The sequence below is a fragment of the Rhinolophus hipposideros genome (genome assembly GCF_964194185.1).
Source record: "Rhinolophus hipposideros genome assembly, chromosome: 6".
Taxonomy (NCBI): Eukaryota; Metazoa; Chordata; class Mammalia; order Chiroptera; family Rhinolophidae; genus Rhinolophus; species Rhinolophus hipposideros.
In genome coordinates, this window is record NC_138052.1 from 8,603,440 (window position 1) to 8,891,797 (window position 288,358).

The 288,358-nt window shown below is 51.7% G+C and overlaps 1 protein-coding gene across 1 annotated transcript; it reads right to left on the minus strand.

Moving 5' to 3' along the window:
- Window positions 1-523: 523 nt before the first annotated feature.
- On the minus strand, window positions 524-241,462 carry GLI2 (GLI family zinc finger 2). Its single transcript, XM_081051718.1, has 14 exons — window positions 241,330-241,462; window positions 175,196-175,376; window positions 58,273-58,378; window positions 36,903-37,105; window positions 33,753-33,938; window positions 23,976-24,177; window positions 22,353-22,569; window positions 20,814-20,936; window positions 17,495-17,629; window positions 13,509-13,658; window positions 9,430-9,594; window positions 7,992-8,273; window positions 6,181-6,517; window positions 524-4,700 (listed from the first exon to the last, which is right to left on the minus strand). The coding sequence occupies exons 2-14, from the start codon at window positions 175,344-175,346 to the stop codon at window positions 2,299-2,301; spliced, it is 4,659 nt and encodes a 1,552-aa protein (XP_080907844.1). The 5' UTR covers window positions 175,347-175,376; window positions 241,330-241,462; the 3' UTR covers window positions 524-2,298.
- Window positions 241,463-288,358: the final 46,896 nt, after the last annotated feature.

Genomic DNA, 288,358 nt, shown 5'->3' on the forward strand with positions numbered 1-288,358 from the left:
GCTGAGCCCCTGCTCGTGGCTGTTCCCCACAGGCCCCTTCGCCCAAGGCTGGCTGCTGGGTATCCTGGGGCTCCAGCTGCCTGCCGTGACTCTCCCTTTGCCTGCACCAGAGCACAGAGGGTCTGCCTGTCTTCTCCCCCAGTTCCCACCCAACTCAAATGTGCTCATCAGATTGCACCCCAAAGAGGGGATTCTGACATGAGGAGAGCTTGGGACTACACCTGGATCTGGTATGCATGGCTCTCAGCAAATCAACTTAGGTGTTCAGACCAGATTGCAGAAAGAACAGGCAGATAATGACTGTAAGACAGCAAACCCTGCCCACGCCTCCACCCCCAGAGAGACAACAAACAAACAGCCAGTAAATGCCTCACCATTAAACATGTCTTGGTGAAGGTGGGATAGTCAATTTTGACACTGTTGAGAAAAAATACTGCCTAATTTCTGTTCAAATGCTCCTAATTTACAGTCCAGGTTCTCATTAACTACTGTCAAGGAAGAAGCAGATAGACAAAATAAATTATGAAAAAATTACTTTTTTAATGTACAAAAAAGACGTATTTACAAGTTGAGCATGTCATCTCAATTCATAGCATGTAGAAAAAGCTAAAAATGCTTTGGAGATATAAATTCGGCTGGATGATTCATGTCGAGTTATGTTCAGGGATGTCTTCTGTACAGACTATATACAGGCTGGGAATGGCTAGTGAAGTCCGAGCTCAGGGAGGGAACGGCCACCAGAGCCCAGACCCCTGGTCCTGTCCCAGGGCTGTTATGTGGACTTGGTCTTGACTTTGGACCCTGACAAAGCATTTGGTGTTCTGAATGCACAGGGCCCAGGTAAGGTGCTGGCCTTCCTCCGCCTGAAACCAGGATCATGGTCAGCAGCAGGCTCATGGCGGTGCAGTTGGCTTTGGCAAGGTTGCCATAAATTCCACATGGGAATAGCGTGGGCTTTGTATGTGTGTGTGGTGGGGCAGATGCACCAATTCACCCTGCAGTGTGTTCGGAAACAATGTCTTCTGACACCAGTTTCAAATTCCATTTGGAGTTGGTGCTTGGTCACACTGAACAGGAAAGTTCAGTGACGGTCCCTCAGAGTCCCTGGAATCAACTGCTTTACCCTCCCGCCCCCACCAAAAACACCATGCATGTCATCATTCTCTGAAATGAACAAGAGGACAGAGGGAAGGGAATCCAGAAGTTACCGGGACTGCATGTTGTGGCTTGGCGTAGACCACTGGGCTGCTGGTGAGTGGACAGCACGGCCTGGAGGAACCTAAGCAGAGGCTGCTATTAGGCCCTGGGGTTTCCCATGGTAAAGTGGGTGGACAGTGCACTGGAGAAACAGAATTGGGTAAACATGTGACTTCCTCTTCTTACCGGAAACCACCAGGGCGGCCTGAGGCTGGGCCCCATGTGCACACTCACTTTCTCAAGGTCCCATCCTATGCTTGGCTGCCCTCCGTCCATCCCTAACCCACAGCAGCTCCAGCAGCCCCGAGGTATTTGGAAACAAGTGTTCTTTTCAGGCAGGGCTACATTCTACATGCATGAACACTGTAAACACGGTCTGGAGAGGCCAGGGTCGTTTTGGGGCATGCCCCGAGCACTACAGTTTGTTCTTTCCTTTTTTCTGGCAAGATTTCCATACTTTATTCATTCATATACACTTGGACAGTCTGCCAGTTGCAAACTTGGCTTTGCAGGGTAGAGATGCCAGCTCTACCAAACCTGGAATCAGGGTGTGCTTCTGAATCACCTAGGTAAAATCTTGTTTTCCTCTGCGGCAGGGGACGTTAGAGGCCTCAGGAATTAAGCTGCACAGAATTCCAGTGGTCCAGCAATTCCTTTTCCTTGCAGGTACCAGAATGAGAAGCTTATCTTCCTGGATTAGTATATTCAGTATGACTTTCAGATTCGAACCCAAATGTGGTTCCTTTATCTTCTTTCCTTGTATACTTGGAAAGCCTTGGCCAATGCAATCCCTCATTAGCCAAATGACAGAAGCAAAGAAGCCAGAGCAGAGTGGTCCTATAAACACCAAAGGCGGGAAGTACTGTGTAAACGAGTTTTTCCTGTTGAGATATTTTTTTCATGTTCTGAAAAATAATCCAAAAGAAGACCAGACAGGAAGCACATAAACTTGCCCGTAGAGCATCTGTGGTCTGAACCCAGCCATTGGCAAACTCCCTCAGACCTATTAATACTATTTTGGAAGAAGACGCAATGGATGACAGCCCCATGCTCTGGGAATGGACGGTTCCTCCAGATCCGCTCAATGCCAGGGGCGGGGTCTTAGGTCATCATGTTCAGGAACTTGCTCTCCTCGGCCAGACTGGTGAGCATAGAGCTCATGTCCCCAACGGCCATGTTGCTGATGCCCGTGGGGATGGAGGGCAGAGTCAGGGAGCTCCGTGGAGTGGTGAGGCGGGAGGAGCTCTGGGAAAGGCTGTGCAGGAGGCTTGGGCTCAGTGTGCCCGAGAGCAAGCTCGAGTGATCGCCATCATCCATGATGGCGTCGAAATCAATCTGGGGGGGCTCCAGCAGCTGGGAGTCCACAGTGCTGGATACCTGGTTGACTCCTGGTGAGGGCAAGGGCTGGGGCTGGATGCTCTCCGGGCAGGCCTGTGGCTGCGGTGGCTGAGACCTCATGATCTGGCAGCCTACTTGGTTCTCCAGGCCTCCGTTCTGTTCATACATATGGATCTGGCCATAGTAGTAGAGCATACTGTGGTCCTGGGCCCCACCTGTGTCCTGTGGGGGCAGCTGAGGAGGCAGGGACACCATGGTGCCCATTGCTCCCTTGGGCACAGACTCTGCCATCGCCTGGTTGGCTGACACAGCAGCCATGGCATGACCAGTGGCCCTGGCATAGGCCAGCTGCTGCCCAGCACGTACCCCACGGTGGCGTCCAGCAGGGCTGGGCTCTGGGGGTGGCCGAGGTTGCACTAGGCCAAAGCTTGATCCAGCCAGCCCCACTGTGCCCTGCTGTTGCTCCATGAAGCCAGGCTGGTGGGAAGGCGGAAGGCTGGTGCCCTGGCGGTAGCCTTCCTGGCTCACGGAGGTTGCCAGGTGATGGCCCTGGTGTGGGTAGCTCTGGGCTGGGTGAGGTGGCACCATCCCAACCAGGGTAGAATTGGGGACCCCAAGTTCCCTGCGGCTGCTACCCATCATGGTGGGGTTGGGAGCAACTTCCATTTGCTGGGGGAGCCCCAGGTGACCTGGCTTGGCTGCCAGGTTGCTGCAGGATGGGGGGAACTGGTTCAGGGTCCCACCCATGGTACTGGAGCTCAGCTGGGGGTGGCCTTGGCCATAGCTGCTGTGGGGGCTCACAGTGGTGGTCATGCTGGGACACTGGCCACCTGGTCCTGGCTGCCGCAGCTGCTGCATATAATTTACCCTGGGTGCTGAGGGGGCTCCGCTGCAAGGCTGAAGGTGTGGCTGCGTGCTGTCCAGCCCCCCGGGGTTGGGCTGTAGGCCTTGCGGACTGTAGCCTGGGTACTGACCAAAGGCCGGCTTCTGCTGCACCACTGCCAGATTGCCCTGAGGAAAAGGTGAAGCCTTCGCCTGGCTGGCCAGGGCGTCCATGGTGCCCGAGCTCACCTCGTTCCACTGCACAGGCATGCTGTTTTTGTTCAGGCTGGAGGGGGCCCCGTAGCCCAGCTGGCAGCCTCCCAGCACAGGGGAGTCCGCAGCCACCATCCTGCGCTGGCTGGGCACTTTGGGGTGCTCAGAGAAGCAGGTGCTTTCCGGAGGACGGGCCTGCGGGGCGCTGTCGTGCCCGGCGCCGCCGGCGTGGGCCTTGATGTACTGCAGCACGTCATCGGGCAGCACAAGGTCGTCCTCGGGCAACACGAGACCGCCCTCAGGCGCCATGCCGTCTGTCCCCGCCGCCGCGGCCTCCATCGCCGCGTTCTCGCAGATGCTGGGCGGCCGGGGAGAGTAGGCCCCGCGGGCCAGGCTGCCGTCGGCGCCGGCGGGGCCCTGCAGGCGGAGGCCGCGCCTGTCGGCGGCGCAGGGAGGCAGCGGAGCCGGGGTCACGTCGTGGGCGCTGTGGAAGCGCTGCACGCGTGGGGGCGCCAGGGCGTCCGGCCTTCTCACCGGGTCACTGGCGCGCCGCGCCCCACCCCCGGGCGCTTCGTGGGGGAAGGCGGGCGCAGGCCCCGCGCAGCCATAGGCGGGCCCGCCGCTGCCCCGCCGGGGCCCCAGGGCGCGCTCGGGGGCCTCCAGCAGCGCCAGCCGGGCGCGCAGGCCCCCGCGCTCCAGCCCCGGCAGCGGGGTGGGGGGCGGCCCGCCCGTGGCCGCCGCGTACCGGGCCCGCAGGCTGTACTGCTGCGCCGGCGTCAGGCTGAGCGGCCCCGCGCCGCCGCCGCTGCACTGGCTGGCCTCGCTGGAGCGCCGCGACGCGTCCGTGGAGATGGGGTCGTAGGAGTCGGCCGAGCTGGCGTGGTGCTGGCGGCCGGCGCCCATGGGCGAGGCTTCGCTGGAGCGGCGGCTGGACAAGTACGGGGAGATGCCCGAGGAGCGGCGGCTCACGGTGTAGGCGGAGCTGACCGTGCTGGTGGAGCTGTCGCGGCGCTCCTGCAGGTGGCTCAGCACGGTCACGTCGCTGGGAGACAGCTCGGACAGCCTCGGGGTGGGCAGCAGTCCGACCGGCCTGCCACTTCCGCCGCCGCTGAAGTTTTCCAGAATGGAGCCTGTGGGAAAGGAGGGGGTCAGCCTGGGCTGGGGGCGTCGTGCTCTGCCTGCGAGGAGGCTGGCGGGCTGTGTGCTTGGAGCCTTACAACAGAGCCTGGCGCGCAGGTGGCAGGCACACCACCAGTGATTTCTGAATGGAAGGAGCAAGGAAGAACGGTAAGTGAGCAAATGGTGGCCCTTATCGCTGCTGAGGGTGGGGAGGCAGAAGGCAGGAGGCCGCATCCCACTCTTGGCTCTCCCCCTGCCTGGCTGGCCCTGAATTCTCATTATGTCTGGTCCTCCGTTTTTCCAGTTGTGGATACGATGTCCTCCCCATACGACTGAGTTCCTGAAAAATGCCTGGGAGAGCCCTGACCTCAGCCTCCCTGTCCCATCATCATCCATGGATGGGTACTGCCAGGTGGGCTCCTGGGGACTGGGTTTACTGGGCAGGCTGCTTCTGGGGACGGTCCAGAGACCCATGCCCATGGAAGGGAGGAAAGGCAGCAGAGTGGGCAGGGAAAAATGAGCAGTGACACAAGCCCAGTGACAGCCTCGCTGAACTCATGGGGAGCTCTGGGCCTTAAACAGCCTTTACACCTCTGCAGAGACCAGCCATTAGATGGGGGCCACCTGGGAAGGGGTGACCTTGGGTGAGGCAGCTGTCAGCAACCCAAGTGATGTCTGCAGAGAGGTGAAGGCCACCTACCAGCAGTTCCTTCAACAGCTGAGTCAACAAGTCCTCCCTTCAGGGGAGAGCTGGGTGGTGCACCGCAGTGTCCCTCTCTTAATAAGCCCGTCCTATGGTCCATGCTGGGCCATCAGTCCCCGGAGGGCAGCCCAGAGGCTAAGTGCCCCAGTGTGTCCGGTGCCCAACACACTGCTGGGCACAGGGCCAGCACGCAAGAAATGCTTGGTGAAGCCGCCTTCTATCTCCAAGCTTGACCAACACCTCCTGAGGTTGAACACAGGGCTGCCTCTGCCATGATGTCCTCCCTGCCCTTCCCTAGCTGACGTGCTTTCTGCCTCCTCCTCCCCACTCTACCCTGACCTCTGTCCTTGGTGCTATTTGGCTCATTCTTAGGGCGACTGCGCATCGGTTCATGGTCTTCTAACTGTATGCCCCTTCTAACCACAGGGACCAGGATTCGATCACTCCTGCCTGGGGCCTTTGTCATAGTGCCCTCAGCAGGTGCTTGATAAGTGACTGAACGACTCATTACAAAGAGGATGGTGTGAGCAGGGTCTGCCTGTTCTTAGGGGGATACAGATACAGCATGGTGCAGTTGAAAGAGCAAGGCTTTGCAGTCACTGAGGCCTGGGCTGAGTCTCCGCTCTGCCACTGATCTGAGTGACGCACTTTCACCTGCTGAGCCTCAGTTTCCTAACCATGAAATGGGCTGGTAGGATCCCATCTACTGTGGGCATTCAGTGAGAAGACACGTGGTGCTTCCCGAGGCTCTCTCCCTCCCCAGCCAACACACCAGGGTGTCCACTCACCACTTCCCGGGAGGGGAGGCAGCTTGGTGTTCCGGGTATGTGGAGCCGGTCCGGCCCATGAGCAGGAATCCTTGAGTGACTTGAGCTTCTCCTTCTTGAGCTGCTCTAACCGGTGCATGGCGGTCAGGTGTTGGCGCAGCTGCAGGCCACCCGCGGAGGGGGTGGCCAGGGCTGAGGCGTCCGCCCCTGGGGGCGTGTCATCCAGAGCTGTCAGGTCTCCCAGGCTCCCAGGCCCTGTCCCTGGCATGTCCACGCCACTGTCATTGTTGGGGGCACTGCCCAAGGGAGAGGGCTCGCTGCTGCAGGATGACTGGGCCCCGGGGCTGGACTGACACAGCTGCAGGGGATGTGGTGAGAAGGTGACGACTCAGGTGTGAGAACCCCCCTGGCCCCACACCCACAGCTGCACCCAATCCGCACCAGAGCACACTCAGAAGCCAGAAGGAGGCTGTCGTGTGGTGGAGCTTTCAACATGGCGCTTCTCTAAACCTCGGCTTCCCAAATATAAGACGGACCTGAACTGTCTGCGGGACAGTGTTAGCGGATGGATGGAAAACATCCGGCATGTTGAAGGCACCCAGTAACTGTCAGCCCCCTTTACCCCAGCCCTTCCCCCTGGCTCTCCTAGCTGGCGTCTCGGCCGGAGCCCTGCTTGTTAAACTTTCAACCTGTGGACACTTTGAAGCGGTGCCCCACAGAGGCCACCACAGCTGCGTGAAGTTGACACAAAAGACGGTACTTCAGCATTCCTCACACCGCAATGTGCTGACGATGAAGCGAGGAACAGTGAAAGCCTGTGACTCGGTGCCTTCTCAACAGGATAGAGGCAAGTTGTTGGAAAAGGAAGACGAGCAGGGCGGTAGAACTGCTGGACGCAGACCATACCTCAGTGGCCACCAAAGCAGCCCTCCCTCTGGGTCGGGGTGGAGTGGGGCTGAGAGTTCCTGGCACATGTGTGCAGTACAGAACTGCACAGAACCTGGGACCTGAGACCAAGTGAGGCTTACTGCGGATGTGGCATGTCTGGGTTCATTTCTAGGCTGAATGTCCCCAAATTCCAGACCTTCCCTTGGCAAGCTGCAATGCTCCATCCTGCCCGTGGCACCATCACCGTATTCCTCACCTTGGCACTCAAGGTCAGTCCTGCATCCTCTGCAGCCCTAACTCACACCGCCACTCTGCCCTGTCCCTCAGGCAGGCTTGGGCCCCACCACTGGCTCCTGCATCTGCCAGCTTGACCCTTTCTGCCAGCCTTTGCCTGTCCTGACGGTCCCGCCTGCAAGCGCCTGCTGTCTACCCATCCACATTCACTTTCCCGCATCCTGACAGGCACCCAGCCCGCCCTCACTCACGCCAGACCACCCCCACCCCCACCGGCTGCTCGGCTCACCTCAGTACCGTCTATCCTTAGGGGAGGTACAGTCAGGAAAAAGAGGTGGAGACAAAGAACAGGTGGTTAGAACAAAAGGAGTGGAGGCCAGAGGGGCGAGGACGCAGTGACAGCACAGAGGTGAGGGGACCAGCTGCTGGGAAAGGCAGACACACCTGGAACCACCCCCGCCCCGTTGCACACTGACCCCTTGGGGGCAGGAACCCCCATCGCTTAAAGCCTGCTCAGCAGAATGGGACCTGGCACAAGACAGGTTCTACACGAGGCCTGGTGAAGGGAGGAAAGTGGAACCGGAGACAGGAGGCACATCACGCCTTAGAGCGGGAAACTCCGGGCGGAGCGCACAGCGGCGGCTGGGATGGGAATGGCCCCGTCTGTGGGCCTGGCTTCCCGCAGGGCGGGGCCTGGGGCCTGCGCTTACCCCGGAGCTCTCGGTCTTGATGGCCTTGATGTGCAGGCGGTCCTCCCCGGCCCGGCTGCTGCCGCCGGCCTCCGTGCTGTCCTCGGGGCCGCGGCCGCCGGGCTCGGCGCCGGCCTCACTGTCCCCGTTCTCCTTGAGCAGCGGGGCCCGCAGGTGCACGTCGTTGCGCTGCTTCTTGGTGACGTGAGCATCTGGGCCATGCACGGTTTTCACGTGTTTCCGGAGAGAGCTGGGGTCCGTGTACCGCTTGGTGCAGCCTGGGATCTTACAGATGTAGGGTTTCTGGGAAGAGAAGCAGGCGCTGTTAGGAACGGGACGCAAAGGCAAACTGAGAACGGGCGCTCCCCGTTCTCCTGAGGCCACGCCACTTCCTTTGGCAGAGCCTAGCGGGCACAGTCGGAAGGTGCTCTCTAGATAGAGCCACACCAGCCCCAGGCCTGCGAAGGCCTGCCTGCCCCACCAGCCTCGTCTGCCGCCTTTTCCCGCAGGTAAGCAGGTGGTTCAGGGCGCCCCCGCCACAAGCTGGGGACATAGATCAGAGACTGCAGAGGGAGGGGGGACACAGAGCCTGGCGTGATGACAGTGCTGCCTCCACGGTGCTGGGGTGTTTGATATCAGCGTGAGTGTGTTACCTGCCATACCTGTGAGACAGCGCTAGAATCCTGAGCTCTGATGAGGAAAGACTCGGTCAGAGAGGCAGAGAAACTGGCTCAGACTCCTGGCACAGGATGAAAAGCCAGGGTGTCTGACCCGCAGTCCTGAGCTCATATACAAATACACCCCACACCCATACACACACACGCACACACACGTGTGTGCACTTTCACTCGTGTACACACCTAATACATCCAAGCACCCCCCACAATACACACATGTACACCCACACCCACATACATACACATACTAACACACACACACACACACACCCCTTTCCAAGGCCGGCTCTTGTCTATAGAGACTCTGAGAGGTTCAGATACCTTTGGGGATTCTTCTAACTTCTTACAAGCATTGGAGCAAGTCCCTTTGGGGTTGAAAATGGATCTAAGCTTTTAGAAACACTCTTTCCTGAGTCTACCTGATCGGCTGGGCTGGGAACGGGAGGCAGGTACAGCAAACACCTTGGGCTCCCGGCGACTTCCCTCCTTGGCCTCTCTCAGCCCTGCCAAGGGCTCTGGCTACCTGGGGAGACAAAGGCTACTCTGTGTCCCATCAGCACACCTGACAGGACCTGGCAGCACTAGTGGATAGAACATGTCTTTGCCAGCTGCCCAGGCCATGGGGGCAGGGACCTGCCACTAGGTGCTGAGCTCAGCAGTGGGGCGGTGGTGGGGAGGGGCACCTGGCACCTGGCCTACAGATGTGTAGAAGCCATGGGGTGACGCGTGTATGCCTGTGTCAGTAGGACATGCGCACGGCCTGTGCACACCCTGCAGGGTACCTCATTGGAGTGGGTGCGGTTCTGGTGCTTGGCGCGGTCCGAGGCGTTGGAGAAGGCCTTGTTGCAGCCCTCGTGCTCACAGACATATGGCTTCTCCCCAGTGTGGGACCGCAGGTGTGTCTTCAGGTTCTCCAGGCGAGAGTAGGCCTTCGAGCAGCCCTCAAACTGGGAAGAGGCGGGTTTGGTCAGAGAGCACCCCAGACCCAACGCAGGAGCCTGACCTCAGGTGGAACCCTGCCCCCTGCCCAGCCTCTCATCTGCTCCACCCCTCATAAAGTACATACAGGAGTATGTACTTTAACAATGACATTTACCTTCCATTCTGATTATAAAATTGACATATGGTCAGTCTAGAAAACTTGGAGAAGACTGCAAAGTACAGAGGAAAATGAAAACCATTGCCTGCCCAGGGACAGCCACAACGGACACACTGTTAAGTCTCATTCTGGTGGCTTTGCAACTCATCCCCACACATCTTTTTATAGACCAGAATTGGGGACATATCCATTATTTAGTTATGTATTCCTTTTTGCTAACATCAACAGCACATTGTGAGACTCTTCCCATGTCATTAAACCCTCTTTGAAAATATTACTTTTAACTGTTTTCCAATACTCCTCCCTGATGAGAACTTTTCTGTGCATCAAAACGTGCTGAGAATGAAATCCAGAGGCCTCCACGGCCTTGAGCGAGCCGGCTCCGCTCACCCTCACTCTGGTCATGCTGATCTCTTTTGAGTTCCTTGACCCCACTCAATTCTTCCAGGCGTGTGGGGCCTTTGCACACCTGGTCCCCTTTGGCTAGAACCTTTCCCCCACCCCCACCCACCCTGGCCCTGGACTGGCTCCCTCTGTATCAATCTTTTAGGTCATCTCCTCTAAGAGCATTTCACTGATATTCTTAATCATAATAATTACCCATTTCCCTTTATGCTCCCTAACACAATTTATAATGATCTTAATCATTTTGTTATCTGGCCTTCCCACGAAGACACAAGCTTCATAACAGCAAGACCTTTTAGGTCTTATTCATTTCTGTGTTGCTAGTATTTAGTGCCTGATGAAAAGAAGCATCTTTTGACACTTAGGAACATTTTTAGGAAGGAAGGAAGGAAGGAAAGAAGGGAGGTAGGGAGGAAGGAATGAAAGAGAGTGAGCAGCAGGGAGTGGGGGAAGAATGTCACTGCAGGAGGTTCTGTACCTATTCCACAGGAACTGCAGCTGCATCCAATGGACCTGTGAAAATTGCCCTCAGAACGACAGTAAACCCCAGCAGGAAGTGTCTCATTCTCCACATCCTCTCCTTTCTTCCTGACCAGTCTGATTGAGCACACTTGGCTCCAAATGCCTTTTATCTGTTCCTGCAATTCACAGTTCATATCACTGGGCTGTGGTTTGCTACCACTCAAGATTAAGAAAATAACTTCCTGCAGAGGATCCAGAAGAGCCAAAACAGTCTTGCGAAAGGAGGATACATTTGGGGGATTGACACTTCCCACTTTCAAAAGTTACTATAAAACTATGGTAATCAAGATTGTGTGGTACTGGTATAAGGACAAACACAGAGATCAATGGAACAGAAGTGTGAATTCAGAAATAAACTCATATATTTATGCCAATTGACTTTCGGCAAGGGTGTCAAGGCCATTCTTTGGGGGAAAGAATAGTCTCTTCAACAAATGGGTTTGGGATAACTGTATAACCACATGCAAAAGAATGAAGTTGGACCCTTACCTCACACCATGCACAAAAATTAACTCAATGTGGATTAAAGACCTAAGTGGAAGAGCTATCCTATAAAATTATGTATGAATGTATATGTAAAATATTTATATAAAACTATATATTTACAAACTATAAAACTCACAGAAGAAAACATGGGTAAATCTTTGTGACTTTGGATTAGACAATGGTTTCTTATATATGACACCCAAAACACAATCAATTATAATATTGGACTTTATCAAAATGAAAAAATTCTGTGCTCCAAAGGAAAACTATCAAGAAAATGAAAAGAAAATCCACAGAATGGAAGAAAATATTTGCCAATCATATATCTGATAAGGGTCTAGCAGAACTACTACAATTCAACAATAAAGACAAATAACTCTATTTAAAAATGGAAAAAAAAATATTTGAGTAGACATTTCTCCAAAGAAGATCCATTAAAAGGTCAATAAGCCCATGAAAAGATGCTCCATATCCTCAGTCATTAGGGAAATGCTAATTAACACCATAACGAGAGGCTGCTTGACATCCACTACATGACTGTGATCAGAGGACAGGTAAGACGTGCCGACAACGTGGAGAAATCAGAACCCTCACGCATTGCTGGTGGGAATGTAAAATGATGCAGCCTGTTTGGAAATCAGTCTGGCTGGTCCTCAGAAAGTTAAACATAGAGTTGCCATATGACCCAGCAATTCTACTCTAGGTACATACACAAGAGAATGGAAAATAGGTCCACACAAAAACTTGTATACAAATGTTCACAGCAGCATATTCATAATAGCCAAAAAGTGAAGACAATGAAAATACTCACCAACTGAAAAATGGATTAGAAAACTAGAATCTATCCATACGATGGAATTTCATTTAGCCATGTAAAGGAATGAAGTACTGATACATGCTACAACATGGATGAACCTTGAAAACATGCTAAGTGAACAGAGACACAAAGGCTCCAAGTTGTATGATTCCATTTTTATGGACTGTCCAGAATAGGCAAATTCAGAGACAGGAAGAAGATTAGTGGTTGTCAGGAGGTGGAGGAAAGAGAGAACAGGAAGTGACTGCTAACAGGTATGGGGTTTCTGTTTGGGATGATGAAAATGTTCTAGAATTAGCTAGGAATTCACAATTATGTGAATATACTAAAAATCTGTATGCTTTTTTAAAAATGGTAAACTTTATAGTATGTAAATTTTATCTCATTTAAAAATAATTTGCTAACGGGGTGGCCGGATGGCTGAGTTAGTGAGAGCGCGAGCTCTGAACAACCTGGCTGCCGGTTCAATTCCCACATGGGCCAGTGAGCTGCGCCCTCCGCAACTAGACTGAAGACAATGAGTTGCCGCTGAGCTTCCAGAGGGGTGGCCAGAGGGCTCAGTTGGTTAGAGCATCAGCTCTCAACAACAAGGTTGCTAGTTCAATCCCCGCACGGGATGGTGGGCTGCGCCCCCTGCAACTAAATATTGAAAACAGCAACCTGACTTGGAACTGAGCTGCGCCCTCCACAACTAGATTGAAGGACAGGGACTTGGAGCTGATGGGCCCTGGAGAAACACACTGTTCCCCACTATTCCCTAATAAAACATTAAAAAATGAATAAATAAAAATAACTTGCTAACAAAGGTAGCATATTTTATTGAAGCCTGGACAGCACCGATTTCAAGACAGCCTGATTTCAGAGGTATTAAAATGAGAACACAATGTATGTCTTGGACTCTATGAAATATGGCAGTTCACAAAGAGTTCCAAGAGGTTTCAGCTGCGGACACATCAGTTCCCCATTGGACCAACTCCCCCTTTAAAGAGGGAGAACTTTGGATGTTAAAAAGAATGTCTCACTAATTACAGTCACAGATCCTATTAACTCCATAAGGGAGGCTGTCTAACAGGTCTTATCTTTGTGTTCACTAAAAAAATCAATACCAAAAACCCAGAGGGATTTTTAATCCATCATGGCTCAAGTGCATCACCAATGAAGCTTTTCTCCGTGCAGAGCAGACTGCAGGGTGATACCGAGCCAGCCCCTCAGCCTGGGGTTACCCAACCACGTGAACTGTGGGGGTACAGCCGTGCTTTGGGATTCACAGTCACACAGCCCGAGCCACAGAGACACTGGCACGCCCTGCCGCAGTTACGCACCCTGAGAAAGAGTAACTCAAAGTTCTGGGACAGCAGACAGAGGAGGGGCCTCGAGGACCAAGACAGGCAGAGTCTCAGGGCAGGAGGAGACAGGATGACCCACTGGCAAGGTTTCCTGGGGTCAGCCATGTCCAGCACAACCCACACCACCGGCCCACACGGCCGGCCCTACAGATGCTGTGGGGAAGGGCAGTGCCCCGGGCCACTCACCGTGCACTTGTGGGGCTTCTCGCCCGTGTGCCGGCGCATGTGCACCACCAGCATGTACTGCGCCTTAAAGGGCTTCTGCTCCCGCGTGCAGGCCTGCCAGCGGCACACGAACTCCTTCTTCTCCCCGTGGATGTGCTCGTTGTTGATGTGCTGTCAGGAAGAAGCCCACGGACGGGTGAGCCCGGACCCCCACCCCTCCAGACTGCACCTAGTATGTGCAGACCACCTCCCCAGAGACCATCACCCACCCAACAAGACCACATGGGTGTGCCGAGCCACACCTCCTCATGAGTCATCCTTAGTGGCTGTTACGTGAAGACCTGTGTGTTACTGTCTCGCATGCATTTTCCAAGCAGTCCTCAAAGTGACCATCTATGATGGTCAAAGGCACCCTGCTCACCCCAGGCTGGGCTCCGGGCTCCGGTCTATGGAGAATGGGTGGCCATGATGATGCCCCTGGGCTGCGAACAGTAGGCACTAATTCAATGCAGCGAGGCAGACATGTACATCGTAGGAACATGACAAGCATCTTCCGCACTTGCCTGATTATCCCAGGGATTTTTTAAAATTCAATTTTGCATTATAGATGGAAACGTAAATGTATCCTCATTTCTATTTTTGAAAAGAACCCATAACATGACGGTTTTATCCCCTTTTTCACAAAGGCCCACTTTGTTAAGCGGCCTGCCCAGGGTCGGGGCAGTTAGTGTGGGAGGAGTGAGATTCTGACCCTGTCAGTGGGCTCCGGGCACAGTGCAACGCTGCCCATGGGACAAAGTGGCCGAGGGGAGGGAGTGAGTCGGACAGCCGAGGACGGTGTGACGGGCCCGGCAGCACAGCTGTGCTAGCCCTGGGGGTCAGGCAAGCGGGTCCATCTTGGGGAGCCGGGGAACTGCATAGCAAGCAGCCTTCCCTGGAGAGGGGTCCTTACACCCAGCCAGCCAGCACTGCCCTGGCCAGGAACGTGGGGCTAACTTTTCTATTTTTCCCACTCCCTGCACCCACATTTTCTGGCCTCTGTCCTGGTCCGTCACCTGTGTGACCCCCAGAGTAGCTGTTCCTGTGATGTGGAACCACAGGCACTGAGGCCAGGTAACAGAGCAAGCAGTCCCAGGTAGACCCTTAGGATTTGTAGTCACTTGCTTTGATTATTTAACTGAAGGCTGCAGTCCTCACTGGAGCAGCGGTATTGCTACCTCTGTGCCTGGGATGTGTTGATATGTGTGTGGGGCCTCTAAGACTTTTATGTCCCTAATCTTTTGGGTCATTTATTTACCTGGGGAATGGAAACAGGTGGTTATTAGTGACTCACACAGTAGAGTGAAAGAGTACTCCTGCTTCCTCTCCCACTGGGGCTTCTCTCTAGAGGCCACCAGGGAGCCTCCTCAGGTCCCACCCAAGTCCCACGCTTCCCCTTCCATCACCCTTTTGGTTCAAGGTCATGTCCTGCCGGTATTTGAGTCAGGTTAGGCTTGCTTCCCCACAGGGATGGGGAGAGTGGAATGCTCAAGTCTTGGACGCCAATTCTCTCCAGTCCCATCCCCTTTCTTCTCTCTGTTCTCAGTTCCCTTTGCTCTTTTATTTGCTCTCACTCCCGTCCTACATTCTCTAGACCGACCCTGTCCAAAGCAGTGGCCACTCGCCCCTTGTGCTTTGAGCCCATGAAATGGGGCTGGTCCCAACTAGGATGGGCTATAAGTGTAAACACACCTGTTTCAAAGACTGAGAATGGAAAAGAAAAGGATGTAAAACAGTTCAATAATGTTGTTTCATATTGATTACGTGTCAAAATGGTAACATTTTAGATCTATTGGGTTAAACAAAATGTATTATTAAAAGGAATTTCACCTGCTTTCCTTTTGTTCTTTTTCACGTGTGCTCCTACACAATGTCGAATTACACACGTGGCTGGCAATCGTGGCTGGAGTGTCTTTCTGCTGGACAGTGCTGTTGTAATCTTGCAACCTACAGGCTGTCTGAGAGCTGAGCAGCCAGCACTGGCAGCCCTCACTCTGAAAGGCAGGGGCCCGCCAGGCCCTCACGCTCTGAGATCACGCACACAAATGCCAGCACGGCAGCAAGTGAATTCTATTACAGTGCTTTGAACTTCCAGGGAAATCTTACCATATTAGCCTCACTTTCCAGTTTTAAAGCCTTTCAAATGATAGAAATGCATCCTGACAATGCCTTTCATTTTTTTCTTATTGGTTTACTTAGCAACAAATTGTTAATAATTGGCTGGAGGCTCCAGGTTGCCTGTGTACCTGCCGCCATCCATCTTCCCGGGGAGCAGAGGGACAGGCCGGGCAGAGGGGCCTGGCTCCACTCTCACCAGAGTCTGCTCTCACAGGGTCAGGTGGAGTCGATCACCTACGGCCACAGGGACAGTCTTGGGCACAGACAGAAGGCTGCAGCTGAAGCCCTCCTACCCATGTCTGAACCCCTCTACCTTTATTTAAGGAATTGCCTCCCTGCTCTTTGGGGCTGACCCACTCATCACTGAGCACATCTTTTACGTCCTGGTCTCCAACCTGCCTGGACCCTCTCCTGGGCCCACATGCTGTCCCCTCTCCCCTCTCCTAATGCAAGCTGATCTGTCACACAATTCATAGCTGCAATGCCCCTTCTTCATCTCAGCCTTGTTGACCCAAAGAGATGGTACAGGTTGAAAAATTATAGTTGATTCCTGAGGGATTAGATTAGACCCTGCTCCACAGGTTCTATGTCAGCTGCAATGGTTTGCTGGAAAATTTCAATCTCCTGGCTGAGAATTTGGGGAGCAAAACTCAAACACAAGAGAAATCAAGAGTATTTGGCAGCAAGTCGCACAAATGGAGGATTCAGAGGGAGTGGGTGGTATTCCAAATGCTGGGTTCACAGCGCTGGGGAGACCGAAACTCGTTTGGGATAGTTTCAGGATGGGAACTCTGTGTGTGTGTGTGTGTGTGTGTACTCTACCCAGCATTCGAGCTGCTGGTTTAGTGTGGGGGTTATCTTTACAGACACTTCTTCACCAAGGAGTGTGTATTGCGATGGGTAGAGGGGGAGGGCCGTGGTTATTTTTGAATTTAAGTTCTTTTCTGGACTGAGAAGAGAGAAACATCAGGCCTGGCATGGGAAACAGGGAGGAGGCAGGAGGGCGCTACCATGTATGAATACCACTCTCTGCTAAGCACTCATGTTGGTATCACATGCCGTCTCCACCGCCTGTGGGGTAGGAGTCACCCCAGCCCCCCATACAGGAGAAGAAGCTGAGGCTCACAGCAGTTAAGTCTCTTGTTCAGAAGTCAGTTAGGTGTGGTAGAGCCCAGTTTGAAGCCAGGTGTTCTGTATGCTGCGCCCCTGCTCCCGCTTTCCCACTGCAGCCGTAATGGACACTGCTGTACAACAGTTTATAGTGGGGACAGCGGAGCACACCCTGAAGGGTACCCCAGTCCCCACGGTCCTCTCCGCTCTCCTGATCGGTCAGTACCCAGGATATTTAAGCAGCCCCACTCAGATACGGGTATAAACACCCATCTGCCCCTGTGTATACTGGGTCTCTGGGAACAGTCTCCAAGAGGAAATTCCCAACTCCTTCCGCCGTAGGAGACACTTTCTGAAGGTTTCAGGGTCGGGTTTATTATTATCTTGTGGATGCTGGCTGGTTGCAACTTTTGCTAGGAAGCTCAAAAAATAGCTATGTGAATTATAGCTCAGAGGCCTGGGTTTTTCACGCTAACTTGACTCCTTCCTTCACTTTATTGTTCTATGCCCCCTAATTTTCTCATTTGCTGCTTTTCTTTTAATCTCTTACATGTACTACATCCATGTTTTAGACGCAGGCAGGGCATACAGCATCCTGCCTCCCACTGGCAGAGGATACGCCCAGGCGTCCTGCAGCCCCCTCCCCAGCCCTTCTTTCCGGCAGGAGGCTTGGAAGGCTGCAGGCTCCATGCGGTCTGGACCCCGCGCGGGCTTGGCCGGCCCCGGGCTGGGAGGCTTACGTGCACGAGCTGCTCCTGGGTGTCATACTCCTTGGTGCAATCTTCCCAGTGGCAGTTGGTCTCGTAGATGACCACCTCCGCCTCCTGCTTACACTCCTCCCTGTCCAAGTCGTCCTTGAGGTCGGCCAGCTGCTCCTGGGGGAGGAGCAGAGCACACATACCCACGTGAGCCTTGTCCAGCCCCCTGGCCCTGAGGGAAGGGTGCTGTTAGCCCTGAGCAGTAGGTGCCAAGGGCCTGGGTTGGTACAGGTGTGGAAATACACGCTTGCACACGTACATGCACACATGCATGCACACACGCGCTCAGCAGCTTCCTGAGCCCCTTTCCTCAGCTGGCTCCACCCATCACTCTCCCATCACATAGCTGTCCTGGGGCCCTTCTCCCCTCTGTAATGCCAGCTTGTCAACACCAAGGTGTCCCGTCACATCCCGGGTCAACTGACATGGCAAGGAAAATAGAAGAAAGCAGGGCACTGACTGTTGCTTATTTGGTTTGGTTTCCTGTGGGCTCCACAGGCTTGGGGATGGGGCATTTTTATTCACTGTGTATGGGGCTGCTCCTCCCTGGAGACAAGAGAAGTCCAACATGCACCTGGCCTGGCCCTTCAGCTCTCTCACTCTCGTACTGCCCCCTCCTCCCAGGGCACACAGCACCTGGTTTCACGCCCGGGACAACGCCCTGCACGTATGCTGTGCAGGGCGCATGAGCTCGGTGTGTTCTCCCAGCAGCAGTCTTCCCTGTAATGGACCTACAGCACGGCTGCTTGTATTCTTGTGCTACAGCTAGAAAAATAGGTTCAGGGAGGGGCTGACTCGCCCTCCCCAGGACACCAGTGCGTTTGTGGAGACCTGGATCTGGACTCAAGTCTCCTGAGCACGATAGGGGCCATGTGTGCCCCGTTCGAGGCCGCAAAGGAAAGGCCCCCAAGACAGGCCTTCACCTGACCACAGGTGCTTGGAATTCCTTTCAAGAGGACAAAACCTTTTCCTCCAAAACCAGCAACAGACTGAGAACAAACCCCCCAGGGCCACCTCCCCCCAGCTAACGCTGACAGAGCTGGCCAGGAGCAGTCTCCGAGCGTGGGACATGGGACAGGCTGGGAAGTACCAGGACCTGGGGGAAGGGAGAGACACAGACGCCCCAGGCTGGGAGCAAGGCCCAGAAGGACCTCCCGAGGAGGTCAAGGACCCCTCAATACTCCACTGGCCTGCTAGGCAGACTCGGAGCGAAGCTAGGCAAAGAGGCAGATGTTAGAGGGACATGCTTTACATTTCAGACTATCAACAAAATGGCAGGAATGCCCTGTCTTTCAAAAGAGCCTCTGGGGCAAACATTTATCACTCTCTCCCCATAGTCAAGGGCCCCACAAGCTCCAGACACTCAGTGAAGCAGAGGCCATACTCCCTCATCAGCCTCACTCCTTTCGCTGAGTCCATTTCTAGGGGTAGGAATCAACCGCACGACTCCCCACTGCTGGCTGGACTCCTGACCGACTTTCCCCGAGCACTGCAAGGGCTCCTGCAGGAGGGGCCTCGGAGAGCACCTTTCAATGAACGCACATGTTCTGAGAAGGAAAACAACGACGTGTTGTCCAAGAAGTCTCAGGCAGCACTGGGTCACATGAAACGGAAAAGTCCAGAAGCACCTCTGCCCGAATCTTCAGCAAAGAGGGGGTCGGGAGCTGGGGCCTCCTGACGCCCGCCTGCACTTTCAGGAACACTGGACAGGGGCTTATTATTCCCATAAGCTGCATACCCTGCTGATGTCAAAGGAGACCTGCCGAGGACCGTGCAGGGGCAGTGGGTGTGCTCGGGCCTCCAGATTCACAGCCGGGGGTCACCCTCGCTCACATTTGAGGGCTGAGGCAGAGAGGGTATTCATTGTGCTGCATTTTCTGCCAAGGGAAAGTTTGTTCATCCACTTTGCAAATGAGTCCAGCCACTGAATCAGGACACTGAGTGACACGGTGACAACCTGCTCATGATAAACAGCTTTCCTTCCACTGACACAAGTGCAGAACCAAGCTGGGTGGGAAGCAGGGCTTTGTGGGGCTCACCTGGGCTAGAGGGGGCGGGGCAGAGGGGCCCCTCGTGCTCAGCACTGCCTCTGCCCCATGCTCATTGCTCCTGCGTGTTTATCTCCCCAGGATAGGTGCCATCCTCATCAATTTCAACGGCCCCCGATGATGGCCGGCCTCGTGGAAACCATGCATCATGCTGAGATGCTGTGGCGTCAGTGAGGGGAGAAAAATCTGTCACAAACCCCTCTGTTTGCCTGACAATAACAGGACCCAATATTTCATAAAAATTAAGTGCTCAGAGCATGCCCGACGGCTTACAGGTTTGATAAAGGATGGTGTGGCAGACGCAGGGGGAAGGGGAGGGGAGGCCCCAGCACCCTTGGTGTCAAAGCTGGCGGCGGCAGTAACTGATGGGGACCAGGCCACCGTGAGGGACAGGCCTGGGGGCAGGAGGCTTGCCCTTGAGGTCGGCACTCACACTGAGCCCTTCCCGCGACAAGCTTCTGCTCTGGCGGGACCGTCTGGCTGCTGTCTTGGCGTGTTGGTACAAGTGGCAGGCTCCCCAGAGGGACCTGCACAAGGATCTCAGCCCGCAACACGGCTGTCCGGGGTTGGGGGCTACTCCATTCCTCACTTTCCCGCTAAGAATCATCTTCCCTTCCCTCCCCCCTCACCGCACCACTCATTCCCTCAAAAGTGCATTGAGTCCTTAAAAAATATGATTTCACAGCTACTGTGTGCCAGGCTCTGTGCAAACCCTGGTGACGTGGAACAAAACCAAGCACTTCTCCAAAGTGCTACCTCTGCAAAGCTCACCGTGCAGTACAGCAGGCAGACGAAGTGACCCAGGGGCTAGAGGGGTGTCTGCGTAGCTGCAAGTCCTACTATCCTGGAGGGTCAGGAAGGGCTGAAGTAGCAGTGAAGACAATGACATGGGAGATGGAATTCCAGGAAGAGGGAGCAATTGGACAGGAGCCTGAGCCATTCAGGGGATGTGAGCAACTCAGTTCAACTGGGGCTTGTGCTGCATGAGGGTGAGGTGTGGGCGGAGAGACTGCTGCAGCCCCATTCATTCATTCATTCATTCATTCATTCGGCATGTGTTTGATGAGCATGTAATGTGCAGGCTGCTGGGGACATGTCCGCCCTGTCCTCTCTGCTTCACACATTTACTCATTCATTCACGTAGGCAGCCAGCCGTCCATTCATTCCCCAACAGGGTCTCCGTCCCACATCAGCTGACCCAGAGGAGACGCGGCCTGGCCCGTCTGAGGATGTGAGGATGGCCAGCAGGTTACCTGTGTCAGGGTCAATGGGGAGGCTGGCCGCAGGCCCTCGGCCTCAGTCTTGACCTTGCTGCGCTTATGAATGACGATGGGGTTGACGGTGCTGCTTACAGCCGACTCACTGTTCTGCTTGTTCTGAGGGAGGGTGCACAGGAGAGCTCGTTACACGGGGCAGGGTGGGAACCCCAAATTCTATTTGGGCTTTACCTCTGGGGCCCTCCCTGCACAGACCATCTGGCCAACCCTTGTGTTTGAAGTTTGAGAAACTGAGTCCTCCCAGCTTGGTCCTCCAGCCAGGGGCACGGCCAGGAGAGCCCACAGCCTGGCCTGTCAGTACCTTCTTCCCCACTATCCATGGAAACGGAGCGGAGACCCTCTCTTTGGGAAATGCTGGGCAGCCGCACTGCTGACCTAACGGCTCCATGTCTCAGTCCTCCAGAGCAACGGCGGCTCTGGGCCTGAGGAGAACAGGGCCTGGCCAACGCAGGGAGCAGGCGAGAAGGGCTGGCTCCTCAGGACATGGGAGCTAGAGAGCTGTGGTATCAGGTGGTATGACAAAAAAAGACAGCTCCTGTCTAAGGGGAGACTCTAGGCTGCCGCTTGGAGCCCTGGGGTGGAGGAGGGCGTCCTGGAAGAGGGGCCACTCTAGAATGTTGTGGTGTTTTGCCTCTCAAGCATGTGGTCTTATCTAGGCTCTGCCCTGCTCAGTGGGTGGCCTTGGCAGTCATTCCACCTCAAGAATTCCCATCATGAGTGCTGAGTAGGATCTAGGTCTCCATGGGGCTCTGGGCACACATGAACTCATGTGTGTACACAGTGACCCAAGGTAGGTGGCAGATGCCACGTTGCAGACACATTAGCTCAGGCTGAAAAGTCAGCATCCAAAACACAGTCAAACCAATTCCAAAGCCTGTGCCCTTTCCACTATCTGCTACCGTCTCTATAACACAATTTCCTCATTTGCAAAACAAGACTTCATTCATTCACCAAATACTAATAGCACCTACTGTGTGCCAGGCACTGTGCGAACACGCCCAGGCATGACAAAGACTCACTGGAAAGGTCAAACAAGACGGTCTTTGGTAAACTCATGCTCTAAAACTAAACTGCAACATACTAATTCTTATCTATTAATGCATCCATTTCATACTCTGTGCATTGAGTGCTTACAATATGCTGGACTGTGAATTTTAGGGTTTTTCCATGTACTCATTGTTTATTAGACAGGCAGCTGTAGAACTGCGGCTGGGTGCTTGCGCATGGTGGGTGGGGCCCACCCGGCCATCGTCCATCCATCCACCCACCAACAGGCTCTCAGCCGCATGTCAGGTGACCCAGAGGAGATGAGGCCTGGCCGCAGCCTGAGGATGTGAGGATGGCATCCAGCTCAGGCCCTTTTCATCATGTGGTCTCTCTGCCCAGAAGGCATCCTACCAGACAGAAACGCACCGAGTCCTTTCACAAATTCCCCGTATGAGATGGCAATGATCAGCTCTCGTGAGGTTCAGAGGAGTGTCTGGTGGCCGCCCTCTGCTCCCTGTATCCACCTACCTGGGTGGCGTCACTCAGACAGTTGTTGCTGCTGCTGCTCAGCTGGGTGGGCGCGGCATTGATGGAGGTGAGGGCTATGGGCTGCTGGGCCAGGAAGGTGGGCGAGGGCTGGACCAGGGGTGGCGTGTGTCCGAAGGCCGAGCCCAGGCCCCTCTGCTGGCTCAGGATCTGCTGGTAGGCCACGGGGTTGATGGGGTGGGGGAAGGTGAAGGCTGGGCTACAAAGAAGAGCAGAGAAGGTGATGGAACAATGGCAGGGGTGGCAGAAGGGGACCTTGCTCAAGGATCAGGACGGGCACGTGCTAACCTCACTACTGCTTAACCTCACTCAAGAACCACCAATGGCTCCCCACTGCCTGCCATCTCAGACCCCACCTGCTGTGCTGAGCCCTCAGGCACTGCCCCAGGACGTAGCCTTCACACTGGCTGGTTGGCCTTCAGTAGACGCCAGGCTCCATCTCACCCCCACACCCTGGCCCTTCCCCACTCTGACACGTGAGATGCCTCTCTGCATTACTGCTCTCTATTGGAACCCTATTTGGCTTCTGATGCCGTTCCAATGCCCCCTCATCCAGGAAATGTGCCCTGAGCCCTCCAGCTCACATCGTCCTCGCTCTTTAACTGCTACAGCAGTTCTAGGCTCTCTCCTGCCGCCTGCCTATGAACCACTCTTTCCAGAACAGGGTACTGAGGAAATAACAGTGTGGCTTCCTCCTTGCTCTCTCTCAGATCGCTCGCTCCGAAGGCGGGAGGAGGGCGACCAGCCGCCATGTTGTGAGGATGCTCAGCAGCCTTGTGGAGAGGCTCCCGTAGGAGGAACTGAAGCTCCTGCCACAGCCGTGCGAGGGGCCATCTTAGAGACAGAGCCCCAGGCCCCGGCGTCCTCAGGTGACGACAGCTCTGGCTGACATCTGCACTGCGGCCTCAGGAGAGACCCTCAGAGCTGGTGTGAGATGATAAACGCTCCTTGTTTTAAACTGCTAGGTTTAGGAGTAATTTGTTAGGCAGCAAAAGATCACTAATGTGTTTATCACATCTATTTCTGGGTCCTTCTGACATTCGTAACACCTTCTGGCCTCTCTCAGGATGGTCAGGGGAAAACTAAGGGTTTCGGTCCGGCTGGCTGGGGTCTGAGTCCTTGGAACAGTCGAGGGCTGCACAGAGGGGCAGGGGCCAATAATGCTGACGCAGCTTGGGTGTGACCTGGTGTGGCCACAGTGCGAGGACTGCGCCAGCCAGATTCGCATGGCCCACGCCAGTGTCATGCCTTGTGTGGCCCCCAATGCTGGCCAATGGCCTGGCTGCTCCCTGACACCCGCCGAAATACTAGGAAAGTCACCTTTGATTTTATGATCAACTCATTCATGACAGGCCCAGGAAGTCTTACTTTTCACATCAGAAGTTGTGTTTGGGGCATGAAAACCGAGCACATGAAGACGTCCTCAAATGTCGGCACATTTCAATTTCCTCATTGTTGGTTCTGATTCATGAAAAAGTGGCAAGTACGCTGATTCACAAATGCAACAAGAACTGTCTTTCTTCTCGGGTTGAAAGCACAGACCCTCCCCACTGGGCCTCCAGCCCGGCTCCCGGCTCCCAGCCCGCTGCTTCAGGCGGGGCTCACCTGAGGGTGCCCGCGGACAGATGCCCATAGGAGCCGCTGGCTGCAGAGCTGCTGCGTGAGTTGTTGATATAGGCCACCAGCGAGTTGGGTGAGGTCCGGATCATCCTCTGCAGGTCGAGGCTGGCGTCCGAGAGTGGGGAGATGGACAGCGCCCGCTTGCGGCTCAGGCGCGGTGTCACCCGTGGGCTGGAGAAACGCGACACTGCAGCACAGCCAACCCAAGGTACATCAGTATTACAGTGTTTATAGGAGAGTTGGAGTAGGGGAAGGGGGACTGGCAGGTGGGAGACAGGAAGAGCCTGTGAGGATGGTCTAATGGGAACCGCAGCTCTGCCATTGTTCATTTCTGGGCTCTTGGGCAAGGGGCGTAGCCTTTGTCAGCCTCAGTTTGCTCATCTATAAAATGGGACAGATCTACACAGGTATGGTGAGGGTTTGAGAAGCACAGGTCAGATGCTTGAGAGAGTGACTCTGAGCATTGAATATATGTTTGCGCCTTTCCTATCCGGTATGCAGAGACCAGGGCTGGGTCCAGCCATGCTGAAGGCATGACAACAAAGTGCACAAACCATAAGTGAACCCACCCAGGAAGCCAGCAGCACGTCAAGAGACAGGGCGTGGTCAGTGGCCAGAAGCCTCCTCTGCCCTTTCAGGCCCACCGTAAGGGGAGCCACTACCCGAACTTCTAACACAATACTTAGTCTTCCTATTTTTGAATATTTGCCTATTCTGTAAATGGAATTATAAATACTTTCTTATTTGGCTTCTTCATCCAACATTAGAGTTGGTAAGATTTCTCCATGCTGCTGTGTGTGGCAGGAACGGGCTCTTCATAATTCCAGAGAATTCTACTGGGTGACTCTGCAGTCTCCCTGGAGGAGGGGACCTATGTATGGGGTCTGAGCAGGCCTGAGCAGGCAGAAGGGAGGAAGGAGGGCATTTTGAGCCCAGGAACAGCTGAGCACTGGCACTGAGGTAGGCTGGGACAGGCTGCGTGTAGCAGAGGGTGTGTTCAAGCAGCCCCTAGAGTTGTTTACAGGTAACCCCTCCCGCCTGAAGGGAACCTGGAGGGAGGGCAGGTGGGCAGGGGTCTGGGGGGCACAGGAAGAGGCTGTTCCATGCAGGTATTCAAAATGCAGAGCACGGCCTGTGGAGCATTTACCTGCCCCTTCTGTGTGTGTGCCAGGTGCTTCTCATACATCCCCGTATTTCCTCCTCAACACAGCCCCGGAGGTGGGCACTACTAGGCCCCGTTACAAAGAGGAAACGGGTCAAGGAGGGTCTGGACAGGGCAGAAACCTTGGTGGATGGAGAGTGGTCCAATGAAGTTGTCAGCCTCATTTCTAGGCCACTGTTGTGTCCAGAGGAAAGACCCAGAGACCTGATGGGTGGGGGCTGTAGGAGGAGCAGTCTAGAACCACTGCTGGAGAGCCCTCCGGGGCTGGGGCAGGCCTACCCCCTTCCTGCAGTTATGTGTAGATAGCAGTCTCCCCTTACTCTCAGGAGATACATTCCAGACCTCCCAGTGGACGCCTGACCCCGCCGATGGTACCAAACCCTATATGTATATACTGCATTTCCCCCCATACATATGTACCTTTTTATGTCAGTTTTCACTGAATGGCTTGCAGGTGCTAGGTACTAGTCTAAGCACATTAAAGTATTAAGCAGTTTAATCTTCACGACTGCCCTATAAGGAAGGGACAGTGATTACCCTCATTTCATACATGACAGAACAAGTAGCTTGCCCAAGGCTACACAGCCTTGGTGGAGAAATGGATCAGAAGGCAGGCAGATGGCCACCAAAAGCACCTCCCGCATTGTTTCTGCTCAGCGTCGGGGAGGAGAGGAATCTCAGGGAAGGCTGTCCTGGGAGGGAAGGAGGTACGCACACACACACACTCACACACACACACACCCCCCATGTGGGGGCACAATGCCTGCGCCAGCCACACAGATCTGATGCTTCGTGGCTACCTTGGAGCATGTCTTAGCCTCCCTGAGCCTGTCTTTGCCCGTCTGTACAATTAGGTCAGCGTGGCTTCGCTTGCAGGGTTCGTGAGGACACCTAGGACGGTGGTGCCTAAAACCCAGCAGAGCTTCCACCACGAAACTGTAAACTGATACAGTTTCTTTAGGGGCTGGGAGGACGGATGGGCGTGTTGAGCCTAGAGTTGATATCAGAGTAAAGGACAAGAAGTCTAGAAAAGATGATTGGGCCACACCGCAGTACACCTGTCACCCGACACTCACTCCTCTGTCCATTTGCACATCCTCTACGCTTCTCAGTTCTTATGTACCGAGTTTATGCCTTGTCAATCCTCACATTAAAGGGAACTCAGAGTGAGACGCAAAAATGACTCTCCCAGAGACTCCTGTCACTGATGAACTGTGAGGCGAGTGGCAGAGACGCGGGGCAGGGGGACACATGGAACGTCAGAGTCTGTACTACACACACCTTTCTGATCCAATTTCACAAAAGGTTTTGCTGCTAATCTTTGGGTTCCCACCCTCTCTTGCACCCCAAACAAGAGGAAACAGGCCAAATCTGACAGTGATATGCATCTCTGTTATTCCCACCCCTCAAGGGAAATATGTTTATTAATGCACCTCCTCCATTGATAAATTACTAAATAGAAAGAAAAGCCTGGCACTCGTTTCCCGTGGCTTCTCCTGTGATTTATGACCAGGACTGGTGGAGCCGTCGCATCCATTCATCTGAGCACGCACCTGCTCTGATATCCGACGGCCGCGGGGTGGCCAGCCCCGGGCCTGCCCCCGCCTGGGCAGACGTACAACACTACCTGCTCCTGCTGCCACTTGCATCGGGACCCTGCTTCATCCCCTAGTTCTCTCTTTTGCTCATCATGTGTCTGTTCTTTCATCCATCAGACCCATGTGCAGCGCTGACAGTATGCCCGGCACCAGGATAGTTACCACGGGACGTCAAGCAGGGAGGTCCCTTGGCCTCCTGGAGCGCACCGTCCGGGTGAGACATGAAAATGGTGGCTGTTGCACCAGCAGGATTTGCCAGGCGCTGCCTATGCTGGGTTACCCTAGGTCATCCCAGAGCGCTCAAGGGCGTGGTTGCTTTCCCTGGGGTCGCCGGGAAGGGCAGGAGATGTGAGAACAGGTCCTCAACCCAGCTCTGAACGGGGTGGCTTTGGGCTAGTCGCTGACCCTCTCTGAGCTGGTTCCTCACCTGGAAGATGGGCCAACGGCATCCACCTCCGGGTGGCTATGGGTTACGGACCAGCATATCATCCCCAGCTTTGGATGGACCTCCTGGGGACCCAGGAATCTGGGTTGAGGGTAGCCAATGGATACAGGGAGCCTGGCTCCACAGAACCTGGGCAGGGCAGGCGCTGGCACTGGCAGCCGAGGGAGACACTTCCTGGCATGACATCCCAGGAGAGTTTCTGTGTGTCAGATGCTGCTGTCCTCAACACAGGGCTGGGACACACCCTCACCTGGGACATCACAACACAGCCTTATGACAGGGCTCAGTGGTTAGGGAGCTTTCCTGCATGGCCCAACCCCTCACCCAGACATTTTCTGGACTCACTGAGGAGATGCTGTAAGGAATCCAGCCTGGGGACCTTAACCTGCCCCACACTTATTAACAGCTGCCCACAGCCCCCCACCCCCTCTTATGGGGGAGTAGAGAGCGCCCAGGCTCTGTAGCCCAGAGGCGTGGGGTTGAGGCTGCCCAGCGCCATTCCCTACTTCTGTGATGAAGATAAAGAAGCTTGGCGCTCTGGCCTCAGAGTCCCCACCTGTAAAGCGACTTCATGACACTGTCTCATGAGACTGCGTGCGGGTTTGCCAGGTGACCGTGTGCACCTCAGCCTGCCGTCCAGGGCCTGTGGCCAGGTCTCCTCTGCCCCAGGCTCTCCTCCTGTCTGCAGCTGGGCACACACGCCCTGCCCGGCCCGCTGCCCCTCTCTCAGCGCCTGCCTCTCTGTGGTGTGATCAATGTAATTGGTTTCTGAAAACCCCTCTGGACCCACCGGCAGCATAAAGAACTGGGCGTCAGAACGAAGGTGACATCCGAGTCAAATTAGTGTCAATATGACAATAAAATATACAGCTCGGAGGAAATATGGGCTGTAAACAGACAACATTTCAATCGGAAACATTTCAATCTTCTCAATGTGGTAGGAGTGGGAGGGGGTGCGGCTACGGCTGCTGCCGCTCTGCAGTTAAATCACCAATATTCAACAGTGTAACACAAGAAAATTCCATTTTAGGGCTCCGGTGACAACCCGTGAATTCCCCGCTCTCCAGAGAACCACTAGGCAGAATGATAACCTTGGATTCCCTGACTGGTTATCTATTACCTTCCAAAGCAGCACCACTCCTCACTCTTCCTGCTAGAAATCAGCCTCCTTAAGAACAGGAGGCAGTGGGCCGTCATCGACCACCAGTAGGCCAGGAAGCTCCCGGCAGAGGGAGGGCGGGCTTTCACGGGAAGTACCCTTTGTCCTGCCAGCAGCCTGGCCTCCTGTCTTGGGAGGACTGCAGGATGTGGTTTTTCAGTTAAACACGAGCCCCGTCAGAGGCCTCTCTGCCTTCCAGCCTTTCCTCCACCCCTGTGGTGTTTTCCCCGATGTAGGATGGATACACGGCCCAAATGAGATTAGTTTAGGCTCGATGGAGACAGAGGCAGGGGCCTCTTCCTCAGATATTATCAGGTTTCCCACTTCAGAAAAAATACAAAGTTCCATTCTAAGGTGCATTTATTTAACCCCCCAAAGTGAGTCTATTAAAAATATAATATTAAATGAAGAATCGTGTAGATGGCACTAGGCTAAGGTAAAAATTAGTCTAGTGGTTTGCCAGTGAGTGGATTGGGCACACTGGTCTGCTGGCTGTGGACCTTGGTGGCCTTCCTACGCCCTCTCCCCAGGCTACCTCAGCCTGGCAGACCTGGTCTCTACGCCCCGGCTTGACATTCAATGCCTCTAGAAGGTTCTCTCTGCCCCACAGTTCTGCCTCCATCTGGAAAGCGAAAGGAAGGTGCTGAGAAAGGAGGCTGGGGTAGGTGGGGTGGCCTCAGGATGGTATCCTTTGTCCTGCCAAGGAGCTATATAGAGTAGCCAGCCCCACGGAAGCGGAAGCACCATGAGGGCAGGATTCGGCAGGTCATGCATTGCTGTGTCCCTAGCACCTAGAATCATCATGCCTGGTATATAGTAGGTGCACAATAAATACCCTCAGAATGAACGAGAGTGAGAAAGAGAGAGAGAGAGAGAGAGAGAGAGAGAAACAGAGCGAGAGAGAGAGAGAGAGAGAGAGAGAGAGAGAGAGAGAGAGAGAAACAGAGCGAGAGAAGGCCAGGTCTCCCTGACTTTCCACAAGCTCTCGAGGCCCCCTGTACCTACACAGAGCTTACATGTCATGTCATGTATATGGGCAGCTCCTCACATGAACATACATGTCCTCAGAGAGGCTCAAGCCCTTCCACAGGCAGTCTCCTGAGCAGTACTGCCTGGCCCCAGGCCTGCACAATTTTCTCTGTGAGAGTCTGGGGAAAAAGAAACTTGATGGGAAGACCCACTCACACCTTCAGTGCGTGGACCGAAGCTTCCTGAGAGATCTCAGGAAGACTGTGCAGCTGGGCCCGGGGAGGACACCCGAGTGGGAGGGCTTTCCCAGGCTCTCTTGCATCAGGGGAGCGGCAGGGCTGGGGACACCCCAGAAGCCGGTCCGGATCACCGAGGCACAGGCCTGGGCTAGGAGCACAGAGGGTCTCAGGGCTGTGGGCATCAGAGACAAACAGAAATGCCTGAATCATTTTAAAAAGCAGAAACAAAGGTTCTGGGTCTCATTTCAACTAGATTGAAAAAAACTGTACTAAGTAATCACAAATACAGGAGATCATGCTGGACTCCTCTGATTTCCGTGGGTCATAACTGATGGGGGGCAAAGGAAAAGAAATCATTGTAATTGAAATCCATCAGGGCTCAGAAAAGCCTCCCACCATCACCCCACCCCGTGCCTCAGCCCGAGACGCTGATGTACTTGCTCGGGCCAGAGCTGGACGTAGCGACGTCTCCCTTTGCACCCTGAAGCCGATGGCCTCCCCGAGAGGTGCAGAAAGGATTGGTGGGTGTGATGGGTTACCTGGCAGCCGCTGACGTGAGCTGGGCACTCTCACTCCCACTGGTGGACTCTCCTCCTCACTTCCCCCAGTTCCCAGTTCTCAGACGCTCAGCCCCAGACGCAGCCAAGGCTGAGGGCCCAGAGCACAGAGCTGCCTATTCCCAGCCCCCTTTCAGGCTCCCTGCAAGCCCCCAGCTGCTCCCCCCAGCACTTCTTCCCTAATGAGTTTGCGTCTTTCTATCCCAGATTCTGTTGTGACTGCCACTCACTCACGCACTCACCCTACAAACACAGAAGACTGATCCTTGGCAGCCATGCCCCCAGACCTAGAATAGAGATATCTAGAGAGAGAAGTGCCAGCCAGTGACAGTTTGAGTGCCTCGGGTCCCACAGATGGGCGCTGAGGGAGACGCGGGAGCCTCAGGGGAGCTGGGCAGCTGGGTTGGGGCAGGATTGGGGGACGGTCTCGGGACATGCCGACCGACCTGAGTCCGAGGACACACACAGGATGGAGCCAGGCCAGCCTGTAGGGAAGGGCACTGCAGGCAGGAGCACGGCGAGTGGTCCGGGAGCCTGCAGATGCAGAGGGGTGGCGGGAGTGCCATGTGCAATTGGGGGAGACGCAGCTGACCGGGAAAGCCACTTGAGCCATGTTATAGTTTGCATTTCATCCTGAGGGTGATGGGATCCCCAGGGGCTGACTGCAGAACGGCCAAGCAATCACTGAAAGGCAGACAGTGAGCCTGAGCTGAGAGGCAGTGCTGGGAGGGTGACAAATAACTGCCTGGGGGGGAGGGCTAACAAGGCAGACTTGGCCACTCGGACAGACTGGATGGGGCGGTGTGAGGAAACGGTGTCCAGAAGGACAGGGGCAGAAACATGGGGTCGACAGCGGTGCCAACAATCAAGAGACCAAATCCTGCAGGAAGTGGTAGATTTGAAAGAAGGAAAAGGATACTAGAGGAAAGAGATCGGAACTAGCAGGCCTGAGCCGCCACTGCACGCCAGGCACTGAGACAAGTTCACACATGCGATCTTACTAAATGTATTTCGTTCCCAAGCTGCGCGCAGGCCTGGGTACCACCTGCCGCCCAGACCCTGTTCAGTCCCACCAGCACCTCTGGCCCAGCGTTCTGCCCTCAGCTCACTGCCCCCCCTACAAGCACCCCAGCTCCGGCCCAGCTGCTCTGGGCTGTGCTGGAACAAGTCTGGTCCAGTGGGTCCTCCCTGAGGCCATGCCCAGGGGCCTGGTTAGATGTGCTGTGCCACCTGGAGGCGGTGTGTCCAGGGAAGAGCTGATGAACAGAGTGGGGCTTGGAACCCCGACCAGAACCCTGGGCAAGCCACTTAATGCTGGGAACCCCAGTGTGCGCATCTTAAAGTAGGCATAGTAATTCTCGCCTCAGGATGTGGACGGGGGGAGTCACGTGGGAGAATGCTCATTTGGCACAGAACAGAGGCAGTTCTTATTCTCACGCAGCAGCTGTTCATGTTGGCTGCTTCGGCCTCTCCTGCCTTCTGGGGACACCTGCCTGACGAGACCCCTCAGCCATGGTTTCTATGTATCTGTTCACTGTCCAGCTGGCTTGGTGCCACCCACCCTGCGGCCCTGGAAGGTGGGACCTGTTTGGGGGCATCTCACATTCGGATGCGGCTATTGGAACACAACGTTGGGGGCCCTTATGCTCCGTGTCGTGGTAGTTGTCTGGTTCCCAGCTTTGACAACTGTGTACATGACCTCACCTGAGCCCTACCCTCACCACCTCTGGACACCCCTCCAACGCCCTATGGGAGCACCCATGGGTCTGTCAGGACGAGAGGGGGGAGAACATGGATATGTGTGTGCTCAGGGGCCAACAGGCCTAATTCACACCCTACAATGTGTGCCTACACTGCACTAAGTACCATCCTGGGGAAGGGCATTGGGGGAGGGGGTAGAGGCAGACCCACAGAGCAAATGCCGTGTTCTGGGATCCCCTCAGGCATCTCAAGAGTGACATGGGACAATACCCAGGAGAACAGGGTTGGGGGGACTGCAGTGCTCCCCCTCAGGAATTCTCGTGGGGGAACAGGAACGCTCAGGGCACTCAGGAACCAGACGAGGTGGCTCCTGTAAACGTGCACTGAACAAGACAGAGAGAGAGAGCAGCAGGAACCGGCGGAGGGCATCTGGGGAGACTTCCTGGAGGAGGCAAGATCTCATTCAGGCCTTGGGAATTGAGGGGCTCGGCGTTGCTCCAGTCAATCAGATGGAGTTGCAGTGGCCAGTGTGGCCAGGAAGCACAGGACAGAGTAGTGGGGGGACAGGAGGGGCCGGCAGGGTGCAGGGACCCACCGTGAGCTTTGCCTGGCCCCACAGGACCGCCCACAGACCAGCAGGTACCGAGACTTCCCTGTGGGGCTGGTCTCCCTGCAGGCCTCTGTTTCCTGCCATCAGGGAGTGAGGAAGCCATCCCAGGCAGGGCTTGAGGAGAACAAATCTTCAGGAGCTGCCTACTTGCCCCTTGCTGTGGTTTCTAGCTCCACAGCTTGGCTCTGGGGTATCTCTGGGCTGGGCTCCAGGGCCAGCAGGTGGAGTGGCACTGACTGGAGGAGGAGCACTTAGCCTCCCTGCCTCCCCAACAGGGGCTCCATGTTGACCCCAAGGGCTCATGGTCAGGGGGCTTCAGGCGCCCTTGTGAAAGCATCGTGAAGATGGCATTTGGTGGGAGGGGAGGACTTGGTATCTGATGGGCACCAAGAACTTCAGCTACGTGGAACACCCGCTCTCCCACTCCCAACTGCCCTGCCCGCAGCCCCCGCGCAGTTACACCCGTCCTCCAGTGGCTCAGGCCCAAGACCCTGGGGTTGTCCTTCATGCCTTTCTTCCTCCCTCACTCCACATCCGATTTGGCAACAAATCTGTGGCTCTACCTGCTGAATCTATGTGAAACATGATCATGTCTCCCACCTTTACTAACCGGGACGACTGCTTCCACCTTGCTACTAAATCTATTCTCGGATCAGCAGCCAGAGCGGGACTCCTTCAAACAAGAAGTCAGACCTTGTTTCTCCTCCGCCCACCCCCCTCCAAGGGCCCATTCTCACTCCCCATGAAAGCCAAAGTCTTACCAAGCGCTGACTGGCCTGAGGGACCAGCCCTGGATCTCTGGGCCCCACTCCTGCCCTGACTCACTGGGTACCAGGCCAACTGGCCTGCTGGACGCTTCCTGAGCTCAGCAGACACGTGGAAACCTCAGGTCCTTTGCACTTGCTATTGCCCCTGCCTGGATAACTCCTTCCAAATATTTCTGCACAGCTCGGCTCTTTCAGTGCTTTGTCAGAATACCATCTTCCCCGTGTGGGTTTCTCCACTTCCTCGTTTAAGATTGCACCCCAGTCCAGCCTGCGGCTCCCTATCCACTTCCCAGCTTCGTTTGTCTCTCCTCACTATGTGATACGTTCCGTGAAGGCAAAGGTGACTGTTCTTGGCTCCCTGGAGTGTCTGCAATTCTTAAAACGCTTCCTGGCCTGGGGGGGCTCACCAAGTGCTTGTGCGTGTGGTTCAGACTTGGCCCTCTGTGGAGTGCAGTCACGGCAGGGACTAAGGGGAACCCCAGGCCCCTCCTCAGCCCTGGGGGTACCCTCAGCCCACCCGTCCAGCTCCCTGCCCCCACTCGGCCCAGCACTCACCGTCCACTGGATTGAGGTAGTCATGGAGGTGGGGTGCGCCAGTGGCACCCCCGGTCTGCATCAGCAGGTCCCCGTATGGCGTGGGGTGGCCCGCCATGAGGGTCATCTGGTGGTAATAGTCTGAGGGGTTGGTGCCTGCAGGGGGGAGGCCAAACAGTCCCCTCTCCTTAACGTGCTCATGGGCCACTGTGAGCGGGAAGGAGGGAGAAAGGAAAAAAGCCATCAGAATCTGGCAGAAAAGGAAGGGAAACAGCCTGAGTCCCCCTCAGTTCCCTCTATACCCCGTCCTCTACCCCCTGAGCCCCCGTGTCTCTCTCCCCTCGCCCCATGTCCTCACTGAGCAGACTGAGTGAGGGCGTGGGGTGGGGACCCTGGCCTCCCCACTGCATTCCTCCATCTCGTCAAAGCGGTAAACACCACTCTCTCCTTTCTCTGCAGGCCCCACAGAAGCCCACAGCTCCAGGCAGACAGGGCCCGGGGTCCAACAAAGGCTTCAAAGGAAAAAGAAGATGCAAACAGAGGTTCCATGGTGGCCAGAGTGTTGGGTCCTGTTAGTTTCACCCGAACCTTCAAGGCGAGGTCACAGCTGGGAGCTCACCGCCAAGCGTGGCCAGATAAAGCCGCTCGCCTGCCACACACAGCCCAGCCACTGCCTGTCCTGCAGCTGCAGAAGCCGGGCTGTCTGCCTCTAACCCTCACTCAGCCCCGCCTGGGCCTTAGCAGAGGCAGGGAGGACGAGCTTCAGCTCTCAAGGGGCCTGGCCCTCAGGGAGGTGGTGTCAGGGAAAGGAAAGAGCTTGGAAACCACACATATCCATTGTGAGTCCTGGCTTTTACCAAGTGTGCAAAATTGGGAAGGTGCCACCTCTCTGAGCTGGCTCAGTCTTCTTGTCTGTAAAATGCAGTACTAATACCCACCACTCAAATTACTATTAAAAATAACAGTATAATAGAAGCCACCATCGTGCGGACGCTTGCTGGGTCTGTGCAGGCACCGTGCTGAGGGAATCGCAGTCATTCTCTAATTTCACTGTCAGAGCACTACCAGCTGAGGGGCACCATTTCCCTTCCCTTAGCAGAGGAAGACTCTGCACTTAGAGAGCCTGTCCAAGGTCACACAGCAGGTAGCTTGAATCGAGAGCTCAAGTTGCTAATCACTGTGCCCCTTGACCTCTCTGCTACCAGTCCAGCAAATACCAAAAGAGATCACATGTGTGCTGGGCAGAGAGCAGAAGCCAGTCAATGGAAGAGGCTGTCCTCTTCTTCCTCCTTCTCCTTCTCCCTATCTCCTGCTGTGTCCTCTAGAGAGAGCCCTGGCCCCGTGCACACCTGAGATGCCCTCTCTCCCTTCCTTGCCTGATGCCTCCTCCCTGAAGCCTTCCCTGGAGGGCCCATTTGTCCTCAGCGTACATACACGGCCACCTCGGATGACCTTTGCAGGCCTCATGCGGGCAGGCACTGGGGCTGGCACAGCTGACAGATGCTGCTGTATGAGCCGCACACATTATGTCCGGTCATTTGGGAACTTGAGCCAAAGCCAGCAAGGCCTCAGGGTATCTGGTCTACCCCTTGCTGGGAGGGGTCAGGGGCATGCAAATCAGGCAAGTCCTCTCTGGTGCTGAACCCATGCCTATTGTCTCATGGAGTTGGTGTGTAGGAGCCACATGGATATTTACATCGAAATCAGACACAAAATCAGTGTTCTGTCAACGGAAAGTCTCTCTTTGAAGGGCAGCGCTGCCTTGCCACTTAGATCTCCACGGGCTGCACCACAGTCAGCTGAGACTAGTGTCCTTGATTCGTAAGGTCTCCAGGAGAGCGCTCTGTTCCTCACCCCTCCTGCAGACACCTCGCAGGGCCCACTCTGGCCCAGGCCCAGGGAGCTGCTGGGTTCTGCCTCCTCCCTAGTAACCCTGTCACCATGTTTCCCAAGGCTGCTGTAACAAGTTAGTACAGCCTTAGTGCTCATTGCTGTTCATACAATGGAATTTTATTTCCTTACAGTTCTGGAGGCCAGACGTCCAAAATCAAGGTATCAGCAGGGCCACACGCCGTCCAGAGGCTTTAGGGGAAAATCTGTTCCTTGCTGTTTCCACTTTCTGAGGGTTGCCCGCTTCCCTGGCTTGTGGCCACCTCACTCCCATCTTTGTGTTGTCTTCTCATCTGAGTGTCTTATAAGGACACTTGTCATTGGATTTAAGGCCTGAGATCCAGAATGATCTCATCTCAAAATTCTGAACATAATCACATCTACAAAGGCCCTTTTCCCAAACGAGGCAGCACTCTCAGATTTGGGGACTTATCTTCTTGGGGCACCATTCAGCCCCCTCTACACGTGTGGACTCCAGGCTGGGGCAGCATTTGGAACCCCACCTGCATCCTCACGCTCTAGACCAGCCGCTGCAGGCTGGGTCGTCAGGAGAGGTGTGGCGAGGCCTGGGCCCACTGTGCAGGCGACAGTGGCTCGATGTGGAGGCAGCGCCACCCTTCAGGGCACCCCAGCTCAGTCGAAGCCACTCAGGGCTCCCACGCAGAGTTCAGGGCTGGCCAGATTCCATCCCTGAGGGGCCATTTCAGAATGGTGCCACATTCTTGCAGGCCGTTTTCAGATCTCCTGGCTACAACCGTTTTGCCTTGTCTGGCTTCTCTTTGGTGAAGACCAGGCAAGTGCAGACCTCATGGTCGGGGAGATGAACCCGGTGCTTCAGGGAGCCCTTCTGAATATTTGGGGGCTGGATTCCCTTTCATTACGAAACTCCAGCCTAAGCCTCTTCAGATCCAGACCTTGGCTTCAGCTCTTGGTTACATCCAGGAGCTGGGAGAGGCCAGTCCTTTCGGTGAAAATGCAGGTGGTGCTGGGGGCTCCATAGGGCCATATTTCCAGGAGCCTTTACCCACAGACTCATGAATGCACACCGCAAACGTCCTCTAGCCTGCTGCTGCTGACTGTAGGCTGAGAGGGAAGGTTTCAGGAGGCAGAATTTGAGATTTACCTGGTTGCTTTTTAAAAACCTGTTTTCAATTACAGGTGACATACAATATGATATCACTTCCAGGTGTGTCACATAGTGATGAGACATTTCTATAACTTACGAGAGATCACCCCGGTAGGTCTGGTACCCACCTGACACCATCTACAGTGATTACTCACCATCAGCAGGGCTGAGACCCCTGGCTGCAGAGATCGTGGGGAGCGTGGGGCTGCTGTGCACGGCACGAAGGTAGTGCTCCATGTGGGGACTCACGTATGGGTGGGGTGCGTTGAAGGGGGACTCCCCAGGGCCGGCGGGGTGTGGGGACAGCCGGATCAATGAGATGTCGGAGATGACAGGGCTGCCGCTCAGGGCAGGCGGCCTGCAGAGACAAAGGGGAGCGTTCTGAGAAGGCGTGGCTGCTGCCACGGACACGCAGGGAACCCCGCCAAGCAGCAGAATCAAACAGGCAACCTGCCCTTTTATTTCATATGCCCACATCCCTTGGTCATCCTTCATACAGAGTCTGAACTCGATACGCCAGCCAGTGAATGCACGCCGGAAGCCCCTGCGTGCTGGTGTGACCCCCCACCCACCAGCCTTGCGTTGGGGATGGAATTCTCTGCACACGTGACTGGATTTGCTGGACCACGGGCTCAGCAGGCCACACACCTGTGTGAGCTGTCACCATTGCTTTTCCAGCCTGCTCGGGGCTGCATCCGTAGCAATAACAAATCCATCTGTGCTAAACGAACAAATGCATGTGTTCTGCAAACGTATGAAAAACAGAAGATGAAAATACGAATCCCAGGGTCAGCATGCAAAGAGCTCATGTGCCTCACAGAAATTAGGAAAAGAGGAAGCAGGCGATACCCTGAAAGTGGAGAATTTTGGTTTCAGTTGGATAGTCGCGGGTGTTAAGTGCTCAGCCACAGGACCAGCTGTGAAGGAAGAGGTCGGGATTCCAGAAGAGTTTTGAAATGGCAAGCTGTAACCAAGTTTGGAGTATTCCTTCAGCTCTCCTTACACGAACTCCTTCTAATGCTAACAGAGCCTCCTTTCTAGGATGCCCACCGACAGTCAGGCATATGCCTGCCTTGGTCCCTCTGGTCTGGGTTGGCGTGGCCACGACCCATCTCTATGACCCCTGGTCGGTGCTCGCTCAAGGAGGTGCCGGCTCCGCTCAACACTGGAACAGGAGGCCCCCTCACCTGGGGTCTCTGAGCAGCTGCTAAAGTATTAGCTGCAGGGGTCTTTCGAGGTCATCTACTCCAAAATGTGTCCATTAAAGAAAAATCACAACTAAGTCACTGGGAACCAAATTGACCAAGATTTAATTTTCAAATGTTTTCAGAAAATAGGGTCTCTCTGTGATTTGGCAAAGTGCAAAGAAAAGAATATGTGTTAGAATCAGACCTGGATTAGAACCTCAGTCTTTACCAGCTCAGACACACTGAGTTTAATCTCTCCACGCCTCAGTTTCCTTGTCTGTAAAATGGGGATAATAATAGTGTCTCTACCATAGGGTTGCTGTGGAAATAAAAGTCCCCAAAATGGTGCCTTAGACACAGCCATCAGCCGGTAATTGAAAGCTGCTGTTATAGCATTAGTGCCACACTTTGAGGGAAAAACGTAGGAGACTCTCAAAGTCTTCACATGGGGTTGACGTTGGAAGGGCACTGTTAGAACTGGTAACTTCAGAGACAGAATGGGATATCTGTTGGCTGGAGCAAACCAGAAATTACTGAGTACGTTCAGTAGCGCATGAAAACTGTGCTTGCAACACAATGCAAACCAGGACCAAAACAGGTGACATCCAGATGTCTTAACATCTGGATTAACAAACTCCCCACTTGGAGGCCGCTCCCCTGGCCTGGATGTAAGCACTCTGCTACATTGCTTTCTAGCTTTTGCAGGTGTCATTGCAATGGATGTGCAGATCCAGCAAAGCTGTCAGGCCACTTCCACACCAATACAAGGCTGCAAATGCCTTTCTGCACCCTATACCTTGTCGAGCTATTACTTTGTCCTCCCTGTAAGGCCAGGCCGGGGGGCGCCCTCAGTGACGCCCAGGGTAGCTCCTCCTGTCTCAGGCCCTGGGCTCAGTGGGGAGGCCCACGGGCTCCGTGCAGGGGGGCCTGGCTGACCTTTGAATAGCAGTCCATGAAGTAAGCACAGCTGTGTGACCATTGTGAGGTCACGTGAAAACTCCAGCACCAACCAAGAGGACGCAGGGTCCAGAGAGGAAGGCACCCCTCCATGCCCCGTGGCCAGAGAGGTGCAAATCAGGATTCAACCCAAGTCGGCCTGACTCCCAGGGTGGTGCTGGCCTCCTCCCAGGGGCTGCCCTGCCTCACCAGAGAACGCTGCCAAGGACGCCCTGTTCCCTTGGTGTGACGGCGCAGGACATTCAGAGAGGTCACCGCTGAACCCCAAGACAGAATCTACAGGGCATGCGGTGAGACAGGTCAGCTCACACTGCTAATAAAAGGTACACAGGACAACAACCCCTGGGCTCTTCCCCAAGCCAGGGAGGCTGTTGGTGCTGGGCGTAGGAGGGGCAGCATCTGGGCCAGCAGAGCCTCCCTCGGAGGCAGAACTAAACGCTGCTCCCTGCATGTGCAGAGCAGGATTGGATTCTGAGGGGTGCTGCACAGGACCCGGGGCCTGGAATCGGCAGGGCAGGAACCTGCCCGGGGCACTGCCTGCCTCTTCCAGAGCAGTGATTCCCTTGCTGACGCTGGTCTTTCCCACTTAGCTGGGTTGCCTTGGCCAGGACTTCACTAGAGTGGCACAAAAAACCCATTGCACTTGACAGGAGGTTAATAGGCACTGACCACCTCCCCTTCCCTTCTCAGCATCAAGTCAACTTGGGTGAGGAGAATCTACTGATCTGGGCACCAACACAACAGGCCCATCAGCCTGCCCAGACACCTCCTCTAGGAAGCCTCCCGAGATGTCCCCTCGGCACAGTGCCAATTAGCTGTGCCCTTACCTGGCATGTCTTCAGAGCAGGCTGACTGCGTGCCAGCCGTAACAGGCCACAGGCACGTATTTCCTTTTTTAATCCAAATAAAAAATTCACAAACTAGGTGCTTTAGGCCCATTTTACACACGGGAACGCAGCCACAAATGCTAGGTCCCTTGCCCAAGGTCACTCAGACAGCAGGTAGAGGAAGCACAGCTAACCCAGGTGGGTCTGGGCCTGTGCCTGTGCCTGCACTTGCCCCCTCGACAGCGAAGTGAGTGCTCTGGATGAATGTGATTCTTTGTAAGCGGGCCCAGGGAGGCGTAGAATCGGGAAGGGGAAGAACCTGAGACTGGAACAGCGTTCTCCCCACCCCGTTTCAGCTCACTCTCTGTCCTCACCCCCACGTCCCCCCATCACCATGCATGACCCAATCCAGTTCTCAGGAGAGTTGGCATCTCTCCCTCACTCTGTGTTGTGAATGACTGATAAGGACCCAGGGGCACAGAAGCTCCAGGAGATGTCGTTCTGATATACCAAACAACGCCAAGGGACTGACTCTCAAATGACAGGATTCCAAGCATCCCTGGCACTTGAGGGGCCAGAGGGCTTCCCAGCAGTCCTGAAGTCAGACCAAAAATGCCAGCGTACGAAGCGGGTCCTTCAGGGACCAGAGCTTCCTTCTCTTGGACACTTGGCCCCATCGCAGGGCCTCACTAAGAGTCCCCAGGCAGGCTGGGTGCTGCCAGTCCCGGGGAACTGACCACCATAGCAGGGGACCTCACCAGGAAAGGTATCTGCTAGGGAAATCTGAGCCACTGCTTTAGGCCAACGCCCAACCTCCCTTTCTTCCATTTCCACGCCATTCACTGTGGGGACCTGACACTGGTCTCAGCCTGGCCTGTCCAGGCCTTGAATTCTGGCAACTGGGCAGAAACTCAAGGAGGTCGCCTTGAGGACGGAAGATGGGGCCAGCTGTGGGAACTTACTTTAAAGACGTTCAGTGGTCACAGTCTCCTACGTTGTAAATATGCATGTACGCACACTCACACGCTTGGAGGCCGCATTCACCCAGACTGGCACAGTCAGCATTTTTGCAAGCTGGGCAGCTTGGACACTACTCTTACGCATTGCCTTCTCCCCTTCAGTCCAGCCCTAAGCTCATCTGAGCCTCATTCTACCTGTCGTTTCTTCATATATTTGGTCATATGCCCGAAAAAATTGTCCCAAGCAGTTGCTCTGTGCCCAGGGTCCTGCAAAGAGCTCAGAGCCCACGTGGAAGAGGCAAACCTGCAAATCAAGTAAGCAAATAAAGGCTCCAGCAGAGGAACAAATTCCCTCATTGCCTGTGTGAGGGAAGGCTTCTCCGAGAAGGTGAACTTTGGGCTGGGTTCTGAAGGACGAATAGGAGTTCATGAGGGAGTGCATTACAAATGAAGCAACATGTACAAAGAAAGTCTGGAGGATAAGAATGTGTGTACGAAGGGTATGAGTGGCGGTTTGAGCACAGCCCACAGAACGCTTTGGGCTGGATGTGTGTTGGATCCATGTCCCTTCTCCTGTTATGGGGGGTGCGGGGTTGGGGTGGCATGTGACCTGAGCCCAGGTGATCAGAGCACCCCCTATCCCCAGGCTCCGTGAGTTGAGAATATACCCAAGACAGCAGCTTTGGCTGAACTCTTTGGGAAAGAAGTGCTCTCTGTCCACAGGAGTTGTTAAGCAGGTAGGAGGCAAGTGTAGAGCTGCTGGGAGCCCTGAGGGGAAGATAATACCCACATCATCAGAGCCGAGAGATGTAAAACAAGTTTCTTGAACTGAGCCCCTGGATATGGTTCCAACTTTAGTGGAAGCTAGTATCGTTGGCTTTTTCAGTATCTGAGCCAAGATGTTTGTTTGTTTGTTTGTTTAAATCAGTTTGAGATGAGTTTTTCTGTCTTAGGCAACAGCCAAGGCCTATCAAAGCAAGCTTGACTAATGTGGCCTCCTATTCCCAGAGTAATCCTGGATCCAGCATCCTACAAGGCAGCCTTGAGCCATAGTTCCTCGAGTCTGTCCACCCTCCTGCCCTCAGGACTGAAGGGGAGGGCCCCAGATGTCCTGCTCACAGCTGCTGTGCTGACAAGGACAGCTGTGCTGGCCCTCCCATGTGTGAACATGAGGGACAAGCAAGGGCTCTGGGTAAAAGTAACAGCCGACTGCCTCCTTGTGTACGTGTGTGTGCATGTGCGTGAAGGCATGCATGTGTGAGTGCATGATGCATGTGTGTGTGCGTGCATGCAGGTGTGTGCTTGTGTGTGTGCGTGCATGTGTATGTGTGTGCACGCATGTGTGCACGCATGTGTGTGCGTGTGTGCACGTATGTGTATGAGTATGTGCACGTATGTGTATGAGTATGTGCACACATGTGTATGTGTGCGCACGCATGTGTGTGCGCACACATGTGTATGAGTATGTGCACACATGTGTGTGTGCACGCATGTGTATGAGTATGTGCACACATGTGTATGTGCGTGTGCGTGTGTGCATGTGTATGAGTATGGGCACGCATGTGTATGTGTGTGTGCGTGCGTGCATGTGTATGAGTATGGGCACACATGTGTATGTGTGTGTGCGTGTGTGCACGCATGTGTATGAGTATGTGCACGCATGTGTATGTGTGTGCACACATGTGTATGAGTGTGTGCACACGTGTGTGTGCACGCATGTGTATGAGTATGTGCACACGTGTATGTGCGTGTGTGTGTGCACATGTTGGTGCTGAGCAGCACCGGACTCGGCAGGGCCCCGCCTCGCTGGGCTGATTCTGTTGCAGTCAAGGACTCCTGGCTTCTTTCCCCTGTGGGCTCTGGCCAGTTGGCTGGGCCGGGCCCTCCTCTCTGAAGGCTGGAGGCCGTTTCCTCTTCCTTCTTTTCTTTTTTCACTATTGAGACGGGTCCTGCAAAACCCCTGGACACGATTTTAGGACCAGGCCCAAAGACCAGGGTGATAGCCAGGGGAAGAGAGAGAAAGGAGAAGGGGGGACGTGGACAAAGCAAGCACATACCTAGCCGGATGGCTGCTGTTCTAGCCAAAGTGGACGCTGCCGTGGGGAAGCCGCTGCTGCTGCCACCTAGGTTGCCAACATTCACTGGACACTGACTACAGGCCACACATCCAACGACTCTGCAACGCAGCTTTTATTATGTCCATTTTAAAGAGAAGGAAACTGAGGCTCAGGACAGTAATGAGACTTGCCCGCGGCTGCAGAGCTGGCAGGAACGTGGCCTTTCTGACTCTGTGAAGGCAGACGCGGCACAGGCGCATCTCTGGTGGTCCCCGAAGGCCAGCTTCCGCCTCGGCTGCCTCCCCTCGAGAAGTTCAGCTGGGTGTCCCTTTGTGGACACCACCTCCGCTGGTCCTCATGCCGCCCCCAGGGGCAGGGGAGCAGGTTGAGGGGAGCCTTCACACATGAGGGTAAAGCCTGGACTTTCTCAGTCTGAATGATGGCTCTGCCACTTCCTGTGGGGCTCGGGGGTACTGTCTACCCCGGAGCCTCAGTGTCCTTGCCTGCAGGACGCGGCAATGGAACCTGCCGCAGGGGCCCTGGGTGCTTGGCAGGTAGGGACTCAGCCAGTCTCCCCATCTCTTTTCTTGGATTTAACTGATGAGCAAATGGGAGAAGCTCAGAGGAGGGACAAGTGGACCCAGCCCACATCTTGTCACATCAAGTCCTAGGCCCCTTTCCCATGTGCTGGCTCAAGATTGTTGGAAGGAGAAGAAAGGAAAGGCCTAGGTGACGGGAACACTACACAGCCTCGTGTAACTCACCCCAACCCTGGCTGCGCCTGAGTGAGCATGCCTAGACCCTTGGAGACCACTACCATCCTTGGGAGCTGGAACGATGGGGACAGATTCCTAGAGGGCGTGTGGCTTCCATAGAGCTGGAGAGAAGAGTAAGACTTTGCTTCATTAAAGGAAAAGGGAGGGCGTTTGACCCATAACACAACCAGAGCCAAGGTACAGGGGCAGGAACCAACGTGCTCCTTAATGCAATGTGAGGAGGGGACAGAAGTGCAGGGATTGGGGCTCATGTACCCCACCCATGGGGCCTGTTTGGAAAGACAGACAATGCAGAGCTGACTCACCCAGAGTCTGCATGAGCTGTTGGGGCAGGCTCTGCCCCTCGGGGGTCGGGAGCAGGAGGAAGGACCCTGGCAACCCGGAGACGCCCCTTCTTGTGGCTTTGTGTAAAGACCTTCTGTGCAAGTTAGCAGGGCCAGAAACAGGCAGAGCGGCCTTTGGGTTCCATTTCAGTCCAGCGATACTGATTTTAGACTCCTAATCTACAAAACTGTGAGAGTAATTTTCTGGTGTTTTTTTTTTAAACTTTTATTTATTTTAAGTGTGTTTTTCCAGGACCCACCCACTCCAAGTCAAGTAGTTGTTTCAATCTAGTTGTGGGGGGCGCAGCTCACGGTGGCCCACGTGGGGATCGTACCAGCAACCTTGTTGTTAAGAGCACCGCGCTCTAACCAACTGAGTTAACCGGCCGCCCCAATTTTCTGTTGTTTTAAGCCACCAAGTTTACGGTCACTTATTAGAATGGTAACAGAATGTTAAGCGTATGGTGCTGGTGTGGAGTAGGCCCTTGGGAGGCGCGGACCGCACCATCCTTCTTACTGTCACCCTTCTTACGACATTGTCAGCTCTTACACAGCAGGGCCTGTGTGTTATTTCTTGGGATAGCCCTGGCCCCCTAAGTGCTCCATCAGTGGCAGGCTGGCAAGGAAGAAAAATGCTCCTCCATGCTGGGAGGGCATCTGAGCACTTTGCTCCAATCGCCCCCCCTGCACCCCTCCACACACACAAAGGGCTCTGGAGCGTGCCTTCCTGCCTGCCGCCCAGATTATACGGTCACTGACTCCCCATAGCTGAACGTGTCCCGCACACAGCCCCGACATGCCAACCCTCCTACCCCAAGAACGGCTTGCTTGCACGCACTGGTTGTGCCTTCAGGCTGAGACGCTACCCCCCACGAGGATCACAGGGCCATGGGTGGGGTCAGCGGGCTCAGAGTGGGCAGGACATGACCCCTGTGCTATTGCCGAGCTGCTTGGGGCCAGAGCACCGACTTTCTCAGAAACACTAAACAGGTGGCCTCAGGCCCACGGATCTGCTAGAAGGAAAACAGTTTCCCCAAAGCTGGCCTTGCCACTCTGAGCTACTTTCCTATCAAAACCGGGGCTCCTTGGTGCCAGGGCTGGGTGGGCTAGGCGGGCACGTGTCTGCTTCCAGCAGGGCATTCCTGCAGAGCAGGCCAATGCCCGCTGCCCTAGGACTACCAATAGGCAGAGACGGAGCTCTGTCGGGCTCCTCTGGGGGACATTCAGGCTCCTTTCCGAAGGTTTTCTTGTTTCTTGGATTTGTTGTTTCTTGGGTTTCTGTTGTGTTTTTTTTGGGGGGGTGGGGGTTATTTGGTATGTGAAACTGTACTTTGGCAAGCGTGCTTCCACGTTTTTCATACATTAATTTTAAAAGTTCCAGAAATCAAGTCCTTTTCAAAATATACTCAGGGAGTTTGCAACTGTCAAGGGGTATACAGTGAATTCTTTTGTAAATCACTGGAGGACGGTCCCTGCCGTTCCATTTTTTGTGTCATCTTTTGTGTTCCTGTGTGTCTGGGCTGCACCTGTCCACGTGGAAGAGGCTCAGAAAACCAGCAAACACAATACCGTGAACAGGAGCTGGGACCACTCCGCCCGGCTGTCCATTGTTTTGTTCATGTGTTCCTGCGTCATTCCCTCTGTCAGCCAGCGTTCACTGAGCATGGACCTCTGACGGCACTGGTGGCAAGCTGGAGATCCGAGGAAGACTCAGCCAGGACTTCACACTCCGGAAGTGGGGCAGGAGGTCACAAACTTGACTGACAAGTGCTACAGCAGGTGCTACACCAGGTGTGGAGAACCGCAACATTCCCAGGGGCCACCCTGAAGCTACACATGCACAGATGTCAGCAGAGCACATGGGGCAATGACAAGCTGCCAGGGTAATGCTGCTGGGCAGGGTGCCCCAGATGCAGCCATGAGCTCAGGACATTGCAGCCCCCCAAGCTTATAGTTCACACGGGTACCTGAGACCTGTGGAGTCATGGAGGGAGTATGGACACTGATTGTAGCCTACAAGTAGAACCCAAGGAGCTGGAGCAGAAAGAAGGGTGGGAGGGAAAGAATTCATCCACTCTGCTGGGGCGATCCGAGAAGGCTTCCTGAAGGAGGTGGTATCTGAGCTGGGCCTACCCTCTTATAGGGGAATGGAAAGAAGGCAGTGAGTGGTGCATGCCTGGAGTTCTGAGACAGAAGAATAGCAGAACAAAGGGCAGGTCATACCGGGTAATAGTCAACAGAGTCCAGAGGCTGAAGCTCTGACCAGACAGCAGGGTGGGAGAAGAATGTGTGGGGGAAAACCATAAGGGAAATGTCAAAAACCTGAGGTATGTTATACCATGTTTCCCTGAAAATAAGACCAGGTCTTATATTAATTTTTGCTCTAAAAGTCGCATGAGGGCTTATGTTCAGGGGATGTCCTCCTGAAAAATCATGCTAGGGCTTATTTTCCGGTTAGGTCTTATTTTCGGGGAAATATGGTAATAAAAACTCTTCATCCAGGGAATGAAGATGCCAGGCACAGACTGGGAGAGGCTATTTGTAACACATATAACTAACCATGGAATGAGTCGCCTTACTGTATAAAATGCATATTCAAATCTACAGGAAAATGACAACGCCATAGAAAAATGGGCAAAATCGCTGAATAGGTATTTCAGAAGAATGAAACATTATTGGTTAATAAACATATGAAAGGATGCTCAGCTTTATTAGCAATAAGGGAAACAGAAAATTAGAATCATAGGGAGATGCCATTTTGGCAAAAATGTAAATGATAACATCACCCTAGTAACAAGGAGGTGGAACAAGCTGCGCCCTCACACCCAGCTGGTGGCAGTAAGGTCAGCAAAACCTCCCAGCAAGAGTCTGGCAACATCTAGGAGGGTTAAAATGTGAACACCCTATGACTCAGCAGTCTCATTCCCAGACACACATTTGTTCTAAAGCATGGGCTGCACACAGGCCCAGAGGATGGTAGGGACACCTTCTCTGCAATAATGTTCAAAACAGCAAAGACACAGGGGTATGCAGAGGCCTGTCACCAAGGAGCATCGAAGATGAAGGGATTATTGGGTGAATCTCCGGAATACAACACCCCGGGTAAAAAGCAGATTCCCAAAGAATACTCATACATTTGCAATGATTCCACTTATGTAAAACACACAAAGCAACACTGCACATATTCTGTTAGGAGAGTCACCTACCAGGTAGATGGCACAGATGACGGGGTGACAAAACTCCAAACCCCGGAGCATGTGGAGTGGGGAGGCTAGGGGGGCCAGCAGAGGGGCACACGGGACCTCAACGGTGCTGCCACATCCCCAGTCCTTGGTCTGGACAGGGTAGGAGTGTGTATGTCTTTATATCTCAGCCATGTTTTTGCTATTCTTTTGTATGTCTTCCATATTTGATAAGACCATGTTTTTTAAAAAAGCATGGCTTAGTGGAGCTGGCCTCTGGTTAGCAGTTGACTGAATGGATGGGGTTCTCGGGTGGGAAGTGGAGTGGCCACAGGGCTGGCTGGTAGTGGAGGTCTTGTGTGGGCTGCTGGAAAGCGTGTGAGGGTTCAGTGGTTGTCTCCCTGGTCACCCTGTGGACGCATGTTGGCCACTCCATCTGTCTGCTGCCACGGCTCCCTCCTGGCCAATCCCAGCCCGACTGACAGGCCTGCTCTGCAACCGACACACATCTGTATACACATGCAATCCATCCGACCCTCGGCTCACCCCATTCCCGGTCCAGACCCACACACCCCGCCAGACCTCACTGAGCGCCAGCTTTCAGCTGTCACTCCCTGCGCAGAGCCGTAATAAAGAAATCACTGTTTTCAGCTGACAAAGAGCAGATTTCTTACTAAGTAAACGCTGATGTTTTGGTAGGGAAATTAGGTTATAAAATTGCGCCTACAAAGGAGGCCATACAGATGGACTCAGTTAAGATGTAGCCACACAGGCAATGGGGGTTAATTCAACCACCCACCCTTTATCACATTTTTTTCTCCCTCGGAGCAAGAAGATAGGAAGGTTATCAGCTTTTCAAACATAAAACCCAAAAAGCATTAAAAAAAAAAAAAAGGAAGTATCAAGGAGACGTTTTTCTTAGCAAAGTGATGACTGGTGCAGAGCTGGGGTGGGTGGGAGGCCTTGGATTTGATCCATGTGTCTGGGCTGGGGGATGGGACAGGCAGGAACACAGCTGGCCCTCGGGGCGGGCTCTGGGGGAGCCAGTCCGGATTAGCCCTCTCTAGGTGCCCTGTGGCACAGGTTAACCTCTGGGTAGGAGGGGCCTTTGTCTGTCAGAGGCACTGCCCTTGGCTGAGCACGGCTGCGTGGAATCTTCCAGAAAGTCACGGCTTTATGGGCGCTGCCATATCACAGAGCAAATGTGGGGCCTAGAAGGAGAGCCCTGGGCAGGAATAAGACATGGGGCATTGGAGGTCAGGGGGAGTCTTTAATAAAAGGGTTTCATTAGATTTGAGGAGGGGTCTGGGTTTAAACAATGGGCAAAGGCTGTGGGGAGGGGGCCTACGTACAGGGAAACTCCTCTGCTCCCCTCAGTGAGAATTCCTCATCTCAGGCCTGGCCTGCCAAAGCGGTGTGTGGAATTTCCTTTCCTGGATGCCTGTCAAAACTAGATGGATAATCCCAAATAGTTTAGATAAACGTCTTCTCAGTGGTGGGTGCACTGCCGATTTTTACCAAACTATTGAGTCTATTAATGTGTGCTTTGCAAAGAGCCTCTCTTTCAGACTGGCATCAGCGGCTGCCTGGGAGTGGAGGCCCCTCGTTGGAACAAGGACAACCCGATGGGTGGTGGAGCCCACTGGTGGGCTGCTGGTGGGCTGGGGAGAGACAGGCCTCCCCAGGCTTTCTGCTGATAAATGCTTTCCATTCCTGGTTTCCTGGTGATCTGTGCTCCCCTGGAAACCCCTACCAGCACAACACCCTGTAACTGTCCAGTTTCAACCCCTTCCCTTCCCAGACCACGAGATCTATGTGGACAGGAAGACTGTGCCCCCTCGGGCCTGTATCCCCAACACCTGGCAGGAGGCTGACACACATAGACACTGGGTAAGTATCTCAAGTGAACTTACCCCCATGAGTTAAGCAACAACCAATCTCTTTCTACTTTGCTTGGGCGATATAGGTCAAGTCCACATTTTAGAAACGCAGCTCCTGGAAGGAGAGGATAAAGGAGTGGCTCCCACTGCGCCCAACATATTTCTTTTCCAGGGCACCAGGGACATGTTGTCAATGCAGCAATGCTGGTTGCAGTGATGGAGGCTTGGAGAGCCGCAGCAACAGGATTTGCGCAGGGCACATTTCCTCAACAAATGTTGACTCAGGTTGGCAGGCGTGACCCCGAGTGATAGCACTAGGGACACATATAAATCCAGCAGCAGTGACTTAGGCTGAGTAAATGAATGTGTTCTAGGTACTGGCATCAGTTCCACCTAGAATGGACAACGTGGGCATGTGCAATGGAAGAGGACCACTCACCTCAGTGGGCAACTACCTCACCACCATCTGAAATGTTACTATTAGGGATGAATTCCTTTGGGTTAATGACTGTTCTGTTTCCATGCTTACCAGCAGGGATAAGACATTGTAACCCTAAGACCTGCACTGGGTTACCCTTTCCTCTCCGAGGTTAATCATGGCATAGAAGAGTTCAAGCATGGAGCTCCAACCTCATTTACTAGTTGAGAGGTTGTGGAATGCTCTTAATTTCAGGAACCTCCAGTTTTCTCCTCTATGACTTGGGGAGAATATCATCCACCTTACAGGGTGTTGGGAGGATTGGCTATGATATCATCCACCCTGAACCCAGCAAAGTGCCTGGAACAAAATGTGGGTTTCCTTTTGATGCCCATACTAGAGTGAGAAAAGCATATGAATGTCCAGCGCTCACTATATACCAGAAGCTCTTCAATGTGCTTCACTCATTCATCTAATCTGCACAACCACCCATGTGGGCTACTGTTGTACCCCCATTTTAGAGACAGAGAAACTGAGGCTCACAGAGGTTACAGAGCCAACCCGTGAATGAAGAGGGCATGGGTGGCATTGGCAGGATGTGACCTCTTCCCCGCCTGATCTGCCTACATCCAAGGAACATGTGAAAAAAAATGCCTGAGATGATGAGGGCCAAGCAGGATAGGAGAGGACCCAGCGGATCACCTCCAACCCTGCAGGACCTCTCCACCGGGCAGCCCCGCCCACACCTGCCCTGCACACTCTCCCCCGTGGCAGACCCCCCTCATTTCTGCACATCAAGATGTGCTTCACCCTGGGCCCCTCTTGCCCTCAGCTGACCACATGGGCTCTCTCCAAAGCTCAGAACCAGGCAGCTCCTCTTCTGCGAGGGCAAAGCGTTCAGCCAAGATCAAAGAGCAGGCCGCCTTATCAGACACGATCCTCATTAAACTTTTACAGGCCAGACTCCATTATAAATGAGCTGTCTGTGCCACGCCACAGAGAACCTTCCTGGAGCTGAGAACTTGAGGCTCTCGGAGCCAGGAGGGCTTTTAGCAGAGCAGTCAGGGTGGAGAGTGGACCTCTAGGGTCAAGCTGCCCAGGTTCAAATTGCAGCTGTGATACTTACGAGGAGAATGTCACTGGAGAAAGCAGCCAACCTCACTGTGCCTCGGTTCCCCCACTTAACAAGTGGGAGTGACAATGCCACCTTCCTTATAGGGTGTTGATGAGGGTTAGATGATATAATTCAGATGGCTGAACCCGGGCTGCTGTGACTGCCCAGAGAGGGGAAGGGACCTGTCTGGAGGGGTCTCTAAGCGCCACTCACAGCACCACGAGCCAAAGCTCCACATCTACTTGTCACTCAGTCCTCAGACAGCTGTGGGAGGTTGGTGGCTGCCCTACAGACTCCCTGGTCCCAGGGTTTTGTGGCCTCATGTCTACCTGCCGTCCAGTTGCTCTGAAGAAGTGGTCAGCCAAGGGACATTTTAAGGAGCGCTCTCTGGAGACAGAAGGGGAGCGAGGACCCAAGTGGGGAGGAAGGACAAGGCCCCTGGTGGGAGCCCTGGGCTCACCCAGCCTCTTGGCCCAGGAGCCAGGCAGACTTGCCCTTCGGAAGTCTTATGTTTCCACAAGTCTCTGAAAAGAAGCACGCACGTGTGCCGAGGGAGGAGAACATTCTTTTCAAAACACAAAGCCAGTCCTCTGTGTACTGTGAACCTTGTGTGTTGTGCCAAGAACCAAGAAGAAAATCTCCGCGTGTCCTTCTGCCCCGCCTGGGTGAGTGGCTGAGGTCAGAGCTGTGGGCTCAGGACACTGCGGTGAGTGCAGGCTTAGCAGGAGTGTGTTTATTAATCTCATGATGAGCTGGTGCCGTTTTTATGGAACACTGACCTTGGGAAAAGCCATCTTCAAGTCCCCCTGGACTAGGAAGTTCATGAGCTCAGCCAGCAACAGCGAAGAAACTACGTTCTTAAGTGAAGCACACCAGCGAAGGGGCTAAACATCCCCATTAATATGCAGTTGCTGGAACAAGGGGGGTGCAGACATCCTGAACAGCTCTCTCAGGGGGCTCAGGGTAATTTGCACGTGTGACAAAGTGTGCAGATGATGGTGGGAGGCGGAGGCCCTCACACCCACCAGCTGGCATTCCCTCTCTTTCCTTAAAGTACATGGGCCCACGTGTTGACTTTACATGAATTGATAACTAGCCCCAGAGCCATCTGTCCCTAACAAGAGCCTCCCTCCTCTCCCGGTCTCTGCGCAGGTGGCCTTGGACCATGACCGCTGGAGCAGTGCTCCCCAATGATAGCTCAGGATCCTTCAGGGGCGTGATTGACAGTGGTCAGGTACAGAGCCAGGCAAGAGGAGAGTGGAGGGGATTGTCCTTCCCACGGCTGAGAAGCTGTAGCTGTCCACTCCGGTCCCCCAGCCCCCATCCCACTATGCACACCTCCTTCTGCGAGCTGAGAATACGAATAGATCTGGGCCAATTTATGGGCACTGGATCTGTGAACGGACCATGAAAAGGAACCAGGGGATTTTTAACTCCCCATGTTTTGCAGTCATAATCCTTTAGAGAAAAGGCCCTATAGCCTGTTGGGTCTATAACTCTGAAATCCAACACACATCTCTGGGCCTGCTTTCTTGGATATAAAATAAGCAAGGTGGCCTGTCGTGGTCCCCAGACTCTGGCCTATGGGTGCCTGTAAACCAGCAGATTACTAGGCTTCACCCTAGTCCGAAAGAAACAGAACGTCTGGGGTTCGGGCCTAGAAATGTACATCTTTACGATACACCCCAGTTCTGATTTGCAGCCAGGTTTGAGACGTGCTGCATGAGATGGTCTCTGTCACCCTGCTGGAATGGAAGCAGCTGGCATTGGTCCTCTCTAAAGCCCCAGGGCTGTGCTGGGACGGGAAGGACCCCACAAGCAACACGGTGAGTGGAAGGTGGACCCCAGCCTCCTGAACCACAAACATGAGTTTCTAGGACACGCGTTAATCCTGGCCCAGGCAGCCCACACTCCTGCTGTGTGACTGAGACACTGAGGAACCCGGCAGCTCCAGCTGGGGGCCCTGCCATGCCTCAGCCTCGGTCCTCACAACACCCAGTGAGCTGGTGTCCAAGGGGCAGGAGCCAGGATGGAGTCCAACGTGCTCCTCTTTTTCACTAGCAGTCACCAGGCAATGGAGAGATTGCAGGGCCTTCTCTTCTCGCCCTTGAGAAAGGGCTCTGGGAGCATCAGGAGCGTGTCCTGGGGGCAGGGGTCACAAGAGAACTCTGCCTGACCAGCAAGAACTACCCCCTGACGCATTTGTCTCCCCATCACCTGTGCTTACACAGATGAGAGAGGCAGCTCCAGGAATCCACGGGCCATGTCCCCTTCTGGAGCCATCTGAGCATTAGTGAGCACTGCAAGTCCTGGTGTGGGTTTGCAGCTCCAGGTGATGGGGAACAGTGGCTCTGCAGAGGAGGGGAAGCCATCCTGCTGGGCTGCGGTGGTCGGTCATCCACACACTGAGCCCCGCCCCTGCCCCTCCCATGTGCCGTTGTCTGTTTGGAGCGGTGTGAGGTCAGCCCTGGCCCTGCTCCCCTCCTGCTCGGGGACCACGATGACAGCTCTGGTACCCCACTTCTGCCATCCTCTAACTGCTCTTCAGTTACCTAGAGTCAATCTCACCATTCCCTCTGCTCCTGGTTGCCAAAAGGATAAAACCCAAATTCCTCAACTGGGGAGAAAAAGACCTGTCCTCTCTCCATCCCCAGTGGTCTTTCTTCAGCCCAATTTCCCACCTTCCTATGTCACAGTCACCCACTAGTCGCCTCTTCCAAGGACATGCATGCCAAGGGACCACATGGCAGGTCCCTTGGCCTGCCATGAATCTCTTCTCCGATAGGCAAATGGAATAATAATAGTAATAACAGTCACTGTTATCATCTGCTGAATGCTTTCAAACTCTTCTAAGTGCTTTACTTACATTACCCCATTCAATTCTCAAAGTAACTCAGTAGATGGGACAGGTACCCTTATTATGCCCTTTCACAGGTGAGAAAACAGGTTTATTCTTTCAGGTTGGACAGCTCTCCGAGTCTATGGACTTCAACACTGGGGTTCAAGCCCTATTAGTCTGGCGGGGCCAGAGCCAGCAGCGGTCCTTGGGGCTGGGGCAGGGACCAGGAGGCCCACGGTGGAGCTGTGCCCGGAACCCTGAGCACTGGCGCCCAGTCACTGGACATGAGAGTCAGTGGGCCAGGGCTGGGTGCCTGAGCAGAGGCCGTGTGCACAGAGCAGCGGCAGAGGCTTCAACTCGGGCTGACAAGAGACGACACCGCACCTCATTTGCTGTGCAACGTTTGTGTAATTAGACACATTTGGTGCAGCGAGGAGGAGCGGTCTACAGCAGAGGCTTGATGGATCGGGTGTTCCACCAGGCTCCGACCACATTAATCACAGAAGCCAGAGCCATGGGAGCCATTTTCCCCCTCGGCTTTGTCCTGTTTCCCACCTGGGACCCTGAGGGCAGGGGAGATGGAGTAGGCTTTCCAGCACGTGCCTTGGCCCCTTGGAGCCTGGGTGGGGACCAACTGTCCTGAGGATAAGGTAGAGCCATCAGAAGCCCAGCCCAGCCCAGCAGGATGTGGGGCTCTGGGAACACTGCTGCTGCCCATCGCTAGGGGGTTAACCAGACTCGCCCCTCCTTGGCTGGGAAGGGGAGCCTGCTCCACAACCCTCCAGCGGAATCAAGCATACCCGCCGTGCAGGGATGACTTGGGAAAGCCAGAGCAGCTCTCTGAGCCTCTGTGTCTGCACCTGTAAACTGTAGATTATAACCCCATCTCACAGGGCAAGCAGGAAGTGAACGAATACAGCACACCAGGCTCCCGGGCCCAGCCTGGCCCACTGCAGGCCCCGCACTTATTATTGACAGCCTTTATTATATTCTACTTTGCGATGCCAGACGTAGCCCTGGGGCGTGGTGATCCCAAATGAGCTGACTAACGACTCCCAGAGAGGTCCAGGTCCTAATTCCTGGGACCTGTGAATGTACCTTCTGTGGGGTACTTCTGCAGATGTGGCTGAGTTAAGGATCTTGAGACAGGAAGGTTATTCTGGATTATCCAGTGGGCTCTTAAAGCAATCACAGGTGACCTTATGAGAGGCAGAGGGAGAAAACTACCACAGAAGAGGAGGACAGCTGTGTGAGGGCAGAAGCAGGGGAAGAAAAGGCAATGTGATAAGAGGTAGGGGTCGTGAGCCAAGGAAATGGATTCTCTCCTGGCGCCCCCAGAAGGAACCAGCTCTGCCAACACCTTGGCTGTAGGCCCGTAAGACTTACTTCAGACTTCTGACCTCCAGAATGACATAAATTTGTACTGTTTTAACCCGCCAAGTTTGAGGTAATTTAGTACAGCGGCAATGGGAAATAAATACACTGCCCTCCAGTTATCAAGTCTAGTGAAAGAGCCATCCGGGCCAGTGAGTGACAAGACCGTTTGCACAGGCTCGCTGGCCTGGTCAGACCTCCTCCGCTACCTGCCATCATCACTTTCTACTTCTCCAGGTGCTCTGCCCACACGCTGCCCCTCAGTGGCCAGGAAGAAAGCAAGCCCAGAGAGGGGGACAGGACCTGTGTCCAACCCAGAGCTAGTGAGGGGCAAAGCCTGAAGAAGACTCAGAGGTAGCCTCCTGGCCACAGTTCCCTATTAGCGTGGGGGCGGGGGGCAGCACTAAGAGTCCCCTCATTCAGCGACAGGCCCAGATGCAGCCAGAGCATGTCAAACCTGAGCCTGCAGCAGGATCACCTGGGGCCACGTTAAATATAGATCGTGGACCCCACCCTGGAGTCTCTGACTCAGCAGGTTGGGCCAGAGCCTGAGAACCTGCATTCCTAGCAGCCTCTCAGGGGACGTTGACGCTACTGGTTCAGGAGTTTGGGGAACCACTAACGTGGGGGCAGTGCCCTAACAAAGGGCGGTATAGGCTTTCAAAAAGGAATCGGTTGGACCCATCTAGGAGTCCTGGAGTCATGCACATGCCCAAGAGAGGGGCCAGCATGTGGTTGAGGGGCTGGGCTTAGCGGGTTGTAATTAGGTTCCTAACTCTCCCGGTCTCTAAGTGATGACGCTGACATTCAGTTATTGTCTCCCTCTGCCCTACCTCAGCTCCTTCATCTGTAAAGGCACATCCTTTAGGGTTGTTGAGAGGATTAAGTGAGATGAAACACACGAAGCGTTTACAACAGTCACAAGGTCACAGTTCATTCAAAACACAGCATTTGCCGTGGTGGGGTTTTCTTTCACCTCTGTCATTGCCCCTCGGTATGTGGGGAGTGTGAGCATGGGTGTTCACCTGCAGAGCGACACAGCCCTGCATGAACACTCCCTCCAGGGAGCTCTCAGCATCGCCCACGTCTCCCACCGGCACTGCGACCCTTGCAGACAGCACTTCGCCGCAGGCCTGCTGTGTCCAGGACCCATGTCGCTGCCCCAGACAGACACTTCTCAAGAGTAGGAAATCGGCCGTTCCAACCCCTCCTTGACAGGGACGCAGCTCCCTGAACATGCTTAGGGTTCTCAGATGCCACCACTGCTCCGCTAGCTCCAAACGTATGCGCCTTGCAGCAGCTGCTGGAGCTGGGGTCTCAGCCACCTGCAGCTGGAGGGCCCCGGGGGTGGGCAGAGGACTGATTGGGCCCAAAGCTGCCAGCAGCAAGTCCTAGTCAAGTGAGAACCAGCTACAGGTACTGAAATAAAATGAAAAGTCCCCAACATGTCGAAAGACATGGGAACCAGTGTCCAAATCTGGGACAATTTGAGCAACATAATAAACAGGGGTAACCAGAGACTGTAATTCACAGAATAACACAATACCCTGCATGTAGTTGAAATAAAGAAATGGTGAGAAAGGGCAGCTCTGCCTTACGGTAGAATTCCAATGATTAAATATGGAAGGAATGATAGAAATGGAAAAGCACCATTTGGCCAACACTAGTAATTCCTGCTTCTGACAAGAGCCATCAATGGATGTTACAGCTAGTGGGTGAGATACAAGGAGAAGCAGGATATTTACATATCACCCCACAATTATTAATTACAAAGGGACCCACTTTAAAGTGGAGAAGCTCACCTGAACCAGGTGATCGAAATGAACCTCGTGATGAGAATCGCTGCCGTGACGTGCCCCCTGTCGTGACACACTAGGCACGGCATAACACCGCTTCTAGTGTTGTGCCCCAAAGTGTATGTTTTGAATTCAGTCATGAGGCAACATCAGGCAAACCCAAATCGAGGGCGTTTTATACTGTAACTGGCCTGTCCTCTTCCAACAAATTGTCGAGGGCATGAGAGACAAGAGAGCAATTGTCCTGGATGAAAGACAACTAAGGAGATAAGACAACTAAATGCAAAGTCTGGTCCTGAACCAGAGAATAAAACACAGTAGTGGGCAACTGGCCAGATTTGGGTTAGGTTTGTAAGTTAGTTCCTAACAATGTATCAGTGTTTGGTTATCTGTGATGTTAACATTTGAGGAATTGGGGGAGGGTATAACGGAAATCTTCGTACTATTTTTGCAACGTCTGAAATTATTTCAAAGTAAAAGATATTTTAAAAATAAATAATAGTACCAGATTTGCTGTCTTGGGGAGACGATGGGTACCCAGAAGTAGGCGTCACCTGAGGGCGGAGACCCCTTCTCAGTCTCCGGCCTCCCGACTAACCACAGTGTTTGCCTTGAACACAGTGAGTGCTCAGCAAGTATTTACTGACTTCATCTGAATGGGAGCAGGGAGAGACAGGAGGGTTTGTCTTCCATGAGGAACGTGTGGAGAGGGTTGTGCACTCAGCAAACAATAGCAAGCAATGATCGTGCACGGATTACGCGTCAGCCATTGTCCACGTGGAAACGAGAGGGCAGCACAGAGCCTGCTGGGAGGCAGGTGTGAAACACTGTTTCAGTGCAGTCCTGCACTGGGGATCCAGGGAAAAGCCCCACTCAGTTTTGGAGATCCCAGTGCCTCCAGGAGAAGGCAGCTCCTGAGCTGAAGCTTAGAGGGTCTGTCGCAGTGGCCAGGAGGAAGGGGCATTCTAGGCAGGCTGGGCGGCAGGAGTGAGGCACAGGGACATGTGACAGCGTCGTGTGTGCTGGAAACAGCAAGTTGGACAGGTGACGTGGCTGGGTCAAGAGAGGAATAGGCCCAACTGATCTTTCGCAGTAGGTCCCCTCCAAGGCAGATGTGGGGAGGAGCAGCGAGGTTGGGGGTGAGGGGAAGGTTCTGGCCTCTTTTCTGGAAGCAGGTAGATGGGGTAGCAAGAGCACAGGTCTTCAAGACATAAAGACCAAGAAAAGTGACATCAGCTACAGGCTTCAAGGCCCCAGGTGGGAACGAAGAGGGGCAGGGTAGGTATAGTGAGAGCACTGGTGACAACCCTCTACCTGGGGCTCTCAAGGCACGGGGTAGGGCGAGGCCCCAAAGCATAACTGTGAGCTTGTCCTTATCACTAAGGTGACTCTATAATTTAGGGTCTAAATTGGGACACTTGAGAGAACGAAAGGGGCACTATGAATTATAACGCTGGAACAACATATAACGAAGGTCACCATACTTATATGGGACCTGTGGCCTGGAGGGGATTCCCACCGCATGGGTGAGTAGAGAGCCCCAAGGTGTGTGTGGATACACCAGGAGCGTCTGCAGCCTTGGACATGGTGATGTGCGAGCCAGCAGTGCTTCCTTCTCAGGTACCCAGAGGGGAGCTGGGCGTTCACATCCCCGCCCCACGTTCACACAGGGCCCCGGACCAGTGCACTTGTGGGAGGCCACGGTGACTGCTCACGGCGGTGAAGCACATCAGGAGCTCCAAAAAGAATGACAAGAGGCAGGAGAGGGGCCGAGGCTGGCAGCCCAGCCTCCCCGGTGGCGGGGGACCCGCATGGCGGGTGGAGGGCAGAACTTACCCGTGCACGCTGTGGACAGAGTGAGGCTCGTAATGGTACCTTCCCTCTTGGTGTCTCATGTCAATCGGTAAGGGAGCATGGAACGGAGGCAAAAGGTGCTGCGGCACTGTGCAGGGGGAGAGAGAAACAGGACTTCAAAACCTTTTCCCCTCCCTCAAAAAGCAATTTTCAAAAGGCTTTAAAGCTCAATGAATTTCAGAGCAAGAGCAGTCAGGACAAGGGGGCTGCGAGGTGCACTGGCTATCACACACCCACGAAGGGGGATGAATAAATAATCAAAGTCAGCCCGAGAATCCTACATCTTTCACATAAAAGATCCCCAACCGCGCTCTTGACAAAGACAAGCAGCTAAGCGCTCTTTGAACTCAGGGAGATTACAGGCTGGGCTGCAAATCAGGGCTGACAGAGCCGACAGGCTTCTGCCCATCCCGGCCTCGGTTGCGTGTGGCTCCAACAGCGCCGGGTTACGGCATCCACACCGGCTGGCAATATTTACCTAGAACCATCTGTGAAGCCAAGGCCCACTCCAGTTGCAGCCAGAGGACACCTTTGTGGGTCTGTTAATTCTCCAGCTCTTAATATTAATTACTGACCCCAAGAGCGCTGGCAGCGCCTGCAAGTTGCAAATACCAACTCGTGAGCATGGGTTTCCAGAGGTGAGTCAGCCCCTGTCTGCACTTGGCCTGCCCTCAACAAATCATCATGATAATTGTAGGATGCTCTTTGCTTATTAAAAAAAAAAAAATTCCTGGGTACCCTGGAGGCAAACATAATTATAGGCTCTAGGAAAACAAGGCTCTTTAAAAAGTAGTTAGACGGAGAAAAGGGCTAAGAAGTGATTTCTCAGTCAACTCTCACTCAGGCGGAGGGCCGCGGGCCAGTAGGAATCAGTGGTGAGTGAATTGCTGACTAGTTTAAAGAAATAGTTTGCTTTATATGTGCACAGGTCAGCTGCCTGTCATTTCTACAGTAATAAATGCACACAAACACCGCTGCTAACTGTTACTGTGCAAACAGATTCTGGTACCATATTGTAAACACTAGGAATTCTTATTTTTATTGTGGTAAAATATATGTAACAGAAATTTTACCTTTTTAACCATTTTTAAGTGTACAGTAAAGTACAGTCCCATTGTTGTGCAATCATCACCACTAGCCACCCACAAGACTTTTTCATCTTCCCAAACTGAAACTCTGTTCCCATTAAACACCAACTCCCCATTTCCCCGCCACCTTCCCCCATGCCCCTGGCAACCACCATTGTACTTTCTGTCACTATGAATTTGACTCCTCTAGGGACCTCATATAAGTGGAGTCACACAGTATTTGTCCCCTTGTGACTGGCTTATTTCACTTAGCATCATGTCCCCAAGGCTCATCTATCAAACCAGGCGTCTGATTTTCCTTTAAGGCTGAATAAGCCTTAGGGATATACCGCATTTTGGTTATCCATTCATGCCTTGATGGACACTTGGTTTGAATGCTCCAAATTCGTAAAAAGAAGACACTTTCCCCCTGACATTTTAACCTCAATTTTTACATATTCAATTTTATCTTCATAATTCCACAATATTGGCATTTTCCATGGGGACTGGGAACACAGAAAGCAAATCTTCAAACCCTGATTAAATCAATTTGCCAAACCAGATTCCACAAATCTTGGGCTCAAAGGGGAGTTGGCCTCCGAAAACAGAGGGCCAGCACTGGCCTGTTCCACACAGGAGACACACGGGCTGTCTGGAAGCCCTGGGGATGTCAGCAGGGAGATGGTCCTCATCTCCTCAGAGATGCAGGAAAGGGCCTTTACGGGTTTTCAATGTGGCCAGGTAGACTGGATTACAGTATTGTTTACAAATAAACATGGTTTGCTGTTGTGTATTTCTGAATGTTTCCCTGCATAGCCAAAAGCCCCCTGAGGCAGCCAGCGTGGGTATTACTGCACCCATTTCACAGATGAAGAAATAGAGGCCAAGGGTGACTTCAGCTCAAAGTCACTGGGCTGAAAAAAAATGACAGAGTCAGAAGGAGAATCCAAGGCCCTGGACAGCTGGCCCGAGCTATTCCCTGTGCCCAGCATGAATGAACACTCAGAGGCAGCCCTTGGGTGTAAGGGGGACGCCTGGGTCCCCTTGCCCTCAACTCACTCATGTATTGTATCTAACAGATGTATACATAGTACCAGGCCCTGCTGTAAGCGCTTTGCATGTCAACCCCTAGGTCTTCACAACCACCCCAGGCTGCATTCACCACAGAATTTCTGGCCTTCCTACTGGCCACCCTCCAGCACCCCATGTGCTCTTTTCCTCCCCAGTGTTGCACCTGCAGGGTTGCAGGGGGTTCCCTAATGCACTCAGAGCGCAGACCCCACCCCAGCCCACTGGGCCCCTGCCCGGCCAGCAGTGAGCAGAGTTGTTGCCCTGTACAGGCGTAAGGACACTTCGTCAAGGTCTAAAGACCTGTAACATCCACAAGAATGACGTGCTCATGCTGTTTTACCAGGCAAACATGAAATGGGGTGAACCAAGGCTGGTCTGGCTGTCTCACAAGACCAGGCACGTGCGTGCGTGCATGCGTGAGTGTGTGTTGGGGGAGGATGAGCCTGGGGCTTCCGGAAGAAGTATAAGGGACAGTGACCCCCAGAGCCCCACTGCAGCTGGGGCTGCTCCCGCCTTTCTGCCTGGTCTCTGGAGGTTACAAAGGAAAGCGGCTTTCTGTTTCTCAAGCCAGGGCTGCAGGTCAGGACCTCCACAGCTCCTGCTGCCCTCCCAGCAGCTGACACTCTTGGGCTGAGCAGGCGCAGGAACTCTGGCCACACCCCTGTACTCCCCCACCCCTTAGAGTCCTCAGGAGGGGCCTGGGAACACGTTAGAGGTTCGTCCTCCGGGCATTGATGTGTTAGCTTGAATGCGGCCAAGTCCCCTCCCAGGTCAGGGAGGGTAAGTGCTATGGGTCCTCTGTCACGTGGGGCTTTGCTTATGGCGCCTCATTTAGTGTTGCCATCAGCACCATTCTTATCCCTGTGTTTCAGGAAAGAACACTGAGGCTCTGAGCGGTGTGTCTACTGCTAGGAGAGCAATGATCAGGCAGTTTGTGATCAATCAGGCAGTTTGTGGTTTTATTCTCTCTCCCCCATGAAGCCCCACGTGGGTTCCCAAAGCCCAGCCCAGCATCCAGCACACAGCAGGCCCTCAGCAACACGGCCTGTCAGCACTCAGGTCCAACAACGCAGCAGACCAGCTAGCAGGTGGGCTCCAGACTCCCCTGCCCACCCACAGAGAGATGCCCAGTCCACTCACATCAGTGGGGCTGTCTGGGTAGTAGTTACCGTACAAATAGTCATTCATGTGTTATTCACTCTTTCATTCATTCATTCATTCATTCATTCATTCATTCATTCATCTGCCTTGTATCAAGGGCATGCTATGTAGCAGGCACTGTTCTAGGTCCTGGGAACAGCGGAGTGACCATAGCCCACACTGCCGCCTTCACAGAACTGTAGAGCTTCCTCGAGGGAGAGGAGGCAAGTGGTGAACAAATCAGCACCTACACTTACAACATAATGTCAGATGGTGACGGGGCTAAGAAGGAAACCGGGCAAGGGAACAGAGAGGAGGCTTGGGTGTAGGGTGGGCTCTCTGCAGGAGAGGGTGAACCAGGCAGGGGGACAGCACGTGGGGAAGAACTCAGCGATTTCAGCACCTGGCTCACCTGACTGGAGCAGAGGATGGAGGTAGGAAGGACACTAGAGTCGGTCTTGTAAGACTGGTCAGGTTATGGGAAGGACTTTGGGATTATTTTCTGGGCGATTAGGGAAGCCAGTGGACGCAGGGTCCTGAGCAGGGAGTCACGTACTCTGATGAAACTTTTCTAAAGGCCATACGAGTAGGGCCAGGAGGCCATACGAGTAGGGGCAGGGGCATGCACTGACCGGGAATCCCAGATTGTCTCTGCCACCAGGCAGTCACGGGACATTGGGGAGATTATATCCCCTCTCTGGGTCTCACATCACCCATCTGTACAATGGGGATTAGATGAGCTCTAATTGCCTTTCTGCCAGAACTATCCTGCTGTTTGTAAATGGTTACCTGCTCACTCGGGAAAGAGCCATGCTTGTCCCAACCAGTGGGAAGGATCCCTGAGCGGCCACAGAAGGCGCTCTGGGCACAGGCGCTGTTTTGTCTTTATGGTCCTATCTGTACAACTCACTGACCCAGTGGCCCTTCTCCATCCAGTCAGCCTACCAGTCGCAGACCCCTTCTTCTGAGCCCACTGGTAGGACATTCCCCAAACTGTCTCTGGGACCAACTGTGCAACCCAGGTAAACAGAGGATGAAGGCTGATCTTGGGACATCTGAGGCCTCAGGACCTTTCAGACCACACACCCCTGAAGGAAGTATTCCGAGGTGGGTGCTTTGCTGGGGCCTCTCGGCCAGGCCCCGGGAGGAGGAAACTCCACTGTGGGCTCCTGTGAGGACTCCCTCTGCCCAGAGGCCGTCGGCTGCCTCCAAGGAACACGAGGAAGAACATGAAGAACAAGAGCTGCCCTCAGTGACACATTGCAGGAGACTCTTCCACACATTGTTTTCATTGTGGGCTCCTTTTTTCAAGTTAAATAAGAAATCCACACTAAATCATGTCCTTCCGGCAGTGGAGAAAACACACACGCACCACATGTCATTTCAAAGAAATGGCTCTCGTTTTAAGTTTCTGAGGAAAAAATTCTCAGATGGGAGTCTTCTATGGATCAGCCGACCCCTCTGCAAAAACGCACATTTGTTTTTGATCGCGCACAGAGAAACCAATCGTCCGAGAAGCTGAGGATGTTGGTGGCACAACGGCTTTTTTCTGAACCCCCAAGTTTTTCTGTGCGAAGGTTTAAACGCCCAGTGCTCCTTGACTGGTGGTGGTTCCAGGGGTAAGGTGACATTTGTGTGGGCAACGTCCCTGGTATAAAGATCTCCCTGTGAGACTAGGACACTGGCAAAGAGCAAGGAGGGTGTCTCCTGGAAGCCCGGCTCCAGTTAATGCCCCATTAATGACAACTCTGGTGAATTTCTGTAGGAGAGGACGGGGCGGGGTCAGCAGAGGGCTCACACAAAGAATCAGGAAAAGTGGGTCATTGAAACATGACCAGGCAGCTGCGTCAGCAGCCGGAGGGAATTCTCCTCGGATGAAGTCATGTGTTGCTACAACATGGAGACGCTGCCCTGAGCACTGAGCTCAGACAGGCACACGAGAAGCTGGCCCACAGCTGGAGGGACCCGCTAGGGGAAAACAACCATCGCCTAGGAGAGACGGGACACGTTGGGAACACACCAGCCCTCTGGGCCGTCCAGTCCCTAGAGGTTAGCATGGTCTCCAGGTACTGTGGTCTTTTCCAATCATACTACAGCAGCGACTTGGCTCGGAGCTCCTGGCATGGGACCCGGGAAGAAATGGGCTTCTGAGAGAAGAGCTGCCTTGCCCTGTCACTGACCAATGCACAGTGCAGGCAGGTATCTCTGGAAGGAGGCCTGTGTTTCCGGGCGTGATACAGGTTTGACTTACAATGGATGAGGCACAAACCCGACTCGGTGCAGCCTGTGGGGCCCTGGGAGGGAGGCCAGGCAGAGCGGGGCACAGATCTCCGTCTTTCTTGGTCAGCTGCCCATGCCCCTAGGGTCACTGTGCAGGAGGCCAGTGTTGTGGCTGTATCATGGACACGCTGATGGGCTCCAGGTGGCCTCTGACAAGCTGAAAAGGACACATTCTAATTTGGCATGGCTGGGGGACCAGGAAAGGACTTACTGGCCCCCAATTTCTCTCACATTATGTGGGACTCTGCTTGGGATTCCCCATTAATGACTATTTCATCATGTTCCTTACTCTTATAATTTCTTGCATCTTAAGTAATATCCAGTGCAGTTTCATTATTTTTCTTAAAAGCAAACAGACCTTGGGAAAGTCACAGAAACACTGACGTGTAGATGACTTACCAGGTGGCTTTCCCCCTAATGGAAGGACCCAGGCAGCAAGAGACACCCACATCCTTGAAGAAGGAAGGTGCTAGTGTGGGGCAGAGTACAAAGGGCAGAGGGCGAGCTTGAAGTCAGGCACAGGGAACTTGAGAGCTAGATGGAAACTGGCTTGCTCCTGAGTTGCACATCAGCCAAATGACAGTCCTAAGGGCGACGCCTGTCCCCATGCTCTGAGGAACTTAGGAGTCGGAAGCACATGAGCCACAAACCAGACAGACCTGGGTGTGAATCCTGGTTTTGTCATTTCCTAGCAAGTGACACGTGCTCAGAGCTTCAGTGTCTTCATCTATAAAGTAGGAAAGACACCCGCCCGATCACAAAGTAGGACCTCAGTAAGGGCAGTCCCCTCTCCATCCCTGTGATCCTCCGAGGAGGTGTAAAGCAGGCCCCAGTGCTCTGGTCATAACAGGACCTCCTCCCTGATCCCTGGGGTAAGGGACACTGCGACGCATCAGGCGGGAACTCACCTGTGGCATGGCGGCTAGATGTCCACTCCACACAAACTCAGGGCCCCTGACTCGTGGCCGCACAGAGTGGGACAGGCAGAAAGGAGAGGTCACTGCTTTGGGCATCACAGGAAAGGTCGCCTACCAATGAATTCCAGCTGACTGTCCCCCCCATTGCCACAGGGCCCATCCCACAGGAGGCTCAGACAGGCTACCCCGAACGCCAGCATTTCCCATTGTTGTTCCCCTAGTGTCTGTGCCCGCGCCGGCCAGGACGAAGCAAACAGGTGAGGGACTCACAGGTGGCCTGGCAGTTCCAGGGAACGTTGTGAATTTTGTTGAAAAGGATGGTTTAAGTATATGCATGAAGTCTGACAATTAAGCTTGCGAACTTAATTATCTAACCTCAATATAGATATGATAGATAGGTAGACATATATATCTATATCTATTGCTGCCTATCTATCTATCATCTATCTATCTATCTATCTGTCTGTCTGTCTGTCTGTCTGTCTGTCTATCTATCTATCTCCCTCCCTCCCCTCCTCATCTGCCTTCACCCACACCACCCTGTGTCACAGCAGTGACTCGGCTCTCAGGAAATTCAATAGCAAAGAAGCTCAAGGCAGAAGAGGGTGTGTCCGGGTCTCAGGAAAATACTTCCCATGTGCTGGATCCAATTTCCTTAAACCAAACCCAGCTCTCTCCTCCAGAAAGCTAGGGGCATCGATGGCCTGGACCAGTATACCTCTGGGAGGTACTCTCCCACCCCAGCAGCGAGATTGCTACCTCCATTCCACGCTACATGCCTATTAGTCAATGAAACCATTTAAGTCCACAGGGAACAGGAATGTGAAGATGCTTTGCAAAATAAAAAATGTGAATAGCGTGAGGAAGGGATGGTGATTGGCACCTTTATTTTGTGCCCTGATGACCCGGAAGACCAACCAGCTCTTCAGCTGGGCACTAGCAGATTGCCTGTTCAGCTAAGGTCTCTGTTTCAGCTATTGGGGCTGGCTCCTCATGAATGCCGTAGGGCAGGACTCCTGGCTCTCTCCCATTCCTGTGGGATCCCAGGCCCATTCCTCAGGGAAGCTGGAGGTAAGGCTTCCCAGAAATAACAACACTAGCTACAAAGAAGAGACCGATACTCCCTCCCTCAGCAGCATGGGTCTGACCTAGGGTCATGATGTCATTCAGACACGTGGTCTCTCTAACATGGCCTTGACTGGCTCAGGCTCCAGGCCCCACCAGATCCACTCCTCAGCCTTCTCCGGAATCCACAGTGGAGCTGCCCACCATCCAGGGTGCAGCTTTTAATCCTCAGCCTGCTACAGCCCAGAGGATGGAAGTCACACACACCACCCCAGCCCCCGGTCCACCTCAGGCTTCCCCACTGAGTCAATGCCTCCCCTGCTCGAGGGCCCTGGAGGCCCCAGAGAACAAGAGGGACAATGCCTGCACCAGGGGCAGCTCTGTGGAGGCCTCTGCAGAGCTGCAGAGTATGACCCTCTGTAGCCCACAGGGTCCACACAGTAACGGCCGCCAGAATGGCCTTGGAGTCAGGGAAAGGGGATTTGCGGGGAGCCCAGAGCAGCCAGTTGGGCTCTCAGGAAGAGGTGGTTTTGGAGCTGAGCCCTAAAGGGGCCAGTACTGGGAGAGTTGGAGGAAAGGGGAAGGGAGAGAGGTTCTTTAGGCTCAGAGGCAGTGTAGAAGAATCCAGAAGACTTGGTCATGTCTTGGCACAGAGCTGTGTGGGATGTGAATCCTGTCCCAAACCATGCGGCCACTCCTGCACATATGGGACTAGGAACAGGTCTTCCTGGGGTCCTCCAGGGGATTAAATGGTGTGTACACATAACAAAAAGCATACACTCGCCTAAGGCAGTAACATCAGCACCTCTCAGACCCTAGAATCACCCGCAGGTGTTGGTTGTTAAAATGCCATTGCTGGGCCCCATCCCCAGACTTCCCACTTGAGTGGGCCTGAGAATCTGCATTTATGTGTCCAGGTGATGCTAGCAAGGCTTCTCAGGGAGCACGTGGAGAGCCATTGGCCTCTCTTACCATTTCTACATTGCCAGCACCCACCGTAGCACCCACTTGCACCAGTAAATAAGAGGAGATTATTTCTCATATTTGTACCTACGATGCACTATCCTAGCTGGAGAATATTTGCTGTTGGAGAAACTCAACATGGGTGATGAGACAGATAGCCCTGGGTGTGACCGTTGAATTTCCGTGACTCGCACGCCATCCCATGGACCAGGGCTTCTACGTAGCAGACACCGGGGCCTGAGCATCACGAGGACAGCAGGCTTTGAAGGCACCCCAAGGTCTGCTTTTCCCTGCTACAAGAACGAAGGTGCGTGCCAGGGCTGGACAAGCCACAGAGAAGGCACACATGCATGCCCCTCTGGCTTGGGGAGCCTCAGTCCGCTTTGAAACTTGGACGATTTCAAAGGCCAATCCTTCAGACATGTGGACTCAGATGGCCAAGGCCTCTCTCAGCGGGAACGAAATCACCAGCCCAAGCATCAGAGCTCAAGGCATGAAAGCACAGAGAGGTCCAAGAAAACCTCATTCCCAGTGGCCAGGCAAGTCTGCTTCCAGGCCTTCTGCAAATGGCACATTATTCCCAATAATAAGCCCTGGACAGGCTGCTGCCAGAGGCCCCTCCTGATGCCCAAGCACCGCCCCACAGGAAGCACTTAATAAGAATAATAATATCCTGAATGGCACTCCACAGCATGCAATTAAAAGGCGTTTCTGTCTCACTTGGGGGGAGGGGGGAAATGAAAATCAGACAGGAAATTCCAACACCACAAGCTGGCTGGTGTCCGGTGGGCCGAGGCCAGGCTGCTTGCTCGCAGTCAGGCCTGCCCCCACACAGAGCTTGGCAGGACCAGGGCCTCGCTGGGCCCGCCAGTGCACACCGCCCACCCCAGAGCTGCGGGCTGGCCTTTCCAAGAAGGTGTTGTTTGACAAAATATGACAAAATAGCTGCTGGAGAGAGAGAGAGAGAAAGAGAGAGAGAGAGCGAGCAGAGGCGGGGCCAGCGCAAGCTACTCCACACAGGGGCAGAGCCCTGAGGCTGAGCAGGGTGGGCAGGGGTGAGGCTGGGCAGGGTGGGCAGGGGTGAGGCTGGGCAGGGTGGGCAGGGGTGCAGAGAGAAGTGTACACTCCAAGGGCCAGCAATGCACCTGACCCAATGCCACAGGGAGAGGCCAGACTCGAGTACCACATGGCCCGCACCGCGTAGGAGCCTGGGCAGTCCTGGGATCTGTCCTCTCTGCTGCAGTCTGAATGTTTAGGTCCACCCCAGCCCTAGTTCTTATGCTGCAATCCCCATGCCTGATGTGGTGGTGTTTGGAGATGGGGTGTTCCGGAGGTGATGAGGTCGAGGGTGGAGTCCTCATGAACGAGATTAGTGCCCTTAGAAAAGGGACCAGCGAGTTCCCTGGCCCCTCCCCCACACGAGAAGACAGCAATCCATGAGACACCGAATGTGCTGACGCCTTGGTCTCAGCCTCCCTGCCTCTGGAACTGTGAGAAATGTCTGTCGTGTAACCCCGCAGTCTAGGATATTTCTGTTATCCCTCTTGGGCTGCCTGAGATATCCCTCAGAGGGTGGGGCTGAGATAAGGGGAACAGGCACAGGTAGCCAAAGGGGCCTGGGCAGGAGGCCACAGGGGTGTGGTGGACACCACTGAGCCTGGCCCCTTGCTGACGCGTTGACCTTCCTGCGCCTTGGTTTCCTCATCTGTATAATGAGGATAGTGGCAGGACCCACCTGAGAGGAAGCCTGTAGTGCAGAGTCGAGCTAACAAGTGCCAAGGGCTTGTGCAGGGCAGACACACACGAGGGCTCCAGGAGTGCCAGTGTGGTATCTCCACAGACCTTCCTGCCCCTTCAGCTAGCGTGGGAGATTTGGGGGACAGGTCCAGAGGGAGCCTGGAGAGATGCCTGCCATTGTAGGGATTCACAGGGCGCCCAATGGTTAGGGTAGACGAGTGAAATCACAATAGAAAATCTTACAACCAAAAGAAACCTTAGAGAAGGCCAAACTTGATTCAGTATGAACAGTGTCTTGGCCACAGAATTTGTTCCAAAGACAGTCGTGTGCAGGACCCCAAATCTACAATAGATTTTAGGCCCAGGGGACTGACTCTAAAGGTCTCCCCAGCAGGCCTCCAAGGGACCTTGCAGAAAATACAGATCTAGGTGAGGAGCCTGGGGAAGAGTGACCGTCGAGCTGGTGCCCACGTCCATACCCACACTCCTTTCACCTGTTACAGAGGCAGGCAGGCCAGGTGGCCAGGGACAGATGCAGGCATTCCAGTATGGACCCCACACTGCACCGTCCACCTGCATGGACACGCCCCTGAGGTTCATCGCCCGTGACAGACTCACCTGCCAGCTTGCAACAGCAGCCCCGGCAGCTGGCAGCGTCAAGGCTGTCCTGTCACTGTCCAAAAAGCCTACTTGTTATGGGGGATGGGGGACATTCAGCCGTTTCAAGAGGTTGTCTGAGCCACTCCTCTGCCTGGTCCCCACAGGTCCCCAAGGTATCACCTGTCACTCTGCTTCCTTCAGCAGTATCCAGCTCCTTTCTTGCAGAGTTCTAGCAAGAGGTTTCCCCAGTCTGGAGTTTCCGTCCTGCCTTTCAGCCTCCAGAGAGCGCCAGGAGAGCCTGTAGCCACTCTGCCTCAGTTTTTTGTTTTTCATTTCAAATAAAGTTCTTTACTAGTCTCCATTTAATTGGTTTATTTGTTGGTATCTGCCGCAGTTCTTGAGGGGGCCATGGCATTCAGTCTCCACCACACACTGGTGCCGCTTTCCAGGGCTGGCTAAGGCAGCCCTGACTGCAGGGTGTGTTCTCAGGCAGAGCGCGCCAAAGACAGTCAATGAGATTCAAAAGCAGGCCTGGAATGTGCTATGAGAACAGCCTTCCAGCACCTCTGAGCAGGGCGGTTCCCCTTATTTACTTTCTTGCAGTTGACAGCTAATTGCAAAATGCTTTTCATTCCTTGGCTGAAGCAGGCCTCTCCAGGACCAATTCTCAGGAGTCCCTTGTCAGTACGGTCCCAGTGAGTATATGTTACTCAAAGGGATCTTTGCTTTAAAACATTCTCTACCCAAAACTAGTCTCTTCGTGCCCACCATGCGGGCACATATGTTATCTTAAATTTTCTAGTAACCACATTTTAGAAAACAACTGAAAAGAAACAGGTAATAAAATAATTTTAATAACACAATTTAATTGACCCAGCATATCAAAAATGTTATCATCTCAACATCTAACCATTACAAACCAATACAAAAGTTACTAACCAGATGTTTTATATTTTTAATTTGTACTGCCTTCAAAATCGCTTGTGTAGTTTCCGTCCACAGCACATTTCAGTTCGAAGCAGCTAAGCTCGAACTGCTTAACAGCCACATGTAATGAGCGGCAGCCTTTCTGAACAACACAGGCCCGACCGGTTCTCGTTACTGAACTTGACCATCAGGGCAGAGCGGAGCGTGTCAGCACTGCCACTCTGTTTCTCCTTGGACGCTGCCCACTGCCTTCTCCACAGGCGTGGGCAGGTGCGCCCAAACAAAGCAGTGGGTGGGGGGACTCCTGAGACCTTCTGACAAATAAGAGGGTCCCCAGAAAGCAGTGTACATGCAGTGGTCACATGGGGCAGGGCCAACTCATGGGACACTTCTGGAAGCTTTGCTCCCTGGACAGCAATGACTCCATGTCATTCTGGACCCGACTGACTGAACAATGGTTCCCCGCATATGCCATCCCCACCACCTATGCCCGCACACCAGGCCACAACCTTCCACTGACGCTAGTGGGAAGAATGGTTTCCCTTACGGCGACACGGGAGGTCTACCCTGGCAGGATTGAAGACCAGCCCACAGAACCCCCAGGAAAAGCCTAATCCCCCTATTTTGCTGGTGAAGAAAATGAAACACAGAAAATGGCCTCATGACCCAACCTGCTGGCACTGAGCAGGGCCCAGAATCTTGTTTCCTGGGACAAGATTGTATAAGAGAGGCAAGAGAAGGGGAAGAAAGTCCAAAGTCTTCCTGGACATCAAAAAAACCTCTTGTAAAACAATATTTTGATGAGCTAAGTGTGTGAATTAAAAGCAGACAGAATCTACTTCCTTTAAAATAAACAGGGTTTAAAATCTAGGGGCAAACTCCCACGCACAATGTGTTTCGGAGCCAGAGAAACCAGCACTGTCCTACAAACCCAAGAGCAAGCAGCCTGGCCCATTTGCCCATTCAAGGTGTTGGGGGCAAGGGGCCTGCTCACTGCGCCCCAGCAAAGGGAACCCAGAGGAGGGATCCAGGTCCTTGACGGGCAGCCCCCAGGTCCTGTGTGGTGGCCCGCAGAATGGAGTACAACGCCCAGTCTAGCCCTAGCACTCTTCCCCAGAAAGCCCTAGCTCGTTCACACCGCCCAGCTTAGAAAGCCCCTCCCCACAATGCCCATTTCCTTCTCATCACACCAACTCAAAACAAGTCCAGTTCACACGTGCCTCTTCTAGGAGGTACTTCCTGGCTCTTTCTTCTGCCTCCTCTCCATAGCAGGAAAAAGATATGCCCTCTGCACCGTTTCCTTAAAGCCAGAGTCCGGTGCCTGGCATGGAGGGACTGAGGAATCCGTGCCCAGTTAGGGAATGAATGAGTGAATTGTCTCACTACTAGAAAAGAGACCTTGAGGGTAACAAGGGAGGCCAATAGCGGCTGACACTCTGTCTAAATTAACTGAAGGCCTAGGGAAGGAAGTCCCACTGCACAGAGGACACAGCAGTACACAGAGTAGTAGCAGCAGGCAGAATAAGTCATGTACCGCGTAACGACATTTCAGTCAACGACAGTCGGCACAAACCACGGTGGTCCCACAGGTTGTAGTGGAGCTAAAAAATTCCTCGCGCCTAGTGAACTTGTGGCTGTCGTAACGCAGTAGCACAACGCACTGCTCTTGTGTTTGGGGCGGTGCGGGTGCACACAAACCTGGGCTGTCAGTCAGGTCAAAGTACGCACAGCACATAATACTTGATAATGTTAGCAAACGACTATGTGACTGGTTTGCGGATTTACCACATTATACTTTTAACGTTATTTTAGAGCGTACCGTTTCAACTTATAAAAGTTAACTGTAAAACAGCATGCTGAGGTGTACGCTGAGCATACAACAGACGGATGAGGCAGTGGCCTCACACATCTCGTGTTCACTCCATCCCTTGACGGCATCATTTTCTCTTGGGCTTGATTTAATGTCATGTTGTTTCAGCCGTTGGGTAGCCTAAGTGTGCGGTGTTTATGAGGTTTACAGCAGTGTACAGGAATGTCCTAGACCTTCACACTTACTCACCACTCACTCCCTGACTCACCCAGAGCAGCTTCCAGCCCTGCAGGCTCCATGCATGATAAGTGCCCTACACAGTGTACCTTTTGAAAAATCTTTCATACCATGTTTTTACTGTACCTTTTCTATGTTTGGATATGTTTAGATACACAAACACTTACGCACTTTAGAGCCTAGGTGTGTAGGAGGTTATACCATCTAGTGTGAGTAAGTCCACTCTATGACATTCCCACAATGACAAAATTACCTAATGACACATTTCTCAGAATGCACCCCCATCGTTAAGCAGAGCATGACTGCAGGGTTAGGCAGAGCAGTAGTAGTGAACAGAGTAGCACAGAGTACTTGGCTTATCAGCTGGGACCCTCAGAGACTGACAGCAGAAGTGGTTTTAACAACTAATGCACCAGGCTTCCTACATGCTGAGCTTTCCTGAACATGTGACATTTGTTAACTGATTTAATCCTCACAGCACTTGATGGGGAATGTATTGTTATCATCCCCATTTTACAGATGAGGAAACTGAGGCACAGAGAAGTTCAGTAACCTGGCTGGGGTCAGTCACAAGGCTAATCAGTGTCATTACCAGGCCTCACAGCCGTCCCGGGAAATTCCAGACAGGTTCTTACGGGTGGGACAGGGCAGTGAGAACTCTTCTAGGACCATGAGGAGAAAAAGCGTGAGGCCGAGGAGGAGGCCTAGGGCCCCTTGCTGGGTGCCCAGCTCCCTGGCAAGACAGCCTGGGACAGGCTGCAGTGTGATCAGAGCCACAGGTATGGTGGAAGGGTATTTCACAGAGCAGCTTCTAAGTGCTGCGCAGAGATCCAGCGAGTGGGCGGCAAGTCCGGGAGGCACCCTCGGGAGGGGGTTATCTGTTTTCCCCAGCTGTGTTCCTGGTGCTTGCTAATAACCCCCATGGATCATTCTGCCTGGCTCAGAAAACGTGCTGACTGGCGTTAAAAATGGGCCCTTTTCTTGTCCATGGCTCGGTGCCCCTGCAGCACATGTGGGGCGCTCCTTGTTAGCATGCTGCTTGTGTAAGTAGGGTGGTGGGGATAGAAAAGGGCCCACCCCAGGTCCCCAAGAGCGACTGCAGCTCAAAAAAAGCACCCACCTGGTTTTGTGCTGATTAATGATGGGCCCCACTAATAGCCCTGCTTAACACAGGAGTTTGTCAAGATTAAGTAATTGCCTTAAACAAAAAGTGTATTTATCTTTAAGGCCCGGCTGATGAATGATTGGTGCTGGGAAATGGGGTGATGGATGTCTGTGACTTCCTGCCACTCCCTCCCACATTTGCATCAATTAAAATGCAGCCTTTGATTAGGATGAGAAGCCCCGAAAACCCTGCTGAGGGATGGGGTCAGGGATGAGGGTCAGGGTGGCCAAGGGCTGTGCAGTCACCTTGCCTCAGGCTTGCCGGCCACGGCGCGTTAGCATTACAAACTTCTTGGCTGGGCAAAGGCCCCACTGGCAGGGGTGGACCAGATGCCCCATGGGGATCGAGGCTGGGACAGGATAGCTGGAGGAAGGAAACCAAAGCTTTGGAAACTGCAGATGCCATCAGGGGACCTGGGACGACGCGGAGGGAAATGGGACGCACAGCCCCACACGCAGCTCGCCTGGTGGGCACACAGCATGCCCTACATGGAGAGGCTGTGGCTGTCCCCAAGGTCAGGAGCTATTTCACAAGACTCTGCTATCCACTCGGTTGGGGGAACCAGCTGGTGGCCTGGGATAAGCCGGGATCCCCATGTAGAAAACGGGTTTAAATGCGGGGGAGTGTACAATCTAACAGCCGTCCCGCCATAACTGTGTATTTGTGTTGTTATGCGTCCAGCATAGGGTTCCCGGGTTTGGGGTCATGAAATCCATGTCTCTACTCCAGTCCCCTTGAGCATTTCCCACTCTTTCCCTCCTGATGGCACTTGGGAAGAGACAACTCACGGAAATGGACGGACACATGCAGTGGGCCTGGGACAGACGGTGCAGGGCTGGCCAGACATAGTGATTTCCAGAAGGACGGCTGGGGAGGGGGAGCTGAGCTTAAAGCACGGGGACAGCAGGACCACATTTGGGAAGAGGCCAACGGGAGCCAGCCAGGCTGGGAGGAGCAGGTGGGCTCCCTAAGCCTGGGAGGTACCTCCCAGACCAGGTGACCGCCCTATGGGGCCGTCATCACCAAGCCAGCCAAAAGCAGAGGCTGTGTTTATTCCCAAGAAGGAACGACAGCTATCATGCTGTATTCCTGTGGTTCCTGCTGAGTTGGGTCCAGAGCCGGGGGACCCTCACAGCCATTCTGGGGTTATATCTTCAGCACAAGCTGCGATGACAGTGCACCCCCACTGGGTTGGAGATACACTTTCAGGGCAGAGGAGGAGGGTAGCGTGGCACTAACCTAAACCCCGTCAGCCTGCATCTCACTTCTACAGACCATCTGCCCACCAGCCACAAGCACCGCAGTGCTCTACCCAGTGGTTGATTCCACCTTCCCTTCCCGGCAAGGGAAGATTCCCAAACCAAACCACCCACCCGGAATCTGCCTCTGGGCTAGAGAGACACCAGCCAGAGCCAGGAGCTGTTCCCATAACATTGGTTTCCCCTGAACCACAGCTTCAGGGCCGATGCCATGTGTGGCCCATCAGAGGGGAGCGGCTGGGGCCAGGGGGCTGCAGCAGTGGCCAGATTTGGGTCGGGGGGGCCTTTCCTTCCCTGGAAGCAGAGATGGGTGCCTTCTTTTAAATCCCACCTCACAGTTCTGCAGCGTGTGGAGTCTTAACCCAGGGGCCCTGGCTTCTCCCATTTTCCAGGTGCTGAGCGCTTCACAGGGAACAATCTACAGAGCAGGTTGGTCTGCGAGGTGGAGCAGACCAAACGCTCCAAAGACCAAGTCCCTGCCACGCAAGGGCTCTGGAAAGGTGTCCCCGTGGAGCTGCCAACAGGAGGGAAGGTGGAACATCACTTCCTTGTTCTGCCCAAGTGCACACGGATGTCACCCTGAAACCCAGGCCCATGCTTCACACTTGGGCGGTCCTGGGCACCCCTGCTCCCACGGCCAGCCCACTCAGGCTGAAGCCAAGTGGAGGCTGAGTGGACAGACCACCAGACCAGGGCTTGAAGGGCCTCCCTCATCACCAGTGGACAGACGGTCTCTGCTCACCCCGCAGGGCCATGGGGCAGGTTTAATGACCTACTGTTTGGGGTCTCATGTGAACACAAGACTGTGATGTGCTGCCCACACCAGCCTTCTAGCCATCCCGGCACCCCAAGAACATGAAAGAGGATCAGCAAACGCCCTCCGGGAAGGCAGCAACCTTCACGTCTGTATTGTTCACTGCAGGAAGAAGACTGTTTTTCCACGCGGAAAAGTCCAGAGTGTCTATTGAATGAAATACAATGACAAGACTTGTTCTGAGTGCTTTATGCCAGGTGAAATTCTGTGCACTTGATATTCATGCTTATTTGTTCTTCACATTAATCCTATGTGTGTGCGGGGGTGGGGGGTACTTTCACTACCCCCATTCTACAGATGAGAAAACCAAGGCTTGAAGAGTATGTAACTTGTCAAAGATCACACAGCAAGCAACTGGCAAGGAAGGATTTGCAGCCTTACCTTTGATTCTAGAGCCTGAGACCTAACCAGCTTCCCACCCTGCCCATCCTGATGACTGCTTCCTTATTACAGTGTGGCTGCCCGGGGAAATGGAGAAATGCAAGTCCCTGGCTGCAGCAAATGCACTCCCATAGTTATTTACACCATCACCATGGTGTCTTCCCAAGAAAGGCCACTTCTATTCAGAGCCCTCGGGGGTCACCCAGCTTCCAGTTCAGTCTTTTCCACTGTATAGCCCAGTCTTCCAGTCCCATGTCCAGGCTCTGCTCTGGAGATGCTGGAAGGAAAATACTGTGGCCCTGGTCTCACTGCCAGGCCGCAGGAGACACACAGGTGAACAGGTGATAGGTAAGCAGAGGAGAGGGCCAGGAAGGCACAGAGATGAGAAACAACAGAGTGCTGTGCGCTGTCCCGGCGCCACTGGCAGGGCAGCGGTGAGGGCTGGGGCTGGGGCAGTGGGTGAGGCTGGGGCGTTGCACGTCTTACACGAGGTTAAGGGCATCGGACATTAGCCTGCTGGTGACAGAGGGGCATCGGGAGGTTTATGCAAGGGAGTGACAGGGTCCGATTGCATTTTACATCCAAGGGAGTGGAGAGGGAAGCGGGGGGTTCCGACTGACAACGGGAAGAGGTGAATTACCGTGCGGCTGTGACCGTGTAGCGATGGGGCTGAGAGCTGGACGTTCCCGCCAGAGCAGTGGGGCAGGAGGGAAGCATCTAACCATGCCGGCTGCACGGCCAGGGGAGTGGGAGTGAGGGAAGTCAGGCCGGTCCGGTCAAGCATCCTGGGTGCTAACTGGGCACTTAGGTGGGTGGTGGCGTCCCCAAGTAAGGGCAGGGACACAGGAGAGAAAGCTGTTCTGAGGGGCCTGAAATGGGTGGTTTCTGAGCTGCTGACTTTGAGACGCCCCTGGCGCATCAGCGGCCATGTCTGGGGGCCGGCTGCAGAAATGCGGACAGAGCTGGGGAAGAGCCTTTAGGGGAGGCTGCGGCCTGGGACACACGGGTGGTGGCCACAACCCCAACTGAGAACACTTGTATGAGGTGAGTAGGGAAGGGGGATGGGGCAGAGCCTGGGAGACAGGACTCCTGTCAGAACGGCCCTGTGCTCACGTGGATTCGTGGGCCTTCTGACCCTGACGTGCAACCTGGGAGCTGCCAGCCTGGCCAGTGAACCCGGGTGCTGGGTGCTGTGCTCCGGATCCAGCCCGCCTGGCATCGAGGGCAGGGGGCGGGGTGACCCCGCAGTCTGTACCAAGCACAGCACCTCGGGGCTCAGTTCTACCTGTGCATGGAGTCTCATTGCCACACACGGGTGCGGGCAAGGAGAGGGGAAACAGCTATGGATACGTGACGCCCCAGCCCAGGTCAGAGTTCAGGAGCCCCAGGCATGCCCAAGGCCCTGACTTCCCACTGGACACGTCAGTCAGGATTCTCCTGTTCCTACCATGCTGCAGGACCCAGCACCCTGACCTTGCCCCCAAGTGGGCTCTACTGCGGGCGGCTGAGCAGGCGGTGGCTGTGCCCGTGGTTAACACAGCATGTCTTCTCAGAGAGAAGCGCCAGCCCTCCTCTGGCCAGAACATATCCGTCCAGGCGGACAGTGGGCTCAGTAGGTAACCAGAGCCTAGCTAGGGGCAGAGACAGGATGAGCTGGGTGGACTGACTACCTGAATAAAAACTAGGACCAGGACAAGGGTGGTGCAGCCCCCCCCCATCAGTCCCTGGGCACTCTGGGGAGATAGCTGATACCCGATTCACAAGCACCTACTGTGTGTTCAGCGTATGTTGGGTCTCTAGTGGAACAGAACAAGCAACAGAAGCCTGAGTCCACCTTGAAAACCTATGCTCCTGCCAAAGAGCCCTCCAAATGCAGGCAGATAACCTTTCCTGGGCCTGAGCTGCACCCCAAGCCCAGCCCTGGAGCAGCCACTGTGGCAGGCGGAGAGAGACCTGCTTAGGTCAGCCTGGGCTCCGGCAGCACCCCAGCTCCCAAACGCAGTGAGAAGTCATCCCAGGCTCTGACTGTCCTGAAGAAAAGTGGGCTTGTTCCTAATCCTGGCTCTGCCACTTACCCACTGTGTGACCTTGGCCAACTCAACCTCTCTGAGCCTCAGTTTGCTCCTATGTAACTTCCTTTTTCCAAGATCCCAGAAATGTAAACTCATGCCCTAGCTGGCTGTTGGCACAACTGTCCCTCAAAGGTGGCAACTTGGAGTATGCACAATGGGCAGGCACCCACCTTAAACCTTGGGTGCCTCACACGGAGGACCCTGCCTTTTCCCCACCAGCAGCAGATGGGTTTGAACTTCCCCTACCCTTCTTCTTTTCCTTCCCACCTCCCTCCTCCTTTGCGGAACTAAGAGCCCGCTTTTACAGCCCCTCATGCAGGCCCCAGGGAGCCGAGGCAGGCAGAAATGACTGCTAATACTTCCAGGCACATTTACTGAAACCTTTTGACACGGAGGATATTTTTATGAGATAAGTGCCCTGTGTCGGTATCAACTGGCAAGTTTCATTGCTCACATTTCAGTCCTGCAAAAAGCCTTTTTCAATCACTGTCCGTGGCAACGATAAACTTTAATGGCTGAAGGAAAGCCTGCAGCTCAGGCGCTCTCCATCCTTCCACATCTCTGTCCCATGCTGCCATCAGACCTCCCTCCTCTCCCTGCAGGGCAAGAGGCCCAGGCAGATGGACAGGTGAAGGGGCTGCCATCGTTCACCCCCAACACCGTTTCTCAACCTTGGGGATCACAGGCCCGGGAAGCTTATTAGAAACACCAAAGAATTAAAAATGCCAATACCCAGCCCAGCTGTGACCAACCGAGACAGAATCTCTAGGGTAGAATCTGGGACATATGCATTTTTAAAAGCTTCCTAGGGGACTGCAGTGGGTATTGGGTGTTGAGAACAGCTGCACTTCCTCCCGAAAGGCGAGTCCTGGGTCACAGCCCCATCTTCCCCTGGCAGGCCACTCCTCTACTCATGCATACGACCTGCACCCAGCAGGGCCAGGCAGACATGCGGTTCTCTATCTGATGGTGAGAGAACAAGAACCCGGAGGTCACGAGGTCACACAGATAGCCAGGACCGACATGTCGTCAGAGCCCAGGTCCTGACCATTTCCATCCATGTGAGTTATGTTTGAAATGAGAATCTGGGTGGAAGTATAGTCCAGGGCTGCCACTCGGCAGGCAAAGCTTAGTGTTCATGAGAGGAAGAAGAAAGAATGAATTTGAATGAATGAAGGAAGGAAGGAATGGCTTCTACCTACAGGAAACTCACTCAATCATCTCGGTGTCCTTCAGGTAAGGATGGTGCTTGTTGTTCCCGAAATGCTTACTCTCCAGAAGATCCTACACATTCCAGAACTCAAGGCAGGCAGGGCGTCCATCTCCTTGGTACCACTTACAGAGCCGTGCCCATTGTCCATGGCTCTCCTCACAGGTTGAACATGTCCTGGGACTTGAGGTGAGCTGCAGCCCTGCATCACACTCCACGTTTGGCACCATGCCCCCGCAATGCTCTCCCACCTCCCACCTACCTCTCCGCAACCTCACCTCCCACCAAAGCCTGCACACCCACCGGCCTCAGCGAGTCCCTGCCTTCCTTGGCCCCACGTGAATTCTCCTGAGTCAGACTCTGTCTCCTTTGGGACGTCTCCTACCAACCCTCTCTCATAGCTTCTCCTGTCATGATCCCTCTGGATACTTTGGGAGAAGCAAATGTGAGGTCAATCGAAGCGGGGGCAGGCGGTGTCCCGGGGTTCTGGAGGGGTCCATACAGCACCCACTGCAGACATGAAGACACGAAACAAAGCACCAATAAGGCTGAGTCTGACTCTCAGAGGCTGGCTGATTTTTCTCGGGCACCCTCAGCCAAGCTGTCTTCTCCAGTTGTGCCAAAGTCAAAGGTGCTAAGGCAGAAGCATCTAGAAAGAGTCAGTCAGAACTGAGCGTTGGGTCTCAGCTGTCTCACTGAGGACGCGCGCCACCAGTTCCCACCACCAAGAGGCTGCTGAGCAGTTGAAAGACACTGTCTGGATTGCCTTTTCAACTACAGCAAAGCAAACCAAAACCTGACTAGTTTCCCCGTGGCTATACAGCCCCTCATTCTGCCATGGAGAACAGGCCTCAGGAAATCCCTCTTTTGCCATCCATTTATTGAGTCTCACTTCCCTCCCCAGCCTTAGCTCAGACCAGTTATTACACAGAGAGTCTCGAAATGAACAACTTCTACAACTTCCAAATATACTCATAAGCTCCACCTGTCCTCCCCCATCCATCAAGGCAAAAAACCTCATTTCTCTTTGGGAGATGGGAAGAAAAAAAAAGCCCAGCATTGGGGACCAATTAAGCATTTCCTTTGAAATGCATGTGTGCTGTACATTGCTGAGGGTGAACTCCAACCTCTGAAGAAATAGGAACCAGATGCCAGCACTTAAAGGTGTACAGCGGCCTGCCACCACAGCCCATCACCAAGACGGACGTGGGGAGGGCAGCGCAGAGCCTGGAGGGGCTCTGGCTAATGTCACAGCCCAGGTTCACGGCACCAGCTACCACTGTAATTTTAGCCATCACCTCTGCCAAGAAATGAGGCCCCTCCTGACAGCTTCGTGAACTCCCGTTCCTCCCTGCCTACACTCCCCCTTTCTCCTTATTTTGCACCCTCGAAGAGATCTGGCTTACGCTCTCATTCTTCCTCAAAGTCTTTCTGGAATACTCAAGCCTGAAGGGAAGGCTGACTTTCCCACTTAGGGATGAGGAGTGCTGCGAAGATGCAGTCTTTGATCGTCAGTCACTGTTCACAGAGCGTCAGCAACTATTAACCAGCACTACTTCTCTGTGTAGACGGCTCTTGTGTTTTCTCAGCAACCCTCTGTAACCAGTGTCAGGCTGCAGTGGCGTGCTGATAGACGTAAACAACTGACTCTGGGGGGAGGCGGGAGCCCTCATTTGTGGCATTTGCCAATTTCCATGGCGTAAATGCTGTCACCATGGCCTATTTCAAGTGAGCAATGAGTAATCACAGAACTTGGAGTTGGGAGAGGTGTAGAACTGGCTCTCATGAGCTAGCATGAGCTGGCTCCAGCAAGGCCCTGCCGACTTGGGTCTCCACAACCCCCAGTGAACGCTTCCGTCAGCAAGGACTGTCTTCTCTTTTAAAGACAAAAATATTGTGATTTCCTGAAAATTAAATAATACGATTTTCTACCTAAAAAATTAACAGGGTATTTTTCTTAATGAGAATACCCAGTACTGGAAACGGTGCGGTGTTGGAAATAATTTGGTACTGCATCTCAATGATCAGACCCTTCGATTCAGTAATCTCACCAATCTTATACCAAGGTCAAAATCGAAGTGGAGAAATGTGCGGGCCCAGAGATTTTGGCCCCAGCAGAACTTATAATATCAAACAACTGTGGGCAAGCTAACAGTTCCACAAGCGGGAGGTGGTTACACTAAGTCTAAAGTCAACCTTCAGGCTGATACTACAAGGATTTTATCATGAATAGCAAGAAAGGGGGCATGCTTGGCTTTCTGAAGTTGGGTTCCTTGTGCACTTCCTTTCTCCCACGTAGATTCCCTTCCTCTCCTGCGCTCACCAGAGGTCTCGCTGGGTGCTGGGGACGTGAGGACTCTCCCCCGTGGATGCGGCCTCTCCACCAGAGGCCTGAAGTAATGGGTTGGCCAAACAGATGGGGTAAATCAGTGCCAAGGACACTGTCACCCTGGGCAATCCTGCGCCACTCAATTTTCATGGGAATTTAGCAGCTCTGCATGGTTTTTAAGAACCCAATTGTATCCTGACACTTTTTAAATGATGCCTCTTTACATCCAGCCATAATTTATCTTTTGCTTAGCAGCAGCTCTACTTCCATAACCATTTGGAGGGGGGAAAACCCACAGTGACTTCACTTAATTTACAATAGTTCACACTCAGTAAAACATGGATAACAGAGGTTTGCCAAATGTGAATTTCATGTCAGCAGGTCATTTTGGTAAAGTTTAAGTGGCTTTATTTTGAAAGAAAATACACAGTTAAAAAATGTTTACCAATTTGAGTGAGGGCGAGGGTAAGTGTGTGGGTGTGTGAGAAAGAACTTGTGCTGGTACAAACCCCCGGGGCTAAGATTTATACCCATCACAGAAAAGGCTCTGTTTTTCCATTTTACCTAAAAAAGAAAAGTAAAAATAACTTCAAATTGAAAAGTCCAAAGTGAGTGGTCACACAGATGCTCTGATGGGTCTTTACTCGTCGTTCTCAAGGCACAATGCTGAACCTGAACTTAGGGATCAGCAGACGTGGGGTCACCCTGGGCCTCCTCACCATCCTGAGCAAACCACTCAACAGTGCTGACTTACCCTTTTTGGATACAACTATGGCCACACACATCCCTTGGCTCTTTTATGAAGGGTCTGTGAAAATAAGATACCGTTGGAGGAAGGACAGCAAATAACATTTATCCAGAGCCTCAAGGGAAGTGGGCATGGTCCCCTCATCTTGTTTAATCCACACACCCCTCATGGGGCCACGTTTGTCATCCCTATTGTACGGGGGAAACTGAGGCAGCAAGTGCTCAAATCCCATGAGCAATGACCAAGCTAGTTGGTGAGTTTCTTTAGAGTTCATGGAGAAAACGACAATTGTGTTCCTCAAATAGAAGTGGCTTTAATATTTAGAAATCGCTTGTCAGAGGCCTTGCTACTCAGTGTGGTCCAAGCACCAACAGCTGTGGCGTCAGCAGTTGTGTGTCTAAAATGAAGAATCCTAGGCCCCACCCTACAGATTCAGAAGATGAATTATAGTAAGATCCTGAGGTGATTGTTTTGTACATGGAAATTTGAGAAACATTGGTTTAAGTGATATATTCTGTTAAAGAAGAAATGAGAAAAGGCAGGGAAGGAAAAGATGGGAGTAGCAGCAGCCACGACACACATGGATTCTCATGGCAACAGGGCAACAAACAAGCCTGGGGCTCCTTCTGCATCTGGTTCCTTGAAGAACCTCCCCAATTCTGAACTCAAAGCAAACTCCCAGTGTAATTCTCAGTGTGGCCCCAGCAAGCAAGTTAGAAATGCAGGTGCTGCCACCACCCCAGACCTAGGGAGTCAGGAGCTGGGCAAGGAGCTCAGTAGTCTGTGTTCAACAAGCTGAGGTGCTGGAGAGTCACAGTGTGCACTCCCACAAAGGGCCACTGTCCTGTCGCAGAACCATTTACATTTTACTACAGGCGCACACCTGGCTTGGACACCAGTAAGAAAAACAGCCTGCACTTCTACTCGTTGTACCAACCTCATTTCTAAAGCATATTTTCACCCAGTACCTCATTTAACCCTCATAGCAGCCACAAGAGAGAGGCAAGCTGGGCACTGGCTTTCCTGTTCAGCAGAGGGAAAACCAAGGCCTGTCGGTTAGAAGTCCAGGTTGGGCCGGAGCAGACAGCGGGGCCATTGGATGCAATTGCCCAGCTTCCCGAGTCTCTGCTGTGGCTCACGTAATCGCCCTCAGTTCACAGCAAGTTGCACCCACATAGCCAATAAGGCGTTCCAACCCCCAGGAAAGGGGGTGCTCCCACCCTGGCCCAGCCAGGAGCATGCTCAAGCTGTCTACCCACCCATCCTCCAGCACTCGCCTGCTACAACGGCATCCTGAGGAGTAGTGAGCCTGTGTGGTGGTGGTGGGGTGTGTGTGTGTGTGTGTGTGTGTGTGTGTGTGTGAGAGAGAGAGAGAGAGAGAGAGAGAGAGAGAGAGAGAGAGAGAGAACATTTCCAGACAGAGAGAACATTTCCAAAAAAGGAAGCCCTCAGAAGCAAAAGCCTAAGGTGAGAAATATGTTCACCCCCCTACCCTGGGGTGTTTGCTTCTGTATTATAGGGATCTGCAAAAGCCATCTCCCACCAAGATGCCTGCTTGTAAAACTCAAATGCACACGTGAGGCCCAGCTGCAGTTTCACTCACAAAGAGCCCAAGGAAAAAGCTATCCTGGGGAGTGCAGGAGGCTTGCGTCTGCAAGAGGTGCCAGGAACAGCCCCAGTGTTCTACAGAAAGGTGTAAATGTGTGAGCAGGCAGGCATCCTACCAGAGGGAGTGGAGGAAAAAAAATGCTTGCCCTTCTCACCACAGACCCTTCCAGTCTGCCCCGTGTCTGGAGATCCCATGAGCCGAGCCAACAACTGCTTGGGCTCTGGGTTTAGAAAAGTATGCATGGACATGCGTGCCTGCATTGCTCCAGGAGCCTGCATTTTCATCTGGGCTCAGAAAGATCCAGCTACACCAACTGGGGCCTGAGTTACCTGGGACAGGTTACTTTACCTCTCTGAGCCTCAGCTAGAGCTAAAAACTGGTAGTAACGATTTTCCCCACCCAGGGTTGGGTGGTGATAAAATGAGGCTCTCTGTGTCGAGTGTCAGCCCACGGTGGATGCCCCATAAATGTTCATTTCCCCTCCCTAAAGCCAGGCTCTGTGCTCCTGGGGGAGAGAAAGACAAACACACCACAGTTAAGAGCAAATATGGAAACGCACAGCCCGAGTGAGACAAGCCGTCGCTTACGTCCATTTGCGATGACTTCTGCGAGTGCTGCAATTTTAAAAAGCTTGATATTTATTTAGATATTTATTTTTCACTGTAAATACAACCTATGTTTACAGAGATATTTATTTTTCTCTGTAAACACAACCAATGTCTGGGGAAAATAGAATCCCAAACTCACAGGATTGGAATGATTTTCTTTATGACAATCATTTTGTTTCTGTTTTTAAAAATCTACTAGAGCAATGCATTATGCCATTGCATTTTACTCTCATTTGGAAGCAGAGGGGTGCGGATGGGAACTGAAACACCCAGGAACAATAGGAAAAGACAACAGATTAAGAGATCCTCATCGGAAAATAACTTTGCATTTATTCCTCTAAATGGCGGAAGGTGGAATTCCCAAGGATTGGCATCAAGGCCTGTCTAATTGAACATGACATTGACACTGAATGCATGATAAAATGTCGCTCCACTGGGTGGAATTAGCAGACAATTTCATGAAACTGGGTGAGAAAGTCTCATAAAATTTTAGGGACTTAAAGAGATGGTCAAGTTATATACGTATAGGATCAAAGATGTTATCTGTTCAGCCTAAGGGATTATCAATCACACCCACCACTGGACTGACAGGGAAACTGAGGTGCTGGCACATCACCTGCCTGCCTGAGATCACAGGTGTTAATGACAAAGCCTAAGACAGGAACTTTCCTTTGTTGGGATTCCTCCCCACCCCAGAACAGACAATTGTGGGATGTGTGAACGTCTCAGCACGTAATATAGTGTCCTTAGTTATGATAAAGGTAAGGGGTTTGGGGTTGGTGGAGATTGTTCCCTGCAGACGACAGAAGCCAGTAGTTCTGTCCAGAAAGGCTCACAAAATACTGAGTGGGTGTCATCCAGAAGGAAAGCCAGCAGAAACCTGTCCCCAGAGGTCCTGTGCCCACAGTCTTGATGCCCTTCTAACAAAAATAACATTTTGATTGGCTGTTTTTCAACCTTTTTTACTTCTTATTAGGAAAGTGGAGGCATTCAGGTTCCTCAGCATGGAGAGGCAAAGCTGAGAGAAGACATGATTCGCCCTGGTGAGGAATCTGGACAGAGTGAGAAAACCGAGCCCACACAACTTCCAGACAGAGAGAGATTTAGGACCCAGAAGACGGAGCCCTATTTCCCCCTGTAGGAAATACACTCAGGGAGTTTCCTCCCTCTGAGGCTTTCGCAGATACAGTCATGCAGTCTGGTGACAAGGAGCCAAGGAGTGTCAAAACGGGGGAGTGTTGGGGAGGGAGGGAGAGCCCAGAGCCCGGCATTTGGGATAACGTCAAGGGGGCGGGCTCTCCTCTCCCACAGAGCGCTTCTGGGGCCACTACCCACAGGACAGTAGGTAAAAGTGTGCTCTCCCTTCCCTTTGTGCTCCCTCTCACCCACCAGGCCACTGGAACAGAAGGGTGGGGAGGCCTTCCTCCCCAGCCTCCCCAAGCACTGGCCCCACTTTGACTTCTTAATTTTTATTTTCTGATCACCCTCTTTTCTTTACTCTCATCAACCCTTCTTTTTAGTTGCCCCTATTAACTACATGCATTTTTGGAGTCTGCCTCTAGAACCACATGGGATAAAAGTGAATAAACAAACCTCAACAAGAGTTAACTCTTGGTGACTCTCCAGTGATTAATACCCAAGCTGGGGATTCCTTAAGACAGAGAGAAAAAGGGACAAGGTTTCAAAAGAGCTTTGTACGTACGCATTTCAAAGGAGACAGAGATCTGTTAACATTCCCACCTTTGCAACAAAAAAAGCCAATTGTTGATGGTGCGATTTTGCCCTGGAAACTTTGACTGCTGTAACCATGGCACCGGCATCTTCTGCCCTTCGAGTTTCTCCTTCTTCTGTAGGAAGGGCACGTCCCAGTCTCTGTAAACCCAGGCCCCACCCAACGTGGTGGGCTTGGTTAACACAGCTCAAGATTCCATCCATTCCTCTTCTGCCTGGGCCCTGCCTGACCAAGTCCCATCTCAGGCAGAGAAGACATGGCCCTTCTGGGTTCCCTCTGCAGCCCAAACGGCCTTCTGACATCCTGGCCCTGTGACCTCATTGACTACCAGCGAACCTCAGCTCAGCGAGATCTGGGACTAGGCCTGGGGTGCAGGTGCAGGCTGCCTCCAAGCAGTCCTCTGTCAGGGACAGACAGGGAGGGTGGGAGGCAAGAAGGGAGAAATCTGAGCCACACTAAGACCGAGAGATACACCGAGGCACGTGAGAACCAACCTGTCTAGACTTACACAGGGAAGGAGAGATGGAGATAGGACAAATTAGACGTTGGAACACTTAGCTCGATAGGAATGACAACCCTAGAACCTGCACACAGTTCAAGCACCTGGTCTTCACCTGTGTGCATTCTCCAGACCTCTGTTTCCTCTGCCGTGTAGTGGGAGGGATGAGCCCCCTCTGTCCCATCAGGAAGTGATGAAAGAGAAGTGATGACCACGTCAGAGCTCTTTGCAAACAAACATCAAGGTGTCAGAGTTGGAAAACCTTAGCAGCTGCAAGAGGACCAAATCCTTCATTTTAAAAAGACAGGAAGGGGGATATGACTGGAAAAGACGAGCAATTAAGATCAGGTCTCCCATCTCCCAGACCCACCAGCTTCCTCTCTTGCTGAGACCCATCCTCTCTTGCAAAACCCTGTGAGAAACACGTATCTCTCATTGATCAAATTTTCACCCCGATTCTAAAAAGAAAATGCTTAACTTACCCCTTCCTTCCTCCCCTCCAAATATTTGACCATTCCTTCCATAATTCATTCAGTGCCAAATCCAAGCAAAACTTTTCTGCTCCATCCATATTTACAGCCAATTTGCATTTTGTTTTCTTGCTTTTTTAAATCATTGTTGTTTTTCCTTCCAGTTTCCCAGGAGGGGAAAAGTGCTGGTATGCAGCAGAGAGCAGCTCAGGCTGGCCTGGTGGGGTGGGGGTGGGGGTGGGGGTGGAAGCGGTGGGGGGTGGGGGTGGGGGTGTGAGGTCTCCACAGAGTTGCAGCTACAGCCCAGGGCTGGGGTGCCCCTTCCCTCACTGTCAGCCACGTCCCTAGGAAGGTACCCATTAGGCACTAGAAAGCAGGAAAACTGTGCTTATTCTGGGGCAAAGAGGCAAAATGGAAGAGTGAGGATTTGTACGTGGGCTCAAAACAAGATGATGCCCGCATTCCACCTTCTCTCATTTGCAGCTCTCTTGAAAAAGCTGAGATTCCTTCCTCTCCAGTCCTTACCAGGTGTGAATTTAGAACCATGGATGTCAGTGGAGCCCTAGACCCACGCCCGAGCTGTAAGGGTTGACTCAACAGTGGTGCTCTAGAAAGAATGGGAAGGGACAACAGAATGCATGAAGAAGCAGCAGGCGCTTCTGAGAGCTAGAGGTTCAAGGCCTCCAGGGCACAGTTAAAACCTAGTCCCTCTGTCAATTCAGCAGTGGGCTGTGGGCCCTGGGAAGCTCTCCTTTCTAAGGGCATAGGCATCTGCCACCAAAATTGCACTAAAAAATAAGCAAATGAGTATCACATTCAAAAAGTGCACAGATTTAGAAGACAGGCCAATGCTTGGGAAGAACCAGGAAGGCAAGTTAAGCTCAAGAATAAGACCCACCCCTGGTGAGTTGGATTTTCTAATGGGCGGTAAAGAGAAAGAAATCACTAGTGAGCTCCCCAAACTCAGCTCCAGCTGCCACAAAGCCCCAGGAGGACCCCTGCCACCCCTTTCAAGATTTCTGTCCCCACAATGGGCCTCCCTCGGGCCTCAGCCTTTCCCCAGTGATTAACATTCAGCGGCTACAGAGGAACAAGAATTTATTCTGCAGGGGAGGCTGAGAGGCACAGGGGGTCAGGTGGCTCATCGTTAAATCACGCTGCTGTCAGCCCCACACAATTCCTCTCCCCTCAGGCTCGGTCATTACTTGGGCTTATGCAAAATAAACAGCTTTGCAAAATATTCCCCCAGACAGGCCCACAAAGGCCTGGGCTGAGGGGACACGAATGCACCCAGAGACCCAGAAAACTGGCTGCCTCCTTGTTCAGCTGCTTGGGCTGGGGAGTTTGGATGTGTCCTGTCCATCTTGTCTTAGTCTGTTTCAAGTTTTCCTTTTTTCTTTTTGGTTGGTTTTGTGTTTAGCTTTTCTTCTTTCATTTTTGGTAATTCCTCCCAAGACACTGCCATGAATACTGTTAACCTATTCTTGTCGGCTGCTGACTCACTCCCTTCACTTTCTTTCTCTAGCTACGTACAACTTACAATTCCCACTTTTCTATGGGGGAACTGAGCCATGAGAAATCTCTTATAAAGGCTCCCAGAAAGGAACCAGTTCTCAGAAGATCCTTCAAGACAGGCTCTGCAGCGGGGGCTGTGCGCGCCTAGTCAGAATTCTAATTGTCCCAGAGCCACACACATGACCCAAGTGGGAAAGGGAGCAGAGGGCAGGGCCACTGGATTTTGAAAACAACTCTCCTTTTTGTGGGGAGCTGGGTTTGGTTATTCACCTTGAGCCCACACTTCTCCCCCTAATTCTGTCCATCACCAAGAACAAACTAAACAAGAAATAGGCAATAGAAACCCCCACTAGCCGTGCGAGTTCAGCCTCCTTTCCAAACTCCTTTGGGGACAGGCGGGGACAACAGGGCAGAAGCAAGGGAAAGCCCTTAGGCACAGACAAGGGGGTGCCAGGATCCAGTAAAGTGGTCAGGAGGCAGCAGTAAGTACAGGGTACAATGTCCTCTGCTGCAAACACGACTGGTGCGAAGCTGGTAGGACACATTGGAACTCTTCCCTTGCTGGGGCCCCTTGCTCATTGCGAGGCACACAGCAGGTTTTATGCACCCACTTTCCTGACATGCAAACAGAGCCATGGGCCCTGCCCAGCAAAATCAATGCTGAATGGACCATGTGGTTCTCCGGCCCAGACCTCAGCCCTCCCGGACCTGGGGGTTTCTAGCCCATGAACTTGCAGGAACCTCCTGAAACCTCCCCTGTGACCCAGGTTAAAAACAAGGAGAGTACACCCTGTGACTCAAGCAGCAAGGAACAAATCTTCCCTTCTGTCCCCGCCCCTTTCTTCTCCTCAACCCTCACTGGGTGGTTGGGGGTGGGGGACAACAAGACACTAGTTTTAATGAACACCTGTTCAGTGTTGGGCTAAGTAGTCCAAGGAAGTGACAACAATCTGCACAGCCAAGCAGGTCACAAGGCAAAGAGTCCTGCAGTGTCGGGAGCGGAGGGGTTTCACTTACCATGCCTCCATGGGGTCTGTGCTGGTGCCACATGAGGGTGGGGCGTGAAAAGAAGGGGCCCTATTCCAGGAGTCTAGGAATTCCCGTTTCTCCCAATTCCCTAAGGTCTCTGTCCCCAGCAAATGAAGACATCCTTGTGGCAAAGGCCCTTTCTGCAACTTTCCAAATGGAGTCACAGAGGAAAGAGAAAAGAACTGTGCTCTCCAAACAAAGCCAGTGGGGGCCCCTCTGCCCCTCCACTCTTACCTGCTCAGGAATGTGAGCCGGCTCCCCAGTGGGAAGACACGGGACCCCTGCCCGCTGTTGCAAAGCCTACTAGGATCTGCTCTTCCTCCTTCTCCAGCCCTAATTCCTTCCCTCTCTCTGGCCCAGGCTTCAATCACATTCTGCAAGTTCCTTCATTTACTTGTTTTATTTTATTTATCAAACACTTACTTAGCACTCACTATAGACCAAGTATTTGCGAAGGCAATTCATTTCATCCTCAGAACCATTCCTACAAGGTAGGTCCTTGTTTCACAGAAAAGGAGACTGAGGAAGAGAGAGGTTAGGCAGAGCCAAAATTCAAATCCACGTGGTCAACTCTTACCCACGAGGCAGCATGGCCTCTCAAGCTTCACGTCGCTCAGAAAGCCTTTCTTATTTCCTCCTTGTCTATTCGAACTCACCCCTGCACCCAGCCCCCCGCTGGGTCTGCCCACTGATCACATCAAGGCACATTACTGGGCAGTGTTTGTGCGGTCTGGCCTGCTCCCCTACCCCACTAGCAGCTCCCTGCAGCCAGGCAGCCTGTCTGTTCATTTCTGGGGGCCCCATGCCTGGTGCCCAGTGGGTCCTCCAGAAATCTCTGCTGACAAATGGATTAATCAGTAAATAAACAAATGGACAGGATCCTGGGAAGATAGTAGGAGAATGTCATCCCCAAGAAGCAAACACTAGGAGGTGAAAATGGCTAGAGGAGAAGCACAGAACCCCCATCCTTGCTCCTCCCTGCTACCTGGCTGCCGGCTGCAGGAAGCCAAGGCTTTGGGGACCCTGACCCCGGTCTATGACTCACCAGACTCCTGTGCGTGCAGATGTCCCTAGGGAGGCCTGACCTCTCATGAAACATACAGCTTGCTTGAGGAGGAGCTCGTGAAGACATGACTTAATCCACATTGCATTTTTAAACTTTTTTTAAAAAAACGTTGAGATCATTTTAGATTCAAAAGAAGTTGTAAGAAATAATAGAGAGATCCTGCGTACCCTTTACCTGGTTTCCCTAATGACATCTTCCCAAACTCTAATGCAACATCAGAACCAAGATACTGAGATTGATCCAATCCCATCTTGTTCTGAGTTCCCCAGTTTTACTTTTAGAGGCATACCTCGTTGTGTTGCAGTTTGCTTTATTGCACTGCATAAGTGGTATGTTTTTTACAAATTGAAAGCAAGGCCCTCTACCAGCAAAAAGATTAGGACTTGCTTTAGTGCAAGACTCGCTTTATTGGTGATTGGGAACCAAACCTGCAATATCACTGAAGTGTGCCTGCACTCATGCGTGTGTGTGTGTGTGTGTGTGTGTGTGTGTGTGCGTGTGCGCGCACACGTGAGCGCGCACACACAGGCTCTGAATCAGCACCTCAGGAAAGATACTGAACAGCTTCATTGGCACAAGGATCCTTCACGTGCTTTTATAACCACATCCACCTCCCTCCTGCCCAACTCCCCTGCCAACCTACCACTGACTTTGACCCCTAGTAATCTGTTCCCCATTTCTAAAATTTTGTCATTTCAAAAATTTTATCCAAAGTTACAGTTTGTAACCTCTGGGATTGCCTTTTTCATTCAGCATAATTTCCTAGAGAGTCATCAAAGTTGGTATGTGTATGGAGAGTTTGTTCCTTTTTATCACTGACTAGTATTCCACAGTACAGATAAACCACAGTGTGTGTAACCATTCATCCCCTGAAGGACATCTCGTTTGTTCCCACTTGATGGTTATTACAAATAAAGATGCTATAAACATTCATGTACAGGTTTTTGTGTGAACTTTCATTTTCACTTGTCTGGGATCAATGCCCAAGAGTGTGACTGCTGGATCATATGGTATTTGCATGTTTAATTCGATAAGAAACTGCCAGGCAGCTGTTTTCTAGAGGGGTGGCACCCTACCAGCAATGGCGAGTGATCCAGGTACTGCCCAGCCTCTCCAGTGTTTGGTGCTGTCACTGATTTTTTATTTTATTAATAACTCTTCTGACCGGTGTGCAGTGGTATCTCACTGTGGTTTTAGCTTGCATTCCCTAATGGCTAATGAAGTTAAATGTGTTTCCATGTGCTTATTCGCCATCTATGCACACCCTCTTTTGTCGAATGTCTCTTTCATGTCTGTTGCCTGTTTTCTAACTGGGTTGTTTCTTTGCTCACTGTTGAGTTTTGAGAGCGCTTCGTATGCTCTAGAGACAAGTCCTTTGTCAGATATGTGGCTTGCATATATTTCCTCTCAGTCTGTAGCCTGTCTTTTCATCCTCTTAACAGGGTCTTTTGAAGAGCAAAATTTTAAAAATTTGGGTGAGGTACAAATTATCAGTTTTTCTTTTTGTGGACCATGCTCCTAGTGTCAAACTCCTGTGGCTGGCACTGGATCCTGACAACTATTTTCCTGAGTTTTGTCATTTTGTTTTACACCCACGTCATGTTTTAATTTCGCATGCCTTCATAGGGCGAAGGGACGTGCGCTCTCTAAGGTGGGAGCTATTCTTCCTCCACCTTGACCTGCCGATTTGCGTACCTCCCAAGCACGTCCTGGGGACTGGCTCAAGCGGCCTTATGAGTAGGTAGGAACTACAGATGAAAAGAAACAGCCGTTGAAGCTTCCTTAGAACATCTTAACAGGCTACACTAGCCCCACATACCTCCCAACCTTTTCAACAGACTGTTTTGACAGGCAGGACTAGAAAAGGGCCAAAAGAGAAGATGTTTTTTCTCTATCCCCCACCCCCCAATTTCTTCCTCCCTGGGGACCAGATATAAAATGTGTTTTGTTCTCCTTGGGTCCCATGACACCTGACCTACTGACCTCACCCAGGGAGCATCTCTTTTCTGGACCAAGTGCTCACAACCATCTAGCCTGAGGGGCCCTCTTCGCTGCACCCTCCCCACCCTGGGAAGAAGGGGACTTAGCCTAATGCTGGGCTGGCAGATCAACTACCTCCATTTTAACTGTAATTTAAAAACCAAGATGATGAGGAACATTAATTCACTGCTAACTGACCAGGGTGTGAATTGTTAGGTTCCCTTGGGAAGAAGGATTCATTGTCGAGGTCTCGGCCAACGCCGGCTTGTCTGGGTCACCTAGAGGACCTCTCGGTGGAACCCTGGCCCTGGCGCTGATTCCTGGCCCTGAACTGGACCCTGCAAGTGGCGACTCCGAACAGAAGCCCATTCGGGAAAAACTGGTATCACACATGACAGTCAATTCGCATCACCCAGTTCTGACTGTGACAAAAGAAAATCCCTGACGGCCTTGCATATAGATTGTTTTGCATATAGATTATAATCTGAACAATCTCACCACCGACCACACCCAAACCCCACCGCAGGCACACGTCTATACTGAACAGCAGGCTTCTCAGGGCAGCGTGGCCCCATGGTCGGTGCGTCTCTAACTGCCGCCCACCTCCCCTGAACCACACAGCACAGATCTTTTGTGTCTGAAGAAGAAAAGCAATGAGAAAGAAGAAGGTAAAAGTGACGTCGGTGCTGCTCGGAAGAAGAGATTCGGACCTTCCTAATGCTCAGCAATGGTGTCGCATTATTGCACGGAGGGAGAAAACGCAGTCCCCAGGCATCAGTGACGTCCCAGAAAACACCCAAAAGACGACCCAAATATCTGCCACTTTGCCCCCAAAGACAGCAACACTGGATTGCAGGGTATTGTGGCAGCTGAAAGTGTTTACCTTGGTGAAGCAGGGCCTTCCCCCCACCCGGTGGGCAAACACCCCCTCCCTGCCACCCCCACTTCACTCTTTTCCCCCCTCTGTAACTGTCTTTTCAGCATCCAGCCAGACAGAATGAAGGCAGGTGACAGGGCAGGGACTTAAGGGGGCCCACGCAGGGCTGGAATTGGAGGAAGGCCACTCCAAATCACTTTGGTAAACTTGAACTGAGCCGCAGGCCACGGGCGCTGGCAGAAAAGCAGGAGCCCGCAGGTCAGGTCCTGCTAGCTGCGTCTAAGCCGTTGTTGCCTGGCCTCTCCCCTCCTCGGAGTGGACGTGTTGGGTCCCCATCTGAGTGAGCAATAAAAGGGGCCTGTGAATGCACTGCCAAAGCTGCGTAGCCGCCTGTCATATTGATCTAACACCACGCTAGGATCCAGCCCTCTCAAGGACCTGGGCAAACGCTGGTATTAATGCTCCCTTCCTCTTAAGGGTTTGCTCCAGCCACTCCAATGTTTCCCAAGGAGGAGACCCCCCCGACCCCGACAATCCATCAAGTGAATGCAAATTGTGGCCCAGACAAAACCAGGCAAACAGCACCCCGCTCCAGATAATGGCCTCTGTGGGAGAAGGGCCCTTGCGACAATGATTGCTGTGTACACACCCCACTAAATACCCACACTTCTGATTAGCCTCATAATGATTTGTGTGTGCACCCGCCTCCTTTGAAATGCTCCCAAGTACATGGCACAAGTTGACTCAAGGCTAACCTCAAACAGCGGCCTCCCTGGGCTGCCCAACGCCAGGGAGGTGGCTCTGCAGAGCTCACTCTGCTGCTGATTACAAGCCTTTGGAAATCCAACACCCAGCACGGCAAGGAAACGAGCACTTCGGGAGGGTGATAATCACAGGCTAGTTGCTCTGGCTGGCATGGATCTAATTTGAGCATCAATTCAGGTTCACTGGGGGGATACTCCCAGGTTGGCCCTGAGCTGCACGTTTATAGAATGGGATGCACTTCACACTGGCAGGTGGGGCACAGGGAGGCCTCTGAGGCATGTGCTTGCTGCCCACCACTTGCAATGGGTGCCTTTTCAGACAGCATCTAGCCGCCTGCCTCCACGGGCCACAAGAATCCATCCATCAGGGCCAGTGTCTGAGGTTCATGGGAGGAGCCCGGCCGCTTCCTAGAGCGTCACTGGCGCCTACGGGGAAAACACATGGGTGTATTGGGTGCATACAAGGTATGATCAACAATTATGGTGAATGTTTAAATTTAAAAAAAATTACTACAGTGACCGACACATTGCCATTCATCCCCCTCGTTTCGAGCACACTTATCCCATCGTTCTTGCCACTTTCTGAAGTCCTCTTTCGTGAGTGTCTTTAGTTGCGCTGTCGTGGCTGCCTCGATGTCCTGAATCGATTCAAAACATTTTCCTTTCATGGTCATTTTGACTTTGGGGAAGGGGCAGAAGTCGCATGGTACCAGATCCGGTGAATAAGGTGGATGAGGACACACCGTAATGTTTTTATTTGACAGAAATTGCTGAACCAGAAGTGATGTGTGACACAGAGCATTGTCATGATGGAGGATGAAGTAAAGACACTCCTGTAAGAGCACTTCCAGAGCTGCTTCAGAAAGTGGCAAGAATATGGGAAGCGAGGGGGAGTATTTTGAGGGGAATTAATGGCAGTGTGTCTTTTACTGTAATACATTTTTTTAACTTAAACATTCACCGTATTTTGTGATCACACCTTATATGTTTCACCACATGTTTCTGGAGCTGCGTCTTGGGCCCAGATCTCTCTTCTGAGCAGCAGATCGCTCAGTCCGTCCCTTGGACAAGCCCCTGGCATCTCAGATATGACACATCCAACGAGAAGCCGTGGGTGGACACCCCCCCACAGGCCCTCTCTCAGGCGGCACTGCCACCCACTCAGCCCACATCACCCTGGCTTCCTCCTTCTCGAGTCCACGTGCAGACGTGGCTCAGGGCCAGCACATCTGCCACCACGGCCCTAATCTAGGCCTCTGCCTCCTTACCTAAGTCGAGCTGCCTCCTAAGCAGCCCCCTTGCCTCACCACGTCTGCCGCCTCCCTTCTGTGCCCCCTGAAAGGCCAGCACGAGCTTTCCAAAATGCAGGTCTGACCCTGCCACTCTCCTTCACAAACTCTTTGGCAAAAGGGAATAGGAATTCCTTCCCTCATGAGGTCGGTGTGAGGAGCATATACATGCTAGTTGGTATAAAGAGATCCGACGGCTAATGGGTGCTCAATAGACAGGAGTCTTTTCCCTGTTTCCTTTGCTCAGAGCCCCAGAGTGAGAAGAGTACAGCTTCATTATATCAGCTCCTGGCCCTGTGTGCGAGCAAGGACAACTTGAATGCTAACGACATCGGCCCATGTCTGAAGCGCCCTCCTTCACAGGAGGGAGCGGAGGTGGGTGCTACCCAATTCTTCTTCTTCCAGCTCAAGCACAGAGGCCCTTGGCATCCAGGGAGCACACATGATTTTATTTGTAATTGTCCATGGAGGCCTCAAGCCTGAGTCCCTGCCCACCTGCTAGATGCCCTCCAGTGCCAGCAGCCACCTCACGTGCTGTTTGTCCAAGTGGGTGCTGGAGGCTGCCTGTTCCTATGGGCTCCAGCACAGCCCTCTGAGGCAGCCAGTGAGACAAACGCGGGCCAGGAAGGGATGGGCCAGGAGAACACATGCTCCCCCCGAATGGAGAAGAGCAGGCGGACCTGCCTGCCCAGCCAAGAGCAGGAGGGAATCGGGCCGGTTGGAAAGGCCTGACCGGCCTGAGGCTCCAGCAGACAGGCGCAGGGGTGCAACCCGCGGGCGGGTTATTCCAGAACCCAGACACATTGAGGCCGGTACCCTGGCTGTGAGGGGCTGTCTGCCCCGTCTGTGGTGGCACCCTTCACAAAGCGCAGTGGGGCTGGCAATGTGACCACGTCGTCACCCTCTGGGGCAGGGGTCTGACAATACAGCCCTATGGCGATGACAATGACAGAGTCCACAATAATAGGTGCCTTCTGTCATGAAGCTCAGCAGCCACTATACATGCAGAGACAGGCTTGCCCTCAAGGCCCACAGTCCACTTGGGGCTGCAGATTCTCACAGGCGGAAGCTCCATGGGGGCAGCGCCTGTTGCTTTGACTTCTGGTGCCCTCACAGTTCCCAGAGAGGACATCATTGGTGCCCTCACAGTTCCCAGAGAGGACATCATTCCTGCTGGGGGCAGGGGAACCAGGGATGGCTTCCTGGATGTGGTGACATTTCAGGGGGACCTTGAAGGGCAGTCAGATTTGGATGGTCAGAGAGGTGGGAGGGGGCATTCAGGGAAGAGGCTTTCCTCCAAGGAGGAGGTCCCGAAATGAACAGAGGGAGCTGAGTGAGGAGCAGCACGGGGCTAGAGTCCAGGTGCCTGGGCTGAGGACAACAATGGGGGGGGGCGTGATGGGAGAATATGCAGTGACCCCTCCTTCTGGCCTGGTGGGGTGAGCAGACATCTGGCCTCATTCCAGCGGTGGGGGAGGGGGACAAAGTTTGGGCTTGGGCATGTGGCTGGCAGGATAAGCACTTGCTGCCTGAGCTGCCCACTCCAGATGGACCCTGATGGCTGTTCTAATGTCACTTGGCTTAGGGGCGGGTGAACTGCGGGGACCAGCCTGATTAAATCCACCATCTCAACCCAGACCCACAGCTGTATATCTCCAAAGTGGGGGAAGTGACACCTCACAGCCTGCACACAGCTTCATTTCTGAAAAGAATGTGTGAGAGGGGGAAGGTCAGGAGACAGGCACAGCCATAAATTTGATGGAAGGTTTAGCTGGAAACCCCATTAAATCCACACACGGCTCGATGCTGGGCAATGTCCTTCTCCAAGTCTGCTGAATGGGGCCAGGGAGGTGAGGGACTCACTAAGTAATGTCCTCATTTTTTGGTGTCTCCTATTACCCAGGGGATGAAAAACCCATTACCCATAAGGTTTAGTGGCACTTGGGCCCAGGACTGCGATACTGTCCTTTCTCGGAGCCCTCCCCTTGGCCAGCCCGCACGACGGTCAGCCTCTGTTTGTCCGTCTGTCTGTTCCACCATCTGTGTGGATGGCCTCGCCGAACCTGCAGCTCTGGCCCCTGCCTCCCCCAGGTGGCCGATGGGCCCCGGCAGTGGGGCACAGGTGAGTGTGGTCTCGGTCAGAAACACCTATGCTGTGTGGCTGTGGGCCCAGCACTGGGCTGCCTGTGTGAGCTGCCCTTGGTCCCTGGACCATGGTGGTGGCCCTACAAACGTACCACACAGAACGCAGGGGTGGCCTGCAGAAAGGTGCAAATCCCTGCTCCTAAAAATCATGCCTCAACATACACATCACCTAGGGAAGGTCCAAAGCACAGACTATTTTGTCTGGAAACGATATCCCCGGAGAGACAGGGGCTGAAGACATGGGGAGGGGCCTTTCTCTACCCCTACCCACCTACCAGGTGCCAGAGCCATACCTGCCACTAGGAGTAACATCTGCCTAAGACTCAGCTCAAGAACTGCACAAAATGGTGAAGATGATAGAATTGGGCTTAAGTCACCGTGCAGCCTTAGCAAATTACTGAACCTCTTTGAGCCTCTGTTTCCTGGATCTGTTAAATGGGATCACAATGATACTTCTCCTCCTGTGAGCATTGTGGGGATTTAAGGAGTAAATGTAGTTCAGCAAATGTGCTTAGCAAATATCTGCAAACATCACAACTTCCTTTACAGCAAGGCTGGGGTTCAAGGTCATCTTCCTCTAGGCCTGACAGGACTGTGGACAGTTTCATTAGAGCAGGTGCACAGGGAAGGCTGGCGCCCTTGCAGGGGGACTGGAGGTACCCTGCTCTTTCTCCCACAGAAGCCACAGCTACGCATACGTTCTGAGGCCATTTATGTGGTATTCCGGAAAAGGCACAGTTCCAGGCACAGAAAACATAACCGAGGTTGCCGGGAGCTGCGGGTGAGAGACTGCAAAGGGCAGGGCAAGCATTTGGGGGAGAGGAAACTATTCTCTATCTTGATCATGATGGTGGTTACATGACTATACGCATTTGTTAAAAGTTATGAAAGTGTATACCTCAAAAGGGTGAATTTTACTGCATGTGAATTATACCTTCATAAACCTGACTTAGAAAAAGGAAAATAAAGAAACAAAGACCCAGCTAAGAGCAGACATGAGACTAGATGTGAAGCCAGACCAGGCATCTCCATCCTGGCAGCGAGAAAAAAGGTCTAGAGTAAAGCAAAAAATGTCAATAGGGCCCACAAAGGAAGGTCACGGAGGTCCCCTTCTGTCCAGGACGGAGGACCAAGGGACGTGACAGATACAGCAGGGAGGGAGGCCCAGACCCTTCACCCTCAAAGACAGGCAGGCCCGGCCTTGCCTCAGGGCCCGATGGCTCTGCACTGGGGCTAAAGCCACTGCTGTCTCTCTGGCTTGCTCTTCTTCCCTCCAGCTGTACTTCCCAAGTTCACAGAGCTCCAAGGACACTTGCATTCCACAGATGAGATTGGAATGGGGCCGGGCGCCCCTTGCCTCTGGCTTAGTGCCCTCCACCCTGAAAACCATTCTCCTTCCCTCTTCTTTGCAGCCTTCACCCTTTCCCTGTGGGTGAGGCATCCTGGAATCAGATCGACTGGCAGCTCCCGGCCTTTGATGCCCGACCCTTCCTGATCCTCATCCTACCCTCTGAAGCTGTGGCTCCTGGAATGAAGTCCAGGGCTGTCCCACCTCCCTCCTTCCAGAGGCCAGTGCTCCCCAGGGTCAAACTAACCCTGGGCAGCCACATTCATCCAGAGACTGGCTGTAAACTCAGTCGGGTAAAACCCCTGAAATAAGCTGACTTGTTTGATTTCCAAGCTGTATCTCCCCTTCTTTGTACTTGAATAGTAGTGTGCTCTGTAATCAACCTGTAGGGCTTTACTGGTCTCTTGTTACATTCTGTCCCCAATAACCTGGCCCTCTTTGGATGCTGGGTCACTGGGAGCCCCGGCTCTCTCTTGCCATTGCACATGGTTGTGCAGGCATTCCCTTTTGCCCTCCGCCCAACATCTAGGGGGCCCTGGGAAAGGGGTGGGATATCCTAGTCTGGACACTGTCCCATCCTCAGCACTTCTAGGTGCGACATGGGTAACTTTGACAGGACATTGGGAAGTAGGGCCCAGAAGCTCTGAATTTGAGTTGCCTTTCCTGAAAGCATCACATTCAAGGTCTTCAGAGAGAAAGTGACAGCACTAGTGGGACCTCTGTGCACCTAACACATGGACCTGCTCAGATAACCCTACTAAAGATCTGATACGGTTAGTGCCTTGCCCCCATTTTACAGATTCAGAAACTGAGGCTCTGAGAGGTCATTATCATGATAACACAAGTAGCTTTTTCCACCATGAGTTGCTGCCTTTAAGGATGGATAAAAAGTAAGACTAATTTTTTTTAAAAAGCCTTTTATTTATTTAAGTGTGTTTTTTCAGGACCCATCAGCTCCAAGTCAAGTACTTGTTTCAATCTAGTTGTGGAGGGCGCAGCTCACAGTGGCCCATGTGGGGATTGAACCGGCACCCTTGTTGTTAAGAGCTCACGTTCTAACCAATGGAGCCAGCTGGCCACCCCCAGTAAGACTAATTTCATGTTTTGCTCCCTAAGGTAGAAATATCTCTATTTCTATTTGTGGAGCCAGGTAGCTGCTGGACTGGTCCTGTGTACAAGGATGGATAAAAACAGTGATTCAACCCTCAAATTAAGCTCAATTTCACCTCACATACCCCAAATGTTCAAAACTAGTACAAATCAAATTCTGCTTGAGAAAGACATAATTTAGCCTTTTATAATCTTTCATATGCAAATATCTCAATTGTCAGAACTCAGTCCCTACCTGCTTTTTCTGGCGTATTCCTGCTGTCTGGGCTGTTCCAGGGCTTGGACAGAATAACCACAAGCTTTGCTTCTCAGTGGGGCAAAACAAGGTTTGTGTGTGTTTGGGAATAACCACATATGCGACCTGGTTTCCCCTCCTGACGGCAGAGCTGGGGGCCCAGCGTGGAGGGGGAAAGAGGGCTGAAGTTTGTGAGGGTGGGAAGGAAGAGCAGAAGGTATGGTGAGGAGAAGAGATTTCCGACAATGGGGATAAAACCGCAGAACCTAGACCTAGATAAGCTGGCCCAGCCCGGGCTGGCAAAGATAGGGAAAAAAACTATATCCATCCCTTTCCTTTAAATCTGAGTGGAAATTAATTAAGTTTGCCCAATTCTCTAATTAAAAGTCCCAGTTGGCAAAACCCCCATGGCTGGGCTGTACGTAGAACTTCTTGTGAAAGGCAGTGAGAATCCACATGAATGGACAGGAGACTCACTCACAGCTGGGAGGCCTCAGCACTGCCTGTTCGCTTTCCCGTCCCTCACTCGGGGTCCTTACAGAACCTCCTCTCCCCTGAGAACCCCCAGCGAGACGAAGGTTAAAAGCCAGACAGGCCTTGCCTGTGCCACGCTGTGTAGGCCTGGGGCGCAGGGCTCCATGTATTCCTCCCCTCGTCTCCAGCACGACATGCGGGCATAGAGGAAAATGCCCACCCATTTCTCCATGTGCGCATTTTAACCGGCATTGAAAATCCCAAACACTGAAATACAGCCAACTGCCGAAGCTTGGCTACATGCAGAAGAAAATCACCGGTTTGCGCCACTGGCTACAGGGTCCTCCTCACGTGGCAAGTGGGTTAAAAGCTCCCCATTAGAGTGGTGCATGCGAACAGAGTTTAACACACTGAATTGGAATCTACTGGTCTTTGTCTACAAACTCCTAAGTAGTAATTATGGGTTGCTGTGGGGTGACAGCCCGGCTGTCAAGGCACTGAAGTCTGATAATCTCCCAGGCGTCCAGCCTGAGGCAGGGCTGCAGCCAGAGGCAGGCCGGTGGACATGCACCTTCTAAGAGAGCAACTGGGCTGGCGTGTCGTCTACAAAGCCCTCCTCCGCTCAGCCCACTGCCTCTCCCCACATACCACTGTATCGCCCTTGTCTGCCGCCTTGACAGAGCCTGCGACGGCCTCCTACCAGGCCTCTCCCTCCCTGTCCACCAGAGCGAGAACACTAACAGCAAACCTGACCCCATCCAGCTACCGGACATCACGTCCCCTCCAGATCCGGTTGCAGCTGACCCTCCAGCCGTTCCCCGTCATTTGGTCTTTTCCACTAAGAGTCTCCTTAATAACTGATCCTTTTCCGTTTCCCCCATTGCTCAGGCTGGGCAGTGCCCAGCTAAAGGCCTCTAGCCCAAGCCCAAGCCGTCTGGGGGAGGCCCAGGGCTGGGTATTAGAGGCACCCAGAAGCCGTGGAAAGTGACGTCTCTGCTGGGTGAGGAACCGGCTCCACCAGAGACGTGAGAGATAACAGTGCCGGACATACACACTCCGCCCCCTCCGTGGCTGCACTAGATTTGGATGGGTGCTGACAGGGCAGCCCCAAGCCAGAAGTGGGGAGCTAGGAGGGCTTCCAGCAGAAGAAAGATTTTTAACACCAGAAAAATTAAACCATGTTTGTTTGTTTTTTCCTTTGGCTATAGGATATGAGTTTTAAAAATAAGTTTCATACAATGTACATAATTCTTTATTCTGCTTTCAGTTTTTAAATTATACTAACTCATTACAATTCTTCATAAATATCATTTTAGTGGATTCATACTGTCTTGTTCCATAGATGGGCATTAATTTATGTAAACGTTCCCCTTTATTCAGCCAAGTCTTTAAACACTATAAAGAGACTTTCCTACACCCAGGATTCTGCTTATGCAGCTTTTCTTGCAACTAAGTATTTGTATAAAGAGATGGTCTTCCTCAGTTAGAGCCATTATTGGCCACAAGAAGTAACTAATACATTTGACTAGGATATCATAAGGGAAAGCATTCTGTCTTCCTTTCTTTCTCACTCGGCCCCTGGAGGGAAGAGGCCGCAGTGAATATTTGTGGCTGAAGGAAGAATAAATAGCTGAGTCAGTGTGTAAGGGGCTATTCCCCCCAAGTATATTTTTCTGAAGTTCACAATTCTTCAAGGGACCCAGGCTTAGCCCACATTTTAATGTATTCATCTCAATCTGATCAGTTTTTCCTAGATGCTAACAGAGAATTTTAAAAAATAAATAAACAACCTTTCAAATGGCAAATTCCAATATCAAAACAGAGGCGACCAGTGTAACGACTTTGCAAACCAGGCAGCATTTATCAGAGCTGACCACACACATACCTAAGATCCCTCAGCCTCACTCCTGGGTATGTTCTCAGCAGAAATGCACACAGAGCTTCACCAAGACTGTACAAGAATGTTCCCAAACAGCACAGAATAGTCCCAAACTGGACACAGCCCAGATGTCCATCATCACTAGGACAGATCAGTATAATATGCTGTATTCATAGAAAAAGGAATAAATACTATTCGACAATGAGAAGGAACAAACCACAACTACATGTAACAACACGAATGAATGCCCCAAACATAAGACAGAAGCCAGACACAAAGGCGCACACACGGCACAATTCCATTTATATAAAGAACAAAAGCTGAGCGACGTTCTCAGAGGCTGGGGGTGGGGTGGGGGGGGGAACCGGAAGCAGACACAGAGGCTCCGGGATGGTGGCCACGATCTGTTTCTTGATCTGGGTGTTGGTGACGTGTGTGTGTTCCCATGATGAAACTTTAGCAAGCCGTACACTTAAGACGCATGCAATTTACTGTACGTGTGTTATATTTCAAGTTTTGAAGGATGCATGGTCATTTTGAAACCTCATCCAAATAGTGTACTTAAAAACTTTCTCGAGTGTCTGTGTGAAAGAGGGCCTGGAGACGCCAGTACATGACACGTGATTTTTGCACCGGTTCTCCAGTCTAGTCTCAGGACCTTCAGACTGACGTGGTAGGATGGGCAAGTGGTCAGCAAGGCCCCCATGCAGAGCTGGCCGTGGTCAGGGGCAAGCCCCCTCTCTGGGCCTACTGGGGCAAGCAGCCCCCAAGGTCACTCTGGAGGGGACCTGGGTCCAGCCTCGGGGAGATTCATCTCCTGCAGACACAGGGCGAAGGCCCAGGCCCTCCCAAGCTACACGTCTACGCCACGACAGGCCTTCTAAGACCTCTTGCCCTGCAATACGCTGCTGCCCACTGTGTGAATGACAGGTCCAGGTTCCGTGGGGCCTGAAGCTTATACAACTTTAGGGGGGCCTCTTTAAGAGAAAGAATACCAAATAATGAATCTACAATGAAGCATAAGGCCATGGAAGGGAGCATGCAAACAGGGCCCTAAAGCATAAGCCTCGCTGAGTGAGTCTCTTCCCGGGCAGGAAGACAGGTGACTGCCCCTGACACTGGCCTGCCCCAGCTTTCGTCAGGTGCCTTCCACAGCCTCCCTGCTGGCTGCCCAGGCCTGGCACACAGAGGCCCTGTGGAGAAAGGCCATTCCTGAGAAGGTGCTACCTCTGCCACCTAGCCCGCCCGCATCCCTCCACCCCACTCCTCTCCAGCCAGCTACCAACCCTCAGAAGACAAACCTCCTCCTGCCTGCCCTCCACCACTCATCTTATTTCTCTGGTGAATATTTAAACCATATGAAGGCTGCTTAAACTAAGCGTTCCTTCTCACGTGTTCCTTAAATCAAGTGTTCCTTGATCCTTGAGACCAAGATATATTTGATCTCATATACGTTTGCAGATGAGAATTTTTTAAAATTTACTTTTCAATTACAGTTGACATACAATATTATACTAATTTTAGGTATACAACACAGTGACTAGACATTTACATAAGTTATGAAGTGATGAGGTGATCCCCCCCGTAAGCCTCGTACCCACCTGGCACCATACATAGTTGTTACCATATTACTGACTGTATTCCCGGTGCTGTACCCTACATCCCCATGCCTACTGTGTAACTACCAACTTGTACTTCTTAATCTCTTCCCCTTTTTCACCCATCCCCCCAAATCCCTTCCCATCTGGTGACCATCAATTTGTTCTCTGTATCTATGAATTTCTCTCTGGCTTTTATTCCCGTTAATTTATTTTGTTTTAGATTCCACATATAAGTGAAATCATGTGGTATTTGTCTTTCTCTGTCTGACTTATTTCACTTAGCATAATATCTTCTAGGTCCATTCATGTTCTTGCGAATGATAAGATTTCATTCTTTTTATAGCTGAATAATATTCCACTGTGTATATGTACCACTTCTGCTTTATCCTTTTGTCTATCTATGGACACTTGTACCGTGCTCATGGATGAGAAGAATTAATATAGTTAAAATGCCCATGCTACCCAAAGTAATCTACAGATATATTGCAATCTCTATCAAAATACCAATGGGACTTTTCACAGAACTAGAACAAATAATCCTAAATTGTACATGAAACCACAAAACACTCCGAATAGCCAAAGCAATCTTAAGAAAGGAGAACGAAGCTAGAGGTCTCACGCTCTATCATATCAAACTATGTTACAAGGCTATAATAATCAAAACAGCATGGTACTGGCATTAAAACAGACACATAGATCAGTGGAACAGAAGACAGCCCAGAAATAAACCAAAATGAATCAAATGGTGCTGCAAAAACTGGACAGATACATGCAAAGAAAAGTGAAAATAAATTTTAAAAACAAAACAAAACACTTTCTTACACCATATACAAGTATAAACTCAAAATGGATTAAAGACTTAAATGTAAGTCTGAAAGCATGAAACTCCTAGAAGAAAACATATGTACCATAGGCAGTGAATTCTTTGACATCACTCTTAGCAATATTTTTTGGATGTCTCCTTGGGCAGGGGAAACAAACAAAAAAATAAGCAAATGGGATTGCAGGTGAGATCTGGTCTCATGGGTCTTTGCAGTGGGAGTGCACTGGTGAGCTTATGAGGGGGTGGGGGTGGGGGCACGGCTGTGTGATCAATGGTCTGCCCCAGTTCAGTATTCTGTGCGACCTTTAGGTCAGAGCCCTGCAGGACACCGGGAAGAAGGGCCTTCCATCACACTGTCCTGAGGAGTTTGCCCAGGTCACCTCCAGCTGGCCCCAAAGGAGGAGGAGCAGCCGGGGGAACACTAACCCCTTTGCCAAGTACACTGCTCCTGACATTTCCCCTGCCTTCTCCTCCAAGCTTGCCCCTAAATGGTTTGTCTGATCTGCAACTGTATATTCTTTTTGATATTATAGTATTTGAATGAATTGCAATGTCTAAAAACTGGGGGTGGGGAGAGAATTGAGCAATTCATATATGTAGGTACCATTTCCTCGTGTCTGGACAGAGCGAACGTGTCCCAGAAAGAGTAACAGCTTTGGAAACAGGCAGGTTCAGATGTGATCCTAGCAAGTTTCATTTCACTTTCCTCCTCGGTAAAATGGGAGTCATAGTACTACAAAGACTTAGTTTGAGGACTGAGAATAATGGATGGAAAGAGCCCAGAACAGCAAGGACCCCATAAATGTTGGCTATTATTTTTTATGGTCCTGTACTCTTCACTGCACAAGTAACAGATGTATTCTGTTCATGTTTCATTTAACATTGTTTCTTAGCGATCCCTCCGTGTCAGAACGAATAGACCTAACTCACTTTTGGCAGCTGCATATTATTCCTCAAAATGGAAATGCCATTGTTTATTTAACCATTTCTGAATTGTTTAGGCTGTTTCTAATTTTTTGTTACTAAAGCAATGCTACCAGGGACCTTTCTATCCATGCTTCATTGGGACCATGTGCTACTGTTCCTCCAGGTAGAGCCTGAGAAGGGAAATTGCTGGGTCCAGGGCTTCAAAAATTTTATGACATGCTGCCACATGCCCTGCAGAGCTGGTCAATGCTCAGCTACCCTCCATCAGCAGCCTAGGGCAGTGCCCGGTCCCACTACTCCTATCCTTCATTGAACATTAGCTGACTGTTAAGTCTGACAATTTGGTGTACACTCCTTGAGTAATGAGAAGACTGAGAGTTTTTTCTTATGTTTGAATTACATTTATAATTCTTCTCTATTAGTTAACTATTCTTACATTTTATCTAATTCTTAAAAACTGGACATTGTTTTTCTTTGTTTTGGTCAAGGTTTCTTTCCTTCAGTTGTGTTCCACATGTGGGGCATGCTTTCTCTCAGTCTGTCACTTGTCTTAACTTGGCTGATGGATGCTTGTTCATACAAAAGTTTATAATTTTACTGATGGCTGCAATCTACTTTGAGATGCATCAAAAACCAGATGGAGCAGAGGATGGAGAGAGGCACAGAGGGAGGGACAAAAAGAAAGTAAAGAATTAATGGCAGGATCAGGGGCCAGGGTTATCATGTAAAATTCTTTCAACTCTGTTTAACATTTTACATAATAAAAAGGTCAGAAAAAAGTATGCAGTTCTGATATGGTCAAGTGTGTGCGTCTTTTTCTTGATGTCTTTCAAATTTCGTGTCTTAAGGCTTCCCAAGGCAGCCAAAGTGCCGGGGTGAATGGAGTAGTCCCCTTTCATAAGTTGGATTTTTCTAAAAATTTAGTTATTGAATCCATTTTCAATTTATTTTTGTAAAGAGTATGAAGTACAGATTTAATTTTTTTTTTGTTTTGTCTCTGTAACCCATTGTCAATACTACCTACCAAACAGTCCATCCTTCTCTACTGATTTGACCGGCCATCCTTGTTGGAAACAAACCAAATTCCCCGTTGTTCTTCTATCTCTTTCTGGACTGTCCAGTCTGAAGCAAGCCTCTGCTTTCATCATACAGCTGTGCAGTATGGCTTAGTAGCTGGCCGGGCAGACCTCTCACCCCAGCACTGTCTTCTCTCGCAAAATAGTCTTGGCTCCTTGGGGTTCTTTTCTCTTCCCTGTGAATTTTATACTCAGCTTAGAGACTTCCATTAGAGTCCTCGTAGGACTTGGATCGTGACTGCACAGAATTTATAGGCAATGGCACATCGATCTCAGGATTGTGCTGAGGAGACGAAGAGAGGTGGTGTATGCAGAAAGCCTGGGCCAGAGCTAGTGGCCAGTAAACAGGAGCAGCTGTTATTATTACAGTTGGTGTTGCTCGGAGCGGGACACGCTCCATCTATGCCATCGCTTCTTGGCCAAGAAAACACTCTCTTGAAAACTGTTTTCAAGTTCCTGCCAAGCCCAGCCCCTTCCCCACCTGGGCCATTTCCCCACAAAAAGAACTTTGCTCCTTTAGCTCCTTCACCATATGCTCTCCTTCCAACTGAGCAGCACCAGGGCTGGGCTCATTCCTCAGCCTTCCCCTCTACGGTTGGTCCTTTCTCCATCCAGGCTCCCGGGATCTGTTAGGGCCCATGGGCAGGTGACAAGTGAATCAGCCTCCACTGTGCTCACACACTGTGTGCTGACAGGTGCGGCTCCTGCCTATACCTGGGTCCCAGCTGAGGAGGGGAGCCACTGCACAAACTTAGCCACCCTCCAGGCACAGGCACCACCAGCCAACCTGCGGCCACTTACCCAGCACAGACCCCAAGCCACCGCCCCGTCTCATAACACCTGCAACAATGGGCATCACCTCCCACTTTATGGAGGAGGACGCAGGCTCCAGAGCAGACCTTAGGCCCAAAGTGAGGACGCTAGGACTCAAATCCAGACCTACCTGACACCCCTGAATCACATTTCTTCTACTGCTGCCTGGCTCCAGAGCCCACAGTCCAAGGAACAAATATCCCTAGAGAGGCACCTCCAGGCCAGATCTTTGACCGAGCAGAGGTTCCCTGGCACTAAAACCCCCAGCCCCCTAGCTGCGGCTGCTCCCAGTACCTCCACTCCTTTTTCTTCTTTGCTAGGACAGCTGCTGCCACAGTGTACGGCTGCTGACAAACTAGTCAGCATGCTGCCAGGGCGTCTTTTGGAGCCGCCCGCATCTCCTGAGCAGAGAGATACCTCATTAGCGTGCTATATTTCAGCCCCGAGAAAACAATGCATGCCAAGAGACCATAAACAACAGTACAAATGCTACAGGTCACAGATGATGGATGCCGCACGCAGACGTTCAACGTGGGCCCCGCTCACACAGGCAGGAGCGAGGCCGGCTTCCGGGCACATCCGTCTTCCCCAAACGCTGACGCAGGGAGAAGTCAGCACAGCCCGTGCTCCACACACATCTGGGGGCCACGGATCCTTGGCCCCCCCACCATTAGCCTTTCTTCTTATGGGGGAGCTGCACTGTTTCTGATGACTTTCAATATTTCCAAACTCTCACTATTCTACTTCGGCTATTGGCTCTTTCGATTATGATCGTAAATTTTATTTTCCTTGCTACCGGTCCAGGAATTTTTCTCTTTGAAAAAGTAAAGTTTCAAAACACCCCGGCCAGTTTTTGAAAAGGGCTGGCCAGCCAGTTGAGAAATCAGGCCAAAGCCGAGGCAAACAGGGGCTCTCGCACAGATCCACTGAGCCCTCACAAACGGGGCTCTGTTGGCCGGAGGGGCGGTTCTGAAAAGGAGGCACCACGTGGCTGAGCACCATCACTCTGGCCCTTGGGGTGCCAGCTGGGACGGTGGCCTGTGGGCAGGAGCCCTCTGGGGTGAGGATAGGCAAGGGCTGGGTGCTTCCCCTGTGGTCAAGGGCTGCAGGCAGTGGACTACGGGATGAGCTAGGCCAACAGAGGACTCCGGACATTGGGGACACAGCGCCTTCCCGGAGCAGTCTCTGGTCACACAGGTCTGCAAGACCTGGACAAGCTGCTGGACCAGCTGAGGACACCGGGCAGTCTCTACCCCACAGGTGACTGTGGGAGGCATGAAAGTGTTCTCAGTGTTCACATACTCTGCACACAAGCGACATTTTGCGTGGGTCCCATGTCACAGTGATGGGGAAGGGTTTGTGTTGGCACAGATGTGGTCAGATGAGGGTCCCAAGGAGCCTCCGACTCTGGAGGGACACCTATGGCCCAACCTCAGGCGGGAAGGTCAAAGACACTCTGTAGGCATTAAAAAGGGGACCAAAGTGTAGTCTAAGGATCCCCGAGGATCCCATGACCCTTTCAGGGGTCCACAAAGTCAAAACTATCTTCACACTAAGAAGTTATTTGCCTTTTTCATTCTTGATCTCGCACGAGTGGACAGGGAGGATTTCGGGAGGGTCTCTTAGAGGAGATCACATGGAGAGAAGACATGAGAATGCTCCCTTCCAGGAGGCCAGAAGGGAAAGAGGTATGAAAACCGAAAGCAATCCCAGTCTTTTAAGCTTTTTTGTTGTTTTGTTTTGGAAAGTATTTTTCAGAAAAATGGCTTATTTTCACTGATATGAAGTGGGTTTGTGATTATTTTAAATGAGTTTAAAATATCTTTTAAATTTCTCAGTTATCATTTCTAAGATGGCAAACATATCAATAGATAGACTCCTTCCCAAAGAAAAGCCCTTTGGAGTTCTCAATTTTTAAGAGTGGTAAAGGAATCCTGAGACCAAAAAATTTGAGAATCCCAGCAATAGAAGAACTTAAATGACAAGGGGTCACTGAGTCGGCAGGAGGAAAGGTTACAAAGCAGCAAATACGATACAATTCCATTTTGTGAAAAAGAAGGGGTGTGTGTGTGTGTGTGTGTGTGTGTGTGTGTGTACCGAAGAAGTCTACGAAGAAGTCTACAAGCACGTATTCCAAACTTTTATCACTGGCTCTTACTGGGTGGTACTTCTCGTCTGTCAGCCACATGTGTTACTACTACAATCAAAGTAAATAATTAATGCCTAAGGTTTAGCCCATCCTGTTCTGAAAAGCCCACTGAGTAATAACGGAACAAGTAGCATTTCTGGGCCCTTCCAATGGGCCAGATACTGTGCAGATTTATTTAATCCCAACGATACCTATGGATTATCAACCTAGCCACACTTTACAGAAGAGAAACAGAAGATCAGAGCAGGACGGAGCAGGACTGGTCACCCAAACAGGAGGTGGCAGAGAACCAGGATTCCAATCTGGGCTGGTTGGTCTCCAGAAGCCTATGTCCCTGACCACTAGGCTAGGTGGCCTTCCTATGGGCTCTCGTCTCAGGGGGTGGCTGTGTGCCAAGGCTTCCACCCGCCTCTCCTTGGCACTGAGACCACATGGCCCACTCACTCTGTCGTGTGGATTTCATCCCTGGGGGACAACAACCCAAGTCTCTTAGATGCATCCTGCAGCCCCTGTGTGTGCCCCGGGACTGGGCAGGTACCTAACGGACCGGACCAGACAGCAGAAGCACCTCAGCAAGAAACCAGACACCATTCTCTCTACTGGGGACTCACCCCGATCCAGAATCCAGACCCCGCCTCTGCGGCTGGGATTGCCAGCACGTTGGAAGCAAGCTCATGGCTGAGGGGTTACTCTGGGCACAGATCTCCAACCACAGCTCATGGACCATCGCGTGGCCTTGGAGCAGGTCATGGGAGCAGGTGTCACAACCTAGGGTCACACTGCTGCGGCCACCTCCAGCCTGCTGACCCCAGCCATCAGCCCTCTCACCGCTGACCTCTGGGCACAGTGACAAACTTCGTGCTCCCCTTCTACCTGCAAAGGCGACTCCCCATCTCTTTGCCTGTGGCACAGTGTGATGCCGTAGCCATACCCTGCAAAGTGTCCCCTGTGCTCAGCCTGGGAAGGGCCAGAACTCTCAGCTGATTCCTGAACTTGTGTGCTTGCTGTGGGAGTCGAGAAACATAATAAATGGGCCCAGCTCCGTATGTAGCACCTAATTTGCAATAATATTGAAGTCTCCAACAATAACTCATTTACTCTTATAATAAATATATAAAAAAAGACAAATTGCTACATTGAACATGCATTTTCTTCACTGCAAGTAGCTGCTACCCCAGGGAGAAAGCCCTGTGCTGCTAACTAATAGTAAATCCTTTGGAAAATCATGTGTCATAATGATGGACAACCAGGGAAGGGGTATTAAATAGATTTAGAGGTTAGCTACTCTAACAAGAACAAAAGACGTCCTTTGCAAACCTGCACCTGTAAGAGCAGAATTGGCTGTGATTAGCACTCACCTTCCGACAACCCAGGTGCACAGAGGAGAGAGAAGTTTCTGTGCTGGGCGGGTGTCAGGAGAGCGAGGCAACAGGACGAGGGACCACAGGGGAGGCCTGGCTGTGTGCAGGCTCCAGCCCCAGGCTCTGCTCTGCAGCCCTGCAGAGATCCCGGAGTGCAAGTACTGCCTGCTTTCCTAGGAGCCAGCCCACTTCTGTGCAGCCAGGAGCAAACACTCACAGCGCACCCACCACGCCCAACTCAGTGCCGGCACGGGGTGTGCAGGGCCCTCTCTCATTGAGAAGAAAGTCATGACCTTGGGCTACGGAAGGGTCTGCAGGTCTCCACGTCAAGGGCTCTGGAGGCAAAGGCCCGCTTTGGCTGTGGAGCTGGGGACTACTGCCTGACACAGTGTGAAAAGCCCCCTGGCCCTGGCTTGGAAGAGGACATGGCTCAGGAAAGGCCCGCCTGTTCTCCTCCTAGATCGTGACTGGTGCAGCCATGACTCATTCTTTCCAAGCCGTTTTGCCAAATCCCACATTTGCCTTCCTCGATTTGGGCATCCTGGCCTCATGGACAGGAGTAACAGCTGTGTCCAAAAATCTGGAGTGGCCCTTGCCTTTCCAACCATCTCTTGTTGAACTTTGAGTTTGAGCCTGGTCCCAAGCTGGTGCCTGCCAGCGGCTCACTTAACTTAGAAGTGGGCAGGGGGTTTGCACTGGTGCATGCCTACTATCTGCCGGACTCCGTGTGGCAGAGCAGGGAGATTAGGTCTAGGGGGTTGTATGACTTGCGGAAAATCACACGCCCACGATAGCAGAGACAGCAATCCTACCCTAGGGTCTCGATCGCCAGGCACTGGACTCCTCCTGGAAGCTGAGCTGGCCGTCCGGCAGGAGCGGGACCTACAGCTGGGTCTGGAGCTTGTGTGTGGCACAGCCACTTGTTAAAATCAAGGGTCAGTAGACCGTCTCAGCAGCTGAGCAGCTGGAGGGTCAGAAGCACCCACATAATCTTGCCATAGGCGTCCAAGGCTGCTCACCCTACACCTGCTCTCCAGTGACGAGCTGGCACTGAGCCGACACAGCTGGGAGTCAATACATCCTGTGAACTTCAGGTTTGGGTAGAGGTCATGGCAAATCGATTTCACCAATTCCCGAAAATACCCAAGCCAAGTCACCTCCCCCTCACAGCACTGTTTCCTCACCTATAAAACGAGAGACTTGCCTAGATACTACACACGATCTGGACGGTTTTTTCACCATTCAGTCATTCCAGTCAGTCAATAAAGGAAAGTTTTTCCTCTTGAACTGATGATACAGGTTACCTATAGCCATGAAATAATTCACTGAGACGGAAGCAATTCCATGAAAACAATGCTACAAACCTACTTTTTTCCCTTAAGAACATTAGTCTCTCCAGCACCAAGTAACACTCCGGGGCTTTGCACACCCATCCTAGCTAAAACACACAGACGCCACTCACACTTTGGATAGACTTCACTTTAAAACTCGATACCACACATTAGATATTAACCCAATATACTTCCACAATTTAGGGTTTGGAAATTTTTCCAAAAACTGTCTACAAAGAGAAACCAAATACTATACAAACAGAGAGAGCCACGGGCCCCCTGCGGTATGGAGAGACCAGGAGGGCCTGTCCCTTGGCCTCTGGGAATGGGCTGGCCTGCCATCCTTCCTTCCCTGGCCACTCCATTCCTCTGGCTTCAAAATACGAATACACAGATTTGATTTCACTAGTGCTTTATGCCTCTGGGATTGTCAAATAGTTCCTTTGCTGGCTTCCAGCATCTCACTTCTAGAAACCTTTCTGTAGTTTATGCAATACTGCCTGGTGATTGATGACCATTTTGCAAGTGCTATCAGTTTACTGTTTTAACCAATATATCATAAATCAGAAAGAGGAATGCTGGGTCCAACTGGAGAGTGTAGCTTTCGCTCATTACTTGGAGGATTATAGCCATTTCATAAAATCCATTATCTAGGGAAAGGATCCTATTGGCAGGGGCCAGTAAAATTCATTTCATGCTTCAAAAGTTTGTGATGGGGCTGGCTAAGGAAAAAAAAACACTAAATTGTTTGGAAGGTGGGAATCATGATTTGTTTAAAAACCACAAATGGCCAAGATTGAGCTGTGTCCATTACACCAAATGGCACTTTGTACTCAAATGCACTGAGGCCATCGTCCAGGGCCAGCCCCCTGACCACAGCCCTCCCCAGTCTCCAAGCAACTGGATGGAGGAAGTGCTGCTCCCCTCCCTGCCCCCACTCCAGGCCAGGCCACTGTCATCTCTTTCATCTTTGTCACAGTCCTTTCCGTGGCCTTCTGCTCTTGTCCTTCCAGTCCTGTCTCAGCACAGCAGCGCGAGGGATATTCCCACAATGCCACCTGCTCACGTCTCTCCAGTGCTCTGAGGATCTGGCCCCAACTCTCACAACTTGCGACATCAGGCAGCCTGTCTCCTCTCCCATCTCAGCTCTTCGGTCTCCCTGCACACCTTGTTCCTGGGATGGTGACTGTCCCTCTCTTCCTTGAGCACGTGCACTCCTTCCCCCTCAAAGGGTGGCGCCACACTATTGCTCCCTCTATTGGGAATGGCTGCCCTCTGTAACACCGAGGAGTCTTTGCAGCTGACAGCCGCTGCTTCCCAGCTATTCACTGGCCTTTTCTCCTTTAGCACGGTCATACTCTGATTCAATACACAGTTGCTGTCACCATTTCCCCTAAAGGCAGCCACCAGGAAGGACTCACACCTTCTTACCTAACTTTGTTTCCAACTGGTAATGAGGACAAAATGTCAATGTCCACAGACCAGCCCAAACAAGGACAGGGATGGAGGGGCCCTCTGTTCCTGCCTGTCCCTCCCCTGTGGGTACGATTTCCTCTACACCAGGGAGCAGCTCTCAAGGCCTTAGGAGCAGCACCCCTTCCCCCCCCAAACAAGTCCTCCCACCTTTGGGACTCCTGGGGTGCTGAAGGCTGGCCAGGTAAGGGCTTTTAGGATGACAAAAGAAAGGAGAATCAAAAGGATGTTAAAAAAGAAAAGGAACGACGAAAGAAAGTGTCTTCTAGATTTTGCCAAGCCTCTAGAACCTTCTTTTTGAATAAGATTTTGTTTCTTTCTCTCCTAAACTCAACTTTCCCCAAATTCATTCCTCATGCGAAAACAGCATCTTCCCCAGGGAAGCTCAGTTTTAACACACACATGTTTTTCTAAGTAACTCAGAGCTGCTCAGCTCAGCAGACAATAAAGATTCTTGTCTGCGAGTCCTCCTTGCTGCTAAGACCACCGGGAATTAAGTGGCGAAGACGGAGCTCTCAGAAGCTCGGCTTTGCCAGATCTCAGAAGACACACTCAGTTCAAAGTTCTTCTTGGCACCCCTGAGAGTTTGAGAGACTCAGAGTTTGTGTGTCCGGAGGAGGCAGCAGGATGAAACCCTACCACTGACAATGTGAATTTTCCTACCACCCCCTCCTTTGCAGCCTCACCCATCCCCATCAAGAAGCAGGAATCACTGAACTTCTTTCACAAGGTTTTCTCTTCAGGGCCTCGGGGGCTCCCTCCAAGCCCCTCTCTGCTCCCCTCCCCTCCTGCTCTCGTCCACCCAGCTCTTCTCCTGCCTTCGCCTGCCTCCTTCCCTCCTCCCCTCCCCCAGCAGGGTCCCCTGCCTGGAGCTACTTATTCTCCTGGCTTCAAACTTGGAGGGAGGCAGACACTGGGGAAGGGAAGGGGAGAAGAAAGCAGCAGGCCAGGCCTGTGTAGACAAGAGCGGCCGCCTCCTCATTTCCACTTGAAGCGTGGCAGGAAAAGCTGCCTTTCTCCTTAACTTACCCCACTGGCCCGGAGGGAGGAGGGACGCCGCCCGGAGGGGCGGTGGCGCTGGGAGGGCTCTGCCTGGCCCGGAGGCCGCCAGCCACGGAGCCCGGGATGGAGCAGCGGGCAGGAACATCAAGTGGCGCGGGAGGGAGGCGGGGCCACAGGAATCATTTATGGCCGGGCCGCGGAGGGTTTAGGTGCGCTGGCTCCCACAGGCTGGCTGGGCTTGCGGGCTCTGGCTGCTCCCGGGGTGCACTCCGGGCGCGGGTGCCTGTCCCAGACTGGGTGCCACATGAAGCCTGCCTGCTGTGAGAAGCCACACCTGAGCCCGTCCTCCAGGGGCAGGGACTGTCCATGGCAAGTGTCCGGCGCTTGGGTGGCATGGTGCCTCAAGCTCATGGCTCTGCAACCTCAAGAGAGGGAGAGCGAGCTATGTGGGACCTTGGGGACCAACAGGACCAGAGGGCTTGCTGGGTGAGAGGGGAAACTGAGGCCCAGGAAGGGAGGGTGACTTGCCCGAGCTGCATAGTGAGGTTGTGAAGAAGACGTGACTGGTCCCCCGGGCCACTGTCCCTTTCCTTCTCTGGGAGGTTCTCTGGCTCCCAGCAGCCCCCGTGGAAACTTAGAGCCACAGAGCCAGGAAGCAGGGGGACCCCTCACGCGCAGGTGTCACAGGAGGGTCTGACCCCAGCCCCAACCGCTGAAATCTCACTAAGAGTTTCTGTGTTTTGAGTGTGGAATCCTTTCCAAACTGTGGAAAAATCACTCCCCAACCGTCTTTGTTCTTTCCCTTCCACAGGGAGGGGGGCATGGAAAGCACCTTGGGGACAAGGAGCTCCCGTCAAACAGAAGGATGGACCCTTCACGCAGAACCTTGCGGAGCTGCCAGGTGAGGTCTGCCAGGACCTCGGATCCCGGGCAGCTTCCACGCAGCCCGTGTGCCGTGTGCACAGCCAGGGGAGGGGCTGTCTTTTCTGCTAACAGAGTGGGGAGAGGCACACTGGGGTGAGGACGGCGAATATCATTGGCATCTTCACCCCTTTTCACCCCCAATGACATTCTGTACCCTTTTCCCCATTTTATCTCAAGGCATCAAAAGTATGAAAAGCAGCCGTTCTGTCCCCGAAAGGGAGATTCTGCCTAAAGTAATGGAATGAACATAAAAGTACAAGACGTTTGTGATTCACCCCAGGACAGGAAGGGAGAGAGGGCCTGACCTGGAGGAGGAAAGCTCCAGAACCACCACCCTTCCCACACCCTGGCCCGTCCTGGTCCCACTCCAGGTGCCTGATCCCACACCCCCACCTGAGAACCTCTGACTGGGACCAGAGTCCAGCCTTGCCTGTCCCCCAACGCCCTCTCACAGACACCTCAGGTGCACAACTTGAGGCCCCGAAAGCAAGGCATGTTTCCTACAAAGGGGCGGAGCTTGTTGGCCCTCCTAACCCACGAAAGCAGGCTGGGCCTGGAGGCCTCCTTCGGATCACAAAGGAATGGCATGCAGCCCCCTCAGCATCAGGAATCAGGAGTCAGGCTCCCACATACCCAGCGCACCCTCTCCTCACAGTGCAGGCAGTGCTGCTCTCAGGCACGGGACACAGGGCAGCTTTCGGTCATGGGGCACGGGGCTGCTCTCGGGCATGGGGCACAGGGCACACGGCTGCTCTCGGGCACGGGGCACACAGCTGCTCTCGGGCATTGGGCACGGGGCACACAGCTGCTCTCGGGCACAGGGCACAGGGCTGGTCTCGGGAACAGGGCACAGGGCTGGTCTCGGGAACAGGGCACAGGGCTGGTCTCAGGCACAGGGCACAGGGCTGGTCTTGGGCACAGGGCAGAAGGCTGGTCTCAGGCACAGGGCACAAGGCTGGTCTCGGGCACAGGGTATGGGGCTGGTCTCGGGCACGGGGCATGGGGCTGGTCTCGGACATGGGGCACGGGACTGCTCTTGGGCTCAGGGCTGGTCTTGGGCACAGGGTATGGGGCTGGTCTCGGGCACGGAGCACAAGGCTGGTGTCGGGCATGGGGCTGGTCTCGGGCACAGGGCACAGGGCTGCTCTGGGCACAGGGCATGGGGCTGCTTCGGCCCACTTGTCCATCAACTCTACCTCTCCTCTGAAGAGAGAGGATCTGCTCTGCCCGGGCACACTGTGAGCAGCTGGCACCAGGAGCAGAGCACATGGGAGGCCCCACACCCAGAAAGGGCTCCATTAGCGAGCTTGGGTGGCAACCAGCTCTCCAGATTCCGGCCAGCACTGCTCAAGCCCTGCACACTTCCTCCACGCTCCAAGCAGCAGTCCTTGAGCTGAGTCAAGGCTGCTTCCTGGGGTGGGAGGGGTGGGGAGGAGACGCTGCGTGTGGAGTTGCAAAGGGTCAGAGGTTTGTCTCAGTCGATTATGCAAAAAAGCTCATCCCCAAACCTCCAGGGTCAGCAAAAAGAAGAAGCAGACCCCTTCTTGGGTGGTAGTGCCTCAGATGGCACCGCAAAGCCCACAAAAAGAAAACAAGGGAAGTGACCCATACTTTGCCTCAGCCTCGCGGGAACGCAAGGCCCAGGGAGGCTGGAGGTTGGTGGAACAGAGCCTTCGTGCCTTCCTTGATGGAACCCTGGCCCAGAATCTTCATCCAGCTCCTTCAGTTTAGAATCCAGATCCTTCCGACAGGAGTGTGTGGGTGGAGCCAGAGGCCACGCAATACAGTTAAGAACTGACCTAGCAGTGAGCTCATCCAGTGAGCTTCTTCTCAACTTAGGGCACGTGGCCATTCTGGAGCCTCCAAAAAGTACTACAATCACACTTTTAAGCATTCTAGAAACTCAAGCTGCCTTTATCCAGCCTTCCCCACCTCCCAACCCCACCACCCATACTACTCACAGATAGCAGGGAGGGTGCCTATTTGCAGTTAAGACCTCTATTTTAAAAATACAATACTAGTAACTAAGCAAACTGAAAGCCATTAAGCATTTGATTAAAACAGAATAAAGACGTGTGTGCTATTTATGTTGAGTCCTAGTGCTTGAAGCAAAGCAGACGCTCTTCATAAAAGCAGTGATGGCTTAGATTCCACCGCCGGGTTGTGTAATTGCAGGGTTGGGGGTAAGGGGCAGGCACTGCTGGGTCAGACAGTCCTGGGACAGTAAGAGCGCCGGCGGGAGCCATGGCGGGGTGGGGGTGCAGAGGGGCAGCAGGCAGCTGCAGGAGAAGTATCTGTGCCAGCTCTCTCAGGGGAACGCAAGGCAGGACTTGTTCTTCCGAGGTCTCCCAATGGCACCCCTCAACCCATCAATGGGCACGCAGTTTCCTTACTAGTCTGTTGACCTGGGGCAGGAAGAGTTCCTCATCTTTCATAAGGCCAAGCTGTGAGTGTTCCAAGCCAGGTCCTCCAGGGGCCCAGCCACAGCAAAGGCTGCTTACAGGGCTCCCGTCATCTTATGACCCGAGGAAGCAGATACTGTTAACATTGATGAAAACCAACACTTACTGACAAAAACAGCTAGAAAGGGGCAGAGCCGACAGCCAGACACACAGCTACCTCATGAAGCTCTCTAACACTTCACACCCACAGGCAACCGTGGGGGGTCAGGGCTGGCTTCTCTTTCTTCTGTGTGGGGAGAAGAGACGAAACATAGGCTGCAACTTCATGTTTCCGGAGAGCACAAACAACCCGCAATGTGCCCCATCAGCTCTAAGCCGGGCCTCAGTCCTTTGCTCTCTGAGCCAGGGCCAGCCTCACACTTCATCTGGACGGTTAAAAACCCTCTCATTCACCCGAATTGTGGAGAGCCTGCTCAGCAAGGGCAACGGTGAAGCGAATGATGAGAAAGATAGTGTGCCTCTCCTTAAAGATCTGAGAACACGAGCTGGGCCCTCCCTTCTGGGCAAGGCACCCTTGGAGCCATCCCAACTGAACGCTGAGTGCCCATGCTAGACCCATTGCAGCTGCAAAAGGCCTTCTGGCTCTCACAGCTCTTGCCAATCCACCCCCCAGGACAGGCTGATGGGCAGACACCGCTCAGCATACAGGTAAGGAAACAGGAGTGCCTGAGATCTCATGGCCAGCTGGATGGCAGGACAGGTGCAGGACTCCTGGGAACTTCTTGCACAAGGCCTGGCACACAGTGAAGCGCTGGCAGAGGGGCAGGTAAATTACATCCTTCTGTTAGGGGGCTCCCCTATGCAGGCATTTGTTCATTCCACAGACATTTAGTAAATGCCTTTGGGGCCAGAACTCGCCCAAAGTTCCTTCCAGGTCACCTCTGAGGCCTTCTGCTCCACATCTGCTCTCCCCGTGACTTGCCTTCATTTAGAGTCCTGGACTCGGGAGTGGGGAGGCTTCCCTGTGCTCACTCCCCCGAGGTACGCATGATCACGCAGGAGACTCCGAACAGGAGAGAACAGGGAGGAGCAGTCACAGCAAACTCCCCAAGTGCTGCAGTCCTGGGCTAAGGGACCGTCCAGCCACCGGGACACAGTCCCTTTGCCATCACGCAGTACGTCACTAGAGCCTTGCCTGCCCTCTTCTTACTTGTTTACTTGGGGGAGAAAAGGGAAGAAAAGACTTGCACACGGGGCCACGTCACCCCTTCTGTGGCAGCTGCGTGTCTCCGAGTTCTCCTCCCCATCTGGGGTGGCTCACCCCTCAGATGTATAATGAATCAGGCACTCGCTCATTAATAAAAAATGACAAGCGATCATCTCATTGAAATCCGCTGAGCTGCTGGAGCCCGCAGACACAATCCTCGCCCGGCTCTGCAATTCCTCTGTGGGTCCGCGGTAATGAGCCTGGGGGTGGACGGGCCAGCTAGCGAGCACCTTGGCGCTTGCCGTGCAGGCAGACGAGGCACCTTTCCAGGGTGGGCAGTGCAGGGGCTGCTGGCTATGCCTTTTTCATCTCTTTTCCCAAAGGTGATCAGCTCAGTAGGCCCAGTGTCCCCCAAGGTCAGCGAGGCAGGAGAGGGTCGCTGGGGCGTGAGAGCTAATCCTGCTACGGCATCTGCAATCCACTGTGTCCACGTCCCCAAGGGGCCAGAGACCGAGCCAGAGACTCAGCCAGACTTGGAGACTGAAAACCGTGACTGCTTTTTTGTCTTAAAAAGCAAGTAAGTGAGTGAAAAGACATAACAGGAACCCAGATGGCTATGGGGTGGCTAGTCCCCAGCCCTAGGCCCAGTTCCTCGCACCTACAGATGGATCACAGGCAGGCCAGGCCTTGAGCAAAAGAAATGCCCCAGAGGGCACCTCGGGGAAGCTTTCCAGGCTTCTCCTGCAGCCTGCTGGTACATTTTGTATTTCATACTCACTTTGGCATTCACTACATACGGGGTCCTACCTGCACTGAGGTATTTTACACACAGTATCGGAGCCTGGAAAGACAAGAGCTGAGGGACACAGGCAGCCCTGGGATGGCATTCAGCATGTCACTCACAGGCTATGTGGCCTCGGGACATGAGGAACCTCAGGCTCCTCATTTGTACAATGAGAAGATGGATTTAGAGTTGAACTCATCATCCCTCATGCTGTCGTTGCACAACGATAACAGTTGTTGTTATAGGGAGTACGAGTCTTGGGGATCTAAGATTGTAAGGGCCCAGTGGTCCAGCGCTCACTGATTGCCTCAGGGACCATCAGGAATCAGCTGGAATTTTCATGACAGACCTGGAGGGCAGGGACATTAACCCCTCCAGGACTGGAAACGGAGTAATTCGTCCGGGGCCTCAGGGAGCCGAGTGGCAGAGCCTGACTCCTTCCTCAGCCCATGTGCCTGACACCCGTGCTGGCCCGCCACTGCTCCAGAGCCCTCGCTGACTCCCTGTTAACCATGGACCCGGCTAGACTCCATCGTGAGCCCTGCCTGCACACGCTCTTCCATAGGAACGTCCCCCGAGGCAAGCCAGCTGTCCAGGCTCTCAGACATCTCGGACCTACCAGGACAGCTGCCCAAAATGCTCACCCCAGGTCCCGCCACATTCAAACTGGCCACGCTTCTGGAGTGTCCCATGACCACTGCAGGTGGTAGAGACTGTGGCTGAGTCCTACTCCCAGAATCCTGGCACGGGAAGCTTTTGAGCTTCTCTAAAGGACACTGACAGCAGTGTTGGCACAGGAGCCCCAGGCCTGGGCAGGGGGCTCAAGTGAATCTCAGGACCTGCACTGAAGGTGCAGCAAAGGCAATGAGCCCCCCTGCGCAATGAAAGAACCCAGGTAAGGCAAGGTAAGACATGGAGTGCCAGCGTTCACACAGCTCTTGGTGGCACCGGGACCAAAGCCGTGGCTGGGGCATCTCGTGGTGAGGAAGAAGACAGAAAAAAATTCCTGGCTACAGGTTGACCGCTCAGCCTTCCTCTCAGCTGTAGATCAGGAGACGAGCCTGATACCGCCTGCCTGGAGGACCTTAGTAATACCCCCCAAACCTCATTTGTCGCCCCCGGTCCATCCTGCACACTGCAGTTGGGCGCAGGGCATGGGCCTGCCTGGCTATCAAAATGACCTCTTGGAGCAGACAGGGTATGTGCTTTTTCTGTGTGTGCTTCAGTACTGTTTGCACGTGTTCTAGAAAGTATGTATAATTTTTTAATAACAAAAAAGGGGAATAATCTATGGGGTTGCCGGGAGACTCAGCTGCCTCATTCGTCATTCATGCATTCATTCATTCATCCAACACATCTTCCTGGCTTGTTTCAGGAAACAGCCTCTTCCTAGGAGAGGGGAAGGGTCACAATTAGGTGCCAGCGACACTCCAAGACAAAGGAAGGATGAAGTAGAGAGAGCAGAGAGTTCTGGATTCTCAGGCAGGAGGCCTGGGCTTCTGCTTTTCTAACCAACTCAACATATGACCTCAGGGTGACCCTTGCCCCGTTGGGGCCTGAGTGGCCTCAACTGTAAAAAAGGACAAAGGCTCCTCCCATCTCTGACATTGCCAAATGTTTGGGGGATGCAGGGGCAGGGTTCCAGAAAATACCAAGTAACTTGGGAGGCCCAGCCTCGGGCAACCCTCTTTAGAAGACTAGATTAGCCAGGACATCCTGAGGTGCAGAGAGGTGACGCCCCATTCTGCTGTGCCCCAGCAAAGCCTGGCTCCAGCCCGAGCCTGGAGCAGAGGCACAGCCAGGGAAAGCATGCTCCAGTCCTGCCTGAGCCTGGAATACGCAGGAGACAATCCATTGCAAAACCTGTGCCTCGGGGTGGAGTCTGCCCTACATTAAGAAACACTTTCCAAATGAGATAATTATTTAATAGGCAATAAATGGAGTCAGGGAGGGGGCAGAGGGAATTCAGCTGATTAAGTGCCTATGGCCCCCAGCACTGCATGCCTTCCCCAGAGCTGAGCCTTTTGCCCTCACCTCCTAACGTCTTCTCACTCCCAGCTCACCTCCACCACTTCCCAGGTGTGGGGAAGCAACCCCCTGGCCACTGGGCTGCACAGAGGGCCCGAACCAGAGGGCCCACAGCAAGGCACCGGGCTGAATCCGAACCATCCTGCCCGCCAGAAATTCAGCAGCTCCTTGATGCCCCCATCTTGCCCGGGGGACTACAGGGCCCAAGAGGGAAGGTAGCAGGCTGGGAGAAGACAGGGTAGAGCCAGGAGAGGGCAGTGGGCAAAAAAGTCAGAGGCTGCCCAATGCTGTTCATGGCTTGGCACTGGCCCAGGAGTCCTGCGTCCTCAGAAAGCTCCATCTGGTTCTGCCCATTCCAACTCCACAAGCTGGAGACAGGGGTATCAGAGGAGCTTGAGCAGTCTCTGAATCTAAGGATGTGGTGTGGTGGGGTGGGGCGGGGGGAGGCACTACCCACCAACCACGTGCCAGGGGCCGTGAGCAGCGCCTGCACACACACTGAATTGCACAGATTTGTTTATGTCTTATTTCTTGACAAGTAAAAACACTGAACTTCAGGGAGGTTAAATCACTTATCCAAGGTCATCAGCCCTAGGGTCAATCCCACCCTTGCCTGGACCCAAAATGTGGGTTCTTTCTACAGTGCCATGCTCTGTACCATCCCCCTGCCCCGGGCACTTGGCAGATGCTCACCAATGTGAATTCCCTTCCCACCTCAACCATTCTAGATAGGCGTCAGGAATCCTGATCTCAAGTAATTTAAGTGTCTAGAGTAACCTTCCCATCAACCCACAAAAGATGCTTTGAGCAACTCCTCCAAGGAGAGCTCTAAGAGGTGCAAAAGAGTCAGAAACAACATGACTGAGTGAAGGGCCTAACAATCTCTGAGTTGGTTACAATGAGAAACAAGTAAAGCACAAGAAAATGGTAAGGAGGGTTTTCAAGGGCCAAGGACCCTGATCAGGCTGTGAGTGCAAAAAGAAATCTGAAAATGGTGACGGGGTGGTTGGTCCACGGGGAGGGGGTCAAGGGGGAGTTACACTGGTGTGACCTGGAGGGAAATGGCCGAAACATAATAGCTGATCTATAAAAAAATGTGTTGGGTGGATGGGGTGGATATGTTGAATTGACGGGTAGGTGAATGAATGGGAGACTAGGTGGGTGGGTGGGTGGGTGATTGAATGGGTGGATGGATGGATGGATGGATGGATGGATGGATGGATGGATGGATGGATATGTGGATGTGTAGATGGACAGAATCCCTATAGTCGGGGCATTTCCTCCTCTCTCTGTCCCTATCTCTCATCCCTACCTCAGTCTTGTCTTTCCTCTCCTCCGTAGCCATTCAGCTCAGACTTTCTGGATCTTTTGCAGGTGCCCACAAAAGACTGTCTTCTGCTTCAAGGACTAAGGTTCACAGCTAAGCACATCTTGAAGTTCATCAGAAAGTCATCCCCTGGTCTTCAGACTAGCACAGCCAAAAGGCATGGAGGGATGAGCTTTTCCTCTCAGCCTTCCCCCATCCCATCTTTAGCAAGCCCCCAGCTCACACCTTTATTACCTCTGCTTGCCCAGACAGCTCCCACTTCACTATAAATCAAAGGCCCCCTGGTCTCCGTTCAACTCAAAGACAGTTTATTCCTTCAGGGCCTGAAAATGAGCCAGGTCCGCCAACGGTCCGAGTTACCCATCAGGGCCGTATCTGTCTGGATTTGTATCCACACACAAGGCTTCTTCAGATGTCCCTGAGAAATGCAGAGGCAGCCAAGAGAAGCAGCCCAGGAAAATACTGGTCTGCAGAATCATGGGAGAATAGGGGATAGGCAGATATAATGATACAGAGCTCAGGACTGCGAGCTCAGAGGGTGTTGGGGATTCTTGGAAGTGTCAGAGTGTCCCATGGGCAGCTGAGCCGGCTCTCTCATACAGTGGCTGGTCCCAGGCCAAAGCCAGGCCCAGGCACCTGCACAACTTAAGGGCAGGAGAGATCCAGGGAAGGGGGTAGGTTTGGCCTGGGACCAGCCATTTTTAGAATGAGGCCCCTGACTACCCAAATCTCTCCCCAGCCGACCTTACTCCCCAAGGACTGTCCTGCCTTCCTGGCCCAGGAATAGCCTCCCGAAACTTGCCACATGGGGGTGGCCCATACCCCGACCTGGAACCCAGCAGCAAGGAGCTGGAAAAGTATGACAGTGGGTGACGAGCTGGGTGGCAACCATGGCCCTGACTGCAGGAAGCAGCCACCAGAGCCGGCATGATAATCTGTTTGAGATGCTTGAAGTAGGTAGGCATCCCTGTGCCTTCGAACACTCCTGAGTGGCATCACGAGAGGAGCCCCGAGGAAGCAAAGGGGCAGAAAGAGGAGGGCATTCAGCAAGCTTCTCAGCCTGAAGGGGCAGAAAACAAGTCAGATGGGTGGCAGGGAGAGCTCCGGCGCTGGAGTCAGCAGCCCAGGGTTGAGTTCAAGTCGGAGCCCTGTTTACATGACCCGTCTCCCCAAGCCTCAGTTTCCTCCTTCGTAAAATGTCAACCTTGCTACTATCAAGAGGACCTGATATAATTAATGCAGGTCAAGGGAGGCATTGCACAAATGGTATTGTTTTCAATAATGGATGTGCCTTTCCTGAATGCGCTTAATAGAATGCATGCCTGCCTTAATGAGGAGAGATGGTCTAGCAAAGGGGTTCAGGGCAGAGGTCTGGGGTCAGATGGACAGGGTTGGAAGCCTGGCACTGTCATGTACTACTGTGGAACTGCCAGGCCAGTCACACAATCCCCCTCTGGCCTCCATTTCTTCAACTGTCCAATGAGGGTCATGAGACTATTTCCTAGGGCGGTGGTGAAGAGTAAATAAGTGAATACATGCAAGACAGAGCAAGGCCTGGAACAGTGAGAAACGTTAGTTCACAATACTGTTATCATGACAATCTGCACGGGAGACCTCATCCCTTCTCAGGACGCTGCCTTTGGGAACAATCCTTTGGGAACCCCACACTTTGGGAACTGGTTCCAGACCCTAAGAATATCCTTCATGGTGGGAGAAGAGTGGCACTTTGAGGGTCCCTTTTGCTGACCCTTCCCCATTCTGTAAATCTGCGAGCGCTGGAGATACGGCGCTCACCTGGGATGTGCTGACAATAACCCAGCTCGGTAGACCATTTGGGTGAAAAGCAAGTATGGCGCGACCAATTTCTTTGAGTGGCTTGCTCACTGGCTTTGAAGATAACTGTAAGGATGAGAACAACCACAGTGGAGCAGGCTGAGAGCCGCCGCCAGTGGCAGACTGGGACTTAGAACCCCTCCAAGAGCTTCCAGGGACCCACCTTCTCACAAAAGTGGTGTCCTCCACACTTATTCCTCCTAACTAGCTGTGAACTGTTTGTCTACATGAGTTTGCATGTTTGCTGGGTTCTATGGTTTCCTCTCCTGACGTGCTATGTTTTTAAAAATTCCGGCATCAACAAACCTTCTCTCATGCGAGGAAGTCAGGGTCGTTGTCTGATGGCCTCACAGAGAACCTGCCCCAGGATGGACCGTGAGAATTGCTCCTCCCAAACCACGATGGGGACTTACCTGTCACAGGCCCCGGAGACCCCAAGTATCCAGCATCGGGCTAAGCCAGTGGGTATCCAAGGGTGGAGCCCGGCCCACTGTCGTCAGCATCATCTGGGACTGCTCAGACTTGTAAGCCCCGTTCCAGGCCTACGCTCCCACCTCCATCCCTGGCTAAGCAAAGAATGGGCACTCAAAAAGTCAATTCTGGTGGACGTGCCTTCCTTCTGGTTTCTTATCCTCAGATATGTCCCAACATTAAAAACGGAAAACCTCAGAACATTCACAGTGGAGACCAAGCTAACGGGGTGACGTGAAAAACAACCCTCTATGCAGTGGTAGCCCCTCAGGGACCTCGGTTTCTTCTGACCGCTGTAGCCTGTGGAGGAGGAGACAACCACTCACTCAGCGATGGCACTGACTGAGCACAATACCCCTTGGAGCCCCCTCTGAAGCGGGACTGTGTGGCAAACGTGACACATCCTTCAACCCCCAGAGAAGGCCCAGAAGAAGCTGGCAGGCAGGCCTCCCTGGAGGTGGGACCCAGAGGAGACCAGACTTACAAGGATAACTCATGCACACCTGCAGGGGTGCTGGCCCGTGCCTGGGCCTTCATACCTGCTATTCTCTTTGCCTGGAATACTTTCAGGCTTTGGCAAACTCCTTTGCAACCCAAGACTTAGCTGCGTCACCACCTCCTCAAGGCACTGGCCCCCTGGGTTGCCTTTTGGCTGTCTTTGCTCTTACCTTCCTACACTGTAACTGGCTACACACCTGGCTCGTTCGTTTATACCAGACTATGCGCAATCTGAGGGGAGACATCTGTCATATTCCCCATTATAGCCCCCAGTGCACAATAGGTACTCAATAAATGAAGGGCTAGTCAGAAATGGGCTCAGGAAAAGCAGTGGGCCACCATGGACAGGAAGTGCCCATGTGTCTTTGCTGTCATGACCCAGCTGTCCCCACAACCATCACCACTGTGCAATCGCCGCCCCCAGACCTCAGCCCATGCCAGCCACGCCTGTGACCATGCCACTCAGCATCCATCACAGGTGCTGGAAGGACCACAGGATCACAGCAAGTCGCCCAGGAGGGGGCTCCCAACCCCTGGGGAAGTGTGGAGAGGGGTTCAGCACACATGTGCAGAAAACATGCCCCTCTCCCTCCTGGTTTCAACCACTTGGAGAAGCAAAAGGGAAACCTCTATTGGAAAATGTAGAAAAATGTAACAATGCCATCCTATGGTTTTCCTTTCCTTGATAGGCAAAGGCCTAGTCTAGTGACTCGCTCAATACGCTTTGACAAACAGAAAGCACAGCACTGCGGTTCCAGGCCAGCCCTTGGACATGGCTCCCTGTGCTCCCTCCCACTAACCAGGCCCAGGCCCTCCTGGGACTCACCTGCCCGGGACTTGAGCCAGGCGAAGCGGGAATTTCCTACCCAGAAGCGAGTCACAAAGTTTCTCCTTCATCTCCTTCCAGGACTCCTCACCACTCTCACACCTTCCCTCCTCCCCTTGCCAGGCCTCAGTGCCGGCCAACCGGATGGCGGATCATTTTCTGAACTCAAATCTCCTGCTTCTGTCCTGACTCAAATACCCCTGATCTTGGCAGCCCCAGGTCTCCACACCTGTGCCTTCTTTGTCCCCCTGAAAGTCACCTGGCCATCCTTTCAGCCTTGGCTCAACCCGTACCTCCCCTCTGGAAAGCTAGTCATTTCATTACATGTTAATGAGGACCGTCCGAGGCCCAGCTCAGTGCTGGCTCCTCAACCACCTTGCAAAAGAAGGTGCCATCTAGCCCCTCTGAATAATCACAAGTGGGGCACAGAGAGGTTAAGGAACCTGCAAGTATCCCAAGGGCACACAGAGAGGAGGAGGCCGGGCTCCAAGGCCCTCAGCCTGTGCACTTTCCACTCCAAGCTGTCTTCTTGTTCCTGCCACTCCCGCCACTTTTCTCTCCCAGCATTCATTATACCTCAGAGTCTGAACCAGCTCTGCACATCCAGGGCAAGCGTGGGACGCAGTGGAAAATATCCTGATGCCCTCCCGAGGCTCAGTACCATCAGCTCCAGGGTTGCCTCCTCAGTGGAACATTTGTATTCCAAGCCAAAGGAATGAACTTGTAATGGTGGAATTCCAGGCTTCAGCCCCAAGTGGGCTGAGAAGGTAGGAGAGGTGTCTGCAGGCAGAGAAGCCCTCCTCAACCAGCCTTGGGAAAGCAGCCTCCGCTGTGCATGTTTACGGGCAGCCCTGCCTGTGTAACGCTGGCACCAGCTCCCAGTGCCATTCCTCAGAAATGCACTCAGCCCTCAGTCCTGCACTGACTTAACTGGTGCCCCACACAGCATGTTTTCTGAGGCTGGGGTGCCAGCAGGAGACCTGGCTCATTGGGCAGCAAGCGCCTGCCTGGGGTGGCGGGCAGGGTGGGGTTGTAGCCCCTCCACTGACCTGAAGTGGCCCCAGCCTGGCGCAGTGCAGAGCTAACCCCACAAATGGGGCCCAGGAGGATGCTTCCTGCACAAGAAACGGCTCTCCTGTCTGTCTGCTTTCCATTGGCTGGGACAGAGCAGAGACGCCGCCAGGCACCCTGGTCTGTCCTTCTCCTCTGTCAGATTCTCTGTAGGAGTCCAAGCTGGGGATTTGCCATCAAGTGCCCTGCATGCAGGAGAATGTCCTCCAGGCTCCTGAAAGATTGGGCTCAAATCCCAGAGCTGCCAACACTCCTTACGGGGTCTTACCCACCCACGTGCGTCCTCTCAGCATGGAGTTTTAGGCTCCTCAGGCCCCCCACGGACAGCTTTCCCAGTCTTGAACTGACCGGTGTATTTATTGCTCTGTGCTGTGATGCATGGTGCCCTCCCAGCCTGACTGGCCTGCCTTCCCATTGGACATGAGGGGACGGGGAGCCTCTGCTCTGCTCAGCCTATTCCCAGGGGGATTCTCAGTAAACCCTCTTCCTCCGGCTCCCTCCATTACAGCCCTTGTTCTCAAACACCGCCTCCTCACAGAGGCCTTCCCTGACACCCAGTGCGGAGAGGCTCCCTGGCATTCTCACGCCCTACTGTGTTTCAGCAGCACTCACCGAAATTGTCTCATGTGCATTTACTTATAGATTGTCTATTTCTGCCCACAGGTGGGCATATGAGCTCTATGGCAACAGGGCCGCTGCCCGCTGCCCTCGCCCGGTCTGCACTCGCTGCCATCCTCGGCACTCGGGGACTGTATGAAGACATCCCCGTGGGGGGGCTCATTCCGCCTGCCCTCACTCTTAATTCAGCACAAGACAGGCCCCAGAGGCAGGGACGAGGCCTAACCCATCTGTGGGTCCTCCCAGGGCTGTCTAAAGAGCCCCACCTAACAAAGGCTTCCTGGGCAGGGCTGCATTTCAGAGGAGCCAGGCTCGTAGAAGGCAGGTGACAGTGCTCACCAGGCCTCTCCAAACGCCAGAGCCACCACCGTTCCGAACACTGGCTCTGAACTTACCTGGGACCGTGGGCTGTATTTTTGCATATCTGTTTTCCAGAAAAGTAAACCCAAACAGAGCAAGCTCACAGGACTGGAAATTCCTTACTGGGGAGGTCGCCCAGCAGGAGCCCAGCCAGGTCTCACTAACAGTCGCAAGCCAGTGGTTCCGCAGCTGTCCTGGGCTTCCTGCGTCTATCCCAGAAAGTTCCCATGGCAAACTGTGGCCCATTTCCATTGTTTCATTGTAATTTTCTTGACTCTTTTTTTGGATTTTTTTTGGGGGAAAAAAATCTAAGCAATTCTGCATATGATTTAAAAACAAATCGCACAGATGGACTTATAATGAAAAGCAACCGTCCGCTCCCTGTGCTCTGGAGGCACTTACTTTTAAGTTTTTAAAGCATTTTCTACTTTTAGTTCCTCTGACGGCTATCTGATCTAAGGAATATATTAAAACATCATGTTTTGATTCTTTAATCCTATGAGTTTAATGTTTCCGATTTGCCAGTTATTTATATGGAGGACAACTCAACATTTGAGCCTCCTGACACAGCAACAGGATTGTGTGTGAGGCCACCCATCCTCCTAGTGTAGTGAGGACGTGACCTTCAGTTCTTCGTGGTAGAATCTCTGCTGATGCCTTCCCCCAGCTCCCCAGGTCCCTCATCCCTGGTGTACCACTCCTGACTCAAGAGGTTGGCTGCACAGCTTGGGCCTTGCCATCACTCCCCTTCATGGGGGCTCCCTGCTGGGGTCCCAGGTGTTCCCTTCCTTCATCTATGCCCTTACTTTACATCAGAGGATCTTTAAGGAACTGCCTGTGTGGGAGGTAAAAGCTTTGAGTCCTTCTTGCATGACTGGAAACATCGCTGAGTGACAGTGAGGCTGACAGTTTGGTCATTTCCCTCACACCTGCCAGGGCAGCCACTGTGTTCACGCACAGGTTGCTGCTGCTGAAGAGGCTGGTATGGTTTAATCCTCCTACCTTGGTAGACCATCTGGGGTTTTTGTTTATTTTCCCATTCTCTAGATATTTTTAGAAATGTTTCTTTATTTTTGGTTATTTGAAATTTCACAAACATGTCTAAATGGGATTTTTTTTGACGTGCTAGGCACACTGAGAATTATTTTAATGTGAGGATTTTCGTCCTTCTGATGTGGGCAGTTTTCTTGTATTTATTCTTTCATAATTTTTTCTCTCATCTGTTTTCTGTTTCAGTTTCTGGAACTTCCGTCATCTGCCTTAATATTCTAGCTTTCTTAACTTTCCTATTTCTTTGCCTTCCTATTCTTTTTCCCATGGTTTCCATGAGTCACCTTCCATCCCTTTAATGAACTTTTTTATTTCTACCACCATATTTTTAATCTAAAGCTCTCTTTTATTCTCTGAATATTCTCATTTCATAGCATCCCATTCTTGTTTTATGGATGATACAGTGCTTTCTTGATCTTTCTGGGGATACCAACGAGAGGGCTATTTTTCCCCTTACATTCTCACGTCTCTGTGAATTCTGTTTCTTCTGGGACTATACTTTGCCCATTGTTTATGTTGACATTGCTCTTCAGCTTCTGAAAGAAGCTGGCTTTCTTCAGGTGTCAGTTAAAACTTGGACATCCATTCATATTTAAAAATGTGAGATGAGAGACCTGTCTGGAAGTTCTCCATAAGGAGTGGGGCTTGTCCAGTGGAAGCTTTAGCTATTTACCCCCCCTGGGGGGTCCCTAAATGCCAGAGTGGAGGAGGCTTGGCTGGGGGACCCAATACCCACATGGTCTGACCTGGATATTCAAGAGAGTCAGTTTAGTTTCTCTGCAGAAGAGTCTAATTATCATCAATACTACTGGCATCAAAGATCAACACCTCATTCTCCAGTTACTCTCCATACAGGAGTCAAGAGGAAGAGAGGGGTCAACTCCCCTTTACTCATTTTTTTAAGTATCGTAAAATATACATAACATAAAATTTACCATTTTAACCACTTTTGAGTGTACAGTTCAGTAACGTTAAGTACATTCTTATCCTTGTGCCACCACCACCACCATTCATCGCCAGAACCTTTCCCACCTTCCTGAACTGAAACTTCACACCCATTAAACAATCATTCTGCATTCCCCCATCCTCCAGTCCCTGGCAACCACCCTTCTGCTTGGTTTCTATGAGTATGATTATTTTAGGTTAACTTACAGGTAGAATCATGCATTATTTGTCCTTTTGTGACTGGCATCTCCCACTTAGCACAATGTCCTCAACATTCATCCATGGTTCAGCACGTGTAGAATTTCCTTCCTTTTTAAGGCCGAATAGGTCTTTGTATGTATAGACCACGTTTCGTTTAACCATTCATCTGCCACCCATTTACTCCTACAGCCACTTAGAGTAAGGCCGGACTGAGAATGCAACCTTGTCACTGTCACCCAAAGGCAGGTGTGCAGCTTGAATCTTCAGAGACAGGACCCGCAGCCCCTCCCTCCTCCCTTCCCTCTCTCACAATGAACATGTCCACCTGGGAGTGTCCAGACCTCTCCACACACGACATTCGACCCAAGGCCCACGTCTCATTTTCCCCAGTCCCCAGATCATCGGTGTGGGTGGCCCTGACAGAGGACTTGCTATTTTCAGTGGAAGCGCAGAACTACCGCTATGTTAGCAGAAAAGTCACAGGAGCCAAGGAGACTTCTTTCTCCTTCAGCCCTTCCCTCCCAGCCTCCCCTTCCAGCCAGGCTCCCTCTGCAAAAGTGGCCAAGAATAGGATGAACAATGAAATACAGATCTAACTTTTCTTCCCAGTCCTGAATACCCTGCCTCCACCCAAAATTACATGAAAGGCTGGGGAGAGAGCCACAAACCCAGACAGGAGTCAGGGGGCCAGGTCCCACCCTCCTGCTGACTCACTGTGTGACCGGCACTGCTCTGGAAGCCATCTCCTGTGTGACAGACAGGGGTGGGACTGCATAACTCCCGACATCAAGGGATTCTTGATGCGGCGGCCCCCAGTCCTAGCTGGTGCAAACCCTAGGCCAGAGCCAGTCCCCTCCTTCCCGGGGCTGCTCCCCCAGGCGGCTCTCTGAGTCTAGGTCTGGAGCTGAGAAAAGCTTTCCTCCCCAGCGCTGAGGGCAGGAGCCCCAAAGCCTTGCTCAGGTGGGCCCTGAGCTGTCTGCCCGACAAGCTCCATCAAGATGCAGCCTGGATTATTCATGTCTCTCCCCCTGCCCTCCCCCAATTCTACACGTGCTTCTGAAAGAGGCTGCCCCTGGCTGCTCCTTAAGAGCTTCTCTGAGCACTGCCTTCACCTAAGCGCCTGCCATTAATAAAAGGTAAACAATAAGCGTGGTGTGGGGACTGGGACATCTGCTGCCCCCCTCCTCCGTGGGTCTCCCCCTTTCTGCCCTTTGGAGCCACATGTGGTGGGGGAGGGGTGTTGGCGAGGACCCAGCGGCCTGCTGAGCCCCCAAGCTGGTCCTGGCCTCAGCTGGATCAAATCAACTCCCTGGCTCCAAACAGGAACCCCCACTACTGCCCCCCACACAGCTAAGGCAGGAGCATCTAAGGACCAGAATCTCCCAGCTCAGTGGGGAGGGCTCGGCCGGCTGTCAACACTGACATGCCTGTTAGCCGCCTCTCCATCAACTTCCCACTCAAAATTCTAGACTGGGCAGGCCCAGAAACACAGCCATCACGTCCTTTCACCACTGGGACCTGCTGCCTGGGTGGCTGGTGGCCGTGTGCTCCCTTCGCCTCCTCTTTGCCCATCTCCTCTCCCTCCTGGTCCTCTGGCAGAGACCTAGGAGGCAGGGGGTGCTGGGCGGGGTGGGGGCAGCATCTTCCCCACAGAGGCGTGACGACCCTCAAAAGCACTTTGGCCTTCGCAGGCCTCTTCTTCCCTAAAATATATTAACATTTCTACTTTAAACATGCCTTGCTTTAAAGATGAATATAATTCAGGTCTTCTCATTTAAAAAACAAAAACAAACCTAAAGCATTTTTGTGGGCCCCTGACAGGCTTGTGACCCTGAGCACTGTGCCCCCTGGGCCTAAGGAAGCCCACCCGGAGCAGAGACTGCCTGTCCTAAGGTAGCCAACTCCTCTGAGTTTGCCCAGAACTGTCCCGGGAATGCTGTCAGTCCTGGGCAAACCAGGACAGCTGGTCACCCTATCTGCCCTTCCGTTTTAGATCCAGAGTCCCCCACAACCATGGACAGCCAGGTAACTCTCACCTCCTCAAACCTAGAGACTAAACAGAAGTGGGCTGAGCCCTTGCACGGGTCAGGACACTGCGAGGAGCTGAAAGCCAAGTTTGCTCCAAGGAGCTGGGCCCATGAATCAGAGCAAGGCCTGGACTGGTGACGTGGTCTACTGTCACTCCTCTAAGACCATGGACACTCCCCCCTCACCACCCCGCCGACCTGCACAGCAACTCTGAGATGCAGTTACAGAGGTCGATTTTCTATGTAAGGACAGTGTGTCTCAGAGAGGTGAAGTAACTCACCCAAGCTCACCAACTTTGAAGGGAACCAAGCCGCCGACTACCTGGCTCCAAGCCTGAGCCACGGCTTTGCTAGGGCCGGACTCTTCAGGGGACCAACAATGCTGCTGTTCCTGCCTCTTGACCGTCACAGTGCGGTGGCCTGGAATGGGCGGGCAGGACAGGGGCCTTGGGGTGACCAGGGGTGGTAGGGGACAGCCTGGGGGAGGTGCGGGCGCCTCATGGCCCCCTGAAGAACAAGTGCAGCACTACCACCCAGAATGCACTCAGCCTGCACCAAGCCACCTGGAGGCCAGAGGCCCAGCAGCCGTGAGGAGTCCCTGGGGAAGCCATGCAGATGGCAGGGCCCCTCCCAGACCCAGCCAATCAGGGCTGAGGCCTGCGACGGTTTTCATAAAAACTCTTCTGAGCAATTCTAGAGTAGCCAGAAAAAGAGCCCAGAACCCAGCCTTCAGCTGCCAATGGCTGTGGCATGGAGGGCCCAGAGCCACGGTCTGGCTCTGTCTGGAGATTCAGGGGAATGACCCAAATGAGGGACTTTCAGAAAGGAAGTGAACAGCTGACTGAAGAGAATATAAACCGTGTACAGCCCTGAAATGACAGCACCAAGGACATCCCCCAACTGACCTGGGGGAAGGTAGAGTCACCAAATGACACCCACTCTGGAATCAGCCAGGCCCAGATCTTGGCACTACCTCTCACCAGCTGTGTGACCCTAGATAATATCACTAAGGCTTGTTTTTCCCATCTGGAAAATGGACAGGGTTATTGTGAGAGTGAAATGAGTCAATATGTAATATGTAGCCTGGTGCCTGGCAAATAGGAAAACCTCAGTAACAATCTCTCTCATACTAATATATATCTCCTGGCATAGTGCCTGGAACCTAATAAATATTTACTAAGTGCATGATTTACCACCAAAACCAGGTATCCCAACAGGTATCACCCATTCTATGATTCCATTCGGGAAACTTAAGCTCCCGGGGCCCAATCATTGCCCCGAGTGCGTTAGTGGTGGAATAGGCTAAGTCAGCACAAGAAGCTGACCGGAGCTGTCGACTGCGGGGCACTTTCCTCTCCAGCTCTCCCAGGGAGCGCGCCTCCAGTCCCAGGCCACCCAGAGCTGGGTGGGGTGTCTGAGGACGAGACAGGCAGCCGACCCTGGCCAACTGGCAGTTGCAGTGTTGGAACACCGGCAGAAGGCAGGGCCAGCGTGGGCGTTCCTGGGCCTCAGCTGGGTGGGGAACACACGAATGGGCTGGATTTATCGGCTTCTTGAGTGACATGTTTCCTCCTAATACAGCAGACCTTCCCTTGGAGCAACCAGACGATAGGTAATAGGGATAACACAGCCTTGTAATGTTTGCACTTCCAAAGCACCACTTTCCCCTGTTTTTCCTCACATGTTCCCCTCACCAGGCTATGCAGGAGAGGAGTTAACATGTTCATCACCAGGGAATACCCAGAAATTCAGGTGAAGGCATCCTTTCGCCACACTATGTGGGCCACGAGGCACCAAAGATTATCCCTACCTGACTGGCTCCTAAAGGTTTAGGGGTATGCCAAGGAGGAGTGCCCAAAGGGTAATTGCCTCTTGGGATATAGATGACAGCACAAAATTACCTTAACCATTTTGTCTTGGTGACCAAAGACGCAATCAAACACCACAACCTCCATGGGAGGGACTATTCATTTCCTTTCTAACTAAAATCAGAACATTTTGGAGCTTGAAGGTGCCTTTGAGAAATCAGCTAAGCTTCCCATTTTACAGATGGGGAAAGTGAAGCCCAGAGCAACAAAGGCTGCTTCGGGCTACACGATCAATTCAAGGTAGGTCTTCTGCCTCGCCAGCTACTGCTCTTCCACGGCACTTGGTAGTGAAGGGTCTGGGTAGAGGGTGGAGACCCATCACAGAGACATAGGAAACGGGGTTTGTATCCACGTAGGGCTGGAGTCACACGTTTTATGTAGATTCAGTCTAATGTCATTTGTCAATTAGAGCAGGAGCAGCCAACTCCAGTGTGAGGGCCAAATCTGCCCCCTTCGACCCCATTTCATTGGCATTCAGCCCTTCTGGATCATGCACTGTCTGTGCTGCTTTCATGCCTCGTCAGCAGAGGTGAGCAGCTGTGAGACAGACCATGTATGCGGCCTGCAGAGATGAAAACATTTACTAGCTGGCTCTTGACAGGACAAGGGTGCTGACCACTGCTTCAGAGCTGGGGGAAATGGTAAGGACCCCCTGCCAGGAGTGACATGGGCTCTTCTGTAACAGCAGATAGGACCCCAGCCCTCATGTCACAGAGCGGGCAATAGACCCAGCCCAAAATCACACTGCAGGCTCCCAGAGAGCCATGTTGTTCCTCCCCGCTCCGAAGCCCCTCTGACACCCTTGGACCTCGAGCAAGGAACCCTCAGCATCACAGCTGTCCTGTCTCTTCAGTATGCTGACCCACACTGGGGTGGCAATACTTGTTTTCCTTTTCAAAATGTCCTCCCAGAAGAAACAAGTAACCTAGAGTCCTTAAGTAGAAACTCTGGTGTCCTGTTTGAAATTATTTTTACTGATAGCAAAATGTAGGCCTGGCATAGCTGTAAGTAAAGACAGATCCCAGTCAAAACCTGCCACCTCGCATCTCGGGTTGGTCCTGATGCTACGATTCTGAGCGTGCCTTGGGAGTTAGAAGGGCTCAGCTCTCCACAGCAGAGCCAGGAGCCTGGGTGTGAATACTGGCTGTGGGACCTGGGGAAATTATGTCACTGCCCGAGCCACAGGTGTCTGTCTATAAAGTCAGGGTGATGACAGGGTTGTTGGGAGGACTGGATGAGAGCACCCCAGAAAACAAGCAAAGAGAGGAGTAGGCTGGCGCAGAGCACAAGCTCAATAAATACTATCATTCACTGCCATGGCATCCTGGAGAACAGGAACGAAAACCAGGCCTCTATTTAAAGGTAAGTTCAGGAACACGCAGCAGTTTATAACAAAGATGTCTTCTGTTTGGTCAAAAATGAACTTTCTACCAAATTTGACCCATTACTTCAGCGCCATCATAGAGCTCACCTTTATTTTGTTGTGCCAGCTTTTACAACACAGCGAATGATTCCTCTCCCAGATTTCTGCCTGGCCCACTGAAAGTCTCATGAAGCAGCTCTCATGGAATATGTTCATTTAAAATACAATTAGAAGACCCTTCTTCGAATTCATTTGCAGATCATCTCTGAAACTGACCAAACTATTTCCTATGCCTTCTACTAAGTTCTCTCACATGTAAGTATTTTCACTCAATCACTCAGAAACTGTACATTGCATTTCTGTGGATGAAGGTCTTAGGAAAATTCCTGTAACTGTTAAGTCCAGCCCACCCCACGCCAACCAGCCTTGACCTGGAACACCGGTAATTACTTCACAAGTTAGGAGCTCCTTGTAAGAAGCATTGTGTACCCTACAAATATGCTCTCAAACGTGTGACGTTAAGGGGCATAAGATGAGTTCTTGAAGCACTGTTTGAAAATACCAGAAGATTGGAAATCTAAATATCCATTGGAAGGGGACTCGTTACATGAATTACGGTCCGTCCATATAATGGAATACCGAACACCCATAAAAACAAATGAAGAAGCACTTCAGGCCTCATATGGACCAATTTCCAAGATACATTGTCAAACCAAAACAGCAAGATGCTGACAATTGCATTAAAAAACACATATGTGTGTGTGTGTGTGTGTGTGTGTGTGTAAATTTATAGATAGGCACACATCTATAAATATTCACAAATATGTGTATTATTTATGTGTACACATCTAGAATATCTCAAAAAAGTGTATGTGAGAAACTGAATCATCGGTTGACTCCAGGGAATGGAACCAGTTGGCCGGCTAAGAGACAGGGTTGGGGAGAGATGTTTTTACTTTTGTAACGAGTGAATTTTGAATCCTGAAATTCACACTATTTAAAATAGCAAAATAAGTAAAACGTAACACAACACCAAATCTCTGGAACTGTCCTAATCAAAGGGTGAACTGGAGCAAGGGAGAGGGGGCTAAATATCCTTTCCAGGTCCCACTAGCAGACACATGAGCATGCGCGTACAGGCTCCCTCCCACTGGCTTTGGCACGGGACCCCCTATCCACCAAGGACCTGAGGAGCCCAGCTGGTCCCTCTGTTAGCTGCATGCTGCTTTGCACAGAGCTCTGGGGATGGCCTTGACCCCACAACAGCCAGGAGAGGCCAGGAGGCAAATCAGTGCTTCTCTGGCTTCCCAGCACCTGGAAAACCATAGGGAATGAAGAAGTGCTTTAGACGGTGCCTAGAACAGCACCTGGCACACAGCAGGCACTCAGGAAAGACTGTTGGAGTGAATGAAGACACAGAGGAGATTCAGGAAGTAATAATCAAGAAGTCAGCACTCCCGACTGAGGGTCACTATTAGCCCCTGAATTTGGTGGCGGGGAAACACTATTACCAAGTTATTCGTTTAGAGAAGGATGTACTCACTCAATGGTCATGTGACCTGCGAAGATGACTCAGCAAGGAGGAGGTTGAAAAGAGACAGAATGGGCCGGCCCCTCTCTTCACCTCGCCCTGCCACAACCCCAAACATTAGGACTCCCTTGGTCTCAATCCAAGAAGGCCTGTGACTTAGCCAGTGGATTTGGGAAGAAGGCAAATGCCAAGGATTTCCTCCCCTGAAAACCAACCACTTCATGGGTCTTTTGGCTGGAGTGGATGATAATTATAGCTCTTTCCTAAAATATGGGTTTCTTTCCCCATCAACCTCATTTTCTACCTTTAATTTTGCATATGAAAAACAGCAGCATAGTGACTTGACATAGTAAGCTAAAAGCTCTCCAGCCCGATAAATATAATGAATATCCTTTTAGGTGCACGTTTGAGCTAACAAGAAAAGAAAGACAACCTGGAGGCTGAACACCTAGAGGAAACCTGAAGTGCAAAGCATCTCAGGTGAGCTGATTCTGGGAGACCCAGGGGTGGGCCTCTCACCATAACCCATTGGTCCCATTTTAGTGACCATGCAGGGAGAGGACAGGAGACTTAGAACACGTAACAGGTGAGAGGTGGGAACTGAGGTCCCCGGGTGCAGTCAGACCATTGGAAGATCAGAGGCTGGACACCCTGCAATGCCCACCTGCACGGCGACACAAGAATGTCAAGGGAGCTTACACTTCTGCCTGGGAAATGGGTGGAGGATTTTACAGTCTCCTCTGAGTGTCTGCAAACGCCTGCCTGCCTTCTCGTGGGGTGACGGTTCAAATGTACAGTCCCCACGGGGTCCATGAACCTCCAAGCTGTGAAAAGAGTACAAAGTTGATCCCACACCTCTGTTATTCCTGAGGAGCCTGGCAGAGTCGTATGGAAAACCACTTTGGAGGAAGAGAGCCTCAATTCAGGCCACGCAGATTTCCTACAGGTAAATCTCTATTCACGATCCAAAATTACAAAATGTACACACACACACACACACACACACACACACACACACACACCCATGGCCAAGAGTCAGCTGATACCACAAAGAACATGTCAAAGTCAGCTTAAGAGAAGATGATTGAATGTGTAACAGAAAAATTAAAAAGGTGGATAATATTTAAAAAGAGCTGAAGAGACATGGAGGATAGAATGAGAAAGTTCCAGAAGGAGAGAGTGGAACGAATAGAGGGAAAGGCATAATTTGAAGAAAAAATGGACAAAAACTTTCCAAAACTGAAGAAAAACTCAGATTTTAAAAATAATAAAATAGCTATATATCAGAACCCCTGGGGGGTCACTGAAGCAAGACTTAGGTTTACGTTTATGCTGGGGAGAGGAAAAAAGTAGGAAAGATGAAAATCAATCGCTGGTGCCCAACTCAAGGAATTAGGAAAATAACACGGGTGCAAACCTAAAGGAGGAAGAATAGGATGTGGGATATGAGAAGAAATCAATGACACAGGAAACAAAGAAACAAAAGGAATCAAGCAACCTGAAAGGACTAAAAAGCCAAACCTCTGTGACGACCAATCAAAAAACAGAGAAAGCACAAATAAACATCATTAGGAATTAAAAGAGGCCCATAACTACAAACGCTGCCAATAAATTTGATGACAGGACAGACACTTTCCTAAAGAGAGAGAGAGAGAGATTCGTGGATTTAATGAAAGACAACTCAAAAGGAAATCGAAAGTTGGAATTACCTCTAACCATTAAAAAAACAAAACTCAAAACCAGGCGGAGGCAGTTTTGCAGTTTGATTTTCCAAACCTTCGAGGAATGGATAATCATTAACATCCACAAATATTTGAAGAAAATCTTTAACATATATTTGACATGCACAAATGGGAACATATACAAATACGTTAACATATACAAATATTTTAAGATAATCCTTAACATATACAAATATTTTAGGATAATCCTGGACATGTACAAATATTTGAATATTGAGAGGGGCGTATTCCCCTGCACACGTTATTGGCTAATCCGGTGGATACTTCAACTAGATAAGGACAGAAGGAGAGTAAATGCATAGGCGAATCCAATTGCTACACACAGATTCAAACGTCTTAATGGAAACATCGATTACATCCAACAACGTAAACTCCGGCGGGTTTAACCCAAGAATCAAGGGTGTGACAATAATATTAGGTTGGTGCAAAAGTAATTGCCGTTTTTGCAACTGTTTTTAACCTTTTAAACCGCAATTACTTTTGCACCAACCTAATAGAAACTGCAGCCCCAGGGCCACTGCACATAGTGGGAAACTTGCTGCAAACCTGCGTAGGTTTAACCAAGCAAACCGGGGACCCAGAGTCCCGGAAATGCCCACGGGAGGACTGCACAGTGAGGCCCTTCCTCACGTATGATCTCTCAGCCCTGGAAACCAGGACTACACCAAGAAAATGTTTTGGATGTGATCCCCTGCAGAAAACTGGCGATGACTTACAGGGCAAGGGGCAGAGTGACCGAAACAGCCTTCAGAGGAGGCCAGGAAAAGGTCTGTAAGTAAAGGGGTCTGCGGGGACCTGAACCCCATCTCACGGTTCCCAATTATTTGTATTAATTATATTGCCTTGTTTTCTGTATTCCTGATGTTCTGGCGCGTGGGGTTTCACTGACTGGGAGGAGACTGCCCCTCCCAGGGCTAGCCAATTTTTAAAGATAGCAAAAACTAGCAGGGGAACATGCCTTTCATAGGCAAACCAACCAATCCAAAGCCCACACTCCAAACCACCTCCTCTATCTGGCGATATTCCCCTGACCTAATCACCGAAGGTCAAGTACCAGACAACCAGAGTCAGCTCTGTGCCCCAAAGCCCACTGAAGTTATTCGAACCAGCTAATCCTAAACCTGCTTACTTTGCCTCATCCATTCCTTACCACAAAAACCACAATTAAGGCTCTGACTTTCCCTCCCTCCTTTTGTCTCCTGACCCACCTGGCCCTTCCCCGTGCAGTCCTGCGAGGAGTGGGGTTCCCCCCATCTCTTGGGAACTGTCGGTACCAGCTGATCTTTTCAGCGGCAGTTGCCTTCTGATTGTTGGCCTCACCACACCTGAATAATAACAAAACCTACTATTTAGGACATCACTGTACATTGCAGAAGCCCCAAGGTATGATGCTGTGGGGCAATGAGCGCCCCCAGAGCCGTGCAGAGGCATGCACACGTCATGTGGACACCAGACTGATAGAGGCCAACGGATTGTTGACTTCAGATGAGCCGAACCAGCCAACTGCAGACCCCTTCCGTGAAAGTCATGAGTTTAAGAGTTGCACTAAGATGATTTGGGGAGGCCTGGGGATGGTTTCCAACTGAATTTTAAACTTTGGTTTGTGGATTCTGCTGAAAGAGAATCTGAAATTCAAATGCCAAGTGTCCCTAAATGGCCTGCGTGTTTCCTAACTGCAATGAGGACGTTTGGGGAGCTGAAGGATCGTCCTAGCCCAGGAGACCTGGCAGGCGTCAGCTCCCCATGGGTGACCAGCGGGGGTGGAGGGAGGCGACCTCTGAGGTGGGAGCCGTCTGCTGTGACATGTGAGGCCCAATGTCCACGCAGAGAAAAAGCCTTCAGAGAAGCAGCACACTTGAGGGGATCTGCTTATCCACAGTGCAGACGAGACTTCCAGTCAATCCCGTGACAGCCCTGCAAAGACAGCCGGATTCTCCGTGTTCAGCAGGTGGGAAAAGGGTCTCACAGAAGTACAGTGACTTGCCCCAGGTCACCCAGCTAGGGAACAGCAGACATGCAATGCAAACCCAGGCTCCTGACCCCAAACCTCTTATGCGACCCATTTTCTGAGTATACACCATCCCTGAGGGACGAGTCTTTGCCAGCTGTCCCAGTCCTAGAGGGTTATGACAGGGAGCCTATGCCTGCTGCTGTCCTGTAGTAGCCCCTCCTCCTGGGCCTGCTGCTACCTAACACCGCCATGTGTCCTCCTAAAGACTCCAGCCTGAGGCTCAGGAAGTGAAGTAACCTACCCAGGTCACATAGCCAGGCATGGCAGAGCTATCCTTCAGGTCCGGGCGAGAACTGGAAGGTGGACACACTGTCCCCTTCAAGAGCAGACACAAAAGCCAGCCCCAAACAGCCAAGTTTCCTGGCTGAACACAGCTGTCTGCCCCCAGCACCCGGGAGGAGAAGGCGGTGGAGGCTTGAGTCCCCAGAGCCCAGAGCTGACAGCCTCTGGCATGCAGGCTCGCTCCATCACGCATCACACAAAGGAAAAGGCTGTGGAACCCCTGCTCTTGGGGACCAGCTGGCCCACCCGGGACCAGGGGGCATGGACTGGGGCCCCAAACCATGCTGACTCCATCACCAAGCAAATACCACACGATGTTCCTGGGTTTTTACTGCTGGTTGAAAGAACCAACAAAAGAACTCACTGTGGCGCCTGTGCTGGGCGTAATGCTTTCCTAGGTGACGCACAGACGCAGCCCGGTGTGGGCCAACCCCACCGACCGCATCACCAGCTAAGGCTGTGGCAGTGGTAGTCAGAGGATTTCAATTCCAGCAGCATTTAGTAAGTCCTTACTCGGAGGAGGCACATTGGAAACCCCACCGAGTCCCGTGAGGCAGGATCACGAGTGACCCCATTCACAGATGAAGTCACTGGGGCCTGCAGAGGTTAAGGAACTTAGTAAGTGTCCCAACGGGACTGAAATCTGCACTCCCAGCCCCCAGCGCAGGCACCACCTCCCTTCCTGACCTTCTCGCTGCCACTACAAAATGAGATAATGACACATACCATCAGGGGTTGTGACAATCAGAGATAATATATGCAATCTCTTTTCACAGGTTCGGGGGTACTGAAGAGGCTCTCCGAATGGTAACTGCCCTTTGCTGAACACCAGCAACCAAGAAAAGGGAATGAAAACACTCTGAGCCAAGCCTTTCTTTCCTGGCATGAGCCCGCCTGCCGTGTGATGCACGCAGCTTTTCTTTCAGGAAAACCCAGGTGCTTTCCTGGCACACGCTGCCTCTGGGCACCTGTCCCCTCACTGCGGGGAAGTCACGGCCCTCGGCGGGCTGTCCTGGTAGGCGCACGAGCCGACGGCGCCCATTAAAACAATGACCAGAGGCCGGATGAATGCCCTCAAGAAACTTCAAGTCTGTTCCGGGCCGACAGAGAGCAGCCAGGCATTGAGGCAGGGCCCTTTGCCACCCAGGATGGGTCTCAGTGCGCAGAGACAGACAGACACGAGAGAGAGGCCAGGGACGAAGAAGGAGAATGAGAGAGGAGGGGAGACTGTAGAAAGGAGGTGAACAGCAGAGAATCAAAGAGACTGAACAGAAAACAGAGAGGCAGAGAGACAGAGAGACATAGGCAGAGAGTGAGACAAGGAAACGGAGACAGAGAGAGGTGAAGAGTCGGGAACTGAACAAGAGAAACAGTGACAGGAAGAGAGGCACAGACAGACTAGCAAACAGAGTGACAGAGGCCAAAACAAAGTTGGAGGAGCATGAGAATAGAAAGGAGGCAGAGACTACCACCCAAGTACGCGACAGCATGATGGGGACAGAGACAGGTAGGGGGACAGTCTCACGTCCTGGCCTGGCTAGGGACGTTCTTGGAGAGGAAACTCCCTACCTCCTGCACACCCCCCTACATGCCCTCGACAGCGCATGGCACTGGCCTGGCCTCTGGGAGCCCCAGAAGACAAGCCCACTATCCCCCGTGTGCCCTGAGCTCCGTCAGCCTCCTCTGGTTGAAGTGGGTCCCCAGGTCCACACGGCGCTGCTGCTGCCACTCTGTCCCCAGCATCATACAACCCTCTGCGCAGATGGGGGTGGGGGGGCCTGGCGGGCAGTGTGCACGACTGCACGTGTCTGTGTATACAGAAGCCTGTGAACGGCACTCACACACGCCCAGGCTCAGCAACCCTGTGCCCCGCTCTGCTCATCCAACGCCCCAGGACTGAAGGCCTGCTGGAGGCTTGAGCATGACGCAGGGAAAGGGGGCACAGCCGGACCCTCTGAGGACCAAGGAGCTAAGCCACTAAAACAAACATGATGGCAAGGAGGTGACACAACACTGCCTGATGGTGGCACTGCATGGCCCATGTGGCTGCACCAAGAAGCCCCACCAGACACCCCTCCTCCCGGGCCCCAGGACGGCAGGTGTTCAGACTGAGGGCGGAGCCAAGCTCAGGACCTGCCCAGGGTCGTGTGAACAGTTAGAAAGGCCACCTCCCATCACCACCGGAGTTCCACCCAGGCAGCAGCAAACACTGACATCCAAACCTGCCAGATTTTCACCCAAAGTTCTTCTAATCAAAAGCCACCTCTTGTGAGCAGGTATGTGTGCCTGTGGGCACAGGTGCGCACACACACACACACGCACGCACACTTCACCTTCCTTGAGACACGTGCCCACCGCCTACCAAGCCACCTTGCATCTGAGCGCCCAGCACAATGCTAACTCAGAGGGGCCAGGCTTACGGGAACTCGGCCCCACACTTGCTTCTGGGCACCCCAAAGCCCTGGGGAAAGGAGTCCCACGAAGGAAAGGGTCCTGATGAGCATGCGGGATCTCCAGCTCACAGAGCCCCCTCCTGCAGCCACCCTGGAGGGGGCAGCGTCTCCTGCAGCCCGAGCCCCGGCCCACAGGCCCAGCCAAGGCAGCATGTGGTGAAGGCATGGGACACTGGGCACTATGGGACGATGACGTCAGCTAAGGGGCTAAGGACCTCCTGGGAAACAGTTACTGTGCACGATCTGATTTCCTCCTTGTAAGCGTCCTATGAAGTCAATGCTTTGTTATCACCATTTAGAGATGGGAAACTGAGGCTGGGGCTCATTCTACTTGCTGAGTGCCACACAGCTCGTAAGCGGCTGGGCTGGGACTCAATCCTAGCGCTATCCAACTCCCGGGCCTGAGGTCTTAATCACTAAACTACCTTTGAGTAAATTGTATCATAAAGACACAAGCTGTGGTCAGAAATTCGGAGACTCCCACAGCAAACCCACTCTGCAAAACACACAGAATAGAAAGAGATAGTTTACTGAATTACTAACCTGCTCTGACGTATCCCGTTTTACATACATACGTATGTATAACTGTGTGACTGTGTGTGTGCATGTGTTTACGTGCATGTGACCAAAGAGTATGCGAGGGAATGTGTGTGTAGTATGCATGTATGTGATGGGACGGTCAACATGCATCGTGTGTAAGTGTGTGTGACTGTGAGAGTGTGTGAGGGGTGTGTACACGCGTGAGTGTGTGTGTCGTCATGTGTAAGTGTGGGGAGAGTGTGCACACGTGCAGAAGGGTGTGCTCTGTGCCTTCTGGGAGAGCCCTGGGCCCAGCCTCAGCCTGCTGGGGTCGAGGCAGACCTTTCGGGAAGGTTGTGAGCAATAGTAGCTGTGGACAGTAATGTTGGGGGAGCTGGAAGTCATGGTCTCAGTAGAGAATCCATTTTAGTAACAAGAGGAGTGGAATAATGTAGCAAATTATAGTGTCTAACCAAATAAATTATTCCTTTCATTTTTACCGTTTTGTTTGGAGGAGAGCTTTAAACCTCATCTCCAAGCATATTCAGCAAGTGCTTACTGAGCGGATTTGGCTGTAATTAATATGAATTTAACTTTCTTTTCTTTCCCAAGGCATGGAACTGGAGGAGAAGCGGGGCAGGGCAGACTCCTCTGGGCTGCGGCCTGGGTGAAGGTTTAAGAGCTTCACAGACCTGTGCGGGCTGCATGGGCAAACGGGAGAGAGGGAAAGTATAAAACCTTTAATTGCTACTTCCCAAAATAACCTCAGCCCGCCTGTAATAAGCTTATGCTGGATTTTAATTCTTTTCATAGAGAAGAAAAAAATCAGGTTTAAATATCTCAAACCAACATATTTTCCCCAGGTTCCACCCTCAGCGTCTGTCTAGAGTTGAAAGCTCCAATGTCCTAGAAATCTCAGGGCCACGGGTTCAGACAAGAGGCTGGCCTGGCACTGGCAGTCACTTTCTTGGGGAACAGCGGCCTTACGCCCAAGCAAGCATTTCCTCAGAACGCCCGGGACGCAGCCCAGAGTGCTCCCCTCATCTGTAAAACAAAGGGGAGGTCGGATCAGGGCTCCAAGGCTCACCGCAGCTTTAAAAGCCCGTCGGTCTTTGGACCTGCTCCCCACTGACGTTTGTTAAATTATTTAATATTCAAAACTGGGGTAAAATATGTATCACATAAAATGTACTATTTCAACTCTTTTTAAACGTACAGTTCAAGGGCATTAGGGACATTCACACTGTTGTGCAGCCATCACCACCGTCCATCCACAGAACTTCTTTCACATTCCCCAACTGGAACTCTGTCCCCACTAAACACTGACTGTCCGGTGCCCCTCCCCCAGCCCCTGGCAGCCACCACTCTCCTTTCTGTCTCTGTGAGTGTGACTGCTCAGGTGCCTCATGTAAGTGGAATTGTCAGGTATTCGTCCTATGGTGACTGGCTTCTTTCACGTAGACTAATGTCCCCAAGGTTCATCCATGTCGTATGTAGCAGGTGTCAGAATTGCCTTCCTTCCCTAAGGCTAAGGAATACTCCATTGTATGTATACGCCACATGTTGCTATCCAGCCGTCTGTTGATGGACACTTGGGTTCCTTCCACCTTTTGGCTCTTGTGAATAATGCTGCTGTGAGCATAAGTGTACATGTATCTCTTCAAGACCTTGTTTTCAATTCTTTTGGGTAGATACCCAGAAGTGGAATTGCTGGATCATATGGTAATTTTACGTTTAATTTTTTGAGGAACCCCCTAACTGTTTTCCATAGTGTCTGCACCATTTCCATTCCCACCACCGTGAGGGTTCCAATGTCTCCACATGGTCGCCAACACTTGTTATAGCTACTGTTTTCATGATATTGGTCATCGCAGTGAGTATGAAGCCCACTGACTGGTCATCTTCAGCTCCCAAGCAGAGGCCCGGGCTCAGGCGGTCTGGATTCACTACTTAGCAAGAAGGATCAGCAGAAACGTGCACATGGGCCAGCCCACCATCCTGAAAGAAGATGGCAATAGGGCCAAGACACCTTTTCCGCAGGTTTATGTTCTTGTGCTGGCTCTGGAGGAGTCCTTAAAGCACTCATCTGATCATCGATTCACTCAACAAACATATATTGACGCGTACAGTGCCAGGCTATTCTAGGAGCTGGACACAGTGGTGTGTCATGGACTCGGGATGAGAGAGTGAGATGGTGGGAGCCCCACTCGTCCTGGGAGCTCCAGTGGTGTCTGGAGAGGTGCAGTGTGAATGGAATGCGCCCCGCGTTCGAAGGGAGGACAGAGGACAGGAAAGCTGGGGAAGGCTGCTTCGGCCATCTGAGATGGGCTCCGAAGGTTATCACTCCGGACAATAATTATGTTGAGACTTAGCTGCCCGATTCTCAGATCATTCCCCGGGGTGATCTGGAGTGGAGATGACAGGCTTTGAAATCGAACAGGCTAGGGTCCAAATCTACCTCTCCCACCCGTATGACCAGGGGTATCTGCTTTCTCTGGGTCTCAGGTCCCTAATCTGGCAGGGATTAGAAGTTAAAGTATAATTAGACAAAAATCTCCGTCAGCCGAAATCACCCATGCATACCACACAGAGGCCCCCCCATGGTCATGGACCCACTTCCTCGCAAGCCCAGGTCAGGGGGCTCCTCTGTGTGGAGACACATGCTGCGTTCAGAGGCCCACGTGTGAAATTCCAAGGGCAGAAACACCAGAAGTAAAAATTCTAGCTCAGGAGCTCACGGTACAGGAGTTAGGAGTGAACTTAACGTACCCTGATGGAGACCAGCAATGCTTGCTTCCACCTCTACTCCAAGCTCGTCTGTCACACGCAGGCAGCAGAACAGTGGGCAAGGGCACTGTTCAAAAGCACACACTCCATCTCCTTCTAGCTCAGTCTCCCTCTCTCGCTCTTTCTGTCTCACACGAGCTAAACTCATTTGCTAAGTAGGGCGCATGCAGGTGCACAGCAGCCACAGCTCTCTCCCAGCCTGCCCGGCCAGACTGGCTGCAAGCATCGCAGCTGTCTCTGGACACAGCCTGGCTGCGGCCCAAGGCTCTGCTCTGTCACAACAAAGGCAGCCGTCACCCAGCCACCTCCCATGGTGCCCAGCAGTGAGGGCCTGTGGGGTTCTCACCCCCGGCATCCTGTCCCTCGCCGGGACACTGCTGGGCCACAGCTGGAGTGCAAAGCTCTGAGCCTCGTGCAGGGACATCTGTGAACCAGCAGACACAGGAAGGAGGCGTCCCTGTGATCTTCCGCCCGGTTATCCAAACATTTCCTGGCAGGCAGGCCTAGGCCCTGTGGACAGACCACAGCCCAGGCTCTGCCCAGCGAAGCACGGACTGAGGGAGATAAGTCATCAGACAGGAGACACACAAGGCTCTGAAGGCAGCAGGAAGCACTGGGCAGGGGCATGTGGAGAAGGGCTGTAATCAAGGAAAACTTCCTGGAGGAGGTGGGCAAAAGCTAGGGCTGGGTGCACTGTGGCAGAAGTCGCTGCACAGCTATTCTCAGGTGAGAGGTGTTTTACTGTGGGGGCCAGGAGTGGCTACAGAGGTGGACAGGGCCAGGTCTTGGGCTTTATTCTGTGGACCTATGTTTCTAACCTGAGTGATGAACAAGCTCCTTTGAAAGCAATAAATTCTTTCAGACTCTAAGCAGTGGTTTAAATTCTCCCTACCCCCCAAATCACACCTTGGAGTACCAGAGGTCCATGGACTCCAGTGCAAGAAACACCATGAAGATGTCCCTCTCAGGTGGTGTCGCTGACGAGGGAGTTCAAGTCCCAATGTCTCACTGTGGTTTGGACATCATGCTGTGGGGACATGTTACCTCCCAGCAAGTCCCCCAGTATGAGCCTAAATTCTCAAAGACCATCTAAAACACCTGCTCAGAGCTGGTTTGAGAGGTGCTGGTAAAGGCCTGAGGGGGACAGAAAAGTTTTCAGTCAGAGAGAGAATGAGGGGCAAGAGGAAAGTATGTGCAGGGCCACACAGTTCTACCATCTGAGCCCCAGCTCTCACGCTGTAAGAGCCAAAGACCAGAAGGCAGGCCTAAGGACCCCAGCATCCTCGGGGGCGGGCAGACAACCCTTCATGTGGGAGAGGGCTCCACACCCTTGGGAGTAGGGCTCTGCTACCCCCACTACCCCACCTCTGGGCTCCCAGAAAAGACAAATTATGTTTCCCTTCCCTTTCCACTCTCTATTGCCCTATGTCACCCTGTACTCACACGACCACCATACAGTAAACTTAGTGTTCACATTGACATCGCCCTTAGTCCTGTGCCTTACCGACTCTAATCAGCTGTGTGACTTGGGATAAGGGAATTAACTCTCTAAACCAAAGTTCCACTACTGGTTTTGCTGTGCTCCTACTTTTATTTAAAAAAAAAAAGTCATCCCAATGTAAATAATCCAATATATGAGCATTGAGATTTCTATGGCCAATACATCAGAAAGGTCTATTTTTTCCTTTATTATATAAAGTTAATTCACCGCAGAATTCTATTAATTAGATAACTGCCGCTGTGCCCAGAACTATGGATGTTATGATCTGTGCGTGCTTTTACAAGAACGGGATGAATTACACAGCAACAAGGAAAAGCTAAGGGCCACCACATGTGAAAATCGTTCCGTGGGAGCAGACGATGGGTCTCAGCAATGTGGGTGCAGAGAGGAAAGCCCCACTCTTAGCCTGCACCATTGGCACTGCGCGGTCCCCCATCCATGCCTGTGGGAACTCCACAGGGCTTACTTCCAAGTGCCACATAAGCCCCCAGCCATGAGGAGTGTTTCCAACCGACAACCTTCCCTGAGCACACACTGAGCCCATGTCTCCTCTTTAGAGCCCACAGTGGCGGGGAGGTCTGCTGGTAAGAGAATCCAAGGAAGCATTCTGAACCCTGCCTCCCAATTCCAAGTATCCCATAGATGTCCCCAAGACATCCACTTACATGTGATCCCCCAGTCCCACAGCAAAACTGACACAAGCAGGCAGATCAGAGGGGTGGTAAATTCCACACAAGTCCTCTCCCATAACCCAGCTCCAGACCGAACGCTCCTTGGTATTAAAGCAAAACTCAGCATCTCCTGGGCAAGAAGTGTGCCCTCTCTGCCTTTCCCATGCCTGCCCAGTGGCTGGAACCTGCACCTAGAAGCAGAGGCTAATTTAATGATGGGGAGGGTTCCTTTCTCCCCTAGCCCCTGCATAGCTCCAGTCCCTTCCCCCACCCATATGGCTAAATTTATAGATTTGGGATTGCTGTAAATTATAATGTAATTATACTGTGCCAGGGGCAGCTTCCCATGGCAGAAATTAAAAAGCAATTCAGGTAAATGATCTTTAGCTACAGCACAGTGTCCCTGCAGAACTCATTAAGTCCGGGGACCAAACGGCATACCAAAGACGGTGTGCAGCCTGCTACATGTCAAACACCGCCTCATCTTGGAAACAAGGCCACCAGTGGGGACAGGAGCGGATCCCTCCCCAGACGCTGGCCTGCCCTTCATCTGCCTCTCACTGCAGACTCTGTGTACACCTGTCCAGGTATTTCCTCAACACCTTTTCGTCCTGCCACTGCTAGACCACTCTGTGGAGATGCTCATTGGGGAAGGGGGGAAATTGGTGGTACCTGCAGAAGAGCCAGGATACGAGGTAGAAGATGGGTTTCGTGGAGATTTAAATTAAAGTCAAATGGGAAATTAGCCATTTTGGTTGCCTAAGTGCCACTTCCTCTGAAGCTCTGAATTCCAAAAGCCAAGAGCGTCGTTTTGTTTTGTTTTGTTTAATTTCCTTCATTGAACCTAGTATTGAAAAAAGAACTTACTGCAGAGTAAGAGAACTGGAAAGATACGTGCTAACACATGAACGATGGGAGGGAGAATGAGGGAAGAATGGAAGTATGTTCACTATGTTTTTCTGCATTGATCAAATTTTCAGATTGCTTTAATAACCAGAAAAACGGTAAACATATAATTTTCAGAAGTGTTCCCATTCGCTGTCCTTATGAGCTTCACCATGTACTGGGGGGGTGGGGGTGAGAGGAGCAGCGTCTCTCTTGGTGTTAATCGTGGCAAGTGGGCACAAGGAGTCCCCGCAATGGGGGCAGGCTCAGGAGTTGGGGGACACAAAGGTTCTGGAGTCCTGTGACCCACCAGGCTGCTTGCTAAGAACACTTCCCCAAAGCCATTTTGTCCACATGCCTTGAGCCACAGCCCAACCCCTCCCGCCATCCCCTTGCCTGTGTACCTACTGCATGCAGGGTGCTGAGCCTACAGCATGGTGTGTAACACCCAATGCTTTGGAAGGCTGCTGCCAGCCACACTTCCTGGGAGCGTATTGCCTGCCAGGCATTATTCTCAGTGCTTCGCTAAGAACAACTCCTGGAACCCCTGCAATGATCCATGTACCCACCAGATAGGAGCTTCACAGATTGGACACTGAGACCCAGAGAGGTGACGCCATCTGTTCCAGGACCCACACAGCTAGCTGGTCAGTGACAGGGTACGAATATATACTAAGCCAGGCCTTAGCCACAGCAGCCTTCTCTCCAAATCAGAGGTGTGGGACACAGCAAACACCAGTGGACCAGCAGCCTGCTTCCCGGAGGATACTCTCCCCAGCGCCCTGTGTTGTCACAACCCAGCTGGGTACTGTGGATGGCAGCCCGGCCTGGGGAGGCTCAGAGTGACCCAGCCCCACCACTGTCCAGTTGGGTCACTTTAGATAGGTTACTCAACAGTGAAGAGCCTCAGCTTCCCCATCTGTAAAATGGGACTGCACCTGTCTCGGGGGGGAGGGCAGAGACTTGGGTAACCGTGTAAAGTAATGGTTGTGGCAATGCAAAAAAAGTGTCTTACCGAGTAGACATGATAGTCTAAAACTTAAGAAGGAAAAGCGAGGTAAGGAAATGGACCTGGCACCCCACTGAGAGTGCATTAGCCCTCCCGGGCCCACCCATTCACTCTCCTCCTCATCCTCACAGCCAGCTCTCTGGTGTCCAGGTGGACCCTCCCATATGCCTGCGAGGCTGGGCCAGGGGTCGGGCACGCTAGCAATAACCAGCCGCTGGTTACCAGCCCCTCTGTGGGTGTGACAGCCTAGGCCAGAGCAAGACCAAACATCCTCCCAGAGCTGAGACTTCCTTCTTGGTCGGCCTGGGCATCTGCCTGATCTGCGAGTTTCTTCCACGGTGGAAGTTCACGCATTGTGCTGCTTGGCTGAGACACAAGCCCATCCCTAATTTGGACATTTTTCTCCCAACATCCAGCCAAAACAGGAAAATACATTACATACCAGGCCTCGTAACCTCAGTCCACGAGCCAGTGAACCACCGGGCGCGTTAGCACCTTTGCAACTGTGTGACCCTCCCCTGCACAGATGCCCCCGGGAAATGCTGTCCTCTTCATGTCCCAGTGGCAGCTCGGCTGGCTACACCAAGGCAGGCTGCCCGTCAGGAAAGCAGTGGATGGACTAGGTCTAGTGTTCTGGGCCCCAGCGCACACGTTTCCCATTTCTCCAGGAAAGAGGGCGGAGGGGGAAAGGCTGCTGGGTCTGGGCTAGGCTCTGAAACCACGGGGAGGCCACACACTAGTAACTGAGTCGGCACAGGACAACCCCTTTGAAAGGCCTCCTGGTCCCAGACTGAGAAAACATGCACTTAAGCCACCTCAGCAAATTATTCCTCTGGCTACTCAGGCCTGCACACCACGGCAGAAGGGGCGCCCCCTCCGAGCCCCCGAAACCACAGGTGGCCCATCCTCCCCGCCTGCTCTGCTGCTACAAGGCACAGGCCTCTCGTCAGTTGGACACTTGAGTATTTGTTTAAGGAAAAGTCAGTCCCCTCCCCACTAGAAAAAGAAGCTGCTCTCCTCCAGCACCCAAACCCTTCCCTTTCCACTGAAGTTTTTTCCACTGCTGAAGGCAAACTCTCACAAAGAGAAGACACACAGACACAGACACACAAGGCATCACACGTAAGGCACATGACTGGAGACCATCCCTGCGGCCCTCCTGGGCCCACACAGCCACAGTCAGCCTACCTGGGAGTTGCCGGGACAGGGGCCCGGACCAGGAGCCCACACTGGGAGAGCCTCAAGGCAGCTCTCTGCCTTCTTCTGCCACCAGCTTCTCTTTCTCCTGCATCAGCCTCTGACGTTATCGCCTGGAGAGGGGGACTAATGCTCACCAGCTGGTTTGGTGGTTTAACCCTCTCGGGCTTCCAGGGCGTCCAGCCGGGATGAAAGCACACAGTCCCCCTAACAGGGGCCCCAGAGCTGAGTTGCTGTGAATTCAGCAAATATGAAGGCAACAGCTGAGAGTTCAGATTAGACAAGAAATCGGGGCCTGGCTGGGTGAGGGGAAGAGAAACCGTTCCCAAAACCCACACTCATTCTACTGTTCTGATTCTCAGGGAGTGAGAGGAAACTCAGGCTGAGCTGAGAAAACCAGACAGAGGGCAAGGTACCAGCCTGAACTTTCTTTCATCTGCCTTTGTCAACCCATCTCTCTAGGGTGCTTCAGAAGAAGCTGCTGGAGAAGGGCTCCTCTGGCAAAGCAGTCAACAGTCCCCAGATTCATATGTTCTAAGCCACCACCCTTCCTTATGCCTGCGCTCACGTTCTGTTTTCTATGCCCCACTTTTTTGCCTAGTGAACTCCTATTCACCCCTCAAAACCCAGCCTAGGCATGCCTCCTCCAGGAAGCTTCCTTGCATCTTCTCTTCCAAGGACAGGAAGAGTATCTGGAGCTAACTCTCTTGAAGTCCTTTCCATACTGAGATACTAAGCCTGTGCTTTTCAGTCACTCCTCCTGGCTGGTAAGTTCTTCATGGACTCAAATGGTGGGGTATTTGCACAGTGACTGCCACAATGACTGGTGAATGCCTGCAAGTAGATGAAGAAACTGCCTGTCACAAATCCTCACAGTATTACTATTCTTCAGACCAAAGCTCATGTCATAGAATTTTCTGTCTGCCATAGAGGCTCAGCTGCTGGCAGAACAATGGCAAAGGGAGAAGAAAAAAAAAGAGGAGAGGATGGATGGAGAATATAAAAGCATTCTCTATTACCAGTGTCCTATCACTCTGAATTATCTACTATCAGTACTTTCAAAGTACCGTACAAACCTCTTCTACGTGGAGGTCACTTTCTACTAACTGTAGCCAGGAACAGAACGGACAAGAAACCCCTGGGCCCCTAACCTATGCTGCAGAGGCCTTACGCTAACCTTTACCAGTGCCCCTGGGTTCTTGGCTTAGAAACAATTCTAACAGATTTATATGTTTTCCTAGCATATAAACCTGAAGTAGGTACAAATTAAAGAGGGCAGGGTGTTGTGGCTACTCCAGATAAGCAGGTTATCAGTAGAAGGTGCGAGAAGGGAGGCAGCACATGAAGGAAGAGGTGCCTGCACTTGGAGCTCAGACAGACTCAAGTTCAAGTCCTGGCTGAACCACTTAATAGCCGGGTGGCCTTGGCAACATGCTAACCAGTAGGCCTTCCATAAACATCCAAATGCTTTTTGAATTAAACAGAATTGACTAATTGAATTTGGCCTTGAAGGAGCCTTGGGATTTGGAGAGGCAGAGGACTAGAGGAAGAAGTTGGGGTGGGAGAGGCCCCCTGCAGAGACTGGCCTGAGAGCCCAGACAAACTCAGGAGGCTCAGAAGTGCTTGTGTTTGGGCTAGGGGTATGGGAGGAAGGGGGAATGAACACACTTGCTCATGGACCCTTCTGGTCTTGCCACAAGAGACACCCTCCCTCCCCAGCTGCAGAGCCAATTTCAGGGCTAAGCATTGCTCTCGGCTTCGTTTGCATTAAATGCCCGAGACCTTCAGCACCAGCTGAGGACGCAGCCAGTTGGAAAGGTCAGCTCACAACCTCATCTATGCCTTGGGCCCCTGACACCCACACACTCCTGCGTGGGGGCTGCTTAGGGATGCGGGGCCATGTTCCTCTTGGATAGGAGGGAGGAGAAAACCTGAATGCACCAAATGGCAGCCCTGGTACCAGACTCAGGCCTATCCATTCCAGGGCAGGTACTGTCACCATCCACCACCACCCAGGCTTGGAGGAGGTGCTGCCAAACCCACAGGGATGGAGGCTGGGGCTCGGAGTTTTCTGGTTCTCCCCCTCACCTCTCTGCAAGGGGCTGGGCTCTGACCTGTGCCAGGCGCAGGCATGGGGCCAAGTGGCTGCTTGAACCAAGAGCAGGATGCCTGGGAAGGCACTGGGGCAGGAGAGGAGCACAGGCTTTGGGGCCGGGACCCCACCAAATCCCAGTCTTCCTCTGGCTCGTGCTGACCCAGTGAGCAAAGCCGATTCCTCTGCCTCGTATAGAACATGGGGCAAAGGCTTTAGGAAGGTGCAGCCACGGCACGTCCCATGGCTCCTGAATCTTGGGCCACCTGGAGGCACAGATCTCTTAAGTTTCCATCATATACGAGTAAGGGGCTGATGACGCTGTCCCCTCAGAGGAGGCCCCAGAGGGGGACCGCTGGTCTGAGGGTTCATACAGAGTATAGAAAAATAACCAACAGAGGCACTTTAAAATGGAGCCGGAGACGCCACGGTGGAGGAACGACTAGCACGACTTACGCCTCAAACCTTTATAATGTTAAAACAGGGCAAACTAACCTTTGGACTGGGCCTAACGCAACATTGCGTCCCAAAGAACTGACTGTAAGGATAACAAGAAAGCAGATATTAGACGACCAGAATGATAGCTACCAGACAGAAAATTAAAAACCTCCTTTGAAATTAACACCACTATGTCACCTGCACCAATAGTAATGGCTTCCTGCTACTGATGTAATTGTTCCCCTTGCCTTTCTCATAAATACCCCTTGCCTTTGTCTCCTAATTGGAACATTGTTTGAGGTTCTACCTGCATTAATGCTTCCTGAATAACTATTCTTTAATCTCAAATAAATGCTTGTTGCCTCCCACCTTGAAAGGCCTTTATTTTTAGGTTAATAAGAGGGAGCATTATGCATTCAAGCCAGGACATGGGGAGTCAGAGAACCTGTGAATGTCAGGTAGGCCACTGAGTAAGTAAGCAGGTCTGGAGCCAAGGCAAGTGTGGGAGTCACGGGGTAGAGACAGTTGAGCAGGTGGAGCCCCTCAGGTAAACACAAGAGGGCCTGGGCAGGAGGCTCCAAGGAGATGAGAAGAGATGAGAAGAGAGCTGAGGGCAACCTTGGGTCAAGGGAAAAGGGAGGTGTCCGGAAGCCAGGGGAAGATGGGGAGGGGTAATCACCAGTGAGACTAAGGAGAGGAGCGGAAATCACCCCCTGGACTGACTAGCACTGGGAGCATGGGGGCCTCTCAGAGCCATCTGGGTGAAGGGGTGGGGCAGGGTCCTGATGGACAGGGAGCACAGGCAGCTCTGCCAAGGAATGAAGCTAGGAAGTGGGGACCAGAATGTGCAGCCAGAGGGCAGATGGGTCCAAGGGGTGGAGGGGGAGTTTTGAGAGAGACCCTGTGTTGGTGTTGGGTGTGGTTTTACACTGTGGCAACAGAGCTACGCTGACACTTCATTTCCAAAGACTCCCTTCTAGCTGTGGTTGGAGCTGGTCACAGCTGAAATCCGTATGAGGTTTGGAGGAAGGGTCGTGTAAGCAGAGGTCCTCTTAGGGCAGGGCAACGTGTTTTCATAATACCAGGACTTGATTTGTCTTTCTCTCTCCTCTCACTGTACATTTGGAAATCCCCACCAGTCTGTGAGCCAATATTTCCAAGTGACTAAAGCATGATGGGACAAAATAATGCAGGGGTAAAAAAATACCTACTCAAAGTGGGATTATTTTACCAATGGATTTTAATGAACAAAATATGGAAAGTTCTTTGATGTGATTTCAGAGTCTATGTTACTCATTTAAGAAACCACCTGTCAAGTTTTGGTGTAATATCAAAGAAGATCTACAATTAGATAAAATGGCATTTCAATTATTAAAAGGATATTTTAATCCCTCCCTTTTCTAACTTAGTGTCTTATATGAGGCCAGATTTCCTCCAAATATTTCCACCAAAAAAATATATTGCAACAAATTGAGCACAGAAGCAGATATGAGAATCTAGCTGTCCTCTATTAACCCAGGAGTTAGGGAGATTTACAAAAGTGTAATCTCATTTTCTCACTATTTTTTTACTTTGGAAAAATTATTTTTCATAAAAATAATGGGTTTATCATTATTTTCAAATGAGTTAAAAAATTAAAATATTTTAAAGTTTCCTCACTTTAAATTTCTAGTAAGGTAAATAAATATTGATAAATAGAACCCATGTAAACAAAAATTCTTTGGGATCTTCAGTAATTTTTGAGGGAGTAAAAGTTGGGAAACCTTGAAGTAGGGCAGCACGTATGCCACCCTCAGCTCCCACATGCCACTGCTGACCTGTGGCCCACCCTGGAGACATGGGCAGAGCTGGCCCTTCTGGTGCCCACAGAGCCCTTGGGACAGGAGTGAATATACGAAGTTTGACAATTAAGTTCGCGAACTTGTTGCGCCGATGTTGCTAATTTTTTTTTATATCAGAGGGATTATTCATTATGAATTCGTACCAACTGGACAAATAGTTAACCAAGTTTACTATTTGGAAGTGCTGAAAAAGGCTGAGTGAAAAGGTTAGACAACCTGAACTTTTCGCCAACAATTCCTGGCTCTTGCATCATGACAATGCACCAGCTCACACGGCACTGTCTGTGAGGGAGTTTTTAGCCAGTAAACAAATAACTGTATAGGAACACCTCCCTTCTCTCCTGATCTGGCCCCCAATGACTTCTTTCTTTACCTGAAGATAAAGGAAATGTTGAAAGGAAGACATTTTGATGACATTCATTCAGGACATCAAGGGTAATACGACGACAGCTCTGATGGCCATTCCAGAAAAAAAGTTCCAAAACTGCTTTGAAGGGTGAACTCGGCACTGGCGTTGGTGCATAGCTTCCCAAGAGGAGCACTTCGAAGGTGACCATAGTGATATTCAGCAGTGAGGGATGTAGCACTTTTTCTAGGATGAGTTTGCGAACTTAATTGTCCCTCTTTGTAGCTCCCAGGGGAAGGCTTCTTGGGCAGCTTCCAGTTCAGTCCACGGGAGCGACCAGGGGGAGACAGCTGTCTCTAACTGTCCCCATGGGTTCCCATGGCTCCACGCTCTCATCACACCCAGCTTTCACTCCCACTGCAGAACCACTGACATTTGGTGACTTTGCAGGGACTGCAACCTTCCAGAGACGTCACGGGTCCCACAGCTGGGTGCGGGCTGTGTCCTGTGTCACTCATGTGGCTTTGCTCCTCTGACAGGACCATGACTGGGTCGGGGCTGTGTGTCTAGGGAACCATGAGGCATGTGATGTGCAAATGGCCCTGAAAGGCCAAGCAGGAGTTGACCTGGTAGGAGAGCAGCGGAGGCCAATCCTGGAAGAAGAGAGCTGTACAAAGACACACAAGCACCTCTGAGGGACACTATGAGGATGGAGAGGTGAGCAGGGGCTGCGTGTGCCCCAGACCTTGGAGCCAGGGAGCCCGGGAGCCACTACAGATGGCTACCATCCCTTCCACCGGTGCAGGAAGGGAGTTGGGGCCAGCTGCCCGGAAGGCGGCAGTCAGGTTAAATTCCCACTCCCACCCCCAACTATTGGACCTGGTGATTTGCTACTCCTCTTACAAATGGACTGCAGCTCCATAAACGCAGAGATGGCTTCTCTCCTAGGCTTCGTTGTGGTTTTTTATGAGTAAACATTTCTCGATAAAGACTTACTGTCTGCAGAGACCCCTTTATCCCCCAAAGGTAAGGGTTTAAGTGGTCTCCTAACTGCTGTTACTTATCTTTACAACAGCCAGAGAGAGCCCGCTCAACGGCAGAAGCTTTCACTTCACTGTATATATTTTTAGTGACTGGTTATAAATCAGGCTCCTCCCTGGGGCTCAGGGTCTCAAGTCTTCTCCATTCTAGAAGGCCAGGCTGGCAGAACCATCCCTATCCCTGGTTCTATAGGATGCTGGCACTGGTGTCCTCAGGAAGGCAGGACACATCCCCCTGAGCATGTGTCAAAGGGACCTTCAGGACCCTCAGGCCTGTTTCTGGCCCCTTCTTTGAGCAGCAACCTCTGTCCTGTCCTCCTACCCTCCTGCCGATCCAGCCCTACTCTCAGCACAGCATGTGACAGACCCTTTCCCCCTGAGGTGTGGCTGTCTGCCAACAGCCAGGCTGTCTGCCTCCTCCTTAAGCCATCAGAATTCATCGCAAATGATGAAATCACAGGAGCAGGCCAAAGGATGGGTAAGCCCCCAGAAATCACGACCTATAACCACCCCCGACCTCCATCTATAGCAGAAGTTACTGGTTTCCACTCTGTCCTGTGCTCTCACCACTTTAGTGCACACACACACACACCCAACTTCCAAACACTCACGCACCTATGGTTAATAGTCCGAAGGTTTTCTCTGCCTCCAGAGCCTACTCTGCCCGACAGGGCGGCCAGACGGAAGTGCCAGCGCAGCACCCAGCAAGTCCTAATAGGAGTTGGTGTCTAACTCTGGGCTCACTGCCCCTCGGGACAGATTGTACGGGGTCGCAGTTTCCCTGTGGAATGGAATTCCAGCAGCTCGCAGTGGTAACTGGCTCGCTAAGATGCCCTTCACTGGTGCCTGTCTCACCTGCCCAGTCCCCTGCTCACACCCCCAAATAAACCACACCCGAAAGAACCCTCGTTTTAGAGCCTGCTTCTGGGGACTAGAATTGAGACACCATGTGTGCACGTGACCTCAGATCAGGGTGCCGTCTGAGATGTCCCCTGGCCGGCTGGAAGGCTGGGGCGACCTTCTTCTCAGGATGAGGTGGCCCACAAGGCTGGCATAGCCTGGTGACCTGGGAGGGACAAGACTGCACTCCTGAAAGGTGAGAGGCAGTGAAGAGACTGGCAGTGGGGCCAGGGTGGGCAGGGGCACCTGGACGGACGAGACCACAGCAAGAGAAGGTGCAGCACGCAGGTGAAGTCTGGGGCATGAAGACCGGGCATCCATCTGCCCCAGGCAGCCACCAGCCGGAAAGTTCTTGCACGTGCAGGGCCGAGTCGCAGTCTGACCCTGCGCTTGTTTCTCTCCCTCCCAAGACATAACCCAGCTGAGGAATCAAGCTGTTCCTGGCATGCCGCTGGCACATTTCTGGAATGCGGGAGTTCAAGGACACGTGGGCGACGTCTCCACGTGAGCTCACTCTACCCCACCTCCTCGGGGAAGAACTTTCAAAGGCCACTCTCATCCTCCCCACACTCCCAAAGCAACGAAGCTCCTACAACCACAGCACCAGGAAACATCAACTCTGTTTCTTTCTTTCTTTTGTTTTTTAAGATCCCAGAAGTTTCTTTGGAGACCCCCCGAGGGAAACACGCACAAAAAACATGTGGACCATCCACAGCCCATCCAGGACGTTGGGTGGTGTTAGTGATGCCCCGGTCCTAACAGGAGGGTGCTAACGCTTCAGTGGCGCACTGGGAATTCTCCAGAAGCCTCTTGGACAACCCAGGAGGGAACGTTCCAGAAACGAAGAGCGAGAACAGGCACTGCATGTCAAGGATGGGATTGTATAAAAGGGGCCTGGAAGACTGGGAAGGGTGACATCCCCAGTCAGAGACCATGGGGTCCCTCCAGCGTCTCCCCAAGAGCCGGAAACTCCCCAGCGGCTCACTGTGTGAGGCCCCCCACACTAACGCTGTGGCCAGCCCTTCCCGGACATCTTGAGGCTGGGGCCTCTTTATGGGGCCTCTGCTTCAATCCTGGTCACAGTCCCCAAGAGGGCTGGCAAGCCTGCATCCGTGTGAAAGACCAGGATCCAAGGAACTGCCACCACTCCCATGGCGGCTGAAACCCAGAGTGTCTGGCTCCACTGGGCTCCACTCCAGCCACTGCTAGTGAACCCCAACTTCCCTGGGCCACAGCAGGCAGGCAGGTGAGCGCCCCATGGCACAGGAAGGACCTGAGCCAGCTCCTCAGCCTCTTCTCCCCCAGCTGAGGAAGCCATGGCCACTCTACCTCACCAGCATATCTGAAAGAGGCAGCGGCCTTAACAACCCTGGGAGACATTGCCGAGTCCCCATCTCCCCGACTAGAGCACCCATTTTACTTTCTTCATGGTGTGGTCATTCGTTTGGGTACTTGCCCATATCTCTCCTGAATGGGCTGTCGGTTCTAGAAAAAGCAGACCTTGCCTGTATGTTCCCTGCTGTGACCTAGTGCCTGGCACACACTAGGCCCTCAGTAAACATCTGAGGAAAGACAGAAGGGAGGCCAGGAGAGAGAGAGGGAAGAAGGAAGGAAGGACGAAGGATTTTCTGAAGAGCAGAGAAATCCAGCAGGAATCACCTGCATTCCATGTACGGGGACGGAATGCTTCAAGTCACAAGCGATACACCAACCCAACAAAAATACACGTGTATTCTAAATGTCCTTCCCCTGCGCCACGCTCTTGTGTGCTCCCTACTTGCCATAGTCCAGATCCGTCTGCAACCCGTCCAGGGGTCCCCATGGCTGTTCAACACTCCCTTTCCAACCGTGTCTCTTCTCCTAACCTGCTCTCAAGCGAGGCTTCCAGTCCCTGCCCTCCACACATGCCACCTCACCCTCAACCCCAGGCCTGTGCTCAGGTCCCCCCTCTCCGGATCTCTCCCACATGTCCCTCCTTCTTTGAGGACCCCTCCTTGTGGTGCTATCCCCAGAACATTCTGGATTTCCTCTCTAAGGCTCTCACCTGGCACTTCTCAGAGGTACTCACAGGGAGCTAAAAAGGACAACGAGGGAGAGAAGGGGCGGTCCTGGTCACTCCAGATACCGCCCACAGCAAGAGACTCAGGGACAAAATGACCACAGGAGTGCTTTCTGCTTCTGAAGAGCCAGAGCTCTGAGACTATCACTCACTAGTGAGTGTCTACAGGGGAGCGGACCTCCCTGGTGTCCTCCCACTCTTCCCGTCAACTGGCTGCATTTTTATTTGGCCTGCTCAGCATCACATGGAGCCTGCCCTCGCACACACGGTCCCTACAGGTCAGGAAGGCTAACCCTCCCCCACCACAGAGGTGTCCGTGGGACCATGTGGGTACCACAGGGCCTGGTCACAGTAACTGGCTCACAGGGTGCAGGGGACCCAGGCCAGGCCAATGAGACGACTCCCTGGACTTTTGCTGGAATCACCTGGAAGGAGATCCTTCTCCATCAGAGCTCAGGGGTGTCAAGCCCACATTCACCTGCAGCAACTCTTCACCATCGGGTGAAAACAAGCTGCCTGGATGCCCACCAAAAGGAAAGCCAACCAAGAGCCAACTGAGACAAAGAACTAATGTCCCAACGACATCATTGGGGCCTCAAATGCAGAGTCATAGTTTTGCAATTATGGAGGCTAAGAACTCCATGTAACTTAAGAGGATATAAGCAGGTTTCTGTCATTGTAGCCAAGTGTTCTGGCTCAGTTTCTATGGAGAAGAGCCGTCCTTTCAGGCCAAGGTACTGCCATCTCCCTATAACCTCATACATCCCACATAGTCCTCTTGGGGTACCCCTTAAATCTGGCTGCCTGCCCATCCTCCATTGCCACTGACTGAGGGATGGGGGAGAGACGGAGGGCTCCTGGAACCACCCGCTGGAACTCGCTGAGGACAGGGTGAGGCCATGGGGCAGAGGGCAGGAGGACAGGGAAGGGAAGGGGCACACCTGGGGCTCCCTGCCAGGACAGGGGAGGTGAGAGGGTGTGCAGATACCTCAACCCTAATTATGCCGACTCTGCCACTTCCCAGGAGCTGCAATCCGCCTGGCACTTGCCCTCTGCAAAAGCTGCCCTGAGGAGGGCCTGCGACACCACACATGGGCTGGGAGGTCACTGACCTCTAAGGCCCACGCCTCCTGAGCAACTTACCCCAGGCCCGGGAGAGCACCCTGGCTTGGGGGTCCCAGATCTGCTCCTTACTGGGCTCCCTCACATGCTCACTGTGTGGCCTCGGCAAGACCAGATGGCCCCTGAGGCCCCTGCCACTCAGAAGCATAGAAAAATCTGTGCCTGTCCAGCTGAGGGCATTACAGAGCCCTGGCCCTTCCCGGCAAAGTATCTGATTTTCAGCCACAGGAGCCCAGGGCCGCCCCCACCACCTGGAGTAGTAGGTGGGGCTGCAGGGTCACCCTGGCATGCTGGCGGCCATCTCTCTCCACCCCGCCTGACCCGGGCTGCAGAGCCCACGAGCCTGCCACAATCAATTATTTGGAGACCAAGGGAGGACGTAATCGGGTGATAAAGGACTGGAAGTGAGCTGGAGGCTGGTGCTCTTTCTAAAGTGATTTACTCAGCTCCCCTCCACCCTGGCACCCTTAATGTAATTATTTACTTTGTCATTAAACACCCTCCTTCCACTCCAGTTATTTTTAGAGCTTCTGGAGCCTATGGAATCGGCTGAGGAAGCTGCTCATTGGCCAGGAGCAGTCAGGTCCTCCCTGGGGGGCAGTGATACTCACAGTCTGGGGACAGCCTGGGGACTCATGCTGGGGTTTCCAGGGGGCCAAGGCAAGGCCAGGCCTAGATGCCACAGGCCTTCGCCCGTCACCCCCCCAACTTTCTCACTCACCTTCTCCCTCCTTCCCTTCCTTCATCCTTTCTCCCGCCCTCCCTTCCTTTTTAAAACTGAGGTGCAATTCACCCTTTTAAAGTGTACCATAAAATTCACCCTTTTAAAGTGTACAATTCAGTCGTTTCTAGTATACTCGTATTCACGGGGTGTGCACCATCACCACTATCTAATTACAGAGCATTTCATCACCCCAAAAATGAACTCCATACACATTAGCCGCTACTCCCCATTCCCTCCTCCCCTCGGCCCCTGACAACTATTAACGTATTTTCTGTCTCTGTGGGTGTGCCTACTTGGGACAGTTCGTATAAACGAAATCATACTGTGTATCTGGCTTCTTTCACTAAGCATAAATGCCATCAAGGTTTATACATGTTAAAACATGTATCAGTATTTCATTCCTTTTTATGGCCAAATCATATTCCATTCTGTGGACATACCACATCTTGGATTTATCTATTCATTAGCTAACGGACACGTGGGGTATTTCGCATTTGGGGCTATTGTGAATTAAGTTACTATAAACATTTGTGTCCAAGTTTTTGGGTGAACATATGTTTCCAGTTCTCATACTGACACACCTACGTAGGAGTAGAGTTCCTGGGCCCTCCCTCCGTCCCTCTCACAGTCAGCTGGGAAAGCAGGGGGCCTGGCACGTTAGTGCCGCTGTGGCCTGTGGTCACCAGGAAATCTCTGCACTGCTCTGGACACTAATCATGCAGCCAGGAGTTGCCACGGGTCCTCTATGGCAGGTGATACCACTACCCAACGAGAATGATTTCAGCAGCCTCTGGCTGCCCACACGCCAGAGCCTCACCCTGCACACAGCTGGCCAGGTGAGCTTCTTCACCCCATTTTACAGATGAGGCAAAGGTGGCCCATTCTCACACGTGGATGTGGACCTCACCTGCCTGCCTCTAACTGAAGGCACCTGTTGCTTTCCTTGTCACCAACACAGCCTAGAGGGATGTGACCAGGGGACCAGACATGAGACAAAGGTCCTACCCACAGCCAGCCTCAGAACTTGAAGAGGCGGCAAAGTACATGTTTGGCAATTTGAGCTTCCCTGTCTGACCTTCTTCTCCCTGGGTCAGCTCCCCCAGCACCAGGTACTACAGATACCCAAGGCTGTCACTGGGGAGGGGCCTGCATCTGTAACCTAGGTCACAAAGAGGGACACAGGACAACGTGGGCCTCTGCACAAATCCAGAGGCAAGGTGACAGCAAAAGGGAAATTTCAGGCACTTGGCTGTTGGGGAAGGGGCTTTCCTGACCTGACCACCATCACACCAGGCAGGACCACCTACTCTGCCATGCATGACACTTCCCCTGGATGTCCCTCCATTTCCAGAATGACAGGTACTGAGGAAGGTAAAAGGCTTGTGCCTGGTGTCCACTGCCAACCACCCCGCCAAACTCAAACCCTCCTCTCAAATGTTGCTGCTCAAAATGGGATGGAATATCAGACAGTGAAATTACCTTCCTACCAGAGGCCTCATGGCCCAGGGTCTGGGTGTCTGACTTCCCAGTCTCCACAAATACAAGGCAGCGGTCCATGCCCCCAGGAAGCAGGGCCAGCCAGGGAAGGAGCCAAGGGCAGTTTCTCAAGATAGAGCCTTTGCAGCCTCCTTCCCTCCACATCTGTCCAGGAGGAGAGGCTGGCGGAACCTGCAGGGGAGTCCAAACAAGCCATGCTCACCCAGGCCAGGCCAGGCTAGGCCTCCGGGGTCCACGTGTGGCTGTGCAGCAGCTGGAGGACACGGACCCAGGAGGGGCCTCACAGGGCTTCCCAGCCCTGAGACAAGGGCTTGGCTGGGGCTGGGAGATGAAGGGAGCCCCTCCCCAAAGGGCTGACAGAACCAGCCACCGTGAGCCCATACTCAGATCCCAGGACCTTTGCCCATGCTGTTCCCCCTTGCACATCATGGGCAAACTGCTACTCCTTGTGAAGACTCAGCTCAGAGTCCTGTGCATTCATTCATTCATTCATTCACTCGCAAACTATGTGAAGTATATGCACTACTCTTGGGAAAAGTTCTAGAATAATCATAATAACAGCAATAATAATACTAATAACAGCAACTACTATATACAGAATTTCTACTACATCCCAGGTACTATCTAAGCTCTTCACACTGTTTATCTATAATCCTAGGCCTCAAAAGACAAGTATTTAGTCCATTGGTAAGATGAGGACACTGGGCTTCCAATCAGCAAAGGATACCCAGCTGGCTAGTGGCAGAGCAAGGATTCAAACTCCGTCTGTCCAAACCTGAGACAAACTGGCCAGGGGGATTGGCCAGCCGTGGGGAGGTGGTCACTCCATGCACCATTCCCTTGGCTTGCCCTAGGCCCTGCCACACTTTGCAGACACCACTTTGGCGACCTCTTCCCAGCCATCTGAGCTGAGTGTGCCGCTGTGCTCTGCACGACCCTGACCAGTCAGAGGGGGCGCGTGGCTGCAGGCAGTGGCCTTAGCGGGGCTTTACTGAGTCTTCCCAGCCTTTTCTGGCCACATTTCTTCCCTGCACTTTCCCTAACCACCCCAGGCATCAGACAATGGCTCCAGTAGCATCACACGTGGGGGTGTCTGGTTTCTCTCAGGGGGTCACAAGATCTTGGGGACAGGGACTACATGGCTCCTGTTTCTTGGATGGCCCCTCACTCTCCCCACATGCCCCCTCTGGTGCTGGCACAGGGCTTCAAGAGGGCAGCAGCTTCGGTCAGAGGCACTGCTTCTCCCACCCGTGTGTAGAAAAAGAAGAGGCTCCGATGGAGCCACAGGACCTGTAAGGCGGAATGGCCACACCCCCCGGGGATCCCCAGCCACCCCTGGGCCTCACTCCAGGGCAGTCAGGCGTCTCCTTCCCACCCAGTCCCACAGGTCCCCAGACAGCACTGCCCATTCTAGCCACGCCCCACTGCCAGGCCCAAGGGCTTCTCCCTGCACTCCTCGCCTCCAGCCTCTCTGCTGAAGACCCTTTCCACTGCCAGTTGAGCTTTAAAGCTGACTGACATGGCAGGGGTCTGCCTTAAACCTCTGAGGCTATTCCCCTGATGTCTGGGGAGGGGAAACTAAGGAGGGGTTTGGGAAGCTCCACCTGCCTCCAAGGCTGGAGCCCCTCAGGCTCCATCTACACACCCCCACTGGAGCCACAAGGGCAAACTTGCTGCGCCCTGAGCCCCTGTACTCCCCAGGGGCCACTCTGCTGCTCCCCCACCAGTGTGCACCCCCTTCCCTCCTTCTCCCTGGTGGGACCCTACACGTCCCAGCTCCCTGGCCAGACCCATCACCATCTCTCCATAGTGCTCTATTCTCAGCCCCCGGTGCTTTCACGTGTCCCACATCCACCCCAAACAGCACACCTGACTTCATTATCTTCAACATGTTCCCGAGATCAGAGGCAGTGAGACCTGGCCACAAACATAAAATAAATTATCCCCCCACACCAATGATAAATGGTTCTATTAGCAAACCAGATTGTTAAACTCTGATATAACAGAACGCAGGAAACTGGGGCCCATCCATTCTCCCTCCGGCGCATACTGAGTTGTAAATAGGTTATTTTGTGTGTAAATAACACATTAAAACACAGCATTAGCTGTGTCTTTTGATAGAGAGGAAATTGTTACAAATAAATAATTCCGGACAGGAATGTAAAATAAGCCAGATTTAATAGAGCATGCCTGGTGCAGCCGTGTTAAACATGACTAAAATGATAAACCCCAGAATATACTAATAGTAAACTATGCACTGACATCAAAGTAATGAGGCTGTATTTTTACCAAGCTTTAGAAATGCTAAAATTAGTTTTGACAGAACCAAACATCAGAAAAATGTTTCTGACATAAATACTGTCAATTTGGGGAGCTGGGGTTTGAGCCAGGAGGGGGCAGGACTGGGGGCAGCTGTGTCCCACCCCACGGGCAATTCCTAGGGAGTTGTTTCCAGTCCCACTGGTGTCCCTAGGTAACCGTTTGTACTTCATGTCTCTGGACCTCAGTTTCCACATCTGTGAAATGAACAGATCCGAACTGGATGATGTCTAAAGCTTCTTCCAGTTCTGTACCACCGCCCGCCCCTTACCCATGTGGGAGCCACCCCCAGTGGATGCTTGAAACCATAGAGAGTGCTGAACCCTATTAATACTATCCTTCTTCCTATACATATGTACCTATGAGAAAGTTTAATTTATAAATTAGGCACGGTAAGAGATTAACACCAGTAAATAATAATAAAATAGAACAATTATAACAATATGCTGTAATAAACATTATGTGAGTGTGGTCTGTCTCTGTCTCTGTCTCTGTCTCTCTCTCTCTCCAATAACCAATCTGATAACCCAGATGGCTACTAAGTGACTACTGGGCAGGGAGCATGTGCAGTATGAGATGCTGGACAAAGAGACGATTCATATCCCAGGTGGGATGGAGCACGACAGCACACGATTTCACAAGCTACTCAGCAGGGCACACAATTTAAAACTTGTTGGCTTATTTTGGGAATTTTCCATTTAATATTTTCAGACCGAGTTTGACCGTGGGTAATGGAAACCGCAGAAAGCAAAACCGCAGATAAGGGGGGAACTACTGTAATTAGAAATGACTGTAAAGCTCTCCCCAATGCTCAATGAACCATGAGAAACGAGGCAGTGTCTGTCGCGCGTGGCTAAGGCCCCAGGGAGAGAGAACAGGGGCAGGAACCACGAATGCTTTCCTTCTGTGTGGGCGGAGCTCGCCAGCTCACATGCGCCCACCAGAAAACACAGCAATGCGGGTCCCACGCTCAAACGTGTGTGCCAGCCACCACATCCAAGGGGAGCAGCCAGGAGAGGCCGGCGCAGTCCACCAAGGCTTGGACCCTGGGATGGGCCTGGAATGCTGTAGCAGGGGGTAAGGGAGGAGCCTGCTGTGTTGAAGGAAAGTGGGGCATCCAGTCTGATTTTGGATGGCAGCTTTGAGTGGTGTTTAGAGCATGAGGTGTTGGCATTGCGCATGAGACTATGATAAGCAGGAGAAATGCTCCATCAAATTTCTGTCACTAACATTTACTTCGACTCTACACGGGCACTCTAATACGCAGTCTACAGATGCTCTCCCATTTCACCTCACTGTAGGCAGAAATTATGATCTCAATTTTACAGACTGCAGAGACGTGAACTGCGTTATCCCAGGACACACAGCTAACAAGTCTTTCCGCTGTACTCCATTAGAAACCAAAGGGAACCTCCAGCCCTCACCCTCATCTCCAGGCACCCCGACCCTCCAGGACACAGCCAGTACCCAAGATGATGCCAGGGGGTCATCAAGAGTCATTCAGACCCACCCAGAAAATGCCCACTACACCCCACTTCGCAGGTGTGCAAAACCGTCAGAGTGGAGTTCTGCTCTCTGGAAAAAGTCTGATGGGAACTGACTATTCCATGTGGCTGAGCTGTTAAAAAACAAGCTCAGAAGCAGCATCAACAGCAATCCTGAAAATCACTTAAATAAGAATAATTGCCCACTTAGTCACATCTGATTGCATTTCGGGCCCAAGGCAAAAGCGTGTGGCCCCAGCCAAGCAGTTCAGGTGAGCCGCGGAGGCTGGCCCACTTGGTAAATTCCAGGGGCCTCGGGAGGGGAGCTAGGCCCAAGGAACAGGCCAGCCCCGAATGACCCTCGTGCCAGGGGACCTCAGGGCTGGCAAAGGCAGCTGGCTGCACCAGCCCACTGGGCACACACCTGGCATGATAGCATCAAAAGGAGGGAGTCTTCACTCAACATTGCTGGGGTGGGGTTAGGGGATGGGGACAGTGGTGACTAAACAATGCTCTGCCCACATTGGGGGTAGTGGCACGGAAACAGAGAGGGCAAAGACACCAGGGTCTCAGACGTATTGATCCAGGTAGGACATGGTAAGGTCCACATGACTTGAAGGGATTTCCTAGCCCTCAGCATCTTAGCAAGAATGCTCTCAGCCTGACTTGTTTACGTATTTTGGTATTTGCGCAGCATTCCAAGACAGATGTGCATACCTCATTGTTAAGCAACAATGCACCTTAAAGAAACTTTCAAAGAAGCCAGCAGGGCCAGTGAAGATGAAGGGGTGGTGGGTGCGAGTGTGGGTGGCACAGAGGCCTCTTGCCGCAAGGGAGCACTAGGCTGAGAGTCGTGCCTGCTCACGCCTGCTAAATGCGCGGGTCACAGTCCCCTCCAGGAATCCAGTCCATGCTTTGGACCTGCTGTACCCAGTGACCTGGGAAGCCTGTTAAACATACACATGCTTAGGCCCCAGCCCGGGAGATTCTGTTTCTGCAGGTCTGGGGCAGCCTGGGAGTCTGTGTTTATGACAGCCGTCTCGTGAGATTCTAAGGCGAGGCCAGCTTCGGCAACCTCTGGACTGGTCCCTCCCTCCAGGGTACAGGGGAATAGGCTGAGTTAAGGAGGCTAGGGTCCCCTAAAGTTCCCTATCCAGGACAGTCTGTGGCAGTGAGGAAAAGAAGGACCGGAACCCAGGCCTGCTCTCCAGCCCATTGCTCCCCGCACCACTGTCAAGTGGGAAGACACCAGAAATCTGGGCTTCCATCACCTATCTGGACTCAACAGGACAGTTAGCAAGGGTTAGCAGTGGAGATTTTCTAAGTCAGAGCCTACAGACCTAGGAAAGGAACACTGGTAACAGTTACTAAAGCAAATACTTACATCGGACTTCACAGAGAGCTAAATTGTGCACAGCACTTTACATGTGCTAACTCAAGTAATCCTCACAACACTATGAAGTAGGTTCTATTATTATGTCCATTTTATAGATGAGAAAAGTGTGGCACAGACCTGCTCAGGGTCAGTGGAGCTAGGCCTTCATCGGGCGACCTGGCGACAGTCTGGGCTGCTTCTTACTGCTCTGCATTGTACAGCAGGGCCAGCTACGACCCATGAGGTGCCCTGTGGCAGGCAGGAGGGAGCACATTATATGCCTCCTGTAGTTTCCACATAGCAGCTCCATGTATGACTCGTACTTGACATGTGGAAAGACTCTCCCTACCTTCTGCAGCTAGAACACTGAGGGCCCAACACTTACGAGAGCATGAGAATCACCAGCAGCTCGCCGGGTCCCCGTCCCAGAAACTCTGCTTCAGGAGGTCTGCAATGGGGCCCACGAATGTGCGTTCCTCACAATTCCCAGGGATGCTGCTGCTGCTGCTGCTGCTGCTGGTGGGGCCCGCACTGGGAGGGCCCTGGGCAGCACATGGCGTTGCCCGCGTAAGAGTTAGGGGCTGCAGTATAGGCACGCCACAGGGTTTCTAAAGCCTGTGTGGCTGCTTGACTTCAGGGATAAGCAAAGCTCACTAGATGAGACCCAGCTCTGAGTTTTCAGGCTCCAGACTTTCTGATCGTCCCAGCCCAAGGCTTGGAGTGGCTGGGTCCCTGGTGCTCAGCTGAGGCACTCAGAGAGGTTCAGAAATATTTTTTTGGGGGGGAAAAAAAACATTGTTGAGGAGGAAAATACGACAGCATTTGGATAGTTTCACTGCAAAGCAATGAGAAACATCTGAATCAAATTGCCTTTAAAATTATGCCATTTTAAAAATTAAAGGGGGAAAAAAGACTCTGGGCCAAGATGAGTTTTTAAAGCTTTATGGCTTCCAAAGTGTTAGCACAACAGCTAAAGAGGCTGGGAAAGAACCACTAGCTGTGCTCCTGCCAGGTGATTCAACTAACCTTTCCCGAGTCTGACCACAGCGCAGTTTTTCCCTTTGGCACAGCCCTGCTTTGCGATGTAAAGGCGTTTGTGACACACGTTGGCTCAGAGAGTTAACTCTGAGTAGAAACACCCACCCCAGCAGGTCCAGCCCTAACATGCCTCAGGGAGGTCAAGCAACAGAGACCAGTCAAGCCAGGTGACTTTCAAGGTCCCTCTCAAATAAGTCACAGTCCCACAAAGAGCAGGCGCTGAGAGAGAGCAGGTACTGTTGGCCCTTGGACAGCCGAGGGAGCTAAGGCACAGTGACAAACGAGGAGACCTGTGCAAGGCTAGTGCATAGGCTGGACGCTCCCCGTAGAGTATCTGTCAGCGGGCTGGGCGTTAAGGCCCAAATCACCCCCAGACAATCTAAAATCACAACCTGAAAACAAAGGGGAAGGTGACGCTCATCCAGACACCGCTTCCTGTAAAGGCAGCAGGTGGCCTTGGGCAAGTCCCTTCCCACCAGGTCTCAGTGTCATCTACAAAACGAAGGGGTGAAAGGGGAGGCTCCGGACACGTGCCTGCGGCTCCTGCCTAACGCCCCGAAGCTCCTCTCTGGGTTCTCCAAGCTTTGCCACGGCGGGTGCCCGCCTCCCTTCCATCCTCTCTCCTCACTCTGGACGCTCACGCTCTTTCTCTTTCCTGCTGTGCTTGAGATCAGCTGGCTGTCAGGGTACCTGAGTGAGGCTTCAGCTACTGCCGTCGCTCACAGCATCTCTGCCACCTTCAGTCGGATGTAATAGAGACCCAATGTCACGAGATCAGCAAGACTTTGGATAACACCTGTCAAGTGTCCTGACAACATAGTTTAGGAAAATCTTAGGGGCCCAAAGAAGGTTTACCACACTGGGACCGAGGGATGTTGCTAGAAGTAGGACCCAGGCCAGCGCCCTATGGGCCACTCCCTCGGGACTCCCTCGCTCCCTCCACAGAACACGGTCATTACAGTCCACCAGCACCAGGGGACCTGCTCCAAGATGACCCTTTGCTCCATGCAGGAATGGCTGCTCTTTCCCGACTCCAGGAGGGTTCTTTACCAACAGACTGCTCAGAGAGGGTGGAAGGAATGGAACAGTGGCCGGCTCTCTACCAGATAGTCTGTACCGGACTCAGAGGCTCTGATGACACAAGACACCTACCCCGCGGGGGGCAATGGGTGGGCAGGTTGCTTCCATGATCTGCTAGAACCTAATCAGCCACGTGCTCCCCAGGGGCGGGCAATGAAGGGACAGGGGGTCCGTGAAGGTGGGCAGGGATGGCACCCTGGGGGGAGGGCAGGGGAGGGGTGGAGGAAGGTGGGCGCCTCCGTGGAGCTGCTGCACTCCAAGCTATAGGCCGCTGCCTACCGTCCCCCACCCCATCCCAGATCAAGAATCCCTCAGGCCACTGTTGTTACTGCACCACTGGTGACAGAAAGGTCTAATGCTATAGGGGCTTCCCCCCTAATTACTGTCTAATTACTGCCTAAGTCTGTTCTCTGCTACTACGACATGGCAGTAAATTATGCCATGTGGCAGTTCACAATCCACTCATGGCTCCAGAGCGGCAGACCCAGGCCAAGGCAGAAAGAGCTAAGGGCCCGGGGAGGCCAGAGACACACCGCCGGCTTGCCTGAGCTCCCTCAGGCCGCAGACACATATGTGTCCAAGCTTCAGGCAGAGGAGTCGCCACAGGCCAGAGTCGGCCCTGACCCAGGGGAAGGAACAGACCATGTGCAGACACAGACAGGCCAGGACCAGGGGTTGGCCTCAGAGCCACCGCCACACTCCTGCCCCTCTCCTCGTGTCTGGCTCCTGGACAGCACTCTGCATGGGAGTCCACCCTGGGCTTTGGCTCCTTCCTCTACCCTCAGCTGGCTCCTCCTCACAGACAGAGGGCCTGGAGAGCCTGTCAGTGAGACAGGGTCAAGGTGTCACCCAGAGGAGGAGACCAAATGCCCACCTCCCTGTGGGAGCACAAGGTTAGTAATATTGGCTGTTAGCCGTACGGCGAGGGCCATATCCTTCTCCTGACCTGGGTCGCACATCCTGAAAATGACCTCCATCTGAGAATGACAAGGAGGGTCGGGGCAGGGGTGGGGGGGCGGTGAATAAAAATAAATGTATCAACAATGACCCAGAAGTCCTCCAGTTCAGTCTGGGAGACACCGACTCCTACCCCCTTTGAGTGTCTCTGATTCGCTGGTCTCTGGTCCCGAGCTGTGCCCAGCATGGCACGTGGACAGCAGCGTCTGTCAGCCCCCCTGTGACTTACTGAATGGGGCTCTACACTCTCACAGGCCCCTTCGATCCATGTTCACATCAAAGTGTGAGATGACACCCACATGCGCACACCCACCCCACTCCGGCCAAGGCGCATTTCCCACCGTTCCCCGAGCTGTGCTTGAGCGGCGAGAGCAACAAGGCATGACTAAACGCACTTGAATAAAAAGGGGGAAGAAAAGAAATCTAAGTCTCTCCATTCCTCAGAGACAGAAATAGTTATGTGGCCTCCAGATGGACTGCGCAGACACAAGGGGAGGTCTCGCCTTCCCGCCAAACTTTCCCACTGGGAAGCTGGCACGGACCAGTGGAAACCATAGAGTATTTCTCTTCGGGGCAGTAAAATGAGAGGCTGTGGCTCATGTAGTCCTTCTGTTATAATTAAGTTGGCCAGAAATTCACCTAAGGATACTAAATTCTGTACCTGACCCTCTAATTACCGCCAGAAGGGATCAGGAGACAATTACTTTCCAAAATAGTCCCTGGCGGGCCAGAGGCAAAAAGCAGTGTCTCTGGCACATCTCGAATGTGCCAACTGAACGCACCCCAGGGCCTCCCAGCAGCCACCGTGCCTCCCTTCCCTTCCCTTCCCTTCCCTTCCCTTCCCTTCCCTTCCCTTCCCTTCCCTTCCCTTCACTTCTTTTCCCTCCCCTTCCCTTCCCTTCCCTCCCCTTCCCTTCCCTTCCCTTCCCTTCCCTTCCCTTCCCTTCCCTTCCCTTCCCTTCCTTTCCTTCTCCAAGTTCTCAGGCCCGCCCCCAGGAGTCTGAGCCAGCCCAGCCCCCCAAGATTGGGGGTGTCCAGACCTCCGGGAAACCCCGCAGGTGACTGTCACAGTGCCTGGGATCCCTAGCAGCAGGGGCGCCCTCCTCTTCACCCGCCATAAACCCAGCATGCCTGCCGGATGACATCGGCCACCAGTCCAATTAAATCCTAACGGGCTAATGAAAAAGACCCCTGCTGCCCACCAAGTGTGCAAAACAGAAAGTACCTCCTTGGGCAGCTGCTGCCGCCGCCGCCGCCACAGTGGCCACGGCCAGAGCAGAGGCCTTCCTGCCCGGGTCAGGGAAAGCAGCGCCCTCCAGGATCCCACTTTTGGCTTCTTTCTTCTCCGCGGCAGTGGCTGAAGCAGATGTCTCCATCTTAGCCGCTCATAGTCCTGGGTGGCAGCCCTAAAGAGAAGACAAAGACACTCACCAACGCTGCCCCCAGACCCAGCCGGGAACGCCGACCCAGATTCCCCGTCACCACACGTGGCTAACGCAACCACCTCAATTCTCTCATAATTGGGAAGGAGGGTTTAATTAATTTTGATAATTATTAGTTCTAAGATTCATCTGCTCTTTTGAACGACCTCACGGACAACAGCTGCGCGTTTTCGTTATCTTCTACCCCAGATTTTTTTTAACCTAAGCAACAAGTTCCTCCCGTGGTGAGTGGTGAGCTGTAAGAACTGCACTGAGAAATGAAGTCAGAAGCACAGGCTTCTCCAGCTCTGGGTCTCAGGAAAATAAAAGAGAGTGACAAAGACTCAGAGGTCCTGAAAGAAAAGCCCTCCTTTTCCTGCCCCTTCCCTGCTCACCAGGATCCATCTTTCATTTATTCATGTGTATGTTCATTCACTCATTTATTCAAGGTTTTCATCATTTATTCACTTGCACACACTTAGTCACCACATTTTGAAGCCCCTATTATGCAGCAGGCATCGTGTCTGGTGCTGAAGACACAATCCATGCAGTTTACAATCTACGTGAGAGACAGATAATAAATAAGGGAGGAAATAAATGTATATTTAGTTGCAGTTAGGGAGAGGTAGCATGGAAAGAGAAAGTTTGAGCAGGATGGGAGGGGTTTGCCTCTCTGAGGATGGGAGGCCACATGAAGGTCTGAGGGAGCCCAGGGTAGCAGAGGGCGGAGGCGGGAGCTAAGGGCCAGTGGGAGGAGGCAAGTGCCGGCCCTGGAGGGTTTGGGGGGGGGGAACATGACATGACTCTGTTTAAAGGGGTTGTTCTGCTGTCGTGAGGAGAGCAAATTTGGGGGTAGGGGCCCTAATACAGTGACCCAGGGAGACACGATGGCAGCTTGGGTTAAGGGGGCGGTGGTGGAACGTGGCCATGCTCTGAAGGCAGAGCTGACAGAACTTGCTAGGGCTTGGCTGTGGGCTGTGATGGAAACAGGAGGAGTCGTGGTTAAGGGAGGAGCACCGAGGAACGCAGGGCCAGGGAACGCTCCGTCTCCAGCTGGCGCTGGGTCACAGGGAGCACTTTGTTCATAAGCCTCATCACTCACAGATACTGCTAGCTCAATATTTGTATCAAATATCACAGAATAGAAATTTGAAAGCCATTTTTTTTTAAAGAAGGGAGTGTGTCAAAGATGGCTTCTAATTTTGACTGAGCACCTGGATGAATGAATGGTGCCATTTACTGAGATGGAGCACAGTGGATGAGAAGCATTTCCAGGGGCAGAAATCAGGAGCTCAGTTTGGGCCATGTTATGTTTGAGATGCCTATTAAGACACGCAGAAACTGCTGGAAATGCAGGTCGGATCTCAGGGTAGATAGAGTTGGAGGCTAGAGAAGGGAATATGGTGGCCATGGGGGCATTCCAACATCTCCAGGTCAGGAAAAAGAGGAGAAACCAGCCAAGGAGAGTGAGCAGCAATGGCCAATGAGGGGAGGGGAGAAAGGGAGAAAAAAAAGGTACCAGGAGAGTGTGGGGCTCTAGAAGCCAACCCAAGAAAGAAATGCCTTAAAGAAGAGAAACAATCGGCTCCATCACAAGCTATTGGAGACTGACAGGAGGCCTGAAAGCTGAGCATGTTCAGTGGCATGATGGCGGCCAGGGCCCAGGTGGGGTCAGGGAGAGAGTGGGAAGAGAGTGGAAACAGAGGCCACCTCTCGGGAAACTTTGCTATAAAAGAAGTGAAGCCATGGGCGACACCTGGAGGGAGTCCAGGAGGTCCCTGGTGGCTATTTCACAAGGGAGGCAGGCAGGGTTTCTGCCCGCGAGAAGAGAGCTCATGGATCGCAGGGTGGCAGGAACCAAACACAGTGGCGTCTTCCCTCAGGGGCCTCGAGGCTAAACCTACGTTTGTAGGCCCCAGAATGTCATTTTACTAAATCCACACAATACTCTGGTGTCTTTCTAAATAGAAAGATGGAGTCCACGAGCACAACAGGTGTGACGCATGAAAGACAGTCCACAGTCCTGCTGGCTGGCCAGCCAACCACACAGCCTAAGTTCCGAACCTCCTGGTTAGGTCTGCACACACCAGCCTGTCTGCTTCCCACGATCTTCAAAACTCCCTGTCCAGAAAATCCAAGGCAGACACGGGACAGAGAAGTCTCCCTGAAGATTCTGGTGAGTTATGGGGTTTCGAGATTCAGGGATCACTGCCGGACCCTTCAAGCCTATTTGTATAATCTGCTATTTTTAAGACTGGCTGTCCAAATGGCCTGGGCCTGTTCCTCCTACCTACCCTCTTAGCCTGGACACAGGAACCACCCTCCTAGCCACGTGAGCTGTACCTTTGGGTCACCTTCCTCCCCCCATTCTCCCCCCCACATCGGATCTGCTGCAATCGCCATCACTTCACCCCCAAAGCACCTCATCAGTGCTGCCCCTCCCAGATGGCTGCTCTGTCCCAGGCCTTCTTCCCTTCTGGGGGAGTGCTGGGGACCTTCAGGGAGGCCTCTACCTGACAGCCAGGCACCTTCCCCAAAACCAAATATCACCGCCTCCCTCCCGACAGAGGCCTTTTGCTGAGCTCCCTTGGCCTTCAGGCAAAGTCTTCCTGTGTCCAGCTGCAGCCTCCTGTCCCCACCACCTCGTCACCCCCGGCTCTCTTGGATGCTACTCACCAGAGACCCTTCACCCTTTCCATGTATGACGGACTCCTCCTCCTCCTTTAAGATGTCATTCAGACGTCACCCCCTGGAAGCCCTCTACTTCTCTCCAGTCATTGTCACTTCCTCTTCTGGACCCCTGCAGCAACCAGATGCCCCCTAATTGTGTTCATCATTACCTCCGGGTCAGGAGCGGCTCCCCACTCAGGCTGGAATGCAACGACTGCTCAGGAATGCCCAGCAAAGACACCGCGAGGGGAACTTTGAGGCACAGCTCTTAGAAATGCCAGTGATTTTTGTGAACAGACTGGGTGTTCCTCCCAAGAGCTCAGGTGAAGGAATTCAGGCCCAACTTTGAAACACACCGTGAATTTGGAAATAAGGACAAAAATCAAAATAACAGCTGGAACAACAGACCTTTAATAAGTGTTTACCAGGTGCCAAACACTTTACTAGTGTGATTTCATTTAATCCTCGCAATATTTTACAGAGGAAGAAATCAGTTGAGGTATTTGTCCAAAGACGCACAACTTAGAAGTGGCTGTGCCAGGCCTTGAACCCAGACTGTCTGGCCCCAAAGCCATACTCTGGAGCATCACAAAGAGCTGTTCTCAGTGAGGATCTGCAGTGAAAAGGGGCTTGCCTCAGAATTCCCTGGCAGGCACTGAAGTAACTGCGTGTTGAGCCCGCCCTTCAGGGACGGGGAGCACTATACCCAGGAAGCCCTGGAAGCAGGATTCGGCATGGCCCCTGTCCGGGTGCCATACTCAAGCTGGTGAGATTGGTGGGCAAGGACCACCACCCCAGGGCGGGCCAGAAACTGCGGCTCTGGGGCTGCTTGCAAAAACCATGGTCCTGCAGGTGGCTTGTCTGCTGAGGCTGACCGGGGTGGGCCAGGGGAGAGCAGTTGTACCTTCACTAACGCTTTATTCCCTAATTCTTTATCGGCAAGCAGCTTCACACCTTACATTGTGCCAGGCTGGGAGCTGGACTCCACACACCCCTAAATAAACAGGCTGTCCTTCCCCTGGGTTTGGACACTCCCCCACCATCATGGCACCTCTCGCACAGCCTGGTCGGAATCTGCTATGTACACATCTGGCTCCCTGCTCAACTGTGACCCCCTCCAGAGCCAGGGCTTGTGTCCCCAGGCCCAGCTGTGCAGGTGCACAGACCCCTTGCTGATGGGATGAGATGGGCCCAGGGAACCCGGCCTGCATGTGGAGGGCGTGAGGCTCAGTGGATGAGAAACCAACAGAGGACTCAAGGCACCCACGGGGTCACACATGTGACCACACCCAGGCTCCTCCGAATGCAGAGTGAGAAACTGAGGCCAACAACTCAGAACCCTCAGACTTTAGTGTCAGGGACACCAAGAAAAGACGCTCAAGAAGGGACAGTACCCACTTCTGTTAAGGGACGTGAGGAGACTGGAAAGCAGCGGTGGAAAAGGCGGTGGGTGTCCTTGGGGAATCGCAGCTGCAGCTCCCTCACCCCCACTTCCCCGCCCTGTCGTGTTGTCAGAGTGATGTCACCTGGATTCTTACAGGGGAGGAAGTGAGCCGCCCCAGGCTACTTTAAACAGAGGGGGAAGGGCCCGGTCTAGAGCCAGGTCCTCTGGTTGTAATGCGGCCCTGAAGCCACCACAGGACCAGGTGAACGGAGCATGGGAAGGAAGGTACTTATTCAGATCCCCACTACCCAGACTGCTTCCTGGGGCCCAGGAACAGGTGTGCACACGGAAGCACATGGGGGTCCATGGAGGCCGGAGGGGAGCTGCCCCAGCCAGGGGGAGCCCCTGTAGTGCCACGGGCCTCATCTTCTGCAGATCAGCGACTGCCCTCTCCTCTCCTCCTCTTCTTTCCCCTCCCCTCCCAGCAGAGGAAAGCAGTAGACAGAGCCAAGAGGCTGCGTAAATCACAGGAATTAGCGGGATTAGCACAATTTCTGGGTAAACACCAGGCGCCCAGGGTCCCAGGCAGCCACTTTCACTCTCTCAAGTTCCACCGATCAGAGGCATATGTCTCAGCTTCATCCACAGCTTTACCTGGGCCTCCAGAGGCCAGCTGGGGACAGCAAGGCAGCTGGGCTCAGGGTTCCAAGACCTCAGCCGGGGGTTGTGATGGTCTGTGCTGGGTACTTCTCACAGACTCCACAAAGGGCTCCAGGGCAAGAGGGGCCGGGAGCACAGCCTTACCAGGGGGAGGAGAGTGATAGCCGGCTGTGTGTGCTTTCTCCCTTCACCTAGGAAACTCACACTGCTCTAGCACGTCCAAACAACTCAAGGGGGGAATGCAACCACACTGCCGGATTCCACTAAGGGAAGGGGGAACATGGGCCCGGAGCCAGCAGGAGCTCCTGCCCATCAGGAGGCTGCACACAGGGTGCCTGCCCCCCGGGACCTCGGCATTCCCGGCTTCACTGGCAGCACCAGAAAGCTCCGGAGGCGCTCCTGGGCCTTCTCTGGAGACTCTGATTCCAGGGGTCTGAGTGGAGGGTGAATTTTTTTAAAACGTTCCATGGTTATTAAACCACAGGCAGGTTTAAGGAAAACTGCACGGTGTGCTCATAAGGTTGCTTCCAGACACAACTATGCAGAACAAATAATTTATAAGTTCCAATTACAGCAAAGCCACACAACTTGAATGGAAAAAAAATACATTTTTGTCTTCATTCATTTGGAACCAGAAGTTGGTGTCTCCTTTGGGCATGAATGTGGGCACCAAGCCCCCGGCCCGTGAGCCTGGCAGCAGCACACATCACAGATGTGTCCACTCCACCTCACAGAAATGGCGGCACTCGCACTGAAGGCCGTCCTCAGAGCCCCTGACCTTGCCAGCAGAGAAGCACGTGTTACTACAGCCCAGCTGTGGTGCCTTTGTCATTTCCTCATTGTGGTCAGTACAACTGGTTTCTTTCATAATCCTATGCCTTTTAGTCTAGGCATACACGGCATTCTGAGAATATTCTGAGGAGGGGGTCTATGGCACAGAAAAGGTTAAAAACTCTGATTAAAAAGACTGACTTGAAGAATAAATTAATTATCAGAGCAGAATGAGAGAACCACTCTGAAACCTGCCGTCCCAGACACCCCCCACCACCTGGCCGCTTTGAACTCCTCTAACGAGTGAGTCACAGGAATTAGAGCATCTTCCCCGGGCGAAATCAATCTCCAGGAGAGAGATGAAACCTCGCCCCCCAGCGATCGCAGCCACGCCAGGGCCGTGGTGTTCTCACCTCCTGTCTGATCTCAGCCATGTGGCATGCATGCCAAAGCCCCGCATGCACGGGCACGCAGGGGCACACACAACATATAGGAACAACCACAACCACATACAGTTACACACGCGCGTGCACACACACACAGACCACATGCACACCACATCATACAGAGTTACACCTGTGCCCTGAGCACACACACACACAAGGTCACACATGCGTAGTCACACACCACACGCACATGTACTCACACACATAGCCACATGTGTGTACTTACATAAGAGATGTACACAATCACATGCACATGTATGTGGACAAAGCTACAAACTCACACACACATACATACAGATAATAAACACCCGCCCTGCCTTGATCACAGAATTATTTTTAAGATCAAATGAGATAAAACACCTGAAAAGTTCCTGGAATGAAAAACACACTGCCAATGCAGCACAGATTAAAGGTAACAATTATAACCTCATTATAACTAAAAAGAGAGCAGGACCCTCTCCCTCTCTCAATCTCTCTCCTGGCCCCAAGGTCCCAAGGGCTCATCCTATATCCTCCCTAAGTGGCTGAGCACCAATCATTTCATCTCCCATCACCTCAGTGTTGCCATCTGCAAAATGGACATTTTAAAGGGTGCTCCCAACCTAAGGGACACAAGCCCAGCCCCACAGTGCATGGGGGGAGGGGCCTGACTCCCTGTGTGGGAGGCATGAGGGAGCCGGACACGTGCTCTGCCCCACCGCCCCGCCTGGTTTAAGACTGATACTCACTCTTCCACCTTATAGGAGGAACGAAGGTGGGTGAGGTGAGGGTTCCATAGGACCGCGTTAAGCTAGGGATACTCTGCCTGCCCTCATGGCCAGGAACAAATAATCCTATGCTTAAATATGTACGCATTTTATTCTCCGTGGGAGAGCCTGTTTGTGCTCGACCAGTGTGATCTACGTCGCAGTGGCTTTGGCCATGTCCTTTCCCCTCTCTGAGCCTCCATTTTGCCCTCGAACATGGGGCATCCTCCCGACCTCTCAGGTTGTGGAGAAGACACCCTTCCTGGCACAGTCATTAACACAGTACTGCAGCAGCGCCACAGACATCTGGTCCTCAGTGGAGTCTGACCCAGGGATGGCCCGCAGAACCTCTGCAGGCAGGCTCGTTTTACCAAAAAGGGCCACCTTCTGTGGGGGCCCCAGGAGAAGGCCGGGGCTTCTTCTGGCTACACATGCCCGTCTGTGGGCACTCAGGCCTAGGCGACACCTGTCTCCAACTTCTCTGTCCTCTGCCTTGTCTCTGTAGGTCAAACCAAAGCCTTTATGAAAGGGTTCCACGCAGGCTCAGCAGCACACTTGTTGACACTGTGACTACAGGGGCTGCAGGCCTGGGGCCAGGCAGGGCTCATGGACATGTAACTGACCTCCCACCACCAGAGTGGGGCAGGGGAACTGGCCTGTCACAGGCCTCGTCTCCTGGCTCCTATCCTTTCTGGTGGCCCAACACCAGGAGGGGAACCACACAGCTCCAGCCTGGCCCAGCCCCTCTTGCACCACCCTGGCCTGGGGTTCCTACAGACCCCTGGAGAAAGGGAAAACTCACGAGGGGAACCAGAGCCTGCAGAAGACATTTGGATCCTGGCCTGGCCACATATGGGGAAAAAGGCCAGGACATGGGGTCCCAGCGGCCCTCACCCCATGGAGCGTGATGGGCATACACTCCCTTCCAAGGTGATCAGGAACCAAGGTGATCGGGCTGCCAGTGTGTGAGGCCCTGGCACACAGTAGCTGCCCCGTCTCTAGATGAGCTTGGCACACAGCCTGGGGCCTGCCTGCTGCCCAGCAGGAGGTGAAGACAATGAGGAGAGACAATTCCAGAAAAGAATAAAGAATTCTTTTGAAACACTTCCCCCCGCCATGATATACCATGAGGGGCCCTTGATCCTGTCTGACTCAGAAGAAGAAGGGTCCCCTCAAAAAGTCTCCATCATTCCTTGGACCTCCCCTCCCCTGCCCAGGGGTATCCCTGCACTGGGACACTCATTATCAGAGAGAGAAAAGATCAGAACCTTTAAGCACCTGGAGGTACCCACACCAGGCCAGCAACACTCATGTTATCGCACTGCCTGCCATGGTTACCCCTGAGGGGCCAACATCATGATCCTCATTTTACAATAAAATGGACCCAGAGAGGGTAAGTAACCCAGCCAAAGTCACAGAGCTAACGTGCGGTAACACTGGTGTCCCAATGTACTCGTGAGTCCATAGGATTCTGAAGCCCACACACTTTCTATTTTTTCCATCACAACCAAATTCTTTGAATAGGTAGATGCCAGTCACATGCAAGGAATACCATAGGTGTATGGTATAGTTTGTAGCGAGTTCATCAAAGGCTGGAGCAGTATATACTAAATACCAAATAAATAGCAGAGACTTCATGCCCGTGGGAGCTCAGTGAGGGAGGGCTACTGACTGCCGAGGTCAGAGGGGCTTCCAGATGACCATCAGCTCTGCCCTGCGGCTTCAGGACAGGGAATGAAAGGCCTTGAAATTGGCCCTGAAGAGAGGAGAGGTGAGCGCACTCCATGGGCAGGGATGGCATGAGCACGTTACCTTGGCACTTTCTGGAGAGAGAAAAAAAAGGAAAGTGTTCCCACAGGGAGAACAGAGCAGGAGATAAACCAGGTTGAAGGGGAGCTGTGGGGGCCAACGGGGTTTCGGGGGAGGGCAGACCTGGGGAGACTGAGGTTTAGGAAGCACACACCTCCTTGCCTCCTGGTCGCCGACACACTTCTGCCGCACAACCCGGCCAGCCTGGCTCCCACAATCCGAGCTGCTTCCAGGCGCTCAGACCAGAAGCCTGGAGCGTGGAGGCAAAGCCCTCACCCTCCCACTGTGGCAAGGGGTAGGCACCACCCAAACAGCACTCTCCTCGCGGGTTCACCGGCCACTCTATCACTCCCTGAACATACGAAAGCTCCTTCATTTGCCCAGGCCCTGGGCTTGCTGGTGTGCAGGAAAACAGATAATTAACCCTAATTCACTGACTTGCTGGGCCGGAACAGCAGCCAGCTCGGCCCAATGGGAAATGCAGGTATTCCTGCGGCAGCCAGCCTCAGATACGGGGAGATGCGAATCAGGACTGGAGCTGCGCAGGAGGCTTTGTTTTTTCCTCCTGGGTTGGTAAGAGGTACGTTGTGAATGACACCTCAGATGGCATCACAACTTCCATTCGCTTGCACTCAGGTTTATTCCCTGAAAATACCAGGCCATCTCCATCCCCCCTGCCTTTGCGTCCCCATGCTTTACTTCCTAGAACATTCTTTCATCTCTGCTCTACCCAAGGAAGCCATGCTTTAAAATCTGGCAAACCTGCCCTAATCCTATTAGGAGCTGCTTGTGCTGCTTCTGAAATGTTACAACACTCCTGGCACATCAGCAGTTGGCACGTTCAGAAGGAACACGGTAAGTACAGACTCTGGAGAAAGAAGGCCCATGTTCAAATCTCATCTCCACCTAGAGTTATTGAAAAGAACCAACTTCTCCCGAAGCCTCAGTTTCTTCATCTGTACAATGGGTATGACAACAGTACAGGCCTGGCACACATGAGTGCCCAGCTCAAACGTTCCCACATTATCATCGCCGCAACCTGGGCAAGACCACCACCCACCTGCCTGCCTGCTGGGGCAGAAGACCTGTCCTGAGCAGTGCTGGGGGACCAACCCACCCACAAGAAGCCTGTCCAAGACTGGACAAGGCAGCCTGTCACAGCCCCTTTCCACCCTCTCCCTGCCCCTCCTCCACCCACCCAAGCACCTCTGCCTCTGGGGTCTAATGTGAAAAGTCTGAGGTTGGCACCTTTTTGAAATGTGCCGTCCTACTGAATTGCAAATGCCCATTATGCATCCCTTTCCTCTGTGGAGTCTCAAAGCTGCAGAAGCCTCGAGGGCTGGGGTCTCTCCCTGACACTCCCCACCAGCACACTGTCAGCACAGGCATGCTCCCAACTCAGCTCCTTGAGAAGACTGCCTTCGGGGAGGCGAACAAGGGGCCACTGTGCGCCTGCCCAGCCAGACCTAGATATTTTAACAGCTGCATTGTGTGTTTCTGAGGCGCGATTCCTAAGCGGGGAGGAAAAACAAGCTTCGCCTCTACACCGAGGAGGGAAAACAGACCGCCCTGGGCAGGCTGCAGGCAGTGGGAAGGCCTGCACAGGGGCCCAGGGCTGGGCAGGGCATGGCCGGGAACAGACCTGGCACACAGGAACCAGGGCACCAAGGACCCTGCAAGGGTCCCCTTAATCCAAGACTGCGGAGGGGGAGAGAAGGGAGGACAGAGGCCCAGTGAGTGGAGAAAAATCCCAAAGGAAGCTCTAAAAAGGGAAAAAAGCACAAGAAAGATGGGGAGGTGTCCACAGAACAAAGTCCAAATCTCACCTTGGGATCCACCCCACCCACCCCTCCAGGCTCATTCCCCCCATTCTAAGCTAACCCAGTTCCCCACCCAAGTGTGCTAATATGTCTCCCCGTCTGGTCACACTGTTCCCTGGGCCTGCAGTGCAATTTCCCCAAAGCCCTCCCTGCCAACACCCCCACCCCCCACCGGGCCAGGTTAGGGGGTCAATCCTGTCCTGTGCCCTCCTGAGGTCAAGCTCCACATCACTGCAGTTGTGTTTACATGTCTGTTCCCTGTTATGCCCGCCCCAGATGCAGGCTCAGTCAACATTTGTTGACTAGCTCTACACAAATGCTCTCTGGCAATTAAGCCTGCAAGAATCCTCCTCTTCTGTGAGCCTCCCCTCAGGCCCCCATCCCCACAAGGTCAGGGTGCCACCTGTGATCCATCAGCACTCTAGGGGTGGGGGGGTCTGAGGGCCAGGTAGAGGATGACATAGGTTCTTAGGTTCTTAGGTCAGGGTGGGGAGTGGAGGGGGTGCTGTAAACAACGCTAATGTCTGCATGTCTGCCGCAGGCAGCAGCTGCCAGCACTTCAGAGTTTCAGGGTAACATTCTACTGGCATATGAATGCAGCCCTTCCCTTAAAGTGTAAACTCCTTGAGAGCAAAGACTACGTGCCTCGTGCTTAGCACGCGAGTCTGTAAATGACTGAGCACCTACTATGCTAGAGGCACACATCCTTTTCAAGATGAATAAAAACTCAAGTGTTTGCTGCTTTAAAGGTGCATTTTGAGCCCCGATACACTCAAAAGGGCTGTTTTCTCCTAGTGGAAATGTAGGCTGGGGAGTGGCATTGGGGGGTCAGAGGCACGGTGCCGCTGCCTTTCCCATGTCCTTCTAGTCGTCACCCAAACCACAGCCTCTAAGGGCTCATGGGGACCCGGCCTTTGCCCAGGTGGGAGGAGGCAAGGTTGCAGACCAAGATCAAATGTCACCTCTTCAAACATCTTGATGTAAGTGACCCAAGTCACAGAGGCTGTTCTGAGGAGGTGGCTGGCAGGGGGCACTGGGACTCGTCGAGCCCACCCAGAGGTGAGAGAACCTCGGTTTGCGTTCTCTGCTTTAGTCCTGCTGAGGACCCTTGAGATTTTGAGGCTGCCTCACAAGGAGCCACTCTAGGGCTCCAACCACACATTCCTAACCCCTGTGCTCTTCTCACTCTGATCCTGGAGGCTGTCACCAAAACAAAGGCCTCCAGAGGTCATCTTGTCCAGCCCCCTGACCAGGCAGCTCAGATACAGAGCAGTCCCTTGCCAATGATGCAAATGGACTGTCCCCAAGCTCCTTACCAGAGTGAGCCGCAGCCAGCTAGTCCCAGCTGACAATAGCACTCCCCCAGCCCCGACTGCACCAACTCGATGTGCAACTTTGGGTAAGTGTCCCCCCATCTCTGGGCTCAGCGTCCCACCTGTGAGATGGGCCGGCTGGACCCCCCAGGTACTGTGTGTCACGCCACATTTGGTAGAAACAGGAATTCTGGCGTGCAGGGAGCACAGACAGGATCCAAGCAAACAGGCCCGAGCCAGCTGCATCCATGAACCAACAACTGTATACTGAGTACCAACACTCTCCAAGGCCTGAGGTCACCCTCTTCATGGGTGGTGCTGGGCCTCGGGTAGGGGCAGGGCAGGGCAGGGCTGGGAGGGCTGGCTGCAGACTCGGGCGGCTGCTCTGCCTCTCAAGGCTCTGGGGAGAACCCGGCGGGTGGGTGGCCTGGCACCCTGGTTCGGTGTGTGCAGCACCCTGCTCTGACTTGCCTAGCCACGGCCCTCCCCACCTTCCAGGCGATGCCCGCACCCAGCCCTTCTGTCTGTGCCTCTGCCAGGCTCCTTTCCCCGGACTCTGCCAACAACCAACGGCCAGCACCGCCCTGGCGAGTGAAGTCAACAAGAGTATCCTGCCTTCGGCCGGCATCCTAGTGCCTGAGGTGGCAGGAGGGCACCCCAGGCCCACGTGCTAAGTTGCCCTTGGGTAAGCCTCAACCCTGCGCAGTCCCAGGCTCTCCCAGACCTTGCTCTTCCTCCTGCATGCCCCGGAGCCTATGTGCCCTTCCTGTCTCCTGGTAGTCTCACATCCCATCCTAAACCAGGTGTCTGGGCCCCAGGCCTGGTGACCTGACACCAACCCAGCCCTGTGTGTGTCAGCAGCAGCCTGAGTACTTGCCCACTCAGGGAGGCGAGGGATGTTCCAAGGGCTCCATGACTTGGGACAAACACGAGATTCTTCATTCAGGTGGCACACATTCCTGAGGACCTACTGTCTGCCAAGCCTGAGGCTGCCACCTTGACTACAGAGGTGAATTAAACACAGTACTCCCAGAGCTCCCAGCCAAAGAGGGGAGATAGTCAGCAAGGGAAATAACAGTGATGACCCAGGATAAGCTTCTTAATAGAGAGTTAAGCTCAGGGGGCTGTAGGAAGTCTTGGCTAGCCTGAGGGCAGTCAGGGAAGGCTTCTTGGAGGAAGGGGCAAATAGGATTTTCAAAGAGAGGACAGGTCAGGTCCAGAATGGTCTGTTAAAGCAGAGGGGACCACAGCAGATGGAGGGCAGCATCTGGGCAGTGAGCAGGAAGCAGAGCAAGTGAGAGGTTCTGAGGATCTGAGTCCTGGAAGTCAGTGCCCAGCAGACAGTAGGCAATCACCCTTGGTGGTCCCCAGGACCTGTGGGAAAATATCCAAACTCCACATCTGGGCACCTGGGGAATCCCTGCATCAACGCCAGCAACTCAGACCTCAGACTCTACTTGGGGGTATGTCCAGAAGTCTGCAACCCCCAGACCCTGTCTCTGCACTCACACTCTTTCCCCAGAAACAACTGTCCCCTCAGCGCTCCCTGATTAACTCCTGCTTACACCTTTCACACTAAGGCCAGTGTCGAATGTCTCCCAGCCCTCCGCCCCCAGGCTGGCAGTGCTGCCTCCGGTCCCCATGCCAGCCTTGTGTGTCCATCACAGCTGTTCAGCTCTGCGTGACCATCTGCACCGAGTGGGGCGGCTCTCTCCCTGGCGCTCCAGCCCAACACACCACTGCCAGGTTCACAGTCAGTATCCCATAGAAGTGCGTTCAGGGAGAGCTGTCGGATTGAACCCAGTGATCTGAATCAGCTGCCTCCTGAACTGTCCCCACACCATGCCCACTGTGGTCGCCACACAGGAGACAGCTGCTGAGGGTTCTTTAACTGACTCCGAGAACCTAACAGAAAGAGGCAGCCTAGCTGGTCGCTGTAGCTTAGAAGGTGCCAGACAGAACTCACTAGCTAAAATAAATAAATAATGTTTACTCACTACCTGAAATTCTACCATTAGAGAGTCACTTCTTTGACACTTTTTAGTTTTCAAGAATAGCCTATTGAAATGCAAACTGCCCTAGAATAAGGCCAGGCCTTCCGTGATTATCACCTACATACAAAGTTCCCTTCCCTAAGCAGAGGGAGGAGGAGGGAGGAGAGTCAGGGGACACGGTGCCAAAAACCCTGCACTGTTTTGCTGTCGGCTGTCCTTGGCTCTGACTGCAGGTCCACACCCTCCTGATAAAAGGAACGCGTCTCTCTGCTTGTTCCTGCACTTCAGCGTTTCTTGGCATGACACCATATGCAAAATTAAGTGGCTTTGTACTGTGTGCGGCTGGTTCTCCTTCCCTCCTTTGGATGAAGCTCTCCAAGGCACACTCAATCAAGCCCTTTTGTTCCCTGGGCCTCTGGAAGGCTTCCGGAGAGGAAGTGAGAGTGCTCTTTAAAGCCCAAATCTCCATGAAGCCCCACGATCAGTGTCCCCACCAGCCCCACCAGCCTGGCCTGACTGTGAGTTGGAGTGCCACAGGTGAGCTCGGCTTCTCCCCAACCAGGACTGTCCCTGGGAAGATGCTCATGGACGTCCCCAGCCCGTGTAAGAGAGGCCAGCGGACACATGGGACTTCCTCAAATGACGGGAGTCTCCAAACTGACAAGAAGCCACAGAGAAGATAACAGGTGTGGGTGCCGTTGGCCACTGTCACCCAATCATTGATTACGAGGAGCTGCATCCAGTGAGCATCTGATAATCGTAAGGCTTTGCTCCCCAACTTTGGGTCTACCCATTCAGAGGCACTTCTCCAGGTCCTGGACCCCATGCCTCCTTCCTCGGTGGCACCATGCGAGCCCCTCCAGTCAACCACCTGCTGAGGCGGACGCAGTCCACCAAGGGAGGCTATCAGGCAGGGAGCCACGTGGAGGGCCCAGCGAGTCCACCTCCTGTCCCACTCAGGAATCCTCTGCGCAGTGCTTCTCAACTCGGGGCAAATTGGCGCCCCCCAGAGGACGTTTGGCAATGTGCAGAAACTTCTTTAATTGTTTCCAACTTGTGCTACTAGCAGCTCGTGGCTAGAGGCCAGGGACGCTGCTAGACATCCTACATCGACCAGGACAGCCCCCACCACAGAGCACTATTTAGCCAAAATGTCTATGGTGTCAAGGTCGAGAAACCCTGATCTAGAATATTCTCGACACTTCCTCATCCAACTTCTGCTTGAATACAACTCAGGGACGGGGAGCTCACTACTGTTTGCTATAAGGAAAGGCAGTGTGAGGAAGCACTGGGTCTGAAGCAGGGGTTGGCCTCTTGCTGGAAACTATGGGCAAGTGACCCAGCTTCTACTCACCGCACAATCGTTCAGGGGAAAATGGACCGAGAAATCTGATGTTCCAAGATAGTTATAAATGAGTTCACTAGTACAGCACCTCAGACACGAAAGGCACTTCAACCACAGGAGATGCTCTGCTTTTAGAATACACTAGAGAGCAGAGCTCTAGCTACCACTAACAATTGCTGAATGTTCACCACCACCTGTAAAAACATCTGCTAAGCCCCTGGACTGTCTCACTGACACTGTCACAAGTGAGAAGGGACAAGTGAGATGGTTACGGCAAGGTTAGCTAAAGGTAGAAAACCTGGCGGCAACCCTCATGTTAACAGGAGGAAAATCATTTTTAACACATATCAGTATAACATGAAGCAACACCATGGGAACACTATTGCAGCTACTTTAGGTCAATATGCTAGAGAAATATAGAAATGCTTAAGAGCTATATTGAAATATAGAAAATGAAACAACGTGGAATGCACACTATACCAACAATAAGGAGAATGCACAGAGCTGCAAGAGAAAGACAATATTTAGGGGGAACATCTTATGTTAGGATGATGGGATTTGGAGTAATGCTGGATTTTGGCAATGTCCTTTAATGTAAAGGTTATACTGCTTTTCCCATTAAAATGTTATTTATTAATGACTGTAGAGAAAATAATAGAAGAAAGTACAAGTCTAGCCCTGCTTCCGACCATGAAGGAAACAGGTACAGGAGAAATGTCAGGTGGCCATGTCCTCTGCCGGTTCCGAAAACAGCCCTCCGGGGTTTTCTGCTCCCTGGGCTCTGACCCCAAGAGGGTAAAGGAGGAAGGTGTGCCCACCCACCTCCGCTGCCAACAGAGTGGACTCTCCTTTCAGTGGTCCCAGAGCAAACTCCACTCCCTACAACTTCACTCTGAGTTGTCATCCCCTCCCTCTTTTCAGAGGAGGACAGAAGTGAGGCAGTGGAGACGCAGCCCTAGGTCTGACCACTTTCCACAGCCCCCACTATGTCCAGCATCCACTAGGCTGCCTGGCTCCCCATCCCAAGTGAGGACCCACCCCTTCAGGGGCCAAGAAACTGGGCTGCAGGATTCCCTCCTGATGAGTCTGCAGCCCGGAGGCCTTGCCCCAGGCTGGCCCCAAATCTTGGGGAGCACCAAATTAAATTTACCAAAAATATTTTCAAAAACCTCTCAAAACTTCAATCTCACCACAAGAACAGACAGGCACTCCCTCTACACCTCCCCTCCTACGGAGGGCCCACTCCAGTCGTCCCCACTGAAAATGTTTAAAAGCTGAGAATGGTACTAGCTGCTTTATTTTTCCTTTTGCTCGGCCACAGCACCAGAGCCAGTGCGGTTGAACCATCCCTGCCTACCACTCAGGCCCCACGAGGGCTGGAGCACAACCAGGTACCGTAGAGCCTGTGTGAGACCCTGCAAGGTGGAGGTAGACCCACTGAACCCCAGTCCACCCTCCCCTCCTTGTTTCCAGAAGACAGGATGGCCAGAGTGCCTGCTACAGAAGGGTCAGACCAGAAAAGGCAAGAGTGGAGATGATTTGGACAAATGAAGGCAGGAGCTGGCATTAAGGAAAAAAACACCCGCTTCCTTCCTCAAAGGGGACTGGACATGCCTTATCACCTCCCCCAAAGCAGATGAGGGGATCCCAGGAAGGATAATGAGTTCGGGGAACTCGTTGACACCCTTCACAGAACGACAGAATCATTAAGGGGAAAGAAGAGCCCCCAATAATAAAACTGAGAGTACCATTCCTGCCACCAGTGGCCAAGCGTCCCATCCATAGCTGCTGGGTGCCTGCGAGGCCGAGCCAGTACCCCTCGCAGGGAGAAACTGCACTCACAGAGATCCGCCCACATCCAGAGCTTCCTGGTGCAGACGTGAGTGCTCCTTCCCACAGGCCCCTGCCCTTCCTTACCTGGTATCTTACCTCCCCCTCCGCAGGCTGAAATGCCACCTCTAAGAGGCTGGCTGTCTGGGTTTTGTTTTTCCGGTTCCCTGAGGCTTTGTTAAAATGGTGATATCTTTGAGATACCTAGAGGAAAACTGAGGTGGGGGGTAAACACCTATTGGGACACTTCTCATGTAGGAGTCCCTCACACGTCACCTCACGTCAACCTCCTTTGCACGTTGACCTCCTGTGACAGTAGCACTATTAGGATCCCCATTGCAGACGGGGCTAAAGGCTGAGCGGCTGAGCCCCACCGGGCGGAGGCTCCGAGAGGCCAGCAGTTAGGGTGCAGTGCAGAGCAGTGCCATGCAATCAGCTGTGTCCAAGCCCCGTCCTGTTCTCCTGGGGACTCATCACACCCGCCTCATCGGAGGCCTTGCCCGCATTCCTGCCCACTCAGCAGACTGACCCTCAGTGAGGGTGGCAGGCTGGAGGGGGCCAGGCTGGGCAGCCCCTGAATGCCTGGCCCCTGCTGGGCGCTTAACTTCTATTCTCTCATCTGCCCCTCCCGACAGCCCAGAAACAGGCACCATCGTCTCTCCTTTTCCAGTGGAGGAAACGGTGGCAAAGGGAGGCTTAAGCCAAGTACAAGAGGTGTGTGAGTTGGATGCATTCAAGGCATTCAAGACTCAGGTGCCCGGGGGCACAGGGTGAGCTACCTCTAGGCCTCAGGACAGCTGGGGATGTCACGATTGCAGCCAACAGCCTGACAGCCATGGGAGGAGGTGGGGTGGGGGTCACGGCAATAGCCTCCTGAGACTGTACATTGCTCAGAAATGCATCAGAAACCCTCCAGAGAGCTCAACACCAGGTTTCCCTGGGAGAGGGGAACTGTGCTCTGTGAGCCTTCTCTGCCACAAACTGCTTGGAGAATGCACTTCTCTCTCTGGGGCTCGGTTTCCACATCTCTAACATGGGCCTATCAGAATAAATAACCTCAGGCCTCCTTGAGCAGGACCTTACACGCTGGAACCTAGGTCCCAAGTGAAGAGGAGCCCCGAGCAGAGCAGGAGGGGGAGGTGGTGCCAGCGCAAAGGAATTCGGGGGCTGAGAGATAAGCCTAGTGGAGCTAGACCCTGAGCCCACAGGCTCAGCTCACGGGGCACTAGGGGAGAACCAGGAGGGAGCCGAGGCCTGCCTGCCGGCTCTGCTCCTGGCACATTTCCGGGTCTGTGGGCCAGGCCCTGCGGACACAAAGAGGACCTTTGGCACCTGCCACCCAGTGGAGCCTGCCCTCAGGGCACTCACAGCAAAGACGACAGGTAGCAGTTAGGAAAGGGGAGATGGGTGCTGAGAAGTGCAGGTGGTAGGGGACACAGCTGGAGAGCAGAAGAGCAGAGTGGGCAGGACCCAGCCAGAGACAGGGCTACAGGGAGGGACAGCGTGTGTCAGGCCAGGAGTCTGGGTTTTACGCTGAAGGAACTGGGGAGCTATAGAAGGCCTTTATAAAGGGGTGAGATGATGAATGTGAATTTACACCGTGAGGCTTTGCCTCAGGATCCAAACGTCCCTCGGCACTTGCAAGCCAATGGCACATTGCAGGTGGCTCTTAGTCCTCCACAAGCCCCTGCACTACCTCTAGTGCAGGAGGCCCCGACCTTGTAGGTTCTGAACCCTGCAGGACGTACTGGCTGTGAGGGTGGGCTGGAGGGTAAGCCTACCAACAAGACCCTCACTGTAACTCCTGCTGAAGGAAGGACAGGGTCATCTATACTCAGGGTGCTGAGGGCTCACTCCCCCTCAGGCATGTGGAAGAGTCTCCCCGATGGGGACCATCAGAGAGGGCAGTGGGTGCCTGGACGAAGGGGACAGCATCATCCTGAGAGGTGACAGCTTGGCTGACATCAGGCAGAAGAGGCTCCCAGGCAGATACTGCCACTTCCCAGCTGAGGAACCTCGCGGGAGGCGTAACCTCGCAGAGCTGCAGTTTCCAGGCTGACAGTGATGCCATCTATCCCATACGCCCCCAGGCCTCTCGACCCACCATCCCCTCAGATCCCACACCGCCTACCTGCTGGAAACTCCCTGCTCCTTACGGGGAAGTGGGGTGCACGGCAGCCACCCACACTCCCCTGGAAAGACCTCCACAGGGTCAGCGTTGAGTTGTCATCTGTCTGCCTGCCTGTCTTTCCCTTCTCCCTTATCTCTCTTACTCTATTATTCATTTCTTTCCTTCCCTCCCCTTTCCCTCCCTCTTTCCTTCCTTCCTTCCTTTCTTTCTTTTTCTTTCCTCCTCCCTTTCTTCTTTCTTTCATATCCAGCAATGGAACAGACAGCTAGGGCCCCACATGCCGTAGAGATGGCTGTCTCTGTTTACCAGAAAGGAAGAATGGAAGACAGCATGTAGCTGGCGTGGCTTCCAGCGTCCTAGCTGGAGCCCTGCAATTAGACCTTGGTCTCAACACGTCTGCCTCATCTGAATTCAAGGACAGTCTTTCCAGCTGCTAAAAGGTGCCCATGTGTGCATGTGTGTGTCAATGTGTGTGTGTGCACACCAGACTTCCCCTTTCAGTGATAACTGCTAAGTAAGGCCTGAGTAATAGGTGCCTTTCTGAGAACTGAGAAACCCAAAAGTATTTACGTACTACGAAGAAAAATAATGTTTGGCTGAATCCACATTCCTTCACCATGCAGTGATGTCTACTAGGCTGAGAAAAGATGCGTGTGTTGTTTTCTTTCCCCATTTCCCTAAACACAAACACACTCATGACACCAACACACACTCCCACTCAAACACACTCTCATACACACATATACACTCTCTGACCCCGGTCAGCTCAGACCTGCACTCTGCCAGGTTTGGAGAGGAGAACTGAGCACGAGGGGCCAGGCCTGCACAGTAGTTAGGAGCAAGGATTAGGGGTCAGACCATCTGAGAGTCTAAGCACACCCTGCCCCTCATTTGCTGTGTGCCACTGGCAAGCTAGTTAACTTCCCCGGGCATCAGTTTCCCCCGTGTAAAGGGTGAGTTAGACGAGGGACATGGTACGCCTCGCACAGACAAAGCCCTCAGTGAATGCGAGCCATGATTGTTACTGAGCCACAAGCGTGTAAATCCGCTCACTGGGCAGGAAGATGGAGACACCTTGGGCCCAGGTGATCCCGGCAACGGCTCCAGAGCCCCCAGATCTTGATTCAGGCGGGTCCATTTCAATTCCTTCTCCAAGTCAGGTGTGTGGACTTGGTGGCACTTCTGTGCCAAGCACCAGTGTTCTGAACCTCAATGCCTGCGATTTGTAAGGCTGCCCAAGGGGCCTGTTAAGGCAGAAACTGGCTACAGAAATTCCTGGCCCCACTGCTCAGCCCGGGCCACGTGTCACTCACACCCTTGGGCAAGACCCCTGGCCAGCAGGATTCACAGGTCACGCTTTGTCTCTGGAGGCAACGGGACCAGCCAGCCTTTCCAGATGGGACCGTGAGAAAGTGGCTCACCTTCCTGACCACAGTTCCCTGATTCATAAAAGGGAAGAATACTGTGCTGATTTCATAGCGGGGAGGTCTGTCCATCCGTCTGTCTGTAAACACTTCACACGGCAAGGGCACATAGTGCTCAGCACAGCCCGGGCATCTGACGGCACACAGCAGACAGCACCTTGGTTTTTATTTTATACAGGGAAGGGCGTGCACGCATGAGGAGATGGAGTGTACGCTGTTCCCTGGGCCCCGTGCTGCCCTGGGAACCTGGCTCCTGGGACAGTCACTGTGGGGCCTCTTAACCCAGATGTTCCACCTTCCATTTCTCCTGCCGCACCCACCTTCTCAGCCAAGGCTGCTGGCCCAGCTGCCCAAGCTGGTGCTGGACCCAGGGCTACACCTCTCCTCTGATTCACCCCAGCTCTTCCACTGGGATAACCGCAAGCACATCTCACAAAGCCTCTGGTGTTTCCCGCCCTCCCTGGTGGCTTCCCTGTCACAGCTCCCAAGAGCAGGACAAGCAGGCCAGAGGCCCTGGGTTTGTGTGACGAGCAATGCCAGGTTCTCCAGTGTCTCACCTGGACGCCACCTCCAGGAAGGCCCACCTGGCCATGCCACCAGCTTGCCATACACCCACTAAACACAGATAGATGTGTCCTGAGGTTACTTAATCTCCTGGTCCCACCCCACCAGTCACATATACAATCTGAGTACGCACCTGCCTGCTCCCCAGACCCCCTCGTAACCTGGGCAGAGTGCCTGGACCCGGCTGTTCCCTGGCGCTGTCACCACCCTCCTGAGACAGACCACAGAGAGCAGGGCTCGGCCCAGCCCCTACGTCACCCGCCCTCAGAACCTGGCACAAACCCCACTTTGCTCCCTGAATTATTTTCTCTGACTATGTGGGTGACCCATAAGCTGTGAAGATTGAATCAAAACTAACAAGAAGGCAGCTTGAGTCACAGGAGAAGCAGTGCTGCGATTGGATAAGCGAGTTCCAAGAGGCCCGAGGGCTGCCAAGGAAATGAGCGCCTCATGACCCGGAAGGAAGCCTCGCCAGGCCGGCTCTGAGGCCCACGCCCAGCATAGGGATCCTCTCACTCAGAGGGGGGGCTGGCTCTGGAGGCCACGAGGTGCGGGAGGAGAGCCCATCAGTTGGGTGGTGGTGGCAGCTCCTTTTGCAGTACCGTCCCTCCTCCGAGTGCTGCACCATTAGAACCATGCTGGCCGCTGCTCAAGGTCAACCTGATGCTCAGTGCGACCAGCCTGCTCCCCATGGCTCCCCAGCAGCTTCTGCCCCCCGAGAGTCTCCAAGCTCTCCACATTGGGCTCACACGCCCCAGTCCACACCCAGATGCACTCGACCCTGTCCCTTGCAAACAGGGTGCCCACTTGGAGGAAAAGCCTGGTAAGGCCCTCACGTTTTACGTCTGGCTGCTGCCACACTCCCCTGCCCCGTTCCTCCCCCAGGCTGTGCAGGGCACAGGTCTGTGGGTCCACAGGGTGGGGGCACAGCACAGCAGACCCCAGGGTGCCCCATGGCCCCTGGCCCGTCTGCAGGAGACATACCAGCAGCCCCACACACACCACAGGCACAAGGCAAAGAGCACTGGGCTCCTGTGCGAGGGCTCCCCTTCCCTCATCTCATTCCAGCGCTCACTCATCCCACACACACTCACTGTCTCGCACACTCCACAGCTCACATGCAAACTCATGCTCTCACATTCACTCACACACACACTCGTAAGTTCCCACGTCACTCACACATGCTTGCACACTCATACCATACTGTCACACACACACACTCATTCACACTCACATGTGTGCGTGCACACACACACACACACCGCTCTGATAGTGCTGCCCAGTGTTGGACACCCAGTTCCTCCCTGACAACAGTGCTGCTCACTGCTGAGGAGGTGGGTGGGGTCCCTGTGGAGAAAGAAGCCTCTGCTTATGGGAGGACGGGGTTTTCGGGTGGTGGAGGCCCTGGCTCAGGGGCACAGGAGACCTGCCTTTGCTCAGGTTCCTGATGCAGTCACTGAGGCCCCCAGCCCCACCCCAAACACAAGCTGCCCCACAGGCCCCAGCCAGCTGGACCTTTCCCTCACTCCCCCTTCCAACCCTTCTGGCCCCTTTGGGGAGAAAGCTGGCCAAGATGCGTCCACCTGCTGTCAGCCCCAGGCCTCCACAGCGTCTTCCTCTGGACGTCAGCGCTTCCTGCTCACAGAGGTGGACTGGATGCAGGATCAGAGCCTGCATCTCACCCTCCCCTCCACAGACCCAGCTTCCGCCATCAAGACTCACAGTGATGCTCCTTCCCACCCCCCATCTGACCCCACACCCCGACCCCATACGATCGTGTCTAGAACAGGGCACAGGCTCAGAGCCTATGGAGGCCCGGAGTGTGCTGGGAACCCAGGGGGAAAACTCCAGCCTCCAAACACACTGGGGCAAGTAGGCAGGCCAGGGCCCTCCCCACTCCCATCAGCCTTCCCTAGGAAGCCAGCAGGCAGCTCCCAGTACACACCTGGGAGCCTGGCGGGGGACGAGCCTTCCCAGAAAAGCAGTCTGGGGCCAGGACTATGTCCTGGTCACTTCTGCACAGACCCGTCAGCTGAGCAGACTCACACAGGAGGCCTCCTTCGGGTTTCCTGAAGGAGAAAATACACGGGTCTCTCTTCCATTCTAGAACACACCTGGGCTCACAACAACTCCTTCATCTGGCCCCATGACTCCCTGTTTTCAACATCATACTCCCAGCTCACTGCCTAATATTTTCCAACTGAAGGGACCTATGGAGCCTCTCACCCAACCCCTCATCTTACCGATAAGGACCTGCAGCCCAGAGAAGGTAAGATACTTCCCTAATGCTGCACAGCAGGGCAGGACCAAAATTCACTTCCCACTCCCAGTCCCAGCCCTCCCTTCCCAGCAAGAGGGAAGACAAGGAAACAAAAGAGGGTGAGGTCTAGCGTCCATTCTGACCTGCCTCATGGCACCTGACTGCCCAATCCCAAATCCCCCAGGCCTCGTCACCATCCCACCTGTGTCAGGTAGGCCCACCTACAGCTACAGGCCCCCAGGGACTCTCCCACCCGAGGAAGGGGCAAAGAGCATGGCCAATACCCCAGCACAGAAGGTGCTTCAGGAGGCAGATGAGGGAGCCCCATAACTGGAACACAACATGTGCACATGACCCCCAGGATGTGTTCCGGGGAGTGAGGGCCCAACTTTCACTAGCATCTCCATGACCCACTGCACAGAGATTGTCCTGGCCCAAAGCCCTGGGTTTTAGAAACCTTGACCTCCAATCCCACGCACTTGTCTGACCTTCTCGATAGCAGGGGACCCTAACCCCACCCAGCTCCTTCCCAGGGCCTGAGGCTAACACGCCTCCCATTAAAAGGTGACAGAGTCAGGCTTGCAGTCAGACTGGATTCCAAAGCTAATGGTACATCTTATGAGCGTGTAACCCAACATCACTGAGCCTGTTTCCCCATCGGGAAACCGAGTACAATATAACCAGCACTGGGAAGATCTGATGGGTCCACATGTGTCACGACGGCCCATAGGTGCTCAATGCCATTGTCTTCTCTGCCCCCCGACCCCATACCATCCTCCACCTGCCCAAGTACCTGATAGGGACGTCCTGCCACCACTGAAAAGCCAGCACCCTGTTCAGCCCTCAGCTCAGAGGGCTTGCTGAGGCCCTGTCTAGCCGACAGGCAGTCCTAACTCCCAGGCAGAGCTGAGCCAATGACAGGGATTTGTACCTGTCTGGGTGAGAACATTAGAGAAGGCCCAGGGGCCAAAGGCCTCGCAGCCCACAGTGACCAGAGTCTGGTGTACTATTCCATGGGCTGGCGTGGCCCGTCTCAGCCACAGCACAGCCTGCACTCACTGGGCCCATGCCCTGGCCAGCGTGGCATGCATGACCTGTTCCGCCTCGTGGAGGGCCTATTATTCCCATTTCACAGGTGAGGCGGCTGAGGCAGCTTACCCTAGTTGACACTTAACCCAGGTCTACAGGACATTACAGACAGATCAGACTCTCAACCCCTTTGCTCTCCAGCCTCGGAGGGTCAGATAGTTTAACGAGAGAGGCCTGTGAGAGGGAGACCCTTAGCACTCTACTGGGGGTGTACAGGGGAGCGCGGCGCCTCCACACCCGCGGCAGACACCGGCCTGCTCCGCCAAGCACCATGAACTGCGTGTGGCCCACGTGTAGAGCACAACCGTCTGTTCACAGGTGAAGCAGTCGCAGCGGGCATGCTTGAGAACACCACCAACTACCTCTGGCTGGAAACCACTGAACGGCACCGGGAGAGGGAAAGCACATAAATAACACGAGTGTCACGGAGCATAATTATTAAATGTTGTCATTTCGGAAGAAAATTAATTAGCAATAGCTATAGCTGTCTTATATCTGCTTAAGCAGCGTGCATCTCAATTAAAATTTAATTGCCACAGCTTCCATCACAGCAGGTTAAATGGCTTGAGATGCCGAGCGAGCGGGCTCATGTCTACACAAAGCTTGAATTAGTGTGAAGGGAAAGACCTGTCACAGAAGGGGAGGGAAGGTGGCAGACAGGGAAACTGGCAGGACAGCAAGGTCCTGGCATACCCACGTGTGGATACCCGCCGGTCCTGGCAAGGGGTCAACGCTTCCAGGCATAGAGCTGGACGTGGAGAGTGGTTCCTTCACCTCCCATGCAGACCTGCCCTGAGATTTTAAACCTGGCAAGAATCAGGTGAATTCTCATGGGAGCCCTGACCGTGGGCAGTGGGGTCTGAGATGAAAAGGTCAGGAAACAGCTGACAATGTGCCGTCCACTGGAGGAGGCAAAGGTCTAGGGTAAGGACGGCCAATTCCCAGGCCTACAGGGTCATGTATGAGAGCAGGCGAGGCCAGAGGCAATAGAGAGTGGTGAGGACTGAGGAAAATTGGAGCACATGGGCCCACTGTGGAATGCAGGCAGCGACTGCTCCCCGCTGGCTGGCCCTTCCCAGGCAAAGATGAGGGCCCAGTGTGCTAGACCCTCAACAGAGTCAAGGAGGATTTTTTGTTTTGTTTTTGTTTCAATTTCCTGAGTTTTGAAACACAGTATAGGCCTAACCTAAGGGTTATCAATATTTGACCTCTTGTCTAGGAATTTCTGCAAATGAATTCACACCAAAATGTGTCATCTTAGGTTGGAGACTAGGGGTTGCCAGGGAATGAGGACTGAGTGCTAATTGGAACTTGGTTTCTTTTCAGGATGATGAAAATATTCTAAAATTATATAGTGATGATGGTTGTACAATTCTGTGAATATTCTAAAACCCACTGAAGTGTACACTTAACAGGGTGAATGTTATGATATATGAAGTATATCTCAATAAAGCAGTTATTTAAAAAAAAAAAAAGAGGTATGTTGTTTACCTCAAACATACCCAACGGCTGCCAGATTTCTCACCAACGCATCTTTCATTCTTATCTCTCAGATATGCCTTGGGGCCCTGGTACAGGCTGGCGCAGGGTTAGGAGCTGGCTCAGCTCACACCCAACGCCAGTGGAGCTTATGATGCCCGCCTAAATGATCAGATTGCATTGGGGAGGCTGCCACTCATCTCAAAATAGGATGCTTGTAAGTGAAGGGTTGTGGGTGATGGAAGGGAGGGAAGAATGGGGGAAGGAGCCAGGAAGGAAGGGAGGTGAGGCACCTCTGGTCAAGAAGAGCCCAGCCCTAGCAAGTGCCCGTGGTCCAATACCCCCCCAGTCCAAACTCAGCTCCTCCTCCACAAAGGCAGAAGCCCCACTTTAAGCACCTCTCACATCACAGTGTTTATGGCCCTGCATGCAGTTCTGCTGACACAGTCACTTCCCCTCACCTCATGCCAACCGGGAGCTACCTGAAGGCAGGCGCTGGGCATGGAAGCTCAAAGAGGCACGCCATAATGAGTGGTGTTTATATCTCTCTCTGCAGCAACCAACACCCCGCCTGGCACAAGGGCACCCTGCCAGGGCTGAGCGCAGCGGCAGACAGCAGTGGGGAGCTGGCACAGCATCCGGAAGCAGGAGACGGGAACCTGTCAGCATGTTGAGCTGAGCGGTCTGAATGAGACACCCGAGCTGTCACCACAGGCGTCGCAATGCCACACATGATTCTTCCCTACTCGAGCTACAGGCTTTGCCTTTCGTTTTCAGAAAAGCAGAGTCTTAGAACACCGTCTGCCCTTGGGAACACTGAGAGCCTAACCTGTAACGGACTCCACAGGTTCACACTCTGAAACCATCTCTCTCACCTTTTCCCCAAACGCACCCTAAAACACGTTATGCAGGACTTAACAGCGTTTCCACTCTGACCCACTTGTTCCACTTCGAGTAATCCATCCCACAGGGAGACCTCAACAGCTGTTACCTACAAAGCTGTTTGTCACAGGAAAATGCAGAACGCCAAAATAGTGAAAACAACTTCAAATGACCCAAAATGAGGGACTGCTTAAGTCATCACTGCATGTCCAAATGATGGAATATTCGTCATTGAAAATAATATTTACAGATTTATTTAATACCATGGGAAGGGCTCATATTAAAATATCCAGGGTAAAAATCCAGGATCCAAAGTGGCAAATGCAGTAAGATGTCATAACAGGGGTCGCATACTAGAGGAGCGGCCCTGGAAGGAAACGTACCTGTCTGTCATCACTGGTTGTTACTGAATGGTGAGAGTGTTGAGGGCTTTTTTTCCTTCTTCATTTGTACTTTCCTAAACTTTCCACATTATTACTTAGCACATGGATTATGTGTTTATAATTAATAAAAATATTCGGCATTGTTTGTCCACAACATAGATATTAATGTCCCCTCCCCACCAAGCTGGGAGCCTCTGAGCCTGCGGCTAGGCCTTGGGGCGCTCAGGGCGGCTCCTTCCTACAGCTCAGGCTGGAACCGGCCACCCTGGGTGTTCCTGGGACTCAGAATGAATTGTCTCCAGCAAAGCACTCACTCTGCCATTTACTGAGTGCACCCTGGCTGCAAGGCGACACCAGCTCCTGTGGATACCCAAATGTACGTGGTCTGTACCCTTAGAAGGCTTTGCTTTGTGGAAACAAAAAACAAGGAGATAGTACTTAACTGCAGAACAGGACGTGAGTCTCTGGGAGCTGGGGAAGGAGTGGAGAAGGGAAGGGAAGGATCCCCAGCGGGGAGGCCTTGGGTGTTACCAAAGAATTTGAACATTATCGCATACTAAAGTTTGCACAAGACCAACAGCGCCAACCCCCGTCCTGGGCCACGGCAGACATTGCTCATCGATCACAGCACCTTTTCCTGGCAGTCCTTGTGGTCCTTCTCATGCAGCACCTCAGACAGCCTCATCCAATCAAACTGCCCTGGCAGGGGGAGGCAAGCCCCCCTCCGTGTGTGGGCAATGCAGCGTCAAAGTGAGGGAGGGGCATGACAACAGAGCATTCACAGGATCGCTATGGAAACGAGGGTGGCCAGCCAGCAGGGAAACCAGGACACAGACAGGTGTAAAATCCCAACACTGGAGACATAAAATAGGAGTGTGCAGTCTCTAAGCAACATGGAGGCCCCCCTCAGGGAGACAACCACAGGGAAGGAGGAGAGCAGGGCCGCAGGGCCACACGGCCTACTCTGCCACCTCTGACACCCGCTTCCTCTCTCCTGACTTTAGGAGGTGGGGCCAAGAAGCCCAGCAGTCCCTCTGGAAGGAAAAAGACGGGGGCACTTAGCTGAGCAGCTGACTGCACAGAACGTCTGATCAGGCAGCTTACCGCTGGGATGAGCAGAGGACCCCCGTGATGGCCCGGCACCTGCCCAAAGACTCGGCCTCCCCGCCTGTGGCAGTCACTGCTCTTCCAGGGCACGTGGCTTCCACCAGCACATGTCCTGTCTCCTCAAGCAGACTGCAAACGTCTTTGAGGAAGGGAGAGGCCCTTGATTTACCCCTTAGATTCATAGGACTTGCACTTAGAAGGAAGGGCCCTTGGAAAACACCCAGCCTGACCTGGTCATCTTGCAAACGTGCAAGCCCAGGCTCAGAAATGTGGGGCCATCTGCCCGAGGTCACAGAGCTACAGAGGGGCAAAGCTGGAGTCGGCCTGAATCCAGTGCTGTCCACTGCATGGTTCTATCTTCGGAGCCCAGCAGAGCACTGAACATGAAGGCACCCACGCCCATTCGCTGAGTGGCCAGTGCTCACAGGGAAGGGCAGTGCAGGAACAGACACGCAGCCTGAGCGCTGGCCCGGAGGCTGGAGCCCACCACCCTCTGCACCAGCCTGCCTTGGAGAGGCTTACGGCCCTGTGGAGCCAGGACTCACGCAGAGCCCATCAGTGGCACGCCTTGTCAGGATCAGACGGCTGCCCTTTTGTGTTCACCTGGGCATGCCTTCCAGAAGACTCTGATTTGCTGCCATGGACCACATGCGGCCGGGCGAAACGAGGGTTGCAAGGCCTCGGGCCTGGGCAAGCAGGGCAGAGATGGAAGGCATGATCAGTGTCTGGGCTGCACAGTTAATTCAGACCTGGTGTCTAAGGGGTGTGCACAGGTATAGTAGGCTCACAAAGGAGGACACCCCAAATGGGGAGCACATTCCTGGGGCCGCTGTCAGTCATCAACACTCCTGGGGGTCTTATGTCTGAACCAGGCACCGAGCCGGGACCCAGACAAGGGCTGCTCCCCACCTTCAATACGCCCCCCGGTCCAGCTGGGAAGACACACAGGTAAAGCATCACCATCACTGGACCTGTGCCCAGGGGGCCCTGAGGCAGGGCATGGAAGGGGTGGTGACGGGGCGGGGGGCGGGAGGCATTCCAGCAGAAGCTGGCGAGGCAAAGGCCTAGAGAGGAGGCAGTTCTAAGCATCAATGGGAAGCTGAGGATGAGTGTTGGGGGGGAGCCTGGGAACATGGAAATTGAGGGTCAGGGAACCCCATATGGAGCCACAACGTTGCATGATTCCTGGGGACACCAGTGTGTTCTATGTAAATTTGACCCTCAACAGAATGAGTGGTGCCGAGAGTCAGACCACCGGGCCACGGGCCAGGGAGCAGAGCCTGCTTGAATTAGAAAGGCACGAGGAAATCTCACTTCTATTCTCACACAACGTGGGGTTGGGAGTGGGTAGCAAAGGCTCCCAACCCAGCGGAGTTAAGGCCCCTGCGCAGCCATGGGGTTACAGGGCCCCAGTAACTCTCAGACACCAGCAGTGCTTCCTCCCATCAGTCAAGCTCCCCCTAGAGCTCAAATATCAAAGGTCATGGTCTCAGGGCATCCAGCCTAGTCTTGAGCACCCCACTTTCCCAGATTTCTAAGACCCACCCGGAACCCTGGCCAAGCTGGTTTCAAATCAGCTGTCCCAGGCAGCTCCCCCTTCCGTAGGTCCAAGGGGACAAGAGGTACAGGGACCCACTTGTCAGCCAGGACCAGCCACGTGGCGTGCTGGTGGCTCTGCACTCGCAGGCAACACGCACGGCGTTCGGACACTCAGACTGGCATATTCTCAAAACCAATGCACAACCAGAAATGCACTCACACAGAAGTGCATGCACCTACAAACACACAATAACACAGACACACTCCGACATTCACAAATAGTTACAACATGCACACCAAATACACACACACACACACACACACACACTCTCTCTCACACACAGAGGCACACATGTGTACATGCTTGCATGCATACACACAGGAGCTCCATAAGGGCAAATCTGAGCTTGCCTCCTAGACCTCGGGGAAACCATTCCTCCTAGAAGGTGAGCTCCGGAGCTCCGAGTCCACACAGTGAACAATTGCCTTGGCGGCAGCAGAATCTGGGGTTAAACTTGAGTTGCCCAACACAGACTTGGATGACCCCCCAGCAGCTGGAAGGGCTAGGCCAGGTCTCTAGGGCCTGGAGGGGACTTCGTGCAGAGGTAACTTCCCAGGAGGGGCTAAATGTACAGGGCCCTGGGGTTCTGGGGTTCCCCTAGGCCCCAGGCACCCAGGGAGCCATGGAATCTTCCATTCTGCAGCAGAAAGAGCCCACTGGACTCAGGTAGTGCTGGCTGCCCAGCACTGGCCGTGAGCTCGCCAGTGAGCAGGGGGCACGCTTGCTTTTGCCCAGGTTGTCAAGGACGTTGCAGTGCGGAGTGAACGTCCAAAGGCCCAGGAGCCTCTCCTGACTTTCCTTCATTCCTCCATTTGTAGCTCTACCTGTTCATTCAGTCAACACTGGCTGTGGGTGCCGGCCCCAGACACCAAGCTGAGTGCCACGTGGGGCCCTAAAGTCAGCGTGGATCCTGGGGGCAGGCGGGCGATGGCCTCTGGGAGAGGGAAAAGCTACTTCTTGTCCCAGAGTGTCATGCTATTGGATAACTTCGCAGTGAAGAACCTTGAGAAGCCATAAGGATAAGGCCCTCCAGCCTGGGAGAAGCCCTCGAATTCCCCGACTAAATGAATGAATGGCTCAAAGAATGCGGATTCCTGCTCAGTCCCCAGTTACATTATCCATCTGTCCAACGCTCCTGGCCCACCTTTCCAGAGGCCCCTCTCCTGGAGCCAGGCCTGTCCAGGCAGGGAAGGACGGGCTGGGCGTGAGGGAGCCTGCAGCCGACTGGGCCGGGCACATGCGTGTGGGAGGCCTTGGAGGACAAGCAGACCAGGCTCTGATATTCTGGCACACTGGCCACAGGCCTGAGCAGGACCTGTGGGGCCCCGCGCACAGCATGAGCTCATCTAGCCACAGTGCGCAGGCAGCGGAGGGACTGACAGATTCACCACCTCCACGCCCTGGGACAGGGGAGCCTTCTCCTCACAGGAATGAGGCAGGGCCACTATGTTTCCTCTCGGCTCTTCTGATGGCAGCTGCCACTCAGAACGCTCTCTAGGTCCTGGCATTATCCAAGAGGCTACTATTATTTCATCTTCATGACAAGCCTACAAGACATGAACGAGGACCTCCATGCCACATGGAAGGAAACTGAGGCACAGAGGGACACAGGACTCGGGCCACACAGCTAAGGGATCAGGTCGGCCTGCATCTACAGGCAGGGGAGGGCAGGCTCCCTCATCACTCAACAAGTCACTGCACAGATGGAACCTGTGTGTTCACAGCAGTGGCCGAGGGGCAGAAAGCAGGTTTTGTGGTCTCTGCCCTCCAGCAACCTGAAGACGCATCTTCTCACGTACAGTGAAACAGGCCCAACAACAGCACCCAGCCCTCCCACAGAGAATCCCCACACACCAAGCCCGGCAGGCCTTCACCCCTCTGAGCCTCAGCGTCTTCCTCTGCAAACTGGGGACACATGCGGCCACTGCACAGGGCAGCTGAGGAGTGGATGGGAGAACGCCCAGGAGCGCTGAGCACAGAGCTGGCAGAGTCGATGCCCAAAGAAGGCGTGAGCGTTAGGAGCGACACTGTGCTTCTACCACCATTGATGCTGCAGCTTTTAATTTAAAAAATTGCCAAGTGGGTGGTTGAGACCGGAGTAAAAAGAGATTAGCGTCTGGATGGCTTGAGGTCCCAGGAGTGTCAGGGTGCGCAGGGCCTGAGCCCCAAGGAGCATGCAACAGCAGGACAGAGGCAGCGGCGGGACGGCTGGCAGCCTCACTAGGAGAATGGCAGTCGCCAGGCTTCAAGCCTTTTGAGGTGCCTGACCCGGGGCGCCCAGCACTTCCTAGGTATCACCTCCCTCACACCTCCCAGCCCCCCCATGAACTGGTACTGGACAACCTCTTCTTCCAGGGGTAGAGCGAGAGGCACTGAGCGGGGAAGCACTTGAGGGGCACACAGCTCCTGGGGCGGAAGCCAGGACGGAGGCCAGCCCGTAGAGCACCAGCAGGGCGAGTGACCCAAGCCAGGGTGCGGGCCGGGCTGTGGCTGCTGGAGAGAAGGCCAGCGGGGGGTGGGGCCGGCAGCCTATGGCTGAGGGGGGGAGAAGCCCCTCGGCTCCTGTGCCCCCGTGCCAATTTGGTGAGGGTATTAAAGAGTTTCTTTTCAATTACTTCTTTTTTGAAAATTACTAATAGCGCTCTGATGGAGATGCGATTTAATTTCCCAATTGGTTTGGAAATGAGGAGACCCATAATTGTTTGACCCTCTCACCAACAGCAGACAGGGAGAGGGGGGTTGGCTCCTCAGAGGCTGATGATGGATAAAAACATCCCTGCTGAACGTGCTAGGCCCCAGGCGCCAGACAGCAGTGGGGTGCAGGCTGACAGTCCCGCCTCTGCACCCCACCCTGCTCAGCACCCCCAAGGACCTGGCCTTACGCTCTTCTCATATCTGGAAAAGCTCTGAGGCCACTGTGCCATGGCTACCTCCTCCGGGGCCCCAGGCTCAGTCTCTGGGAGACGTCAGCTCTAAGCCGCCAGGCCTGACCGCCCCACAGAGCCCCAGGCCCGTGGCCAGGTAGGTGGGCAAGCACAGTGCACCCTGCAGACAAAAGGAAAAGACAGCAGCCCTTAGGTAGAGACTGAGTCTCGTTCTTGCACAACCCCAAAGAGATGGGCGTGGCTACACTCACTGGACAAGTGTAGAGAATGAAAGCCAGGTGATCAGCTCCCATGGGTGAGGCCTTGGTTTGACTCTGAAGGCCAGGTTCTTTCCACCCGGGCCTCCCTCCATTCCACTACGTTCTCATGGATGGTGAACACAAAAATGCCTTCGATTAGGAATCCCACTCAGTGAGACCTGGGAACAGGCCCAACACAATACTTATGCATAAAGCCTCTAGGACCAGCCTCAAGAATTAAACTGAAAATTTTTAGACTCTATCCATAAAATAATATCATGAGAATGGTCACTGGTTACTTTAAGTGCCAACTCTGTCATGTCATGTTATGTAAGTGATTCATAAAATCACCCTGCAGGTGGGCACTAGAACATCCCCATTTTACAGATGCAGAAACTGAGGCACAAAGTTTTTGAGAGCAGTCAGGATACCACCAGGCCAGTCTGAACATAGAGACACTCTCCCACTGCCCTCCCATCTCCTTTTCTCATACTTCTGACGAACGCAAACCTCCATGCGGCAAGGGGAGGGATTTTCTCTCCCACTCCTGGGGTATGCTCCCTCTTGACCACTGTCTTCTTCTCTGCTGAGGGCCGCCTCCCTACCCTCCTACCCCAGGACTCCTCCCTGAATCTTCTCTAGACTGGCTGGAGCCACATTCCTCCCCAGGTGAAGAGCCTGCAGTCAGAGGCCAAGAGGCGTGCAGCCCTCTGCAGCCCCGTCGTGTGGGCACGTGCTTGTTGGAGCCTACAAAGGCGCGCTGACCACCCTGCACATGAATGAGGGGCAGAAGTGATGCGCTAGTCACGTGTTTCCTGGAGAGACTAATGTGTCCAGACTGAGGCATCACAGCTGGACTGAAGGTTACAGGGTCAGGAGGGGTCAGCCGGCTCCAGACAAGCCAAGGAACAGCAGGAATAACACCCAGCCTGGCCTCGCCAGCATGAGCCTCTGAAATCTCCGCCTGCATCCCGATGTAAGTAAACACCATCCAGCCACGCGAGAGAGGAGCTGGGCAGAAGACCCAGACGTCCCCAAGACCTTGTCCACAGAGGGACTTTTGTTTGGAAAACAGGCATTATCACTGTGACAAATGCTGTCTGGATTCCAGGAGTACTTTTCCTGCTGTTTTTTAAATTCCAAATTCTCTCTACATCAACATCTCCCATGTCACCGCCCGTGTCTCCTCAGCCCACGCTGGAACACGCCAAAAGGAAATGAGGCAGCAAACTTCAAAAACAAAGGAGACAGTGGTCTCAGAGATACCTAGCGACCTCTGTCTCACCTCCACACAGACGTTAATGGAACCGGAGCTTTGGCTGCCCCACAGGGCCCCTCTCATCCTGCAGAACCTCCTGTCTCCCTGAAGTCCCTGCCCCAAACAAGCCCTAATGGGCCCTAATGGGGGCGAGACAACTCCGAGTTTTCACCCCTTGCCAGCCCTCATGGGCAGTCAGGAAGGCTGGTCCTCCCAGCCCCCTTCCCAGCCAGCCCCATGTCCCCCACCAGGCCCCCAGGACATCCCAGGCCCACTCCCTCAGCACCTCTCTGTTCCCCACTCATGCAATTTGCCTCCCCTCCCACCTCTGTTCCCATGACCACCCTGGACCTGCTGCCCTATTTGGCTCCTCTGGCCAACACTCCCTTTAACTACTCACTCAATAAGTCCACATTTACTGAGCACCTACTGTGTGCCCGGCACCAAGGCTGGCCTTCTAGGTTCTCTCAGCACACTGAGAGAGGCCAAAAAGCAGCAAGGAAGACAGTAGGGAAAATGAAGGAAATGCACCAGTGGAAAGAAGCATGGGGGGCCTTGGAACCCCTAGACACCTAATTGAGCTTAGGGATCAAAAGCAGGACAGACTTCCTGGAGGAGGTGAAGCGCCAAGTTAAGCCAGGCGGTAGGGGCTTTAATCATTCCATTTTCTCTCTCCGTCTGCTTCCTACTGCCCCAACTAACCCCCAAGCAAGCCCCCGCCCCCATTACCCAGCCCCCGGCCCCCAGGACGCACCACCACCCATTATCAGATCTGGAATATGAGATGCTATTGCCCCTGCCTCAAGAAGCCCCCAGTCTGTGAATTGTCCTTCTCAGCATGGAGCCCAAAGGGAAACACAGGCAGGCCAAGACTATATTATCAGTCGCAAATACTTTAGGACCTGCCTGGGCAGGGAGGAGGAAAAGGCTGACAGGCAGGGAAGTGACTGGAACAGGGAAAGCTGAGGGGCCAACCCACCCTCTAGAGCAGGGGTGTCCAAACTTTTTTCAGTGTTTTTCACCCAGAGCCATATGCGGTAAAATATACAAACAGCCGGGCCACTCACTCGAGGTGAAGTACTTATTGCCTCACCTGGTTTATTTAAGTAAACTAAATATATTTTTGGAATTTGCTGCGGGCCAATTAACAATTGATTGTGGACCGCAGTTGGCCCGCGGGCCGCAGTTTGGACACCCCTGCTCTAGAGGATAATGACTGAAAGCAATTCTTCTTCCCAGCCTCATGCCCTCCCCTCAGTCATACTAGGTCCAAGAGGTGTAGCCCCACACAGAACCCAGCCCACCCCAGGGTGCAGGCCCTGCGAGCTGCAAAGGGGCCTGGGGGCGAGGTTCCCACCCCCAGAGTCCCCACTGGTCTGGCTCACAGATTACCTGCAAAAGGCTGATGGAGAGGTGGATGGGCACTGCAGGAGTCTGCCTGGGCGGTCAGGAAGGCTTCCTGGAGCACTGACGCTGGGTCTCAAGCACCAGGAGCCTTGACAGGTATGAACCAGGGCTATTGTAAGCATAGTGCTCAGTGTTATATTTCTACCAGAAGGAACTCTATTTTTATCTCCAAGAGGAAGCATGCCGCTGCATCCCCAAACCCTACTTCAAGCTGAGAAACCTGCACATTCCAAAGCTTTCTACAGGCACAATATGAGGCCTGACAATTAAGTTGCAACAATGTTGCTAACCCTTTTTGATGTCAGAGGGATTATTCATTATGAATTTGTACCAACTGGACAAACAGTTAACCAAGTTTACTATTTGGAGGTGCTGAAAAGGCTGCGTGAAAAAGTTAGACGACCTGAACTTTTCGCCAACAATTCATGGCTCTTGCATCACAACGATGCACCAGCTCACACGGCACTGTCTGTGAGGGAGTTTTTAGCCAGTAAACAAATAACTGTATTGGATCACCCTACCTACTCACCTGAGCTGGCCCCTAATGACTTCTTTCTTTACCTGAAGATAAAGGAAATATTGAAAGGAAGACATTTTGATGACATTCAGGACATCAAGGGTAATACGATGGCAGCTCTGATGGCCATTCCAGAAAAAGAGTTCCAAAATTGCTTTGAAGGGTGGACTAGGTGCTGGCGTCGGTGCATAGCTTCCCTAGGGGAGTACTTCAAAGTGACCATAGTGATATTCAGCAGTGAGGTATGTAGCACTTTTTCCAGGGTAAATTCGCAAACTTAATTGTCCCACCTCGTATACATACCCTCAACACAGCCCAAATCCTCAACCCAGCTGTTGGGACTGGCCTCATTCAAAGGCTAAAGGCCATGAGAAATGACACGTCAATGACTCACATGAAGAGGCCACCATCGAAGTCAGCAATGAGCCATGCAGTGAAGGGGGGCTCTGTCCCCAGAGGTACAGGGGAAAAAAGCACAGGTCAGCCTGAGGTCACCTTCCACCTTCTCCCAGTGGCACCCAGGACTGGGTTCAGAGTAAGAATGGGGGACTTGTACCCTGAGAGCACTTGGGAAAGGCCTAGTGGTCCCAGGTTGGGATGTCTGGAGAGAGAGGGTAGGACTAGCTGCGAGGAGAGAGGTTCAAGGAAAGACCCCTGGGGTGTGGGGACAAGACAGGGAACTTTAGGAGGGCAGCAGCCACAGTGCCTAGAACCAAGGTAGTGCTTATTGCACACTGGAAAGTGGACTAAACCACCTCTGCTTCTTCCACGGGGTGTTTACTGAATGAATAAATGAATACATGTTACGGCTCTTAGTTTCTACACAAGACAAAAAAACAGACAAACTAGAGCTAACTTAGAAGTCTTTTGTTGCAGAAACACCTAAATACTCTTAGAGAAAGAAAAACTCCACACTGTGTTTTAGAAATGGTGGGTCAACAGCAAACAAGTTTCTTTAGTGCAGGACTTCTCAGAGCCTTCCGAATAGCACCATGCACTTTTAAGAGCCTGGAAAGCCACCGAGTAAGTGGTTCTCCCAAGCTCACCTGGGCGCCAGCCCTTTATGCCTGCAGAGCTTGTGCAAAGGGGAGTTGCAGAAAGCAGGCTCTGGGGACCCTCCCGACCTGTCTCCTCCCACCAAACACGGCATAAGCAGGCTCGCTAGACTCACTCCGTGGGACCTGCCGGCCAATGCCCAGCTGTGATCCAGCCCCTCACTCCCATTCGGTGTGGTAGTACAGTGAGTGACGGTGACATTATGAACAGGCTAAGCTGAAAGTGTCCATTCTTTAAAAAACGTTTTCAATGTTCACATACACACACTTGCAGTGTATCTGTTATGAGCACATGGCGAGGACACACCTCCCAATCTTGTCAGGAAGCGTGTTCTGGAGGTGACTCTTCCCAGCTTAGGAGGTACCTCTTGGGTCTCCTCCAGGCAGTTTCCCACACCTGTGGCACCCCCGCCCCAGCACATCCTTTGGCAGCGCCGTGGGGGGCGCCTGCCGTGGGACCGTGGAAGGCGTCCGCCGCAGCCCTCAGCCAAACGCTGCCCGCTGCCTGGCCGAGGCCACAACCCGGGCACCAGGCGCTATACGTGGGCTCTGGCACCTCATCTGTGCCATGGGGCACAGAGGCTGTCCTCCCTGAAGCTCCGAGGATTGGCGGACATGTCCAGGTGACAACACAGGAGAACCCAGGAGACTTTCGTTCAGCACAAAAGGTCTGGGGAACACTGTGGCTTTTCGTGAGATCTCGCAGGAAAGTTCTCAGAACAAGATGTCCTCAGAACCATGTGATTATCTCCCCGGACAGAGGAGACTGGCTTTGCAAAGCCCCGGCCAGCCAGCGGCTTGGGAAAACATAAAAGGCTCTCTTGTTGACAAAACCCACTCCTACCATAGGACCTGCCCTCAAAACCTTTTAAAATGATTTTAGGTTTTGGCCCCAACTTGTCCTCCACGGCCCCACCCCACAGACACATTACTGACACACCAAATCCATGCTCTGTTCCTGAAAGTCCGTCAGAACTTCCTCTGGGGGACAAGATGCCACACGCCGGGGACACAGCATGGCTCCTTGTCATTCTGTGGAGAAGGCTGTAATTAGAAGGCGACTAGCCAGCCCCTCCCTGATCCTCCCTGGAGAGCTCTCCCCGGGGGCCAGGCAGCAGCGAGACCCCGGAGCACCCACTGGACCCCTGGCCTTACTGCACTTAGCCCCTGTTAGGACAAGTCGTCCACGACCTTCATAACCGAGATCCTCTCCAAAAGCTAGTGCCTTTACCTCCTCCTCACTTTCTCCACCAGCAGCACAGTGGGCCATCCCAGGCCCTCAGGTCCCCTAAATCCAACAAACGTGCCTTTCCCCCTCCCTCCTTCCAGCAAATGTTGATGATGGCCAATGGCTGCCACATGCTCTGCCAGGTGAAAGAGACACAGAGATCTGAGACTCAGCTAGTCAACCACAAGTGTGACAATGTCTGTCCTGGGGGTGGGGCAAGGCACAGGGAGGGTGTCACCAATTGGGCCTATGGTGGATGGGGGTACATTCATGGAACCCAAAAGGTTGGCACCATGGCACAAGAGTGATAAGGCCAGAGAAGGGAGCAGGGCCAGACTCCGAGGCCCAGGTTCCAGAAACTTCCAGGGCTTGACTCATGTGGTTCCCCATCCAGGATGTCCTGTCCTTATCTCTACCCAAACGCTGACTTTGGCCTCAAAGCCCTTCCCAGTCCCCAACCAAGGAAGTCTCTCATCTTCAGATCCCTCCAGTCACACAACACTCAGCTCAGGACCCCATGTCAGAGCCAGGGGGCCTCAGGTGTCTCTTTAGCCCAACACCTTCACTTTCCGGACGGAGGAACCCCGGCCCAAAGAGGAGCTGGGCTCTGCTCCTCGGCAGGCCTCCCCTTCTGTGAAGGAGCAGGGCAACGACGGGGCCTGGAGATGAGTCCTGATAAGCTCTCGACAGGCCCCTCGTGGGGAAGCCTCTGTGTCAATCTCAGGGAGAGGCCTCGCCCCCACCCCGTGCCAATCCCAGCCCACTGACATCCGGAGGTCCGTGCATTTGTCCATCTTCCCTCACCTTAGCCCCACCACTGGGGGCTCTGTGAGGCCACTGTCATGTCCCCAAGCCTGGCACAATGCCGGCTCCCAGTGGCGCTCAGGAGATGCTCATTGGATGGATGGACACAGAGAGAGAAGACACGGGAGGGGAGGGTGGAGAGGTAGGAAGATGGTGGCTGAGGCAGTCCCAGATGGGAACACTGCCTCCACCAACTTGTGCTTCTCTCCATTCCTGTCTTGGTCACTCAGCTGGAGACCATGGTGTGGGGGAAAGAACAAAGGCCCTGGCACCAGCAGGCCTGGGCTCAAATCCCAGCCGATGTCCTTGAAGCGGTGTCGCCTTGGCAGGCTCCCTGTGCACACAGCACCTCTGTTTCTCCATCTCTGCCCAGGCCCACCAACAGGCAGCACCCTACAGTTAGCGGCTGAGGGAGCTGAGAGACGCAGGCGTGCCTCGGGCATGTGCTGCAGCCGTGTACGGGCCAGCCTGAGGCCCATCTGCTCCTAGGGCCTACACCCGCCCAGAGCTCCCTAACCCAGAGGCAATCCTTGGAAGCCATGGCTGCCGCCTGCTTGGACTACCCGCTGGCAGCAGGGTCCTGGGTGACAACTGCCTCCTTGTGCCTCCAGAGGCACGGAGCACCAGAGCAACACAGCACATGGGCGGCTCCACGTACATCTCCAACTACCTGAATCTCTGCCATCAGCTGTGCTGAAGATAAATGGCACCAGGGCCCGATTTACTCTGCTATTTTGCCTAACTTTCTAAGGTGCCCCTTCAGGAGAAGGGAAACAAAACTTTTCTGGAGGCCATGCTCTCTGGCTGAGTGAGGATACTACGGACCAGGCCAGGGTGGGTTCTTCCACCAAAAGGGGGCCCCAGCAATCACTCCTTCAACTGAGCACCCACCCAGCCCCAGCCCTGAGCCCCGAGAAGGCCATGGTCTGCGCTCGAAGTCCCCAGAGCCTCGTCGAGGGAAGGCCCGCATCCCTGGGAAGGCAGAGGGCAGCTCCTGCTGCCTGTCTAGGTGTGGCTTTTCCTGTGCGGTCCTGGGTGAGCTCCTCTGCCTCCTTGACCTACTACAGAGCACCCCTTGGGATGGCAATACGTGGAGGTCAGATGTGCCAGCCAGAAGGTGCCAGACCCCCAGGGAAAGCAGTGAAGACCTCAGAAACGGCCAGAGGGCTGCTGCTTTCTCTAAGGCCCCCTCCTGGACTCCCAGGTCAAAAAGTCAGGGACTTTGGTCCCTAAAAGCCTCAATTTTTAGAAAAAACAGCAGAGTCAGTTTGAGCCCCAGTGCGAGAGGGAACACTGGCTTGGTCAGTGACGGGGACCACCGCCCAAACCTGGGGGGGCAGGAAACCAGGGCTCTAGGGAGGCACCCTGCGGTTAAAGTGCCAGCTTTCTGAGACCAGTGTCCAGTGGCTGGGACCCAAGCCATGGTAATACACAGACCTCTCCACGATGGATCCATGCATGGGCAGGCGCCAAGCACTCTCTTCATTTCCAGCCCTGGCCCAACATACACGTGTCATCTCTGACTGGGCTCGAGGAGGAGGGGTGCCCTTATGGGGCAGGCATTGGGGTGACTGTATTACAGATCATCCTTATCCCTCCAAAGTCCCCATGAGCGGTGGCACCACCCAAAATGCCAGTTTGGTACAGGCATCACTACTCAGAGAAGGGGCCAACAGTCACACAGGCTCGGGCACACCTGGGGTGGGGCAGCCCTCTGCAAGGTGGGGATACAACCCCAGGGAAGGCAGATATGGGGCCAAACACTGGGTTGGCCTGGCCCATACTGGTTTTGTCAGTGAGACGAGAGAGTTGCGGAAAGGAGCACAGGCAGCAGAGGAAACAGTGGGCCAGGGGCTGGAGGGAGGCAGGGGTGCTCCCAGCCCAGGTGCAGGTGCTCCTGCCTCTCTGGGTCCCTTCCCCACCCTACCCCTGGTACCTCTCTGCCATTGGGTTCCAGCTGCAACTTGCTCTTTCCAGGCTAGAGCCAATCTGAGGAGGGGAGCACTGCCCCTGGGGAGGCAGTGTGGCCAGGGGATAACGAGCTCCCCAATAAGGACACTCTGGTCCCCACGCCCACCTCCCTGGCTCGGGATCGCCACAAGACTAAGGCGGTCCCTCTGGTTCTTTCCTCCACTCACTGCCCCAGCCCAGCTGATGTTCTCCCTCCCGGGTCCATTCCCAAAGCCTTGCCATCGTGCCCAGACTCTAGCCCAAAATAAGCTGGTGATATCTGCTACACAAGGCGAGCGTTCTCCTGGGAGACCTGCCTTTCTCCTGCCACCCATGCTCACTTATTTTGAAAACCAGTGAAATTGTGCTAAGATCCAAGCTAGCAGTCGGATGGAAAGACGTCAGCAATGATACTGGCTGCAGCAGAGACAAGGAGCAGCCCAGCTGCACCTGGAACCGTCCCTGCTTCCTCTGGCCAGTACTCCCCGCGCCGGCAACGCCAGTCTCAACACCCTTCACAGCACCAGTCGGGATTGTGTAACAGGGCATTCAGGGTCAGAACTTCCCAGGACAAGGTTTAGAGGAGAGAAGTATGCCGAATGAAGATGAACTGAAGGGCGGGATTCCAGAAGGACCTGGAAATACTATGGCAGTTTTGTTTTGATTTTTGCAAGGCGGCAGACACAGAACGTCTGAGCGTGTGAGAACAGAGTAAAGAGACAGGGGTGAGGTCTGAGAAACCGCTGAGAAGGAAAGACTGACTGCTGTCGGCCACGAGCTGACCAAGGCATGGGGGGAGGAAGGGCATCGTCCCTGGCCCAGCAGGGAGGCAGGTGAGTGCTACTAGGGGCTCACAGGGACAAGTCACCAAGGAGCTCAGGTGATAATTAAAATGAGTCACCTGCCTAGAATAAACTGAAGACAGGCCCCCCACACAGATGTCAAGGGGGTAAGTCCCCCAAATCTCCAACCTCTTCCCAAGGTCACCACAGGCCCCAGGGATGGGGTCTACTCATCCTCCCTTTCCCGAGAAGCCTGCCCCTTCTGATCCGTGGAAGGTTCAGACTTCCAGGCATCCTCTCAAAGGCTCAGAGATGATCTGTGAGGCCCCAGACCGTCCTCAGAGCCCACCTCAAGGCCACTCCCCAGTCTGGTATCCCAAGGGGGCCTAAACCCCAGAGCAAAGGGGGGCTCTGGAAGGTCTGACTGTTGGTTTGGGCCCTGGGCTAGTCGAGCATGTCCCCTTCACTTGACAAATACAGCAACAGAGACACAGAAAGGCAAGGGCCTTGGCCAAAGTCACACAGCAGGCACATCTCACCCTGCTCTCCCGAGGCTGACCCAACATCGCCAGGGAGGACCGCTAAGACCATGAGGGGCAGCCCCCATAACTGAATTCCCTCACTAGTCCAAAGGCTCCATCAAGATCTCTCGCCCCAGGGTGCCCAGGATGGACTCTCCAGGTCTGCAGCTGCACAGCCAGCACCTCTATGAACAAAGCAGGAAACCTGCCCGAGGGGTAGGGGACAGGGAGAATCACAGGAGAATGGGCACAGGACGGGCCCAGCCCCCAGGAGCTGTGCCCCTTTCCTCCCCTTTCTCCAGAGAAAGAGGGAAGGCCAGCAGTAGCCCAGTCTTGGACGGGGCTGTGTCCCCTGCACAAGTCACTGTCACTTATGTACAGCAAGAGGCTTCCCCTTCTATACAAGGAAAGGATTGGAGGGGCAGGATTCTAAGGTCTGCCGACCCTCACTCTGACTCTCCTTCTGGGTTTCTGGCTCCGCAGAGTGGCCTGGCCCAGCCTTTGGATAGTGGGCTCCCCCGGGGCCTGCCCACAGCCCTCTGCCCGGGCCACAGAGGGCAGAGGCGGCTGGATGATTTACAGCCTCCTCCAGCCACCCTTCCCAAGGCTGCAGGCCCAGCAGATATTTTCCACTGCCTCAGCTGAGTTCAGACGTTAAAGGAAGCCCTGGGTCTGGGCCTGGGGCCGAGCCCCAGCTTCCCATCTTCTGATCACACAGGCAGGCCAGAGGCCCAGGCCAAACATCTGTGCCTAGGAACCAGCACTCCATCACAGGGGAGGGTGAGACAAAGCCCAGGGCCCTGCAGCCAGGCCCCCCAGCCAGCGTGATTCACACCAGGCCCTTCCCACTTCCGTTTTCCCCTTTCTCCCCATGACAACATCTTGAACGAGTGCCTTTGCTGGCAAGCCTGAGCACTCTGGGGTTTTCTGCCCAGACGCGGCTCCCACGCTCAGCTGTGCACACAGCACTTGGACAAGCTGCTGAGATTGTGTGTGGTGGTAGAAGTAAAACACAACCTCCAGCCCACACACAAGTTCTCAGAGGCCTACCTCCCAACTGGTAGGCCCGCCAGGGTGATTGGTGAGGTGCCCCTGGCTCTCCGCACCAGACCTTTCCCCAGCCACCTTCTGGACAAGCCAGACTATCCTGTCAGGTCATGAGCACAGACAGAATAAGGACAATTTATACTGTGGAATTCTCCACACAGTTTAAAACAGGAAAGGTCCCATTGGGGAGAAAAATACAAACTAAGCTTTCTGCTTCCAGCCATGATGGAATTACAGGGACAGGTTCCCACCCAAAACCACCAAATAACCAGACAAAACATTTGAAACAATGCTTTTCAAGACACTGATCATCAGCCAACAAAGAGACAGTAGTCCCTGAGAGACAGAAACAAATGAGCTGGTGAGCCCCAGAATGCCCCAGGCTGCAGAGCACAGAGGGGGACGCAATAGAACCTGATGGTCAGGGAGAGCAGAGCAGCTAGAGTTTGCATGACAGAATGCCAGAGAAGAGAGCTAAACGGAGATGGAGATCGGAGATCAGCAGGGTTCCCCCTAGAATACTGCAGAATATAATCAGCACATGAAGTTTCTCCAGGGCCAGGGAAAGAACCAGCTGGAAAGATGAGAGGGAACAGTGCCCAGCACACACAGGAACAGTGCCTTTTCCCACCAGCCAGACTAGAGAACCTCAAAAGTCACAGGGCACTGGGTAGAGAAATGAAGGATTTTGCCTCAATAGCAAGGAATAATTAGCTCTGAGCTCTGGTCCTATCTAACTAATCTTAAGAGCAAGATCAAACCTTGCAAGTAAATCAACCATATCCCAAAGAAAGCTCAGGAATATTTATAGGAAAACAAAAATAGTCAATACCCAACAAGATAAAATCTACAATACTTAGTATCCATCAAAGATTGCCAGGACTGCAAAAAAAAAAAAAAAACAGAGAGAGAGAGGCAGGAAAATACAACCCATAATGAGGAAAATAATCAATTAATCAAAACTGAGCCAGAGCAGACACAGATGTTAGAATTTGGAGACAAGAGCCTTAAAACAATTATGACTATATTCCATATATTCAAAAATTAAGTAGACACACAGACAATATAAAATGACCCAATCAAACTTCTGGAGATGTAAAATACACTGGATGAGAATAGTGACAGATTAGACACCACAGAAAAAAGATTCATGAACTTGAAGAAATAACAACAGATACTATTCAATATGAAAAGCAGAGAGAAAAAATTACAAAAGAAAAGAGCATGTGAGCTGAGGGAGAACTTCAAGCTGACTAAGATATGTGTAATCGGAGTCCCCAAAGTAGAAATGGGGAGGTTGGAAAGAAGAAATATTTGAATAAATAATGACTAAGAATGCTCCAAGTCTGATGAAAACTACAAACGCAAAGAGAATCTTAAAAGTAGCCAGTGCAAAGATTTTTATTACCTGAGAGTTATTTCATAATGACAAAGCAGTGAATTCATCAAGAGGATATAACAGTCCTAAATGTTTATGCACCTAACAACAGAGCTTCAAAATACATAAAGTAAAAACTGAAAGAACTGGTTGTGATTCAACATATTATCCCATCTGACATCAACAAGACGATGTCTGCTCTCACCACCTCTAGTCAACACTGCATTGGAGGTTCTACCGCTCATAAAATAAGGCTAAATAAATAAATAAAAGGCACCCAGCTTGTAAAGAAAGAAATGAAACTGTCTTTATTCTCAGATGATGTGAACATTTACGTACAAAATCTGATCAAGTCTACAAAACAGAATGCAAGAACCACACTCAAAAATCAATTATATTTCTAAATACCAGATTGAATTTTTAAAACTATCACTTACAATAACTTCAAAAAGCATAAACTATCTCAGGATAAATCTGAACTAGATGCGCAATACCTACCCGTTAAAAACTATAAAACATTGCTGAGAAGGTTTAAAAAAAACCTAAATAAATGGAAGGACATACCTTACTCATAGGTCAGAGTACTCAATATTATTAAAATGTCAAGTCTCTTTAAATGTATCTATAGTCACCACAATCTCAATCAAAATCTTAAAAGTGGGGCTTTTGGAGAAACTGCCAAAGTGATTCTAAAACTCATATGAAAATACAAAGGCTCTAAAATAGCCAAAGAAACTTTAAAAAATAACAAACGTAGAGGGTTAATACGACCTGATGTCAAGACTTATAAAGCTCAGTAACCAAGAAAGTATGGGTTGGTGTCAACATAGACAAATAGATCAAAGGAACAAAGTAAAAAGTCCCAGAAATAGCCACACATATATATGGAAAACAGATTTTTTTATACATAGGTGCAAAGGCAACTTGGTACAGAAAGAATAATCTTTGCAACAAATGGTACTGGAGCAATTAGAGAGCCATATGCAAATAACTTTGATCTATAATTTGTATTATATATAAATATTAACATATTAATTCAAAATGAATCGTAGACCTAAAAGTGAAACCTAAAACTTTAATACTTCTAAAAAGAAAATACAGGAGAACAATCTTTGTGACTTCTGTTTAGGCAAAGATTTCTTAGATACAATACCAAAAGCATGATCTATAAAAAAAAAATTTTGATAAAATGGAGTTTCATCAAAGTTAAGTGTATTTTATTTTACAATAGACACTGTTAAGAGAAAGAAAAGATAAGCCTCAGTATGGGAGAACATATTTGCAAATCATATAGCTGATAAAGGACCTGTATCCAGATGTATAAGGAATTTTCAAAACTGAATAATAAAAAAACAAACCCAAGATAAAGAAAAATAAAAACAGCAAGAATTGCTCAGATACTTCACCAAAGAAGATATGCAGAAGAAGATGGCAGGCAATAGCGGACACCAGAAGAAGAATGACATCATTCATTAGGAAAACGCAAATTAAAACTATAAGGAGATACCACTATATACCTATTAAAATAGCTAAAATTCAAGATTGACCATTCCAAGTGTTTGCAAGGACATGGTGGAACTGGAACTCTCATATACTGCTGGTGGGAATGTAAAATGGTATGATCCTCTTTGTTAAGCAAGTCTGCAGTTTCTTAAAGCCCATCAGACCACCCTCATGACCCAGATACCATATGACCCACACATTGCACTCCAAAACAAAAGAGCACCAATGCCCATACAATGACTTGCGCAGAAGTGTCCACAGCAGCCTTATTTGTAATAGTCAAAATTGGAAACAACCAAAATGTCCATCCACAGCATGTGGAGCAACCAATGATGGTCTGTCCATCCGATGGAATACTATCCAGCGATAAAAAGGAAGGGACTATATAAGGTGTCATCAAAAACTATGGTGAATGCTGCTGCCGAGTGCCGTCCAACAGAAAGGCAGGGATCTTCAAAACAGGAAGCGGCGCGTCGAACCTTAGTAACAGTGTGTGACGAGGTTCAGCTTATTCGGTGCAGTCAGTCAGGTGTGAGCTACGGTGGAGAGGAGGTGTGTTTTAAAGTGTGCTGTAAATCATGGATCATGAACAATGCATTAACATGAAATTGTCAAACTGTTTCATCCTCCACCATGACAATGCTCCATGTCACCCATCACTTCTAGTACAGCAATTTCTGTCACATTAAAACATTACAGTGTGTCCTCACCCGCCTTATTCACTGGATCTGGCACCGTGCGACTTCTGACTCTTCCCCAAAGTCAAAATGACCACGAAAGGTAAACGTTTTGAATCGATTCAGGACATCGAGGCAGCCACGACAGCACAACTAAAGACACTCACAAAAGAGGACTTCCAGACCTGCTTCAGAAAGTGGCAAGAAGGAAGGGATGAATGTGTTTGAAATGGGGGGGAGGGGGAGTATTTTGAGGCGGATTAATGGCAATGTGTCTTTTAGTGTAATATTTTTTTTAATTTAAACACTCACTATAGTTTTTGATCACATCTCGTAGATGTGTGAATGAATCTCAAAATAGTTGTGCTGAGTGATAACCAGATCAAGAAAACAACAAGAGTACCCCCTGGAGGACTCCATCTAACGAAATGCAGATTAATCTGTAGTACATGCGACAAAGCAGATCAGTGGCCGTCTAGGGAAAGCAAGGGGGTGGGAGGGACAGATGACAGAGGGGCAGGAGACTTCTGGTGATGACGGATATGTTCACTATCTTGATTGTGGTGATGGCTTGCAAACATAAGTCAAAACTTATCAAATTTTCCATTTAAAAGAACTCCAATGAGATGTAGTTTTTCTTCCAACTATCAGATTGGCAAAGATTGAAAAGTTTGATAATCACATTGTTGGCGTGGATATGGAGAAATACGCACTCTCATAAGTTGCTGATGGAAGTGTAAATGTCCATGGAAAGCAATTTGACAATACTGATCCAAATCACAAAACACCCACACTTAGGCCCAGAAATTTCATTTCTAGGAATTTATACACTCACATATGTGAAATGACATAAGGTCATTCAATGCACCATTGTTTATAATGGCAAGTGTCCCTCACTAGGGACTAGAGAAGTAAACTCCGGTATAACCACACAGTGGGATACCCTCCCTAACATAAAGAATGAAGACATTATTTACGTGCTCACGTGGAACGGAGAGTAAAAAACGCAAGTCATGCTATAAGTTGTATACTATGCTTTGATTTGGGTACTAAGAGGCGGGGAAACACAATACATTCATTTTCACGCTACTTGCATAAAATTTATTTCTGGAAGGATACACACAAAAACTAATATCACTGATTTGTTCTATAAGAACTATGTGGGCAACTGGGCTACAGCAGTGCTAGGAAGACTTTACCTATATTTACGAGGTGTGATCAAAATACACAGTGACCGTTTAAACAAAGAACGAACAATTATTACAGTAAAAGACACATTGCCAATAATACCCCTCAAAATACTACCCCTTGTTTCGAACACACTATCCCATCATTCCTGCCACTTTCTGAAGCAGCTCTGGAAGTCCTCTTTCGTGAGTGTCTTTAGTTGCACTGTCATGGCTGCCTTGATGTCCTGAATCATTTGGACTTTGGGGAAGAGCCAGAAGCGACACAGTGCCAGATCTGGTGAATAAAGTTAATGAGAACACACTGTCATGTTTTTATTTGACAGAAATTGCCATATACCAGAAGCAATGTGTGTGACACAGAGCATTGTCATGATGGAGGATGATTTATGACACACTTTGAAACATACCTTCTCTCAACCGTAGCTCACACCCAACTGACTGCACGAAACAAGTTGAAACTTGTCACGCAGTTACTAAGGTTCGCTGCGCTGCTTCCCCTACTGAAGATCCCTGTCTTTCTGTTAGATGACACTCGGCAGCGGCATTCACTGTACTTTTTGATCACACCTCGTATATACAACCCTTATGCCTTTTGAAATTATTCACCATGTGAACATGTTACTATTCAATAAACAAATAAGTGTAAATAAAAATGCAAAATAAATAAATAATAAAATGAGTAAGGTTGACCTTTAGGGACAGACGTGGGAAGAGCACAAGACATTGGTAAGTGAGCACAGACAAAGCAAGCTGCTGAACACGACGGTAGTATGACCGACTTGTGTAAAAAAAAAAAAAAGAAGAAGAAGAAGATAAAATATTAGTCTACGTCAACTGAGAAACACCATAAAACACATGTATACTGGTTATCAGTGGTTATCTCTAGGAAGTAGGATTTGGGGGGACCTTCTCACTCCACATTACCCATTACTGAACCTTTAAACTGTTGTATCTGCATTAAGTTTGTATTAGGAAAATAAAAAGCTGGCTTCATGGGCTGCCCTCCACTGGAGCGGTTACCTAGAAATATGCGTAAAGAGTCACAAACATGAGCTCACCTTTGACAGGGAATTCTACCTCTGTAAATCTATCCTAACAATGTGACCACTTACAATCAAAGATTTACATCTTGGGAAAACATACACACGAATGTGGTGGGAAGTAAAAAAAAGTAGATTACAAAACAAGTGTGTGATGTGATCCCGTGAATGTGGAAAACATTAGTAAAGGTAAATAGGACAGATCTAGAAGGACGTGCACCAGGGGCTGAGGGGTTCCCCACAGAGAATGCGGGAATGCACACCTGAGGCCACGGGCCACTTTCCTTTCTTCTTTTAAAATTTCTTTTCATAATTATTTAATAAATGATCTGCATTTGTTTTTAAGAAAAAGAATTTAAGTACATTCATAACCTTAGAGCATTTCTATACAAAGGTGTTTTTTAGAAGAATTACTTGTGATTGTGAAAATAATAACAACTTTTCTGTCCAAAATAGAGGAATCCACAAACACATTTTGAAAGATCCTAAAGACAATGCTTACCAAGAAGTATTAAGTGAAAAATCACAGGACGCAAACTAGAAACTATATCATCTCAAATCTGTAAAATGTATGGAGAGGGGCAATAAATATTAATAGAAAGATGAAGTCTAGAATGAAGTAGACCAAAAACCAACACTTTTTTAAAAATCCAGGATAACAAATCTGTTCTTGTAACATTTGGGTTATGATGATCCGTAAGGGGGGAGGGGGTGGGGAGAGGACAATTTTGGATTAGGTGACCTCACTCCGCTGTCGTGTCCAGGAGAATGCCCACTGAGCAGCCGTAGGGGGCTGGCCCTGTGGGAGCCACGTGATCACCAGCCTCATGAAGCCACGTGTCTCTTCTCTGACGAGCAACTATCTCCAACCTTGAGCAGGTCCAGTAGCTGGAGAGCACAGCCACTGTCCTGGCTTCTGGAGGGACCTAGCCCAGAGCCACACCTTGGAAAGGCCCCTCCAGAGCACGGCAGGGGAGAGGTGGCACTGCGTCATCACTGCAGCATCACCCTCAGGCCCAGGGCAGCCTCTGGCAGCCTGAAGATAAGGTACCCTAGGGGCCTTGTTAGTCTGAGATGCAACAAAATCAGGCACCTCTCGGAAACGCTCCCTGATAATGACCGATGCCTTTCTCGGCCAGAGACAAGGCGCAGTAGTGTCCAGGTTCTAGTAAGCACAGGCTCTGTCCCGTCAAGATGTCTTTCAGCAGCAACTGCTCTTGCGGCCCAGTGGGATGCAGAATATGGCTTAAACCAGTAGCACGTGCTAAGTGAGAATCAGGATTTGGGTTGACTAGAGCCCCAGGAGTCACTAGTGTGACGTAGCTGCCAAATACATGGTGCCCGCTGGGGCTGCCTCCTTAACAATAATGACCAAGACGTATGGAGTGCTTTCTATGTACCAGGGGCCTGACATGCACAAACCCTGTCATCCTCACTGCACCCCTAGGAGATGGGTCCACTCTCATCCTCACTTTACAGGTGAGAAAACGGCACACCGCAGGATATGCAGCCTGTCTCCAGAGCCTGCTCTGAATTCTTGCTCCACCAAACCTTCCAAACTAAGGGCCAATGCATCGTCCCTTCCGAATGGCCATGCCACAGCCATCAGGACGATACCCTCCAGGAGTGCTGGCCAGGGCATCAAACAGATGCCAAGCTGGGTCGCACAGAACATATAGGGTTTAGATGTGCCCAAAAAAGAGGCTGGGGGGCTAGCCTGGGAAAAAAACGAGCCCCGGGAATATGCTCACTGTCCTCCCTCACAGAGCTGGGTGCCACATAAGAGACAGAATGTGGGTGGATCCCCTCTGGGAGCAGGAGGCTAAAGGACTTTGGACTCCTTAGGGGAGGCAGGCTGTGACGGATGGCAGGACCCCACTCCCAACTGTCCAGGTTGCCGGAGATGGGCGATGGGCCTCCCAGGCAGAGGGGGTCTCTGCTGAGCACAGGCTGTGCCCTGCCCTCCCACCAGAGGGTATGGAAGAGTCCCCTGTGTATGGGAAACAGAGCCTAGGGAGGGGAGGGAAGCTGTGACCCTGACTCTTCCAGCTTTGGGAACTTGGGCAACTGCAATCAAGCCGGGAGCCTCCATAGCATCTGATAACCCCTGCTGCATTGGGCGGTTATCCCAGTGGGTGTCCCACGTCTAGTGGTAGTGATGCTAAAACATGCATGGTCTCTAAGGCCCTTCTACCTGAGACAGTGTAACAGCGTTTAGAGACAGCAGTTCTGCCTGTGGGAACGCTAAGGTCAAAGGCTGCTTCCTCACTCAAGTAAATCAGTGACGTGACCCAAAAACAACCCTGTAATCACTAAAAAAAGAAACTGATCCCAGGCATTGAGTGTCATGGCTTAAAGAGTGCTACCAAGGATGTATTCCAACTGCCTCCTTTGACAGACAAGGAACAAAGTAGGAGAGGCTCAGGAAGGGACAAGGGCAGGCCCAAGGTGGCATGTTAGCTTCCAGGCAAAGCCAGGTTAGACCTGTGGTTACCTCAGCACATTTTCAGTGTTTTTCCACCCAAATACCCTGCCTCCCATTAAAAACCCCTCAAAGTGGGTATAAAAATAGTGTACACAGAAATACTGTCTGGGGCCCAAATGAACTATAACACATGATTAGATTATATGAAAACACAACTCTGCTAATCATTTTATAAACAATTGCTCTTGCTCTCTCAAATAAAGGAGGCCAATCTGGAGATTGCTTGGTTGGCTCATATTTCTTCAGAGAGGTGTCAAAGGAAACAAATGCCATTTTTCCCATTGAAAAATTTCCCAGAATTCACTTATAACAAATACTTACTAAGCACAAATAAACAGATGATGGCAAAACAGTATTACTGAGTGTTATTAGCAAGGGAAATCCCATGAGCAAGTGGGACGAGGTCTGAGGCAGGAAGGACTCCATGAAGGAAGTGACTCTTGAGTTACAGGCTTCATAGGTAAGAGAGGAAGGATATGCCAAAGACCAACAGCAAAGGCCTTTAAAATCCCGGTAGTCAATGGATGGAGGGTGGATGCATGAATGAATGGATGAATAAATGGATGGATGGATGGATGGATGGATGGATGGATGGATGGATGGATGGATGGATGGATTGGAGGGTGGGTGGGTGGATAGATGGATGGATGGATGGATGGATGGATGGATGGATGGATGGATGGATGGATTGGTAGGTGGGTGGTTGGGTGGATGGATGGATGGATGGATTGGAGGGTGGGTGGTTGGGTGGGTGGATGGACGGACGGACGGACGGACAGGTGGATGGATGGATGGATGGGTGGATGGATGGATGGATGGATGGATGGATGGATGGATGGATGGATGGATTGGAGGGTGGGTGGTTGGGTGGGTGGATGGACGGACGGACGGACGGACGGGTGGATGGATGGATGGATGGATGGATGGATGGATGGATGGACGGACGGATGGACGGGTGGATGGATGGATGGATGGGTGGGTGGGTGGATGGATGGATGGATGGATGGATGGATGGATGGATTGGAGGGTGGGTGGTTGGGTGGGTGGATGGACGGACGGACGGACGGACGGGTGGATGGGTGGATGGATGGATGGATGGATGGATGGATGGATGGATGGATGGATGGATGGATGGACGGATGGACGGGTGGATGGATGGATGGATGGGTGGGTGGGTGGGTGGGTGGGTGGGTGGATGGATGGATGGATGGATGGATGGATGGATTGCTGGCTGGGTGACCACTACTACCCTTAGGTCACTGAAGGTATTCCTGAGGATCATAGTAGAGTGTTCTGAGAACCAGGTTCACATTCTCTTCCATTTTCCACCAGCCATGCCCTCCAACAGGCCCAAGAGGTGACCCAGAGAGAGTTATCTGCAGGGAGCAGGTTGGGAATATTTGGGGGTCAGATGCCATACCACTTACCTACAGATGGGCCAGGGTTGGCAGGATGAGAAGAGGTATGTACTGGGAATTCCCTTTTTCACACTTGTGCCTGGCCTACTTGGCAGAAAAAAAAAAAAAAAAAAAAAACTTGAGAAACTAAATTAGCCTAAACCCAAGAGGGGAGAATGGAAAGGTAAAGCTGATGATCACTCTGCCGCACATCAAATCCCAAATGTTCCAGCCCCAGTAAGAACCTGGGCCCACTGCGTGTTTATGTCCATGGGTGACAGTGAGGTGGCAGAGCCTTCCTTGGGATCACAAAGCCACCCCATTAAGGCATCCCCGGGGTCTCATAAGGGGCCCCTCTGCAGACGGCAGGACCCTCCTCACACTTCACCCTCCAAGTAACACTGAGCCCTGGGGGTTCCAGAAATGCCACACTCTTTCCATCATTTGCCCAAGTTCCTCTGCCTGGGCGGCCCTTCCTTCCCCTCCATGGGCAAAGTCCTCCTTCTGGAGATCCAGTTCAGGTCCTCTCCTGGAGGAGGCCTTCCTGGGGCTTTTCATTATTCTGACCAAGGAGTCTGCAATCCCTGACTAGTAGCTGCCAGGAACAACCTGGTACAAAATTCACTGTGATGTGGGCAACTTATCTGCATGGGCCAGGAAAACAGACATATCCAAGTTCTCTCAGACAACACTTTGGGGCAATTCCCGCTTCTAGATGATATTCCTAGGTAGCTGCCTTTGGAGGTCATGCTGGCCAATTCATGACTTTCCTACAGTAGCCTCCCTACCAGGCATGAGGGTAATGGGGGAAGACGAACATTTGAGAAATCTGCTGGGAGTTCAGAGGCCTCCGGCTGTGAGCCAAGTTAGCAAGGGTGTGCCCACAGCAGAGAGCTTAATAAGTGCTGGGCACATAACAGATGTTCCAATAAGTGCTAGCTGATTGACTGATGGATTGCACAAGGAATTCCTTTCAATGGCAACTGCCACGCTGTTTCAAATTCAGAACACAGGAAAGGTTAAAGACTGCCAGCCTGGTGTGAGAATATGGTGTGAAAAAGGCACTGCTTTGACAGGAAGCCCCATGGCAGAGTCCTGTTGTGTCACTGGGGCGGAAGGGTGAGCTTGATGGTGGCCTCCACCCAGGGTTTCTCAATTGCAGCATCGGTAACATTAGAGGCTGGATAAGCATTTGTCATGGGGACTCTCCTGTCCATCCCTGGCCTCTACCCACGAGATGCCAGCAGCAACCCCACAGGTGTGACAACCAAACATGTCTCCAGACATTGCCAAATGTCCCTTGGAGAACAAACAGCCCTGGTTGAGAATCAGTGCTGTAGCCTTTGTATGTAGCTGAACAGCTGCTCCCAGGGCAGCACACAGAAGCCAGCTGCAGAAAAGGGTCCTGGTTTGGGTGTCAGCAAATCTGGCTCTGCTCAGGGCTCTGCCTCCCACTGCCCAGGCAACTGTGCACATTATCCAATGTCTCTGAGACTCAGCTTATGCATCTGCAAAATGAGGCCATATTCTGCAAGTGACTTGCATGCTCTGGGCATGCAGAAGGTGCTTAATCACTAATTTACACTAATATGTACATTGCTGTTCTAAAAACCTCAAGCTAGCATCTTCAAGCTCTCCTCAAAAGCTAAAGACATACTACTGGAAATCCACTAAGGCCTACAGAGGGCCTCAAAAACAGTTGTCCAAACACTTTGGAAGTTATTCCACTTTTAAGAATTTATTCTAAGGAAATGATCAGAATTTCAGGTAAATATTTACACACAAACATGTCTACTCCAGCACTATCCAAAACAAACTAGAAACAATCTAAATTGTCCAATGATGTAAGGAAGGCAAAACAAAATATGATAGAGGCAGACAAAGGAATATTACACAGCCAGTAATCGCATAAATAAAAATTATTCATTAATAACATGGAAAAATGTCCATGATATGTTAAGTGAATCAAGAGTTACAAGACTGTAAGTAAAATTCTGTAATAAAATATAGAGTAAAATTATTACTTCATGTAAAATAATAGAAAAAGGCTGGGAGAAAATTTAATAAAATTTCCTTCTTTATGCTGTTCCCTATTTTACAAGTTTTGGTTAAAAAAAACAACAACAACAAAAACATATCTTAGTTTTAAGATCTTGTAGGGAAAATGTTTTGTTGTTATTTCAAATGTTTTCCCATCAGAAGAGAAGGCTTTCCTTGAATCACCAAGTGCTAAACCACAGTCCAGACCTTGAACACAGAGTCCTGAGCCAAGCAAAGAAAAGAATGTTTAAACCTAAATAAAATGAAACCCAAGGAAACCAAAGCTAAAGAAAGAGGGACCGTCAGGGCCTGGTCCAGTGGTGGGGAAACCTGAGGTACCCACAGGATGAGCAGTACTGGGCAGGAGAGCAGGTGAGAGCCCGGCCAGGCCCACGCACTGCCCTGGATACCTGCCTGGGCACGCGGCGGGGTAGCTGGCAGGAGACACAGGGTGCTCACTCAGGCAACCAGCTCTGTGAGGACGGCTAGTAGATGCCCACAGCTGTGCAGTGGTCCGGGCGCGGATTCTCACTGCTGAAATCATTGAAAACAGGGAGGCGAGGGTGTCAGTCAGGACCCTCAAGCCCTGCAAACCAAGACTTCCGAGCGAGATTGAGCAGGAGCCATCAGGTTGACGCCACCCCAGCTTTCCTACCTGCCGCTGACCGCTCACCCATTCAAGGTGGGCCTCTTGAAGATGAGAGTGGATGGCAATGAAGGAGCACCCCACTGAAGGATGGGACCTCAGCGGTTCTCCGCAAAACAGCTGGGCGGGGGGAGGGGGAGCCTGAGGGGCTTGGGACTGAGCAGCTGATCTGGAGAAGGACGCAGCACCCAAGTGCTGATACCAGAAACCTGGAGGACATGGATACGCTACCAGCCCTCATCCATGTCCCCCGGGGCTCCCAGTGCCAAGACAGCCGCTGGGCAGGACGCCCTTCTAAGTTGCCCTCAGGTGTATAGACAGAGCAGAGGAGCTGAGCAAACGTGGGCAGGCAAGAACACAGCGCCTGCAGATCAGCCACCAGCTGTAGAGTGGATGGGATGAGTCCACAAGTCCCAAGTTCAAACATATGAAAGTTTCTTCTTTCATGCTCTCTTGAAGTTCTTGCCCTCATGCAACTGAAACGTTAACACAGAGCTAACAAGAGTCTACAGTACAGGACAGAACAAATCATCAAGTCCCCAAAAGCTGGCCCACACCCTCAGAGCCAGAGTTACTTAAGAGCCCATGTCTCCCAGGCTAGCAGGACCTTAGTGAGAAGAAAGGCCACCATTCCCAGGTGGCAAGGCCATGCTAGACTCCCTCTCAGAGCCTCATTTAATACTAAAACACATCTGTAAGGACTCATTCTGAGCAGAGAAGTGAGGGCCACGGAGAGAAGCCATGCTCGTCCTGATATTCCAATCGCCCCACACCCGTCAGAGACTCCCTTCCAGGCTCTTTCTTACCCTCACACTCTGAAGGACACTCAAGTCATAGTGCGTCATAGTAAGGACTTTCTTGAAACCTGCTGACACCAAGGCCAGGGTGCAGGGAGCAGGTGCTGTGAGCTGGGGGCAGGGTGCCAGCCAGGCATGCGGGGATCATGAACCACAGGCTGACCTAATGGGGGACCTGGGCAGGGCAGAGGAAAGGGAGGCCCAGTCCACAGGCCCATTCTCCCTTCCGGGCAGGCTCCTTGCAGCTCTGAGGCCTGAGGCCGTCACAGCACCTCCAAGTAGGCAGGGCAGCCCACACCATCTCCTCCCCCTGCACTCCGGCTCCTGCTTCCTACCCTTTTCAGGGAACCTTCAGCCAAACCTCAGTGGGTTAAAACTGCCAAAAGACCTGCTCAAACTGTGAAACACCAAACTGGACCTAAAGAGGGTCTGACACCTGGCCACTCTGGCCATGAAGCAAGGAGATAGCCATCCTGACACAGCACATGCAGTTTCTTACACAGGAAAAGAGAAAGGAGCCACCTGAGGGGCAGTCAGGCCCCATGAGGGCAGTCAGGTAGAACTCATGGCACATAAACTAAGGTATCAATTTCAGATACTCTCTGGTTTCTCCCAGGCTTGAAGGTGAATATTTCACAGCAAAACCAGTGACTACCAGCCACCTGACCGTCCTGCCCTCTGTCCCAGGAAAGAGCTGTGATGTCCTGGAGCAGAAGCAGCTCAGTTCTCAGCCAGTATGTTTGCCCCAACCTCCATTCAGCAATAGATGACCAGACACCTGAAATGCTCCCAATAGGCCAAGGCCAATCCTGGGTTGTCCATCAGCTTTAAAGATTTGAGTGCTACCCTTTTGTTAATGCAAAAATCACAAAGGAACTGAGGGACATCACAGGAAGAAAACACTAATCCCCATCACCCCACCCTAAAAATCCTTGATAAACTGCAGATCTCAGGGCCCCACTCCACAGGAATTCTCATTCAGTGGGTTCTCGTTAGAGCCTGAGAGTCTGGGTATTTAACAAGCTTCCCCCCTGAATCTTAACCAGGAAGCCCAGGATCCCCACAAAGGGATACGTAAGGACTTATTCTCAGCTTTGCCTCTATAACTCCTTCACGTCCTGACGTCATTCTCTTATGCTATTCCTCTATTTTCATTCTCTTATGTAAGTGCCTCTCAGGAGAAGGAAAAAATCTTCTGGTTCATAGAGTGATCTGGTAGTTAAAAGACTTACTGATATATATGTTTATCAGCATAAATATACGTATCGCACATCCCACATTCAAACGTAACAGGAAGAGTCACCTAACACACTGTCTATCATGTATGTAACATGATACACAGACCAAGACATCCGAATTACATTTGAACCCCACCACCCTGTTCCATCCCACCATCAGCATACCTGAAGATTCCTGATTGTATGACTGCTGAGTCCGACTCTTTCCCTCCTTCCATAAGCAGGCAACACATGCACACCCCCAGCCCGTGAACACCAGAGACGTCCCCTCACCTTGATCTCCGCAGACAGCGAGGGCCAGCCCTAAATACGCTGTCACTGCCTGGACCCACCATGTATCACCACATGACAAGCCACCTCTGTCAGTGGAAACGTATGAGTGATGTGCCTTCAACCTGTCATCAGATGGCAATGACCTCAATTTTTGGAGAAGTCAAACTCTACCCTTATCTTCAGAGATCCAAGACATATTTATGAGTCAGCCGTCCGTTCAGCTTATCTGTGTAGCCTTCAGGAAAGTCTGAAAAGGCCATCACAGGCCAAGTGCTTCCCCCGCTCCCTCCCACGTCCCCAAGTCCACTCCCACCCACGCTCACCCTGTGACCACATCCCGAGGTGCTGAAGCATTACACCTGGTTGGGGGGGGTCACTGGCAGGGGAAGGCAAGGCATATTCCTTCAGAGCACCTCACTATCCTGTCCCCAGAAGCAGAGGCAATGACAAGACCCCCCACTCCCGACTCTAGCCCTCCCACCCTGATTCTCAAAGAGGGCTGGAAGACGCTGAAGCTGGAGGACATGAGAGCTCACATTTGCCAGCCTTCATTCCACAGAGAGATAAAGCGGCTTGCACAGGGTCACCCAGCTCTTGAGTGACTGGTTTCACTCTCCCTGACGGTAACCCCAAGAGGTTCAGACGTATTTCTCTTCATGGTGCATTCATCCATCACTCTTACTCTCTTCCTCAACTTTTTCCAAAGGAAAACACTGATATATATATAAGAAAGTCTTCCTCACAGTTGGGGGAGGTCGGGTCTGCCCAACTTTCTATACCACTGTCACTTTCATAGGCAAATCTAATGACGTGCTTTTAGGGTGGTCTTAACTACCAAAGGACAAAGATGGAGACAGGGCACCAGAGCCCCTTCACCCTTCTTCCCCTGGCTCAATCACACTCCTCCTTAGAGACCAGTTGAAAGGGAAACCTTCCTGAGTCTCCAAAGTGGAGCTAGTTCAGTCCCATGGGATCTGGTACCTTGATGGTCACGTTGGAATTATTTAAATGCATCTGTGATCTCCCCCAGACGAATCTTGGTAAGACATCTAGCCCTTGCTTAAGCCATTGCTTGGTGAATTGTAGATTCTTGAAGAAAGAATCTACAGATTAAGAGCTGTTTTCCAGCCATCACCATCTGCCTACACTGCACATACTTGCATACTAATCTCCCCATCTCAGGTTTAAAAATATGGACTTGTTTTTATTTTTTTTAACTCCCAACATAATGAATGAGTTTAAATATTAGAAGTTGAAATTATTAAGTAAATCATTTCACCTGCAAAGCTTCTATTTGCATAACATTAATTCATGATGGCAGCTAAAACAAATTCATCACATTCTGTATATTAGAAGCTGATTTATGTAGGAATTGAAAAAAATCGTGAGCTCAAAATTATGTTGACATGATGTACGTGTTCAATGGAGAAAGATTTTTCTCTTTCCTCTTTTCTTTCTTTTTTTTTTTTTTTAAATCATCTGAACAACTGAATTATGGTGAAAAGGAAAAGGATTTGAGGAGAGGAAGCAGGCGAAGGGCTGGCATCCTGGGAAGATGAATAATGCTACCGCCTCACGTGTGTGGCAGGCTCTCGGAGCGCGTACACACACACTCTCTAGTTATTAATGTCAAGTGTGCCAAAGACACGCTGGAAAATCATTACCATTCATCGCCACTAACCGCCATTAAATTTCAATCAATTCAACTTAGCACAAGTGTACTTGAGCGGCCCTTACAGTTCCTTATAAATGTGGCTCAAAAGTCGGGTTGACTTATTGCATTGTCCACCACACAAAGAAGCATTGCTAAGCGTCTGCTAGGACCCCGGACGGATGCTCTTTTAACATCCTAAGCATTCAAAGATCTTTCTTTTTCTAAGCGCCAAGAGGTCTCCAATCCCTACAGGTCAAGACCAACGAGGGGGTGGGGGAACAAGGGGCAGGGAGGGTTTACTATTTTGAGAGACCACCATTCCTTTCCTGCCTTTGGGGTGGGGACAGGGCCAAAGGAGGCTTTCCTGGCTACAGTCTCGCAGACGCCTTACAGAAAAAGTTTCTGACGCTAGGAGAAGTTTGGTAACCTGGCCACTTTCTCCTGGACCTGGTGAAATGCTCTCAGTTCACTCTGCAAACTGTAAACTACACTCAAAACCCCTTCCCCAGTGAAGGGGAGGGCAAGCCAGTCAGAAGGGAGAGGGGAGTCCGCTGCAGCCGGCAGGGGCACCTTTTGGAAAAGGCGCCTTTCCCGGGTGGCGCAGGCTTGCGGGCCGCTCTCCGTGGGGACGCCGAGCCCCAGGCTCCCGCTCTCGGCCCGACGACAAAGGCGTTGGCGCAGGCCGCTTTGGATCTGGCCCGCTGGCTTTCTTCCCGACTCGCCACGAGCAAGGTCCGGCCTGCCGCCACTCACCAGGGGCAGCCGGTGCGCGGTCGGGACAATGTGGCCATTGTTCAGGCGCCACAGACCAGGCCGGTGGGCAGGTGGGAGGGATGCGGCGGCCCGCGTGGGAGCACGGTCCCCACGGGCAGGGCGCCCCTCCCCCAGCTCCCCGAACCCATCCTCCGCGGGGCAGATGATGGAGGGGAACAGAGGTGAGTGGGAGAGAAAGGAAAGACAAAACAAGAAGGGGGCGCAGAAAGAGAAAGGAGAAGACAGAGGGAGCAAAACAAAGGGAGGGGGAGAGAGAAGGGGAAAGAAATAAAAAGATGCAAAAGGAAAGGAGATAGAGGAGGGGGAGAGAGGAAAGGCATAGTAGGGCAAAAAAGACTGGAGAGAAGATAGAAAAGGTGGGGAAGGGGGAAGAAGGGGAGAAGAGAAAGAAAGGAGACAAAGGAGGGAGGAAAGGGGAAAAAGAAGAGGAAGGGGAGACAGACAGACAGACAGATGTACAGTAGAATTGTATGACAGGCTGCCCAGGAAGTCTCTGGAAAGAGCAAGAGTTCACCCTGTTTCATAAAGGGAAGCAGCTCCAAACCCAGCGGAGTCAGCAAAGCAGCGTAATCACACCAGGGGCTTTGCCTAATTACAGGTTTGAGAGCTGAGGCTGGAGGAAGGGCGATACTTAACTGTGTCCCCAGGAAGGCCCAGGCACTCAGATGGTCTGTATGGTTGGGGAATGCAAAGATTCCATCTACACACACACACACCCCTAGCCCACTGAGCCAGGACCCTGCAGAGAACATGTCTGGGGTCTGCAGCTGGTTGGGAACAGCCCCCGTGGGTGAACTGTACTGTTCAGTTGGGACAGGAGTCTCTGGGCTGAGCCCATGCTGGTCAGCAGTGGAGCCAATGGTCTGGGGAGGCCCCGCCTCTGCCTGTAGCTGGGCCACCCGCCCTCTTTCCCTGCTCACAGAAGGCCAGGGGCCCTCAGCCCAAAGGGGGGAAATCAATCCCGTGCTAATGAATAAAAAGTCCCCTTTATTTCACTGCTGTTTTTGGTTCATTAAATTTTCCACAGATTTGCAGAGAAGAAAACATAATCAATAAACCCTGACAAAAGTGAACGTGTGAAAAAGGCCAGAGAATGGAAAAGTGAGATAAAAGTGATATCCGATCACAGATTTCAGCGCAGATGACGAGCTGGGGCCGCTGAGGAATCTCAATGGACCATCACCCCTTTGCGGCTTCCCTTCCCTTTGCAGAAACTCTTCATTCAAGACAATAGTAAAAGCACTACAACTTTTTTCTTATGCTAATGCATGAAACCGGGCACTCACAGTTAAAACACTCTTCCCAGCAACCTGGGTTTTTTTTAAACACACATGCACACACAAAAAAACCACATTAACTTATTAAATTTAAACCAAAATCTCAAAAAAAGTTTAATATGCACTCTTCCGTCACATCTTAAATGAGCTATTTCCCCCCATTTGTATAAAAAAACAAACAAAACAAAAAAACCAGAATCAGAACACACACAGGATTATTGAGGATGCTTTTGTTGATAAAGGAACTAAGGAAAATAAGATACTAACCATGCAGAAAGTATGTTACGATTGGCATATTTTCCCAGGGCTTTAAACAGAGTTTTGTACGGTAAGGATGTTTTTGTCACCCTCAGAATCTAAAAACAATGATCAATCATTTGCTTTCTTAAGTCCTTTATATTCCACAGCAAAGAGTTTTAGAGAAAATGAGCAATATTGAATTTGAAGTCACTCGTTTATTTGAAAACCACAAAGCTATTACTCTTTACCAAAGGACGCTACCAAACACCAACGTCCACTGACCCTTCCCCAGTAGTCTTTTAAACAAGCCTGAGGAAAACAGTCACAGAGCAGCTTTCCTCCCGAGGTCTTTAGAAGCTGTGAGCCTTGTTCACTGAAATTACTTCGTATTCTGTGTGCCGGGACAATCACCTATTCGGCCTCTCTGAATTTTCTGGAATCAGAGTACAGTTTCTCTCTTTGGCATTCTTCATGTGTTTCATTTGTCCGTGTCTCTCACACTAACTGAAAAGAAGAAAGGGGACTTGCTTCCCCAGTGTTCCTTTTCAAAGGGCCTTGGCCCAGCAGGAACAGCTGCAGCTGTCCACCTGACCTAGCTGTCCTCCAGCACCAGGAAACAGGCCTTGGCCCAGGTAGAAACCACCCCCAACCTGAAGAAGCAGGGCTGGTTTGCTCCAAGTTCCCTCAGGCCGGCGTCAGGAGCGTCACTCAGATGAAAGGAAGGCCTGCTGAACACACACTTTTGCCAGGAAAAGACAAGCTGCCCTACCCCTACAATACACAAGGATGTAGGACTCGGATTTTGAGCTTTAAAAACCCAGCCGCATATGTAGGGGTCACACATGCTTTCAAAGTGCACAGGACACCTCCACGTCCTATTTAAAGGGAATTACTAGCATCTGTGAAGTGAAGCCCCCCATGTCACCACCACCCCACCCCCTCCAGGCCCTGATGGAAGAAGGGTGTTTATTAGGCAAATATCCAATTTTGTCTGCCGGCCTACTGAATCCCTGGTTTGCTAATCCAGCTGTAGGGGCTGCAGTGTGTACAGGGCACTTGTGGGAGTACAAAAAGCATGAAGTATTTGTGTATTTTTTGGTCCGCAGTGCAAACAAGCCAGCTACAGTACACAGCCCCCAAGCCCCCTGAAGCCAGGCAATGAGCTGCTGACCAGCTGCCCTGTGGCCCCCTCTTCTGACCAGGCAACTCAAAGGATCTCAGTGCTCTCCCACAAGTGGGCTGGAGCACCCCTGAGAAACTGGAGTGGCACTCCATTCTAAGGCCACCTGGCCAGAAGGGCCTCCTCTAACCACACACACTTCAAGGTGGGCCGAGTCAAGAGTTCCCTCCAAGGCCTCTGGCAGAGGAGTCTGACCCGTGTGCAAATTCCCCTCAAAACAATTTCCCAGGAAGATAAAAACGTCTCCAGCTGTCCTACCTTGCTCCTCAGCGAGCTGGGCCCTGGTTCCAGAGCGTTTCCCGCCCACTCATTCGCATTCGCACCCAGTGACTTTGCAGATAGACTGCACTGACCAGTCTCACTGAGATGCCAGATCAAGGGAAAGTTGGTTCACCTGAGGACTATCTGCCAGGCAGCGGGGTTCCTCACCTCTAATGGGATCTTCCTGCATTGGTTTACCTCCCCCCAGAATCACTAAATAACCTCACGAACCTAGCACATGTCTCAAAGCATAAGAGAAATTTGGAAAAAAAAAACAACACCCTAAATATTACAAAATATAACTAACTTTGAAACTCTGGGACAAGTGACCACTTTCCCTATGTCTTGGTTGGAGTGGAATTTAGATCTGGGAGCGAATATTTCCAAAATTTCCTGTGAACCCTCAGCCGTGGGAGGGAGAAGCTGCAAGTCTAGGAAAAACGAAAGCAAGACAAAATGAAGCAGAAGGAGCAAGACGGGAGGTCAGAGGCCCAAGAAGGCGGGAGGCCCTGGAGGGGTTGCAAGGACCAGGTCTAGATTGTACAGTCTAGAATTACTGCCCCCGGGCAGACCGGGAGCTGGGAAAAGCCTAGAGAGCATCAACACTCCACGCAGCCGGGCACAGCCGGGGTGCCTCCCCTCCCCTCGGAGACCAGCCCAGGTAGCCACACAATGAATTTCCTCCCTGATGAACAACTGCAAGGCCGCTCCCAAACCCAGGAGGCCAGCCCCCCACAGCAGGAAGAGAGGAGAGCACTCCCGGCCAAGGTAAGGCTACGGGCAGGGAGGGGTCTTGTAGGAAAGGTGGCTAGAACAAACAGGTCTCATCAGGGGACTGGTGACGAGCCCGCCTATTCCTCCGCTTTCCACCGCTGTATATTTTGGATTTCACAGTTTATTTACTTTACTTTTTGGCACCGAGCCCCCTGAGCATGCCAATACAATATTTGTTTAAACACTATTTTATGCCGCTTGCGAGGGAAACGTTTACTTTCAAATTCTCCAACATCCCCCAGAGCCTCGTCTGCAAACAGCATATGAGCGTTTTACAACTGCTCCCTTTATCTGGAGCTGTCGGGATTAAACCTTCACACGCCCAGCGAAGGCGGCAGGCGGAGGCCCAGGACTCGGCGGTGGCCACCGGGCTGCAAAGCCCGCGCCAGAGGCCGTGCACCCAGCGCGCGGTCCCGGCGGGAGCGCAGAAGCCCCGCCAGGGCCGGCACCAGACGCTAGGGAACGATCTGCAGTTACAGCCGGGTTCAACTCTGAAAGCCACAGCAAAATCATACAAAAGGGAAAGGAGTGGAGGGAAGCACCCTGGGGGGAGGGGTTGCCAAGGCCCGCGTGCGCCTCTGCCGCAGGTCACAGGGGTGAAGCGCGCCGCTCCATCCCCAGCTCCTCGAGCTGTAAAAGTCGGGTTTCCTAGGAAATGACAGCAATTCCTGCCGGGCTGAAAGGCCGCCGAGTTGGGTGAACTTCCAGCTCCCCGACGCGGTGGGCGCGCTCTCCCTCACTCAGCAGCACACGCTCCTTCCTCCTTCCCTCCCTACACACACCCCCGCCCCCGTCCGGGGAAAACGCTCCCTTCCCTAAACCCTTAATAGGATTGGCGCCCAACTCTCTCCGCGCCTCTCCCCATCCATCACACACAGATCAAGTTGCAGTAGTGGATTTTTCAAATTCCTTAGCAAATATACTTGTTGAGAGATTGGCGGGGGGGAGGGGGGGTGCGGAGGGAAATGATGAGTGGGGGCGGGGATGAAAGTGAGGGTGGGGGTCCGGGGGACCGGGCCAGGGATTACAGGCGGATCCCTTCGGAAAGTCAAGCGGATCTCGGGGCGGAGAGCAGGGGTCGAGGAGGAGGAGGAGGAGGAGAAAAGCCAGGAGGGGGGCCGAAGAGGAGCGCCTGACCGAGGGGGAGGGGGACGACAGCGCCTGACGAGGGGGAGGCAGGAGCGAGGAAGAAAGAAAGGCAGGACTCCGGGACGCGCCGCGCGAAGTGCAGTCAGAAGTCCACAAGTGGCTGGCTCAGACCCTCCCCACGCAGCACACTCCCCTAGACACACTCCCACTGCCCACCTCCCGGAGCTCCGCAGCATCCCAGCCTCCGGCGCCACCGCCCGCAAAACAGCCCCTCGCTCGGGCGCGGTGGAGACCAGGCGGGGGCCGGCCCAGCTGCGCGCCCGGCTTAGAGAGGCTCTCTCCCCCAGGTAGGAAGAGGAATGCAAAATCTCTCCCCGGCCACGAGTTCCTAACTCCCACATACACACGCTCCCCCATGTCCCCGCCCGCGTCGGCCAAAGCTCGAAGCCGAGCTGCCTCCCTAGCCCCGAAGCCTAACCCGGTGTCCCCATCCCCGCGCCCTGGCGCGGGTACCCGGCCGAGGGACCCTCCGAGACGGAGCAGCATCCCAGCCGGCCCAGTCTCGGCCGGGGTAGTAGGCACTTCTCAAAGAAAAGCAAGCAAAAGAAGGCCAAGGCAACTTTACCGAGGGAGACAAAAGTTTGCCTCTAGCACGCAGGTGGCCTCTCGGGCGCCGGGCGGAGGCTGCGAGCCCCCATCCCAACTTGGCTGGCGCGGCGACCCGCCGCGGGCTGCAGTGTGCCGGGGCTCGGTCCGGCCGGGGCGGGGCCGGCCAAGCAGGGGAGGGGACCGAGAGGCGGGCTGGGGCCCGGTCGCCCCTATCGCCGGCAGGCGGGCAGCTCCCCGAGGCTCCGGCGCGCCGCGCGGCCCGCGCTCCGTCCTCCAGCTCCTCCGGATGCCCCGGCTCTTCCTCGCCTGCCTCCGCGTCCGCCGCCGCCGCCTCCCGCTCCTCCTCGAAGTCTCATTGATGAGAGTTTCAAAGAAAGTCCGCGGAGCCGTGCTGCCTCGGCTGGCGAGCTCCGGCACTCCCGCAATCCCCGCGCCGCCGGGACGGCGCAGCGCCCCCGCGCGCACGGCCGCCGCACACCGGGCGCCGCGCACCCGCCCGGGGGACCCGAGGGACCGGGAGGGGAGGGGGCGGCCGAGGACGCTCCTCCCCAGCCCCGGAGGGAGAAAGCACACCAACGAGGGAAGTTCGAGCGGAGAACGAAAGAACGCGCCAGTCTCCAACACTTTTTTTAGGCGCCGGGGTGGGTGGGTGGGTCGCTAACTCAAGTCAGATGAGCTCCGGGGCCGAGGCGCAGGAACTGCTCTGTTTTCAATCTCTTGAAATCACCCGCCCTCCCCACCTCCCGCTTCCCCTCCGCCGGGAGATGTCCGGGTCGCGGCTCCCAGTGCGCCCGCTTCTCCCGGCGCCAGGGCGGAAGCCGGGGACGGAGCGAAAGGGAGGGGCCCCGGCTGTGCGAGCACCCTGTCCAGCCAGCAGCGCGCGCAGGTGCCGGGGGTCCTGGTGGCGCCCCCCCGCCGCAGCGGGAGCGAGTCGCCTTCTGAGCGCAGGTTGGCGAGAAGCGGAGAAGGCTTCGAGGGTTGGTGCATGTGTGTTTTGCAGGGAGGGTTTTTGTTTTGTTTTGTTTTTAGAGTCTCCGCTCGAGCTGCGGCGGCCAGATGGAAGTAATCAGAACCCAATAACAACAGAGGAAGAAGGAAGAAAAAGCTCCACTGAATTTTCAGGCCAAAGTGTGTATGGGGGTGTGTGCGAAAGAACTTGCTTAAGCAAACTAGGTAACAAGCCCTGGGTCCCCAAGCCGCACCACAGCCGAGAACTGAGCTGCCTGGCTTGGAGAAGCATGGGGACAGCTGGCCAAAGTGTCCCCCAACCCCTCAGGGGCCACCAACTTCTCTAGGACTGAGGGTCACCATGCAAAGAGTGCCTCATTGGGAGTATTATTTATTTTTCTTCCTAACGTTTGTGGAGCACTTACTATGTGCTACGTGACACATTGTACTTCCTTTATACTATTTAATCTACAAAACTTTGCGAGGCAGTTTCTCTAATACCCGGTTTTACAAGGTGAAAAGACTGAGGCTTAAAGAAGTGAAGTGACTTGTCCAAGGTCACAGCATGGAACCTCCCTCCTCCATGAGTTTCAGTACGCTCTACCATTAGTGTAGCCAAATTCACCGGGTTCAGGGTGGTGGCCGCATCTCTCTTTCAGCCCCTCTTCCTGCAGTTGCATCTTATCTGTAAATGCAGGGGAGCCAAAGGCTCAGAGACCGAATTCTACTCTCCCTGTGGGTGTGTGACCTTCACAGACCCATTTTATTGATGTAATTCTTTTTGTCAGTAGCTCTTTCCATACTAGACCCTCCCCTAACTTTGTTTTTCAATTTTTAATCAAAGAGGGAGCATGTGATCCCCATTACCTATTACTTTCCTTCCCTCCTTACCTTCATTTATATAAGAGAAGCAACAGTTTCTTCTTGACCTAGAGGAAAAAATATACAGAACAATATTAGAGCAATTTGATGCCAATTTTGTTTTTCTCAAATAGGCTCTCCAGATGGGGATTAAAAACAAAACAAAAAACAAACAAACAAACAAACAAAAAAACCTGCAGGGTTTTTAAAAAGCAAAACTTGCAGAAGCCAATATATTTATTTAAGGGAAGAGAAGTTTGAAAGGGGCTTTTTCTTTAAATATGATCAGATTCACCATTCCTCCATGCTATTTGTTTAAATTCCTGCTGAGCTTTCAGAACACAGACTCTAAGGAGACAGAAAAAGTAAACTCTCCCTCCCCTCCTTGGCCATATTTTAATGACCCTATTCATATCTACCCCAGGAAATGTGGGGAATCATTTCATGTTACTGGAATATTAGCAGCGTCGGCTGATTACTTCATTACAAGCTTGTCTCTGTTGGTTTCCTTGTGTTGTTAAGTTTGTGAAGAAGTTTAAACAAATCAACATTTTGGGATATTTCCTTTTTCTCTGTTTTTCTTCTCAGACCGGCTCAGCTCCTGCTGGAATCCAGGCACTCCCATAACCATTCCTGGCTTATTTTGGCAAGAAAGTGGCTGTGGAGATGAAAACGGAATGTTTTCAGTTTGAGGAGAGGCGGTAGACACCATGCCTTAATTTCTAGATGGTCAGAAGTTTGGGCACTGGAAAAAGCAACAGAAGGTTTGGAGCAGAGGTATAGCAGAGAAAGCCTTCATGTGAGCATTGAGACACCAGTTCCCGATCCCAGGTCTAATACTAAATGTACCACCTGGGCAAGTCCCAGTCCGTGCCGTCCGCAGCTTTCCGTGTGCCAGGCACTGTGCTAAGTGACATGACATCACAGTGAGGAAGACTGATGTGCTCCTTCCTGTCATGGAACTTAATTTTTCATTAATAACCACAAACAAATATACAATTACATTGTATATGTATAATGTATATTATAGATGTAATATACATTATAGATGTAATATACATTATGTAATTGCATTAATAATATAATATGCATTATAAATATATAATGAATATACATTTGTAATGTATATGTATATATAATGTATATATAGTGTATATATATAGCTTTTGATTGGTGACCTGAGCCAGCGTGGGAGGAATGGGTGGGGTAAACAGAAAAGGCTTTCCTGTAACATTGCACAAATGTGAGGAAGGAGTGAAGGACAATAACAGAAAAAATAGGCAAGTGGAACTACATTAAACTAAAAGGTTTCTGCACAGCAAAAGAAACGATCAACAGTGTAAAGGCATCCTGTGGAATGGGAGATGATATTTGCAAACCACACATCTGACAAGGGGTTAATTTCCAAAATATATAAGTAACTCCTAAAACTCAGTAGGAAAAAAAAATAGCAAATGATCCAATTAAAAAATGGGCAAAAAAATTTTTTTTTATTTTTTTTTTTAAATTTTTTAAAAAATGGGCAAAGGACTTGAATAGATATTCTCCACAGAAGAAATACAAATGACCAACAGGTGTATGAAAAGATGCTGAACATTGCTAATCATCAGGGAAATACAAATTAAAGTCACAATGATATGTCACCTCACATCTGTTAGAATATCTATTATAAAAAAAAGTGGCAAGGTTGTGGAAAAATTGGAACCCGTATACACTGTTGATGGAAATGTAAAATGGTTTTGCCATTATGGAAAACAGCATGAAGGTTTCTCCAAAAATTAAAAATAGAATATAATCTAGACATCCCACTTCTGGATATATATCAAAAAAAAAGAAAGAAAGAAAGAAAGAAAGAAAGAAATCAAGATCTCCAGGAGATACCTGCACTCTCATGTTCATCGCAACATTATTCACAATAACCAAGATACGGAAACAACCCAAATGTATATCATCAGATGAATACATAAAGAAAATGTGGTCTATACATACAACGGAATATTATTCAGCCTTAAAAAAGGAAATTCTATTTGTGATCATATAGATAAACTTGGAAGAAATTAAGTGAGATAAGTTAGTCACAGAAGGACGAATACTGCATGATTCCTCGTATATGAGTCATCTAAACTAGTCAATGGTGTAGAAGTAGACAGAATGGTGATGACCAGGGGATGAGGTAAGGGGGACATGGGAAATTGTTGTTCATTAGTTATACACGAGGAGCAAGTTCCAGAGGTCTGCTATAAGATATAGTACCTATAGTTAACAAGTAGCTACTATGTACTTAACATTTCAAGAGGGTACTTCTCATGTTAAGTGTTCTTACGAAAAACAACAACAAAGGGAAAGAAGGAAACTTTCAGAGGCAATGAATGTTTATTACCTGGATAGTGGTGATGATAACAGGAGTGTCTACATATGCCCGAGCTGACCAAATTGTGTGCATTAATTATGTGCAGTTTTGTATATACGAGTTATACTGCAATAAATCTTGGGGGGAGGTGGGGGAGGAAGGAATGAGGGAGAGTTAACCGGGAGAGGAAAGAGTAGGAAGCAGTGTTCCAGTTCTTCCATCTCTCTTTCTGTCAAAGGAGCCTGAATAATGCGAAAATCCGGCCCTTCCGGAAGTAGCTTGCCCATCATTGCACAGTGTTCCAGGTACTATGATTGTGTAACAAATCATCCCCAAACTCAATTGGAAAAAAAAAATAACCAGCCATTTATTATGCGCAAAGATTCTGTGGGTCAAGATTTTTTGTGTGTCTCTATTCACTGAGACACAAGTTCTAAGTTCGAGGGGAGAGAAAATAGACTACTTCTTGATGGGCAACGGCAAGATTCTGAAGAGCATATGGGGGCAGAAATGGTGCTGAGACTGCTTTTGGAAATAGTTTGTCACACGTAGCTAACTGGAGACTCAGGGAAGACTGGAAGGCAGCCGCCAGGTGTGTTCTGTGGCTTGGCTACAAAGCCTGGTAGCAAGCACTTAGGAACACTAGAAAGAAGTGAGAGACCCAGCCCCTACGCTCAAGGAGTACACACATTCATCAAGAGATACACAAATTTGGCCACAATTAAAGGACACAAAATGTCACTGTAAGTGAAGGTCTGTGGCTGAGAGGAGCGGGTGACAGACTCAACAGCCAGTCAGAGGCCGAGGAAGACAGGCAGGGAGGGCATCAGAACAACAAGGGCCAATCCCCTGAAGTGGATTGATAGTGTGTTGTTCCTTTGGGGCTCCTGAGATGGCCCCAGTCTCCCCACCCCTCCATCCCAGTATGCTTCCCACAGGCTCTCTGGGATCAATGACATGTAAAGTCTGGACTCGTATAACTTGAGGCTGTGTCTGTTATAGTGCAGATACACTTGGGAGGGCTCACACAGAAACTTTCTAGGGGATACTCCTCACAGCTGTGAGTGAATTTATCAGAATAAGCTTAGAGGAGGAGTAGGAAATATAAAGATGGCACCTGAGGAGGGGACACTACCTGGGGACAAGGGTACAAAGGGAGGATGCCAGGCAGGCCAAAGATCAACTAGCATTTCTAGTTTGCAGCCCAAATCTTCAGCCCCCTCCCAGACAATGTTGTGGAGTAATGCAATGTGAAGACATACACAGGGTGTGTGCAGTTGAGAAATGCTAGGAATCCCTCCCCACAGAAGCAACCAGTGAAAACCCTTTTCCCTTTCAGGCATGCCCTGGAGGACACAGCTGGGAGAGATTCAAGTGCAGAAGGACCAAAAGTCTGGCTAATGAATTTATTCATGCCTAAATACATGAATGCGCTCATTCATACATTCACTCGTCCTTAGTGAGCTCCTACCTTGGATCATGCACTTTAGAGATAAGAAGATGAATGAGATACAGTCCCCTCCTTCCACCTGCTAGTTCCTGCTGGGTGATACTCCTACAGGCCCCTGTGTCAGCTTAGAGTACTGAGCGGTGAAGGAGTTTGCCATGCGCAGGGCAGGTTGGAAAAGGAAGGAGCTGGGAGGGGGACCATGGGACATCGGTACAGGCATCCTGAGGAGGGGAGAGGAGACGGCAAAATCAGCAGGGCTTAGAGAGCCAGTGGGTGTTCGTTAGGCTTTCTCCCCCACAGGGCCAGCTCTCTCAAAAACTTTTCCTAAAATACATTGCAGCTTTTTTAAAGATAGCACCATCTCACAGCCACGAATAAGGCTAAGACATACTAATCGTTCCTCACCAATCAATAATGAAAGACAGTATTTCAAGACAGTTTAAAAAGAAATTATTAAAGACATCTAATTAAATTGTGATAAAATTAAAAGATACTGAACTGATCTACACATTGATCTTAAGGATAGCCACTCCCATCTCATAGTGTATTAAATTTACCTTAGTCACTTCTCTTAGGAGTTACCAGGAAGCGAGGGAGAGCCTGTGGGAGATGACCAGTGTCTAAGCCATTCATTTCCTTGGAGTCTATCCACTCAGTTCATTGTATCCTGCAGAAGGAAAATAATGTGAAAGTCACTTGGGGATTGCATTGAAAGAACATTTAAAGTTGCATCTTTCCCAAATCTGTAGAGACAATTTCCTTTGACACCTCATCCAGTATCCATTATTTTATTAATATTTCAACTTGTCTTTTGAAATGTTTGATGTCAGAGGTTTGTTTGTGCTTGGGTTACTTGGTGAGCCTTGTTTTCCCAGAAATTAGCTGGGAAGAGGCAAGGTCCCACTGTCTGAATAACCTGAAGAAGGCGAGTGACGGCTTGAGGGCCCCATGTCACGCCTCCTGGTGGAGAGCGTCATCAAAATGGAAGCAGGCCCTGGTTCATGAAGGCCTGAGTTGGTGAGGTGAGTAGCTCAGGCTAGCCCACATGGGTGTATTAGATAGCAAGTCTCTCCCGTCCCAAATTAACATATGAATAAAACATTTTCATATAGATAATCGAAAACTGTCCGAAGATAATGATAGCAAAGGAAAAGAAAGTATAAACCATCAAGACTTAACTATAAAAAGAAATACCCAAAACCTGTATGAGAAAAAAACATAAGACACATCAGAGTAGACTTGAACAAATTTGGAAAGATATGTGTTCTTGGTTAGGGAGATTCAACATTATAAAGGAATTAGTTGTTTCAAGGTTAAATGTGTCAATTATTGCAATCCAAATAAAAACACTACCTGTTCTTGGGGAGAGGGGAACAGGACTAGGTAAGTTAACAATTACGAAGTTCATTTGGATGAAGAGAGAAGCAAGAATAGTCAAGAAAAACCCTGAAAAAGAAAAGCAATTGGGGGAGGGGCAGGCAGCCCTATCAGACATTAAAACATAAAGCCTTTATATTTCAAACAATTTGGTATTGATCAATGAATAAAAAAGACCAATAAAATGAATACAAAATCCAGAAATAGACCTAACTATGTATGGAAATTTCAGCACGAATGAGTGGGTGAAAGGTGCTTTTTACTAAGTTATATTAGGATAAATAGAAATTAAACCTAGACCAAGATAGTATGTCTCACCTATCAGACTGACAAAAACCCAAAGCTTAACAACATATTCTGACAGTGAGGCTGCAGGGAAACAAACACTCTCAGACTTTGCTGGTGGAAATGGAAAAGGGATAACACCTGCGGAGGGAAATTTGGAATACTGAGCAAAATCACATACGCATTTACCCCTTTCACCTACTCATCTCACAGGTAATCATCTCAGACATAATACAACAAAAGGCATATGCAGAGGACTGTGAATAACAACAGTATTTGTAATGTCAAAAAACTGGAAACAACCCAAATCTCTTTATATGCAGGCACATTCAATGAACTACAATATATCCTCCCAATGGAGTACCATGCAGCTATAAGAAGGAATGAGGAATATTTTTTACGCAATTGTGTGTATTGGGTGGGTTTTTTTTTTAACTTTTATTTAAGTGTGTTTTTCGAGGACCCATCTGCTCCAAGTCAAGTAGTTGTTTCAATCTACTTGTGGAGGGCGCAGCTCACAGTGGCCCATGTAGGAATTGAACCGGCAACCTTGTTGTTAAGAGCACCGCGCTCTGACCAACTGAGCCATCTGGCTGCCCATCTGTGTGTATTGTTAAGTGAAAGAAGCAAGGTGGGGCAAAGTGGGTATGGTATACTTGTGTTTACCTTAAAATGAGTGTGATACATGTATGTGCACACATGTAAGATTTATTTATGCTTTTAAATATGTAAACCACAAAATGGTTAAAAATTAGGGAGTAAGAAATAGGGAATAAAATGGAGGGAATAGGGTTGGAAGCTTGCAGGATTGTGATTTATAAGAAATATATATTTGGTCATTCAGACCAGCATATATTTCTCACATATATTGGGTTTTCGTGAACAATTCCTGCCTCACAGTTCCCAAAACCCTTGGAATTTCCCAAGAGTTGAGAGTGAAAAGAGTGTCTTTTATGTTAATGAGGTTACTTTCGGAAAGCCTCTTAAGGATAAGGGTTGGATGCCAGCAGAGCTAGCCATGTGATTGGGTTTGGAACTTTCATTCCCTTCACCCACCTCTGGGGCGGGGAGAGAATTGCCAGCAGCCAATGATTTAGTCAATCATGACTGCAATGAAATCTCCATAAAAATCCAAAAGGACAGGGTTCAAAGAGCTTCCAGGTTGGGGAATACAGGAAGATTTGGGAAGAGTCTAGCCTGGAGAGGGCACGGAAGCTCCGCTTCCCTTCCCACATACCCTGCCCTGTGCGTCTCTTCCATCTGGCTGTTCCTGAGTTATATCCATTTATAATAAACTGATAATCTAGTAAGTAAAATGTTTCTCTGAGTTGTGTGAGCTGTTCCTGCAAACTAATCAATCCAGGAGGTCATGGAAATGTTGGATGTATAGCTAGTCGGTCAGAAGTACAGGTAACAACCTGGGTTTACAATTGGCGTCCAGTTGAGAAATGAGGGGTCACTGGAACCTCCAATCTGTAGCCAGTTGGTCAGAAGCATAAGAAACAACCGGGGCTTTCGGCTGGTGTCTGAAGTTGGGAAGGGCAGTCTTGTAGAATTGAATCCTTAACTTGTTGAATCTGACTCTGTCTCCAGGTAGATAGTGTCGGAACTGAGTTGAATTCTTGGCCATGCTGGTGTCTGAGAATTGTTTGTTGGTGTATGGGGAAAACCCCTTCCCCACATTGAAACTGGGTGCTCAGAACACCAAAAAGAAAGATAGGCTTATTTTAATATATGTTAGGTTTTTAGACTTGGGAACCATGAACATATTTTACATTATTATAGGATAAAAAAAATCTTTTTTTAAGAGTAATCCCAAAATGTGAAAGTAAAATGAAACAAATGAGCACAAATATGTGTCCAGTTGGTAGATACAAGAGACAGAATATTCCATGTGACTTTAAAACAGTAATTTGCACAACCATGGAGGGCTATACCTTTAGGACAAAAAAGCACTAAGGGAAAAACACATTGTTTTCAATAATTATACTGTTGGTGTCGTTCTGAGATACTATACGTATAGTGTGAAATAACACAAATGACTAATCGTGTTAGTATCACTGACAACTGGATTGTTTAGCATGAGAGAAAGGAGATACAGATATAAGATGAGTAAGATTAAGTAGAATCTGTTTCTGAATTTGAGTTAGAAATATCATTATGAACTCATGAATTCATATGAAAGCTTTTGTTTTGTAATAACATTTATTGTGTTTTCTAGCTCTGGTCACTGAAAAGTCTTAGAAACAATGACCAACCCAATAACAATTCGCAGTCTAAGGGCCTAGAATTTGATCCTTGGAAAAATGGTTGATTCTAGGTCTTGGGGGAGTAAGGGGAAATGTCCAACAGGAACTTGAAAGATATTATCAAAGATATTGACAAAACTGTCAAAAGATTCAGGACCAAATAAAGAGACTACCCTGGCCAAATACGTGACACGCAAGTTTCAATAAGAATAATAAAGAAATGGATTAAAACACATCGAATTTGGAAATCCACGCATATGGAAAGATACTTGAAAGAAAATCCCCCTCATTGGTTTCCTTGAACCTGTGCTGTCCATTCAGTACCCACTAGCCACACATGGCTACTGAGCACTTCAAATGTGGCTAGTCCAACTGGGGAACTGAATTTTACATTTTATTTAATTTTAAATTTAAAATCTGATACGCAATTCAGTTATTGAAGAACTTTGAAGTGTGTTTGGAACAACTCGGTAAGTGAATCTACATTTTCCACTCTAAATGTTGTGAAATCTAAATGCAGGTCACGTATTTCTGATGAAAATTTAACATCTGAATTGAGTATAAAATGCACACTTGATTTCAAAGACAGAAATACAAAAAAAATAAAAATAAAAATAAATGAAGGCGAAGACATGAAATTGAGTCAGGGTTTGAATAAGGAACTCACAGCTGAGGTTCCAAGTGCAGTACCACCCTTCCCCCACCCCAGGCACCTAAACTTCCACTCTCCTGCTCCAAACTCCCTGGCAGGGATGGGGCCCACGCTCTGTCTTGCAGCACACTGTGAGTCCTCTGTCTCCACCCCTTAAAACAGGTGCTACCTCTCCCCAGAAGGCCCTTTCCCACTGGAGAGCTCCTATGCACCCCTCAAAACTCTGCTTGAATGTTGCCTCCTCTGGGACGCTTTCCCTGACTCCTCTAGACAAAACGAGGCAGTGCCTGTCTCCTCACACTGTGCTGTTGATGTGTGTGGTGGTGTGGGGGGGACAGGCCCCACTGTTCCCACTTGCCCTCAAAAAGCAAGGTCCTGTTAGCATTCAGCTCAGGTCTCCAGCTTGGAGGACACCGCTTCCCATTCAGGAGCTTCTCCATGTGCGCTGAGTGAATAAACAGACAGCCCATCCGGACCAGCCCCCTCCACTCTGACCACAGTCCACTCCAGCTTTCCACTTCCTTCAGCTGCGTTGTTTAGTGTTAACAGGCCTGTTACATCTCATCCCATTCCAATTTGGAAAACTGCATTTCTTCATACCTCGGTTGTGGTGGGAGTATTAAATTCATAGGCATGACCATAGTTTGAAATTCCAAAAAGAGAGAATCATGCCTTTTTATAGTATGTTCAGGATGACAAAAAGAATAAGGAAGGAACAGAGGCAATGCAGGACCAAGCAGCTCCTGAGGGCAGGGATATTGTCACATTTATCTTTGTCTCTTTGTTTCCTGGATAGACCCACCCCAGTGGGTGTTCCATGATGAGTGTTAAAGCAGATTGGGGGGCGGGGAGTTTGAGGGGGAGAGAATCACTTGATTCTGATGTCAGTATTGTTTATTATTTTAAGCAATACTAATGATCTTCACCCTGGAAGGGGCTGAAAATAATATGGTTAAGAGGCAATTGACCCCAATGTAGCTGAGGCAGTAGTCTGAGCAGTTGAATAATATCTGGTCCCCAAGTCCGGATAAATTACATCCCAGAGTATCATGAGAACTTGCAAGAGTAAATGCAGAATTGCACCCTACAACTCTCCAGGAGATGTGCAGCCTGGGAGAAGGGCCAGAAAATGGAATATATGTCTGGGGAAATGCTGTCTGCTTCTTCAGACAAGGAAAAGATGGGTACTGACAATGGCTGATTAGATGCCTTCATGAAAAGTCCTGGTGGAAATCTAGGATGGAGAGATATAGGTAATCCCTCATGGAGACCACGCACCTGTCAGAGAACAAAACCACGAGACATATCAGTGGATTTCTTCCTTCAACAACTGTAGGTGGTGAGCGCTGGGCAAGGAATTGCTGCCCCAGAGCCGAGTGTCACCAGGCTCTATGCTAAGCCCTGACCAACCCTGCAGTTCTGTTAGTGACTTATATATATATGAACACGGAGCAAAGCATCTGATCGTATCTGGGGATGACACAAAGCTGAAATCTAACACGTGCGATGAAGAACCAAGATTTGAAAAGGTAAGATTTCATCACCCTTGAAGAATGAGAAGAAACTGGGAAAATGTAATCTAAGATATCAAGCTTCACAAAACCCATCCCATAAGGAAAGAATGGAGAGATATGGCTTAGCAGCAATGCTTGTGGAACAGAGAGAGAAAGGGAGAAACAAAAGAAAAATCGGAGGGTGTTCAGCTCAGCCCAGACTTTTAAATGCTGTCGCAGAAGCTGATGGGCTGGGGTCCAGAGCAGTGTCCCTGAGCCTCTGTTGTCAGAGGCCACCTCCAGCGTGTGGACCATGACTGCAGACCACCTTTGCTCTTGCTAACCCTTAGGTCAATTCAATTCTTCATAATGGAAACTCTAGATGCGTGCAAGACCAGTATGTGTAAATGCCGAACTACCAACTGTGAAATGTTTGTCTCGATACCTCCAGTCACCACCAGGAGCCTTGCTTTTTGCAAGGGCTGCATTCCAAGAAGAGAGCAACAAACTAGAGTGTCCTTCGAGACTGACCTGGAAGAGAGCGGCTTGCCACCCTAGGCCATGACCAACAGTTGAAAATGGTTAGCCTGGAATAGGTTAGCCTATTGGAATGGTTAGCCTGGAATAGAAAGACTTAGAGAACTGAGAGCTACCTCTAAGTATCTGATGTGTGCAGTGCCGTCCTGGAGGGCAGAGCTGGAACCATGGAGGGTTCCACCCCAAAGGCACTTCAGCCATGGGGCCCCAGGAGGCACTCAGCCACCTTCTAGGCTTAGATCCTGAGCAGATCATTGTGCTAACAGAAGCTTGAGGTCACGTCAGCCCTTCAAACCCAAGGCTCTTGTCAGGACAAAGAGGCAATAGCACTACCTTGTACAGACTAACCGGGCGACCTTTGCTCCCTGCCCTTGCTCCTCTTTATGGGCGCAGCAGCCCCAGGACTCCACCTCCCTTCTTTCCCGGTGCCTTCGATAGAGGGAAGGGGCGGTATTGAGGGGACAGTGCTGGGTGTGGGTCACCTGAGTTCTGCTGCCAGTTCACTGCACAATCAGAGAAGTCGTCACCCCTCTGGACCTCAGTTTCCTCATCTGTCACACCACCATTGGGCTGGTTTGTAGGTCACAAACTGGCTGCCACAGGCTGAACCTGGCTTGCAGATAGGTGTTGCTTGGCTTGGACGTTATTAAACAATTGCTTTCTACTTTTAATTTCTCAACAGTATTTTAAAATGAAAGTATTACATATGTTTTTGATATGATATGATATGATTTCTGTGTTCCTCTGGAAAATTCAGATGATCTGGCAATCCCAGGCCTGCCCCTTTCACATGGCCCCGAGCTGGCACTGAGAAGCACCCTCCCTTTAGAAGGGGCCACAGGCCCCACCCCCACCCCACGCTGCCTGAGTCCCTCAGCCAGTGCACTGCCCAGCCCTCCCTGCCTGGCCAAGCCTCTCGGGGTGGGGTTTCTTGACGACACACGTCCCTGGACCACAGGGTAAGCTTCGAGAACTGCCGCTGTGCTGTGCACAGAGCAGGTTCTCAAAACACCCTGAGAGGGTGTCTTACTGGTGTTAAGAACTTGGCCAAGGCCTGGACTCTACTTCCCCTATCCTTCCATTTCCAGTTACTCAGGCAACTGTGATGCCTGAAGAGCTGGGGGTGGGGGTGGGGGAGTTGTGATTGTGAATTCCAAGAAGTCCAAGAGTTTGCTAATGTATGTGGAAGAAATTTTCCATCGTTTGGATTAGAAACTTTTTCTTTGGACAGAGTCGGCCAGTCCCATAGCTCCCGTCACCAGATCCCCACCAAACTTCCTCACTGCGGCTCTTGCCTTGGTCTACAATTTAAGCAGCTGGGACACCTGTCCTTTCTTCTTCTTTGCGCGTTCACAGATGTCACTCCTAGCTAGTTGCCACCGCTGGCTTGGGTGCCCTGCCTGGAGCCTGCCTTTAGAGGAGCCCTGTTCCGCCAGAAGCCCTTTGTATTCAGGTTCTTCTTACTCTCGTGGAGGCCTAGACAGAACCCTGCTCATTTCAGACGCCCGATGGTGGCAGATCACCTCTAGTCCCATTTCTGCCTTTGGTGATGTTTCCTGAGGCACCCTGCGATGTCTCCCCACTGCTCGCCACTGTACCCCAGTGCCCAGCACAGAGCTGGTACATGCTGGAGGCCCTCAGAGGTTGGTGGGCGCCTGGACACAGACAGGATGAGGTGCAGCCTCCACCCTCCCAGACATCCATACTGCAGCCCAGTGGTACAGAGGACAGGGACACCTGGAATCTCCAGGGCAGCCTGTGGTGGGTGACCACATGATTTATCACCCAAACTGGGACCCAGAATGACAGGGAGCACTTTCCATAATGATGCTGGGACACAAGTGTACATGGGAACTGTCCTAGAAGAACTGGGCTGTGTAGTTGTCTTCTGTGTAGACTTGAAGAACTTAAAATGGGTTCACGCTCCTCGACCCAACAAAGCTTCTTCAAGGAAACATATCTCAAACTGGGCATGTTTTGTGCAGACGGTGTCTATTACAATGTCCTTTATAATGACAACAAGCTAAATGTCCTACATTGGGGGATTGGTAAGCCAGTGACAGCAGACATGATCGAGTATTAGGTAATCATTTTAAAAGGATTTGTAGGGGCTGGCCCAATGGCCCAGGTGGTTGGAGCTCCGTGCTCCTAACTCCAAGGGCTGCTGGTTCGATTCCCACATGGGCCAGTGGGCTCTCAACCACAAGGTTGCTGGTTCAACTCCTCAAATCCTGCAAGGGATGGTGGGCTCAGCCCAGTGCAACTAAGACTGAACATGGCACCTTGAGCTGAGCTGCCACTGAGCTCCCGGATGGCTCAGTTGGTTGGAGCGCATCCTCTCAACCACAAAGTTGTTGGTTCGACTCCTGCAAGGGATGGTGGGCTGCGCCCCCTGCAACTAACAATGGCAACTGGACCTGGAACTGAGCTGCGCCCTCCACAACTAGGACTGAAAGGACAACAACTTGAAGCTGAACAGCACCCTCCACAACTAAGATTGGAAGGACAACAACTTGACTTGGGAAAAGTCCTGGAAATAAACACTGTTCCCCAATAAAGTCCTGTTCCCCTTCCCCAATAAAATCTTTAAATAAAAATAAATAAATAAATAAATAAAAGGATTTGCAAATAATTATTTAAATGTGGCAAATATGTTTAATACAATGCTGCATGAGAAAAGCAAAATAGAATTGTGTTTCTATAATATGATTATAACCCTAGTCTGAAAAAGTCAACCCATGCCTAGAATAAAAGACAAAAGAAATTCAGCAACATATTGACAGTAACTACTTTGGGGGACTGTGTCTTTTTTTTCTTGTACCGTTTTTGTCTTTTCCAAACTTTCTTCAGTGTTCAGGTAGTTCTTTCATAATGGAAAAGCCCATTTGTTGGATCACAGTTAGCAGCCACAAAAAGGCCAGGAAGCCATAGGTGGGCAGAGTCTGTGTAGTGTGGCAGAGTAGCAGCTGGCCTGCCGTGAGCTTGGCCTGTCCACTTGGGCTGCATAAAACTGCCTGGTGAGGTTGGCCATCAACTCTAAGTTTCTGGTCCTTTCTGAGCAGGGAAGTGTGGTAGACAGAATAATGGCTCCTGAAGATGTCCCCTGAACCTGTGACTATGTCATCTTACATGGCCAAAGAGACTTTTCAGATGTTATTAAGTGAAGGGCTTTGAAACAGGGAGATTATCCTGGATTATCCGAGTGGGCCCAACCTAATCACTTGAGTCCTTAGCAATAGAAGGGGGGGGCCATGAGTGGGTTACAGAGATGTACCTGAGAAGGACTCCACTGGCCATTGCTGATTATGAAGACAGAAAAAGGGGGTCGCAAGGCAAGGAACACAGTGGGAAGTGCTCCCAGTTTACAGCCAGCAGGAAAACGGGGACCTGGTTCCTATAACCCCAAGGAACTGAATTCTGCCAATAGCCTAAATGAGCAGGGAACAGATTCTCCGCCAGAGCCTCCAGAATGGGACGCAACCCTGCTGACACATTTATCTCAGTTCTGATTTACAGAACGGTGTGACAATAAATCTGTGCTATTTTCTGTCGCTAAGTTAGTGATAGCTTGCTATGGCAGCAGTAGAAAAATAATACAGGCATGGACAGGACACTGGCTGGAGCCCTTGGTTCTTGGGCTGCTGCTTCCCCGAGGGGCAGGCGTGCTCTCTCAGGCCCTTCCGCTCTGACCCTCTGTTAGGCCTGTGACCTTTATTCATCCTGAATTTGGGAAAGGGAAAATGTGTTCCCCTACCGCAGAGCACAGGACCCCATGGAGGTTCCTCAAAAAAAGTAAAAACAGGACTATCATAACATCTAGCAACTCCACTTCTGAAGGAAACACAATCACTGTCTCAAAAAGATAATCTGTACCCATGTTCGTTGCAGCATTATTTACAAGAGCAAAGACATGGAAACAACCTAAAAGTCCATAGACAGATGAATGGGTGAAGAAAATGTGGCATAGAAATAGAATGGAATATTACTCATCCATAAAAGAAGGAAACCTTGGCTTCTGCAACAACATGAATGGTGGACACTGTATTAAGTGAGGTAAGTCGGGCGAGAAAGACAAATACTGTGTGATCTCACTTACATGTGGAATCTAAAATAAGAAAAAAACAAAGGAACTCAGAAGCAGAAGAGACTGATGGTAGCCAGAAGGGGGGTCGAGGTCGGGAGAAACAGGTGAACGGGGTCAAAAGGCACAAATTTCCAGTGTAAAATAAATAAGGGCCAGGCGCGTAATGGACAGCATGGTGACTGTAGTTGACAATACTGTATTGTATAGTTGAAAGGTAATAAGCGAGTGGATCTTAAAAGCTCTCATCACAATAAAAAAATTTTAGAACTATGCGAGGTGATGGATATTAACTGGACTTATTGTGGTGATCATTTCACATGTACAGGTACCAAATCATTATGTTGTACACCTTAAACGAATACAATTGTATGTCAATTACAGCTCAGTAAAGTGGGGAAAAAAGTAAATTTAAACAATTTTAAAGCCCAGGACCGCCAGCCTCCTTCATCCCCTGGGCTGTTGGGGTAGGGTTGAGGCAAAGGGGTCTGCAGGCGAGTGAGCCCACAGACTCCTTGTCCCAGAGTTGCCAGCAAGCTCTGACTGCAGGTGTCTGGCTGTGATTTGTGTTCTCTGTACCTGCCCTTCAAGGAGAGGTGAATATTTGCTGCTGGACGCTCCCAGACTGCCCCATAGTTTGCTGGCAGCCCTGGGCATGGGGCCGGGAACAAGTAGAAGGATGGGGAGGGGAGGTTTCCACGGGGCAGGCAGAACTCCTGCAAGAGGCCTGCTAGGGCCTCCCTGCCTCATCATGCCACCCTCCCAGACCCTTTGCTGGGGCACTGAGTGAGAGGGTGGGCCCGGTGTGGGCCCCGGGAGGTGAGGTGGATCTCTGCAGGGCACTTTGGGGCCTCTCGGGCCAGGACCCTGCTGCTCCGCCCTGCTCCCCTCTGCAGTACCGGGACTAGCGACCCCCCACCCTGGGGCTTTGCTCCACGCAGACAGGCCATGCGGTGCTCGCTGTCTCTTCCTGTTGCTGAGTCTGAGCCAAGGTAGAATGTGGGAGGCCTGTGTGGTTTGGGGCTCCCCACCCTGCCAGAGCTGTGCACCTCCTCTTGGGGTGGCCTCTGTGGGAGCTTGAGCCCCTTCCTCAGAGAGAAATCCCTCCAGAACCTCAGAGCTATACTTGGGCAACTGCCTTGCTGAGCCTCAGTTTCCCCAACTGTCAAACACAGACAGTAAATAGTACTTAGTTCGGAGGGTTGTTACGATGATAAAATCAGGCATTTTCTAATGAGCACTTCACATGCCAGTGCCTGGCATATGATAAGTAAGTGTTCAATAAATCTTAATGGATTTGATTATTAATTACAGCGTGAATATAAACATGATGAGTCATTGTGAGGACTGGAACAATTCACTTCTTTCCCTGGGCTTCCGTTTCCATGTAGAATGAAAAGGTTGGATTGCACGGTCTCTGGGGGGCTGCCTCCCACTGCGATCCTGGTTACCTCAGTTTCCCCAGCCTCCTCCTAGGCGGGTGGGCATGTGTCAAACATCGTGATGCTGAGGCAGAGATGAAACAGCAGCGCCCAGGGGCCTGGTTCCTGAGCCACTGCCCGCTGCCAGACGGGCCTCGTCTGAAGGATGGGTCTGGCAGAATCCTAGCCCTTCCCATGCCTGCCTCTGCCTGTCTTCACCAGGCACCCTGCAGGCTTGGCCCGGATAGCAGCAGAGGAATGGGGAAGTCTGGGGAGCAATCACCGCCATGTTAACGCGCAGAGTGAGGCCTGAGGCAGCCAGAGTCATCCTTTACTAGTATCTGCCTCCCCACGTCTTCTCTGAAGTCCCGGTGCTGCAGCAGTGCGGCTCTGCCATCCTGTCCTGCACGATAGGGTGCCCCGCGGATGCATTTTCCCTCCAAGAAATGAGAGCACCAGCTCTGGCCATAGTAGACGGAGAGTGTTTATCAGATCTAAAGAGGGCCTGGGTGTCCAGGAAGGTTTTGGGAGTTGGGGAACAGCAGGGTTGTCATGTTGGAGCCCTGCCTTTTTGTGTGACGTCCAGCTATCCACACCTCTGTTTGCCTGGGGGTCTGTCTGAACCCTGGGGACCAATCTGACTGTACAGCAGCTGGAAGCTCCAGGGAATTATGTCCCTTGGGGGCAGCCTCCGTCACTGACAAATGGGAGCTGGTGGGAGGTGCCCCAGCCCCCACACCCCTTGAGGTCTTTACCATCTCCCAGAATTCCACATGGGATACTGGGTGCTCATAGTGAAAACCTGCAGGAGAATATGGTCTTATTGGCTTCCTTCTCTTCCTGATTCACTTCTGTACCCCTGCTATAGGCTGAATTGTCTCCCAAAACTGGTAAACCCCAGTACCTCAGAATATGATCTTATGTGGAAATAGGGTTGCTGCAGATGTAATTAGTTAAGATGAGGTCATTAGGGTGGGCCCTGATCCAGTGTGACTGTGTCTTTATAAAAAGGGGGAATTTGGACACAGACACACATGGACACAGGAGAACACTAAGAAAAGACAGAGGAAGAAATCAGAGCGATGCTTCCATAAGCCAAAGAAGGTCACAGGTAGCTAGCCCTGTAAGAAACCAACACTGCCACTGCCTTGATTTCAGACTTCCGCCCTCCAGAACTATGAGAAAATAAATTTCTGTTGTTTAAGCCACCCACAACCATCAAACACCATTGTGGTACTGTTGTGGCAGCCCTAGCTAGCAAGGGAGTACATTCCACCTACTGATGTATTCTAGGTGTGCCAAGTAAAGTACCTGCACTTGAATCCTTGTATCAGGGTCACGAACCCAGCCTAAGGGACAGGGGACAGCAGGGGAGTCTGGTTCCATAGGGCAGGAGGATGCCGACAGGGAGCACACTAAAATGACCCAAAGAACTTGGGGAGGCAAGGGCAGACCCAAGGCCCACCCTCTGAATCAGGATAAATCTGTGTGTCATCAGGGAGAGGCCATCAGGGTGGGTAACTGGCTTCAGGTGTCAAGGCAATTGCCCATTCAAAACCCTCCTTTCCCAACCCTTCACTCCTGGCTGATGGAGACGCCTGGGCAGCCCCCACGTCCTCACTGGCGCAAGAGGAGGGCTTGGTGGTTTGCGTGTGTGCAGAGCAGGACCTTCCCAAGCTTCCTGCAAAGAAACCAGCCTCCTGATGCGGAAGACCAGGAGTGAGTGGCCCACATGCTGGCCTCGAATAGGGTCCCCTGAGAATATTGCTGTTTAATAAGATAGAGACCACCCGCAAATATGGAGACAAAAATCTTATAGTAAAGTCACGGGAAAATGAACTTGGTTTTCGTTAAAAATGTAATGTTCATTTTGGGGGAGCTAAATGTTCATCAGTAGGGGAATAATTAAGTCCACAAGAGTTCCCCTTTCTGCCTTAGCCAAGTCCTAGCTTAGACGTCTCCTCGCCTCCTGAATTTGAGTCCCTTCTCCTTGCTCAGTCACAGGCTCCATTGATTGGCCTATGTGACGCGCCTGCCCTGATTGGGTATCGAGGGCTGAGGAGCTGACAAGGAGCAAGACCAGGAGTAGGGCCTGGAAGTTTGGCTGTGCCAAGCCTAAGTCCCCACAACGAAGGCCTCGGTTTCCTTCTCTTCAAATGAGCATGTCACTAGAGGGGACGGAACATTGAAAAGCTTTCCCTTCACCAACTCTGGGTACAGCCATTGGGAGGAGCCTCTGGGCCTTCCTCAGAGAGCCTGCTGGCTCACGTCCCGGAGGGCGAGGCTGGGGAGGTCCCTGAAGGTGGAGTGTTGGTGGGAGGGCAGGGTAGAGGTACGATGTGGGGGGCAAAGGTAGGCTTGGGGCTACACAAGCAGCCTATGGATGCTGGAGACTGGGAAGGATTCCTGGCGGTTTGGGTGTAACTTGAAATTCTGCCATTTTCCTTCTTATCTCATCATCGGAAGGAAATCAGACAGAGAATGAGCTCATTCTAACAGAAGTCATTTTTTTGCTCTTCATTTCCTATCAATTAAATCCTCTCTCTTCTGTTGATCATTTTCAGAGACTATGAAAGGCCTTTCTGCATCAGATGGCACAGAGCTAATTAGGCCAGCAGGCACTTGTTGAGTGCAGGGGCCAGGGAACAGCTGCTCAGGCTTTGGCACCTCTTGTCTTGGATCTGACGCTCCAATCTGCCATTAACCAGCTGTGTCACTGTCAGTAGGTACTCAACCAATCTGAGTCTTAACTTTCCCATCTATAAAATGGGAACAATAGCAGTTCAGACCCATGTATCTACCGGACATCACTCCTTGTGGTTGTACAAGGAACCTCAAATTCAATGTGTCCAAAAGTGAACTTGACACCTTTCTCACCCAACCTGTTCTCTTTTGGTGTTTTCCACCTCTGTAAATGGCCCACCATCAGCTAAGCCACCACAGGTGGATGCTTCAGGCAGAAAGCTTTAAAACTGCCTCGTGACACTTCCTCCAGGAAGTCTTCTTTGATCACTTTTGTCTCAGTAGATTGGATAACTCTGCAATAGGCTTCCATGCCATCATGTGTGTGTCTCTTTGACATACTAGATATGTTACATTTTAGTTATCTGTTGGAGTGTCTCTCTTACTAAACTGTGAGACCCTTGAGGACAGGGATAATGTCTTAATCTTTTTGGAACCCCAGGACCTAGTGTAAGACTGACTTGGGAGAGTCTAGACCTCTATTACTTCCATCACCCATGTTCCCTCCAACCCCAAATTCACATTAAACAGTGTGTTTGCTTCAAGATGAGTTCCCTCGCCGCACCCCGGACCAGACTGCAGTTCTGGAGTCTTCCAATATAGAAACCTAGTGCTGCCATCCCGGGTCTAGTATGAAGTGGAAGCTCTGTAAGTACACATGGAATGATCAGTGACTTCAAGAGTTATGCTAGTGCCCTTCCTTTCCTCGCTGCACCACAGCCAGCTAATTCCCATGTCCTCCAGCCTCTTCCTCCCAGGCATGGCTCCTGTGTCAGCCCTCCTCTCGCTGGTCCCGCCCGGTGCTGGTCCAGGCCACAGCATTAGGGCAAGAGCCAGCAGCTCCACACACAGTCCCACTCCCCTGCAGCCACTGGCAATGCTCATGGCTGTCTCAAAGGGTCAGGGTTCCAGGCAGGGCACCCGTCCTATCTGTATTCCTTACCCTGCCCTCTTCATCTAACCAAGCTCAGCTCAAGAAGCCATTGGTCCCAAGAGCCCTGCCTATCTGGCCCCTCTGCTTTGGGCCCCTCTTCCACGCTCACCTCTGTTACATCACCTGTATACACAGCCATGCAGTCACCAGGACTCGGTGTTTCCCGAAGATAGGACCGAGGTCCCAGCATCTAACAGCTAGCACGTCTTCAGCACAGTTTATTCCTTTTTGCGTCATGCATCTCTTGACCTCTAGTCCTACCCAGTCACTTAAGCTCTGTCCTCTGTGTGCTCATGAATCACACAGGAGGGGACTGTGTAGGGTTAACACATCACAGGTCCATTGAGGCCTTTTTATCTGCTTTACTGCTGCCATCTGTGTGCAGGAGTGATGAGGAAAGCCCCTGTGGACCTGTCACTTCCTGACTGTTTACCGATGCTAGGAGGCTACATCACAGACTAGACCATCTTCCCTGCCCTTTGCACCTGGAGAAGAGCTTGTCAGGTACGTGTCCCCTCCCCGGGGGAGGCGAGGTGGCAGGGAACTTAACCTCAAAGGGACAAGCAGAGCTCTCAGAGGAAGGAGCCTGCAGAGAAGTTACTCCAAACCCTTCACTTTGTGTCCCCAACGTGTTTCTTCTAGCTTGATGTGCACATATCAAATCCTATTTTAGAATTGCCTCCTAGTTTCAGTTCAAAGATGGCAGTCTCATTTAGAAATTTCAGTCTCTTAATTAAGAAAATAAAAAGGGATTCAGGTGACGGAGGCATTCTGCATTTGCCAAGGGCACTTAGGACTTCAAAGTTTGCTCCCGGATCAGTACCTGGGAGCTGGTTAGAAATGCAAATTCTCAGGCCTCACCCCAGACCTGCGAGTCAGAGTCTCAGGGTGGGGCCCAGCAGTCTGTGTTTTAACAAGCCCTGCAGATGAGTCTGTGGATCTTCAGGTTTGAGAAGCATTGTACTAAAGGATACCTCCAAGTGTTTGTAGGAATTACCTAGTTCTGAGATCCAATGAGTATTCAGACAGCGGTTTCCATTCTTTTTCATTCAAGTCTAAACCAGTGGTTCTCAAATGTTAGCTGCATTAGAATCACCTGGATGGAGGGCGAAGGGGTGGGGGTGGGGTAGGGGGGTTGGAGGTGAGAGGCTTGTTAAACACAGCTTGCTGGGCCCCACCCCAGAGACTCTGGGGTGGGGCCTAAAAATGTGCATTTTCAACAAGTTTCTAGTGACAACAATGATGTGATCTGGGGACCACATTTTGAGAGACATTGTCCTGAACAATTTCCAAAAGAAATGTTTGACCAAATGGATTTCAACAGTGATATTATATACTTAGCGTTAGAACATGTTGTTTGATCTCCTACTCTTTGAGGATTTAAAAAAACATTTGTTTTGTTTTGTTGTTTTTTTAAAATAAGTTCAGAGGCTTTTTAGTGGCAATATTTCATTGTGGCTCAGCTTCTTCATCTGTAGAATGGGCAGATCATACTTCCCCCAAAGGATTGCTGTGAGGGTGCAATGAGGGAATCCACAAAAAAGCTCTTATCCCAGAGTCTGGCACCTATCACAGCCTTTCTAGAAATTACCTATAACGATGATGGTCTCATATTTGTGGTGGACTAGGAAATCATGACCACAGCACCCCTGCAAAGCCCAAAGCATGTGGAGCCCATATGTGCAAAGCAAGAGTGAAGTACATACTCTTCCATGCCTGTGGGTGGCAAGAAAACTTTCCTAGCCTGGTGGGGCAGGAGTCCCCATGCCCTCAGCCATACCAGTGGGGCCAGGGCCTGGAGTGCCAGAGATGGACAAAAAGTTAGAATTAGAAAAGGTGGTGCTTGAAACAGTTGCTCAGGTCAAATTTTGATTGTACTTCAGATTATAAAGGGAATACACACTCGTTGTCAAAAGTTGACACGTTAGTTAAAGGCCTCTCTCTCCTTCAGGATGCTGGCGGTGACCTCTCACAAACAGCGCGTTCTCTGTCCTTCTCCAGGGTCTACGAATGTTCAAGTACACAGGGATTGATAGCATCCTTATGGTTCCCTCTGGGGCAAGTTCAATATCAGTGGATACTTATCCAAGCTTACCTGCCTTGGTCTTCAGAGAGCTTCTCTAAGTGACATGAGCTGGTGGTTTTGGTGACTTTTATGGCATAAAAAAAGTCTGTTCCCCACATTTTTCCTGGAAACAGGAGTCAGAGCAGGGAAGCCGTTTCTCTCCTTAGAGGAGGAAGAAACGCGTCCCAGGCCGAGGTGACTGAGTGGATGACGGAGATCAGTTTAGTCAGGGACCAAGGGTCATTGGGCCCCCTGAGGATAGGATTTCTCTTTCAAAATGACTCCCAGGAGAAAAGAACCAACTGCTTCATTTAAGTGACAAAACTTCTCCATTCTTTCAGCTACACTTTCCAATTCCTGCATCTCCTCTCTTCTCCAGCCTGCCAAGTCCACCCATTGAAGCCCAAAGCTTACAAAATACAGACCCTGGGTGGCAGACATTGTACCGGAAGCAGAAGTGAGGGTCCCTTGCAAGACTAGGCTGTTGGGGGGCCCACCCGGTGGCTCAGGTGGTTAGAGCTCCATGTTCCTAGCTCCGAAGGCTGCCAGTTTGATTCCCACATGGGCCAGTGGGCTCTCAACCGCAAGGTTGCTGGTTGGACTCCCGCAAGGGATGGTGCGTTGCGCCCCCTGCAACTAGCAACGGCAACTGGACCTGGAGCTGAGCTGTGCCCTCCACAACTAAGACTGAAAGGACAACTTGAGGCTGAACGGAACCCTCCACAACTAAGACTGAAAGGACAACAACTTGACTTGGAGGGGAATACTGGAAGTACACACTGTTCCCCAATAGAGTCCTGTTCCCCTTCCCCCCCCCCCAAAAAAAAAAGACTGGGCTGTTGGGACTTGCCTGGAGCCACCCATCTTTCCAACGTCTTCTACTCAACTTTCCGGCCCACCACAAGTGCTTCTGCCTTGGCTTCAAAACAAATCTGTGAATTTTTCCTTTTAATGAGACAGAAATTATAATTACTATTTTTTTTCAGCTACACACGAGTTATTCCACATCTTACCCCATGTTCCCTCTATTTACAACGTTTCCCAGGCGTGCTCATGTTCCCAGGACACAGGGCTCCTTCGTGAGCCCAGCACACTGGCCTGCCTTCCTCTCCAGCCTCAACTCTCCCCCAGCAACTTTCCCACTATGTTGAACGGGTCACATTGCTCCCACCTTGGAGCCTTCACTCCTGCATTCTCACTGCTAGTCATCCTCTTCTCCACGCTCCCTATGTCCTCCTTTGGGTGTCAGCTGAGATGTCTGATACTCCTGGAAGACTTCCCTCGAATGTGCTCCCCTAACCCATCACCTTCCCTTTCACTCTCTAGAATTACTCACCCTCTCAAAATATGTGTAGACATAAACTGGATGATATTGTACATATTGTTTTGAAACCTGCTCTTCCTCTTTAAGATTTTTCTTGACCGCTGTTAAGAGCTACCTAATACCTCGTGGTGAGAATGTCCATGAGGTATTGGATGACTCCCCCTTGATGGACACTTAGGTTGTTTCCATTTTCATTATTACAGAGAATGTTACAAGCAACATTTTTCTGCACATGTTTTCGCACAGATGTGAAGAGTTTACGATTGAAATCTGAAGGTAGACTTGCTGGGTCAAATGGTTTATACCCGCTTGAAATTTTGAAAAGTGATTCCCAAGAGCTCTCCAACATGCAAGTACCTGTTCATACTTCCAGTGACTGTGAAACGAGCCTCATGACTCCTTCAAGTCCTGTTGGAATTGAAGCCTGGCACCTCCTTTTCAGAGAGTTATTTGGCAGTGTCTCCCAGGAGTTAAGGGGTCCTGAGCTTTTCCCAGGGCCTTCCCCTCCCTGTCCCAGGAGCTGGGCACTCAGGCCATCCTGAGCCACATCTGGGATGGGGAGGACAACAGGAACCCAAGGCCTTTAGTACTTAATGAATAGCCCCTTTGTTGTGCTGATTGACTTGCTGGGGTTTTGATGTGCATTTTGTTTTGGTTTTGTCCTCTCTGTGGCTTTGGAAGTGGCAGGTGCCCAGAGAATGTGCAAGTGAATCAGATGGTGGGTGTGGATGAGGTTTCTAGTGGTGTCCGTAATAATGGCTTTAGCACAAAGTAGTTGCTTTGAGGTCTTAAATTTCCCTACATTCACATATCTATCCATTAATCAGCCCATTCATTCATAAAATAATCACTGAGTACTCCCCACACCCCAGGCACTGTGCTAGGCCTTGAGGTATGAAGTCATGAAACAAATACAGGTTGGGGGGAGGGGACAAGACGGACAGGGGGTTCCTAGCGAAGGTCCCAAAGCAGGAGGGAACACAGTGTGCGGAGAGACATGAGGCTGGAGGGTAGGCAGGTGCTGGATTCCACGGGTTTTGAAATGTACCCCAAAAGCAATGGGAAACCACCAAGGAATTTTAAGCCAGAGTATAACAGGGTTTGATTTTTGATATGACAGCATCCCTCCATTTGCACTGACATCTGAGGACCCAGGTGCCCGCAGGCTTAGAGAGAGGAGCCCGGTGTACCTTGGGCAGCAGACTCACTCGATTTCCATTCCTCTGGATAATTCAAATTCCTCCTTTGGTCCTGGCGTGGGGCTGGAATTAAATGACAATGGCCTTGAAATTGGGCAAGTGTTGGGGGAAGCGCAGACAGCCAGGCTCAGCATCTAGTGGCCAGCACCCCCCCCCCCCCGTCCCCTCCCCCCACTCTGCCTCCTACCCCCACCCCCTACCCCCCCAACGCCCAGCAATGTAGGGTCCAAGGACTGCACCCTCCACTAGTCCTTGTAGAAGGGAGGAAACGCGGGGGAGGAAACGCGACTGGAGTGACTAGACAGGCAGGATAGTGGCCTTGAAGCATCAGGGCTCCCTTTCACCCCCACCCCTCCTCACCCCCACTCCCACACTGTCCGCCCAAAGGCCAAGAAAGACAGTGGACGCTTTCCAAATTTGCGAGGCTAAACTTTTCAGAATGCAATTGCTGAACCCATCTGCTACCATGAACTGAACCGTCTACTGCCTCCTTTAACACTCAAAACCGCCCTCCAGGAGGGCACCCTGCCCCTTTGTCCAGAGGAAGAAGCTGCCCCTCTGAGAGGCTGAGTGGTCCCAGGTCTCACACCTGTAAGGTGGGGCCCCATCTCATCCAGCCCTCTTCAACCTTCTCTAGTCTCTCAGAGGCTTGGCGTTACAATTTTCCCAGGTGTCTGACCTGAGGATACGGATGTGTCCTTCAGGCCCCATACGTCCCCCTCAGCTGGGCCGCCCTTACTCACTATCCTGGTGGTTATCTCACTCAAGCCCTCAGAATGCAGGAGAACCTGGGGACCTTGTCACCCCACCGCACTCAGGGTTCCTGATCCGCTCACTGGAGCATACGTTGCTGGAAGGCCAGCATCTGCTCTGACTCAGCTACCCCTCTCCCCCACCACCCTGGAGCCTGACCTGACACAGGGCAGACAGAAGGGGGGGCACAGTCAGTGTCTGTGGGTCCCTGAGAGACCCTTGGCAGAGCCCCTGGTGACCTGGTGTTTTTCAGAGTGGCCCAGTGAAAAGCGAATCCCCCGTTTCCGAGTCACAGCCAGGCTGTCCTAAATTCTAGGAGGGTGAGACAAAGGCATACGTGCGCCTACCTGGAAGGTAGGTAGTTCAAGGCACGGCCTCGGGGCCCAAATCCTGGCCACAGGCTAACTCTAGGAGTAACTCTTGGACAACTTACTCGGCTTCTCTTCGCCTCAGTTTCCCCATCAGTAAGTGGAGATGTGTTAGTATCTGTCTCACAGGGTTGTAATGAAGAAGAAATGAGTTAACAGGTACATGCTTAGCATAGAGACTGGCAAATGTATTGTTAAAAGATAAACTGAGGCATATTCAAATTTTAAGCCAATATTGGAGCAAAACTTGATTCAAATAGGGCAGCATTTGATCTAGCAGGTAGAAGGACACTCGAGGAGCTGTACAAAATAAAAGACTCTTATAGGCAGAAGGGAGCAGGAACAAGGAAATCACATGAAGCCAAAAAGCAGGTTGGTGATTGCAAAGTTACTTACCTTCAGGGAATCGCAGGGGCCTATCGGGCAGGTTACCTAACAAGTACTGATCAGGTGGTTCCTGAACCCAGTTTATAATTAAGTCTTGGTTTGGCGCTGTGGGGCTTAGCATAAGTGACTCCATTTTGATCCTGTTGTCTTATTTTTAACAACAGAAGCATTTTTTATTCTTCTCCTGACCTCCGAAGACTTACCATTTGGCAGAAGGACTGACCTACGATTTAAAGAGCATAGGACACATTCCCTAGGAGGGGACCAAATACCCTACCTAAGCTTGGACCCCACATTTTTCAAACCATGGAGGCTCCAGGGATGGTCCCATCTTAAGCCTTTGACAGCTTCTGCTTCGTAATTGGGAAAAGACTATTGTTTAGGGAAAAATACTTAAAAGTTAAAGCCAGAAATTCATTCCTGAACTGAACGCTTTCACCCATGAGCTGTAAATGGCTGTCCTCTCCAGGAGCAGAGTCGCTTCTGAGAAGGTGACCCTGGTGACAAGCGAGAACAGCTGACAACCAGGATGAGGGCAGAACAGTAGTTTACTGCCCACCCTGGGCCCAGAGAAGGCTGGAGGCAGCGGTGACGCTGCATCCTTCTGAAGGGCCTTGCTTACAAGGAAGCGGGGACCAGATAGTTGGCTGCCCCCAGCTACAGAGCAGCAGACCAGACCTGGAGAACACCCTATGGGCTGCCAGGGGGTGCCCAGAACGAGGTGATCCCGTCCATTCTGAAGCTTTTCTGCTCTGCAGTATAATTCCCTCCTGCATTATAACTCCCAAACTTTTCTAGAAAAGTTTGTTTCTTGTCCTGTGCGTCTGTTGGGAAATCACAGAAGGTCCTGTGCCTGTGACTGGTGGCTAGTGGAGCAAGGAGAGAAGGAATAGTGAGGAGAAAAGAGATGGCAGGACAGAGAGAGGTGGCTCCAGGAATGCGTGTGGCACCCAGAGGCAGGGACAGCAGCAGCAGCTGGGCTGGACGTGTGAAACCTGAAGAAGATGTCCTCAGGAATACTCCAGGGAGAGGAAGCGGGCACGTGACTGGCCTTCCTGTGATCTCAGCCCATTGCTCCTCGACTATTCCATGGAAGGGTGTTGGGCGGCTGGTTAGCTCAGTTGGTTAAAAAAAAAAAAAAAAGGAAGGGTGACCTTTCAGGCTGGAGACCCTGTGGAATCAGAATTGACTCAGCTGTGGAGTGAGGAAGTCCAGGGCTCAGGGAGGGTTGCACAGAGGATGTGATTTTAAGCAGAGTTTGAAGGACGAATAGGAGTTTGACAGTGAACCAGATGAAGAGAATTATTTATTTCACCTGCTCTCCTCAGTTCCCACCCTTCACACACCAGCTGGGAAATGCACACAGGCCTTTCAGACACCTCCACATTCCAGCAGGACTAGGCCCCCACCCACTTGGAGCAGAAGAATGGGGCAGCCTTAGCCTGTTTGAGTCATCTGTGGGGAGGAACAGGTTGCCGGCTCCCTTGGGCTCCACTGGGCTTTATAAGCCTGGCAATGAATGCCATTCCCAAACCCATCTCAGGCACTTCCGACTCAGTAGAGTGCTTATAGATTGCTTTTGTCAAAATGTGTGAATTCTCCTGGGGGTGGGGAGATTTATTCAGTCTTCATCTTTGCCGAGTTGGCTCTTATTTGCAGTTACCTGCAAAAATATATTTCTTGGGCCCAGTTCCCAGAGGAGTGATGTTGGGTCATTACTGCGTGAATTGTTAGGCTGTAAAGGAGCCATTCCTCACTCATCGCGGATCGGTGGTGCTGCTTGGCACCTGGGTCATTGCAGGCAGTCTTGTTATGGCCATCTGTTGTGGTCGCCGCTGCTGATGGCTCTGCACGTGCAGGAAGTAGACACTTGGGAATTATTTGTGGGTGCACATTAACCACTTCTCCCCTGCCTCTGTTTTAATAGCAATGATGCTACAGAGCCAGCTACGGCTGAGGAAAGGAACAGCTTGAGGTCGGTATTCAGTTTATCAGAAACTAAGAGTGTATCTGCCCGATGACCCTTGAGGGGGAACAAAACAGGGGCTTGGTGCTCTTCTATATTCTGTTCTCTTCTGAGGTCCGCACTGGGGTCTCAGGCCACCAGGGCCTGGGTAAGTTGACAAGGCTGGGCGTAGCGCCTCAAAGCAGGTCGGTAACTTGGGTTACTTCTGCAGTCGTCACCCCCTTTCCCGCCACAGACAGACCCTCACCAGTGAAAACACCTTTACATCCTCCCCTCCTCCATCAGAGCTCTCCTAAATAAGGTCCTGTTGCCTCAAGGCCCAACTGGAGACAGGGGAGAGACAATGAATAAGCAATTAATTCTGGGTATGCTCATTAGCATAACATTGTTTAGCTCACAGCTAAAACAATCTAACTGCACCCCTGCCTCGCAAAGGATGCTTGCAGCTTCAGGATTAGCACAGGTCTTTGTAGTTAAAGCAGTGGTTTAACAAGAACGGAAATCATGGCGAAAAGGAGATTCTGATGACAGCATTTCAATTACTTACAACCTTCCCATGAAGCTGGATGAGCCTAACTTCGTTTTCAAGCACTAACTTAGAGGACATTTCCAGAGCAGAGAATTCTGGAATGTTCCTTGATAATCCAACTGCAGTCACCCTCAGAAAACATTTTAAGTTTACTTATGTATCTCTGTAGTGAGGGAGGAAGGAAGAAGAGTCCAGCAGAGGTGGATGGGGACAGGGAAAAGTATGCTATCCAGTGTGCTCTTTCAAAGGGACACCCCTTTCCAGATGTGTTCTAAGTACAAGTATTCCAGTTACAATTGCTGCATCATACGAGTGTCTTTACTTTATCCTCCATCATGACAACGCTCCGTGTCACACGTCGCCTGTGATACGGCAATTTCTGTCAAATAAAAACATTATAGTGTGTCCTCACCCATCTTATTCACTGGATTTGGCACCGTGCGACTTCCGGCTCTTCCCCAAAGTCAAAATGACCATGAAAGGTAAACCTTTTGAATTGATTCAGGACATCGAGGCAGCCACAACAGCGCAAGTAAAGACACTCACGAAAGAGGACTTCCAGACCTGCTTCAGAAAGCACTAAGAACAATGGGATACGTGTGTTCGAAGCAAGGGAGTTTTTTGAGGGGGATTAATGGCAATGTGTCTTTTACTGTAATAAAATTTTTTTTATTTAAACATTCACCATATTTTTTTATCACACTTCATATATATTTGACTAATTGAACTTAGGCTTTTCATAATGTGGTCAATTTCTACTTTTTAAAAATTGTTGTCAAATATATATAACACAAAATTTACCGTCTTAACCATTTTTCAGTGTACAGTTCAGTGGCACTAAGTACACTCACATTGTTGTGCAACCTTCACCACCATCCATTCACAGAACTCTTTTCATCTTGCAAAACTGAAACTCTGTCCCCATTAAACAATCCCTCACCATCCCTCTTTCTCCCAGCCCATGGTAACTACCATTCTACTTTTCGTCTTTATGAATTTGAGTACACTAAGTGGCTCACATAAGTGGAATCATGCAGTAGCTGTCCTTTTGTGACTGGCTTATTTTACTGAGCATGATGTCCTTAAGATGCATTCATATTGTAATGTGTGACAGAATTTCCTACCTTTCCAAGACTGAATATTATTTCATTGTATGTATATCCATTCATCTGTTGGTGACACTTGGGCTGCTTCTGTGTTGACACTCTGAACAATGGTGCTATGAACACGAGTGTAGAACTATCTTTTCAAGACCCTGCCTTCAGTTCTTTCGGGTACATATCCAGGAGTAGACTTGCTAGATTTACTTTTTAATAGTAATTCTACTTTTAAGTTTTTGAGAAACCTTCATACTGTTTTGCATTAATGCTGCCCAATTTTACAGTTTTACCAACAGTGCATGTGAGTGGTTAAATGTATTTTATTTATATTTAATCCTGAGAAAACCTCTTAAGATACAAACTATGATTATCACCTCCAGTCTTACAAAAAGGAAAACAAAGGAGTGGAGAAGCTGGCAAGCAGTGCTGCCAGAATTCAAACCCTGCCCATCTTCAGTCTCTTTCAGTGGGGACTCCAGTTCTTCTGCAAAGTCCTCCCTCCCCTCCCCTGCTCCCATCCCATCCCTCTCCCTTCCCCTGAGCACCTACCCTCCTGTCTGAACTCAGTGTCCATCAGAAGTGCAATCAAGGTTCTCATCAGACTCAGTGATGTCTGCTCTGCCTTAACCAACGGGGAAGCAACATAGTGTGTAGTACAAAAGCTCCGAGGCTAGGAAGCAGAGGCTGGGCTTGGAGGCCTGAGTCTGAGTATGAGACTTTGGGCCTTTGCCCGAGGGACTCAACCCCTCCCAATCTCAATCTGCCTTGGGAGGGTACAAAGAGATGGTGAGACCACAAGAAGATTAAATGAAGTGATGAAGTGAGATACAACATAAGCCTTATTGTTTGTATTGTGTGCTTTTGCTGCTGTTTGGGGGGTGTTTTCCTCATAATGCCTTCAGCACATCCCTCTGAACTCCTGGCCAAGCTCCAGTTCCAACTCCTTTGCCTCCATAGAGGCAGCGCAAGGTACCAGGAGAAGAGGAATTCTGGATGTGGATGGCAGACATTGGATTCTGGCTCAGTCAATGCTGGGCTATTTTGCATGTAACAGAGAGAGGGCCGAGTGGTGCAAAGTCCCAAATACTTTACAAAATACCAAGCTGGGATCCCATTGTTCCCTCTACGGGGAGATCCCAGTCCCGCAGTCTGAGGACTGTGTGGAACGACTTGATTCTTTTTTGTTTTTTAATTCGAATAGTTTTAATTTTAACATATAATAGAATATAAAAATAAGTTTCTTGGAATAGCAAGATAGTTGTTGATTATTTGAGAGCTTTAAAACTTGGAGTATTTTATTGATCTCAGCTATGTTCAATGAAGCCCAGACCTGGCTGGTCATCAGAATCAACTGGGCCTCTTTTACATGATGCCTTTCTGAACAGGCAGTCTTCCTATTACCTGAGTGGGAGCAGTTGCTCAGATCGGTGTGACAGGTTGGTGGAATCTGCCTAGATTCCCAGCTGCGGGGATTTGGATATACATGACAAAATGGATTGTCATCACTGGCCTTTTGTCAGCTGGAAGTATTGTATGACACTTCTTGACCATATTCATGTGAATGGTCTTCCTCGTCCTGTTCTGCTGAAGCATTTGTCAGAAAATATTGAGTCTGTTAGACCTTGGAACGACTTGATTCTTAATCCTACCCTGCCACCTTGTGGTGGGTTTTTAAGACACGTTTTCAAAGGTGGAATTCGATGACAAGATTCTGCCAGGAGCAATTGCAAAGCTGCAGGCAGAGTGTCACTCTATGTCCCCACATCCTCCCGACCCACTTAATGCCTTCAATTGTTCTCCCAGAAACTTTCCTTTCCTTTCCCCCAAGTCCCCAGAAAACACCCCACAGCGTGAGGTTGAGTCTATACAAAAACATTTGGGGGTGTGCTTCTTGGTGGGCTTTCTTTGCTCAGAGCCCAGGAGAAAGAGGGAAGAGAAAGGAAAGGAGCCAGATGGGTCTGATGGAGAGAGAAACCCAGACCTTTTGGGGGCTGACAGGTCACCAAGGGCCTGCTTCTTTCCCTGGGGGGAGGCAACCACCTGGTTTGGAGGCTTCTCCTTCATGTTACAGAGGCTTTGTTCACCCTCCTAATGGGGTGCTAGACTCCTTAAGCCCCAGAAGTTGGGGGCTCGGGTACCTGGTAAAGTGATAGGAAACTCTCTCCCCTTAACAGAAATAGGCAGCACTCACCGTGGGACACCCCATCTGGTGCATTTTGGGGTCTTGTCTGAGATGGTATTAGCTAGTGAGCCTGGGAAGTCGCTGGATGCCCAATGGGCAGAGTAGTCTCTGCTATCTTTCAGGACTATTCTGTTGGGGCAGCAGGCGGTGAGAAGAACAGAGTGTGGCAACCAGGAGACAGTGGTCCCTTACAGTCTCAGGCGCACTTGGATTTCACACTGGACCTACCTGCCTCACCTGGGAGATACCTGTGCAGGAGCCAGACTCTTGGCAGGAAGTTTCCCCCAGGACTGGAGAGGGTGGGAGCGTGTGTGACTCTGGTGAAGGACCTGCAAGGCCAATACCTGATGCAGCCCAAGGAAGGGGCTGACTCAGGGTGGTCTGCCCACCTGAGCCCCTCGAAGAGTCAGAAGCCTTTTCCAGGTAGCCTGGAGAGCACCTTACCTGTCAGGAGGTTTTGTTAATGAAATTACCCCCATTACTAAGGACAGCATTACCAAATGTTGTGATTACTTTTGGGGAACTTCTGCTTAAGAACCACAAGAGGAAGGATGGGCTTCACCCCAAACTACTGATTTTGAAAAAATTGAAACACACAGAAAAGTTGATACAATGATTCACTTACCACTCATATACCCGTCACGTACATTCACCTCTTGTCCTTCACATTCCCGAGGTGTGACTCGGACACCTGTTCACTGTCTCCAGACTGCCGCTCTCCACACTCTCCCGAAAGCCCTTGCTTTCAACTGTTGGTAAAGGGAGGAGTGGTCAGACCTTCCTGGTCAGGCGTCCATTGCCTTCCACGTCTCACAATCTAAATGAAGATAGTTCTCTTCCCTGCCTTGCTCTTTCCTTCCCTTTCTTTTCAGTTTCACTATCCCTCTTCCTATCTTTTTTCCTCTCTTTCTTTTCTTTCCCACTGTGGGTCCCTCTAAGATTCCTTGTGATCCTGGTTTGGTGGTGATGAACTCCTTTAGTTTTTTCTTGTCTGGGAAGCTCTTTATCTGTCCTTTGATTTTGGATGATAGCCTTGCTGGGTAGAGTATCCTTGATTGTAGGTCATTGTTTTTCATCACTTTGAATATTTTGTGCCAATTCCTTCTGGACTACAGAATTTCTGTTGAGAAATCAGCTGACAATCTCATGATAGCTCCCTTATAAGTTACTAGTTGCCTTTCTCTTGTTGCTTTTAGGATTCTCTCTTTGTCTTTAACCTTTGCCATTTTAATTATAATGGGCCTTGGTGTGGGCCCATTTGGGTTTATCTTGGTTGGGACTTCTGCACTTCCTGGGCTTGTGTGTTTATTTCTTTCGCCAGGTTAGGAAAATTTTCCATCATAATTTCTTCAAGTAGTCTCTCAATCCCTTGCTTTCTCTCTTCTCCTTTTGATTCCCTTATGATGCAAATGTTGTTATACTTGATGCTGTCCCAGAGGTTTCTGAAGCTCTCTTCGTTTTTTAAAATTGTTTTTTCTTTTTTTCTATTCTGATTGGGTATTTTCTGCTACTTTGTCCTCCAAACTGCTGACTTGATCCTCTGCTTCATCTAGTCTGCTGGTGACTCTGTCTAGTGCATTTTTCATTTCAGTTACTGTATTCTTTACTTCTAACTGGTTCTTTTCTATGGTTTCTATATCCCTTTTTATGCTTGCTATCTCTTTGTTGAAGTTCTTACTAAGTTCCTTGAACATCCTTATAACCATTGTTTTGAACGCCGCCTCTGTTAGTTTGCTTGCCTCCATTTTTGTTTAGTTCTGCCTCTGGAGTTTTCTCCTGTTCTTTCATTTGGAATGTATTTCTTTGTTTCCTCATTTTGGCTGACTCTCTATGTTTATTTTTACATATTAGGTAGGGCTGCTATGTCTCCCAGTCTTGCTGGGTGGCCTTATGGGTCCTGTGGGGTCCAATGGCACAATCTCCCTGGTCCCCTGAAACAGATGCCTCAGGAGTGTACCTTGTGTGAGTTTTGTGTGTCCTCCTGTTATAGTTGAGCCTTGATTGCTCTTGGCATGTCAGTGGGTGGTACTGACCCTCAGGCTGACTGGCAATGGGGTTTGGACACATTCATAGCTGGGGGCTTACCCTATGGAGCAGGATTCATCCCAGTGTTCTCTGGTGCCTGTTGAGACTACCCTTTGTATGAGCCTCTTGTGGGGCTAATTGGGTGGTGCTCTACTGTGGTCTGAAGCCAACCTCCAAGTATGTTGGTTTTGGGGCCTCTTGGGAGGGGTTCCGGTGCAGGCCCTGCCTGTGATTGGCTGGGGAAATCCTGGTAGGAGCTTCAAAGTAATCCACAGTGGGTGGCTGCCTGTGCTGTACCTGGAGGCACGTGGGAGAGGCCACACTGCAAACTGAGAATGGCTGCCACTATTACCGGGACTGGGATAGTTCCACAAAAAGCCCGGACACTCCGAGGCCTGCCTCGACTCCTGTAAGTTTCTGCCATTGACAAAGCCTCTGGCAGTACACAAGTTGGGTGAGGTAGGGTTTCAGTGAGTCACCAGGGTGGAGCGAGTGGAGCTCACTAGGCCAATCAGATTCAGATTTGGCCTGTGCGGCCAAGCTCAACACAGGAAAGATGGTACCTACCTACCGGCTGCACAGGAGAAGGGCCCCACACAGGGAAAATGGGGACTGCCTCTCCAGTCTTCACCCCAAAGTTACACAACTCAGTCTCTGCATATGTCACCATCTCTCCACCAGAGCCCAGGGTAAGTGCCTGTGCGGGACCTTTAAGAGGACGTCTGGATTTCCCACAGCCTTCTGTCCCACCAGGATAATCAGAATCCCCACTGTTTTTCACAGCCAGTTGTTGTGGGGTTCCTCTTTCCAGTAGCACTCCAGGCTGGGGAGGCTGGTGTGAGGTCCCTTGTTCCTCCATGGGGAACCCCTGTGGCTGAGATATCCCTCCCAATTTTCATCCACCAGATGAAGGTGTGGGGCCAGCCTGTTTCATGTCCCACCCCTCCTACCAGTCTTGATGTGGCTTCTTCTTTATATCCTTAATTATAAAACTTACGTTCAGCTAGACTTCAGATGATTCTCCATATTGATTATTCTATAATTTAGTTGTAATTTTGATGCGTTCACAAGATGAGGCAAGCACAGCATTTACTTACTCCTCCCTCTTGGATCCTAAGTACATTCTTATTACTGTATTACCATCACTATCATCCGTCTCCAGAGCTCTCTTCATCTTATAAAACTTGAAACTCTGTACCCATTAAACACTAATTCTTTATTCCCCCTTCTTCCATCCTTTGGCAACCACTATTCAGTTTAGTTTCTATGATTTTAACTACTCTAAGTACCTCATATAAGTGGAATATCATACAGTATTTGTCTTTTTGTGACTGGCTACTCCACCTAACATAATATCTTCAAGGTTCATCCGTGTTGTAATATGTGCCAGAATTGCTTCTTTTTTAAGGCTGAATAATATTCCATTGTATGTATGTACCACATTTTGCTTATTCATTCATCCATCAATAGACACTTGGGTTGCTTTCACCTTTTATCTATTGTGAATAATGCGCCTATATCTCTTTGAGATCCTGCTGCTTTCAAATCCTTTGGATATTTATCCAGAAGCAGAATTGCTGAATCATATGGTAATTCTATTTTTAATTATTTTTGAGGGGCCGTCATACTGTTTTTCACAAGTGGTAGCACCATTTCACATTCCTACCAAAAGCACACAAATGTTCCAATTTCTCCATGTCCTGGCCAATACTTGATAATTTCTGTTTGTTTGTTTGTCAGTTGGTTTTTCTTTGGTGGTAGCCATCGCTATGGGTGTCAGCAGGTATCTTATTATAGTTTTGACTTGCATTTCCTGAAATATTGGTGATGTTGACCATCTTTCCCTGTGCTTCTTGGCTATTTGTATATCTTCGTTGGAGAAATGTCTATTCTTGAATTGAGTTGTTTGTTTCTTTGGTGTTGAGCTTCACAAGTTCTCTACATAGTCTACATGTTAATCCTTTATCGGATACTTAATTTGTTCTCCCATTTGGGTTGCCTTTTGTCTTTGTTGACATTGTCTTTTTATTTCATGAAGCCCAATTTGTCTTTTTTCTTTTGTCCCCTGTGCCTTTAGTGTCATATCTAAAAAATCATTGTCAAGTCCAATGTGGTGAAGATTTGTCCTGTGTTTTATTTTTTCTAAAGATTTATAGTTTTAGCTCTTATGTTTAGGTCTTTTATCCATTTTGGTTAATTTTTGTGTATGTTGTTAAGTAAGGGTTCAACTTCATTCCTTTTCATGTGGATATCCAGTTTTCCCAGCACCATTCATTGAAAAGACTGTTTTTTCCCATTAAATGGTCTGGTCAACTCTTGTAAAAAATCATTTGACCATATATATGTGAGGCTTTATTTCCGAGTTCTTAATTCCATTCCATTGGTCTGTATGTCTGCCGTTAGGCCAGTTCCACACTGTTTTGTTTACTGTAGCTTAGTAATAAGTTTGAAATCAGGAAGCGTGTGTCCTCCAGCTTTGTTCTTCCTTTTCACAATTGTTTTCACTATTCAGAGCCTTTTGAGATTCTATACAAATTTTAGGATGGGTTTTTCTATTTCTACAAAAAAAATCATTGAGAGTTTGATAGGAATTGCCTTGAATCTGTGCATGACTGAGTAGTAGTGACATCTTAACAATAAGTCTTCCAATTCATGAACATGGGATATGCTTCCATTTATTTAATCTTCTTTTTAAAATTATTATTAGTTTCAGGTGCACAAAACAATTTAATAGTTAGACATTTCACCCCTCACAAAGTGATAACCCCCTCTGCCAATCTATTGCCCTTCTGACATCATATTATTTAATCTTCTTTAACTTCTTTGTCTCTTAGTTCATCTAGCTAATGATGGACTAAGTCATTTTTGTTTATCTAGTCAATTTTGTTCATCCCTTTTCTCTTGTTGATTAAATTATTACAAAATAAAATTAAATGGCTGATTTAGGACCTATGTAACCATAACACAACTTCATAAATCAATCCCCACACAGCTGACACCCCCAGGCCTCTCTCTTTGTTGCCTCCCTCCAAAGGCACTCGCCATCCTGAATGCAGTGCTTGTCATTTTCATGTATTTGTTTGTGAGTTCTCTAAGGTACATGCATCTCTAAAATATACAGTGTTTCTTTGCATGCTTTTAAATTTTATATAAATGGCATAGCTTATATTCTTCTGCAGCTTGCCTCAGGGCTATGTTTGACAGCCTCAGCTTGCTGGAGTGTGGAAATCTAGTTTGTTCATTCTCATCACTGTATGGCAATGTGTGGTATGAATAAACCACAACTGAGTCATCCATTCTACTGATGGTTGTCATTTAGATTGGTTCTGATATTTTGCTATTATGAACAATGAAACTCTGACCATTTGGGCACTCGTCTGCCAGTGCGTGTGTGAGGGTTTATCTAAGGTGTGTACCCAGGAGGTGCACTGCTGGGTGGTAACCCACAGTAGCCAGAGCCGGTCTTCAGCTACACCCAAATATGCATATACTTTCTAAAATGGTTGCACGATTCTACACTTCCACCAGGGGGCGAACGAGAGCCCTCACCACTCAGTCTTCTCCCACCCTCAGTATCACCAGACTTGAATGGTGGGTTCATTATAATCCTGAAACATTCAACACAATTTAATTCAACTCTTTGATGGAGCACTGAGCAGCCATGAAAATTATCTTTCCACAAATATTTAATGATGTGAATACTGCTCTCAATATAAGTGAAAAGAGTCTGAGAAACTGTATAGCTTGTGTATATAATAACCAATGAATAAAGTGAGACACGAGGGGAATGTAATGGTGGGTGAGCTTTATTTTCTTCTTTACTTTTTCGTATTATCCAAAATTTTCATAAGATGTCCCCAATAGTGGTTTGATTGTCAGAAAAAAAGGGCAAATATAATGATTGTTTTTAAGTAGCAACAATGAGTGGGTTGTGAGACCAGACAGGGAAACAGCTGGTTGGAGAGAAGTGCCACGTTGAGTGGACAAGTTCTGGGACACGTGCCAGAAGCAGCAGTCGAGGTAAGGTCTCAGACTCCGTGTGCAGATCCCGCTCTAAACTGATAGCTTAGGCCCCGGGCCAGGACAGTCACCACTCTGTTCCTCAGTTTTCTCAACTGTGAACGGGGAATAGTAATGGTATTTACCTCCTGGGCTGTTATGAGGCTGATAAGATGTGTGATGTGTTGAGAATCAAGAAAAGAGCATGAGTGCTCCATAGCTGGTGGCACCATTTTCAACAGTGAGGAGATGTCCTGGCAGGAGTAGGATGGAGCAGACCTTGGATCTAGGGACACGGAGGGGACAAAGATGATAAAATGGCCTTAACACACAGTGAGCCGACAGAGTGACTAGGGAGGACCCACTTCTGCCGACTGCCATCCCCCCTGTGCCCACCAATGTTAGCTCATCCTCTGCTCCAGGCTACCTACTGCCAGACCTCACAATCACCTCAGAGGTGGGGGTGACACAATTCCTGGGAGGTAAGTGGTTTCCTCCTAGTCACACACTTGGAGTCAGCAGTCCAATGCAGAGGCTGTCTCCCAGAGGTCATAAGTTGCCACCTGCCTCTCCACAGGCAGAGAAAAGACGGTAGAGGCTTTACCAGCCACACTGCTAACCAAGCACCGGGAGCATATTCCTGACTGTTTGTGGAAGGGATTAGAGTTGAGGTTTGAGAGGAGTGGAGGCTCGTGCTGCCTCCCCTCCACTCGCCGGGGCTCTGCTGGTTTCTCCTCAGTGTGGAGGAGCCACCAAGTCCCACCATTGCCACATCCCCTCAGCAGTAACCGCCGATGCTCCTGTGTGCGAGGCCCTGCTCTGGCACTGCAATGTGACCTGGCGGAAAGGGACATACAGGCCTCTTCTCAGGCTCAGATCCAGGACAGCCTGGCGCTTGCTTGCTCATTGCCCCCTGCAAATGTATTTGGAATGCTTCTGAGCACTGTGGTGTGGGCTGCTCCTCGGCCCTCGGGGGGAGCCCCGCTGTCCTCTCTACTCTCTCACAGTCCACTCCCTTTGGGGACCTTCAAAGCCCAAAGCTAAACTTGAGCCTGCTTTGGTCATGGTGGTGATGTGAGTCCAGAAATATAAAAGGCAAAGGAGGCCCTGGACCCAGCAATTGCCGGAGCCTCTCCTATGTGTCGTAATAGTGCCTGTCCCTATTTCATGTGTTGTCGCAGTGGTGGGGCTTATACAGTCTGCTCTCTACTCAGGCCTGGGCCCCACGTCGTGCTGCTTCTGCTGTGCTTTCCAGCCACAAGGCCGCCACTCACTGCTGCCAGGCCCCTCTGCTGAGAGGTGACTCCTTTTGGGAGGAATGTCCTGGAACTTCTCACACGCTAACAACCAAATAAATAACAAATCACCATTTACAAAGTGAAAATTTTCACTTCAAAAATGCTGCCTGTTTTCAATTCCACAAAGCATTTGTACAGTGAAATTTTTTTTTTCCCAAAAGGGTGACAGTGTATTTATAGCTCAATGTAAGTGAAGCACATCAGATGTGGAAGAAATAGGAGCCAAATAAATGGATGGCTGGACCATGTCTTGTTCATAAGCTGTAAATATTAAGGTAGTGAAAGAATTTCTGCCAAGTGAGTGTTGTTTTCTCTTGCTGTGTTGTGCCAGGGCTCAAAATCTTGGCATGATCTATAATTCAGCCCAGTTCCTTTATTTCATGCTTCTGTTTTTCCAGAAAGTCATGTAAGTCCCTGTGAAATCAAACACATTCATCTCCAGATAACAGAGAAACTGACTTCAACTGCATTGCTCGGCCGTCAGGCCTAGGTGAGTGGGGGAGCTGACAGCGTGGGAAAAAGTCGACGGACGTGAAATCAACCAAAATTAAACAACAGAAAAGTGAAATCCTAGTTACTGCCTTCTGTTATAAAATGATGGCCCATTTTGTCTTAGCCTTTACCTGTGATGTTCAAATTGTCCCTGCGATGACAATAGCTTTTATCATATAAGCAAATCAGCAGATGAGGTGAGATCTTTAACCTACAGTGTAAAATAGTGTTTAAGGATTGCTCCGCTTTGTCACCAGAGGGCCTTGGAATGCTCTTTTTTTCCTTGGCCACTTACAGTTTGTCCCCTGGGTCTCAGTTTGCCCTTGTCCCAAGAGCAGCCTGAAAGGCCAGAGTATGGTGGGTTTAGTGCATCTGACCCCGCTCTCCAGGGGACCCAGGTATATTTGAGGCTTGGGCCAGGACGAGCCAGCACAGACCTAGATATCCAGTACACAGGGCCCACCTGCAGTGGGCTATGTTTCAGTTACTTTCTAGGAAATTGACAGCCTAGGCTTAAAAATAGGGATTCCTTTGAATTAATTTTAAAACTTTGGCGTATTCCCAGATCCCCACCATTCAACACTTTCCACACATACACACTGCCCCAAACACATTAAATGACACTTAAAGGGCATGATGTATGAGAAAATAGTAAAAAAAAGTATTAGTTATACACTTCTACCATTTCCCCGAAAATGAGACCTACCCCGAAAATAAGCCCCAGTTAAGATCGCCAGCCAGAGGGATGCATTTAGTACATTATGACGATGTTCCAGAAGATGACGTGACTGTATTTGAATAAACATAGATCGTTGTACATGAAAAAAATAAGACATCCCTGAAAATAAACCCTAATGGAGTAAAAATCAATATATAAGACCCAGTCTTATTTTTGGGGAAACACGGTACATTCTCTCCATCAAAGTTTACACGCATCGACCCATGAAAACTTACCTGCGTGGCTTAGCTTACAGCAGGCGTGAGCCAGATGGCAGGGACATGGGCTGTGGGGACAGCCTGTGTTCCTGGCCACTGCTTGTCTGCTTTCCAGGTCCTCCTCCCTGGCCACCCAGGCTGGGTCAGATGACTCTGTGCTTACTCCTTTCCCCTCCTCCCCCTCCCGCCCCAGGCCCTGTGAGAGCTCCGCGGGGCTTGTGTCAGTCATCTCTGGGTCCCAGTCCAGACACCAGGGCTTGCCCTCAGCTTCTGGGCCTTCCGGGCTGCGTCTGACACTGCTGCTCAGCCCTTCATCCCTTCCTGGCCTGCTCTCTCTAAAATATTAAAAATATATTTTTAAAAACATTTTTTTAAAGTAATATTTTTATAGAAGCGTGTCATGCGGGGTGGTAGGCGGGGTCTCAGCTCCCGCTCCCCACATAAGAACGCAGGACACGATGAGGCCAAAAAGGAACACCCACGGAGCCATAGGTAGGGGAGTCACACCACTATAGTCTCGCAGGCGGCTGGGTTGGAGATACAGGAAGCAGGAGCCACATGATCTGCAACCCGCCGTCCACTTCTCTGCCAACCAACCATCCCCACTTGCTAACTGCAATCCGTGCTTGCCAGCTCAGCCACCATCTTCTTGCTAGCCCCCACTTTCTGCTAGCGTACCCACGGCAGTTATATTAGTGGCCAATGACTCCCTGGTTACAGCTGACGGCCAACTAGCCACAGCTGATGGCCATCCAATCACAGTTGATGGCCATTTACTACCTGAGCCAGCACCTTTCTATGTGAGGCCGAGAGCCTGGAAACTGCACTCCTGGCTCTGTCCCCACAAAGCGTAACTTATATTAAGATGCGAAGATCACCGGGTGCTGCCCTCAGATCAGGAAACACTATCAGCGGGACCCAGAAGGCCCTTGGGACCCTATCTAGTCACAATTGTCCCCTCTGCCTCATGGTGAGAGCACAAGGTCTCCTCACACACAGGGCTACCAGGCTGCAGGTGGCAATGAAAGCCCGTCAGCGAGGTGTGAGAACAGCCTCCTTCGCTCTGAGGGCCAGGCTCTGTCCCTGCAGGCATTCGGCAGAGACCTGTCTAAAGCTGTCACCTCTGCAGCCTCAATCATGTTCTGATGGCAAATCAGTGACCACTGGCACAGGGGGCCTTTATCTGGGTCCACGGACCCCCGAGGGTCCCAGGAAAGAATTCAGGGCCGCTGCAACTTGGATGGGAGAAAATTACACTTTTATTTTGCCTCGATTTAGAATACACACTACTACATCACAATTTTTATATATTTTGGCAACTGTATTTCTGTATAATTGGTTTCCCTTGCAGCTCTACTCATTTCAACATCTAAAAACCCCAAAGTGAGCAGGGCTTCACAGGGGGAACCCAAAGGCCCAGGAAACAGGGCGGGTTACGGGACCCTGGGTGAGGACAGAGAGAAGGCCCTGGAAACCAATCAACCATGTCATTGTGTGACATGCTGAAGGCCCAGCCTGGGATAGTGAGAGACACAGAGAGCCAGGACCATTCCGAGCTGTTTTTGGCCCAAGACTGACCTCAAAGCTCCAGCCTAATGAAACAGGGTCTGTCTAACTGACAGTGACCAGAAAATTGACAAAGATGTGTAAATATACAACTAGAAATCAAAATACATGGGAGTGCAACAAATTGAAAAGAGGTGAGAAGTAAGTGAGTGAGAACGTTTAGTTTCAAGCAGTGTCAGGGATACGAGTTTTGGATGAGCTAGGAGGTAATTTCAGTTTCTACCACAGGCCCACAATCTCGGATCCAACACTCCTGGGGTCAGCTGTGGTCGGGATACAGAATGTTCAGATCCTAAACAACACACCCTGCTACAGGGCTCTCCTCCATGGGGCCTGGGCAGCACCCCTCATCTCACTCGCCCAGACTTCTCCACCCAAACGAATGACCTCACACAATGTGGATAAATAAAGACCAGCGGTAGTCACGAGTGGGGACAGGGCAGGTTTTACTGCCAAGTGACTTACAAAAAAAAAAAAATTAAAGAAAAAATGTTTGGGAGCTTTTTGGATTTCAGATTTGAGGACAAGGAGTGACCCAAGATACAGCCGAAGTGCCGCTATGATATCGATCAGTGTTTCCAATTCACAAAACAGATTTACCTGTGGGGGTCTCCTGGAATGAGAGCAGAAATCCTGAGCAGGTGCTGGAACTCTATCATTTTCAGCCTCTGTGATTCCTGTCCTGCATGACCGCCACCCCAGCCTCTGCCGGTGTGCTCTCTCCTGCCTTGCCATGGTTACCTGGCCCAGCCTTGTCCAGCCAGCAAGCTCCCACCTGCCCTTTAAAGGGACCGCTTCCTCTCAGCTGCTGGGCACGTGACCAGGTGTTGTGTGGGAGGGTGCAAGATTGTGAGGTCCCTGAGGTGACCTGGCCTTCAGTGGACAAAGCATGGACTCAGTTTCTCCCTGGGAAGTGAATGGAGGGTGCAGTGACAGCAGCGGCAGTCAGAGCTCTAGAGCCTGGTTGGCCAGTACACTGGGGCCCCTGCCTTCTCTCCTTTGCTAAGTTTCTCTTGCTTCCCAAGGGAAACCTTTCCTGCATTACCCCCAAAGTAATTGGCCATCTCCTCCAGTGTTAATGAGACATACTTGTATACAAGAGAGGGGGCCTCGAGGATTATCAGGAAAGGAGACTCCATCTCCTACTTTGCAGTGGGGGCCCATTTTTCCTGGTTATCCCCTTGCAGCAAGCTCCAGGCCAGCCCCCAACAAATGGAGGTGACTTGTCTGGCAGCCCATCTGCCTGCCCAGGCCTCACTCCTGACTGCTGCTTTCCCATCCTTCACCTTGCTCTGGGCATCTACAGAGGACAGCCCCCCAGGACACTCCAGGCCCCTCTCAAGCGGGCCTGACCCTCACCCTGGGCTGGCCCTGCCCTTTATCCTGATGAGCCTCCATTAATGCTGCTTGCTATGGAACCAGCTCCAAACAGAGGCAGTTAAAGTAGGAACAAAGAAAGCACTAGAGCACCCTCAGAAGCCGCAACTTGTGCTGGGCACCCACAGACATTCACTGTGCCCTCGCTGTACACTCAGGTTTGCTCTGTGGGGAGAGGTGCGCGACGTGGGGGGCAGGCACTTGGCTAGGCAGCTACTTGAAGCCCATCCCCTCATGTGAAAGCATCACTCACTGCTGACCATGGGCAGAAAATTCAGTAGCAGCTTCAGTTTATGACCAGCCTCCTATGTGTCCCATAGACTCATCCAAAAGCCCTGTGAGGGAAGGAATATGATTTCCATTTTCCAGATGAATAAACAAGTTCATAGACTTGTCCAGGGTCCATTAGCCCCCTTCCCAAGCTCCTCCTGACCATTGGGGTCTCCCCCCGCCCACACACACACACAAAGCAGATGGTCTGGGGGAAAGAGCATGTATGAGATGGTCTGTGGGAACAGTAGTGTGCATAGTAACCACCAGGTGACGCCCTGATGCCACAGTCTCGACGCCTGATCCCATTGACGCCTGTCTTTTAGAAGAAAATCAAGGACAGCCTGGAAGGCCAGGGTAAGGTGGGTTTTGTGCATCTGACCCCACCCTTCTGGGGGACCCAGTTGTATTTGAGGCTTGGGCGAGGATGAGCCAGCACAGACCTAGATATCCAGTACACAGGGCCCACCTGCAGTGGGCTGTGTCCCAGTTACTTTCTAGGAAATTGACAGCAGGAAGGCTTAAAAATAGGAATTGCTTTGGTAAGAATTAATTTTAAAAGTTTGGCATATTCCCAGATCCCCATCATTCAACACTTTTCACCCACACACTGCCCCAAACACATTAAATGACACTTAAAAGGCATGATATATGAGAAAATAATAAAAAAAATTAATTACACACTTTTACCTTCTCTCAGTTGAAGTTTACATGCATCGACCCACGGAAACTTACCTGCATGGCTTAGCTTACAGCAGGCATGAGCTAGCAGGGACGTGGGCTGTGGAGACCGTCCGTATTCCTGGCCACTGCTTGTCTGCTTTCCAGGCTCTGGAATGACCTCGCAGGGTAGCTTCTCTCCATGGTAGGCATTTCATGACATGCTGCTGTCTCCTACTCTTTAATCTTTAGAAAGTACAAACTCAGGTATGCAAGACGGCTCACTTGCTATATTTTCCATAGCTCAGCTTTATTTCTATTTCGTGTGTCTACTCCACCAGGGTGCCAATTTCTGATTCCCCACCGATCACTGGCATTGATTCTACGTTTAGAGCGTGAGGGGGAATGTGAGAAGCGGAGTGGACATGTGTGTGCTGTGTTGTACGCGTGTGAGAGGAGAATCTGGGCTTGGATATCATCTGTGCCCCACTTTGGGAGGCCCCTCTGTCACTGTCCCTAGGCCCCTTAGGGTTTCAAGTCTCCCAGTAGTTTCTATGCCACCCTTGGGGGTGGGGAAATAAAGGGGTGGTTTCTGTGAGAGCCTGGAAATTGCTGTCGCTTAGCGTACAGCCGGTCCCTCTGGAGCTTTCCATGGGGGCTGAGCTTAGGGACACCTGCCCTTGGGTCCCAAAAGGCCATCTGGGTGTCTCTACTCGGGACCCCCACATCTATCCTCCTGTCTGTCTTCATCCTCACCTCAGCCTGCGCAACCATTTTCTGGTCTTGGTGGCAGGTCGAAAGGATACTATTCTCCCCCAGCTTCTGCTTCTCCAGTATTGTATCTGACCAGGAATGTGTGCTCCCCCATAACGGTAGACATCTGGGAGAAGAAGGCCAGGAAGAAATGGCGGCTTTCAATGGTGTGGGCACATTTTGGTTGTTCTAGTGACTTGGGGGTGTGGGTGGCTTTTAGAAGGGGGGTCCAGGATGCTAGGGCATCCTACAGTACAGAGGATGGTCCTTACACAAGGAGACGGCCTCCTCTCAGTGTCCATAGCGTCCCCATTGTGGGACCACAGGACCAGAAGACACTTGCTTCCCACCCTGCAGTGTCCTTCTCCAGTCTGAGTAAGAGGAAAGACAAAAAGAAAGGACGAATGTCAGCTATT

Bases quoted from the DNA above. Each gene is read 5' to 3' on its own strand.
- GLI2 (XM_081051718.1), bottom strand. From the start codon at position 175,346: ATGGAGACATCTGCTTCAGCCACTGCCGCGGAGAAGAAAGAAGCCAAA. The intron at 58,379-175,195 runs GTACTTTCTGTT...CCCCCTGCACAG, and splicing joins GGCAGCAGCTGCCCAAGGAG to TGCCGCAGCACCTTTTGCCT. The intron at 13,659-17,494 runs GTAAGCCTCCCA...TCTTCCTGACAG, and splicing joins CCCAGGAGCAGCTCGTGCAC to CACATCAACAACGAGCACAT.